Raw genomic sequence first — 219,621 nt, forward strand, 5'->3', positions numbered from 1 at the left:
AGATGGGGGGCGGATGCAGATGGGGATGGGTCGATGGGGGGCGGAGGGGGATGGGTCGATGGGGGGCGGAGGGGGATGGGGATGGGTTCACTGATGGGTTTGGCTGCGGGGCCCCAGCCCCTCACTCCCGACCCGCAGCCCCTGGGCGGGGGCCCCCCGCCCCCCCCGGCTCTCCGGGGGGCCGGCACGGGGGGGGGCTGCGCACGCTGGATTCCAGCCTCCCCACTCATCCCTCTTCCTCCCAGCCAAGGCCCCGTTGCCGTGGCAATATGAACCGGTAGCCATGCGTCGCCCTGGCAACTGGAGTTCCGGAGCAGGGAGATTCTGCTTCACTCCCGCCGCCCCCCCCCCCAAGCCGGGGAGAGAACCCAGGAGTCCTGGCTCCCCGCCCCCCCTGCTCTGACCACTAGGCCCCACTCCCCTCCCAGAGCCGGGGAGAGAACCCAGGAGTCCTGGCTCCCTGCCCCCCCTGCTCTGACCACTAGGCCCCACTCCCCTCCCAGAGCCGGGGAGAGAACCCAGGAGTCCTGGCTCCCCCTCCCTGCCCACTCAATCCCGCCAGAATCTCTGTCCATCGTTTCTTCCCCCCCCAGATCTACTCTTTCGCTCCGTTCCCCCCTGTCCAGCCTTGGTCTCAGCCTTCTGGGCCCACATTTCTTCCCCCAGCCTGGGGATGGGAATTTTTCTTTGTTGGGGCGGGGGGGGGGATACATTCAGATCTGGGGTTGGGCCATTCTCCACATCCCCAACCCCCCCACCCCCAGAGCATCCCCACAGGGGTGTTCTTCCACGGGGGAAAGAGTCGGGGCGGGGTCGGTCCCTTGCGGGGGGCTGGGAAACGGGGATGGGGGAAGAGCATGAGAGAGTCACCCCTGGGTAGAGTGGGGTGCGGGGGGAGGGAGGGAGGAACAGGGAAAGGGGGTGTGAAAAGTAGGGCAAGGGTGTGGATAGATAGATAGATAAGGGGGTGTCTGGGGAGAGATAGTAGATCGATAGATAGAGGGGTGTCTGGGGACAGATAGATAGATAGAGGGGTGTCTGGGGATAGATAGATAGATAGATAGATAGATAGATAGATAGATAGATAGATAGAGGGGGTGTCTGGGGAGAGATTGATAGATAGAGGGGTCTTATGGGAGAGATAGGTAGACAGAGGGGCATATGGGGAGAGATAGGTTGGTAGAGGGGGTGTCTGGGGAGAGATCGATAGATAGACAGAGGGGTGTCTGGGGATAGATAGATAGGGGGGTGTCTGGGAGAGATAGATAGATAGATAGATAGATAGATAGATAGATAGATAGAGGGGTGTCTGGGGATAGATAGATAAGGGGGTGTCTGGGGAGAGATAGATAGATAGATAGATAGGGGGGTGTCTGGGGAGAGATAGATAGATAGATAGATAGATAGAGGGGTGTCTGGGGATAGATAGATAAGGGGGTGTCTGGGGAGAGATAGATAGATAGATAGATAGATAGATAGGGGGTGTCTGGGGAGAGATAGATAGATAGATAGATAGATAGATAGATAGATAGATAGATAGAGGGGTGTCTGGGGATAGATAGATAGATAGAGGGGTGTCTGGGAGAGATTGATAGATAGAGGGGTCTTATGGGAGAGATAGGTAGACAGAGGGGCGTATGGGGAGAGATAGGTAGGTAGAGGGGGTGTCTGGGGAGAGATCGATAGAAGCTGTATGGGGCTGGACAGACATGGGGTGTCTGGGGATCAATAGAGGGCTCCCTGGGGGGCTCAGGGCTCTGGCAGGGGAGGGGTCCCCCTGGGGTCAGAGGTAACAGGCAACGCAGTGGTCGTGGGTGGAGGGCAGGAGAGGGGAGAGCTGGGGACTTGGGGTGGAGGGGGGTGGGTCATGTTTGGGGGCGGTTGTGGGGGGACAGAGGAGGTGGGGGAGGGCAGGAGGCGGTGGTAGGGCTGCGGTGGGGGAGGGAGTAGGGAGTTTAGATGGGGGGGCTTAGAGGAGATGGGGGGGTTGTGGGCTGCAGGGAGGGTTGGCCGTCCGAGGGGGCAGATCTGTAAATGGGGGGAGCAGGAAGAGACATAGGGAGTGAGAGCCATAGAGACAGGTGAAGGCAGGATGGAGCCAGGGAGAAAGGGAGGGATAAAAGGCCAGGGGTGGAGGGAGAGAGCACCAGGAAGAAAGGATGGAGGAGGGGAGAAATGGAGGGATAGGAGACCAGGAAGAAAGGATGGAGGAAGGGAGAAATGGAGGGACAGGAGACCAGGAAGAAAGGATGGAGGAAGGGAGAAATGGAGGGACAGGAGGCCAGGAAGAAAGGATGGAGGAAGGGAGAAATGGAGGGACAGGAGGCCAGGAAGAAAGGATGGAGGAGGGGAGAAATGGAGGGATGGGGGCCAAGAAGAGAGGATGGAGGAAGGGAGAAATGGAGGGATAGGAGGCTGGGAAGAAAGGATGGAGACGGGGCAAATGGAGGGATAGGAGGCAGGGAAGAAAGGATGGAGATGGGGGAAATGGAGGGACAGGAGGCCGGGAAGAAAGGATGGAGACAGGGGCAAATGGAGGGACAGGAGGGCCAGGAAGAAAGGATGGAGACAGGGGCAAATGGAGGGATAGGAGGCCGGGAAGAAAGGATGGAGACAGGGGGAAATGGAGGGACAGGAGGCCGGGAAGAAAGGATGGAGACAGGGGCAAATGGAGGGATAGGAGGCCGGGAAGAAAGGATGGAGACAGGGGCAAATGGAGGGATAAAAGGCCAGGAAGAAAGGATGGAGACAGGGGCAAATGGAGGGATAGGAGGCAGGGAAGAAAGGATGGAGATGGGGGAAATGGAGGGATAGGAGGCCGGGAAGAAAGGATGGAGGAAGGGAGAAATGGAGGGACAGGAGGCCGGGAAGAAAGGATGGAGGAAGGGGAGAAATGGAGGACAGGAGGCCGGGAAGAAAGGATGGAGATGGGGGAAATGGAGGGATAGGAAGCAGGGAAGAAAGGATGGAGACGGGGGAAATGGAGGATAGGAGGCAGGGAAGAAAGGATGGAGGAAGGGAGAAATGGAGGGACAGGAGGCCGGGAAGAAAGGATGGAGGAAGGGAGAAATGGAGGGACAGGAGGCCGGGAAGAAAGGATGGAGATGGGGGAAATGGAGGGATAGGAAGCAGGGAAGAAAGGATGGAGGAAGGGAGAAATGGAGGGACAGGAGGCCGGGAAGAAAGGATGGAGGAAGGGAGAAATGGAGGGACAGGAGGCCGGGAAGAAAGGATGGAGGAAGGGAGAAATGGAGGGACAGGAGGCCGGGAAGAAAGGATGGAGACAGGGAGAAATGGAGACGAGCCAGGAGAGGGAAGGGGGGACGGATGGATGGAGGTGGGGGGGAGACAGGGGATGGGGAAGACCGGGACGGAGGAAGATGGGGGGATGGAGAAGACCCAGGGGAGGGAAGGGGAGATGGGGGGGTGGGTGATCGGGGAAGGGGTGACAAAGGGGTGACAAAGACAGATGTTGGGGGGCAGGGAAGGGGGGGACGGATGACCGGGGAACGGCGAAGGATGGAGAAGACCCAGGGGACAGGGCGGGGGCCGCATTTCCCTCCCCCCCCGCACCCCCTCTTACCTCTGCCAGCTGCTGCAGGCCGGGGGCCCCCCCTCCCTCCCCGGCGGCCCCCCTGGCCGGGTCTAGCGCCGAGCGAGGCTCCGCATCTCCCAGAGCCTCAGGCAGCGGCCATGGGGCGGGTGGGGGCGGGCGTGTGGGGGGGGGAGGGAGGGAGAAGGAGGCGGCCTGGCTGGGGGGGGGGGAGGAGGCAGGGAGCGGAGCTCGTAGGGGGGGCTGCGTATGTCAGCAGAGTAGAGACCCCCCCAGCGAGGAGCGGGGTGTGTGTGTGTATGGGGGGGGGATGCAGGCTCTGTGGGGGGGGCCGGAAGGATCGCAGTGAAAATAACCCAGAGGGAGGCGAAGGCAATCAAAGCCCCCCCCTTTCTCTCTCCCTGGGAGGGGCCCCTCCTCCCCAGCAGGGTGGGGTGTGCGGGGGGGGGGCGCTGAAGCAGGGACGTGTCGTTCAATGGTGGCAGGAAAGGAAGGGAGATGGGGGGGATCAGCTGGAGTCGCTCTGGGCTAGGACGGGGGGGGGGTTCGGGGTGGGGGGGCTGCCCCCCCTCCCCGTGCTCAGCCCAGATGCATCATAGCGCGCGTCACGGGGTCTTAAAGGAAACTCGCCGTTTGCGGGGCTGCAGCCCCCCCCCCCAAAAAAAAACACACAGCCCAGAGGGGAGAAGCGGGGGGGGCGGCGGAGAGAGAGGGGATGAGAGAAAGGAAGGAGAGAATGGGATGGGGGCTGGGAGGCAGGACTCCTGGGTTCTCTCCCGGCTCGGGGAGGGGAGTGGGGGCCGCTGGGTTAGAGCAGGGGGGCTGGGAGCCAGGACTCCTGGGTTCTCTCCCCGCTCCGGGTGGGGAGTGGGGGCTGCTGGTTAGAGCAGGGGGGACTGGGAGGCAGGACTCCTGGGTTCTCTCCCCGGCTCGGGGAGGGGAGTGGGGGCCGCTGGGTTAGAGCAGGGGGGGCTGGGAGCCAGGACTCCTGGGTTCTCTCCCCGGCTCCAGGAGGGGAGTGGGGGCCGCTGGGTTAGAGCAGTGGGGGCTGGGAGGCAGGACTCCTGGGTTCTCTCCCCGGCTCGGGGAGGGGAATGGGGGCTGCTGGGTTAGAGCAGGGGGGGCTGGGAGCCAGGACTCTGGGTTCTCTCCCCGGGCTCCGGGAGGGGAGAGGGGCTGGTGGGTCAGAGCTGCAGGGGGCAGGGCTGGGCTAGCAGGGGTTGCGGGTCGGGAGTGAGGGGCACCCGCAGAGCTGTTCCACTTTGCCCTGAAATTGCAGCAGGTATAATCACACTCGAACCCGGGGTCAGCCGTGAAGCGAATCAGCAGCAGGTGTAAACCAAACCCAAGGCAGCGCTTCCTCTCCCCGACGCTCAGGCGACCTGGGGAACTCCTCGCCACAGGACGCTGGGACGGCCAAAAGTATACCCGGGGTCAAGCACGAATGAGAGACGTTCCCGGCAGACAGGTCCATCAGAGCCTGGTAGCCCAGACTGGCGGGGACGCGGCCCCCATCAGAGGCCAGACTGGGGCGCTGTGCTCAGCACTCAGAGGGGGGTTCTGCTTGGCTGGGATGGGGGCCCCCTAGATCACAGACAAGGGATGGCAGGGGAGGGGCTCAGTAGGGGATGCTCTCCCCCTCAGTCAGTGAGGACCACAATGCCTCATATAACCAGCCGCCCCGCCCCAGAGGTGGCCGCATCTCAGCCCCGGGCGAGGGGTCCCTGGGTCACCGGCCGCCCCGCTCCAGAGGTGGCTGCATCTCAACGTCAGATGTTGTGCTTGGGGGGTGCGGGGGTGGGACTGGGAGCACAGCAGGGCCCCATGGACACAGAGAGGTCACAGGGCCCCACTGGGTGTCCGTTCCTCAGCGCCCCCTGCTGGGGAGAGGGAAGGAGGGGTCCTCCCCCGCCCTGGGGCCTCATCTCACCTGCCCGCTGCCCCCCCCCCCCCCGACCCGCTGCTAAATTTAAAGGGCCGGAGGTGGCAGGTTTACCAGGACGTCAGAAGATTCACAGGCCCGAGTCCTGTGATGGGGAATTTTACACCCTTTCGTACGTAAGCGACCCAGATACCAGCCCCGGAGGGGACGGGACCGGTCACCTGCAGGAACAAACCAACCTTCCCCCCCAGACACGGGGCCGGCCTAGCAGGGGCTGCGGGTCGGGAGTGAGGGGCACTGGCAGGGCTGCGGGGGCAGGGCTGGGATGGCAGGGGGCTGGGGTCGGGAGTGAGGGGCACCGGCAGGGCTGGGGGGGGCAGGGGGCTGCGGGTCGGGAGTGAGGGGCACCGGCAGGGCTGGGGGGGGGCAGGGGGCTGCGGGTCGGGAGTGAGGGGCACCAGCACGGCTGGGAGGGGCAGGGGGCTGAGGGTCGGGAGTGAGGGGCACCGGCATGGCTGGGGGGGGCAGGGGGCTGAGGGTCGGGAGTGAGGGGCACCGCTTGGGGCTGGGGGGGGCAGGGGCTGCAGGTCGGGAGTGAGGGGCACCGGGCAGAGCTGGGGGGGCAGGGGCTGCGGGTCTGGAGTGAGGGGCACCGGCAGGGCTGGGGGGGCAGGGGCTGCGGGTCGGGAGTGAGGGGCACCGGCGGGGCTGGGGGGGCAGGGGCTGCGGGTCGGGAGTGAGGGGCACCGGCGGGGCTGGGGGGGCAGGGGCTGCGGGTCGGGAGTGAGGGGCACCGGCGGGGCTGGGGGCGTGCAGGGCTGGGCTGGCAGGGGGCTGCAGGTTGGGAGTGAGGGGCACCGGCGGGGCTGGGGGGGGCAGGCCTGGGCTGGCAGGGGGCTGCAGGTCGGGAGTGAGGGGCACCGGCAGGGCTGGGCTGGCAGGGGGCTGCAGGTCGGGAGTAAGGGGCACCGGCAGGGCTGGGGGGGGCAGGGCTGGGCTGGCAGGGGCTGCGGGTCGGGAGTGAGGGGCACCGGCAGGGCTGGGGGCGCAGGGCTGGGCTGGCAGGGGCTGCAGGTCAGGAGTGAGGGGCACTGGCAGGGCTGGGGGGGCAGGGGCTGCAGGTCGGGAGTGAGGGGCACTGGCTGGGCTGGGGGGGCTGGGCTGGCAGGGGCTGCGGGTCGGAAGTGGGGGGCACCGGCAGGGCTGGGGGGGCTGGGCTGGCAGGGGGCTGCAGGTCGGGAGTGAGGGGCACTGGCTGGGCTGGGGGGGCAGGGCTGGGCTGGCAGGGGGCTGCAGGTCCGGGAGTGAGGGGCACCGGCAGGGCTGGGGGGGGCAGGGCTGGGCTGGCAGGGGGCTGCGGGTCGGTAGTGAGGGGCACCGGCAGGGCTGGGGGGGGCAGGGCTGGGCTGGCAGGGGGCTGCAGGTCGGGAGTGAGGGGCACCGGCGGGGTTGGGGGGGGGCAGGGCTGGGCTGGCAGGGGCTGCAGGTCGGGAGTGAGGGGCACCGGCGGGGCTGGGGGGGGCAGGGCTGGGCTGGCAGGGGGCTGCAGGTCGGGAGTGAGGGGCACCGGCAGGGCTGGGCTGGCAGGGGGCTGCAGGTCGGGAGTGAGGGGCACCGGCAGGGCTGGGCTGGCAGGGGGCTGCAGGTCGGGAGTAAGGGGCACCGGCAGGGCTCGGGGGGGCAGGGCTGGGCTGGCAGGGGCTGCAGGTCAGGAGTGAGGGGCACCGGCAGGGCTGGGGGGCAGGGCTGGGCTGGCAGGGGCTGCAGGTCAGGAGTGAGGGGCACTGGCAGGGCTGGGGGGGCAGGGGCTGCAGGTCGGGAGTGAGGGGCACTGGCTGGGCTGGGGGGGCTGGGCTGGCAGGGGCTGCGGGTCGGAAGTGGGGGGCACCGGCAGGGCTGGGGGGGCTGGGCTGGCAGGGGGCTGCAGGTCGGGAGTGAGGGGCACTGGCTGGGCTGGGGGGGCAGGGCTGGGCTGGCAGGGGGCTGCAGGTCCGGGAGTGAGGGGCACCGGCAGGGCTGGGGGGGGCAGGGCTGGGCTGGCAGGGGGCTGCAGGTCGGGAGTGAGGGGCACCGGCAGGGCTGCGGGGGGCAGGGCTGGGCTGGCAGGGGGCTGCAGGTCGGGAGTGAGGGGCACCGGCAGGGCTGGGGGGGCAGGGCTGGGCTGGCAGGGGGCTGCAGGTCGGGAGTGAGGGGCACCGGCAGGGCTGCGGGGGGCAGGGCTGGGCTGGCAGGGGGCTGCAGGTCGGGAGTGAGGGGCACCGCGTGGGGGTGGGGCTGCAGGTTCTCGCTGGTTTCTGCCGCCCCCTGGTGGCGGCCGGGGCGCTGCGGGGCCGGTACCGTATATACTGTAGCCTGGCGCCTCGCCCCAAGCGGGAACATTGGGTTTGGCTGCGTTTTACCGTATTCCCCCGACATAGGGCGCACTCCAATCGCCCCCGTCCCTGTGGTCACGGGGCGGGACGCGGCTCTGCGCCAGCATTGGCCGAGGAATGGGAACGACAGGCCTCTTGTCCAATCGGCGCCGAACGGGGAGGGAATCCCACGTTCCACTCTTCCGCCTCGCTGCTGCCCGGCGGCGCGCGCCCTGATTGGCCCGGCCGCGGGGGAGGTGGGCGTGGCCGGGCGGCCGGACGCGGCGATTGGCGGAGGCGGGGCAGTGACGCGGCGGGGCCATGGCGGGGCGCTGGGGCCGCGTGGGGGCGCTGAGCGGGGCCGGGGCGGTGGGGGCCGCTGCCTACGGGGCGCACGGTGCGGGGGGGCCGGGGGCAGGAGGGGGCCGGGATCGGGAGGGGAGGGGCCGGGGGCGGGAGGGGGCCGGGATCGGGAGGGGAGGGGCCGGGGGCGGGAGGGGGCCGGGATCGGGAGGGGAGGGGCCGGGGGCAGGAGGGGGCCGGGATCGGGAGGGGAGGGGCCGGGGGCAGGGGAGGGGCCGGGATCGGGAGGGGAGGGGCCGGGGGCAGGGGAGGGGCTGGGGGCAGGAGGGGGCCGGGGGCAGGAGGGGGCCGGGATCGGGGGGGGCCGGGGGCAGGAGGGGGCCGGGATCGGGAGGGGAGGGGCCGGGGGCGGGAGGGGGCCGGGATCGGGAGGGGAGGGGCCGGGGGCAGGAGGGGGCCGGGATCGGGAGGGGAGGGGCCGGGGGCAGGAGGGGGCCGGGATCGGGAGGGGAGGGGCCGGGGGCAGGGGAGGGGCCGGGATCGGGAGGGGAGGGGCCGGGGGCAGGGGAGGGGCTGGGGGCAGGAGGGGGCCGGGGGCAGGAGGGGGCCGGGATCGGGGGGGCCCGGGGGCAGGAGGGGGCCGGGATCGGGAGGGGAGGGGCCGGGGGCAGGGGGGGGCCGGGATCGGGAGGGGAGGGGCCAGGGGCAGGAGGGGGCTGGGATCGGGGGGGAGGGGCCGGGGGCAGGAGGGGGTTGGGATCGGGGGGGTCCGGGGGCAGGGGGGGGCCGGGATCGGGAGGGGAGGGGCCGGGGGCAGGAGGGGGCCGGGATCGGGGGGGGCCGGGGGCAGGAGGGGAGGGGCCGGGGGCAGGAGGGGGCTGGGATCTGGAGGGTGGGGGGCCAGGGGCAGGAGGGGGCTGGGATCTGGGGAGGGCCGGAGGGAGCTAGGATTGGAGGGGAGGTCCGGGGGCAGGAGGGGGCTGGGATCGGGAGGGGAGGGGCCGGGGGCAGGAGGGGGTTGGGATCGGGGGGGGCCGGGGGCAGGAGGGGGTTGGGATCGGGAGGGGAGGGGCCGGGGGCAGGAGGGGGCTGGGATCTGGAGGGTGGGGGGCCAGGGGCAGGAGGGGGCTGGGATCTGGGGAGGGCCGGAGGGAGCTAGGATTGGAGGGGGGGTCCGGGGGCAGGAGGTCGGGGAAAGGGGCTGGATCCGGGGAAGGGGCCAGAGCGGGAGGGGCTGGGGAAGGAGGGAGGGGGGGCCAGAGGGAGCTAGGATTGGAGGCGCGGGGGTCGGGGAAAGGGGCCGGGGGCAGGAGGGGTTTAGGGGACTGGAGGGAGGGAAGGGTAGGAGGGGTCGGGGGTCTCTGCCCTCCCCCCCGGCCGGCCTAACCCCGCTCTCTCTGTGCCCCAGGCTTTCGGCGCAGTGACCGGGACGACTACCAGAAGGAGGTGGGGGGGTCATGGAGACCTGCGGGTGTACCAGTGTGGGGAGCGGGGGCTGGTGGGCCAGAGCAGGGCGGGGCTGGGAGCCAGGACTCCTGGGTTCTCTCCCTGGCTTCAGGAGGGGAGCGGGGGCTGGTGGGTCAGAACAGGGGGTGCTGGGAGCCAGGACTCCTGGGTTCTCTCCCCGGCTCGGGGAGGGGAGTGGGGGCTGGTGGGTCAGAGCAGGGGGTGCTGGGAGCCAGGACTCCTGGGTTCTCTCCCTGGCTCAGGGAGGGGAGCGGGGGCTGGTGGGTCAGAGCAGTGGGGACCGGGAGCCCGGACTCCTGGGTTCTCTCCCTGGCTTCGGGAGGGGAGCGGGGGCTGGTGGGTCAGAGCAGGGGGTGCTGGGAGCCAGGACTCCTGGGTTCTCTCCCTGGCTCAGGGAGGGGAGCGGGGGCTGGTGGGTCAGAGCAGTGGGGACCGGGAGCCCGGACTCCTGGGTTCTCTCCCTGGCTTCGGGAGGGGAGCGGGGGCTGGTGGGTCAGAGCAGGGGGTGCTGGGAGCCAGGACTCCTGGGTTCTCTCCCTGGCTCAGGGAGGGGAGCGGGGGCTGGTGGGTCAGAGCAGTGGGGACCGGGAGCCCGGACTCCTGGGTCCCTTCCCGGTTCCGTGTCCCTCACTTTTTGCTCTCTGCTGGCAGCTCTACGAGACGGCCAACAAGTACCACTTCCTTCACAGCCTGGCGCTGCTGGCCGTGCCCCACTGCCACCGCCCTCTGCTGGTGCGTAGCCTGGGGGTGCCCCCGTCTGCAGGGGTGGGGTGGCACCCCGGGGACCTCAGCTCCCAGGGGGACCCTTGTTTGCCCTCCCGGCGGCCCGCTGGATTGGTTGGGGTGGGCCTGTACCCCCCCACTGCTACCCATGCCCCCCCAGATACGCCCCCCCAGATACACCCCCTCTTGGTAAGATTCTGCCCTCCACCCTGCTGTCCCCGTCGCCAGGGTCTCCCTCCTCCCAGTCCCACACCCCAATCCCCCTCTCGACCCTCCTCCCCTCAGTCTACCCCCATCTTCCTCCACCCCATTTACCCCTCAGGATCTTCCCTCCCGCCTGGGGTGCCAAGAGCAGGCTGGGAACCCCAAGACCTGGCCCCTGGAGCCAAGGGAGCAGCTCCCCCGTCTGGCAGCTAAAGTAGAGCCTTTATCTTCTTGGGCTTAGACCGGGTGGGGGCGGGGAGGATGATCTGTGCCTTGAGCGAGCAAGCGGGGCTCAAACATCCCCAACTGTTCTCATGCTGCCCCCCCCCCGCTTTCCTCTGCCCCCCCAGGCCGGCGCGCTGCTCACCTCCGGGATGGGGCTCTTCTGTGGACCTCTGTATTACCATGCGTGGAGTGGAGACCCGACTCTCAACAAAGCGGCCCCCTACGGGGGCTCCCTCCTCATCCTCGGCTGGCTGGCGATGGCTCTCTGACCCCCCGCCCTTGGGGGACCCCCTGGCTGACCCCTCCCCCCGCACCACTGGGGCTCCTGGCCCCGCCCACCCAGCTGAATTGTCACTCAAGCCCCGCCTCCTGCGTGTGGGCCTGGCTTCCTCCAGCACTGGCCCCGCCCCCACTGGCTAGGCGATGTAGCCAATAGGTGCACTGGAGGTGGGGGGGGGGCATTGACTGTGCCAACCACTGACCAATTGGAGAGCCGGGCTTAATCTGTGCCTGTCACTCGCGGGCCTGGATCTGCAACCAATGGCAAAGCAGGAGGCCCTCCTCCTCCATTGGCTGAGCTGGTGGCCAATCAGAAGGCTGTCTCTGGGGCGGCTGTTGTCATTGGCCAAGGGAGTTCTCACCCAGGGACCAACTTTCTAGCCAGTGGGAGGGGAGCTCATTGGCTGATGCTGAGGGGTGGGCGGGCACTAGGCTAAGCCTTGTCCTATCACAGGCTGCCTGGGTTCTGATTGGCTGGGTGGAGCGGAAAAGCGGGATTGTCGCTTCATGTGGAAAATCGGTTGATTTGACGATTTTTTGAGTCCGTTTTTTCTTAATTAACGAATCAATAAACGCTAATTTCTACGCTGAGGCCTGGGCGTCCGGATTCTCTTTCTCCTCTCTTAGGTGAATTACGGCAGGGCGAGTGTGGGGGGGGGACCCAATGCGAAAACCTGAGAGAGGCTGGGAGGGGAAACTGAGGCACAAGATGGCGACGTGACTTAAGATCACACAACAGCCCAGTGGCGGAGCTGGGGAGAGAACCCAGGAGTCCTGGCACCCAGCCCTGCCTGCTCTAACCCACCAGCCCCCACTCCCTTCCCAGAGCCGGGGAGAGAACCCAGGAGTCCGGGCTCCCAGACTCCCTGCTCTAACCACCAGCCCCCACTCCCCTCCCGGAGCTGGGGAGAGAACCCAGGAGTCCTGGCTCAAAGCCCCTCCTGATCTAACCCACCAGCCCCCACTCCCCTCCCAGAGCCGGGGAGAGAACCCAGGAGTCCTGGCTCCTTTCCCAGGCCAGTCTCCCACCTTCGATTTCGCCCCCGGTAGTTATGGGGAGGACGGCTGGTGACGCAGGGACCCCTCGCCCGGCGCCGAGATGCACCCACCTCTGGGGCGGGGCGGTGGGTGACACGGGAACCCCTCTCCCGGCCCTGAGATGTACCCACCTCTGGGGCGGGGCGGTGGGTGACACGGGGACCTCTCGCCCGGGCCTGGGATTGACGGGCCTGGGCCGTGCCCAGCTGCGCCAGGCCCTGGTCTATAAATAACCGATGGATTCACAGGTGCTCGGGTTGCATCACCCCCCCCATCGCCATGCTGAGGACGGGGTGACTTCGACCCTTGGATAACTGGGGCAGGGAGGCCCGATGGGGAGTGGGGGGGGGGCAGGGAGCTCTGTGTGCAGGTACAAAACACGACACCCAGCCGAGCCCGTCACGCCTACACACGGGACAGGCCCGCGGGCGCCGGCTGCCGCCCACAGTTACCCCACACCCCAGAGACGCCCGGTCACAGCCCTGCCTGGCCCCCCATGAAACACACACACCTGCCCCCCCCGTGATGCCCCCCCCCACAGCTGCCCCCCAATGACACACCCACGGTGCTGCCCCCCGTGACACACACCCACGGTGCTGCCCCCCATGACACCCCCCCACAGAACCCCCACACACACACAGCTGCCCCCAGTGACACCCCCCCACACACAGCTGCCCCCCCACTGACTCACCCACGGTGCTGCCCCCCATGACACCCCCCCACACCCCCCACACACACATAGAGCCCCCCAATCACACACACACACACAGCTGCCCCCCCGTGACACCCCCCCACACAGCTGCCCCCCCATGACACACACCCACACCCCCACACACACACACAGCTGCCCCCCCATGACACACACCCCCACACACACACGGTGAGGGGGGCAGGGAGTGGGGTCGGGGGATACTGGGGGTGTGAAAGGGGGGCAGGGGACACGGGGAAGGTGGGCAAGCGGTGGGGGGGGGATACCGGGGAGGGGGGCAGGGAATGGGTGGGGGGTAGCGGGGGCGGGCCCATGGATCGGGGAGGGGGGAGGCTGCCCGGCGGGGGGAGGGGCCGGCTATTCCGGTCTCTCCTCCCTCCTCCCTCCGCCCAGCTCGGCTCGGCTCGGCCCCGCTCTCCCCGCGGCGCGCCCCGAGGTACGGGACCTGGGCGGGGGGAGGGGGGGTGCTCCGGGAAGGGGGAGGAGACAGGAGAGGAGGGGGCAGCCGGGGGGGGGGAGAGGGGTTTTGCGGGGTGGGGGGGAGGCTGGACTCAGACAAAGCCAGACCTGGGGCGGGGCTGTGGCCGACTCCGAGGGGGGAGAATCTGGTGCCCTTAGGGTTTGGGGGGGGGCGGCTGGGGCAGGGCACCCCCCTCTTCCCACCGGGAGCAGCTCCATAGTCTTGACTCGTCCCTGGCCCAGATTTCCCCTCCCGCGCTGTCTAGGGCTGGGTCTGCCCCTCTGACCCCCCCCCTCACGCAGTGGGGCGTTGCTGCCCCCCCTCAGATGGGATGCAGAGAAAAAAAAGGGGTGGGTGGGAGCCAGGACTCCTGGGTTCTCTCCCCGGCTCTGGGAGGGGAGTGGGGGCTGGGGGGTTAGAGCCGGGGGGGGTGTTGGGATTTGGGGGGGACCCTCGAACGGAGGGGGGTGTCTCTGAGTCAGGACGACCCCCCGGGAAAGGGCCGGGAACCTCAGCGCCGGGGAGAGCGCCTGGCCATCGACGGGGGGCGGGGGGCTGCTGTCCTGCCCCCCATCCAGTGGGGGGAGGAGCCGGGGCGGCGCGGGGGGGGTGTGTTCCCAGCATCACCGCCCGTCCGGCTCCACAGGGCGCCTCACCCGTCAGCGCTCCAGCGCCGCTAATGAAAGTCCTTTATGTAAGACCCCGGACTCCTGGGTTCCCTCCCCGGCTCTGGGAGGGGAGTGGGGGCTGGTGGGTCAGAGCAGGGGAGGCTGGGGGCCAGGACTCCTGGGTTCCCTCCCCGGCTCTGGGAGGCGAATGGGGGCTGGTGGGTTGGAGCCGGGCGGGGGCTGGGAGCCAGGACTCCTGGGTTCCCTCCCCGGCTCTGGGAGGCGAGTGGGGGCTGGTGGGTTGGAGCCGGGCGGGGGCTGGGAGCCAGGACTCCTGGGTTCCCTCCCCGGCTCTGGGAGGGGAGTGGGGCTGGTGGGTTGGAGCCGGGGCGGGGAGCCAGGACTCCTGGGTTCCCTCCCCGGCTCTGGGAGGCGAGTGGGAGCTGGTGGGTTGGAGCCGGGGCGGGGGCTGGGAGCCAGGACTCCTGGGTTCCCTCCCCGGCTCTGGGAGGGGAGTGGGGGCTGGTGGGTCAGAGCAGGGGAGGCTGGGGGCCAGGACTCCTGGGTTCCCTCCTCGGCTCTGGGAGGAGAATGGGGGCTGGTGGGTTGGAGCCGGGCGGGGGCTGGGAGCCAGGACTCCTGGGTTCCCTCCCCGGCTCTGGGAGGCGAGTGGGGGCTGGTGGGTTGGAGCCGCGGCGGGGGCTGGGGGCCAGGACTCCTGGGTTCCCTCCCCGGCTCTGGGAGGGGAGTGGGGGCTGGTGGTTAGAGCCGGGGGGGCTGGGAGCCAGGACGCCTGGGTTCTCTCCCCGGCTCTGGGATGGGAGAGGGGGCTAGTGGTTAGAGCAGGGGGGGGCAGGCCCTGGGATCGGGTGGCACTGGGTGACGCGGGAAGTGTGGGCTGAGTGTGTGTTGTGGGCCGAGTTGTGTCTCGGGGTGTGAGTGTCGGTGGGGCTGTCAGACCCCTGTGTGTGGGGGTGGGGGAGGGATCTTGGGGAGATCTGGGGGATCTGTGGGGGGAGCTGAGAGTATCTGGGCATGCGGGGAACCTGTGGGCATCTTGGGGGGGGCTTTGTGGGGGGCTGGGAATATCTGGCGGGGTGGGAGGAGGCATGGTCTGGGGGTTAATTTGTGGGGGTTGGTGTAATGGGGTCTTTGGGGGTTGGGGGGGGAGAGGAGGGTCTGCGTGTAGCAAGTGGGGCTGGGGGGGTTTTGGGGGAGGGGCAGGGGACTCAAGCTCAGGTTTAAATCAGCCCCGACCCCCTGCCTGCGTGACGAGGCCTCGGGGTCCCCGGGCCCACACAACCTGCCCCCCCCGGCCATCCCCACCCTGCGTGACCCCAGTTCCTCCTGCACCCCAACCCAAGCCCACCCCCCCCGCCTGACCCACCCCGTGACCCCCTCTTCTCCGTCACAGGAGCCGGGAGGAGCCGGGGCACTGAGCGGGGAAAGGAGCCGGAGAGAGACGCGGGGGGGCCGCAGCTGAGACCCCCCCCAGCATGGCAGCAGCAGGTAGGGGGCAGCGGGAGACAAATTGCCCCGAGCCAGGGGCAGATATGTGCCCCCCTGTCCATCCCCTCTGTACCTCCATCCCTCCGTCCCCCTAGACACCCTTCTATCCATCCCTCCATCCCCTGACACCCCTCTATCCATCCATCCCTCCACCCCTCCCTCTGTCCCACCCGTACCTCCATCCCTCCGTCCCCTGACACCCCTCTATCCATCCCTCCATCCCCCTGACATCCCTCTATCCATCCCTCCGTCCCCTGACATCCCTCTATCCATCCCTCCGTCCCCTGACACCCCTCTATCCATCCCTCCGTCCCCCTAGACACCCTTCTATCCATCTCTCCATCCCCTGACACCCCTCTATCCATCCATCCCTCCACCCCTCCCTCTGTCCCCCCCGTACCTCCATCCCTCCGTCCCCTGACACCCCTCTATCCATCCCTCCATCCCTCCATCCCCCTAGACACCCCTCTATCCATCCCTCCGTCCCCTGACATCCCTCTATCCATCCCTCCGTCCCCTGACACCCCTCTATCCATCCCTCCATCCCCCTAGACACCCTTCTATCCATCCCTCCATCCCCTGACACCCCTCTATCCATCCATCCCTCCACCCCTCCCTCTGTCCCCCCCGTACCTCCATCCCTCCGTCCCCTGACACCCCTCTATCCATCCCTCCATCCCTCCATCCCCCTAGACACCCCTCTATCCATCCCTCCGTCCCCTGACACCCCTCTATCCATCCCTCCATCCCCCTAGACACCCTTCTATCCATCCCTCCATCCCCTGACACCCCTCTATCCATCCATCCCTCCACCCCTCCCTCTGTCCCCCCGTACCTCCATCCCTCCGTTCCTCTAGACACCCTTCTATCCATCCCTCCGTCCCCTGACACCCCTCCATCCATCCATCCCTCCACCCCTCCCTCTGTCCCCCCCGTACCTCCATCCCTCCGTCCCCTGACACCCCTCTATCCATCCCTCCATCCCCCTAGACACCCCTCTATCCATCCCTCCATCCCCCTAGACACCCCTCTATCCATCCCTCCATCCCCTGACACCCCTCTATCCATCCATCCCTCCACCCCTCCCTCTGTCCCCCCGTACCTCCATCCCTCCGTTCCCCTAGACACCCTTCTATCCATCCCTCCGTCCCCTGACACCCCTCCATCCATCCATCCCTCCACCCCTCCCTCTGTCCCCCCCGTACCTCCATCCCTCCGTCCCCTGACACCCCTCTATCCATCCCTCCCTCCACCCCTCCCTCTGTCCGTTCCCTCTGCACTTCCATCCCTCCGTCCCCATAGACACCCCTCTATCCATCCCTCCACCACTCCCTGCCCCATAGACACCTCTCCCTCCCTCCGTCCCCTCTGTACCTCCATCTCTCTGTCCCCATAGGCACCCCTCTATCCATCCCTCCACCCCTCCCTGCCCTCTAGACACCCCTCTATCCATCCCTCCGTCCCCTGACACCCCTCTATCCATCCATCCCTCCACCCCTCCCTCTGTCCCCCCCGTACCTCCATCCCTCCGTCCCCTGACACCCCTCTATCCATCCCTCCGTCCCCTGACACCCCTCTATCCATCCCTCCACCCCTCCCTGCCCCCTAGACACCCCTCCATCTATCCATCCCTCCACGCCTCCCGGCCACCTAGACACCCCTCTATCCATCCATTCCTCCACCCCTCCGTCCATCCCTCCCTGTAGACACTCCTCTATCCATCCATCCATCCACCCCTCCGTCCATCCCCTCTATCCATCCCTCCATCCACCCCTCCGTCCATCCCCTCTATCCATCCCTCCACCGCTCCCTGCCCCATAGACACCCCTCCCTCCCTCCCCTCTGTACCTCCATCTCTCTGTCCCCATAGGCACCCCTCTAGACACCCCTCTATCCATCCATCCCTCCACCTCACCTTCCCCTAGACACCCCTCCATCTCTCCATCCATCCACCCCCCATCTGTCCCTCCCCCTAGACACCCCTCTGTCCATCCACCCCTCCATCTGTCCCTCCCCATAGACACCCCTCTATCCATCCATCCACCCCTCCCTCCGTCCTTCCATCCATCTGTCCCTCCATCTTTCCATCCCCATAGACACCCCTCTGTCCATCCACCCCTCCACCCCTCCATCTGTCCCTCCCCATAGACACCCCTCTATCCATCCATCCACCCCTCCCTCCGTCCTTCCCTCCATCTGTCCCTCCATCTTTCCATCCCCATAGACACCCCTCTGTCCATCCACCCCTCCACCCCTCCATCTGTCCCTCCCCATAGACACCCCTCTATCCATCCATCCACCCCTCCCTCCGTCCTTCCCTCCATCTGTCCCTCCATCTTTCCATCCCCATAGACACCCCTCTGTCCATCCACCCCTCCACCTGTCCCTCCCCATAGACACTCCTCTATCCATCCATCCACCCACCCATCTGCACCTCCATCCCTCCAGCCCCACCCACCCCTCCCCCCTCTGTCCCTCCCCATAAACACCCCCTATATATCCCTCCCCCCAACCTCATACACCCCGCCTTAATCCAGCCGCCCCTCCAGAGACTACACCTCCAGCCCCCCACCCCAATCTATCCATTCTCAGCCTGCCACCCAGCCCTGTCTCCCGCCATCACCAACACATCGATCCGTCCCCATCCACCCCCTCCCCTGTATCTATCCCCATCCCCCCCTTTATCTATCTATCCCCGTACACCCCCCTCCCCCCTCTTCTCCCCCCCCAGCTCTGGCTGGTTCAGCACATCAGAATGTGGAGAATGCAGAGGAAGAAAAGACAAAACCCATTTCGAGATCCCGCCCCAGGACAGGAAGCCAGGGCAGAGCCCCACCCACGGCTAAACCCAGAGCCAGCCTGGGCATGGGGCCAGCTGCCAGCCCAGCTCTGCCCCCCCAGCCCTGCCGGCGCCCCCCACTCCCGACCCGCAGCCCCCTGCTAGCCCAGCCCTGGGCTCCCCCCAGCCCTGCCGGTGCCCCCCACTCCCGGCCCGCAGCCCCCTGCTAGCCCAGCCCTGGGCTCCCCCCCAGCTCTGCCGGTGCCCCCCACTCCCCCTGCACCCTCAGTGCCGGGATGAGTCACGCGGGGGGCGGGGCGGGGGGGGCTGGGCGGGGATGCTGACATGGGGAATGCAGCCGAACCGGACCAGGGTGGAGGTACCAGGACGCCCCAGAGTCACTCCCCAGCCCCAGCCTCCGTCAGATGGGCTGAGCCCCGACGCGCTCGTTACAGAGCCGCCCCTGCCCTTCCTCGCTCCCTCCAGTGTCACGTTCCTGCTTTCCCGGCTCCCTCCCTTCCTTCCTCTCCGCCTCACTCCCTCCTCCACCTCCAGTCCTGCTTCGCTCCCTTCTTCGCCCTCGCCCCAGAGCCAGGGCCTGGCCTCGGGCGGCTTTCGCCGGCCCCTGGGGGCCACTCCGCGGAGTCCCGCCTTCGGCCTGGCCCACGCGGCCTCTTTCTGTCTTTCCTGCTCGGCCTTTCTGTCTCACTCTTCCTTTCTTCCTTCCTTTCTTTCTCACTCTTCCTTTTTCTTTCTTTCTCACTCTTCCTTCCTTCTTTTCTTTCTCACTCTTCTTTTCTTCTCACTCCTTTTCTTTCTCACTCTTCCTTTCTTCCTTCCTTTCTCACTCTTCTTTTCTTTCTTTGTCTTTCCCACTCTGCCTCTTTCTTTCTTACTCTTTTCTTTTTTTCTTTCTTTCTTTCTTTCTCACTCTTTCTTTTCTTCTCACTCCTTTTCTTTCTCACTCTTCCTTCCTTCCTTTCTTTCTCACTCTGCCTCTTTCTTTTTTTCTTTCTTTCTTTCTCACTCTTTTCTTTTTTTCTTTCTTTCTTTCTCACTCTTTTCTTCTCACTCCTTTTCTTTCTCACTCTTCCTTCCTTCCTTTCTTCCTTCCTTTCTCACTCTTCTTTTCTTTCTTTGTCTTTCCCACTCTGCCTCTTTCTTTCTTTCTTTCTCACTCTTTCTTTCTTTCTCTTTTTTCTCTCACTCTTCTTTTCTTTCTTTCTCACTCTCTTTTCTTCACTCCTTTTCTTTCTCACTCTTCCTTCCTTCCTTTCTTTCTTTCTTTCTCACTCTTCCTTCCTTCCTTTCTTTCTTTCTTTCTCACTCTTCCTTCCTTCCTTTCTTTCTTTCTTTCTCACTCTTCCTTCCTTCCTCACTCTTCTTTTCTTTCTTTGTCTTTCCCACTCTGCCTCTTTCTTTCTTTGTCTTTCTTTCTCACTCTTCTTTTCTTTTCTTCTCACTCTTCCTTCCTTCCTTTCTTTCTCACTCTGCCTCTTTCTTTCTTTCTTTCTTTCTTTCTTTCTTTCTTTGTCTTTCCCACTCTGCCTCTTTCTTTCTTTTTCTCACTCTTCTTTTCTTTTCTTTTCTTTTCACTCTTCCTTCCTTCCTTCTCTTCTCACTCTTTCTTTCTCACTCTTCTTTTCTTTCTCTGTCTTTCCCACTCTGCCTCTTTCTTTCTTTTTCTTCCTTTTCTTCTCACTCTTCTTTCTTTCTTTCTGAAAGTGCTTTGCATAAAAGCGCTAGATAAAAACAACCCTTACTGACAATTAACTTTGTTTTTGTTCTACACATAAGAGCCCACGACTCATATTTTAATACCCGGCGTCTTACCTCTCCCGTGCGATGGCTGTGCCCTCCGTCTCCCCACCAGCGGCAGCCCCCGAGCTGGGGCTGGGAAGGAGGGGGGTCTCTCCCTGGCAGCCTGGAGCTGGGGAAAGCCGCCTCTTTTTCCAACCACCGCAGCCCTGCATGTCCCAAACTCCCCCCACCCCCTCTTCTCACCCCACTGCCCCCTCCCACCTCCCCCCCGTCCCCCCCAAGGCCAGCCGCTCACCTGACCTGTGCGCCCCCGTAATGAGGTGCCCAGGCGCGCCCCGGAGGGGGAACTCGCCACGGACCACCCCGATCGACGGCTCACCGGCAGGGCGCCTCCCACTGGTCAGTCCGGGAATTGGCTCAGCACTCGGAGCGCCCCCTGCTGGCCGGTGTCTCTCCTGCCTCAGGGCCCCGTGTCCCTCCCGGACCCCAGTGGGACATAGCTTGGGGTACTGCCCCACAGCACCCCCCCCCACTGTTGGTCTCCCCTCCCAGGGGAACCCCCAACCCGCTATGCCCACCTTGCCTCAGTGGCGACGGCCGGTGGTCCTCCAGCCCCCTTTCCCTGGGGCAGACGCAGACTGTGATGGCCACTCATCACTGGCAAGGGGGTGGGACCAGCTGCCTCCGCCTATCCCCGGGCTGCCCCTCTGCGCCCCCAGTACCCCCCTTAGGCCTTAAACAAGGGTTCAGCCTGGGGAGTGGCCGAGCCGGAGCCCCCCTTTGCCCTTCCCCAGCCCGGCTCCCCGCCCGGGACCCTGAGCTCCCCGGCCTGGGCTGAGACGGACCCTTATATCAGGGCCAGGTGTGGGCTGATGGGGGCGGGGCCCCAGCTGTGGGTCCTTCCCCCAATCAGCCAGTCCGTTTCCCCCAGGAGCGGGATACCTGCCCCTCTACGCACCCCCTCAAAACCCCGCACCCCGGGGGGCGGGGTAGGAGGGTCCCCGAGCCGGAAATGCCCCGGAAATGCCCCGGCAGCCGCGCTCGCCGTCCGGCTGACCACGCTCCTGCTAATGGCCGCACGCTTTATCGGCACGGGGAGGGAGCGCGCGGCGGTTTGGGCCTTGGCCTGCTAAAGCCAGGGTTGCGAGTTCAATCCCTGAGGGGGCCGTTTCGGGATCTGGGGCAGGAATTGGGGATTGGTCCTGCTCTGAGCCGGGGTGGGGGGTTGGACGAGATGACCGCCTGAGGTCCCTTCCAGCCCTGATAGTCTATGAGTCTGGACGCCGTTAATTAACTCACAGAACCGATCCCGGCGGGGACCCCCCCCGCTTATGTCCTGCCAGCCTGACTGTGAACTGCTGCGGGGTGAGGGGTGCGCTGGCCCTTTAAGGGGGGGGGCTGCCTGGCCCAAGGAGTTCTGGGACTTGTAGTTCCCAAGGAGCTGGGGGAGGGGTCCCTGTGTAACCAGTAATACTGGGGGAGGAATTTGATGGGGGGGGGGTTGATTTTTAACCCTGTCCCCCCTCTTTCATTCACAGGTTACCCCCAGGCTACCTACCCCTCTGCCCCGTACCCCAGCCCCGCCCCCGCCCCCGCCCTGGGATTCAACGTGTACCCCTCCTCCAATCCGGGCACGGGGCCACTGGTCCAGCCCCAGGCCCCGCCCCAGGCATACGGGGACCCCGCCGCTCAACACCCCCACTCGGCCATCACGCCCTATCTGCCCGTGTCCACCGGCATCCCCCCGGGGCTGGAGTATCTAATGCAGGTGAGTGGGGGTGTAAACGGGAACCGTGACCCGCCCCAGAGCTGGCCGCATCTCGGCGCCAGGCGAGGGGTCCCCGTGTCACCGGCCGCCCCGCCCCAGAGGTGGCCGCATCTTAGTGGCAGTGAACCTGACTGGAGGGGGGCTGGTGGGTGGGGGTGGGGGTGGGGGGCTGGGAGCCAGGACTCCTGGGTTCTCTCCCCGGTTCTGGGAGGGGGTTGGGGGCTGGTGGGTTAGAGCAGGGGGGGCTGGGAGCCCGGACTCCTGGGTTCTCTCCCCGGCTCTGGGAGGGGAGTGGGGACTGGTGGGTTAGAGCAGGGGGGGGCTGGGAGCCCGGACTCCTGGGTTCTCTCCCCGGCTCTGGGAGGGGAGTGGGGACTGGTGGGTTAGAGCAGGGGGGGGCTGGGAGCCCGGACTCCTGGGTTCTCTCCCCGGCTCTGGGAGGGGATGCGGGCTGGTGGGTTAGAGCAGGGGGGGCTGGGAGCCCGGACTCCTGGGTTCTCTCCCCGGCTCTGGGAGGGGGTTGGGGGCTGGTGGGTTAGAGCAGGGGGGGCTGGGAGCCCGGACTCCTGGGTTCTCTCCCCGGCTCTGGGAGGGGGTTGGGGGCTGGTGGGTTAGAGCAGGGGGGGCTGGGAGCCCGGACTCCTGGGTTCTCTCCCCGGCTCTGGGAGGGGGTTGGGGGCTGGTGGGTTAGAGCAGGGGGGGCTGGGAGCCCGGGCTCCTGGGTTTCCTCCCCGGTTCTGGGAGGGGGTTGGGGGCTGGTGGGTTAGAGCAGGGGGGGCTGGAAGCCCGGACTCCTGGGTTCTCTCCCCGGCTCTGGGAGGGGGCTGGGGGCTGGTGGGTTAGAGCAGGGGGGGCTGGAAGCCCGGACTCCTGGGTTCTCTCCCCAGTTCTGGGAGGGGATGCGGGCTGGTGGGTTAGAGCAGGGGGGGCTGGGAGCCCGGACTCCTGGGTTCTCTTCCCGGCTCTGGGAGGGGGTTGGGGGCTGGTGGGTTAGAGCAGGGGGGGGCTGGGAGCCCTGACTCCTGGGTTCTCTCCCCGGCTCTGGGAGGGGAGTGGGGTCTGGTGGGTTAGAGCAGGGGGGGCTGGGAGCCCGGACTCCTGGGTTCCCTCCCCGGCTCTGGGAGGGGGCTGGGGGCTGGTGGGTTAGAGCAGCGGGGGGGCTGGGAGCCCGGGCTCCTGGGTTCTCTCCCCAGTTCTGGGAGGGGATGCAGGCTGGTGGGTTAGAGCAGGGGGGGCTGGGAGCCCGGACTCCTGGGTTCTCTCCCCGGCTCTGGGAGGGGAGTGGGGACTGGTGGGTTAGAGCAGGGGGGGGCTGGGAGCCCGGACTCCTGGGTTCCCTCCCCAGCTCTGGGAGGGGAGTGGGGGCTGGTGGGTTAGAGCAGGGGGGGCTGGGAGCCCGGGCTCCTGGGTTCTCTCCCCAGTTCTGGGAGGGGATGCGGGCTGGTGGGTTAGAGCAGGGGGGGCTGGGAGCCCGGGCTCCTGGGTTCTCTCCCCAGTTCTGGGAGGGGATGCGGGCTGGTGGGTTAGAGCAGGGGGGGCTGGGAGCCCGGACTCCTGGGTTCTCTCCCCGGCTCTGGGAGGGGAGTGGGGACTGGTGGATTAGAGCAGGGGGGGCTGGGAGCCCGGACTCCTGGGTTCCCTCCCCGGCTCTGGGAGGGGAGTGGGGGCTGGTGGGTTAGAGCAGGGGGGGCTGGGATCCCGGGCTCCTGGGTTCCCTCCCCGGCTCTGGGAGGGGGTTGGGGGCTGGTGGGTTAGAGCAGGGGGGGCTGGGAGCCCGGACTCCTGGGTTCTCTCCCCGGCTCTGGGAGGGGGTTGGGGGGGTCTGAGTCTCTCCCTACCCCGGCCCCTTTGGCTCTTTTCAGATCGACCAGGTTCTGATCCAGCAGAAAGTGGAGCTGGTGGAAGGTGAGTGAGGGAAACACCGCACGGGGTGTGTGCCGCGCCCACACCGTCCTCCCCCGCTACACAACCCCCCCCCGCCCCCGCCCCCTCCCCCTCCCAGCGCCGCACAACACAACCTCCTCTCAGCCACACACAACACACAGCCCGTGCCAGCCGTACACAGCACACCAACCGCACACACTGTCCTCTCAGCCGTACACAGCACCCCAATCACACACACCCGCCATTGACTCAGCCACACACAACACACCCCGGCCTCTCAGCCGTACACAACACCCTGATGACACACACACACACACAATCCTCTCAGCCATACACAACACGCCAACTACACACAGACGCCATTGACTCAGCCACACACAACACACCCCGGCCTCTCAGCCGTACACAACACCCCAATGACACACACACACACACACACACACACAATCCTCTCAGCCGTACACAACACGCCAACTACACACAGACGCCATTGACTCAGCCACACACAACACACCCCGGCCTCTCAGCCGTACACAACACCCCAATGACACACACACACACACACAATCCTCTCAGCCATACACAACACAGCAACTACACACACACGCCATTGACTCAGCCATACACAACACACACACCGTCCTCTCAACCGTACACAACACCCCAATGACACACACACACAGTCCTCTCAGATGTACACAACATGGCAACTACACACACATGCCATTGACTCAGCCACACACAACACACACCCCGGCCTCTCATGACACCCTGGCCATGACGGTTGGCGATGACAGTGGCCGTGACGGTTGTGATGGTGATGAGGGCGGCCGTGACGGTTGGCGACGAGGGGCGGCCATGACGGGTGTGAGGGCGATGAGGGCGGCCGTGACGGTTGGCGACGAGGGGCGGCCATGACGGGTGTGAGGGCGACGAGGGTGGCCATGATAGTTGGCGACGAGGGCGGCCATGACGGTTGGTGATGTCGACGAGGGCGGCCATGATGGTTGCGAGGGCGGCCATGACGGGTGTGATGGCGACGAGGGGCGGCCATGACGGTTGGCGATGACAGCGGCCGTGACGGTTGGCGATGGCGACGAGGGGCGGCCATGACGGGTGTGAGGGCGACGAGGGCGACCATGACAGTTGCCGATGACAGCGGCCGTGACGGTTGGTGATGACAGCGGCCATGACGGTTGTGATGGCAATGAGGGCAACCATGACGGTTGTGATGGTGATGAGGGTGGCCATGATGGTTGGCGACGAGGACGGCGTGGGCGACGGTTGGTGATGTCGACGAGGGCGGCCATGACGCTTGCGAGGGCGGCCATGACGGGTGTGATGGCGACGAGGGGCGGCCATGACGGGTGTGAGGGCGGCCATGACGGTTGGCGATGACAGCGGCCGTGACAGTTGGCGATGGTGACGAGGGGCGGCCATGACGGGTGTGAGGGCGACGAGGGGCGGCCATGACGGTTGCTGATGACAGCGGCCGTGACGGTTGTGATGGCGACGAGGGCGGCCGTGGCGGTTGGTGATGACAGCGGCCATGACGGTTGTGATGGTGATGAGGGCGGCCATGACGGTTGGCAACGAGGGCGGCCATGACGGTTGGTGATGGCGGCCATGACTGGTGTGATGTCGACGAGGGGTGGCCATGATGGGTGCGAGGGCGGCCATGATGGTTGGTGATGGCGGCCATGACGGGTGCGAGGGCGGCCATGACGGTCGGCGAGGGCGGTGTCACGGCCGTAACTGTCTCCCCTCCTCCCCTCCCAGCCGTCATCGGCTTCGAGACCGCCAACAAGTACGAGCTGCGGGACGGGCTGGGCCGGCGGCTCTTCGAGGCCGAGGAGCAGAGCGACTGCTGCACCCGCAACTGCTGCGGGTCCCTGCGGCGCCTCCGGCTGAGCCTGGCCGAGCCGGGGGGGCGCCCCGCCCTGCACCTCCTGCGCCCCCTCAAGTGCGCCTCCTGCTGGTGCCCCTGCTGCCTGCAGGAGGTGAGGGACGGACCCCCTCTGGCCCCGGCCCCACCCCCGCGTCCCTCCCCCACTCTGGTACCCCCCCGTGTCCCTCCTGCACCCCGACAACCCCCCCGTGTCCCGCCCGTGTCCCTCCCCCACCCCGGTACCCCCCGCACCCCGACAACCCCCGTGTCCCCCCCGTGTCCCTCCCCCACCTCGGCACCCCCCCGTGTCCCACCCATGTCCTCCCGCACCCCGGCACCACCCTGTGTCCTGCCCGTGTCCCTCCCCCACTCCCATGTCCCACCGGTGTCCCTCCCCCACCGTGACACCCCCGTGTCTGTCCCGTGTCCCTCCCCCCATCCCGGCACCACCCTGTGTCCGGCCCATGTCCCTCCCCCACCCCGGTACCCCCCCCCGTGTCCCTCCCCCACCCCGACAACACCCCTGTGTCCTGCCCGTGTCCCTCCCCCACCCCAGCACCCCCCTGTGGCCCTTCCGCACCCCGACAACCCCCCCCGTGTCCTGCTTGTGTCCCTCCCCCACTCCCAGATCCCCCCCGTCCCTCCTGCACACTGACAACCCCCCTGTGTCTGTCCCGTGTCCCTCCCCCATCCCGGCACCACCCTGTGTCCTGCCCGTGTCCCTCCCGCACCCCGACAACCCCCCCGAGTCCCTCCCGCACCCTGACAACCCCCTTGTGTCCCTCCCCCATCCTGGCACCCTCCCCCACCCCGGCCCCACCCCCATGTCCCTCCCGCACCCTGACAACCCCCCTGAGTCCTACCTGTGTCCCTCCCCCACCCTGGTACCCCCCCCCCGAGTCCCTCCCACACCCTGACAACCCCCTTGTGTCCCTCCCCCATCCTGGCACCCTCCCCCACCCTGGCCCCACCCCATGTCCCTCCCGCACCCTGACAGCCCCCCTGAGTCCTACCTGTGTCCCTCCCCCACCCTGGTACCCCCTCCAAGTCCCTCCCGCACCCTGACAACCCCCCTGTGTCCCTCCCGCACCCTGACAACCCCCCTGTGTCCCTCCCCCATCCTGGCACCCTCCCCCACCCTGGCCCCACCCCCATGTCCCTCCCACACCCTGACAACCCCCCTGTGTCCTACCTGTGTCCCTCCCCCACCCTGGTACCCCCCCCCCCGAGTCCCTCCCGCACCCCGACAACCCCCCTGTGTCCCTCCCCCATCCTGGCACCCTCCCCCACCCCGGCCCCACCCCTGTGTCCCTCCCGCACCCTGACAACCCCCCTGAGTCCTACCTGTGTCCCTCCCCCACCCTGGTACCCCCCCCCGAGTCCCTCCCACACCCTGACAACCCCCTTGTGTCCCTCCCCCATCCTGGCACCCTCCCCCACCCTGGCCCCACCCCATGTCCCTCCCGCACCCTGACAGCCCCCCTGAGTCCTACCTGTGTCCCTCCCCCACCCTGGTACCCCCTCCAAGTCCCTCCCGCACCCTGACAACCCCCCTGTGTCCCTCCCCCATCCTGGCACCCTCCCCCACCCTGGCCCCACCCCCATGTCCCTCCCACACCCTGACAACCCCCCTGTGTCCTACCTGTGTCCCTCCCCCACCCTGGTACCCCCCCCCCCGAGTCCCTCCCGCACCCCGACAACCCCCCTGTGTCCCTCCCCCATCCTGGCACCCTCCCCCACCCCGGCCCCACCCCTGTGTCCCTCCCGCACCCTGACAACCCCCCTGAGTCCTACCTGTGTCCCTCCCCCACCCTGGTACCCCCCTCCGAGTCCCTCCCGCACCCTGACAACCCCCTTGTGTCCCTCCCCCATCCTGGCACCCTCCCCCACCCCGGCCCCACCCCATGTCCCTCCCGCACCCTGACAGCCCCCCTGAGTCCTACCTGTGTCCCTCCCCCACCCTGGTACCCCCCCCAAGTCCCTCCCGCACACTGACAACCCACCCCGTATCTCACCCCAGCACCACCCCGTGTCCCTCCCCCACCCTGGCACCACCCTATGTCCTGCCTGTGTCCCTCCCCCACTCCCATGTCCCACCCATGTCTCTCCCCAACCCCGGCACCCCCCTGTGTCCGGCCCATGTCCCTCCCCCACCCGGGTACCCCCACGTCCCTGCCCCACCCCACCCCTGTGTCCTGCCCATGTCCCTCCCCCACCCCGCTGCACCCTCTGTGTCCCTCCCTGTTGGTCCCCCCCGCACCCCACCTGTGTCCCTCCCCCACCCCTGTACCACCCCTGTGTCCTGCCCGTGTCCCTCCCTTACCTTGCTGTGCCCCCCTGTGTCTCTCCCCCTCCCCTCCGCTGCACCCCCCATGTCCCTCTCTGACCTTACTGCCCCCCCATGACCCACCACCCTGGCGCCCTGCTGCCCCAATCCCCCCCCCCCAGTCCTGTGCTATTCCCCTATCTCTCCCCGCAACGCCCTGGCCCCAGGCACGGCTCCTACCCCCCCACAGCCCCAGGTACCCCCCTCCCCTCCCGGGGCTCCCCCTCTGCCCTGACCCCTCTTTTCCCAGCCTAGGCTCCCCAGTGTACCCCCCCCGCCCGCTCAGGGAACCCACACCCGCCACCCGGCTCCCCCCCCGGGAGGCAAGCGCCCCATGACCCCCCACAAATCTGGGCCCCCCACTGCCTCCCCCCCAATCTCCAGGACTCCCAGCCCCACTCCCGGGGGGCTGGTTTCGGTGGGGACACGGGGCGGGGGGTTTCTCCCTGCCGCCCCCATTCTAACCCCTGCCTGGTGTGTGTCTCTCCCTGCCCTCCCCCCCCCCCAGCTGGAGGTGCAGTGCCCCCCGGGCACCACGATCGGGCACGTGGTGCAGACCTGGCACCCCTTCACCCCCAAGTTCTCCGTCCAGGACGCCCAGAAGCAGACGGTGCTGCGGGTGCTGGGGCCCTGCTGTGTCTTCCGCTGCGGGGGGGACGTCAACTTCGAGGTAGCGGGGGGCCGGGCGGGGGTTGGCCTCGCTTTGGAGGGGGGCAGCTGGGCCTGGAGGGGGCTTATCTGGGGGGCAGGATAGGGGGGCGTCTGAGACTGGGGTTGGCGTCTCGGTGGAGGGGGGCGTATCTGGGGGGCTGGATGGGGGTGTTTGGGCCGGGGGTTGGCATCTCGGTGGGAGGGGGCAGGGTGAGGGGCATCTGGGCCTGGAGGGGGCCTGTGGGGGGCAGGACAGGGCATCTGGGTCTGCAGTTGGTGTCGGTGGATGGGGGCAGGACGGGGGGGCATCTGGGCCTGGAGGGGGTATATCTGGGAGCAGGATGGGGCATCTGGGACTGGGGTTGGCATCTCAGTGGAGGGGGGGCATGTGGGGGACAGGACGGGGCTTCTGGGTCTGGGGTTGGTGTCTTGGTGGAGTGGGGATATCTGGGGGGCAGGATGGGTGTGTGTCTGGGTCTGGGCTTGGCGTCTTGGTGGAGAAGGCATATCTGGGGGGCAGGACGGGGGGCATCTGGGTCTGGGCTTGGTGTCTTGGTGGAGGGGACGCATCTGCAGGGCTGGATGGGGGGGCGTCTGGGGTTGGCGTCTCGGTGGAGGGGACGCATCTGGGGGGCAGGACACGGGGCATCTGGGGTAGGCGTCTCGGTGGAGGGGTGTTGGGGGGCTGGATGGGGGGAATTTGCATCGTGGTGTGGGAGGGTAGTTGGAGGAGGGGGTGCTTGGGGAGGATACAGGAATGGGGTGTGGGGGAGGATGTCCGAGATGGGGGGCTGTGGTGGTAGATGGGTTCGGCCTAGGTGGGGGACTAGGAGCACTGGGGCTTCGTCAGGTGGGAGGGCTTTCTGGGGCACTTCCTGTGTTGGCATGTCCCAGGGGGAGGAGCTATGGGGGCACTTCCTGTATGGGGCGTGGACTACGGGTGTACAGGGCAGGGAGGATTGGCAGCTGAGGCACTTCCTGTTCAGGAACTGCCTCGGGGGCGGGACTTCCTGCATTGGGCGCGCCCCAAAGGGCATTGTCCCTTGCGGGGGGGAGTGGGGCGGGTAATGGTCTCTCCTGGGCCCCGTGGGGCAGCGTCTGACTCACATTCGGTGCTGCTCCCCTCCCCACAGGTGAAGACGAGCGATGAGTCGCGGGGCGTGGGCCGGATCAGTAAGCAGTGGGGGGGGCTGCTCAAGGAGGTCTTCACCGACACCGATGTCTTCGGCATCCAGTTCCCCGTGGACCTGGACGTCAAGATGAAGGCTGTGCTGCTGGGGGCCTGCTTCCTCATCGTGAGTGCCCCCCCGCTCCCCTCCATCCCATCTCTGCCACCAATCAACCCAACCTCTCCATCCCCCCCCTGCCACCAATCAACCCAACCTCTCCATCCCCCCGCTGCCACCAATCAACCCAACCTCGCCATCCCACCACTGCCACCAATCAACCCAACCTCGCCATCCCCCCGCTAACACCAATCAACCCAACCTCGCCATCCCACCACCCCCGTCGACAAATCACCTTCTTCTGTTTTGCTACCAGTTGACCTCTGCCCTCATCCGATGTGTGACACCAACCAACCTGCCCACCCTCTCTCCCTGTCCACCGACCAATACAGCCAGTTTCTTCCCTTTCCACCCCCGCCCCCAACCGTCACAGAGTTTAAGGCCAGAAGGGACCATCTTGTCTGACCTCCTGTATCTCACAGGCCACCAGCCCCATCCTGTACCCACACACGAAACCCAACAACCAAAATAGGCCAACGGATTACAGCCCACGGGAGATCACCCTCTCCCCAGTCTATCGGTCCCACCAGTGAGCGCCCTCCCCCCGCTACTGCCACTGGCCACCCTAACTTCCCCTTCCCCCCACTCGCATCAACTGTCACGTAGTGCCTCTTTGCCATCCTCATCCCACCTCTGCCACCAGTGAATAGCCATCCCACCGCTCCCACCAATGAATAGCCATCCCACCTCTCCCACCAAGCACCTCATTCAACCTCTCCCCCATTTCCACCCCAACCAACATGCCCTCCCTCGTCCCATTGCTGCCACCAGCCAACCTCTTTTTCATGCCACCAGCCCGCCCTACCTCCCCCTCCACCCACCTCTCCCCACCTGCCCTCTTCCGCCATTCCACCACCACCCCACCTCCTCTTCTCATAACCGGAGCCCCCAGGGTGCAGGGGCCAGGACCCGTTTTCTTTCCATGGTGATCCCACCCCGAGATTGGAGATCGGCCGATTTGGAAAGCACTAGACTCTGTGTCTGTTCAAAGCCCTCTTCTTCTCTTTTTCCTTCCCCAGGATTACATGTTCTTCGAGAAGGTGGGCAAGACCAGCCAGAGGAGCACGGTGCTGAGCAGTTAGAAGCAGCTGGACCCCCGCACCTCCCACTCGCTGCCACTTATGAGGACCCCCCCATCCCACTGCTGACACCAACAGGGGCTCCCATCTCATCTCTAACACCAATGAGGGGTCTTTATGAATAGGACAGCGTGTTTATGGGCTGGCGTGGGTGTCAGGGCAGTGAGACTGTTTGCAGAGGCGGCAAGGAGGCCTGCGGGTGTGGGTGTGTCCTGTGCCATGGGGCTCGGTATACAGCACGATGGGGGCTCTTTTGGTTGTATGTGAAGAACATCAAGCCCCAGGCCTTCTCCCACCAAGGCGTCTTTAGGACCTTCACCCAGACAGGAAACTCTGGCCTCCATTGGCTGCCAAGTTCCTGGGGCCTTCATATCCCCTGCCCCCACCTGTCGGCTGAGGGGGGGTCCCTTCAACACTAAGCCAGTGGTGGCAACATCCTGAAGCCAAATCTCTTAACTATAGATATTTCTCATTCTGTATTTTGTGTATTTATCGCTTATAACAAAGTGTCTTGCGCTGAACCTTAAAGGGGGCTTTGTGGGGGGAGCATCATGGTGCTTTTTAATGGGGTTCCCCTGAATTCCTGATGCTGAGGGAGGGGCGTCAAGCCACAGTGGAGGAAGGATAGGGTTGGCTTGACCAATGGAGGAGCTATGGCCAGCATGAAATGATGCCAACCCACGGTGGCGTCATGTGGGCCAAGAGAGAGGCCAGCCAACCCAAGATGGTGGGCCGTTGGCCGCGATGGATGGAAGCCAACCCAAGCTAGAGGGCTGTTGGCCGTGATGGATGGAAGCCAACCCAAGATGGAGGAGCCTTGGCTAAGATAGTCATGCCAACCGCGGAGGCACGTTGGCCACGATGGATGGAAGCCAACCCAAGATGGAGGGCGGTTGGCCACGATGGATGGAAGCCAACCCAAGATGGAGGGCTGTTGGCCACGATGGATGGAAGCCAACCCAAGATGGAGGGAAGTTGGTCACGATGGATGGAAGCCAACCCAAGCTAGAGGGCTGTTGGCCACGATGGATGGAAGCCAACCCAAGATGGAGGAGCCTTGGCTAAGATAGTCATACCAACCGCGGAGGCACGTTGGCCACGATGGATGGAAGCCAACCCAAGATTGAGGGCGGTTGGCCACGATGGATGGAAGCCAACCCAAGATGGTGGGAGGTTGGCCACGATGGATGGAAGCCAACCCAAGATGGAGCCCTATTGGCCACCGCGAGAGACGACAACCTTGGACAACTCCACTGTGTCTTTCGTTCGTGAGGGGAGTGGAGGGGGGAGGAGACTGGAGGGGAGGGGAGAGGAAGGGACTGGACCTTGTCTCTCGACGGAGGGTTTTGCTGGGCGTTCCTCCATGGGCAACCAAAACCAATAAAAGGCTAAGACCCTGGGTGTCCACGGCTCCTCTGTCCTGGCTCCTCGTCCGTGAGCCCCTTCCTCGTGCTCTCTCTCTCCTCTTCCTCTCTGCCCCCCATATCCTTCCCCCCACCCCTCATTGTCCCCCCGAAATCCATCTCCCTCTGCCCCCCACAACTCCTCCTGCGCTCACCACCCTGGTACCCCCACCTCCCACCCATCTTGCCCTGCCCCACTTCAGGGAGGGTGAAGGTCACATGGCCCATTCCAGGTGGGGTGAAGAGGTCCTGGGGGTCCCATGGGGGCCCAATCACACTACCTGGGACGCTGGACTCGAGGTCACCTTTATTGCAGTGCACAATATATACACAACACCCCTAACAACTGTACAGTAGGAACACACAGGGCCCGGCTCGCAGGCCCACCCCTTCATGTGCAAGGCACACACCACCTGGCACGCGGCCAGCTTTGCACACCCCCATTCATCACGCACAAGTCTCGTGAAAAATCCCGAACCCCGGGAAGGGGGCGGACACACCGTCACCTGCGAGAGACGCACAAGCCTGGCCGCGGCTGTGTGCGCACACGCACCCCAGACCCACAATCGTGTGTCTCCCCCGAAATGCTCACACAATGGGGCAAGCTCCACACCCTCACAGGGGGGGAACATGCAAAAACAGACGACACGCAGCGTCACCGACTTCCATGCACACAACACCAATACCCTCGCGCCCCTCCCGAAATGCGCACGCAACCCTGGCAGGCTACAGCCACGCAAGCAGCTCACAACCAGCCGCAGGACGCCTGGGTTCTCTCCCCAGCTCTGGGAGGGGAGTGGGGGCTGGTGGGTTAGAGCAGGGAGGGCTGGGAGCCAGGACTCCTGGGTTCTCTCCCCAGCTCTGGGAGGGAAGTGGGGGCTGGTGGGTTAGACTAAGGGGGGCTGGGAGCCAGGACTCCTGGGTTCTCTCCCCAGCCCTGGGAGGGGAGTGGGGGCTGGTGGGTTAGAGCAGGGAGGGCTGGGAGCCAGGACTCCTGGGTTCTCTCCCCAGCTCTGGGAGGGAAGTGGGGGCTGGTGGGTTAGAACAGAGGGGGCTGGGAGCCAGGACTCCTGGGTTTTCTCCCTGGCTCTGGGAGGGGAGTGAGGGCTGGTGGGTCAGAGAAGGGGGTGGGGCTGGGGCTGGAAGCCAGGACTCCTGGGTTCTCTCCCCAGCTCTGGGAGGGAAGTGGGGGCTGGTGGGTTAGACTAAGGGGGGCTGGGAACCAGGACTCCTGGGTTCTCTCCGCGGCTCTGGGAGGGGAGTGGGGGCTGGTGGGTTAGACTAAGGGGGGCTGGGAGCCAGGACTCCTGGGTTCTCTCTGTGGCTCTGGAAGGCCGGAAGGCCCAGGCCAGGCGGAGGCGGGAAGCCGAGGCCGTCCCTGGGCCCTGCTGGGGTGGGGGACGCCCCCTTCAGGCCCGGAGGCCACGGCTCAGGATGTAGCGTGAGGCCATGGCCAGGTTCCAGCGATGCTTCTCCAGGATGCGCCGGCATTCGTCCCGGGAGTGCGGGCTGATGTGGAACAGCTGGTCAACCTGCCGGGGAAACGGGCGTGTCAGGGGCCTGTCCCCACTAGGGGGCGCCGGCTCCCACCCGGCCCCCGGGCGGGGCCTGGCTGGCTCAGGGGGGCGGGGAATGGGGCAGGGGCCTGTCCCCTCTAGGGGGCGCCAGCTCCCCTCCGGCCTCAGGGCGGGGGGGGGTGGTCTCCCACCTTCAGCTCCTCGACGGCTCTCTGGGTGTCCCAGCCGTGCAGCCTCAGCGCCTCGCGACACTCGTCCACCGTCACCCCGTGGACCTTCTCCTCCACCTGCAGACGAGAGGCCGAGACCCTGCTGGGGTGGGGCACCGGCCCCCAGCCTCCGCCCCCCAGCCCCCCACACTGCCTGGGAGAGGGACCCTGTGTCAGGACTCCTGGGTTCTCTCCCTGGCTCTGGGAAGGGAGTGGGGCCTGGTGGTTACAGCAGGGGGGGCTGGGAGCCAGGACTCCTGGCTTCTCTCCCTGGCTCCGGGAGGGGAGCGGGGTCTGGTGGTTAGAGCAGGGGGGGCTGGGAGCAAGGACCCCTGGGTTGTTTCCTCAGTCACTCACCTCTTTGATTTTCCGCTCCATGTCACTGTTGCCCTTCTGCCCGCTACATGGGGGCCCCATGACCCCCACTGCGGCCCTGTGGGCCCCCCCAGAGGCCTTGGCCCCCCCTGCCTCCCTCCTGTCCCTAGGTTGCTGGAGGGGAGCATCTGTCCTGCGGGGTTGGTTGGGCCGAGGGGCAGGCCGTGACTTCGGGGGCATCTCCAGGGGCCGGAGCCCCATTTCCCATGGTGGGCGGGATGGTGGGTTGCCGAGGTGACGAGGCAGGAAGGCGAGATCTTCACCCGGACGCCTGGGTTTCGTCTGAAGGACGCTTAAATCTGACACTGAGTCCAGACTCTTAGAGAGACCTAGGAAGGAGAAAAGGGAAACTGAATCAGTGCTGGACTCCTGGGTTCTCTCCCCAGCTTTGGAAGAGGAGTGGGGGCTGGTGGGTTAGATCGGGGGAGGGGCTGGGAGCCAGGACTCCTGGGTTCTGTCCCTGGCTCTGGGAGGGGAGTGGGGGCCGGTGGGTTAGAGCGGGGGGCTGGCAGCCAGGACTCCTGGGTTCTGTCCCTGGCTCTGGGAGGGGAGTGGGGTCTGGTGGGTTAGATTGGGGGAGGGGCTGGGAACCAGGACTCCTGGGTTCTCTCCCTGGCTCCGGGAGGGGAGTGGGGTCTGGTGGGTTAGATTGGGGGAGGGGCTGGGAACCAGGATTCCTGGGTTCTCTCCCCGGCTCCGGGAGGGGAGTGGGGGCTGGTGGGTTGGATCGGGGGAGGGGCTGGGAACCAGGACTCCTGGGTTCTCTCCCCATTCCTTTCCAGCCCATGTGGCAGGGGCAGGGCTGTGCCCACCCTGCCCCCCCCAGCGCCCCCGCCGGGGGGGCCGGATACTCACGCGTCAGCCGGATCAGCTGCTGGGCCCCCGGCTTGATCCCGCCGGGATCTTTAGGGTCTCGGGGCTTCCCCTTCAGCCTGGGAGGGGGACACGCGGGCGGGGGGAGGGAGGGTGAATGACATGGGCCCTCGGAGGCTAATTCCCAGGTCCTGCCTGGAGGGGGGGGAGAACTTGGGGGTCCCTGCCCCAGTTGACAACCCACCCCACACTTAGAGGGTGTCACGGAAACCCCTGGGGGGAGATGGAAGAGCGGGGGTGGGGTGCAAGGGAGAGGCCCATCCCCTTGATACAGCCCCCCCCTTTAGAGCCAGCCGCATCCCTTCCCCATCACACACAGCCACGCCCCAACCTTCCCCACCTGTGTGGCCACACCCCTCCGCAACAGCCACGCCCCCTCCCTCAGAGACCCGCCCCTTCCTTCCATAGCCACGCCCCTTCCCATCCAACACCCCAGCCCTCCCTGAGAGACACGCCCCCTCTCCTGCAGCCACGCCCCCTCCCCTCCTCCAGAGACCCTCCCCTTCCCTCAGCCACGCCCCTGCCTTCAGCCACGCCCACTACCACACAGCCACGCCCCCTTCTGTCAGCCTCGCCCCCTCCCTCTTGTAGAGACCCTCCCCTGCCCTGCAGACACACCCCTTCCCTGAAGCCACGCCCCCTGCCCCTTGCAGAAACCCTCCCCTGCCCTGCAGACACACCCCATTCCCTCCTGCAGAAACACTCCGGTTCCCTCAGCCACGCCCTCCCGCATTCAGCCACGCCCCCTACCACACAGCCACGCCCCCTCCCGTTTCGCAGGGACTCTCCCCTGCCCTGTAGCCACACCCCTTCCCTGAAGCCTCGCCCCCTCCCCTACAGCCACGCCCCCTACCACACAGCCACGCCCCCTTCCCTCAGCCACGCCCCCAAAGCACACACACCCCTCCCCCAGCCATGCCCCCTCCCTCCAAGTGACACGCCCTCTACCCTCAGCCACGCCCCCTGCCCCACACTCACTCCTTGATGCGGTCAGGGGCCCCCCAGCTGCGGCCGGGGTCCAGGTCTCCGTGCCCCACGTGCTGGAAGCTGTTGCGGACGGGGAGGCTGATCCGGGGCACCCCAGAGGGGGGCGATTCCTCCGGGCTCACCACCGAGGCCGGGAAGATCCCGACCTGCAGCGTCCGCCTGTTCTGGCCCCGCCAGGTCGAAGACTCAGGGCTGCATGGGGTGGGGGGCAGGAACTGGTGTGAACCCAGGAGTCCGGGCTCCCAGCCCCTCCTGCTCTAACCCACCCCCCCACTCCCCTCCCAGAGCCGGGGAAAGAACCCAGGCGTCCGGGCTCCCAGCCCCTCCTGCTCTAACCCACCAGCCCCCACTCCCCTCCCAGAGCCGGGGAAAGAACCCAGGCGTCCGGGCTCCCAGCCCCTCCTGCTCTAACCCACCAGCCCCCACTCCCCTCCCAGAGCCGGGGAAAGAACCCAGGCGTCCGGGCTCCCAGCCCCTCCTGCTCTAACCCACCCCCCCCACTCCCCTCCCAGAGCCGGGGAAAGAACCCAGGCGTCCGGGCTCCCAGCCCCTCCTGCTCTAACCCACCAGCCCCCACTCCCCTCCCAGAGCCGGGGAAAGAACCCAGGCGTCCGGGCTCCCAGCCCCTCCTGCTCTAACCCACCAGCCCCCACTCCCCTCCCAGAGCCGGGGAAAGAACCCAGGCGTCCGGGCTCACCTGCCCTCTATCACCGTGATGAGATCGTTGGTTTCTAGTCTCAGCCACCCCGGTTCATTCAAGTCGTGAGCGGCTCTCACCTCCCGGGGACGGAGCTGAGAACAGAAGGGAAAGGGTTAATCCCACTCATCGGGCTGGGCGGGGAGGGAGGACGACACCAGCAGGGGGCGCCGTGGGGGGCAGGGCAGGGGGGCTGGCTGTGGGGCGGGGGATCCCAGCAGGGGGCGCCGTGGGGGGCAGGGCAGGGGGGATGGCTGTGGGGCGGGGGATCCCAGCAGGGGGCGCCGTGGGGGGCAGGGCAGGGGGGATGGCTGTGGGGTGGGGGATCCCAGCAGGGGGCGCTGTGGGGGGCAGGGCAGGGGGGCTGGCTGTGGGGCGGGGGACCGCAGAAGGGGTCACCATGGGGGGCAAGGCAGGGGGGCTGGCTGTGGGGCGGGGGATCCCAGCAGGGGGCGCCGTGGGGGGCAGGGCAGGGGGGATGGCTGTGGGGTGGGGGATCCCAGCAGGGGGCGCCGTGGGGGGCAGGGCAGGGAGGACTGGTTGTGGGGCAGGGGACCACAGCAGGGGTCACCATGGGGGGCAAGGCAGGGGGGCTGGCTGTGAATTGGGGGATCCCAGCAGGGGGCGCCATGGGGGCAGGGCAGGGGGGGGATGGCTGTGGGGCAGGGGACCGCAGCAGGGGGCTCCGAGGGGAGCAGGGTAGGGGGCTGGCTGTGGGGCAGGGGATCCCAGCAGGGGGCACTGTGGGGGGCAGGAGCACTGGCTGGCTGTGGGGCAGGAGACCTCAGCAGGGGTCACCATGAGGGGCAAGGCGGGGGGCTGGCTGTGAGGGGGGACCCCAGCAGGGGGCGCCGTGGGGGGCAGGGAGGACTCGTTGTGGGGCAGGGGACTGCAGCAGGGAGCACCGGTTGTGGGGCAGGGGACCACAGCGGGGGTCATCGTGGGGAGCAGGGCAGGGGGGCTGGCTGTGGGGCAGGGGACCGCAGCAGGGGGCAGCGTGGGGGGCAGGGCAGGGGGGCTGGCTGTGGGGCAGAGGACCGCAGCAGGGGGCAGCGTGGGGGGCAGGGCAGGGGGGCTGGCTGTGGGGCGGGGCCCCCCCCCGAGGGTCTCTCACCTCATGCAGGAGGGCGATGATGTCCCTGAAGTGGGGTCTCTCGTCGGGGTTGTGGGCCCAGCACTTCAGCTGCAGGCCGTACAGCCCCCGGGGACAATCCTCGGGGCGCTCCAGCCGCCCCCCCTCGCGCTCCACCTTCAGCATGATCTGGGGGGCGGGGGGGGCAAGGACAGTGTAAATTTCCAGCACCTCAGCGCCCCCTTCCCCCTCCCCCCGGCCAGGGCTGCATTACCCACCCCCACCACTGGATGGAGCCCGAGTCCTTCCCCGAGCAAAGGTGGATGGGTTGGAGCAGGGGGGGGCCAGGACTCCTGGGTTCTCTCCCCGGCTCTGGGAGGGGAGTGGGGGCCGGTGGGTCAGAGCAGGGGGGCTGGGAGCCAGGACTCCTGGGTTCTCGCCCCGGCTCTGGGAGGGGAGTGGGGGCCGGTGGGTCAGAGCAGGGGGGCTGGGAGCCAGGACTCCTGGGTTCTCTCCCCGGCTCTGGGAGGGGAGTGGGGGCTGGTGGGTTACAGCAGGGGAGGCTGGGAGCCAGGACTCCTGGGTTCTCGCCCGGCTCTGGGAGGCGAGTGGGGGCTGGTGGGTCAGAGCAGCGGGGGCTGGGAGCCAGGACTCCTGGGTTCTCGCCCCGGCTCCGGGAGGGGAGCAGGGGTTGGTGGGTTAGAGCGGGGGGCTGGGAGCCAGGACTCCTGGGTTCTCCTCCAAGCCCGGCCCCCCCAGGCTCACCTGTCGCCCCGAGAGCCCCATCCAGGGCTCCTCGCAGTAGGAAAACATCTCCCAGAGGGTGACCCCGAACATCCACACGTCGGACGCGTGGGAGAAGGTGCCTGAGCGCAAGCTCTCGGGGGCGCACCTGGGGGGCAGGAGAAGACACCTCAGGGAAAGCGAGCGAGAGAGAGAAACCTGCCCCCCAGCACCCCCTGCCCCGCCTCCTGCCCCCCAACCCACAGCGCCCCCTAGCGCCGCCGTGGGGCCAGCCCCGCCTGCCGGGGGAGAGCGCCCCCTGCCGAGCCCCCCGCCCCGCCCCCTGCCCCCCCTACGCCGCCCTGGGGCCAGCCCCGCCTGCCGGGGGAGAGCGCCCCCTGCCGAGCCCCCCGCCCCGCCCCCGGCCCCCCCTACGCCGCCCTGGGGAGCAGGGCAGGCCTCTCACCAGGCGAAGGGGACTCTGCGGTGGGCGGACATGATGTACCGGTCGCCCCGGCGGGAGAGCGCCCGCATGAGGCCGAAGTCGCCGATCTTGGCCTGCTCCTCGGAGGCCAGCAGGACGTTGCGGGCGGCCAGGTCCCGGTGGATGAAGAGTTTGGACTCCAGGTAAGCCAGGCCCTGGGCCACCTGCAGGGCATAGAGCCAGAGCCGGTGCAGGGGGTAGGGCGGGCGCAGGTGGTCGTACAGGGAGCCCAGCGGGGCCAGCTCCATGACCTGCCCAGAGCGGAGCGGTGATGAGCCGGGGGAGAACCCAGGCGTCCGGGCTCCCAGCCCCACCCTGCTCTAACCACTAGCCCCCACTCCCCTCCCAGAGCCGGGGGGAGAACCCAGGAGTCCTGGCTCCCAGTCCCACCCTGCTCTAACCCACCTCTGCCCGCTCCCCTCCCAGAGCTGGGGAGAGAACCCAGGAGTCCTGGCTCCCAGCCCCCCTGCTCTAACCACTAGCCCCCACTCCCCTCCCAGAGCCGGGGGGAGAACCCAGGAGTCCTGGCTCCCAGCCCCCCTGCTCTAACCACTAGCCCCCACTCCCCTCCCAGAGCCAGGGGGAGAACCCAGGAGTCCTGGCTCCCAGCCCCCCCTGCTCTAACCACCAGCCCCCTCTCCCCTCCCAGAGCCGGGGAGAGAACCCAGGAGTCCTGGCTCCCAGCCCCCCCTGCTCTAACCACTAGCCCCCTCTCCCATCCCAGAGCCAGGGAGAGAACCCAGGCGTCCTGGCTCCCAGCCCCCCCGGCTCTAACCACCAGCCCCCATTCTCCCCCCAGCGCCGGCGAGGGAACCCCGGCGTCCGGGCCCCGCTCACCATCTTGAGGGGCTGGCTGAGGACCACCCCGTGGAGCCGCAGGAGATGGGGGTGCTCCAGGCCGCTCATGGCGTTCACCTCGCGGAGGAAGTCGACCAGCGCCAGGGGGTCGGTGCTGACGTCGGAGCGGAGGGATTTCACAGCCACGGAGAGCTGGGGGGGCAGGGTGGGGGTCAGTTCCTGGGGGGGGATCGGGGGGGGGCTGGAGGGGTGGACAAAGGGAGGAATGGAGGGGGGGGGAGAAAGGGAAGCAGCAGCCAGAAGAGAAGGGAGAGGGGGAAACAGATGGGACCAGCCCCACACCCCCTCCCCGCACAACCCCCTCCCTCCCCACGGCCTCCCCCACCCCACTGTCTTCCCTCCCCCACCCCTTCATCCCCCCAGACTCTCCGTACCCCTCCGTCCTCCCTTCCATCCGTCCCACCCTTTCCAATTCCCCTCTCTGCCTTGCCTGCCATCTCTGCCACCGGGGTGGGGGGGAATCGAACTGGCACCCCCCGACCCCCACCACCTCGTCCTTGGGCCCCGGGAGCTCAGCCGGGGTTCAGTTCGGGGCCCGGGAGAAGCTCTGGGGCCCTGGCTCACAGAGCGGGGCCCCAGCCAGGCCTCGCCCCGGGGACCATCCCGCCCCACAGCCGCACGGGAAAGGGGGCTCGTCGGTGGGGCAGGGGGCGGCATTGAGATCCCGGGGGTCAAACGGGCCGGCCATCCCGTGATGGCCGGCGCCGATCTCGCGATTTTCGGCTCTCATCTCTGGATCTTTCCCCCCGCCCTGAGGCCCAAATGGGGTGGGAGTCCCCTGGCTGTTCCTGGGGGACACCGGACACAGCCCCCCCGTGTCTCTCCACCCCGCACAAGGCCCCAGACACCCCCCTCCGGCAACTCACGGTGCCCCCGCCGGGCGGGGTCCACTCCCCCCGGTGCACCACCCCGAAGCAGCCGTCCCCCAGCCGCTCCCCCAGGCGCAGGTCCCACTCGCTGATCAGACATTTCAGGGAGGTGTCCGAGTCCGGGCGGGGAGCGGGGGGGCGGGAGGGCCCCTCCCCCGGCTCCTGGGTCCTCGGGCCACCGATCATCTGACCGAGAGAAAGACGTGCACACCACTTAATGGCCAGCGAACCCAGGAGTCCTGGCTCCCAGCCCCCCCTGCTCTAACCCACCAGCCCCCACTCCCCTCCCAGAGCCGCGGAGAGAACCCAGGAGTCCTGGCTCCCAGCCCCACCCTACTCTAACCCACCAGCCCCCACTCCCCTCCCAGAGCCAGGGACAGAACCCAGGAGTCCTGGCTCCCATCTGCCCTGCTCTAACCCACCAGCCCCCACTCCCCTCCCAGAGCCGCGGAGAGAACCCAGGAGTCCTGGCTCCCAGCCCCCCCTGCTCTAACCCACCAGCCCCCACTCCCCTCCCAGAGCCGGGGACAGAACCCAGGAGTCCTGGCTCCCAGCCCCCCCTGCTCTAACCCACCAGCCCCCACTCCCCCCGCAGAGCCAGGGAGAGAACCCAGGAGTCCTGGCTCCCAGAGCCCGCACCCCGCCTGCCGACGCACACCAGGCTGGCTCGAGGGGGGGGGCTCTGATTTTCCGCCCCCCGGACACCAGGGTTCCTGTGAGGATGGGGGAGGGGTGAAGCCAAACCTTGTAAACCCAGGACTTGGGGCGCGGCCCCTGCTGCTTCCTGCGCTTGATGGCGTCTTCCAGCCGCCGCTGACCTGAATTGGGGGGCTGGCGGTTAGAAAGGGGGAGCCCGGCCGGTGCCCCTCACTCCCGACCCGCAGCCCCTCCTAGCCCAGCCCTGCCCCCCTCCAGCCCTGCCGGTGCCCCTCACCCCCGACCTGCAGCCCCCTGCCAGCCCAGCCCTGGGCCCCCCCCTACACCTACCGGGGCGCCCCATGCCAACGTGGTCGAGGTCGGAGGGTTTGACGTAGTCGAAGTGGGCCAGGCGGGTGACGTGTAACTCGTCCCGGATCTTGTGGTAAAACTGCTCCAGCTGGATTTCGGTGAGCAGCGCCAGGAGCCAGTCGGGGCCGTCGTCCAGGGCCATCGGGCACCTGCTGGGGGCACGGCCGGGTGAGACGGAGACGCCCGGGGCGTCCCCACCGAGACGGAGAACGGAGATCGGGGCCCCGTCGAGCCGGGTGCCGCCCAGACCCCCCCAGACCGACATCGGGGCCTCATCCCCCCCGGCGCTGCCCAGACCCCCCCAGACCGACATCGGGGCCCCGTCGCACCGGTCAATCAAGAGACACACAGTATGGGACAGTCCCTGCCCTGTTACAATCGACACAGAGAAAGGAACCCCCTTTCTATGATAGAGAAACTGAGGCACAGAGAAGCTCCCAGCCACGCCCCTCGGGCGACCATGTGTCTCTCTGCGGGTTATGCTTTGTCAGCACCTGGGAGCTGTTTTCCTCCCTCTCTCAGGGCAGCCTCATTGTTTGGTCTTGTCTTGCCCCCTCCCACTCACCCCCTGGGGCCTGCGGGACTCCCTGCCACTGCGCCAACCCGCCTGACTGCTCTGCCCTAGCCCCGGGGGGAAACATACAGCACCCGCATCCAGACCACACACACACACACACCCCTCAGCCTGGGGGGTGTAGCGGATTAGAGCAGGGTTTTCTGGGTGCCAGGACTCCTGGGTTCTCTCCCTGGCTCTGGGAGGGGAGTGGGGCCTGGTGGGTTAGAGCGGGGGGGGGGGGGGCTGGGAGCCAGGACTCCTAGGTTCTCTCCCCTGCTCTGGGAGGGGAGTGGGGGCTGGTGGGTTAGAGCAGGGGGGCTGAGAGCCAGGACTCCTGGGTTCTCTCCCCTGCTCTGGGAGGGGAGTGGGGCCTGGTGGGTTAGAGCAGGGCGGGCTGGGAGCCAGGACTCCTGGGTTCTCTCCCCTGCTCTGGCAGGGGAGTGGGGCCTGGTGGGTTAGAGCAGGGGGGCTGGGAGCCAGGACTCCTGGGTTCTCTCCCCGGCTCTGGGAGGGGAGTCGGGGCTGATGGATTAGAGTGGGCGGGGGCTGCGAGCCAGGACGCCTGGGTTCTCTCCCTGGCTGTGGGGAGAGAAGCCACTCAGGACATGTGGAAACCCGCTCTGAACCCATCCGCTCCCTGCCCCCCAGCACCCCACTCCCTGGGCGGGGCGGTGGGGTGTCACAACGCCACTGACAGTCACCCCAAGGGTTGAAACGCTTCGACACAAAGCGGCCCGCGACCGGGCCCCAGGACGCCTCCCTAAAGCCAATGGGGTGGGGCTGCGAGTTGGGTCTGAATTTCCAGGGTGAAGGTTTTGGAGGGGGGTGAGTTGGGGGGCAAAGGTTCAGGAGAATTGGGGTGAGTTTGGGGAAAGGTTTGGGGAGCAGGTGAGGTGGGGGGAAGATGTGGAGAGGGCCAGGGGATGAGTTGGGGGGAAGGTTTGGGGGGGATCCCCTCATTCCCTACCCCCCAATTTGGGGGGCTATTAACCCTTTCCTGGCTTCATGGGCCGATTCCTTCCCTCTCCTTCCCCAGACTGATGACAACCCAGGGCGGAGTTCAGACTCTAGGACAAATATTGACACAAGCGGCCAGACATAGGGACCCGTCCCATTGGGGCTCTGCCCCCGTCAGGCCCTATAGGGGGCGCCGGCTCCCCCCCAGCCCCAGGGCAGGACTGGCTGGCTGAGGGGGGCGGGGAATGGGGCAGGGGCCTGTCCCCTCTAGGGGGCACCAGCTCCCACCTTGCCCCAGGCAGGGACTGGCTGGCTCAGGGGGGCGGGGAATGGGGCAGGGGCCCGTCCCCTTTGGGGGTGTCATACCGGTTTCTGAGACCCCAGGGGTAAATCATGGGGCTTGCTGGGCTGGGGGACACGTTCACTGCCAGGAGGGCTAGAGGGGAGGGTGGGGAGGGAAAAGAGGAAGGCGAAAGAAGAAGTGAAAGACCCAAGGAAGGAAGGGAACAGAGAACGGGGCGAATGAAGGAAGGGAGGAGTAAAGGAACGGGCTTAAGGGAGAAGGAATGGGGAAATGAGGAGACAGAGGTGTAGAGGGAGTGAGAAAGAAAGAAAGGAAGAAAAAGAAAGAAAGAAAGAAAAAGGATTAATGAGTGAGAGAAGAAAGAAAGAAGGAAGGAAAGAAAGAAATGAGTGTGCAAGAAAGCAATGAGTGAAATAAAGAAAGCAATGGGTGTGAACAAAAGAAAGAAGGAAGGAAAGAAAGCAATGAGTGAAAAAGAAATGAGTGTGAAAGAAGGAAGTGTGGATGAAAGGAAGAAAGAAGGAAAGAAGGAAGTGTGGATGAAAGAAAGAAAGAAAAAGGATTAATTAGTGAGAGAAGAAAGAAAGAAGGAAGGAAAGAAAGAAATGAGTGTGCAAGAAAGCAATGAGTGAAATAAAGAAAGCAATGGGTGTGAACAAAAGAAAGAAGGAAGGAAAGAAAGCAATGAGTGAAAAAGAAATGAGTGTGAAAGAAGGAAGTGTGGATGAAAGGAAGAAAGAAGGAAGTGTGGATGAAAGGAAGAAAGAAAAAGGATTAATGAGTGAGAGAAGAAAGAAAGAAGGAAGGAAAGAAAGAAATCAGTGTGGAAGAAAGCAATGAGTGAAATAAAGAAAGCAATGGGTGTGAACAAAAGAAGGAAGGAAAGAAAGCAATGAGTGAAAAAGAAATGAGTGTGAAAGAAGGAAGTGTGGATGAAAGGAAGAAAGAAGGAAAGAAGGAAAGAAGGAAGTGTGGATGAAAGAAAGAAAGGAAGAAAGAAGGAAGTGTGGATGAAAGAAAGAAAGAAAGAAAAAGGATTAATGAGTGAGAGAAGAAAGAAAGAAGGAAGGAAAGAAAGAAATGAGTGTGGAAGAAAGCAATGAGTGAAAGAAAGCAATGGGTGTGAACAAAAGAAGGAAGGAAAGAAAGCAATGAGTGAAAAAGAAATGAGTGTAAAAGAAAGGAGTGTGGATGAAAAAAGAAAGAAAGAAAGAAAAGGGGGAAATGCAAAGCGGGAAGGGGGAAAGGAGGGAATGGAGAAGGAATACAAAGGCAGGACGGAGCAGGAGAAAGGAGGGAAGGGGAAACGAGCCCAGGGAGGAGTGGAGGGACGAGCGGCCCGGGGGAAGGAGGGACGGGCGCGGGGGGTGGGAAAGGGAATTGAAAAGGGAGGAAGTCAGAAGGGGGGAGGGGGAGGGAAGGAACAAGACCCGCAGGAGGGAGGCGGAAGGAAAGTGTGTGTGTGGGGGGTCTTTGTGCCCCCCCAGCTGGGGCTCACCTGGGATGGGGGAGGGGAGGGGGGTCCCTCTCCCTCGCTCTCTCCTCTGCGTCTCTCTTCGGGCTCAGTCCCCAGTAGATTCCTCCCCCCTCCCCCTCCGCCAGCTCCTCCCCATCCCACTTCTGCCACCAATGGCGCCCCAGCTCCCGGCCGCTCCCTCCCTCCCCACACACACCTGGGCGGGTCCTGCTGAGTCCCAGGGACACCTGACACCTGGCCAGGTAGGCACCGCCCCCTGGGTGTCACGTGGGGCACATCACGCATGGGACACCTTAGAACAGGGGGGAGGGGGCATGTGCCCCACTGGGCCCCCTCACCCTTGTGTCATGGGGTCTGTGTGTGTGTGTGGGGGGGAGATAACATGGGCCGGTGGGGACGTGTGACACGCTCCCGACACGCGGTGCCGTTCTGACACGCCAAGCCCCGTGCAAAGCACGCATGGCACAAGGGCCAGGTGGGACCCACAAGTGCACAAGCTGGCCGGCCCGCTGCCCTGCCCCCCCACCTTTGCACGGCCGTCCCCCTGCCCCCCCTACGCCCCCCTGGTCCCTCGCCTGCCCGCCACACTGCCCCCATGCTCTGGGCCTTGCACGCCCAGCCGCCTGCCCCATGCCCTGGGCCTTGCACGCCTGCTACCCTGCCCTGGGCCTTGCACGCCTGCTACCCTGCCCTGGGCCTTGCACGCCTACCACCCTGCTGCCATGCCCTCGCATGCCTGCCACCCTGCCCTGTGCCTTGGGCCTTGCACGCCTGCCACCCTGCCCCATGCCCTTGCACACGGGCCACCCAGCTCCCACACCCTTTCATGCCCGAGACCATGCCCCCACACCCTCGGGTGCACCCCCAGAGACGGCTGCTGCCAGGACAAGGCCCGGAGGGGAAGCCCATTTATTGGGGGTGGGGGGGTCACTCGGGCACCGGGTAGAACCGGAACCTGCGGAGAGAAAATCCAGACATCAGCCCCGTGGGTCACCTCCCCCACACACCTCGCCCGGACCTCCGCCCCCCAGCCGCAGGGGCCCCTCAGTGCCGCGTCCCCCCACTCCCTGGCTTTCCATCCCCCTTCTCCCTCCCCCACTATTCCCATTCCACCCCCTCCCTCCCTCCCCATGTTCTCCCCCCTCAGACCCCACTACACCCCATCCGCCTTCCCCCACAAAAAACCCAGCCCAGCCCAGGCCCCGCCCCCTCCCCTTCCCCAGCCCAGGCCCTACCCTTTCCCCCTCCCCTATCCACAGGCCCCGCCCCCTTCCATAACCCCGCCCCCTCCCCAGCCCAGGCCCCGCCCCCAGCTCACTGTAGGGCGCAGGTGATGAACCCCACAAGCAGGCTGGAGGCGGACAGGACGCTCAGCAACAGCACCGAGGCCTGGAGATCCCTGCGCCCTGGGGGGGGGGGAATGGAGGGGCTGAATGGGGGGGGGCGGGGCAGAGAGGGGCAGTCTGGGGGGGAGGGGGCAGGTCGTGACTGGGAGGGACCCCAGGCACCCCTTCTCCCCCAGCAGATGGCAAGGGGGCGTCGTGTAGGTGGGGGGAGCAAGCCAGCGCTGGAGGGGGCAAAGGAGAGAGGGGGAGGCCAGGCCCCTCCACTGGAGGGGGTCTCAGGCCGTGGGGCGGGAGGGGGGAGCCCCTCACCAGAGTAGCATTTCTTCGGGGCCCAGCAGGGCACCTTCCCCTTCTTGCAGCTGGAGCAGTTGATGGCCAAGGCCGAGCCCCCTGGAGAGGAAGAGGGGGCCAGGGTCAGCTGGGGGGGTGTTGGGGTACCCCTCAGCCCCCCACCCCAGGGTGCTGCAGAGGGGGGGGCCATTTGCTCAGGGCTGGAAGGACACGGAGAGGCCAGAGGTCGCAGGTGACCGTGGGGGGGTCTCCTCCGCCCGCCCCCCTTGTCTCCGGGATCAGCCACCTCCGGGGTGGGGCCTGCTCTGCTGACCCCCCCGTCGTACAGCGCCCCCCAGCGCCGCCCTGGGGCCAGCCCCGCCGCCCAGGGGAGAGCCCCCCCCGCTGAGCCCCCCGCTCCCTTCCCCCCAGTGCCTGATACAGTGGGGCCCCCCAGAATAATTTGGGGGGACTCCATTCCGCCCATACTAGTTTTGGGGTCACCCCTCCCAGCACCCGCCTCCCGAGGGCCGGTACTTACGGCAAGCTGGAGGGCACAGAACTGTGGGAGGGGGGGCAGAGAAAGAGAGAGAGAGGTAGAGTGAGGTCATCATGGACTGTGTGGGGGGGCCCTGCCCCCCTGTACCGCACATCCCACCCCAACTCATGGGGCAGGGGCGACTCTCAGCTACGGACGCACCCCAAAACCCGCTGTGGGGGACACGGGCGGGCACCCCAATAAGGGAACGGGGCCCGGGCCGACACCCCGGAGTGGAGAGGGGGGGACACAGCGATGACACCCCAATAGCGGCCCAGCCCCTCCCCACAGCCCCCCAGTACCCTCTTTGCTGGCTTCCAGGAGCTTCACTTCCCGCAGCCAGTCCCAGAACTTGGGCAGGTCCGAGAGAGTCCGGCTGATCTCTGTGGGGACAGCGACGGCGCCCGTTGGATGCCATCCTGCCCCCCCAGGCCCCCCGCGGGGGGGAGCGGGGGGGAAACGGGGGGGGCAGGGGGCATTACCAATGACACGTAAGACTCGGTGTGTTTTCTCAGTCACCGCGTCCAGGGCTTGCTCGTCTGCAGGAGGAAAAGGAAGGGTTGCGGGAGTGGGTACGGGGTGGGGGTGGGGGGGGGAGTCTGCTGGAGTTAATCTATGGGGCACGCCGGGATCCCGGTGGATGGGGAGTGGGGACGGGGCAGTCTGGTACTGCGGGTTAAATCTTGCGTCCAGGGCGGCAAGGAAACATCGGTGGTCAGTAGGGACCAGAGTTAACAACCCGATTTGCGTCAGGCAGGGCAGGCCACGCTCCCCTTCACCCTGTGGAGGTTAGTAGAAGAACCCAGGCGTCCTGGCTCCCCTCCCGCCCAGAGCCGGGGCTAGAGGACGGCACCCTACCCAGGGCGAACCCCTTGAAGGACTCCGGGCCCCAGGGCTGGCTGGGGCAGCCCGGGCGGCCGTGAACCTGGCGGTAGCGGGCACAGAGCCGGGCGAAACGGGCCGGGACGTCCTTGTGCCCCGGGCGGCACTGAACGCAGCCCCGGGCCGGGGGGGCCAGGAGGGCCAGGGCCAGCAGCAAGGGGGCAGCCAGCGTGGGGGGCCAGGGGAACAGAGCCACGGGGGCGCCCCAGGGGGCTGCCAGGGCCCGCTGGGGGGCACCGGTTCCCCAGCCGGGTGCCATGGGGCGGGGGGAGTGGGGCGCCAGGCCCAGGGGGAGATGGGGGTCAGGTTTCTCTAGAGCCAGCAGCAGGCGGGGGCGCCGGGTCAGAGGCGGACGCGGGGGGGGAAAGGGCGTGGCCTTTGGAACGCTCTGTATCCAGTTGTTTGTCCCCAGCGTTCCGAACGCCCCGCCCCCGCGCACGGCTCTTAAAGGGGCGACGCTCGGGCGGGGGGCGTGGCCTTTGGGACGCCCCGTCGCCGGACGTTCTAAACGCTCCGCCCCGCCTGCCACGAGTGCTGTTCTTAAAGGGGCAGCCGGCGGGACGGGGGGAAGGACGCGAGCCTGTGGGTTTCCCCCCGACACTCTCGGGGCCCACCAGGGTCCACACGTTGCCCTTGGCAACAGCCCCACCCAATGACTCAACATTCTGCTCTTAAAGGGGCACCCGCCAAGAGTCTTTCGGGGCAAGGCCTCGAAGGGGGCGGGGCTTCTCCGCCTCCCACCCCAGCCAGGAACTACGCTCCTGCCCTCCTTGAAATGGGGAGGGGGGGGGGAGAGAAAGGAGGGAGAAAAGAATAAAATAGCCCCCCAGGGTGATATCTTACAAGCCCCACCCCCTTCCACAGATTGTCTCCCCCCTTCCCCCCCCAGGTGTGTTGCTCAGTGTGGCAGGGTATCAGTGTGTAGTAGGGGGGCAACTACCCCATGTGCACGTGGCTGCTAGAAAACCTTCTAGCCCTGGGGGCAAGGTGGACCCCCCCGCCCCCGAAAAAAAGCCAGAGTCCACACCCACACCTTCAGGACATTCATTTGTTCCACACAACTTCACACCAACATCGGTTACAGACAGGTGTGCAAAGGGGCCAGGCCCCCACGGCAGCTGACGCTCCACCGCCCCCCCGCCGCGTGTGCAAAGGCGCTTGTGCAAACGTGCCGAGGCCCTGGGAGCACCGACCCCCTCAGCGGGGTCTGCAAATGCACCAGGGAGCCAGGTCCGTGGAAATACAGGGGGGCGCAGAGGGCTTGGGCCAAGACCCCCCCCGTCCCACACAGGGTCCCAGTCCAGCTGCCCACTTGCAATTCCCCAGGCAGCCAGCAGGTGGTGCCCCCGAAGCCCCACCCCCTGCCTGGGAAAGTCCCACCCTCTTAAAGAGACAGCCCGACTGAAGTCCCACACCCGACAGAGGTGACTTGTCCTTGCCGGAGATGGGGGATTTAGGGGCAGGGGGGCGCTGGCAGCCTCCCACACCCAACAGAGATCACTGGAAAGCTAAAGGTGCGAGCCTGGTTTCCTGCCCCATGCTCTAACCCCCGCCTCCCTCACAGAGCCAGAGAGAGAACCCAGGAGTCCTGGATCCCAGCCCTGCCCTGCTGTAACCCATGAACCCCCGCCCCACTCGCAGAGAACCCAGGAGTCCTGGATCCCCCCCCTCCCCTTTTATGTGCAGTAGGGGGAAGGTAGGGCCATGGGGGGGGGGGAAATGTACAATAGCAACAGACTTAAAGTGCAGATACAGGCATTAATCAGGCACCCCAAAAAGTCACCATCCTTCCCCCCCCCACCGCATTAAGCGCCAGCTCGAGCTCCAGGCAGGGGAGCTGGAAGTCCCTGGCGACCCCACCCCCCCGGTCGGGTGGCTGGTTCCGATCCCAGGGTCTTCATTTCCCAGCTGTGGGGGGGGGAAGTGGGTCAGGACCCGGCTGGGCTCTGCTCCCCAAAACCCAGGGCATTGGCAGGAAGGAAGGATCCATCGCGAGGCAGAGAATCGGTTCTGGAAAGGAGCCAGAAGAGGGGACGGGGGGGGTGGGGGGAAAGAGAGAGAGGAATTGGTGAGAAGTAAAACAGCTGTCCTGTCCTGCCCCGCCCATCCCAGAGCGGGGGAGAGAACCCAGGAGTCCTGGCTCCCAGCCCCCCACCCCACTCTAACCACTAGCCCCCACTCCCCACCCCAGCCCCATAACAAAGCAGGGCATTATGATACCAGGCCGGGCAGGCATGACAGGGTACAAAGCCAGCTTTGTGTCGAGGGCCGTCTGAAGCAAGAGGCAGAGTTTCAGCCCCTCCCCCCAGGCATCGGGGACCACCCCCCACGCCCCATTTCTGTGGGGCAGGATCCATTCACTCCCTGGAGAAACAGCCAGTCCCTCTCCCCAACTTACACAGCTTGCCCATGAGAGTCAGGAGACCCTACCCAAATAAAGGGGACCTTTGCCAACACCCCAAAGTATACAATGATCGATTCTATATAACCAGAAGCCCCCCCCCCCCCAATACTCACCCCCTTATAATAAATCCAGAGACCTCCTCAGAAATATCCAGGGGGACCCCAGTGCTGAGGTAAATGAAGAAAAGCCATACACCCCCAAAAATCACACCTTGCCCAGCCCTCCCTCCCCCAAATCCTGGGTTTGGGGCGTGGTTATGAGTTATCCAATGCCCCCAGTGGCCATTCAGGGAGTTGCAGGGATTCTTTCCACAATGCCCCTCCCCCAAAACACACTATAGCCTTGCAAGTATCCCACTGCTCCCACCAAGATATGGGGGAGAAAATATTTCTTCCCCCCACCCCACCCAGTCACTCCCTGCCTGGGATTCAGTCACTGCTCCCACCTCCCTGTCCACCCTATCTCAGGGCCCACCCTCCCTGCCGCCCCAATCCCATCTACCCTCATCTCCTTCCTACCACCAGAAGTGATTTTCTTGCCCCCCTCCACCCCCCAACAACCTCCACTAATGGACCCCTCCACCCGCTCTTAGCCTATCTGCCTCTACCCCTGCAGTCGCCCTCCCTGTTCCCCATCTCACCAACCCCGAGATCCTCTTCCTGCCACCATTCACGATCCTATTTCATACACCAGCACCCACCAAGAAGTCCACCCCCAGCTCTCACCTACTCCCATTCTTCCTGCCCCCACCACCTATCTCCAGAGCCATCCACCCCCTCCCCATCCCATCCCCTCCCACTCCCTTCCTGCCACCAATCCACCGTCCACCACCTGCACCCCACCCGCCACTTCGTCCAGAGACAGTGCCCATCCCCAGCCAGCCTCCCCCTGCCATCTACCACCATGGCAGATGGCTTCATCTAGAGCCCCCTCATCCCCTTTCTCCCACCAGTCATCATCGTTTCAGGATCCATCCATTCTCCGCAACCTTCCCCATCCCATCGCGCCCCCACACCATCCATGCACCAATCCCGCCCCCCCAGTTACCAGCATACTGCATTACAGACCAGCGGGACCAATGCCCCCCCCAACCACTATTCCCATTTACCTCCATCCCCTTGCTGCCACCAACCACCATCCCCTTGCTGCCACCAACCACCATCCACTGACATCTCCAATCCCGGGCACTTACCAGTGCCCACCACTGTAGTCAGGTGAGAGCAGCCCCCCCAATCTCGTTCCCCAGCCGGTTCTTCTGCCCCCTCCTCCGTGGTCAGTGGCGGACGAAGCGCAGCGAGTGCGAGTTGAGGATGTCCTCCGGGTCGGGGAAGACCGAATCCACCCGGAAGCCTTGGTCCAGGGCCGCCTTCAGCACCTCCTCCAGGAACTCCGCCGCCGTGCCAATCTCCCGCCCCTCCGGCGGCGCCGTCCAGAGGGGGCGCACCTTCTGCTTGGCGTACTCCGCCTCGGGCAGGTCCGGGGGCCGCGGGGCCCACTCCAGGCGCAGGTGGTGCGGGCTCCGGGTTTCCCCCTCCTCCGCGGATCGGCGCGGCCCAGGCCCCTCCTCTTGGGGGGCGTCCCCGGCGGCGCCCAGCCGGCGGCCCAGCAGCACCAGGAAGGGCCCGTCGGTGCAGAAGAGGTTGGCGGTGAAGATGCGGAGCCGGCAGGTGCTCAGGCCGTAGTTCTGCGGCCCGTGCCGGACGGTGAAGTGCAGCAGCCGCTCCCGGCCGTCGACGGCGGCGTGGAGCACGGCCCCGGCCCGCCGCCGCCGCCGCTCGGCCGCCAGCCGGCTCAGCTCGGCCAGCAGGGGCCGGATCTGGTAGAAGTCCGCCTCCGCCCGCAGCAGGGCCAGCTCCGCGTAGCCCTCAGGCAGGTCCAGCCGGCCCAGCCGCAAGAAGTTGAGGACGTGCCGGAAGGCTTTGCCGTCGCGGTCGATGAAGTAGTGGCCCCGGCCGTCGGTGCGGGCCGGCCGGGGCCCCCGGAACATGGCCCCCAGCATGGAGTCGGGGAAGCGGGTCAAGGTCTCCAGCGTGGTGCTGTACAGGGTGCCGCCCACGTTCAGGGAGACGGGGCCCACGGGCAGCCCCGGGGGGTCCCCCCGGGCAGCCGGCAGCGGCCCCTTCTCCGCCTCTTCCTCCCCCATGCCAGCACCTGGAAGGGTTCGCGAGACAGCGTGAGGGCTGGGGACTCCGACCCCACCCCCAGACAACGTGTTTGTGGGGGGGTCCTCTCTCCCGGACGCCGGGGTTCCCTCTCCTTTTCCGGCACCTGGGTTCTAAGGTGCCCAGACACCTGGATTCTCCCCCAGACGCCGGGGTCCTCTCTCCCTGCTCCTGTGGGTTCTCTCCTGCTCTTGCTCCCGGATGCCTGGGTTCTCCGCTCCCTCCCTCTGTCCCAGCTGCTGGGGAGGGGGGGTCCTTTCTCTCTCCCCCGGACACCTGGGTTCTCTCCTTCTCTCCTGGGACAGATACCTGGGTTCTCTGTTGCCCGGATCCCCCCCCCCCCTCTCGCTAACCAACTCCCCACCCCGGACACCTGGGTTCTCTCCCCGTAAGGGCACCGGGTGAAGGGGGGGTGTGTCTCTCACCGCCTTCCCCAGCCGGTGCCGCCGACCCCAGCGACTCCCCGCCTCTACCAGGAAGTGAAGCTACCGGCAGGCTGTGCCGCGCCAGGCCCCTTTATAGGGAGGGAGCAGCTGGTGGGGGGCGGAGCCAGTCCCTCCCCCGGTTCCTGAGCCGCTCCGGGTTCGCGAGTTCGGTCCCCGCCCCCGGCCCCGGCCCCCTCTGCGGGGAACCCCGGCTCCCTGCAGCCTTCCAGCTCGGGGACCCCTCTCCTCCCTCCTTTCCCCTTCCCTGCTTCTTCCTTCCCCCCTTCCCACTTGGGGACCCCTCTCCTCCCTCCTTCCCCTTCTTCCTTCCCCCCTTCCCACTCAGGGACCCCTCTCCTCCCTCCTTTCCCCTGTCCTCTTCCCCCTCTGCTTCTTCCTTCCCCCCTTCCCACTTGGGGACCCCTCTCCTCCCTCCTTCCCCTTCTTCCTTCCCCCCTTCCCACTCGGGGACCCCTCTCCTCCCTCCTTTCCCCTTCCCTCTTCCCCCTCTGCTTCTTCCTTCTCTGCTTCTTCCTTCCCACTCGGGGACCCCTCTCCTCCCTCCTTCTTCTTTTTCCTTCCCTCCTTCCCCCTCTGCTTCTTCCTTCCCTCCTCCACTTCCTCCATCACTTCTTCCTTCCCTCTGTCCCCATCCGCTCTCTCCTTCCCTCCTTTTCTACTTCCTCCTTCCCCCTTCTCTTCTCATTCGTTTCATTCACACTCCTGTCTTCATTTATTCCTCCATTCTCTCGTTCTTTTGTTCACACGTCTTTCCTTTCTTTTTCCCGTTCTTTCGTTCTCCCTCCTCTTTCCTTTCGTGATCCTGCGTTTTTCATTCCCAGTCCTCTCGATCTCCCATCCACACTCCTCTTTTCGTTTGTTCCTTCGTTCCCTCCTTCCTTCATCTTTACACATATTTTTATTGTTTCCTTCTCCCCCATCTTTTCTTTCCTTCTCTCCCTTTTTCTCATTGTTTGTTTCATTCCCCTTTTTCTTCCATCGTTTCATTGTTGCCCTCACACTCGTCTGTTCTGTCGTTCTCACGTTCTTTCATTCGTTTGCCTTCACTTCTCATTTTCTTCCTCCTTGCACCCATCGCCCGCCTTTGGTTCTTCCCTCGCCGGGGTGGCTCGGTCATGCAGCCCCCCCACCCCGGCCAGTCCGGGACAGGTGTGTCTGTGGATCCGTGAGGGCCGTGTGTGTCACCGCGTCTGGGTGTGTGACTCAGGGCGTGTGTACATGCCAGTCGGTGCCGCGGTGTGAGTCCACCCACCGCCACGGACGTGCGAGAAGCGTGTTGGGGCAACGGCTGTTTGTCGCTCGTGCCCGGATGCCTGGGTTCTCTCTCCCCCAGAATCTGGGTGTGTCTACATCCCAGACACCTGGGTTCTCTCTCCCCCAGAATCTGGGGTTCTCTCCCTCCCGGACACCTGGGTTCTCTCTCCCCCAGAATCTGGGTGTGTCTACATCCCAGACACCTGGGTTCTCTCTCCCCCAGAATCTGGGTGTGTCTACATCCCAGACACCTGGGTTCCAACTCCTCCAGAGTCTGGGGTTCTCTCCCTCTCGGACACCTGGGTTCTCTCTCCCCCAGAATCTGGGGGTGTCTCCATCCCCGATGCCTGGGTTCCAACTCCAGCAGAATCTGGGGTTTTCTCCATCCCAGACACCTGGGTTCTCTCTCCCCCAGAATCTGGGGTTTTCTCCATCCCAGACACCTGGGTTCTCTCTCCCCCAGAATCTGGGGTTTTCTCCATCCCAGACACCTGGGTTCTCTCTCCCCCAGAATCTGGGGGTGTCTCCATCCCCGATGCCTGGGTTCAAACTCCAGCAGAATCTGGGGTTCTCTCCATCCCGGACACCTGGGTTCTCTCTCCCCCAGAATCTGGGGTTCTCTCCATCCTGGACACCTGGGTTCTCTCTCCCCCAGAATCTGGGGTTCTCTCCCTCCTGGACACCTGGGTTCTCTCCCTCCCAGACACCTGGGTTCTCTCCCTCCCAGACACCTGGGTTCTCTCCCTCCTGGACACCTGGGTTCTCTCGCTCCCAGATTCTGGGGTTCTCTCTGTCCCAGACACAAAGACTATTCAGGCTGTGGTGTGGTTTTAATTGCACCAAAAAACCCCAAACCTTCTGCAGCCACATCACAACCAGGAGACCTTGACTCACCACCCTCCACACCCACTGTGGGGTGTATCTGCTCCACCGAATGCCGCTGTCAGAATCATAATTAGCTCCAGTGTTAATTAGCCAGGGACGCCACCCAGGACTAGCCAGCGAACCGGATCTGCAACAAACTGACACGCAGAGAAACACAGCAGCAAAACCAGCCTTGAGAACCCAGGAGTCCTGGCTCCCAGCCCCGTCTGCTCTAAGCCACCAGGTCTCACTCCCCTCCCAGAGCCAGGGAGAGAACCCAGGAGTCCTGGCTCCCAGCACCTTCTGCTCTGAGATTTAATCAGCAACCCAGATTCCAGCCAAGATCCCCATGGGTGCTGAGTCAGGCAGTTTTGTGGGGCTGGGGCCCCACATCACGGTGGGGGTCTTATGGGATGACGGCATCCTCAGGAACCCCGCAGTTACTTGGAGGTGTAACAGCCACATGGGAGAAACAGCTGCCCCGCCCAAGAGGTGGATAGAAAGCAGGCTAGATTGTCGGGCTCAACGGGGAGTGATCAATGGCTCCATGTCTAGAGGGCAGCCGGTATCAAGTGGAGTGCCCCAGGGGTCGGTCCTGGGGCCGGTTTTGTTCAATATCTTCATAAATGATCTGGAGGATGGTGTGGATTGCACTCTCAGCAAATTTGCGGATGATACTAAACTGGGAGGAGTGGTAGATACGCTGGAGGGGAGGGATAGGATACAGAGGGGCCTAGACAAATTGGAGGATTGGGCCAAAAGAAATCTGATGAGGTTCAACAAGGACAAGTGCAGAGTCCTGCCCTTAGGACGGAAGAATCCCAGGCACCGCTACAGGCTAGGGACCGAATGGCTCGGCAGCAGAAAAGGACCTAGGGGTTACAGTGGATGAGAAGCTGGATATGAGTCAGCAGTGTGCCCTTGTTGCCAAGAAGGCCAATGGCATTTTGGGATGTATAAGTAGGGGCATAGCGAGCAGATCGAGGGACGTGATCGTCCCCCTCTATTTGACATGGGTGAGGCCTCATCTGGAGTACTGTGTCCAGTTTTGGGCCCCGCACTACAAGAAGGATGTGGAAAAATTGGAGAGAGTCCAGCGAAGGGCAACAAAAATGATGAGGGGTCTGGAACACATGAGTTATGAGGAGAGGCTGAGGGAGCTGGGATTGTTTAGTCTGTGGAAGAGAAGAGTGAGGGGGGATTTGATGGCTGCTTTCAACTACCTGAGAGGTGGTTCCAGAGAGGATGGATCTAGTGGTAGCAGATCATAGAATCATAGAATATCAGGGTTGGAAGGGACCCCAGAAGGTCATCTAGTCCAACCCCCTGCTCGAAGCAGGACCAATTCCCAGTTAAATCATCCCAGCCAGGGCTTTGTCAAGCCTGACCTTAAAAACCTCTAAGGAAGGAGATTCTACCACCTCCCTAGGTAACGCATTCCAGTGCTTCCCCATCCTCTTAGTGAAAAAGTTTTTCCTAATATCCAATCTAAACCTCCCCCACTGCAACTTGAGACCATTACTCCTCGTTCTATCATCTGCTACCATTGAGAACAGTCTAGAGCCATCCTCTTTGGAACCCCCTTTCAGGTAGTTGAAAGCAGCTATCAAATCCCCCCTCATTCTTCTCTTCTGCAGGCTAAACAATCCCAGTTCCCTCAGCCTCTCCTCATAAGTCATGTGTTCCAGACCCCTCATCATTTTTGTTGCCCTGACAGAACGAGGAGTAATGGTCTCAAGTTGCAGTGGGGGAGGTCTAGGTTGGATATTAGGAAAAACCTTTTCACTAAGAGGGTGGTGAAACACTGGAATGCGTTACCTAGGGAGGTGGTGGAAGCTCCTTCCTTAGAAGTTTTTAAGGTCAAGCTTGACGAAGCCCTGGCTGGGATGATTTAGTTGGGGATGGGTCCTGCTTTGAGCAGGGGGTTGGACTAGACACCTCCTGAGGTCCCTTCCAACCCCGATATTCTATTCTATGATTCTATGATCTCAGCGCCGGGCGAGGGGTCCCCTTGTCACCAGCTGCCCCGCCCCAGAAGTGGCCGCATCTCATGCTCTTGCTTCGTTGAACAATTTGTTTATTGAATGGCTCCAGACGCCTGATTGGGCGGCGCTAACCCAAGCCCCGCCCTCTCCCTCCCCCCACATGGCTTCCCAGGCATGGCTCCGCCCCTGGTTGGCCTTAAGCCTTGAGCTCCTCCTCGCACACCCAGCGGTAGAGCCGGGAGCAGTGTTCATCGTTCCAGAGCCCGTCGTCGTGCAGGTGGATGCAGTCCTCCCCACCCCCGAGTCCGTGGCCGTGGTATTCGTCGGGCTGGCCTTCCCTCCAGGACCTGCAACGACAGCACGATCGCCGGAGGGGGGGCCAGAGTGAGAGAGGAACGGGCCGGGCGGGGGCAGGGACCCTGGAGAGAGCCCAGAGAGGGAGCGGGGGTTAAAGGAAGGGAGATTAGAGCAGATTAGGCCAGATGGGATTAGGTCAGATGAAGATTTTTGGAGGCAGGGGGGCTAGACAGAAGGAGCTCGTTCTGAAATCTCTCTACCCCACGTCGGCCCCTTGCGACTGTCCTGAGACTTGGGGTGGACTGGATGATGTCACGTGACGTGACGTGACGTGACGTGACGTCGGTTGAGATGACCTGACGTGGAGTGACGTGATATGATGTCCCGTGACATGACGTGATGTCACATGACAAGACATGACATCTGATGAGATGACGTGACGTGACCTGACATGACGTCGGATGAGATGACCTGACGTGGAGTGACGTGACATGATGTCCCGTGACATGACGTGACGTCACATGACAAGACATGACATCTGATGAGATGACGTGACGTGACGTGACTTGAGATGACTCCACGTGACATCATCATGACATGACATCAGATGAAATGACATGATGTGCTGTGGCTGGTGTGGATTAACATGGCATTGGTTACTGGTGTAGAGTGGATTAGACTAATCTACATTGGGTGTGGATTAGATTACTGGACTAGGCTTGTTTAGATGAGGCTACATTGGGTGTGGATTAGATTAGGTTGGATTGGATGAGGCCACGTTGGGTGTGGATTGGATTATGATAGATTAGATGACGCCACGTTGGGTGTGGATTGGATTTCTGGAATGGACTGGACCCGATGAGGCTGGACTCGGGGGAACTGAGATGACCCAGGGGCCAGTCATAGCCAGCCATGCTCCCGGGGGGGCGGGGCTTCATGGGCCAGGCTCCGCCCCTTCCCCCCCCCCCGCGGGCATTAGCCAGGCAGCGGCCGCTCACATGCCCAGTGGTAGAGGCGGGAGCAATGGTCATCGTTCCACCGTCCGTCATAGTGGTACATGACACAGTCCTCCCCGCCCTCCAGGCCATGTTCAGTATAGTTATCCGGCTGATCCGGACTCCAGTCTCTGAAACGAAAGTAGAATGGGGGAGGGGCAATGGAACCCCAGTCTGCGGAGCTGCGGGAGGGGAGGATGGGAGCCAGGGACCCCAGTGTCCTGCGGGAGAGGAGATTGGTTGGGATTAGGGATCTGATTAGATTGATTTTGGAGGGTATGAAAATCAAATCAGATTGGCATTCAGATTAGCACAGGGATGGGTTGGGTTAGGTTGTGGATTTGAATTGGGACTAGAGCGGGATTGGATCTGGATGTGGATCTGGACTGGGTCAGGAGAGAAATTGGATTTGGAACAGGATCAGTATTGGATTGGCATCTGGACCTGGATTTGGACTGAATCAAGATTTGACCTGGATTTGGATTGATATCAGGATTTGATCTGGAGCAGGAATGGGTTGAGATAAGGATTTGATTGCCATCTGAATTGGATCAGGATCGGAAACAGAACTGGATCAAGTTTCAATCTAGATCACAAGTGGATCTCGATCCGGATTGGATGTGGATTGCATCTGGATTCGATTGGATTAAATCTAGACTGAGATTGGATCTGGAGTTGATCTAGATTGGGACTGGACTGAGATCAGGATTGGATACAGATCAGGACTGGGATGCAAGGTTAGGGTCGGGTCTCTATGGGAGTAGGTTTGTATTTGGGAACCTGAGGCTCAATTATGATTTGTTGAAGAGGGATAAGTGTGGGTTAGATAAAAACCAGTACAGATTATCGTAGATTATATTTCATTAAAAGGAATAGTAGATTAAACAGATGGGAATATTATCTAACAACCCCTAATCCTGGGCTAGACCAAATTCACCAAAGCACGTGGAATTTGAGTTATTTTGGACTGGAGAAAACAAAATTCGATGATATTAAATCAGATTGGGTTAAAGGTGGGTGTAGACTGGATTCAAGATTATACCAGAGGCTGGGACTCAGAATTTGTATAGAGGCGAGCACTCTGGAACATGACGCGACGTCACGTGACGTCACATGATCGGCCATGACTTTAGATGAGATGCCATGACGTGACAAGACGTCCGAGGAGATGCCATGACATGACGTGAAGTGACGCGCCATGAGATGACGTTCCGTCTCACGACGTGACAGCCGACAAGATGCCGGGACGGGACATGAGATGATCCCACATGATGTCATCATGACATGACAGCTGATGGCATGACGTGATGTGATGTGATTGGTGTGGATTAGCATGCCATTGATTACGGGCGTAGAGTGGATTGTGGATTAGATTAGTGGCAAATAACATCAATTTCAGGGAAGTCGAGGACTGAGGGTGAAACGAATAGATTATGAAGGAATTAAACAATTAGGTGACTAGGAATTAGATTAGATGGGATACTAGATTAAATTGGAGTGAATCAGATTAGAAAGAAATTAGATTATGGTGGAGGAGATAAATTAGAAAGAGATTAGATTACATTGGAGGAGATAAATTAGAAAGAGATTAGATTACGTTGGAGGCGATAGGAATTGCTTAGAGTAGATGAATATTGGAACAGATGATCGCAGAAGGATTGTTAGGTTCTAGTATCTTGGGTTAGATTGGAACAGATTACATTGATGGATTATTAAATTACATTAGAGGCAGATTGTTTATTAGATGAAGAGGAAGAGTTACATTAGATAGAAACGAGAGTAGCAATTAATTATATTAATAGTACATGCAACCCTAACCCTAACGGATTACACAGTTTATTCAATTATACTAGCATGCATAGCAATTATTAGATTAAATTGGAGGAGCTTTTCGTGCAGATTGGAATCGATTATATTACAGAGGATCTAATATGAGATGGGTGTAGATCCAGATATATAGCGTGTGAGATTAGAAGGGATATTTCATAAAACTGGCATGATACGAATTGGATTAGATGGATTATTAGATTCAACTATATCATTATATTATTTGATTAGATTATTAATAGTAGATTATTAGATTACATTATTCGATTATTTACTATGAATAGATTATTAGGTTATAATATTTGATTATTAGATTCAATTATTGTTAGATTAATAGATTATTAGGTTATTCGATTCGATTACAATACATTGGTTGAGAGGGATAGTATCTTAGATTTGAATCGATTCGTTTCCATGGCCGGAGGTAGCCAGAGAGATCAGATTAGATTCGAAAGGCAGTAAAGGAGTTTATCATAGATTGGATTGGACAGATTATTAGATTTAATTATATTATTGGGGTGATTCGATTAGATTATAATAAATTGCTCAAGGGGGCTATTATCTTAGATTTGAATGGATTCATTGAGATGGGTCGAGGACATAACCGGAGAGATCAGATTAGATTCGAAAGGCAATAAAGGAGTTGATCGTAGATTGGATGAGATGGATTATTAGATTTAATTATATTATTAGGGGTTATTCAATTTGATTACAACACATTGATTGAGGGGGATATTATCTTTGATTTGAATCAATTCGTTTCCATGGCCGGAGGACATAACCAGGGAGATCAGATTAGATTTGAAAGGCAGTAAGGAGTTGATCATGGATTGGATTGGATGGATTATTCGATTTAACGAAATTATGAGGGGTTATTTGATTCGATTATAATAAATTGGTTGAGAGGGCTATTATCTTCCATTTGAATCGATTGGTTTCCATGGCTTGAGGACGTAACAGGAGAGATCAGATTAGATTGAAAAGAGTTGATCATAGATTAGATTGACAGGGAAGATTATCTGAAATAAATTGGCTATTTTGGGTAAGGTTGGAAGGGATTATTTTCAAGGGATTCATCGTGGAGATTAGGGGAGAGACTGGATTAGATAATCAAGGCAATGAATGAGATGGGATTAGATTCGGATCGATTACTGGGGCCAGTCGATTTGATCGTGAATTTGGCGCCGATCGGACGCGGGAAACCCAAGGCCAAGATTCGGCCGGATTAAGGATTAACCCGGGAGAAGTGGGGGCTGAGGGAGTCTCCCGGGGACGGACGGAGCCGGGAAGTGGGGGACCTGGGGGATAGGCCGAGGCGGGGGCCAACCCGCGCCGCTCACCGGGAGTCCATGGTGTAGAGGGAACCATCGACCCACCGCCACTGGCCGCTCTTGTCGGTCAAACCGATCCAGGTGTACAAAGGGACCGTGCGTCGCTGTACGTACAGCTGCCAAGGGGGGGGGGAAACGATAATCAGCTCCGGATTATTTAAGGGGCCCGCGCGCCCCTCGCTGGGAGAGGCCGGGGCGGGAGGAGGCGGGAGCCCCCTCCCCAGCGCCCCCCGCTGGGAGAGGCCGGGGCACCGCGACCTCTACCTGCTCCTCCCGGGTGTTGATGATGACCAGGTGCGAGTCCTGCGCCTGGCAGTAAAGGTTCGATTCCTCCCAGGTCTTCTGCTCGGTGGAGAACCAGTAACAGCCCCGCCCGAAGCGCTCCCAGGCCCTGGGGCAGCAGCCGGGCCGGCTCCCTGGGGCAAGGGCGAGGTCAGCGGGTCAGAGAATCCGCCCCCCCCTCCGCTCCCCACGGCGCCCCCTGGTGGGAGAGGCCGGGGCTGGCGTAGCCGGGCGCGCCCCCCGCAGCCAGCCCCCCCCACCCCGCTCCCCACGGCGCCCCCTGGTGGGAGAGGCCGGGGCTGGCGTAGCCGGGCGCGCCCCCCGCAGCCAGCCCCCCACCCCCGGCCCTGCTCCCCACGGCGCCCCCTGCCGGCCGCTCACCGTTGGATTTCAGTTCGATCAGGTCGCAGTTCAGCGAGTTCAGGGAGTCCCGCAGCACCCCCACCTGCTCCTCCAGCCGCTGCTGAGCTGCAGGGGGGGGGGGAAGGGAGGAGACGGGGGGTTAGCGCCCCCTGCTGGGGAACCCCCCACACACAGCGCCCCCTGCTGGGGAACCCCCCCCACACAGCGCCCCCTGCTGGGGAACCCCCCCTGCTCACTAGCGCCCCCTGCTGGGGAAATTACCACACACACACAGAGTGTCCCCTGGAACCCCCCCCCCACACACAGCGCCCCCTGCTGGGGAAACCCCCCCCACACAGCGCCCCCTGCTGGGGAAACCCCCCTGCTCACTAGCGCCCCCTGCTGGGGAAATTACCACACACACACAGAGTGTCCCCTGGAACCCCCCCCACACACACAGCGCCCCCTGCTGGGGAAATTACCACACACACACAGAGTGTCCCCTGGAACCTCCCCCCCCCCACAGCGCCCCCTGCTGGGGAAACCCCCCTGCTCACTAGCGCCCCCTGCTGGGGAAACCCCCCTGCTCACTAGCGCCCCCTGCTGGGGAAACCCCCCCACACACAGCGACCCCTGCTGGGGAAACTCCCCCCCCCCACACAGCGCCCCCTGCTGGGGAAACCCCCCTGCTCACTAGCGCCCCCTGCTGGGGAAATTACCACACACACACAGAGTGTCCCCTGGAACCTCCCCCACACACACAGCGCCCCCTGCTGGGGAACCCCCCCACACACACAGCGCCCCCTGCTGGGGAAATTACCACACACACACAGAGTGTCCCCTGGAACTCCCACACACACACAGCGCCCCCTGCTGGGGAAACCCCCCCACACACAGCGCCCCCTGCTGGGGAAATTACCACACACACACAGAGTGTCCCCTGGAACCCCCCCCCCCACACACAGCGCCCCCTGCTGGGGAACCCCCCCCCACACTCACCTTGGACTGATTTTTCCTTTGTTTCATCCAGGGACGCGGCCACATGGGTCAGTTTATCCTCCAAGGTGTGCACTGCGGGGGGGGGGAGATAGGGTGCTGAGGGGGGGCACATCTCCCCTCCCCCTTGTGTTCCTCTTCTCCCTCCCCATCAGCCCCTCCCCCTTCTGATCTTCCCTCTGAGCCCCCTCCCCTCTACTCCCCCTCCCGCTCTCCTCTGAACCCCCACCCCATCAGCCCCCTCCCCTCTGATCCCCCTCCCCCTCCTCACCAAACCCCTCCCCCCTGATCCCCCTCCCCATCAGCCCCCTCCCCTCTGATCCCCTCCCCCTCCTCACCAAACCCCTCCCCCCTGATACCCCTCCCCATCAGCCCCCTCCACTCTGATCCCCTCCCCCTCCTCACCAACCCCCTCCCCCCTGATCCCCCTCCCCATCAGCCCCCTCCCCTCTGATCCCCCTCCCCCTCCTCACCAACCCCCTCCCCCCTGATCCCCCTCCCCATCAGCCCCCTCCCCTCTGATCCCCTCCCCCTCCTCACCAAACCCCTCCCCCCTGATACCCCTCCCCATCAGCCCCCTCCACTCTGATCCCCCTCCCCCTCCTCACCAACCCCCTCCCCCCTGATCCCCCTCCCCATCAGCCCCCTCCCCTCTGATCCCCTCCCCTTCCTCACCAACCCCCTCCCCCCTGATCCCCCTCCCCATCAGCCCCCTCCACTCTGATCCCCTCCCCCTCCTCACCAACCCCCTCCCCCCTGATCCCCCTCCCCATCAGCCCCCTCCCCTCTGATCCCCTCCCCCTCCTCACCAACCCCCTCCCCCCTGATCCCCCTCCCCATCAGCCCCCTCCCCTCTGATCCCCTCCCCCTCCTCACCAACCCCCTCCCCCCTGATCCCCCTCCCCCTCCTCACCAACCCCCTCCACTCTGATCCCCTCCCCCTCCTCACCAACCCCCTCCCCCCTGATCCCCCTCCCCATCAGCCCCCTCCCCTCTGATCCCCTCCCCCTCCTCACCAACCCCCTCCCCCTGATCCCCCTCCCCATCAGCCCCCTCCCCTCTGATCCCCTCCCCCTCCTCACCAACCCCCTCCCCCCTGATCCCCCTCCCCCTCCTCACCAACCCCCTCCCCTCTGATCCCCTCCCCCTCCTCACCAACCCCCTCCCCCCTGATACCCCTCCCCATCAGCCCCCTCCACTCTGATCCCCCTCCCCCTCCTCACCAAGCCCCTCCCCCCTGATACCCCTCCCCATCAGCCCCCTCCACTCTGATCCCCCTCCCCCTCCTCACCAAGCCCCTCCCCCCTGATACCCCTCCCCATCAGCCCCCTCCCCTCTGATCCTCCTCCCCCTCCTCACCAACCCCCTCCCCCCTGATCCCCCTCCCCATCAGCCCCCTCCACTCTGATCCCCCTCCCCCTCCTCACCAAACCCCTCCCCCCTGATCCCCCTCCCCATCAGCCCCCTCCCCTCTGATCCCCCACCCCATCAGCCCCCTCCCCTCTGATCCCCCCTCCCCACCAACCCTCTCCCCTCCAATCCCCCTCCCACCCCCCTGCCAGCCCCCCACTCACTGCTGCGGGCCAGCCCCACGAGCTCGGTGCTGAGGCTCTGGTTCACGCTGCCCAGCGCCCCCTGCGTCCCCCGCTGCTCCGCGCCCAGCCTGGAGCCTGGGGGGGAAGGGGGTGAGAGCCGGGCCCAGACCCTCCCCCTCCCGCCCCCAAGACCCCTCCCTCTGGAGCCCCCCCTCTCCCTGCCCCCCCACTGCATCCCCCCACGCCGGGGGGGGGTGAGGTGGGCTTGGCACCCGCGCCCCGTGAATGCACAAGGAGCCGTGAGAGTGACGTGCAAATGGAGAACTGGGCTCCACGGGCTCGAGCCCACCTGGGTTGTGCACCCCCGGCCTCGCACACGCACCCCTAGCCTCGCACGCCCACCCAGGCCTCGCACGCCCACCCAGGAGGCCTCGCACGCCCGCCCAGGCCTCGCATGCCCACCCAGGAGGCCTCGCCCGCCCGCCCAGGCCTCGCACGCCCACCCAGGAGGCCTCGCACGCCTGACCAGGCCTCACACGCCCACCCAGGAGGCCTTGTATGTCCACCCAGGCCTCACACACCCACCCAGGAGGCCTCGCACGCCCACCCAGGCCTCGCACACCCACCCACGAGGCCTTGTACGTCCACCCAGGCCTCACACACCCACCCAGAAGGCCTTGCCCGCCCGCCCAGGCCTCGCACACCCACCCAGGAGGCCTTGTACGCCCACCCAGGAGGCCTTGTACGCCCGCCCAGTCCTCGCACACCCACCCAGGCCTTCCACCCCTGCCCAGGCTTTGCACGCTCACTCCTGGCCAGGCATGAGCAGGACCAGGCTCGCACACTTGCTCCCAGCCCTCCACGCTCACCCCGAGCTTTCCCCCTGCGCACACCCCTCGCCTCGCACAGTCAGCCCAACCGTGCACACTCTGCCCCCCCACACCAGTGCACACTCACCCCTCCGTTCACCCCCCCACCTCGCACGCCCAGCTCCCGCCCTCGCACACTCACCGCTGACCGCCAGGGCGATGGTCCCGACGGTGAGCCCAAGGCACAGGGCCAGCAGGGCGCAGAGAGGCCGGGGGGGGGCGCAGAGCCGCTGCCAGGCAAACTGCTGGGGCGGGAATGCTGGGGGGGGAGAGAGCATCACGGGGGGGGGGGCTCGGCCACCCCCGATCGCCTCCCTCGCTCCCTGCGACTGCCACCCTCTCCCCCACATGAAAGGGACCCAGGAGTCCGGGAGTGGGGGAGATGAGGCAAGGACCCAGGAGTCCGGAGATGCCAGTGGGGGGCCTCAGAGCTGAGACTCATCCCCTCCCCCATCTCATGGGGCGTGACCCCCCCCCGCAGCCTACCCCACCCTTTGTCTCCCGGCCTATATTCCCCCCCCCCGATGCTGCACCACGTGATACCCCACTCCCATTCCTCTGTACCCCAAGTCCCCGCAGACACCCCCCAGGCCCCGCCCCCTACCTGTCCCACGCGGGGTGCAGTCCCCATCGTCCGCCTCGAGCGCCTGGAAATCCTCGTAGTCCTTGCCCATGGCGCCGGGGGGCGGCTGGGGGGCGGGGGGACAGGTTAGTTATGGGGGGCACGCGGGGAGCAGGGGGCCAGGGCGCTACTCCTCCTTCCCCCTCCCTTCCCCTTCATCCCGCCCGTTACTGCCCCCCGGCGTGACTTCTCCCTCCCCCCTTCCCTCCCCCCCGGCCCTACTCCTTCCTCCCTCCTCCCTTCCCTCCCCCCCGGCCCTACTCCTTTCTCCCTCTCCCCTCCCTCCTCCCTTCCCTCCCCCCCCCGGCCCTACTCCTTCCTCCCTCTCCCCTCCCTCCTCCCTTCCCTCCCCCCCGGCCCTACTCCTTCCTCCCTCTCCCCTCCCTCCTCCCTTCCCTCCCCCCCGGCCCTACTCCTTCCTCCCTCCTCCCTTCCCTCCCCCCCCGGCCCTACTCCTTCCTCCCTCTCCCCTCCCTCCTCCCTTCCCTCCCCCCCCGGCCCTACTCCTTCCTCCCTCTCCCCTCCCTCCCCCCTTCCCTCCCCCCCGGCCCTACTCCTTCCTCCCTCCTCCCTTCCCTCCCCCCCCGGCCCTACTCCTTCCTCCCTCTCCCCTCCCTCCTCCCTTCCCTCCCCCCCCGGCCCTACTCCTTCCTCCCTCTCCCCTCCCTCCTCCCTTCCCTCCCCCCCCCGGCCCTACTCCTTCCTCCCTCTCCCCTCCCTCCTCCCTTCCCTCCCCCCCCCGGCCCTACTCCTTCCTCCCTCTCCCCTCCCTCCCCCCTTCCCTCCCCCCCGGCCCTACTCCTTCCTCCCTCCTCCCTTCCCTCCCCCCCCGGCCCTACTCCTTCCTCCCTCTCCCCTCCCTCCTCCCTTCCCTCCCCCCCCGGCCCTACTCCTTCCTCCCTCTCCCCTCCCTCCCCCCTTCCCTCCCCCCCTGGCCCTACTCCTTCCTCCCTCTCCCCTCCCTCCCCCCCGGCCCTACTCCTTCCTCCCTCCTCCCTTCCCTCCCCCCCGGCCCTACTCCTTCCTCCCTCTCCCCTCCCTCCCCCCTTCCCTCCCCCCCCGGCCCTACTCCTTCCTCCCTCTCCCCTCCCTCCCCCCTTCCCTCCCCCCCCGGCCCTACTCCTTCCTCCCTCTCCCCTCCCTCCTCCCTTCCCTCCCCCCCCCCTGGCCCTACTGCTTCCTCCCTCTCCCCTCCCTCCTCCCTTCCCTCTCCCCCCCCCCGGCCCTACTCCTTCCTCCCTCTCCCCTCCCTCCTCCCTTCCCTCCCCCTCTGGTCCTACTCCTCCCTCCCCCCCAGCACTAGTCTTGACCTCCATTGCTTGAGTCTCTTTCTCCCCACTTTGGGGGGGGGGTTTCGACACCTCCATTCACTCATTCCCTCACTTCCTGCCTCTTGGGCTCTGTACCTCTCTCCTGGCGTTGTGGGGGGGGGCTGACCCCTCTGGTCTCCTGTTGCCTTAATCCACGGCCTAGGATGCGTCTACCCCTCCGCTGACTCGCTCCCTCCTTCCCCTCCAGGAGCACTTTGATCTGTAAATATTCCTCCTGTATCGAGTTGGGACAAAACAGGCCCAGGGTGACCTCAGAAATATTAAAGGGGCAGGGAGAGAACCCAGGAGTCCTGGCTCCCAGCTCCCCCCCCCCCCCCGGCTCTAACCACCAGGCCCCACTCCCCTCCCAGAGCTGGGGAGAGAACCCAGGAGTCCTGGCTCCCAGCCCCCCTCCGCTCTAACCACCAGTCTCCACTTCCCTTCCAGTGCCAGGGAGAGAACCCAGGAGTCCTGGCTCCCAGCCTGCCCCCTCCCGCTCTAACCACCAGTCTCCACTTCCCTTCCAGTGCCAGGGAGAGAACCCAGGAGTCCTGGCTCCCAGCTCCCCCCCCCCCCGGCTCTAACCACCAGGCCCCACTCCCCTCCCAGAGCTGGGGAGAGAACCCAGGAGTCCTGGCTCCCAGCCTGCCCCCTCCCGCTCTAACCACCAGTCTCCACTTCCCTTCCAGTGCCAGGGAGAGAACCCAGGAGTCCTGGCTCCCAGCCTGCCCCCTCCCGCTCTAACCACCAGTCTCCACTTCCCTTCCAGTGCCAGGGAGAGAACCCAGGAGTCCTGGCTCCCAGCTCCCCCCCCCGGCTCTAACCACCAGGCCCCACTCCCCTCCCAGAGCTGGGGAGAGAACCCAGGAGTCCTGGCTCCCAGCCTGCCCCCCTCCCCGCTCTAACCACCAGGCACCGCTTCCCTTCCAGCGCCAGGGAGAGAACCCAGGAGTCCTGGCTCCCAGCCCCCCCGCTCTAACCACCAGGCCCCGCTCCCCACCCAGCGCCGGGATGCCGGGCTAGATGGGCCCTTGGTTCTGAGCCCAGGCAGGACCTTGTCTTCGCTGCGGTGGCTCCGGCCGGCGCCGAGGATCCAGGGAAGCCGCATCTACCTGCCTGTCCCCTGCACCCGCGATATAAAGACACTCCCCCCACCCCGCAACCGCTGCTCCCCCCCAGCCCCCCCAAGCTCTCCTCCCACGGCGACCTCTGTGGGTTTGCCCACGTCTCCGATCGGAGGCAGATGGAGCTGCTTCCCCTTTCTCGTTAAATCAGGAAGCCCCCCCCCGCCCCCTACAAAGGGGGAAATGGGAAGTGACTCGGGGCATTGGGAATAACCTCACGTCCCCCCCCTACCCCCCCCCAGTGCCTCAGAATAGCTGACTCGGCTAAGTAGGGTGAGGGCTGGCCAGTGCCTGGGTGAGAGACCAGCCCTAGGGGGCGCTGTGGGGCCGGGAGCGGGGCAGGGGGCTCAGCAGGGGGCGCTCTCCCCCGGCAGGCGGGGCTGGCCCCAGGGCGGCGCTGGGGGGGGGCACAGTGGGGCAGGGAGTGGGGCGGCACTAGGGGGCCAAGGTGTGTGGTTCGGGGGGGGGCTCAGCAGAAATCACTACCCCCTTCGTTAGCGAAGAACCTCTTCCTCTGGGGGGGGGGACAGGCCCTGCACCCCGTCCCCCACCCCCCTGAGCCAGCCCGGCTCCCTCCTGGGGCCGAGTGGCAGCTGGCGCCCCCTGTGCTTCCTCTTACAACTTTGCTGTCCGTCCGTCTGTCCCCATGCCCCCCTCCCTCTCCGTCTGTCCCCATGCCCGCCCCGTCCGTCTGTCCCCATAGCCACCCCTGTCTGTCCCCATGCCTGCCCCGTCTGTCTGTCCCCATGCCCCCCTCCCTGTCCATCTGTCCCCATGCCCGCCCCGTCCGTCTGTCCCCATAGCCATCCCTGTCTGTCCCCATAGCCACCCCCGTCTGTCCCCATGCCCCCCTCCCTGTCCATCTGTCCCCATAGCCACCCCCGTCTGTCCCCATGCCCCCCTCCCTCTCCGTCTGTCCCCATGCCCGCCCCGTCCGTCTGTCCCCATAGCCACCCCTGTCTGTCCCCATGCCCCCCCCGCTGTCCATCTGTCCCCATGCCCGCCTCGTCCGTCTGTCCCCATAGCCACCCCTGTCTGTCCCCATAGCCACCCCCGTCTGTCCCCATGCCCCCCCGCTGTCCATCTGTCCCCATGCCCGCCCCGTCCGTCTGTCCCCATAGCCACCCCTGTCTGTCTGACCCCATGCCCCCCTCCCTGTCCATCTGTCCCCATGCCCGCCCCGTCCGTCTGTCCCCATAGCCACCCGTCTGTCCCCATGCCCGCCCCGTCTGTCTGTCCCCATGCCCCCCCGCTGTCCATCTGTCCCCATGCCCGCCCCTGTCTGTCTGTCTGTCCCCATAGCCACCCCGTCTGTCCCCATGCCCACCCCTGTCTGTCTGACCCCATGCCCCCCTCCCTGTCCATCTGTCCCCATGCCCGCCCCCGTCTGTCTGTCTGTCCCCATAGCCACCCCTGTCTGTCCCCATGCCCGCCCCTGTCTGTCTGACCCCATGCCCCCCTGCTGTCCATCTGTCTCTCCCCATACCCGCCCCGTCTGTCTCTCCCCATACCCGCCCCCGTCTGTCTGTCCCCACGCCCGCCCCGTCTGTCTGTCCCCATGCCCGCCCTGCTGTCTGTCCGCGTACCTGCCCCTGTCTGTCTGTCTGTCCCCATGCCCGCCCCGTGGTCTAGGTGCCCCCCAGGGATTCAGGCCTTCACCCCCAGCAAGGTACATAAAGGGCTTAATCAGTGACCGATTCGTGGCCTGGCACCGCTCCCGGGTCACTGCGCTCAGGTCCCTCGCACAGGCGGGCCGCGCGTCACCCCAAGGTGGGGCAGGGAGACCCCAACATCCCACTTCCAATGTGGGGACATGACAGTGGGGCAGGGGGTGCTCTCCGCCGGCAGGCGGGGCTGGCCCCAGGGGGCACTGGGGGGCTCAGGGGGGCGGGGGGCTCGGCAGGGCTCTCTCCCCCGGCAGGCGGGGCAGGCCCCAGGGGGCACTAGGGGGCGCCGTGCGGCAGGGAGCAGAGGGGGTGGGGTTTATTGGGGGGCTGGGTTTCAACCAAGAACACTAAAGACCGTTTGTAAATTCTGGGTCACTTGAATTTTTATTTTTAACTTTTTTTAAAACTTTTTTTTCCCCCCAAAATATTCTCCTCGTCTCTTCTCGTCGCTCGCTTCAGTCCCCTCGACCTCAATAAAGTTTCTGTGACTCTTTAAATTAAAAGTAACGTCTTGTGGGGGGCGGGGGGAATAAAACCGCCACAGATTAATCATCAGTCCTGGCTCCCAGCCCCGCCCCCCCGCTCTAACCACCAGCCCCCGCTCCCCTCCCAGAACCGGGGAGGGAACCCAGGCATCCTGGCTCCCAGCCCCACCCCCCCCCGCTCTAACCACCAGCCCCCGCTCCCGTCCCAGAACCGGGGAGGGAACCCAGGCGTCCTGGCTCCCAGCCCCCCCGCTCTAACCACCAGCCCCCGCTCCCCTCCCCGAGCCGGGGAGCGAACCCAGGCGTCCTGGCTCCCAACCCCCCCCTGCTCTGACCCACCAGCCCCCACTCCCCTCCCCGAGCCGGGGAGCGAACCCAGGAGTCCTGGCTCCCAGCCCCCCTGCTCTAACCCACCAGCCCCCACTCCCCTCGCCGAGCCGGGGAGCGAACCCAGGAGTCCGGGCTCCCAGCGCCCCCCAGGAGACTCACACCCAGCTGTCTCTCTGAGTGGGAACAGAAAGGCGCAGTGTGGAGAAGCGGGTAGAGAGATCGATATTGTCCGTTTTAATTCTCTGGTAATAATATTTCTATGCAAAATATTCTTTTCTCCCCCTCCCTCCTCCCCCATTCCCAGACCCCTGTAGGAAAGAGAGACCCCCCCGCCCGTCACTAAACCTGAAGCAGCCCCCGAGGGTCACCGCGCCCCCCCCAGGGGTCATGAAGTGCACACAGCACCGCCCTCGGGGTGGGTTATGGTCACTGCAGAGGCCGAGAAAGTGCCTTTGTGGGAGAGAACCCAGGAGTCCTGGCTCCCAGCCCCCCCTGCTCTGACCCACCAGCCACCACTGCCCTCCCAGAGCCGGGGAGCAAACCCAGGAGTCCTGGCTCCCAGCCCCCCCTGCTCTGACCCACCAGCCGCCACTGCCCTCCCAGAGCCGGGGAGCGAACCCAGGAGTCCTGGCTCCCAGGCCCCCCTGCTCTGACCCACCAGCCCCCACTCCTCTCCCAGAGCAGGGGAGCGAACCCAGGAGTCCTACCTCTGAGCACCCCCTTGCTCTAACTACTACACCCCACTCCTCTCTCAGAGCCGGGGAGAGAACCCAGGAGTCCCGGCTCCCAGCCCCCCCCGATACTCAGTGATTCCTGTTTCTCGGTACCTACCGCTGACCTCCTCCCCACTGCTCTGCCCCATGGGGGGCGGGGTGGGGGGCGGGTGGGGTGCAGCCCCGTACCCAATTCCCCGCTACTCGGGCCGGACGTGGCAGGTCTTTCTTCTCGCAAGGGTCTCTGCGGCCGGCTCGAGTTTATATACCAACCCCCCCCCAAAAAAACCCAACCCCAAACCACCCCCAAACCAAAAGGAAAGAAATCAACATCGTCATAATTAAGAACGTGTCCCAACGGAAAGGCCTGTAACGAGAAAAGAAAGGACCGCCCCCCCCCGGTTTCATACAATCACGGACAGCCGCACCAAAAACACTCGCTTTGACCCCGAGGGGAAGAACGAAAAAAGATATTCACAGAACGTCGAAAACTTGTTTCGGTTCCCCCCCCCCCCCGGGAAAGAAAAATCGAAATTGCCGAGCCAGCAAAATGCGAATGGCGGGTTATTTCCTCCTCTGTCCCCGGCCGACGAAGCCACAAAAATGAATTGGCTCGGAAAGACGGGGCGAGGGGGGGGCGTTGGTTTTAAATCCGTTCGTCCCCCCCCCCCGAGCCCGGCCCGCCGCGGCGATCGTCCCAACAACGCCACGAACCCGGGGCGGCTCTTGGCTCCGGGTCTCCTTGGATCTGGGCCGGGGGGGGGACGGGGGGACACTCTTTGACGCCCGCTGGTGCGGAGACGAGGGTTTTGTCCGTCCCCGGCTCTCTCGCTTTTCCCCGTTCCGCTCTTCTCCTTCGCGCGTCCCCTGACGCCGGGGGGGGGGGCGGTGGCCGGAGGGGGGGCGGGGGGGGGGGGCAAAAGCCAAGTTCCGGAAGCGCAGACGTCACAAGCCAACACCTCTCGAAAAAACACAAAGCATGCACAAAGCGCTTTCCTCGAAGCGGGCGGGCTGGGTGCATTGAGACGGGAGCGGGGCCGGGGAAGGAGCCAGGCGAAGGATTGCGCCAAAAAGAAACCCAAGGAAGGAGAAGAAAGAAACAGCCCTTCTCGCGCCGCCCCCCGCCCGCCCCGCCCCCTCCTCCCCGAAACGTGACCCCAACGGCTCAGTTCCGTGTCCACAATCGTCTGGGTCAGGCCGGAGTCGCCCCGCGCGGGGCAGGTGCCTAGAGCCTCTCCCGGGCCGGGATCCAGATGTAGGGCCCCGAAAGTTCCTCGATAATCCGTTTGATTTTGTGGTAGATCTCCTCGAAACTCTCGCCTTCCACGATGGCTGCAGGGGGGCAGGGGGGAAACACGGCACAGGGTCAATGGGGGGAGACGGGCGAGGGGGCTCCCCCAGAGATCCCACCCGGGCCGGGGGCAGATCCCGCCCCGGATCTGGGGACGCGCCCGTCGGGAAGGATTTTCCCAGCCGGGCCGGCTTCGGACCAAGGGCGCCGGTGAGCCGCATGGGAGCCGGCAGCCTCCGTGTCCCCCAAGTTTGGGACAGCGGGACTGTCCCAGGGGTCTGACGGGGGGACCCTGGGGCTGGGGGGGGACCCACCCGAGAAGCACTCTGTGAATTCTTGCTCCAGTTTGATGGCTCGATCGAAGGCTTTCCGCGCCTGATCCTCCGTTATCCGCTTGCTGATCTCTCTGCGGGGGGGGGCGGGGGACGGGACACACGTGTCAGACTTCGCTCTTCACCCCCCACTTAGACCCCACCCCACAGCCCGCTTAGACCCCACCCACCGCTGTCTCAGACCCCGCCCCACAGTCCGTTTAGACCCCGCCCCTGCCATCTCAGACCCCGCCCCCGCCATCTCAGACCCCGCCCCCACTGCCCACGTAGACTCCTCCCCCAGCCGTCTCAGACCCCGCCCCCCGCCATCTCAGACCCCGCCCCCACCGCCCACATAGACTCCTCCCCCAGCTGTCTCAGACCTCGCTCCCTGATCCCGCCTGACCCCGCCCCCGCCATATCAGACCCTGCCCCCATCCATTGCAGACCCCGCCCCCTCATTCCACCTAGACCCCGCCCCCAGCCTTCTCAGCTCCGCCCCCCCGCCCCCTAGAGCCCGCCCCCAGCGAGCCCGCGCCCCGGCCCGTGGGCCCCGTACTCACAGGACATTCTCCAGGGACCGGGGCCGGATGAAGATGGCGATCGGGTGGAGCTGGGCGGCCTGGAGCCGTCGCACCGCGTTGGCCGAGACGTCAAGGATGCAGTGTTTGCCCTGCGGGGCCGGGGGGGGGGGTTCATCAACCATCCACCGACCCCCCCCTTCCCGCTGCCCCCCCTCCCCTCCACTAGCCCCCCCCCATGATGTCCCTCCCTCCCCCCTGCCAGCCCCCGCCCCCCAGCTGGCCCTCCCTCACCTCCGCTAGCCCCCCCGTGATGTCCCTCCCTCCCCACTACTGGCCCCCGCCCCCTGGCTGCCCCTCCCTCCCCCCTGCCAGCCCCCGCCCCCAGCTGGCCCTCCCTCCCCTCCACTAGCCCCCCCATGTCCCTCCCTCCCCCTGCCAGTCCCCGCCTCCCAGCTGCCCCTCCCTCCCCTCCGCTAGCCTCCCCCCCACGATGTCCCTCCCGGCCCCCTGCCAGCCCCCGCCCCCTGGCTGCCCCCTCCCTACCGCCCCTCCCTCCCCTCCACTAGTCCCCCCCGCGATGTCCCTCCCGCCCCACTACTGGCCCCTGCCCCCCGCGCCCCCCCGGCCGGCCCCCCCGGTACCTGCTCGGCCACCTCGCGCACGGACTGGACGCTGGTCCCGTACAGGTGGCTGTTGTACTGTCCGGCCTCGATGAACTTGTGGCCCTGGATGTCCTTCTCCATCTTCTCCCGCGAGGCCACGAAGTGATAGTCCCGGCCGTCCACCTCGTACTCCCGCTTGGGCCGCGTGGTGTCTGGGGGGGGCGGGGGGGTCAGGGCCTCCTCCGGAGCCCCCCCCTGGAGCCCGGCACCCCCCCGCTGAGCCCCGCAGCCCAGCACCTCTCTCTGCCCCACCCCCCGCCAGACGGCGCCCCCCCGCCGAGCCCCCTGCCACACGGCGCCCCCTACCCCCCCCGCAGCCCAGCACCTCTCTCTGCCCCACCCCCGCCAGACGGCGCCCCCCCGCCGAGCACCCTGCTACACGGCGCCCCCTACCCCCCCGCAGCCCAGCACCTCTCTCTGCCCCACCCCCCGCCAGACGGCACCCCCCCGCCGAGCCCCCTGCCACATGGCGCCCCCTACCCCCCCCGCAGCCCAGCACCTCTCTCTGCCCCACCCCCCGCCAGATGGCGCCCCCCCCGCCGAGCACCCTGCTACACGTGCCCCCCTGGAGCCCGGCACCCCCGTACCCCCCCCCGCAGCCCAGCACCTCGCTCTGCCCCACCCCCCGCCAGACGGCACCCCCCCGCCAAGCCCCCTGCTACACGGCGCCCCCTACCCCCCCCGCAGCCCAGCACCTCTCTCTGCCCCACCCCCGCCAGACGGCGCCCCCCCGCCGAGCCCCCTGCCACACGGCGCCCCCTACCCCCCCCGCAGCCCAGCACCTCTCTCTGCCCCACCCCCCGCCAGACGGCGCCCCCCCCGCCGAGCACCCTGCTACACGGCGCCCCCTACCCCCCCGCAGCCCAGCACCTCTCTCTGCCCCACCCCCCACCAGACAGCGCCCCCCCCGCCGAGCCCCCTGCTACACGGCGCCCCCTACCCCCCCGCAGCCCAGCACCTCTCTCTGCCCCACCCCCCGCCAGATGGCGCCCCCCCGCCGAGCCCCCTGCTACACGGCGCCCCCCTGGAGCCCGGCACCCCCTACCCCCCCCGCAGCCCAGCACCTCTCTCTGCCCCACCCCCCGCCAGACGGCGCCCCCCCGCCGAGCCCCCTGCCACACGGCGCCCCCTACCCCCCCCGCAGCCCAGCACCTCTCTCTGCCCCACCCCCCACCAGACGGCGCCCCCCCGCCGAGCCCCCTGCTACACGGCGCCCCCCCTGTAGCCCGGCACCCCCTACCCCCCCCCGCAGCCCAGCACCTCTCTCTGCCCCACCCCCCGCCAGACGGCACCCCCCCGCCGAGCCCCCTGCCACATGGCGCCCCCTACCCCCCCCGCAGCCCAGCACCTCTCTCTGCCCCACCCCCCGCCAGACGGCGCCCCCCCGCCGAGCCCCCTGCTACACGGCGCCCCCCTGTAGCCCGGCACCCCCTACCCGCCCCGCAGCCCAGCACGCCCCTGTCTCCCCCCTGCAGCCCAGCCCCCATCTGCCCCACCCCCCTGCCCCCTGTAGCCCGGCACTCCCCCACCTCCCCGCAGCCCAGACCCTCCTGCCCTACCCCCTGTCCCCACAGCATGGACGCCCCCTGCCCCACCCCCCCACACCCTGCCGAGCACCCCGCCCTGCCCCCTGCCGAGACCTGCAACACGGCACCCCCCTGCGGAGCCCCCTGTAGCCCGGCCCCCCCCGACCCCCTCACAGCATGGACGCCCCTGCCCCCCCACCACAGTCCTGCGCCCCCTGCCCTGCCCCCCGCCCCCACCAGGACTCACGGGGGACGCAGGACCCGAACTTGTCGGGGAACTCGGAGAGCAGATCGTCGTTCGCTCGGTCCTTGGTGGGCCCCAGGATGATAATGGGGCGAGCGTAGTGCACTGGGGGGGGGAGAGAGAGAATCGAGATGGGGGACAGACGGATTCCCCTCCCCCCCCCAGCGCCCCCCGCTGGCAGCCAGCCAGACCCTCACCTTCCATCTGCATCACGGTCTCGTAGCTCAGGACTGAATCTTCCCGACCTGGGGGTGAGAATCCGAAAGAGTCACCGGCAGGGCTGGGGGGGCACAGCTGGGGGGGCAGGGGGCTGCGGGTCGGGAGTGGGGGGACCGGCAGGGCTGGGGGGGGCAGGGGGCTGCGGGTCGGGAGTGGGGGGACCGGCGGGGCTGGGGGTGGCAGGGGGCTGCGGGTCGGGAGTGGGGGGACCGGCGGGGCTGGGGGTGGCAGGGGGCTGCGGGTCGGGGTGGGGGGCACCGGCGGGGCTGGGGGGGGCAGGGAGCTGCGGGTCGGGGTGGGGGGCACCGGCGGGGCTGGGGGGGCAGGGGGATGCGGGTCAGGAGTGGGGGGCACCGGCAGGGCTGGGGGGGCAGAGGCTGCGAGTCGGGAGTGGGGGGTACCGGCGGGGCTGGGGGGGGCTGGGGGCTGCGGGTCGGGAGTGGGGGGCACCGGTAGGGCTGAGGGGTCGCGTAGGACGTAAAGGGACAGTTGGAAACGGAAGGAGAAGGCGACAGCAGGAGAGAAACCCACCTTGAGAGCCCGATCCTGGAACCCGATCCTGGAGCGGGGCAGAAAGAGAGAGAGAGAGAGGAAGAGAGTGAGAGCGAGAGAGAGAGAGAGAGAGAGAGACGGGGTGCGTCGGGGTCGATAGAGGGGGTGGATGGGCTGTGACGGAGCGGGACTGTTCTTAATGTTTCCTCTGAACAGTGTGGGGGTGCCTCAGTTTCCCCTAGGCAGTTCTTAAGTCTCTAGGGGGTGGGGTAAGGGTGTATGACCCTTGCAGAGCCCTAGAGGGCAGGTGTGGGCAGGGGTCTGGACACAGACAATGGCCGACACCCTGTTTCCTGGCCACTGATGGCCTGGGCCCTTCCCCCCCTGCGAGGTGAGAGCTAAAGGGTTGGAGAACGAAGGGATCCGGTGACCTCCTGGCCCAAGAAAGGGACAAAGCCCAGAGGAGGAGGGGCTGGAGGGAGTTTCAGTTTGGGGCTGGCTGGGACATGGAGTGAAGGGCAGACGGGGTTGTCTGCCTCACGGCCCCCCAAAATGGACCCGGCTGAGGGGTCCTGTTCTCTGCACCTACAAGCTCTGTGTTCGACCATGTCCCTGTCGTCTAATAAACCTTCTGTGTTGCTGGCTGGCTGAGAGTCCCGTCTGACTGCGGAGTTGGGGGGCAGGACCCTCTGGCCCCCCCAGGACCCCGCCTGGGCGGACTGGCTGGGGGAAGCGCAGGGAGGGGCAGGGGGGCTGGAGGCTCTGGGGTCAGAGCCAGGAAGGTGGAGCCGGGGGAGCTGTGTGTCCTGCAGACAGGCTGCCCCCCGAGAGGAGACTCCCCCAGAGTCCTGCCCGGCTTCGCGGGGAGCAGTTCCAGAGCATCGCCCGGGGACCCCGGGACAGGGGCATAGATAGATAGATGGGGGGGTGGACGGGGTAGATAGATAGATGGGGGTAGATACAAAGATAGAGGGGGTGGATGGGGTAGATAAATAGATAGATAGAGGGGGGTGGGTAGATGGGGGGTGGATGGGGTAGATAGATAGATAGAGGGGGGGTGGATAGATGGGGTGGATAGATAGAGGGGGGTGGATGGGGTTGATAGATAGATAGAGGGGGGTGCATGGGGTAGATAGATAGAGGGGGGTAGATGGGGGGTGGATGGGGTAGATAGATAGAGGGGGGTAGATAGATAGAGGGGGGGTGGATGGGGTAGATAGATAGAGGGGGGTAGATAGATAGAGGGGGGGTGGATGGGGTAGATAGATAGAGGGGGGGTAGATAGATAGAGGGGGGTGGATGGGGTAGATAGAGGGGGGTAGATAGATAGAGGGGGGGTGGATGGGGTAGATAGATAGAGGGGGGGTGGATAGATAGAGGGGGGGTGGATGGGGTAGATAGATAGAGGGGGGGTAGATAGATAGAGGGGGGTGGATGGGGTAGATAGATAGAGGGGGGTGGATAGATAGAGGGGGGGTGGATGGGGTAGATAGATAGAGGGGGGGTGGATAGATGGATAGGACAGACAGACAGACATAAATTGCCCATGTCCCCTCCCATTTCTCTACCCATAGGGGGGTCCATTACAGCCTCCATCTCTCACCTCCCCCCATCCCATTCCCCTGCCCACCCCACAACCCCAGGGCCCCTCACCCCAGGATAGCCCCACCCCCCCATGGATCCCCCTCCCCCGCGTCTCTTCCAGCTCTGGTGCCTGCGGTGGGAGCCGCGCCCCACAGCACCCCCTGGGGGTCAGGCACCCTGGCTGCCTCCCCCCACCCGGTGTTTGCAGACCCAGCCCCCCCGCCCCCAGGGGGAGCGTGTGGGGGGCATGGGAGCAGCCACTCACCTTGGCCTTTAACCGCGTCCACTCCCGGCGCTCCACCCTGCAGGGAGGGCAAAACTCAGAGACGGCCCCGCCCCCTGCCCTGCGGCCCCGCCCCTTTCCAAAGCCCCACCCCCAAACCCTGCCCAGAAACTCCCCCTGCAGCCCCGCCCCCTGCAGCCCCGCCCCTTTCCAAAGCCCGACCCCCAAACCCTCCCCAGAAACTCCCCCTGCAGCCCCCCCTGCCCTGCGGCCCCGCCCCTTTCCAAAGCCCCACCCCCAAACCCTCCCCACAACCTCTCCCCCCTGCAGCCCCACCCCTGCCCTGCGGCCCTGCCCCCTTCCCAAAGCCCCACCCCCAAACCCTACCCAGAACCTCTCCCCCTGCAGCCCCCCCTGCCCTGCGGCCCTGCCCCTTTCCAAAGCCCCACCCCCAAACCCTCCCCACAAGCTCTCCCTCTGCAGCCCCCCTGCCCTGCGGCCCCGCCCCTTTCCAAAGCCCCACCCCCAAACCCTCCCCAGAAACTCCCCCTGCAGCCCCGCCCCCTTTGGCCCCGCCCACTTCCCAAAGCCCCACCCCCAAACCCTCCCCACAACCTCTCCCCATGTGGCCCCTCCCCCTGCCCTGAAGCCCCGCCCCCTTTCCAAAGCCCCACCCCCAAACCCTCCCCAGAACCTCTCCCCCTGCACCCCTGCCCCCTTCCCAAAGCCCCACCCCAAACCCTCCCCACAACCTCTCCCCCCTGCAGCCCCACCCCTGCCCTGCGGCCCGCCCCTTCTGAAAGCCCCACCCCCAAACCATCCCCAGAACCTCTTTCCCTGCAGTCCCGCCCCTGCCCTGAGGCCCCGCCCACTCCACCCCTCCCCACACCCTCTCCCCTTGAGGCCCCGCCCCCTGCCCTGCGGCCCTGCCCCCTTCCCAAAGCCCCACCCCCAAACCCTCCCCACAACCTCTCCCCCCTGCAGCCCCGCCCCTGCCCTGCAGCTCGCCCCTTCTGAAAGCCCCACCCCCAAACCCTCCCCACAAGCTCTCCCTCTGCAGCCCCCCCTGCCCTGCAGCCCCGCCCCCTTTCCAAAGCCCCACCCCCAAACCCTCCCCAGAACCTCTCCCCCTGCGGCCCCGCCCCCTTCCCAAAGCCCCACCCCCAAACCCTCCCCACAACCTCTCCCCCTGCGGCCCCACCTCCCCCCAACAGCCACTTCAGCCCCACAGACTCTCCCCCAGCCCCCGCCGGTACCGTCTCTTGCTGGGCACGAAGCCGATCTCGTCGCCCTCCCCGTCGGGGTGGACCCGCCGCGCCTGCCACCACTCGTCGTCCGAGGCGTCGACCACGTGCAGCACGTCCCCGAAGCGGAAACTCAGCGCCTGGCTCAGGAACCCGCAGTCCTTCGTCTTGTCGTAGTCGAACAGCGCCCTGCAGGGCGGGGCGGGGGGGTCAGAGAACCCAGGCGTCCGGGCTCCCAGCCCCCTGCCCTGACCTGCCCTCCCGGAGCCAGGGAGAGAACCCAGGAGTCCTGGCTCCCAGCCCCCTGCCCTGACCCGCCAGCCCCCACTGCCCTCCCAGAGCCGGGGAGAGAACCCAGGTGTCCGGGCTCCCAGCCCCCTCTGCTCTGACCTGCCAGCCCCCACTGCCCTCCCGGAGCTGGGAAGAGAACCCAGGAGTCCTGGCTCCCAGCCCCTCCTGCCCTGACCCGGCAGCCCCCACTGCCCTCCCGGAGCCGGGGAGAGAACCCAGGAGTCCTGGCTCCCAGCCCCCTCTGCTCTGACCCACCAGCCCCCGCTCCCCTCCCAGAGCTGGGGAGAGAACCCAGGCGTCCGGGCTCCCAGGCCCCCGGCCCGCTCTGACCCACCAGACTAGAGGACACTCCCCTTCTGTGGACAGGGGGGACATGAGGCTCCCCGGCTCCATGCGTATGAGGGGCGGAGTTAGTGGGGTGCTCAGCAGCCGGGCTGGGGGGTCGTGTGTGTGGGGACGGTTGGGGGGGCTTGTGGGAGTCAGTGAGGGGTTGGGAGGTTCTTGGGGATGTGTGGGGGGATGGGAGGGTTCGTGGGGCCTGGGGAAGCTCTTGGGGCTCCGGGGGGGACTCCTGGGGGCTCAGGAGGGTTTGTGGGGGGATGGGGAAGCTAAAGGAGCTCTGTGGGGGGATGGGAGGGTTTCTGCGGGGTGCAGCGTCTCAGTGGGGTGGGGAAGCTCCTGGGGTGTCTGTCAGGGGTTGGGGGGACTCCTGGGGAGTTGGGAGGCTTGTGGGGAGATGGGGGGCTTAGGGGGGTGGGAGGTTCTGTGGGGGGATGGTAGGGTTTGTGGGGGGTGGAGCATCTCAGAGGGGGTGGGGAAGCTCCTGGGGGCTCTGTGGGGGGCTTGTGGGGTGACAGGGGGGCTCGTGAGGGGCTGGGGGGAACTTGTTGGGGGTGGCTCCTGGGGATCTACGGGAGGTCTTGTGGGGTGACAGGGGACTCGTGGTGGGGCTGGGTATCTCAGGGGGTGGGGGGCTCCCGGGGGTCAGTGGGGGGTCTTGTGGGGGGGCTGGGAATCTCAGGGGGGTGGGGGGCTCCCGGGGGTCGGTGGGGGGCTCATGGGGGGGCTGGGTATCTCAGGGGTCTGGGGGGGCCCCGGGGGGGCTCTCACCGGATGTAAAAGCCCCGCTTCGGGTTGCTGCGCAGGGAGGCCGTCCCGGAGCCCAGGCTGCTGCTCATCAGCTGCTCCCGCAGGTCGTGGATTTTGGCCTCGAAGCGGCTGTACTCTGGGGGGCAATCGGGGGGTTCGGGGCCAGGTGCTGCCTGGGGCCCCCCCCAGGACGTCCCTCCTCCCCCCTCGGCGTCCCCCAAATCCGCCCGGCCGGCACGAGGCCTCCTGCCAGGGGAACCCGCCGGTCCGTCCGTGCGCCCCCGTCCCGCCGTCCGTCCTTCCGCCCAAACCCCGTCCCGCCGTCCGTCTGTCCGCCCAACACCCCATCCTGCTATCTGTCTTTCCGCCCACCCTCCATTCCCATCCCACCGTCCATCCGCCCGCCCAACACCCCGTCCCTCTGTCCGTCCATCCCCATCCCTCCATCTGTCCATTCACCCACCCTCCATCCCCATCCCACCATCTGTCCATCCGCTCAACACCCCATCACCCCGTCTGTCCATCCCCATCCCTCCATCCGTCCATCCACCCACCCTCCATTCCCATCCCACCGTCCATCCGCCCGCCCAACACCCCGTCCCTCTGTCCGTCCATCCCCATCCCTCCATCTGTCCATTCACCCACCCTCCATCCCCATCCCACCATCTGTCCATCCGCTCAACACCCCATCACCCCGTCTGTCCATCCCCATCCCTCCATCCGTCCATCCACCCACCCTACATCCCCATCCCGCCGTCCATCCATCCGCCCAACACCCCATCCCCCCATTTGTCCATCCCCATCCCGCCGTCCGTCCATCCGCCCAACACCCTGTCCCACCATCCGTCCGTCCACCTGCCCTCCATTCCCATTCCAGCGTCCGTCCGTCCACCCACCCTCCAACCCCATCCCTCCGTCTGTCCGTCCACCCTCCATCCCCATCCTGCCATCCGTCCATCCGCCCAACACCCCATCCCACCATCCGCCCACCCAGTCTCCATCCCCATCCCTCTGTCCGTCCATCCGCCCACCCAGTCTCCATCCAACACCCCACACGTCCCTTCTCCCAGCCGGCCAACCCCCGGGCATCCCTCCATCCTTCCAACCTCATCCGCCCACCCACCCACCCAGCCCCAGCCACCGAGCCCCTGTCCCTCCCTCCATGATGCCACCCAGAGGTGGGCCCCGGCCCGAGCTGACCCTCACCGTCAGGTTTATACTGAGCGATGATTGTCACTGTCTGGCCAGCGTTTTTCAGTGCGATGGCAGCCTGCTCGTGGGTTGCATTCCTGAGATCCACCCCGTTCACCTGAGGGGAGAGGGATGCCATGTCAGGGGGGCGGGGAATGGGGCACAGGGTCTGTCCCCTCCAGCGGGCACCGGCTCCCATCCGGCCCCAGGGCGGGGACTGGCTGGCTCAGGGGGGTGGGGAATGGGGCAGGGGCCGGTCCCCTCTGGGGGGGCGCCGGCTCCCATTTGGCCCCAGGGCAGGGGGACTGGCTGGCTCTGGGGGGGGCGGGGGCGGGTTCTTACCGAGAGGATCTGGTCCCCTTTCCGCAGCTCCCCACTCAGGTCTGCCGGCCCCCCGGCCAGGATGAAGGAGATGAAGATCCCTTCGCCATCCTCGCCCCCGACAATGTTGAATCCCAGGCCCGTCGAGCCGCGGTGGATGATGATCCGGCGGGGTTCCCTGCGGAGGGGGGGTACCGAGGTCAGGAACCCCACAGGGCGAGGGGACAGTCACGGACGGAGTCCCGCAACACCCCACCACCCAGAGTGCACAGCCGGAAAGGCAGAGCACCCCGAGGGGGATGAGTGTGTGAGGCCTGACGGTCATGACGCCTGGCGGTTACAGGAGGTGGCTGTACGTCTCATGGGCGACGGTAGCTTACGGGTGCGGCTGTACGTCGCTGCAACTCTGTGAGTGTGTCTTGGCCGGGTGCGCCTGTATGTCCCTTCCACAACATGGAGGCCCTGGTACTTTCACAAGCGCCTGTGCGCATTTCCCTGTACCCCTCCTGTCCGCCTGTATGTGGACACCCGAACCCGGTCCATGAGCCTGTGCGCCTGTACTTCCCCGTGAGGCTGGAAGAGTTGCAGGGACCGGCCGCGCGCCCCTGTGCCAGGATGTGCTCACGCACACGTTGACCCGCACCCCCATTTGAACGCCTGTATGTCATGTGGGCCCCTGAACGGTACTTGGTAGCATGCAGGGCGCATGTGTGGCCGTGTGCGACATGTGTTCCAGAGGCGGCTGTATAGTCGGTGACAACCTACACAGCGCATGAGCGCCGGTACCTGACCAAGTTGCCTGTTGGTTATGAGGCTGCGTGTGTGTCACAAACGTGTCATGTGGATGCCTGAATGTCACACGGCTGCCTGTCTCTTATTTGTGCGCCTCTGTGATCTGTATACAGCTGTACATAACCTGTGCGCCTGTAGGTTACAGTGGGTGGCTGTAGGTAACCTGTGCACCTGTACGTTACGGTGAGTGGCTGTACATTAGCTGTGCGCCTGTATGTTATGGTGGGTGGCTGTAGGTAACCTGCGCGCCTGTATGTTACGGTGACTGGCTGTACGTTAGGTGTGCGCCTGTATGTTACGGTGGGTGGCTGTAGGTAACCTGTGCGCCTGTATGTTACGGTGGGTGGCTGTAGGTAACCTGCGCGCCTGTATGTTACGGTGGGTGGCTGTAGGTAACCTGTGCGCCTGTATGTTACGGTGGGTGGCTGTAGGTAACCTGTGCGCCTGTATGTTATGGTGGGTGGCTGTAGGTAACCTGCGTGCCTGTATGTTACGGTGGGTGGCTGTACATTAGGTGTGCGCCTGTATGTTACGGTGGGTGGCTGTAGGTAACCTGTGCGCCTGTATGTTATGGTGGGTGGCTGTAGGTAACCTGCGCGCCTGTATGTTACGGCGGGTGGCTGTACATTAGGTGTGCGCCTGTATGTTACGGTGGGTGGCTGTACATTAGCTGTGCACCTGTATGTTAAGGTGGGTGGCTGTAGGTAACCTGTGCGCCTGTATGTTACAGTGGGTGGCTGTAGGTAACCTGCGCGCCTGTATGTTGTAGTGGGTGGCTGTACATTAGCTGTGCGCCTGTATGTTGTAGTGGGTGGCTGTACATTAGCTGTGCGCCTGTATGTGATGGTGGATGGTTGTAGGTAACCTCTGCGCCTGTATGTTACGGTGAGTGGCTGTATATTAGCTGTGCGTTTGTATGTTATGGTGGGTGGCTGTAGGTTAGCTGTGCGCTTGTATGTCATGGTGCACAGTTGTAGATTGCGTGTGCGCCTGTATATTACTGTGCATGGCTGCATGTAACCTGTGCACCTGTATTTCATGGTGTGTGGATGTACAGTCCCTGTGCGCTTGTATGTCACGGTGTGGGGGTTTACATTACCTCGCTCCTGTACATTACGGTGCATGGTTGTCCATTGTCTGTGCACCTGTATGTCATGGTGTGTGGCTGTACATTACCTACCTGTATGTCATGGGGCACGGCTGTATGTTACCTGTGCGCCTGTAAATCACAGTGCATGGCTGTCCGTTAGCTGTATGTCACTGTGTGTGGTTGTCCATTTCCTGTGCGCCTCTGTATTGTGCACACGGCCGTGTGTTACACGTCCGCCTGTATGTCACCTGAGCGCCTGTCCGTCTCCTGCACCCAGGCACCTACACTTCAGCTGGACAACTGTGTGCATCCCTGGCAGACGAATGCCATTAAGAGGCCACAAAGGGGGTGATCTTTGTGCACCCCAAACCATGCCAGTCGGCACCCAGGCGCGCTAGGGGGCGGCCATCTGGCCCCAGGGGAGGGGCAGGGACTTTGCTCACCTGGGTATGTCCTCTTCCCCCATCATCTCCTTGGGGATGGGGGAGTAGCGCCGGGGGGAGGTGGGGGTCATGGCTTGTGGATAGTCAGTGCCCAGGTAACTCTGGTGGCTGATTTCATTGTCCAGGTGCTGGGAGTACGCTGTAGCGGGGAGAGAAAAGCGCGGCGTTACGGGCGGAGATGCGGCCAACTCTGGGGTGGGGCGGCTGTTCATGCCGAGGTCCCGCCATGCTCCCTGCCCCACAGCGCCCCCTGGGGCCAGCCCGGCCTGCCCCCGGCTGAGCCCCCCACCCCGCCCCCCCGCAGCCCCCGGCAGTTCTCACAGGTGGTGATGTCGGGCGGGGCGTAGGAGTCGTTGAGGTACATGTTGGTGGGTTTCGCCACCTTCAGGTAGACGACGTCGTACGTGTTCTTGAGGGCGGCCACCGCGTCCTCGTGCATCACGTCCTCCAGGCTGACGTTGTTAACCTGGAGTGGGGGGGACATGGGGTCAGACCTATGGGCCCATCTGCCCCGGTATCCCACCTGCCTCTTCTCCCACCTCGGGCCCATGGGCCCATCTACTCTCGGCAATATCCAGTGGCAGGGAGTCTTGCAGAAAAATTCTGTCCCGGGGACGCCCCCCACCCAGCTCAGCACCCCACAGATAAGCCCCACCCACTCGGCTTCCCCCCCGATGAAGGCTCCTCCCTCTCAACTAAGCCCCTTCCCTCAACTAAGCCCCTCCCCAACTCTCTCCATTCCACTAAGCCCCTCCCACTCAGCTTCCTCCTCTCAGTTAAGTCCCCCCCTCAGCTTCCCCCGACATAGGCTCCTCCCTCTCAACTAAGCCCCGCCCCTCAATTAGGTCCCTCCCCAACTCTCTCCACTCAGCTAAGCCCCTCCCACTCAGCTTCCCCCTGACATAGGCTCCTCCCTCTCAACAAGCCCCGCCCCTCAATTAGGCCCCTCCCTCAACTCATTCCACTAAGCCCCTCCCACTCAGCTGCCCCCTCACTTAGGCTCCTCCCCCTCAACTAAGCCGCACCCTCCGCTAAACCCCTCCCACCCTGCTAAGCCCCTCCCACCCTCTACTCAGGCCCCTCCCCGCCCACCCTGGGGCTCAGTTAACCCCTGCCTGGCTGGGGGGAAGACTCACCGCCAGGATCTTGTCCCCAATCTGGAGGCGCCCATCCTTGTGGGCGGCCCCCCCCTCGATGATCTTTGTGACGTAGATGCTGTTGTCCCCAGGGATGTGCTGGTTGCCGACGCCCCCTGCGATGCTGAACCCCAGACCTGAGCCGGGGGAGGGGAGAGAGATTCAGAGGGGGAGATTTTCGGGGGTGGGGTGGGGGGGCAGGCAGAACTGGGGAGAGTCAGAGAGAAGGGGATGAGGGGGAGATCCCAGGGAGGGGTCTTTGGGACTGATCTTTGAGGGGGGTCCCTCTGGGGAGCATGGGGTGATGATGGGGTTCGGGGGGATCATGGGAAAGAAAGGGGGGACTTCTGCCCTAGGGAGGGGAATCCTGGAGGGGGGGGAATCTCCAAGGAGGGAGTAGAAAGTGGTGGGGGGCTGTCAAGGGGGAGCATGTATGGGGGGGCGGGGATTCCAGGGGGACTCCTGGCTTTGGGATGTGCTGGGTCCAAGGGGCTCTCTCCAGGATGGGGGTTATCCGGTGGGGGGGGCGGGTCTCTCAGTGTATGGGGGGGACCAGGGGTTTATTGAGGGGTTCTCTTCAGGGGTTCCTTAGTGGGGGAACCAGGGGGTGGACAATGGAGACCCTGGCTCTAGGGGGGGTCTGGGGTGTTCTCTCAGGAGGCCTCAGTGGACGGAAGCAGGAGGGGGGGCTGGTGGAGCAGGGAGTGTATGTGACCCCCAAGTTATCAGGGTCTCTCCAAGGGAAGACGGGGGGTTCATAGGGACATCCCCAGCCATGGGGGGGGTCTCTCAGAGGGAGGATCTTTCCAAGGAGCTTGGGGGGCTGTCCGGGGTATCCCAAGCCATGGGGGGGATTCAGGGGGGCTGTCCAAGGGGCTCCCCGGCTGCAGGGCATCTCTGACCTTTGGGCCCCTTGATGAGCTTCACTTCCATGACCTTCTCGGCCAGGGCCTTGCGCCGCATGACGTAGAGACGCACGATGGAGCCGGCTTCCTTCAGCGCCTCCACCGCCGTGCTGTGGGTCACCTCTCGCACGTCCACGTCGTTCACAAACAGGATGCTGTCGTTCACCCTGGTGCAGGGACACGGTCGGGGGGGAGATCAGGGGGTCTCACGGGGGCCGGGGGGCCCCGGGGCGATTGCGAGCGGGTGCCGGGAGCAAGCGTGCGAGACACACGTGCTGCGAGGATGGGGCGACGGAGGAGATATGAGCGACCGGGCAAGGAGCCCTTGGGCGGGTGAGCCATGAGCAACTGGGGAATGAGTGTGCAAGGAGTGACAGCATGGTGAGCGTTTGTAAGCCTCTGCAATGAGTGGTTGTGCGATGAGTGTGCAATGACCACCCGGGCAATGAAAGATTGTGAGCATCTGCAAGAGCGATTGTGCAAGGAACAACTAGGAGAGTCTGCCGTGAGCAGTTGTGCAAGGACCAATTGTGCAAGGAAGGAGCCGGAGAGTGTGCAGGGATCAGTTGTGCAAAGAGCGATTGTAAGCCTGCGCCACAAGGGATTGCGTGATGAGGAATTGTGCAAAGAGGGATTGTGATCACAGGCAATGAGTGTGGGGTGAGCAATTGTGTCGTGGGCGATTGTGAACATCTCCAGTGAATGACTGTGCAATGGTGAGTGTCTGCCATGAGCAACGGCGTAATAAGTGTGTAACAGGGAACAATGGTGCAAGCAGCAATTGTGAGTACGTGCCACGAGCGATGCGGTAAACAGTGTGCAATGAGCAATTCTGCAGTGGGAGAGTGTGAGCACATGAGTGTGCAACGAATGCTTGTGCCGTGAGCGGTTGTGCGCATTTACAATCAGCAAGTGTGCACTGAGACATGGTGAGCACCTGCCAGACTGTGATTGGGCCCGTGCAATGAGTTTGGCAGGAGTGCGACAAACACGTGTGAGCAGGGGCCACGAGCACGTGTGCAAGGAGGGACTGTGAGTGTGTGCAAAGAGCGCGGGGCGAGCGATTGTGCAACGATGGCAACAGTTTGCAACACGCGATTGCGTGCCTGCCACGAGCGATTGCACGATGAGCGTGCAACGCGCAAGCGTGCAATGGCTGTGTGCCATTGTGCCCCAAGCCACTGTGAGCGCACAAGGGTAATGAGCAACTGGGACCAGGCAATGAGTAATTGGCCAAGTCACCAGGCGCCGGTGCCAAGGAACGGTCAGCAAACCAATTCGCACGCGTGCAAGGAGCGATTCTGCAAACGATCGTGCGCGGGATCGTGCACGAGGAGGCCGGGGCACATTCAATCAGCCTCCGGGGGGGTTGTCACCCCCGCAGCGAGGCGTTGTGTGCGGGCGTGTGCATGGCCACACAACCCACCCGCTGCACCGGCTCAGCGACCTCGCACACCCGGCTCACCCTCGCTTCCACGCCCACGCCGAGCCCGCCCCGCTCCCCAGCCCCTTCTCCGCCCCCCACTCCCCCCGCGGGTACCTGAGGCGGCCGTCCTGAGCCGCGGCTCCCCCAGGGATGATTTTGGTGATGAAGATGCTGGGGTCGTCCCCAATGTGGGGGTTGTCCGTGCCCCCGGCAATGCTGAACCCCAACCCGGAGTTACCCTGGAGGAGACACCCCCAAAACCTGTCAGTCGCGCTCCAGGGGCTGCGGGTCGGGAGTGAGGGGCACCGGCAGGGCTCGGGGGGGCAGGGCTGGGCTGGCAGGGGGCTGCGGGTCAGGAGTGAGGGGCACCGGCAGGGCTGTGGGGGGCAGGGCTGGACTGGCAGGGGGCTGCGGGTCGGGAGTGAGGGGCACCGGCAGGGCTCGGGGGGGCAGGGCTGGGCTGGCAGGGGGCTGCGGGTCGGGAGTGAGGGGCACCGGCAGGGCTCGGGGGGGGGCAGGGCTGGGCTGGCAGGGGGCTGTGGGTCGGGAGGGAGGGGCACTGGCTGGGCTGGCAGGGGGCTGCGGGTCGGGAGTGAGGGGCACCAGCAGGGCTCGGGGGGGCAGGGCTGGGCTGGCAGGGGGCTGCGGGTCGGGAGTGAGGGGCACCGGCAGCGCTGGGGGAGGGGGTGCGAGGCGTTCGTCTGTGGGGTGCTTTACGCCCCAATTCACCCCCAAGAAGGAGACGGGAACGCGGAGTCTCACCCTTTCTAACGTGATTTCTTCGTACTCCATCTCCCCCTCCGTCCCGTTGACCTAGACAGAAAGGGGGGGGGGGCGCGTGAGAATTGGGCCCCCGCACGGCAGAACGAAGGACAAAGAACGAAAGGGTGAATTAAGAGACAGAAAAGATCCAAGGAACTCGGGGAAAAAGACAAGAAAAGCCACAAGATCTATTTGCCTGCATCATACAAGAACCCCCCATCCCCCCTCCAATTCCCCGGGGGGGGATCTTCCACCCCCCACCCCCCACACACCTGGGAAAAGGGGTAAGAACTACCGAGAGGCCTCTCTGTTGAACAGAAGCAGCCAGAGGTGAGTTGTGGGGGGGGGGGGGGAAGGTTTGGCGGCTGGGGGGAGTCTGGGGGGAGGGGAAGATTTGGAGGGGATTTTGGGGGCAGGTCAGGGTGGGTTGGGGGAGATTTGGGGGGAAGGTTTGGGAGTTCAGATCAGTGGTGAGTTGGGGGGGGGAAGGTTGGGGCAGGGGAAGGTTGGGGGGAGGGGAAGATTTGGAGCTGATTTTGGGGGGAGGTCAGGGTGGGTTGGGGGAGATTTGGGGGGGCCAGAGATGAGTTTGGAGGGAAGGTTCGGGGAGTCAGATCTGGGGTGAGTTTGGGGGGAAGGTTGTGGGCTGGGGGGAGTTTGGGGGAGGGAAAGATTGGGGGAGAGTTTAGGGTGGGTTGGGGGGGATGTGGGGGAAGGTTTGCGGGGGTCAGATTGGGGTGAGTTTGGGGGGCAAAATTGAGGGCATTTGGGGGGAAGGGAAGTTTCGGAGGGAAGTTTTGGGGGGAGGTCAGTGGGGGTTGGGGGAGATTTGGGGGGGTCAGAGATGAGTTTTGGAGGGAAGGTTTGGGGAGTCACATCAGGGTGAGTTTGGGGACAAGGTTTGGGGGGGTCAAATCAGGGAAGAGTTGGGGGGAAGGTTTTGGGGGCTGGGGGGAGTTTGGGGGAGGGAAAGATTTGGGGGGGGGAGTTTGGGGTGGGGGGGACGGATCCTAGTGATCAATGTGCACCTAGGAGGAAGCTGCACCGGTCCGGAAACTAGGTCCCCCCCAGCCCCCCAAACCCCCCAGCCCCCCACTTGGCTACTCACATACGCCGGCGCCTCCAGGGTGTCCGTATTCACGATGACCGGCGGAGAATTCGCCTGCAGGAGAGGAGGAGACAAAAGCAGGAGACCCCAGCGTGAGGCTGGGGGCATCTCAGCAGCTTCCCCGCGGTGCCACCGGCCCCCCGAGATACCAGATCCCACCCCCAGGGGCTGAGACACCCCCAGACCGGAGCCAAGTATCCCACCCAACCTGCTTGGCCTTGGGTTCCCAGCGAGCTCGCGGCTCCGGTCCCCCCCGAACGGGTGGGCGAGACCTGGGGACTTTTGGGGTGGAAGAAAAGATCCCCCCAACTTTATGCTGCGCCCCAGCAGTAACCGCAGTCCAGCCGGGCTGGGGGGGGCCATGACAGCCAGGGGGGCACCCTGAGCTGTCTAACCGAGCCCTGAAAGTGACCCGCCCCCCCAAATATTCAACCCATCAAGCTCCAGAATGAGAGCTTGTGAAATGTCACACCCCAAATGATAAAGCGGCCTCGAGAGCTCCTCAGGTTTTGCCCCCCCAAAGAGTGAGGGAGCCCCCCAAAAAATCTACACCGAATCAACACCCCCCCAAAATTCATGGGACACCCCCCCCGCGAATATCCCCCTGGCAAAAAAACAGCCCAACTATTCCCCTGAAACCCACAAAACCATCACTCAAAACCGCCACCCCCACACACCGGGAGCACCCCAAAATTTCACGGCAGCCCCAAAGCGCCCCGTGAACCCCCAAACTTGACATCTGCGACCCTTCCATCTAAAACCTCAGCGCCACATTGGATCTCAGGGCTGGGGGGAGCCCAGGGCCGGGCTAACAGGGGCTGCGGGTTGGGAGTGGGGGGCACCGGCAGGGCTGGGGGGGGCTGGGCTGGCAGGGGGCTGCAGGTCGGGAGTGGGGGCACCAGCAGGGCTGGGGGGCCCAGGGCCAGGCTAGCAGGGGGCTGCGGGTCGGGAGTGGGGGGCACCAGCAGGGCTGGGGGGGGCAGGGCTGGGGTGAAAGGGGCTGCAGGTCGGGAGTGAGGGGCACCGGCAGGGCTGGGGGGGCAGGGCTGGGCTGGCAGGGGCTGCGGGTCGGGAGTGGGGGCACCAGCAGGGCTGGGGGGGGCTGGGCTAGCAGGGGGCTGCGGGTCAGGAGTGAGGGGCACCGGCAGGGCTGGGGGGGGCAGGGCTGGGGTGAAAGGGGCTGCGGGTCGGGAGTGAGGGGCACCGGCAGGGCTGGGGGGCCCAGGGCCAGGCTAGCAGGGGGCTACGGGTCGGGAGTGAGGGGCACCGGCAGGGCAGGGGGGCGGGGGCAGGGCTGGACTCTGGATGGGGGAAGGCCCCACCCCAGAGGTGGCTGCATCTCAGCCCAGGGACGGGGGAGGGGGGCATGGCCGCTCTTCCTTCCCTCGCTGGCTCCCTAGCGACCTTCCCAGCTTCCCCCGCCCGGTCCGCCGCCTCGGCAACGGTAACCATGGCGATGCCAGGGAACTGGGACCAAGTACCGCGGGGGGGGAGTTGTCGTGGCAACGAGGGGACCGCCACAGACCATGGAGCTCTAGGGCCGAGGGTTGTGTCGGCTGATTAAAAAGGCCAATTAATGGGGGGCGGGGGCAGAATGGGGCCTGTCCCAGCTAGGGGGCGCCGGCTCCCATCCAGCCCCAGGGCAGGGACTGGCTGGCTCGGGGGTCCTGGCTCCCAGCCCCCACCGTTCTAACCACCAGCCCCCGCTCCCCTCCCAGAGCCAGGCAAAGAACCCAGGAGTCCTGGCTCCCGGCCCCCCCATCTCTAACCACCAGCCCCCACTCCCCACCCAGAGCCAGGGAGAGAACCCAGGAGTCCTGGCTCCCAGCCCCCCCTGCTCTAACCGACCAGCCCCCACTCCCCACCCAGAGCCAGGGAGAGAACCCAGGAGTCCTGGCTCCCAGCCCCCCCCCCATCTCTAACCACCAGCCCCCACTCCCCTCCCAGAGCCAGGGAAAGAACCCAGGAGTCCTGGCTCCCAGCCCCCCCTGCTCTAACCGACCAGCCCCCACTCCCCATCCAGAGCCAGGGAGAGAACCCAGGAGTCCTGGCTCCCAGCCCCCTAACCAGTAGGCCCCACTCCCCTCCGCAGCTGAGGCTGCTCCCTGCGTGGGAGGCTGCGTTTCAAAGCTCCAGCGGAGAAGAGGAGAGAAGGGACAAAATGTGCCTAACGGAGGTTTCATATTAATTATTCAGAGCCGCTAATGACTCCAGCAGAGCCCGGCTTTCCTCTGGCAGAGCCCAAGGAACTATCCAGAGCGACGGGCCAGCACCACCCCAGAGGTGGCCACATCTCGGCGCCGGGCAAAGGGTCCCCGTGTCACCGGCCGCCCCGCCCCAGAGGTGGCCGCATCTCAGCGCCGGCGAGGGGTCCCCGGGTCACCAGCCGCCCCGCCCCAGAGGTGGCCGCATCTTGGCGCCGGGCGAGGGGTCCCCGGGTCACCGGCCGCCCCGCCCCAGAGGTGGGCGCATCTCGGCGCCGGGCGAGGGGTCCCCGGGTCACTGGCCGCCCTGCCCCAGAGGTGGCCGCATCTCGGCGCCGGGCGAGGGGTCCCCGGGTCACCGGCCGCCCCGCCCCAGAGGTGGCCGCATCTCAGTGCCTCTCCCTCCCCCCACTTCCTGCAGCGGGGCTCAATGCGTCAGCTAACTGGGACAGCTGGAGGGTCCCAGCGGGCCAAGTATCTAGGGCTCGGGTGGGGGAGTTGCTGGTCTTGGATGAGAGCCCCCCGCCCACTGCCCCAGGGCGGCGCTGGGGGGAGGGAGCAGGGCGGGGGGCTCGGTGGGGGGCGCTCTCCCCTGGCAGGCAGGGCTGAGCACTAGGGGGCGCTGTGGGCCAGGGAGTGGAGTGGGGTGGGGGCTCAGCAGGGGGCGCTCTCGGCTGGTGGGGGGGGCTGGCCCCAGGGCGGCACTAGTGGGCGCTGTGGGGTGGGGGGCTCAGAAGGGGGGGCTCTGCCCCAGCAGGCACGCCATGAACCCAGGCGTCCGGGACCAGATCTCCCCAACAGCTGAGATGCCCCCACCCCTCTGCTCCCCCCAAAACATCCTGCCCAGCCCCCCCCCCGCCGCTCTGTTCAACACTTGACTTATTCAGCAGCCCCTCCCCCGCTCCCCCATTCATAGGCAGGGATGGTGACGTCAGGCAGACATCCCCGTGACGTCATGACTGATGCCCCCGCCCCTGCTCCATTCATGGCTCCCCTGCCCCCCCCCAGCCCTGCCGGTGCCCCTCACTCCCGACCCGCAGCCCCCCAAAAATCCCACCCTTCCCCTGCCCCTCCAATTACCCCCCACCTCTCTCTTCCCCACCCCCCTGCTTCCCCTCACAGCCTACGCCGGCCCCCAGCCTTCTCCCCCAACCCCCCGGCCTGTGCCCCCTGCCTGGTCCCATCCCCCCCTCATTCCCCCCCCCGCCAGCTCCTCCTGTCAGCCCCCCAGATCCCTGCCCCCTCCACCTCCCTCCCCTGCGACCCCTTCCCTTTTTTATCACCCTCCCCCAGTCCTCCCTCCCTCACTAGCCTGCCTCACCTCCCCCACACCCCACTATCCTCTCTCCCCCCTCCCCTCCCCCAGCTTCCTCCCCTTCCCCTCCCAGCTCCTCCCTCCCCCCACTATCCCCCTTTCCGCCCCCCTCCCCCCAGCCATCCCCCCCCCCGGGTCCCCTCCTCCTCCTCCTCCCCCACACATCCCCCTTCCCTCCCCCCTCCCCTCCCGCATCCCCCCAGCTCCTTGCTCCCTCCCCCCCACATCCCCCCTCCCCCCACTATCCCCTTTCCCTCCCCCCTCCCCTCCCCTCCCGCATCCCCCCAGCTCCCTGCCCCCTCCCCCCACTATCCCCCTTCCTTGCCCCCTCCCCGTCCGGCATCCCCCCAGCTCCCTGCCCCCTCCCCCCACAATCCCCCTTCCCTCCCCCCTCCCGTCACACATCACCTCCCGTCCCCCCCATCCCCTCCCGCATCCCCGCAGCTCCCTGCCCCCTCCCCCCACAATCCCCCTTCCCTCCCCCTCCCGTCACACATCACCTCCCGTCCCCCCCATCCCCTCCCGCATCCCCCCAGCTCCTTGCCCCCTCCCCCCCACATCCCCTTCTCTCCCCGTCCCGCATCCCCCCAACTCCCTGCCCCCTCCCCCCACAATCCCCCTTCCCTCCCCCCTCCCGTCACACATCACCCTCGGCCCCCCTCCCCTCCCGCATCCCCCCAGCTCCTTGCCCCCTCCCCCCCACATCCCCTTCTCTCCCCGTCCCGCATCCCCCCAACTCCCGTCACACATCACCCCCGGCCCCCCTCCCCTCCCCTCCCCTCCCCTCCCGCATCCCCCCAGCTCCTTGCTCCCTTCCCCCACACATCCCCTTCTCTCCCCGTCCCGCATCCCCCCAACTCCCTGCCCCCTCCCCCCACAATCCCCCTTCCCTCCCCCCTCCCGTCACACATCACCCTCGGCCCCCCTCCCCTCCCGCATCCCCCCAGCTCCTTGCTCCCTCCCCCCACAGATCCCCTCCTCTCCCCGTCCCGCATCCCCCCAGCTCTCTGCCCCCTCCCCCCACAATCCCCCTTCCCTCCCGCATCCCCCCAGCTCCTTGCCCCCTCCCCCCCACATCCCCTTCTCTCCCCGTCCCGCATCCCCCCAGCTCCCTGCCCCCTCCCCCCACAATCCCCCTTCCCTCCCCCCTCCCGTCACACATCACCCCCGGCCCCCCTCCCCTCCCACATCCCCCCAGCTCCTTGCCCCCTCCCCCCCACATCCCCTTCTCTCCCCGTCCCGTATCCCCCCAACTCCCTGCCCCCTCCCCCCACAATCCCCCTTCCCTCCCCCCTCCCGTCACACATCACCCCCGGCCCCCCTCCCCTCCCGCATCCCCCCAGCTCCCTGCCCCTCGGGCCCCCCGCCGCCCCCGGTACCGTGGCCCGGCCCCGCTGCCTCTGGGCCCGCCGGACGTTGTTGAGCAGACGCCGACCCATCTTCTTGGCGTACCAGACCGACACGAACATGGCCCCGGTGCTGGGGGGGGGGGACGGGATGGGCCCCCCCTTCCCGGCCCCCCCCCGCTGCAGCCCCCGCCCCCAAAGGGGGATGGGCAAAAGCCCGCGGGGGGAGGGGCTAATCTCCCCCCTCCGCCTCCAGCAGCCGCCCCCCCCGCGTGTCCCTCGCCGGCTGCAGGGACCCCCCCCACGCCCGCCGATCCGCCACCGGCTTCTCCTCCGCCGGCTCCGAAGTGTGGGGGGGGGGCGATTTTTTTTTTATCCCTCCGCCCCCGGCGGCCCCGGCTCCCCCCCCCGCTCGGCGGCCCCTTCCCCCATCCCGCGCCGCAGCCGGGGGGCCGGAGGGCGCCGCGGATCGCGCCGGGATCTTCCCTCTGCGCGTCTGACGGAGACACCAGCCTGCCGGGGGGCGGGGGGGGAGGCAGCTCCCCCCACACCAAGGCCACCCCTTCCCCCCCCCAGCTCAGGGAGAATCACAGCCTGGGTGTCCCGTCCCCCCGCTCCCAGCCCTGCCCCCCCTCACTCCCGGTCTGCAGCCCCCTCCTAGCCCAACCCTCCCCCCCCACTCCCCACCCGCAGCCCCCTGCCCCCCCAGCTCTGCCCGTGCCCCTCACTCCCGACCTGCAGCCCCCTCCTAGCCCAGCCCTGCCCCCCCTCACTCCGGACCCGCAGCCCCCTGCCCCCCCAGCTCTGCCCGTGCCCCTCACTCCCGACCTGCAGCCCCCTCCTAGCCCAGCCCTGCCCCCCCACTCCCCACCCGCAGCCCCCTGCCCCCCCCAGCTCTGCCCGTGCCCCTCACTCCCGACCTGCAGCCCCCTCCTAGCCCAGCCCTGCCCCCCCTCACTCCGGACCCGCAGCTCCCCTGCCAGCCCAGCCCAGCCCTGCCCCCCCCACTCTGCCGGTGTCCCCCATTCGCGACCCGCAGCCCCCCTGCTAACCCAGCCCTGCCGGTGCCCCTCACTCCCGACCTGTAGCCCAGCCCCCCCCCCCCCGCCCCTGCAATTTCAGGGATCTCCAGCTGGGTGCGGAGATGCAGCCACCTCTGGGGTGGGGCACAGCCCACAGCACCGCTGCCAGATTATTTGGGACAGGAAGCGAAGGCGGTTTCTGTCTCCCATTGACACTCTGGTGGGGGGGGGGGCGTTGTTTAGCCCGCCAGCGTGGTCTGACCCAAGGGGGAATTTAGCCCGGACACCGGGGTCCTGACGCCCTGCCCTCCTAGGGAAATTAGCTGAGAAACTTTAATGCATCTAACAGCTCAAGTCCTCAGAGCCATTGAAAACCAAGGCTCTGGTGGGTTAGAGCGGGGGGGCGAATGGGGGGTCTGGGAGCCAGGACTCCTGGGTTCTCTCCCGGCTCTGGGAGGGGCGTGGGGGCTGGTGGGATAGAGCGGGGGGGGCTGGGGTTCTAGTCCTCTATCTGTGCCTCAGTTTCCCCCTCAACATCACGGAGATGGAGTTCACTCTCTCTCCTGGCGGGGGCGGGGGGACGGGTGCCGGTGTCGTTACCTAAAGCGGCCACGCGGTGGCGCCCAAGTCCCGCAGGTGGCGGCTTCCGGGACCGCAGCCCCACTTTACAAAGCGCCTTAAAGGGAAAGGCCTCCTTTATCGGTGGGGGTGGGGGTGGGGGTGGGGGGGCCGCCAGCTGGGGGCGGGGACAGCTGGGGGAGGCTGGGAATGATGCGGGGGCGGGGTAACCTGGGGGACAGAGATGAAGAAAGAGAGAATGAAAGAATGAATGTGAAAGAAACCAAAGTAGGAATGAAAGTAAAGAAATCATGGAAAGTGATAGAAAAAGAAAGAAAGAAAGAAACTAAAGTAGGAGTGAAAGTAGTTTCTTTCTTTCTTTCTTTTTCTATCACTTTCCATGATTTCTTTACTTTCATTCCTACTTTGGTTTCTTTCTTTCTTTCACTCCCACTTTGGTTTCTTTCTTTCTTTCTTTCCATGATTTCTTTACTTTCATTCCTACTTTCTTTCTTTCTTTATCACTTTCCATGATTTCTTTACTTTCACTCCCACTTTGGTTTCTTTCTTTCTTTCTTTCCATGATTTCTTTACTTTCATTCCTACTTTCTTTCTTTCTTTCTCACTTTCCATGATTTCTTTACTTTCACTCCCACTTTGGTTTCTTTCTTTCTTTCTTACTTTAGTTTCTTTCTTTCTTTCTTTCTTTCTTTCCTTTCACTCCCACTTTAGTTTCTTTCTTTCTTTCTTACTTTAGTTTCTTTCTTTCTTTCTTTCCTTTCACTCCCACTTTAAAGAAAGAAGAAAGAACTAAAGTGGGAGTGAAAGGAAAGAAAGAAAGAAAGAAACTAAAGTAAGAAAGAAAGAAAGAAACTAAAGTGGGAGTGAAAGGAAAGAAAGAAAGAAAGAAAGAAACTAAAGTAAGAAAGAAAGAAAGAAACCAAAGTGGGAGTGAAAGTAAAGAAATCATGGAAAGTGAGAAAGAAAGAAAGAAAGTAGGAATGAAAGTAAAGAAATCATGGAAAGAAAGAAAGAAAGAAACCAAAGTGGGAGTGAAAGTAAAGAAATCATGGAAAGTGAGAAAGAAAGAAAGAAAGTAGGAATGAAAGTAAAGAAATCATGGAAAGAAAGAAAGAAAGAAACCAAAGTGGGAGTGAAAGAAAGAAAGAAACCAAAGTAGGAATGAAAGTAAAGAAATCATGGAAAGTGATAGAAAAAGAAAGAAAGAAAGAAACTACTTTCACTCCTACTTTAGTTTCTTTCTTTCTTTCTTTTTCTATCACTTTCCATGATTTCTTTACTTTCATTCCTACTTTGGTTTCTTTACTTTCATTCCTACTTTGGTTTCTTTCTTTCTTTCTTTTCTTTACTTTCACTCCCACTTTAGTTTCTTTCTTTCTTTTCCTATCACTTTCCATGATTTCTTTACTTTCATTCCTACTTTGGTTTCTTTCTTTCTTTCTCTTCCACTTTATTTTCTTTCTTTCTTTCCATGATTTCTTTACTTTCATTCCTACTTTCTTTCTTTTTCTTTCTCACTTTCCATGATTTCTTTACTTTCACTCCCACTTTGGTTTCTTTCTTTCTTTCTTACTTTAGTTTCTTTCTTTCTTTCTTTCCTTTCACTCCCACTTTAAAGAAAGAAAGAAAGAAACTAAAGTGGGAGTGAAAGGAAAGAAAGAAAGAAACTAAAGTAAGAAAGAAAGAAAGAAAGAAACCAAAGTGGGAGTGAAAGTAAAGAAATCATGGAAAGTGAGAAAGAAAAAGAAAGAAAGTAGGAATGAAAGTAAAGAAATCATGGAAAGAAAGAAAGAAAATAAAGTGGAAGAGAAAGAAAGAAAGAAACCAAAGTAGGAATGAAAGTAAAGAAATCATGGAAAGTGATAGGAAAAGAAAGAAAGAAACTAAAGTGGGAGTGAAAGTAAAGAAAAGAAAGAAAGAAAGAAACCAAAGTAGGAATGAAAGTAAAGAAACCAAAGTAGGAATGAAAGTAAAGAAATCATGGAAAGTGATAGAAAAAGAAAGAAAGAAAGAAAGAAAGAAAGAAAGAAAGAAAGAAAGAAAGAAAGAAAGAAAGAAAGAAAGAAAGAAAGCATTAATGTGAGAGAAAGAAAGTAAGCTGGGAATTCAGTTGGGGTTGGTCCTGCTTTGAGGAGGGGCTGGACTCGGTACCTCCTGGGATCCCTCCCAACCCTGATCTTCCAGGAGTCTATGAAGGAAGGAAAGACGGAACGAATGAAAGAAAGAATGAAGCAAAGCAAAGAGCCACCGAAGTAGGAATGGAGGAATGAAAAGAAAGCAGGCCTGGAAAGTGACAAAAATGAAAAGAGAAAAGAAAGCCATGATTAGAGAAGGGAAGGAAGGGAAGCAAGCCTGGAAGACGAGGAAACGCAGGAAAGAAGCAGGCCAAGGATGAACGAGTGCAGGGGGTGAGGGGGGCCGATGGAAGGAAGGAAAAAGGCAGGGCTGGAAGAACGAACAGAGTCAACGCCGGGGGAAAATGACACCGAACGGAAGGGAGAAAAGGGAACCGGAATGAAGGACAGAGGGACCCCCCGACGAAAGAAAGACGGGATGAAATAGGGAAGAAGAAGTGAACAGACGAGGGCGCTAGTCAAGTACGGAGATCAGCACGGAAGAAAGGAAGTTGGGGTTCGGGCAGGGGGAGATGGTCTCCGACATGTCCCCCCCAGGTCCATTGTGGCTTATTTCATGGGGGTGGGAGGGAAGGGCAATGGGGCAGCCCTGCCTGCCAGGGGAGAGCGCCCCCTGCTGAGCCCCCCATCCTGCTCCCTGCCCCACTGTGCCCCCTAGCGCCGCCCTGGGGCCAGCCCTGCCTGCCAGGGGAGAGCGCCCCCTGCCGAGCCCCCCGCCCCACTCCCTGCCCCACAGCGCCCCCTAGTGCCACCCTGGGGCCAGCCCTGCCTGCCAGGGGAGAGCGCCCCCTGCTGAGCCCCCGCCCCACTCCCTGCCCCACAGCGCCCCCTAGCGCCGCCCTGGGGCCAGCCCTGCCTGCCAGGGGAGAGCGCCCCCTGCCGAGCCCCCCGCCCCACTCCCTGCCCCCCAGCGCCCCCCAGCGCCGCCCTGGGGCCAGCCCCACCTGCCAGGGGAGAGTGCCCCCTGCTGAGACCCCCCGCCCCACTCCCTGCCCCATAGTGCTGCCCTGGGGCCAGCCCTGCCTGCCAGGGGAGAGCGCCCCCTGCCGAGCCCCCCGCCCCACTCCCTGCCCCACAGTGCCCCCTAGTGCCGCCCTGGGGCCAGCCCTGCCTGCCAGGGGAGAGCGCCCCCTGCTGAGCCCCCCGCCCTGCTCCCTGCCCCACTGCACCCCCTAGTGGGCTGTTTCTGTATTCTGTCCTCTGCCAGCCCTTGGCCGGGGGGGTCGGCAGCCCCCGGTAATTGGATTGTGGCAGGAAGGGAGTAAAGCCGCTTTGGGAGGCTACGTAAGGAGATCAGAGAGAGCGGGTGAGAACATCCCCCCCCCCGCCAGTGCCCCTCACTCCTGACCCACAGCCCCCCAGGATATCCCAGCCCTGGGCTCCCTCCAGCCCTCCTGACACCCAGCCTGTCCTAAATGCCTGAATGCAACACCCCAAATCCATTAGCGGGGTGCAGTGAGAGAACACCCCAAAACTGCCAATGATCCGGCGGGGGTGAAATGAACCCTTATGTGTCACCGCACTCCAGACCCCCCCCAAAAAGGAGCCCTCACAAATTCCAAGCTGTTCCCCAAGGCCCCCCGATCACCTCCCTCCCCTTCCGCCCCCCCCTCTGTACCCCAACATATCCAGGCTTCTGCCCCAAAAGAAGCCTCCAAAGCCCCCCAGATCCAACCCTGGAACCATTCGCGCTGCCAAACTGAACTCCCCAAAGGTTATTCCACGCCCCCTAGGGCGCCCCCCAAGAAACTGGATCCCCTGTTTCATAACAACCCCCCAAGTTTTTATCCTGTGCCCTACACTGAACCCCCAAAGCGTCCTCACATCTCATACAGCACCCAGAAAATCTCATCCCACATCGACCCCCCATATTTATTATCCGCCCTAACTGCCTGCCCCCCAATTTCATCCCAGCCCCCACATCGCACCCCCCAAAGTTTGCACCCAGCCCCCAGATCAATCCCCTCAACCGTTCCAATGCCTTATCCCCCCAAGTCCAAGCTGCACCCCCCAAATCGAGCCCCGGGCCGAGCTGTCCCCCCCCCAACTCTGCAGGAACCCCACAAACCTCTCCTTGGGTTTGAGATGCCAGCTTAGAAATCCTCACCCCCACCCTGTCCTGCCCCCGCCTCCCCTCCCCTCAGCCAGGATCTCTGCCCCCCATAACCGGGGTCTGACCCCCACCCCCATTATAAATACCTCGCCATGGGGCGGATGGAAGCTGAGCAGGGAGGGGCGGCTGGGGCGCGCGGGGGTCGTGCATGGGGGTGGGGGGAGGGAGGGAGCAGGAGTGGGGTACAGAGCGAGGAAGAGACACACACCCAGACACCCACCCACACGCCCAGACACGCACCCACACACAGACATCCTCCTGACACACACACACAAAAACACACCCAGACACCCACCCACACAAAAACACACCCAGACACACATACACACACACACATCCTCCTGACACACACACACACAAAAACACACCCGCACCCAGATACACACACACACACGCCCAGACACACACACACAGAGACATCCTCCTGACACACACACACACAAAAACACACCCATGCCCAGACACCCACACGCCCAAACACCCAGACACACATACACACACACATCCTCCTGACACACACACAAAAACACACCCGCACCCAGACACACCCACACACACACAGACATCCTCCTGACACACACACACAAAAACACACCCAGACATCCACACCCACACACAGAAAAACACACACATGCCCGGACACCCACACACACACACCCAGACACACACACAGAAAAACACACACGCACCAGACACACACACACACACACACAAAAACACACCCAGACACGCACCCACACACAGAAAAACACACCCATGCCCGGACACCCACCCACACACCCACACCCACACACACGCCCAAACACGCAGACACACATACACACACACATCCTCCTGACACACACACAAAAACACACATGCACCCAGACACACACAGACAGCCTCCTGACACACACACACACAAAAACACACCCAGACATCCACACCCACACACAGAAAAACACACACATGCCTGGACACCCACACACCCAAACACCCAGACACACACACACAGACATCCTCCTGACACACACACCCAGACACAGACACCCCACACACACAAAAACACACACACTATGTATACACACACCATGTACACACACAACACACCATGCATACACACAGCTAAACACAAAAAATGCACGCACACACCCCCCATGTATAAACACCTCTAGACACACACACAATGTACACCCACAGCTAGACATGCATGCAACGTACACACAGCTACACACAATATATACACACAGACAACACACACACGCAATGACACAAAGTGTACACCCACAGCTACACAAAACACAGACACCTAGACGCACATTCATCCCCAGAGCCACGTCCAGCAGATCCACACACACACAATGAGAGACACACACTCAGGGTACACACCCAGCCAGACCCACACTCAATGTGAGATCTACACGAGGCTTATACACACACCCCACCCACACAAAATGTGATGTACAGTGTAAACATTTTTAAGAAAGGGGAAAAAAGTGATCCGGGGAATTGTAGGCCTGTTAGTTCGACATCTGTCGGATGCAAGGTCTTGGAAAAAATTTGGAAGGAGAAGGTAGTTAAGGACATGGGAGTCAATGGGACAAAATACAACATGGTTTTACAACAGGTAGATGGTGCCAAACCAACCCGATCTCCTTCGAGAAAGTAACAGATCTTTTTTGACAAAGGAAACGCAGTGGATCTAATTGACCTAGATTTCAGGAAGGCGTTTGATACCGTGCCACAGGGGGAATTATTAGTTAAATTGGAAAAGATGGGGATCAATAGGAAAATTGAAAGCTGGATAAGGAATTGGTTAAAGGGGAGACCACAACGGGTCCTACTGAAAGGTGAACTGCCAGGCTGGAGGGAGGTTACCAGTGGAGTTCCTCAAGGATCGGTTTTGGGACCAATCTTATTTAATCTTTTATCACTGACCTCGGCACAAAAAGCGGGAGTGCGCTAATAAAGTTTGCGGCTGATACGAAGCTGGGAGGTCTTGCCAATTTAGAGAAGGACCGGGATATCCTACAGGAGGATCTGGATGACCTTGTAAACTGGAGTAATAGTAATAGGATGAAATTTAATGGTGAGAAGTGTAAGGTCATGCATTCAGGGATTAATAACAAGAATTTTAGTTATAAGCTGGGGACGCATCAATTAGAAGTAACGGAGGAGGAGAAGGACCTTGGAGTATTGGTTGATCACAGGATGACTATGAGCCGCCAATGTGATATGGCCGTGAACAAAGCTAATGAGGTCTTAGGATGCATCAGGCGAGGTATTTCCAGTAGGGATAAGGAGGTTTTAGTACCGTTATACAAGGCCCTGGTGAGACCTCACCTGGAATACTGTGTGCCGTTCTGGTCTCCCATGTTTAAGAAGGATGAATTCAAACGGGAACAGGTACAGAGAAGGGCTACGAGGATGATCCGAGGAATGGAAAACTTGTCTTATGAAAGGAGACTCAAGGAGCTTGGCTTGTTTAGCCTAACTAAAGGAAGGTTGAGGGGAGATATGATTGCTCTCCATAAATATATCAGAGGGATAAATACGGGAGAGGGAGAGGAATTATTTAAGCTCAGTACCAATGTGGACACAAGAACAAATGGATATAAACTGGCCACCGGGAAATTTAGACTAGAAATTAGATGAAGGTTTCTAACCATCAGAGGAGTGAAGTTCTGGAACAGCCTTCCAAGGGGAGCAGTGGGGGCAAAAGATCTATCTGGCTTCAAGATTAGACTCGATACGTTTATGGAGGAGATGGTATGATGGGATAACATGGTTTTGGCAATTAAATATTCACGGTAAATAGGCCCAACGGCCTATGATGGGATGTTAGATGGGGTGGGATCTGAGTTACTACAGAGACTTCTTTCCTGGGTGTCTGGCTGGTGAATCTTGCCCACATGCCCAGGGTTCAGCTGATCGCCATATCTGGGGTCGGGAAGGAATTTTCCTCCAGGGCAGATTGGCAGAGGCCCTGGGGGTTTTTCGCCTTCCTCTGCAGCGTGGGGCCTGGGTCACTTGCTGGAGGATTCTCTGCTCCTTGAAGTCTTTAATCCACGATTTGAGGACTTCACTAGCTCAGAGATAGGTGTGAAGTTTGTTTTTGTAGGAGCGGGTGGGTGAGATTCTGTGGCCTGCGCTGTGCAGGAGGTCGGACTCGATGACCCTAATGGTCCCTTCGGACCTAAATATCTATGAAACACGCACACACTGAGAGACGGACAAGCTGCCCACTGACACACACTACACACATGGAGACATGTGTGCACCACAACACACCGGGACCCCACAGAAAGACACAATGCTCGCAGATACAAATGTACACACTCACACACCTCTCTCCCAAGGCAGACCCCCCCACCACCACCACAAATACTCCCCAGTGGACCCATCGCCCGAGTCCTGCCCGACCAACTTGTGTGGGGATTTCCACACACGCCCCCAACCCGACGTACTGCCCCCTACAGCCACACAGCGGCAGCTCTGACCCACCAGCCCCCACTCCCCTCCCAGACCCGGGGAGAGAACCCAGGAGTCCTGGCTCCCAGGCCCCGCTGCTCTAATCCACCCGCCCCCACTCCCCTCCCAGAGCAGGGGAGAGAACCCAGGAGTCCTGACTCCCAGGCCCCACTGCTCTAACCCACCTGCCCCCACTCCCCTCCCAGAGCTGGGGAGAGAACCCAGGCGTCCTGGCTCCCAGCCTCACCGGTCTAACCCACCCGCCCGCACTCCCCTCCCAGAGCAGGGGAGAGAACCCAGGAGTCCTGGCTCCCAGCCCCCCTGCTCTAACCCACCCCGCCCGCACTCCCCTCCCAGAGCTGGGGAGAGAACCCAGGCGTCCTGGCTCCCAGCCCCCCCTGCTCCCCTCCCAGAGCCAGGGAGAGAACCCAGGAGTCCTTGTTGCTGGTTTTCTCCTGGTGACTAGTAAATAGTGCTGCGTGTGTGAATTATCCCTCCACAACATGAGTGCGCTCGCACACACCCAGGGGCACACTCAGATACACTCGACACAGACATTCCCCAACCTACACACCCTGGGAAACACACGGCCACACACAGTGCGTCTGACACCCCCAGGCAAGGACACCCTCGCACTGAGCCACACCGTGACACACCTGATGGGACACGTCTGACACACACACTCAGATACACAACTGACCCACCCCCTGGGAAACACTCACACTGAGATACACATAATGCCACAGCCTCTGACACACCTCTCACACACACACTAAGATACACACGCGTTGAAAGACACACACAGGGATCGACTAATGCACACTCTCTCACACACACCCCTTAAGAAACACACATACATGGACTCACAAACACACAGCCACACCCACTGAGATGCACACGCAGACACTGACAGCAAGACACACATTAACACACACCCGATGATACACAGACTGACAACCCCAACACACCCCCAGCCACATCCTCCAACACAAATGCAGTGATACACACTGACTCACACGCACAGATCCACAAACACACACGCAGACTGACAAATGCACGCCCGGACGCACAAACGCACACACAGACCCACAAACACACACGCACTGATACACACTGACCCACACGCACAGATCCACAAACACACACGCACACGCAGACTGACAAATGCACGCCCGGATGCACAAACGCACACACAGACCCACAAACACACACACACTGATACACACTGACCCACACGCACAGATCCACAAACACACACGCAGACTGACAAATGCACGCCCGGACGCACAAACGCACACACAGACCCACAAACACACACACACTGATACACACTGACCCACACAGTCACAGAGAACTAGTGACACACACACCCTGGCACACGAGAGCGGGTCTCTCACACACAGGTCCACACCACACACACACACAGATCTACGGAGATTCACACACACAGCATCACCTAGAGCCACTGACTCACACACACAGAGTGACACACCCAGATCCACCCACACACACACACACACAGATCCATTCACACACACCTCACACAGTGATACACGAATCCACTCACACACACAGAGAGCGACATACACAGATCCACTCACACCCACACACAGAGTGACACATCCACACACACCCAGATCCACTGAGAAGCCCACTCCCAGACAGCCAGCACCCCGACACACCCGCACACAGCGACACACCCAGATCCACTGACACACAAACACAAATCCACTGATACACACAGCGACACACCCAGATCCGTTCTCACACACACAGTGACACACAAACCCGCTCTCTCTCTCTCTCTCTCACACACACACACACAGAGCGACACACAAATCCACTCTCTCTCTCTCTCACACACACACATACACACAGAGTGACACAAAAATCCACTCACACACAGCGGCACACCCAGATCCATTCTCTCTCTCTCTCACACACACACAGTGATTCACCAATCCACTCTCACACACGGAGCGACACACCCAGATCCACTCTCTCTCTCACACACACACACACAAAAACACACAGTGACACACCCAGATACACACACACACACAGTGACACACAAATCCACTCACACACAGCGTGACACACCCAGATCCACTCACATGGACACAGCGACACACCCAGATCCATTCTCACACACACCGTGACACAAAAATCCACTCACACACAGCAACACACCCAGATCCACTCTCTCTCTCTCACACACACACAGTGATTCACCAATCCACTCTCACACACAGAGCGACACACCCAGATCCACTCACACGGACACAGCGACACACCCAGATCCATTCTCACACACTCCGTGACACAAAAATCCACTCACACACAGCGTGACACACACAGATCCACTCACATGGACACAGCGACACACCCAGATCCATTCTCACACACTCCACGACACAAAAATCCACTCACACACAGCGTGACACACCCAGATCCACTCACATGGACACAGCGACACACCCAGATCCATTCTCACACACTCCACGACACAAAAATCCACACACACACAGCGACACACCCAGATCCATTCTCTCTCTCTCACACACACACAGTGATTCACCAATCCACTCTCACACACATTGCGACACACCCAGATCCACTCACATGGACACAGCAACACACCCAGATCCATTCTCACACAGTCCGCGACACAGAAATTCACACACACACAGTGACACACCCAGATCCATTCTCACACACACAGCGACACACCCAGATCCACTCACACACACACAGCGACACACCCAGATCCATTCTCACACACACAGCGACACACAAATCTGCTCACACACAGCGACACACCCAGATCCACTCACACGGACACAGTGACACACCCAGATCCATTCTCACACACACAGTGACACAGAAATTCACACACACACAGCGACACACCCAGATCCATTCTCACACACACAGCGACACACCCAGATCCACTCACACACACACAGTGACACACCCAGATCCATTCTCACACACACAGTGACACACAAATCCGCTCACACACAGCGACACACCCAGATCCACTCACACGGACACAGCGACCCACAGATCCACTCTCTCTCTCTCTTTCTCACACACCCACAGTGACACCCCCAGACCCACTGAGACGCCCACTCCCAGAAAGCCAGCGCCCCCCTGTCCCCGCGACACACTCGCACGCAGGGGAGGAATTGGGGGAGCGGGTGCGTCGAGGGGGGGCAGGGCTGGGCCGGTGACCCCCTGTGCTGGCCGGGCGCCCCCTGCCCTCCCTTCCTACCTTCATGGGGGAGACGTGGGAGTGGGACACGTAGCCGTGGACGTTCTCGATCTGGGACAAGTTCTTCTCCGAGACGTGGACGAGCTCGGGGGCCTTTACCTGGTTGGGGAGATGCGCCGGGCTCTGCTCCAGGGGCGGGCTGTCCTCATCTTGGTAGCGATATTTCTGGGGGGGGCGACAAGCGTGCGGTGAGCACCCCCTGCTGGCCCCCCCCTGCCCCGCAGCCCCCCCTGCTGGGCCCCTTCTGCCCTGCGGCACCTTCTGCTGACCCCCCTCTGCCCTGCGGCGCCCCCTGCTACCCCACTGCATCCCCTGCTGGCCCTTCTCTGCCCTGCAGCACCCCCGGCTGGCCCCTCTGTGCCCCCTGCCAGGTCCCTTCTGCCCCACTGCACCCTCTGCCAGGCCCCCTCTGCCCCACAGCGCCCCCTGCTGGCCCCTCTGCCCCGCGGCGCCCCCTTCTGGGCCCCCCTTGCCCTGCGGCACCCCCTGCTGGCCCCCTTCTGCCCTGCGGTGCCTCCTCCTGGCAAGTGACGCCCCCTGCCGGCCCCTTTCTGCCCCACGGCACCCCTTGGCATCCTCTGTCAACCCCCTCTGCCTCACTGCTTCCTCTGCTGCCCCCCCCCTGCCCCGCAGCCCCCCCTGCTGGGCCCCTTCTGCCCTGCGGCACCTTCTGCTGACCCCCCTCTGCCCTGCGGCGCCCCCTGCTGGCCCCCTTCTACCCCACTGCATCCCCTGCTGGCCCCTCTCTGCCCTGCAGCACCCCCAGCTGGCCCCTCTGTGCCCCCTGCCAGGTCCCTTCTGCCCCACAGCGCCCCCTGCCAGGTCCCTTCTGCCCCACAGCGCCCCCTGCTGGGCCCCCCTTGCCCTGCAGCACCCCCTGCTGGCCCCTCTGCCCCCCACTTCTGGGCCCCCCTTGCCCTGCGGCACCCCCTGCTGGCCCCCTTCTGCCCTGCGGTGCCTCCTCCTGCCAAATGATGCCCCCTGCCGGCCCCTTTCTGCCCCACAGCGCCCCTTGGCATCCTCTGTCAACCCCCTCTGCCTCACGGCTTCCTCTGCTGGCCCCCATCTACCCCACAGTGCCCCCTGCTGGCCCACTTCTGCCCAGCAGCACTCCCTGCTGACCCCTATCTGCCCCACAGCACCCCCTGCTGGCCCCATCTGCCCTGCGGCGTCCTCTGCTGGCCCCCTTCTGCCCTGCAGTGCCTCCTCCTGCCAAGTGGTGCCCCCTGCTGGCCCCTTTCTGCCCCACAGTGCCCCTTGGCATCCTCTGTCGACCCCCTCTGCCCCACAGCGTCCTCTGCTGGCCCCCATCTACCTCACGGTGCCCCATGCTGGCCCCCTTCTGGCCCGTGGAGCCCCCTGCTGGCCTCCCTCTGCTCCACACTGCATGGTGCCCCTGCTGGCCCCCCTCCGCCCCCTGCCACACAGCGACCCCCGCTGGGCTTCCTGCCTCCCCTCCGACATACAGCGCCTCCTAGTGCTGCAATTGGATAGTGGGGTTCAGCACGGACTCAGCGGGACAGCGCCCCACACACCCCCCCGGACTCACACACACACACACTCCCAGATGCTCTAAACACACAGCCTATCACACTAAAACACCCCAACATCTCCACAGCGACAAAGACACCCCTTCCCCTCGGCCCCTCCCTGCCCCCCCAAATCGCCGGCGCCCCCACCAAGCACCCTTTTACCACAGGGAGGGGGGTTTACACCCCAGTTCTAATCTGCACTTAAAATAGCGGGGTTCAACCGCCCTGCCTAGAGTCACGATCGGGGCGGGGGGGGGAGCCGCCATTGTGCCCGGCGCTGCACAGAGTGAGAGACACCCCATGCCCTGAACAGCTCACATTCTAAACAGACAGCCGGTGGGATGGGAAACTGAGGCAGGGGACTTGCCCCTGGTTACACGACAAGCCATGGCACCCCAGCTTCCTGAACCCCAGACTGGTGGGGTTCAGGACACCCTAAAGAACCAGTTATCATCAGTCGACACTTCGAGTCTCCCCCGGTTTTGAATCCCCCTTGCGAAAAAACACCACGCAGTAGAGAGCCAGAAAATGTATCCCGAGCAGGAGCTCAGGGCTTCCGCGGGAGTTAGCTCATTATTTTGTTAATGAAGCAAACGGGCCCAACATAATTAGCATTGTTCCCCACCGGAAAACTTCCATGGACAATGAATCAGGGAAACTGGTTTGAACCGTTCGCAAAATGAGACCCAACCCGGCCATCCACCCTCCGTAATGTTCTCTGGCATGCCACGCTGGGGGCAAACACGGCCACATGGATTTTGCTAGGCCTGCAAAATCAACCCTCGCCATTTTCCTATGCTGTAAGAAAGCGTAAATTTGTCCCGAGCGAGAGCTCAGGCCCCTCTCTGGAGTTAGCTCGTTATTTTGTTAATTAAGAAGAAGAGACAAAATCATTAGTGCTCTTTTTCATAAGCGAATCCTCTCACCCAACAACCAACAGGTCAACCCATTTTCGGTGGCTTAGGACTGGGATACAACCCAGCCGTCGGCCCCCGGCAATGGTCCCTGCATATGAAATTGGGGGCCAACAGGATGGATATTCCTAGTCTGGGGATATTGAGTCTCACCATTTTTGGACCATATCGACCTTAAAAACTCTGTACAGTGGAGAGCCAGAAATCTGGATCTCGGGTGTTCCTGGAGTGAGCGTGTTCTTTGGCTCGTTAACACAAGACGAGAAAAATAACGAACAGAGTGCATCATACCTGAATTCTACCCCGCAACGGTTCTCGGATAATATGGGAACCGGCATCGTGATGCCGAATAGAAGGATAGAGTACACAGGTGCATGCCTAAGTCTTTTTGTAAGAAGGGAAGGGAGCCGTTTGTCAGACCCCACCCAATATCCTGCATTCTTTGGAAAGCTAATCGCTAATTTTTGGAGACTAAGAGAGAGCTGAGTCCTTCTGAAATTCCAGCCCGGCTAATTTCAACACAAACCAGCGTCCAACAAACGGAAAACCACACACGTAGACCAGCTGACCCCATTTGGCAAGCCGCCACTCACGGCAAAGACCACTCAACACAACGATGCCAACAGAAGTCTGACTCAATGCAGAGACGACCCAACACAAACTCCAGTACCAAGATGACCCAACATGAAGAGGACCCATCGCAAGGACAACTCAGCGTGAAGATGATCAACCAACAAGGCGGAAGATTGAATTTACAGGGCTCAAGGAGTCCAATGCTAGTCAACATCTGTGTCAATGATCTGGAGGAAAATGATGGGGAATTCATAGATCCATAGGCCTGAAGAGACCTTTAGATCATCTAATCTGACCTCCTGTGTAATGCAGGCCATTGAATTTCCCCCAGTTCCCCCTGTATTGAGCCCAATAACTTGTGTTTAGCTAAAGCAACAAGGTTGAACAAGGACAAGTGCAGAGTCCTGCACTCAGGAAGGGAGAATCCCAGGCACCGCTACAGACTAGGGACCGAATGCCTTGGCAGCAGTTCTGCAGAAAAGGACCTAGGGGTGACAGTGGACGAGAAGCTGGATATGAGTCAGCAGTGTGCCGTTGTTGCCAAGAAGGCCAATGGCATTTTGGGATATATAAGTAGGGGCATTGCCAGCAGATTGAGGGACGTGATCGTTCACCTCTATTCGACATCGGTGAGGCCTCATCTGGAGTACTGTGTCCAGTTTTGGGCCCCACACTACAAGAAGGATGTGGAAAAATTGGAAAACGTCCAGCGGAGGACAACAAAAATGATTAGGGGACTGGAACGCATGAGTTATGAGGACAGGCTGAAGGAACTGGGATTATTTAGTCTGCAGAAGAGAAGAGTGAGGGGGGATTTGATCGCTGCTTTCAACTACCTAAAGGGGGGTCCCAAAGAGGATGGATCTAGACTGTTCTCAGTGGTAGCTGATGACAGAACAAGGAGCAATGGTCTCACGTTGCCGTGGGGGAGGTCTAGGTCGGATATTAGGAAAAACTTTTTCACGAGGAGGGGGGTGAAGCACTGGAATGGGTTCCCCAGGGAGGTGGTGGAATCTCCATCCTTAGAGGTTTTTAAGGCCTGGCTTGACAAAGCCCTGGCTGAGATGATTTAGTTGGGGATGGGTCCTGCTTTGAGCAGGGGGTTGGACTAGATACCTCCTGAGGTCCCTTCCAACCCTGATCTTCTATGAGTCTAAGAAAGCATCTTCCAGAAAGAGCATCACTGGAAGCCATCAGGAGATGGCGAATCCACCCCTTCCCTTGGGAGTTGGTTCCAATGGCTACTCCCCCTGACTGTTAAAAATCAGTGCCTTATTCCCTGTTTGAATTTGTCGAGCTTTCACTTGTAGCCTTGGTTTTAGTTCTACCTGTCTCCCCCAGGTTCAAGAGCCCTTTGGTACTTTGGATTTTGATCCCTGTAACCAGGTCACCCCACAATTGTTCTTTTCGGAAAAGCTAAACAGAGGGAGCACCTTCAGTGTAAGGCATCTTCTCCAATCTGCTGATCATCTTTCTGGCTCTTCTCTAAGCTTCTGTGCGGCCAAATCACAGCACCTGTTCTTGGTTTCTGCCCAACTTGCCCTCCAATCCAGTTCCCTCTGTGTAAGGGTCCTCCTCTTTGCTATCCACGCCACCAGTGGTTGGACCATCTGGTGACTCTCCAAATCAGCATAAAGATGACCCAACACAAAGACCACCCAAAGCAATGACCCAATATGAAGATGACCCAATGCAATGGTGAGTCAGCACAAAGACCACCCCACACAAAGACCCAATGCAAAGATAACGCAAAGACCACCAAACGCAGACCCAACATAAAGACGACCCAACGCAACAGAGCAAAGACCAACCAGCACAGAGATCTAATGGAAAGATAATGCAAAGATCACCCAACGCAAAGACCCAACACAGGGACAACCCGTTGCAGAGGTAACTCAGTGCAAAGACCCAACACAAATACGACCTGAAGTGTCCCGCCTAAAACCTCCTTTTAGAGTTTTTGACAAACTGTTTTCCCGTCTCCCCTGTGAAGCGTCCCTGCTTCTCATGGGAAAGTTCAATGTTTTATTGGAAAACTCAATGCCCAGACTCTGAAAAAATTGGCCGGGAGGGGGGGAGGAATGCTGCCATGAGTAGCTCATGAGAGTTGGCGTTCAGGTGCTGATTCTGGGGTTCCCCAACTGGGCTATTTCTCCCATGATGCACCACAGTGAGGGCCATCCATGATGGCATGGGAAGAGGGGGGAAACGCGGTGCATTGTGGGAGATATATCCAGCCAGGGAGGAGGGGCTAAAGAGGAGCATGGGCCCTGTCATCAACAGCTCCCAGGAAGAATTTCCGAATTGAAACAACAACGCAAGGACTGCGGTAAGGTCATGCCGGATAAAAAAGAGAAGCATGGGACCCCAAATCAACAGAGCACAACTGGTTTGTTGAAAATTACACCTAATTGGCAGACAAGATAATGAAGACTTGGGCTATTCCACCCATCCCGTCCTTTAGGGGTTCTTAAAAGAAAAGACTTTGGGGGAGAAATCTGCCGACAAACACTGCAGCAAACTTCACCATCATGGCGGCCGACCCACCATCTCCTAGGACCCATAACACTGTTGGGTTTGCGAGATCAAAGTGAAGAAAACCATACAAACCGACTACCTGACCCCATTCCCCAAGCTGCAACCCAACAAAAAGACGGCCCAACACAAAGGCCACCTAACACAAGGACAACCCAATGCAACGACCCAACATAAGGATGACCCACCACAAAGACAAATCAATGCAAAGACGACCCAACACGATGACCCAACATAAGGAGGGTCCAACGCAAAGACAACCCAACACAAAGACCCAACATAAGCATGACCCAACACAGAGACAACCCAATGTGAAGGCAACCCAACACAAAAATGACCCAATACAAAGACCCAATGTAAAGACAATCCAACACAATGACCCAACATAAGGATGGCCCAATGCAAAGACAACCCAATGTGAAGATGACCCAAAACAAAAACCCATTGCAAAGACGACTCAATGCAAAGGCGACCTACTGCAAGGACGACTCAGTGCAAGGACAACCCAACACAAAGACCCAACATAAGCATGACCCAACACAGAGACAACCCAATGTGAAGACAACCCAACACAAAAATGACCCAATACAAAGACCCAATGTAAAGACAACCCAACACAATGACCCAACATAAGGATGGCCCAATGCAAAGACAACCCAATGTGAAGATGACCCAAAACAAAAACCCATTGCAAAGACGACCCAATGCAAAGGCGACCTACTGCAAGGACGACTCAGTGCAAGGACAACCCAACACAAAGACAACCCAACACAAAGACAACCCAACATAAGCATGACCCAACACAGAGACAACCCAATGTGAAGACGACCCAACACAAAAATAACTCAACACAAAGATCCAATGCAAAGACAACCCAACACAAAGGTGAGCCAATGCAAAGTCCCAAAATAAAGATGGCCCAACACAAAGATGACCCAAAACAACCCCTACTGTCTTCTCGGTTCCCAGGATCTACTCATAGCACCATTAGCCCCGCAAGATCAGAGTGAAGAAACAACACAAACATACTAGCCGACCCCATTCCTCAAGTGGCCACCCAAGGGAAAGACCACCCGAGGCAAACACCCAACACCATAGGTGCTGACTTTCTAATGTGCCGGGGTGGGGGGGTGCTCCCCCTGGCTCTGCCCCAGGCCCTCCTCTACTCCACCCCTTCCCCCAAGACCACACCCCTACCCTGCCTCTTCCCAACCCCGCCCTGCCTCTTCCTGCCCCATTACATCCCCTCCCATGGGCACACCCCATCCCTGCTCCTCCCCCTCCACCCCAGTGCGTCCTGCAAGCCGTGGAACAGCTGATCCGCAGCAGGCGGGAGGCGATAGGAGGAGGGCAAGGCGCTGATCGGCAGGGCCACCGGTGGACGGGAGGCGCTGGGGTGGGGGAAAGCTGATGGGGGGCTGCTGGTGGGTGCTCAGCACCCACCTTTTCCCCCCCATGGTTTCTCCAGCGGTAGAGCACCCACAAAGTCCGCGCCTATGCCCAACACAACACATTGACCTGCCCCATCCGGGCCAAGAGACGGACCCAGAGGGAAGGAACAGAACAGGGAATCATCAAGTGATCCATCCCCTGTCGCCCATTCCCACCTTCTGGCAAACAGAGGCCAGGGACACCATCCCTGCCCAGCCTGGCTAGTAGCCATCGATGGACCCATCCTCCAAGAACTTCTCTAGTTCTTTTTTGACCCCTGTTCTAGCCCTGGCCTTCACAACATCCTCTGGCGAGGAGTTCCCCAGGTTGACTGTGTGTTGCGTGAAGAAATACTTCCTTTTGTGTGTTTCATTCCAGCCACGAGGCTGCAAGTGAGAGGCATTTTCTCTCCTCGCTGGCCGTTTCCCTCCCCCTCCTGTGCGGGTTTGTCTTGTTTTGGCCTCACAGGAAATGGGATCGGACTTTAGCTCCAGCCCGGCTCAATCTTCTGCGTGTTCCCCCCAAAAGGACAGTTATTACTATCTTTAATCCCGGCTAAAAGACGGTCAGACAAGAGATTTTTTCCGGCTAAAGGGGCAGGGAACACGGGATGTTGGCAAAATTAAAGCCTTACTTAATACTCGACCTTGCCAGTGTTTCAACTGGTTTCCCAGCTTGTGAATAGAGGGGGTTTATCCGGGCGTTTGCTGGGGGGACAACGCAGGCCGGGGTTTTTGGACCCCTAAAGTTTCTCTCCGGCTGTTTAGTGGGGGGACAGTTTTGGTGTCACCTTAACCCCTTTGGGACCATCTGAATCAACGCCACCGATTCCCAGCGGATGGGGCCGGGCGCTACACAGACCCCCAGTGTGCAACAGGATAACGACACAAAGGGCTGGAGGGGAAACTGAGGCAGGGAGTCAGGGCAGAACCGAGAATTGGATTTCAAGGTCCTGATGCCCCTCCCAGAGCTGGGGAGAGAACCCAGGAGTCCTGGCTTCCAGCCCCTCCTGCTCTAACCCACCTGACCCCACTCCCCTCCCATAATACACATTAACCCCAAGAACTGCCCCCCCTTCACACTCCATCTTTGACCTGCTGCCAGGACAGACGGAGAAGAGGGGAACCCCTAGGAGAAGGGAATGATGGGAAGGGGGCTGCAGGTCGGGAGTGAGGGGCAACGGCAGAGTTGGGGAGCCCGGGGCAGGGATAGCAAGGTCTCTCCCCCGCCCCCCACATTGGCCTGCCCCATGTGGTTCCCACCCAGCTTCCCTGGTCTCAGCGGATTAATTCCCTTAATCCCCGACGCGCAGGCCTCCAGGACAGGCTAAGGACACAGAAGCCAAGACTGAACATGGCTTGGAAACTGCCCTGCCCCCTAACCCAGCCCCACAGAGCCCCCGAACCCAGCCCCACAGAGCCTTCCAGCCTCCAGAGGCCCCTAACCCAGCCCCCACAGCCCCTACCCCCTAACCCAGATCCCATAAGCCCTCTGCTCCAGCCCCACAGAGCCCCCCAGCCCAGCAGCCCCCAACTCAGCCCTCCAGAGCCCTCCAACCTGGCGGGGAAGGGGGGGGAAGCTGGGGGTCAAATTCAATTTCCAGCCAGTATCCAGCATCTGACCCCAGTGACTTTCCTAAGAAACCGCCGCTCGGCCGGTACCCGTGTCCCAGCCGGACCGGTACCAGAAGCAGGCCCAAGCCGTCCCAGCCCCGGGCCCAGTCAGGCTCGGCTCCGTGTGCCCTGAGCCGACGCAGCGCCAGACCCCCAGACGGCAGGGTCACCCCAGAACCCGAACCCACCCGGATCAGAACCGGGGCCCTCAGCACATCCCCCCCGCGCCCCCCAGGGACCCAACTCCACCCCCCGCCTCGTTCCCCTCCAGGCTCACACTCCCCTCCCCCCAAGTCCCCTGTCTTCCAGCCCCCCCCACTCAAACCTGCACCCCCCCCAGATTCCAATTCACCCCCCTCTGCTCCGCTCCCCCCTCCCAGCCCAGCCCGGTCCCCTTCCCTTACGATCCACTGCCCACCCCCCCTCGCTGGGTCTCAGCCCCCCGACCCATCAGACTCCCCACCTTAGTCCCCCCCCCCAGACCCCCCCCGCGGTACCTTGCACCCAAACATCAGGGACAGGGTCCGGTTGCTGCAAATGACTTTGCATTGGCACACGACGGGGGGGAAGCACCCCAGCTTCCTGAAGGGGGGGGACACGGCGTTCAGCCCCATGGCTCCCCCCCGGCTCCGCGGCGCCCCCTACCGGCCCCTCCCCCCCACGCCGGGGCGGGGCGGGCCCCCCCGCCCGCCCGCCTCCCTCCCTGCGCCGGGCGCGGAGCCTCTGGTCGGTTCGGTGTCCTTCGAGTGATCTTCGCCCCCCCGCTCCCCCCCGCGGCCGGTCCTCCCCCCACAGCCCTCCCCTTCGGCCCTCCCCCTCCCCTCACTTCCTCCCCTTCCCTCCCTCCCCTTCAGCCCTCCCTGCTTCCCCCTCCCTCCCCTCACTTCTTCCCCCCCAGCCCTCCCCTTCATCCCTCCCCCCGTCACCCTCCCCCGCTTCTCCCTCCCTTCCTCCCCCCCAGCCCTCCCCTTCATCCCTCCCCCTCCCTCCCTGCTTCCCCCTCCCCTCCCTTCATCCCTCCCCCTCCCTCCCCTTCATCCCTACCCCCCCAGCCCTCCTCTTCAGCCCTGCCCCCTTCCTCCTTCCGTCCCTCCCCCGCTCTGCCTTAATCTCTCTCCATCCCTCCGTCTCCCCCCACATCCCTCCCCCTTCCTCCTTCCCTCCATCCCCCTCCCCTTCTCCTTCCCCCCAGCCCACCCCTTCCTCCCTCCCCCTCCCCCCCCGCGGAGCCCCCCGCCCCGCTCCCTGCCCCACAGCGCCCCCTAGCGCCGCCCTGGGGCCAATGAATATCATGGTATTTCGAGACCTCAACCACCAGACTGGGTTTAGTAAATACACAGAGACAGAAGGAGGCATCCTGAAAGACGTCTAGGAGCTGTACGTCATGGACAATAGACAGAGAGTGTGGGTCTGGGGATGGACAGATAGATAGATAGATAGAGGGGGCATAGGGGGATAGATGGATGGATGGGGACAGATAGACAGAGGGGGTAGATGGGGATGGATCGATAGAGAGGGAGGGAGGGAGGGGGTGGATGGGGATAGATGGAGGGGGTGGATGGGGATGGATCGATAGGGAGGGAGGGAGGGGGTGGGTGGGGATAGATAGAGGGGGTGGATGGGGATGGATCGATAGGGAGGGAGGGGGTGGGTGGGGATAGATAGAGGGGGTGGATGGGGATGGATCGATAGAGAGGGAGGGAGGGAGGGAGGGGGTGGGTGGGGATAGATCGATAGGGAGGGAGGGAGGGGGTGGGTGGGGATAGATAGAGGGGGTGGATGGGGATGGATCGATAGGGAGGGAGGGAGGGAGGGAGGGGGTGGGTGGGGATAGATCGATAGGGAGGGAGGGAGGGGGTGGGTGGGGATAGATAGAGGGGGTGGATGGGGATGGATCGAGAGGGAGGGAGGGAGGGGGTGGGTGGGGATAGATAGAGGGGGTGGATGGGGATGGATCGAGAGGGAGGGAGGGAGGGAGGGAGGGGGTGGGTGGGGATAGATAGAGGGGGTGGATGGGGATGGATCGAGAGGGAGGGAGGGAGGGAGGGGGTGGGTGGGGATAGATAGAGGGGGTGGATGGGGATGGATCGAGAGGGAGGGAGGGAGGGGGTGGGTGGGGATAGATAGAGGGGGTGGATGGGGATGGATCGATAGGGAGGGAGGGAGGGAGGGGGTGGGTGGGGATAGATAGAGGGGGTGGATGGGGATGGATCGATAGGGAGGGAGGGAGGGAGGGGGTGGGTGGGGATGGATCGAGAGGGAGGGAGGGAGGGGGTGGGTGGGGATAGATAGAGGGGGTGGGTGGGGATAGATAGAGGGGGTGGATGGGGATGGATCGATAGGGAGGGAGGGAGGGAGGGGGTGGGTGGGGATAGATAGAGGGGGTGGGTGGGGATGGATCGAGAGGGAGGGAGGGAGGGGGTGGGTGGGGATAGATAGAGGGGGTGGATGGGGATGGATCGATAGGGAGGGAGGGAGGGAGGGAGGGGGTGGGTGGGGATGGATCGAGAGGGAGGGAGGGAGGGAGGGAGGGGGTGGGTGGGGATGGATCGAGAGGGAGGGAGGGAGGGAGGGGGGTGCACAGGGATAGATAAATGGTGTGTAGTGTGGAGTCACCTGGGGGAAATGCCACCCAGCCGGAGCCCGCACCCCGAACCCCAGGTTGGAACCCCCTCCCACACCCAAATTCCTCCCTCAGCCTGCACCCCCTCCCGCACCCCCTCCCACACCCAAATTCCTCCCTCAGCCTGCACCCCCTCCCGCACCCCCTCCCACACCCAAATTCCTCCCTCAGCCTGCACCCCCTCCCGCACCCCCTCCCACACCCAAATTCCTCCCTCAGCCTGCACCCCCTCCCGCACCCCCTCCCACACCCAAATTCCTCCCTCAGCCTGCACCCCCTCCCGCACCCCCTCCCACACCCAAATTCCTCCCTCAGCCTGCACCCCCTCCCGCACCCCCTCCCACACCCAAATTCCTCCCTCAGCCTGCACCCCCTCCCGCACCCCCTCCCACACCCAAATTCCTCCCTCAGCCTGCACCCCCTCCCGCACCCCCTCCCACACCCAAATTCCTCCCTCAGCCTGCACCCCCTCCCGCACCCCCTCCCACACCCAAATTCCTCCCTCAGCCTGCACCCCCTCCCGCACCCCCTCCCACACCCAAATTCCTCCCTCAGCCTGCACCCCCTCCCGCACCCCCTCCCACACCCAAATTCCTCCCTCAGCCTGCACCCCCTCCCGCACCCCCTCCCACACCCAAATTCCTCCCTCAGCCTGCACCCCCTCCCGCACCCCCTCCCACACCCAAATTCCTCCCTCAGCCTGCACCCCCTCCCGCACCCCCTCCCACACCCAAATTCCTCCCTCAGCCTGCACCCCCTCCCGCACCCCCTCCCACACCCAAATTCCTCCCTCAGCCTGCACCCCCTCCCGCACCCCCTCCCACACCCAAATTCCTCCCTCAGCCTGCACCCCCTCCCGCACCCCCTCCCACACCCAAATTCCTCCCTCAGCCTGCACCCCCTCCCGCACCCCCTCCCACACCCAAATTCCTCCCTCAGCCTGCACCCCCTCCTGCACCCCCTCCCACACCCAAATTCCTCCCTCAGCCTGCACCCCCTCCTGCACCCCAACCTCCTGCCCCAGCCCAGTGAGAGTGAGCGGTGGAGGGAAGGGGGATGGACTAAGTGGTGGGCGGGGCCTCAAGGAAGGAGTGGGCGGGGCCCCAAGGAAGGGGCGGGGCAAGGGCCTCGGTTTTGTGGCATCAGGAAACTGGCAGCCACCCCCCACGCTGACCCCACAGCACCCCACCGTCACATACCCAGGCAGCATCACACGCGCTCCCCGGCGGCCGCCGTCCGCCGCACGCTCACCCCGCCGAAGAATCGAGCCCACGGTGAGGGTCACCCACCTGTCTCTCTCTCTCTTTCAGCCCCCCAATATCTCCTGCAGCCAGATACACACTCACACACGTACACACTCCTTGCCGCACAATCCTACTGACACAATGGGCCCCCCCACACGCACACTCAGGTCCAGTAGTGCGCATCACAATCCCTCACAGACACACACACCCTGACACACTCCCAGGTGCACGCACATTGACACAATGCCTTCCATGTGTGCGCACACCCTGAGACAACCCCAGCTACGCACACACACGCACAATCCCAGCTACACACACACACGCACAATCCCAGCTACACACAGTGACACACTCCCAGGTGCACAAACGCACACACACACAACCTCAGCTACACACACCCTGACACAATCCCAGGTGCACACACACACACCCTGACACAATCCCAGCTACACACAGTGACACACTCCCAGGTGCACAAACGCACACACACACAACCTCAGCTACACACACCCTGACACAACCTCAGCTACACACACACACACACAACCTCAGCTACGCACACCCTGACACAATCCCAGCTCCACACACACACACACACACACACACAACCTCAGCTACACACCTGACACAATCCCAGGCGCGCACACACCCCCTGACACAATCCCAGCTACACACACCCTGACACAATCCCAGGTGCACACACACACACACACACAACCTCAGCTACACACACCCTGACACAATCCCAGCCACACACACACACACAGACACAATCCCAGCTACACACACCCTGACACAATCCCAGGTGCACAAACACACACGCACAACCTCAGCTACACACACCCTGACACAATCCCAGCTACACACACACACACACAACCTCAGCTACACACACACACACACACAACCTCAGCTACACACACCCGGACACAATCCCAGGTGCACACACCCGGACACAATCCCAGGTGCACACACACACACGCACTCCCTGCACCACAATCCCATAAACACTCACACACACATTCACACCAACACTATCCCCCCCACACCAACACAATCCCAGGTATGCGCACACCTCATAACACAATCCCTCCTGCACACACACACACACACAACTCAATATTAGACACCCACCCTGACCCACTCCCACATGCAGAAGGTGCATAGACCCCCCCTTCAGGGCCCACAACACCCACCAGAGGTAGCACCCGCTCGAGTCGTCTCTGGGGGCACCTGTCCCTGTATGACCCCATGTCCCCATGATCTAGAACCAAGAGGTGCTTATCATGGTACTGTACAAAGCCCCAAAGACAGGGGGGTCCCCCTCCCTGGTCTCTCCAGCCACAGGATTAGCACAGGCAACCTATGAATCCATCACCAAAGGAGCCACTCCAACTGACTCAGAGATACCCAAAATCCATTTAAGGGAGGCAAAACTACCCCTTGGGTTAGCACCGCTCACCATCACCCCCTTCCCCCCCTACTTAATTAACTAAACTAATCTAAATTGACTCCACATGGTCGCTTAAAGGGGGCCAGCTAATTAGACCTGTTTTGTTAACTGGCTACATCAATTCATTCATGAAAGGGTTTGTCTACATGGGAAATTAATCCGGATTAATGGAAAGTGGGAAATTAATTCAGATTAACAGGAAAACAGGTATTTAATCCCGAAGAAAGGACATTAGAAATTTACTGTGGATTAATGGAAGATGGGAATTTAATCCAAATTATGAGATGGTGGGAATTGAATCTTGATTAAGAGAAAGTGGGAGATGAATCAGATTAAATGATTGTGGGGATTTAATCCGGATTATCAAATGGTGGGAACTGAGACCTAACTATCAGAGGGTGGGAACTGAATCCATATGAATGGAAAGTGGGAATTGAATCCAGATTAACTGATTGTGGGGATTTAATCCACATTATCAAATGGTGAGAACTGAGACCTAACTATCAGAGGGTGGGAACTGAATCCATATGAATGAAAGGTGGGAATTGACTCCAGATTAACAGAAAGTGGGAGATGAATCCAGATTAACTGATTGTGGGGATTTAATCTGGATTACCAAACGGTGGGAACTGAGACCTAACTATCAGAGGGTGGAAACTGAATCCAACAGAACGGAAGGTGGGAATTGAATCTGAATGTTCAGAATGTGAGAACTGAATCCAGATTAAAGGAAGGTTGCGATTTAATTCTGATTAATTGAAAGTGTGGATTGAATCCAGATCAATAACAGGTGATTTAACCCAGATTGACAGAAAGTGAGAAAATAATATGGATTATCAGAAAGTGTGATTTTAATCTGGATTAAGATCCAGCCATGTGAACAACACTCCCATGAATTTGGATTAGTATAATTCACTTCCAAAGCAGACCAATCCCCAATTTTTACCCCAGATCCCTAAATGGCCCCCTCAAGGATTGAACTCACAACCCTGGGTTTAGCAGGCCAATGCTCAAACCACCGAGCTATCCCTCCCCCCCTTGTCGTAAACCATGGAGGGAAATACAACCTAGATGGAGCTACTAGAAGGTGGGTGCAGAACTGGTTGGAAAACTGTTCCCAGAGAGGAGTTAGCAGCAGTTCACAGTGGTGCTGGAAGAGTATAACAAGTGGGGTCCCGCAGGAATCGGTTCTGGTTCTGTTCAATATCTTCATCAGTGAGTTAGTTAATGGCATAAAGAGGGCACTTATAAAGCGTGCGGACGATACCCAGCTGGGAGGGGTTGCAAGTGCTTTGGAGGACAGGATTAAAATGCAAAATGATCTGGACAAACTGGAGAAATGGTCTGAAGTAAATCGGATGAAATTCAATAAGGACAAATGCAAAATACTCTACTTAGGAAGGAACAATCAGCTGCAGACATACAAACTGGGCAATGACTGCCTAGGAAGGACTACTGCGGAAAGGGATCTGGGGGTCATAGTGGACCACAAGCTAAGTATGAATCAGTGGAGTAACCCTGTTGCAAAAAAAGCGAACGTCATTCTGGGCTGTTTTAGCAGGAGCATCGTAAGCCAGACACAAGAAGTCTCTGCTCCTTGAAGTCTTTAAACCACGATTTGAGGACTTCAATAGCTCAGACATAGGTGAGAGGTTTTTCGCAGGAGTGGTGGGTGAGATTCTGTGGCCTGGTCCCTTCTGACCTAAATATCTATGAAAAAGTAATTTTAAGGCCCGGCTCGACAAAGACAGTTACGCGGAGGAGGGAGCAATTCATTTCGGATTGAAAATGAAACGACTCTAAACTTCTGGTGAATCAAGAAGTTTGGGGGGTGCGGGGGTGGGGGGAGAATCGATTGCGTCCAACGTTTCGCTTCCGAGCCTTTTAAAATTTTTCGCACGGTTTTATGCACTGCAAACGGAAGGATCTTGTAGCGGGGCGGGGGGGAAGTACGCGAAAACCCTGAACATGGCACAAATGGCACGAACCCTTCTGGTCTTTGCAGAGCGTTGGGCAGAAGTTTGGGGTTCGGTGTAGCTGAAGTATACTTTTGCCGATTTTGTAAAATGAATGTAGTTACTGGATTTTTTTTGCAGACTTGTTCATTTATTTATGGTATCTGTACTTTATTTCACACCTGGCAGCTGTTAGTTTGCCGAAGGGTCATTTTATGCGTGCAATGGTTGGCAGATGTATTCATTCATTCTTGCCAGCATTTTAGCTACGTAGCGCTTTTACGTCTGCAGAGATGGTTTCTCTTTAGTTTTGCAGAATCATAGAGTATCAGGGTTGGAAGGGCCCTCGGGAGGTCATCTAGTCCAACCCCCTGCTCAAAGCAGGACCGATCCCCAATTTTTACCCCAGATCCCTAAATGCCCCCTCAAGGATTGAACTCACAACCCTGGGTTTAGTAGGCCAAAGCTCAAACCACTGAGCTATCCCTCCCCCCATGTTTTATTTACGGTCTTATTTCGCTTGGGCAGACATTTATTTCTCCCATTGTATTTTTGCAGCTTTTTTAAAATTTATTTTACTGATTTCATGCTCCTTTCACAGTTTTTTTTGTTGCGTTTTTGTGGGTGTGTGTGCAGAATGCATTTGTTTTAATTTTGCAGGTTCATTTGCTTGTTTCATTGTATTCTTGCAGATTAATTTTTTAGGCATTAGCTCTTGTTTATTTTACTTTTTGCAGATTCTTCATTTCTTTTCTTCATTTTAAGTTTGCATTTATTCTGCAGATTTTTAAAAGAAGGCTTTATTTTGGCAGGGTATTTTTATTATTTTCCCTTTTGCAGATTCTGCCCCCCCAGAATTTGTGTGTACGGTTGGTTTGTTGTCTTTTGGGTGGTTTTTTTCCATCCAAAACAATTCAGCAAAATCTAGGGAGGGACATGATCATTCCCCTCTATTCGGCACTGGTGAGGCCTCATCTGGAGTACGGTGTCCAGTTTGGGGCCCCCACTAGAGAAGGGATGTGGAAAAATTGGAGAGCAACGAAAATGATCTGGGGCACATGACTTATGAGGAGAGGCCGAGGGAACGGGGGTTATTTAGTCTGCGGAAGAGAAGAGGGAGGGGGGATTTGATCGCAGCCTTCAACTACCTGAAGGGGGTTCCAAAGAGGAGGGAGCTCGGCTGGTCTCAGTGGTGGCAGATGACAGAACAAGGAGTAATGGTCTCACGTTGCCATGGGGGGTCTTGGTTGGATATTAGGAAACACTATTTCACCAGAAGGATGGTGAATCACTGGAATGGGTTCCCTAGGGAGGTGGTGGAATGTCCTTCAGATGTTTTTAAGGCCAATGACAAAGCCCTGGCTGGGTTGATTTCATGGGGGTTGGTCCTGCTTTGAGCAGAGGGTTGGATGAGATACCTCCTGAGGTCCCTTCCAACCGTGAGATTCTATGAATTAAGTTTCCAGTCAAAATTCGGTTGAGTTGCAAGGGTCATGGTGGATTTGCCATCACAGGCAGGTTTTAAATCAAGAGTGAATGGTTTCCTAAAAGTTCTGTTTGAGGTATGAATTCATGGACGTTTTCCTGTGCTATCCAGGAGGGCTGCCTTGATCAGAAAAGTCCATGGAATCGATGACTCAATAAATCGATTTGCATTTCCCCCCCATGCAAAAGTTTAATTTCATTTCTTCCCACCTCCATGCAGGTCCCATTTCAACATTTCCAAGGGGATGGAATCTAATATTGCAGAGCGAACAACGGATTCTTTTCCCCCAATGGTTTGTTGGTGCGATTCCTCCTTCGGGCGACTACTGAAGTTTCACTGTGTAGTAACTAGACCCTGCACGTCTCAACCACACGTGAACTCGCTGCTTGCTGGGGGAAACCATCTTATTCTGTCAAAACTCCCCAGGCAGACGCTCCCTCCTGAAATCACAATTTTATGTTGCTAGAATTCCTCCGCTTTGGAAGTGAAGCAAACGAATGGGTTAATCCAGATTAATTTCCTCCATGTAGACAAAATTGTGGTTCTTTGTGGAAATGACCTTTGCCTTCCAATGTCTAATTTGTGGCATTAGAATCGAATTGGTCATAGATTCTTTGCGTCCTAGATTTTAAGGCCAGAGAGATCAATAGAGATAACTGCGTCAAACTCTGGACTGAGGATCTGGGCAAAATCATCTCACCTGTGTTCATAGAATCATAGAATATCAGGGTTGGAAGGGACCTCAGGAGGTCATCTAGTCCAACCCCCTGCTCAAAGCAGGACCAATCCCCAACTAAATCTACACAGGAGGTCAGAGTAACGGACTAATGATCTGTTGTACTCCGGATATCTATGTATCTATGAACATCTGGAGGAAATCCCATTCCTGTAACTTTCCATCCAACTTCTCCAGTGGAATAAAGTAACTGAAGTGGTGGGAAAATGTTTCTTTTTCCCCCCCAAAATTTCTCCCACTTTTGTGCCTTTAATCCCACAGAAAAGTACGGGTTAGAGATCACAGCAAAATGGGGATTTAAATCCACATTTGGGGAACAAAAAACACCCGGACGAAAGTGTTGGCTTTTTTGGAAACCCCCCGCAAAGAAATATGTGGAAAATGTTTTCTGGGTTTTTTCGCTCTGGAAAAAAACTTATTTCTGGTGAAATGGAAAAAATATTTACCTTGGGGAAAATTTTGATAATTCCTCTGCCAGAAGGGAGTCTCAGCTCTTAACACATACACACCAATTGGAAGAGGTCGGTAAATAAATATTATGAACCCACTACTCCCCACGGGTGACTCCCAGCTCCCCCCTGCTCTAACCCACTAGACCCCACTCCCCTCCCAGAGCTGGGGAGAGAACCCAGGCATCCTGGTTCCCAGCCTCCCCTGCTCTAACCCACTACTCCCCTCAGGTCAGAGATTCAAAAGCTGAAAGATGCAAACGCTGAACAATGGAAGGAGGCCCTGTCTTTGCCCTATTTGCTTCGTGAATCTCCATTCTTGCAGACGGGAAAGCAGGATGTCAAAGCAAGTAGGCCAGGAATACTTAGAGAACCCCCGAGCAAACCTGGCATCTAGAACACCCTGAAAATTGACACCGTTGCGTTCGTGATGACCTTCACATTCACAAAAGTTTCCAGAGCAGCATTTAGATGCAACAGAAGCCATCTCTGCCCTATACAACAAGCCCAGAAGCCCTATGAGCTAATCGAATCGAGTTCAGAAGCCCAACCCCATAAGCTAATGGTTACTTCGAGATCAGGTAGACTCATGGAAGATCAGGGTTGGCAGGGACCTCAGGAGGTATCTAGTCCAACCCCCTGTTCAAAGCAAGACCAACCCCAACTAAATCATCCCAGCCAGGGCTTTGTCAAGCTGGGCCTTAAAAACCTCTAAGGACGGAGATTCCACCACCTCCCTAGGGAACCATTCCAGGGCTCATTTCTGAAAGTCCCCAAATGGTTTTTGGAATAAGTGGCTCCAACCAGAGTCAAAACTCTGGGTCCACTTGGCAGCTAATGGCCGCTGTCCTGGCAGAAATCTTAGCAATATTAGCAACAAGAGAATGCAATAATAAACAGGCAGGCCCATAAGCGAATAGATTGCAAGAATTTTTAGTGGAACAAAACACGAATACAACCGGGAACGATCAGAAATAGAACGCGCCACCAAGTCTTTTCGATAATCGATAGCATACCTAAGGAGATGGTGGAATCTCCATCCTTAGAGGTTTTTAAGGCCCGGCTTGATGAAGCCCTGGCTGGGATGTTTTAGTTGGGGTTGGTCCTGCTTTGAGCAGGGGGTTGGACTAGATGACCTCCTGAGGTCCCTTCCAAGCTCGATGATTCTGTGATATCAATGCTCAGAGATTGCAAGAGTATTAATTGACGAGGAATCGGCTGTGAGGATAAACTGACTACAATAACCATAACATGCAGCAGAAGGCACCGATAATGACGAAAGCTAATCAGTTCAGTGAAAAATGAACGCAACCTTATCAATGATAAGTGGCGGAATGCGATCATGAATAGGACTGCTATGTAATAAAAACAGAATGCAATAAATGATCACCAATATTATGCAAAAAGAAAAGGAGGACTTGTGGCACCTTAGAGACTAACCAATTTATTAGAGCATAAGCTTTCGTGAGCTACAGCTCACTTCCTCAGATGCATATCGTGGAAACTGCAGCAGGCTTTATATATACACAGAGAATATGAAACAATACCTATTCCCACCCCACTGTCCTGCTGGTAATAGCTTATCTAAAGTGATTTCCAGCACAAATCCAGGTTTTCTCACCCTCCACCCCCCCACACAAATTCACTCTCCTGCTGGTGATAGCCCATCCAAAGTGACAACTCTTTACACAATGTGCATGACAATCAAGCTGGGCTATTTCCTGCATAAATCCAGGTTCTCACATCCCCCCCACCCCCATACACACACAAACTCACTCTCCTGCTGGTAATAGCTCATCCAAACTGACCACTCTTCAAGTTAAAATCCAAGTTAAACCAGAACATCTGGGGGGGGGGGGGTAGGAAAAAACAAGAGGAAACAGGCTACCTTGCATAATGACTTAGCCACTCCAAGTCTCTATTTAAGCCTAAATTAATAGTATCCAATTTGCAAATGAATTCCAATTCAGCAGTTTCTCGCTGGAGTCTGGATTTGAAGTTTTTTTGTTTTAAGATAGCGACCTTCATGTCTGTGATCGCGTGACCAGAGAGATTGAAGTGTTCTCCGACTGGTTTATGAATGTTACAATTCTTGACATCTGATTTGTGTCCATTTATTCTTTTACGTAGAGACTGTCCAGTTTGACCAATGTACATGGCAGAGGGGCATTGCTGGCACATGATGGCATATATCACATTGGTGGATGTGCAGGTGAACGAGCCTCTGATAGTGTGGCTGATGTGATTAGGCCCTGTGATGGTGTCCCCTGAATAGATATGTGGGCACAGTTGGCAACGGGCTTTGTTGCAAGGATAAGTTCCTGGGTTAGTGGTTCTGTTGTGTGGTATGTGGTTGTTGGTGAGTATTTGCTTCAGGTTGCGGGGCTGTCTGTAGGCAAGGACTGGCCTGTCTCCCAAGATTTGTGAGAGTGTTGGGTCATCCTTTAGGATAGGTTGTAGATCCTTAATAATGCGTTGGAGGGGTTTTAGTTGGGGGCTGAAGGTGACGGCTAGTGGCGTTCTGTTATTTTCTTTGTTAGGCCTGTCCTGTAGTAGGTAACTTCTGGGAACTCTTCTGGCTCTATCAATCTGTTTCTTTACTTCTGCAGGTGGGTATTGTAGTTGTAAGAAAGCTTGACAGAGATCTTGTAGGTGTTTGTCTCTGTCTGAGGGGTTGGAGCAAATGCGGTTGTATCGCAGAGCTTGGCTGTAGACGATGGATCGTGTGGTGTGGTCAGGGTGAAAGCTGGAGGCATGCAGGTAGGAATAGCGGTCAGTAGGTTTCCGGTATAGGGTGGTGTTTATGTGACCATTGTTTATTAGCACTGTAGTGTCCAGGAAGTGGATCTCTTGTGTGGACTGGACCAGGCTGAGGTTGGTGGTGGGATGGAAATTGTTGAAATCATGGTGGAATTCCTCAAGGGCTTCTTTTCCATGGGTCCAGATGATGAAGATGTCATCAATATAGCGCAAGTAGAGTAGGGGCTTTAGGGGACGAGAGCTGAGGAAGCGTTGTTCTAAATCAGCCATAAAAATGTTGGCATACTGTGGGGCCATGCGGGTACCCATAACAGTGCCGCTGATCTGAAGGTATACATTGTCCCCAAATGTGAAGTAGTTATGGGTAAGGACAAAGTCACAAAGTTCAGCCACCAGGTTAGCCGTGACATTATCGGGGATAGTGTTCTTGACGGCTTGTAGTCCATCTTTGTGTGGAATGTTGGTGTAGAGGGCTTCTACATCCATAGTGGCCAGGATGGTGTTATCAGGAAGATCACCGATGGATTGTAGTTTCCTCAGGAAGTCAGTGGTGTCTCGAAGGTAGCTGGGAGTGCTGGTAGCGTAGGGCCTGAGGAGGGAGTCTACATAGCCAGACAAGCCAGGATTGTCTGGCTATGTAGACTCCCTCCTCAGGCCCTACGCTACCAGCACTCCCAGCTACCTTCGAGACACCACTGACTTCCTGAGGAAACTACAATCCATCGGTGATCTTCCTGATAACACCATCCTGGCCACTATGGATGTAGAAGCCCTCTACACCAACATTCCACACAAAGATGGACTACAAGCCATCAAGAACACTATCCCCGATAATGTCACGGCTAACCTGGTGGCTGAACTTTGTGACTTTGTCCTTACCCATAACTACTTCACATTTGGGGACAATGTATACCTTCAGATCAGCGGCACTGCTATGGGTACCCGCATGGCCCCACAGTATGCCAACATTTTTATGGCTGATTTAGAACAACGCTTCCTCAGCTCTCGTCCCCTAAAGCCCCTACTCTACTTGCGCTATATTGATGACATCTTCATCATCTGGACCCATGGAAAAGAAGCCCTTGAGGAATTCCACCATGATTTCAACAATTTCCATCCCACCACCAACCTCAGCCTGGTCCAGTCCACACAAGAGATCCACTTCCTGGACACTACAGTGCTAATAAACAATGGTCACATAAACACCACCCTATACCGGAAACCTACTGACCGCTATTCCTACCTGCATGCCTCCAGCTTTCACCCTGACCACACCACACGATCCATCGTCTACAGCCAAGCTCTGCGATACAACCGCATTTGCTCCAACCCCTCAGACAGAGACAAACACCTACAAGATCTCTGTCAAGCTTTCTTACAACTACAATACCCACCTGCAGAAGTAAAGAAACAGATTGATAGAGCCAGAAGAGTTCCCAGAAGTTACCTACTACAGGACAGGCCTAACAAAGAAAATAACAGAACGCCACTAGCCGTCACCTTCAGCCCCCAACTAAAACCCCTCCAACGCATTATTAAGGATCTACAACCTATCCTAAAGGATGACCCAACACTCTCACAAATCTTGGGAGACAGGCCAGTCCTTGCCTACAGACAGCCCCGCAACCTGAAGCAAATACTCACCAACAACCACATACCACACAACAGAACCACTAACCCAGGAACTTATCCTTGCAACAAAGCCCGTTGCCAACTGTGCCCACATATCTATTCAGGGGACACCATCACAGGGCCTAATCACATCAGCCACACTATCAGAGGCTCGTTCACCTGCACATCCACCAATGTGATATATGCCATCATGTGCCAGCAATGCCCCTCTGCCATGTACATTGGTCAAACTGGACAGTCTCTACGTAAAAGAATAAATGGACACAAATCAGATGTCAAGAATTGTAACATTCATAAACCAGTCGGAGAACACTTCAATCTCTCTGGTCACGCGATCACAGACATGAAGGTCGCTATCTTAAAACAAAAAAACTTCAAATCCAGACTCCAGCGAGAAACTGCTGAATTGGAATTCATTTGCAAATTGGATACTATTAATTTAGGCTTAAATAGAGACTTGGAGTGGCTAAGTCATTATGCAAGGTAGCCTGTTTCCTCTTGTTTTTTCCTACCCCCCCCCCCCCCAGATGTTCTGGTTTAACTTGGATTTTAACTTGAAGAGTGGTCAGTTTGGATGAGCTATTACCAGCAGGAGAGTGAGTTTGTGTGTGTATGGGGGTGGGGGGGATGTGAGAACCTGGATTTATGCAGGAAATAGCCCAGCTTGATTGTCATGCACATTGTGTAAAGAGTTGTCACTTTGGATGGGCTATCACCAGCAGGAGAGTGAATTTGTGTGGGGGGGTGGAGGGTGAGAAAACCTGGATTTGTGCTGGAAATCACTTTAGATAAGCTATTACCAGCAGGACAGTGGGGTGGGAATAGGTATTGTTTCATATTCTCTGTGTATATATAAAGCCTGCTGCAGTTTCCACGATATGCATCCGATGAAGTGAGCTGTAGCTCACGAAAGCTCATGCTCTAATAAATTGGTTAGTCTCTAAGGTGCCACAAGTCCTCCTTTTCTTTTTGCGAATACAGACTAACACGGCTGCTACTCTGACACCAATATTATGTAATTGCAAATATTGATCATAAAAAGCAGGGGGTAACGGAATGCATTAATATCAGTAATGAGAGCAGGATGTAATCATCAGCGTGAATGCTAATAAACGGCAAGACTGTAAAATATCATAAAAGGAGAGTACAATCAGAATCGTAGGACTGGAAGGGACCTCTCGAGGTCATCTAGTCCAGTCTCCTGCACTGAGACAGGACCAAGTATTATCTAAACCATCCCTGACGGGTGTTTGTCTAACCTGCTCTTAAAAATCTCCAACGACAGAGATCCCACAACCTCCCTGGGCGATTTATTCCAGCGCTTAACCACCCTGATGGGACATTTTTCCTAATGCCCAACCTAAACCGCCCTGGCTGCAATTTAAGCCCATTGCTTCTTGTCCTATCCTCAGACATTAAAGAGAACAACGTCCCTCCCTCCTCCTCATAACAACCTTTTACGGACTTGAAAATGCGATCACGTCCCCCTCTCAGGCTTCTCTTCTCCAGACTAAACAAACCCAAGTTTTTCAATCTTCCCTCGTCGCACACGTTTTCTAGAACTTTCATCGTTTTTGTTGCTCTTCTCGGGACTTTCTCCAGTTTGTCCACCTCTGTCCCGAAATGTGGTGCCCAGAACGGGACACAAGACTCCAGCTGAGGCCTAACCCCCGCGGATTAGAGCGGAATAAATCATCATAAAAGAGAATAGAATCATAGAATCTCAGGGTTGGAAGGGACCTCAGGAGGTCATCTAGTCCAACCCCCTGCTCAAAGAGGGAGCAACCCCAACTAAATCATAAACTAAACTAAATAATAAATATTGATAGTAAATAACAGGATGCAATAATCAATATGAATATTAATAAGAGATTGCAAGACTTAAATATAAGGAAACTGAATGCAATAATAAATATTATTATTTATTTGGGGGGGGGACGGATAGCTCAGTGGTTTGAGCTTTGGCCTGCTAAACCCAGGGTTGTGGGTTCAATCCTTGAGGGGGCCATTTAGCGATCTGGGGCAAAAATTGGGGATTGGTCCTGCTTTGAGCAGGGGGTTGGACTAGATGACCTCCTGAGGTCCCTTCCAACCCTGATATTCTATGTTTCTATATGAACGCAAATAAATTATAGATTGAAAGAATACTAAATGCGCTAATGCAATAGTAAATACATGATAATAGAATGCCCTGAGAGATATTATTGATAATTAATAGCAGAATGCACTTATAAATATTAACGAGGAGAGGGAAGAAAGCTAGGTGAAATATGTTGGCTTAACTTCTTTCCGCTAAAAACACAGACGTAGCAACGCTGAAACGTTTTGAAAATTCCCCTCGGCATCGCTGGATGGTCCCAGAAAGAAAAGCCCACTGATTCCCAGGGAGTCGAAACTTTTCCACTTCAAGTTCTTTTCCGTTCAAGTGTTTTAACCGCCATTTAAAAATTAAATGAAGAGCCACTTGCGATCGAATCGCTTTGGCCCAAACAAATCCAAAACCCGCTTTGCGAGCTGCTGAAAATGGAGAGGCATTTGGTGACTTTTCAGAATTTGCACCAAACCCCCAAAACCCTTTGTTTGCCTGATTCCGGAGGAGAATATAGGGCTGGAAGAGACCCTGAGGCCTGTTCCTGCTATCGGTCATCTCATCCCGCAAATAACCTGATCAAATTCCATCTTCAAACTATTTTGTCCGGCTATCGGAACGCTTTAACGCAGGGGCTCTCAACCGGGTTACGCGCCCCCCGGGAATACGCAGAGGTCTTCCAGTGGTTACGTCAATTCCTCTAGCGATTTGCCTAGTTTTACACCAGGCTATGCAAAAACCACCAGTGAAGTCGGTACAAACTAAAATTTCACACCGTGACTTGTTTACACGGCTCTGTGGACAACACACTGAACTGTATGGACAATATTTACCTTCCAGCGGATGTATTTTATTATATGGTTAAAAATGAGAAAGTCGGCAATTTTTCAGTCGTGGTGTGCTGTGTATTTTTAGGTCTGATTTTGTAGGCGCGTGGTTTTTAAGGGAGGCGAAACTTGGGCGTACGCAAGGCAAATCAGCCTCCTGAAAGGGGTACTGTCGTCGGGGAAAGGTGAGACCCACCAGACCCTCCCTTCTGGGATGTTTAGAAACTTTCTTCTCACTTCCAGCCTCATTGATATCAAGCCCGTTTATGCCCATTCTGCTATTACCAATCGTGAATATTCATAGAATCATAGAATCATAGACTATCAGGGTTGGAAGGGACCTCAGGAGTTATCTAGTCCAACCCCCTGCTCAAAGCAGGACCGATCCCCAATTAAATCATCCCAGCCAGGGCTTTGTCAAGCCTGACCTTAAAAACTTCTAAGGAAGGAGCTTCCACCACCTCCCTAGGTAACGCATTCCAATGTTTCACCACTCTCCTAGTGAAAAAGTTTTTCCTAATATCCAATCTAAATCTCCCCCTCTGCAACGTGAGACCATTACTCCTTGTTCTGTCATCTGCTACCACTGAGAACATTAACGACAACCATAAATATTATTGATCATAAAAAGCACCAAGGAACAGGCAGTATCCCTTCGAATATGGCGGTGAATGCTCTAATCAATGTGAAAGCTAATAAACAGAATGCATGACTAAATATGCTGAACGATCAACCAGAGAATGAAACAGTACTAACGAGCAGAAGGCAAATCACAGTGCTACATTGAAGGCCATAATAATCGATCATTGGCTTCAATCGCAGAAGCCAATAATCAATAGCGTTCATGATATGAAACAGACCAGTAATGATTGCTGCTAAGGAGACGAATGCAATCGTACGAATACTAGGAGAATGAAATAATGAATATTATTTATTATCCATAGGCAAATGAGAGTACATAGCAGAATGTATCAATGATTAATTACGGTAAATAAGTGATCATACAAAGCAGACTGCAATTATTATTAATTATAACAAAGAGAAGGTGGTAATGTTCATAAATAGCAGAATGTAATCCTTATCAGTTGGAATAATCGGAAAGCAATCATCATTATTGATCAATAGCCGCATGTACTAAAATATTATCAGTTAACAGATAGCTGAATGCAATCAATCATTATTCATTCGAACCAACAGACGGCTCTAATCATTATTGGTGATAACGAGCAGAAAATATTATCAATACCAAATAACCGAATGCAATCTTTATTATAAACAGAAGGGAATGATAGGTCTTAATTATACTCAATAAGCTCTAATAATTATGGACAGCGGAATTCGGTGAAACGTTATCCGTAAGAAATAACCAAACACACAAATTATTATAAAGAGAAGGGAATAAGTATTAATTATAATAAATAGGGTCTAATCATAATTGATAGGAACTAGCTGTGGGTCTCAAACTTTTGTACTGGCGACCGGTTTCACACAGCAAGCCTCTGAGCACAACTCCCCCTTATAAATTAAAAACACTTTTTAAATTTCAGAGTAACAGCCGTGTTAGTCTGTATTCGCAAAAAGAAAAGGAGGACTTGTGGCACCTTAGAGACTAACCAATTTATTTGAGCATGAGCTTTCGTGAGCTACAGCTCACTTCATCGGATGCATACCGTGGAAACTGCAGCAGACTTTATATATACACAGAGAATATGAAACAATACCTCCTCCCACCCCACTGTCCTGCTGGTAATAGCTTATCTAAAGTGATCATCAGGTGGGCCATTTCCAGCACAAATCCAGGTTTTCTCACCCTCCACCCCCCCACACACAAATTCACTCTCCTGCTGGTGATAGCCCATCCAAAGTGACAACTCTTTACACAATGTGCATGATAATAAAGTTGGGCCATTTCCTGCACAAATCCAGGTTCTCTCACCCCCTCACCCCCCTCCCAAAAACCACACACACAAACTCACTATCCTGCTGGTAATAGCTCATCCAAAGTGACCATTCTCCCTACAATGTGCATAATTAAGGTGGGCCATTTCCAGCACAAATCCAGGTTTTCTCACATCCGCCCCCCACCCCCATACACACACAAACTCACTCTCCTGCTGGTAATAGCTCATCCAAACTGACCACTCTCCAAGTTTAAATCCAAGTTAAACCAGAACATCTGGGGGGGGGGTAGGAAAAAACAAGAGGAAACAGGCTACCTTGCATAATGACTTAGCCACTCCCAGTCTCTATTTAGAGACTAATAGAGTCTCCCAGTCTCTATTTAGAGTCTAATAGAGACTGGGAGTGGCTAAGTCATTATGCAAGGTAGCCTGTTTCCTCTTGTTTTTTCCTACCCCCCCCCCCCCGGTGTTCTGGTTTAACTTGGATTTAAACTTGAAGAGTGGTCAGTTTGGATGAGCTATTACCAGCAGGAGAGTGAGTTTGTGTGTGTATGGGGGTGGGGGGCGGATGTGAGAAAACCTGGATTTGTGCTGGAAATGGCCCAACTTGATTGTCATGCACATTGTGTAAAGAGTTGTCACTTTGGATGGGCTATCACCAGCAGGAGAGTGAATTTGTGTGGGGGGGTGGAGGGTGAGAAAACCTGGATTTGTGCTGGAAATGGCCCACCTGATGATCACTTTAGATAAGCTATTACCAGCAGGACAGTGGGGTGGGAGGAGGTATTGTTTCATATTCTCTGTGTATATATAAAGTCTGCTGCAGTTTCCACGGTATGCATCCGATGAAGTGAGCTGTAGCTCACGAAAGCTCATGCTCAAATAAATTGGTTAGTCTCTAAGGTGCCACAAGGCCTCCTTTTCTTTTTAAATTATAATTTAACACCATTATAAATGCTGGCTATAAAGCGGGGTTTGGGGTTGGCAGGGTTCCCTCCCCACTCTGAACTCTAGGGTACAGACGTGGGGACCCGCAATGGGGAAAGAAGATACTTTCAAATCTTGGGACGGGGGAAGGTTTTGTTTGTGCTCTTTGTGTGTGGGGGGGAGGCGGGGGGGGTTCTCTCCTGGGACTGAGAAGGGCCAGACAGAAATAAAGAGCACAAACAAAACCTTCCCCCCTCCCAAGATTTGAAAGTATCTTCTTCCCCCATTGGTCCTGATGGTCAGGTGTCAACCAGGTTATTTGAGCTTCTTAACCCCTTACAGGTAAGGAGGAATTCTAAGCTACCCTTAACTGTATGGTTAAGACGGGGTGGAGGCTGACAGCTGGCGATCACCCATAGAATAACCTCGCGACCCCCTGAGGGGTCCCGACCCCCGCTTTGAGAAAACTAGCGGAATTCGGGAAAACGTTATCCTTAAGAAATAACTGAATGCACAGATTATCATAAAGAGAAGGGGATAACAAGTATTAATTATCATAAATAAGCTCTGATAATTACTGATAATAACTAGCAGAATTCGGGAAAACATTATCCATAAGAAATAACTGAACGCAATATTAAGTATTAGTTATCATAAACCAACTATGAGAAATTATTGATAACAACTAGCGGAATACGGTAAAATGTTATTCGTAAGAAATAACCGAATGCACAAATCATCATAAAGAGAAGGGGATCATAAGTATTAATTGTAATAAATAAGCTCTGATAATTATTGGTAATAACTAGCGGAATTCGGTAAAACATTATCCACAAGAAACAACCGAATGCACAAATTATCATAAGGAGAAGGGGATAATAAGTATTAATTATCATAAATAGGTTCTGATAATTACTGATAATAACTAGCAGAATTCGGGAAAACTTTACCCGTAAGAAATAAATGAACGCAATATTAAGTATTAGTTATCATAAACCAACTATAAGAAATTATTGATAACACCTAGTGGAATATGGTAAAACGTTATTCGTAAGAAATAACCGAATGCACAAATTAGCATAAAGAGAAGGGGATCATAAGTATTAATTATAATAAATAGGCTCTGATAATTACTGATAATAACTAGCAGAATTCGGTAAAACGTTATGCATAAGAAATAACCGAATGCACAAATTATCATAAAGAGAAGGGGATCATAAGTATTAATTATAATAAATAGGCTCTGATAATTATTGGTAATAACTAGCGGAATTCGGTAAAACGTTATCCATAAGAAATAACCGGCCGGCGCGAGAAGGCCACAAGGAACGGGGCCTTCGTTCAGCCGACTCCCCCGGCGCCATCGGGCATGAACGCAGAGCTGTGGGCCTGGCTAGGGATCGGCGCAAACCGCCCGGTCCCCAGTGGGTCAGGTGGGATCGGGGGCGGGTCCAGGAGAGGGTGACCGGATACAAGGGTGAAGAATCGGGTCCCGGTGGGTGTCAATAGGCGCCTAGATAAGACAAAGCCCCCAGCAGCGGGACGGGCCCCATATTATGGATGTCTAGTTGCCCTAATTCAGTAGGGTGCCAATAGGGGGCGCTGCAAAGGATTCTGGGAGCCAAAGGGGCAGGGCAACATGTGGAGGGGTTGGGGTGAGCTGAGCACAGTCTTGCCCCCCCGAAGAAATCTGCCCCCCCCCCGATATTGACCGATGAAATGCAATGACTGCCAGCCCTCCAATACAGACCCACACAGTATATGGACTGCCCCTCTGGGCCGGGGGGTCCCATGAGCTGGGACATGGGGGGGGGTCTTGGGGCTGGGGGCTGCCCAGAGCTGGGGTTTTGAGGGGTGGGTGTCCCCGGGGACCTGGGATATAATGCAAGGCCTAGAGGTCTCTGGGGGGAAATGGGGGGAATCTGGTGGGGGGGAGGGGGCGCTGGGATACAGCAGAGTCACTGGAGGTAGAGTGGGGGATAGTGTGGGACAGTGGGGTGTCCCGGGGATCACAGATACAGTGGGGGGACACAGGGGACGGGACACAGCTGGGGGAACATGGGGGGGTCATGGATATAGCGGGGGGGACACAGAGAGGCCGGGGGGGGACAGGGTACAGTAGGGATGATACAAAGGGGCAAGACACAGCAGGGGGGACACAGTGGGCGGAACAAAGCGGGGGGCCACGGGGGGGCCGGATAAAGCGGGGGGAGCCAGGGGGTCAGGGACACAGCAGAGAGGACATGGGGGGCTCAGGGGGCCCGGGATACAGCAGGGGGGTCATGGGGGAGCTCAGGGGGCCCGGGATGCAGCCGGAGGGAGCTGGGGGGGCAGGACACAGCAGGGGGGACACAAGGGGGCCGGGACACAGCAGAGGGGAGCCGGGGGGATACAGCAGGGGGGAGCTGGGGGGCCTCAGGGGGGTGGAATACAGCAGGGGGGACACGAGAAGGCGGGATACAGCAGGAGGGAGCCAGGGAGCTCGGGGGGTGGGGTGGGATACATCAAGGGGGACACAGGGGGAGCAAGGGGGAGCTGGGGGGGAAGATACAGCGGGGGGGCTCGGGGGGCAGGATACAATGGGGGGCACGGGGGGGCGGGATACAGCAGGGGGACAAGAGGGGCACCGGATACAGCAGAGGGGAGCCGGGGGTGGCGGGATACAGCGGGGGAGCCAGGGGGACTTGGGGGGGGGGGCAGGACACAGCAGGGGGGACACGGGAGAGGCTCGGGGGGTGGGTTAAAGCAGAGGGGGAACCGGGAGGGCTCAGGGGGGTGGTGGGTTACAGCAGGGGGGAACCAGGGAGGCTCAGAGGGGGTGGGATACAGCAGGGGGAACATGGGGGGGCAGGACACAGCAGGGGGACACGGGGGGGCTCAGGGGGTGGGTTAAAGCAGAGGGGGAACCGAGGGGCCTCAGTGGGGGTGGATTACAGAAGGGGGGAACCGGGGAGGCTCGGGGGGGCGGGATACAGCAGGGGGACAAGAGGGGGGCAGGATACAGCAGAGGGGAGCCGGGGGGGCTCGGGGGGGCGGGATACAGCAGGGGGACAAGAGGGGGGCCAGATACAGCAGAGGGGAGCCGGGGGGGCTCGGGGGGGCGGGATACAGCAGGGGGACAAGAGGGGGGCCAAATACAGCAGAGGGGAGCCGGGGGGGCTCGGGGGGGTGGGATACAGCAGGGGGACATGGGGACACAGCAGGGGGGACACGGGGGCTCGGGGGGGTGGGATACAGCAGGGGGAACATGGGGGGGCAGGACACAGCGGGGGGACACGGGGGGGGCGGGTTAAAGCAGAGGGGGAACCGGGGGGGCTCAGTGGGGGTGGATTACAGAAGGGGGGAACCGGGGGGGCTCGGATACAGCAGGGGGACAAGAGGGGGGCCGGACACAGCAGAGGGGAGCCGGGGAGGCTCGGGGGAGGCAGGATACAGCAGGGGGACAAGACGGGGGCCGGATACAGCAGAGGGGAGCCGGGGGGACTCGGGGGGGGGGCGGGATACAGCAGGGGGGACACGGGGGGGGGTTACAGCAGGAGGGAGCCGGGGGGGCTGAAACGCCGCAGTCACGTCCCGTTGCTGGGTTTTCCTCGCCCGGCCCCGCCCCGCTGCAAACCCGGGACACCCCCCCCCCCGCAGCACCCCCCCCAACACCCGCAGAGCCCCCCCCCACAAAATAACACCCAGTCCCGGCGGCGGCGAGGGGGGGGGAAATCTGCTCGTGCAACCCCGGATGCTGTGTCCCCCCCCCAAAAAAAAACCCTGTTGCCATGACAAATGCAGGGGGATGGAGCTGGGGGGGGCTGAGATCTGGGGGGGGAAGAGATGCCACCTACCACACAGAGACACATGGATGACAGCTTGGTCCGGCCCTTCATGAGCGCGGCTGGGGGGCGGGGGGAGGGGGCGGGGGGGGCGATCGGCGTGGGGGGGGGCCGCCGGCGTGTGAGGGGGGGGGTGGCCGGTCACGACAGCTGGAGGGAAGCGTGAAAAGGCGGAGGGGGGGCGGAGGGGGAGGGAGGTGCGGGGGGGGGGTTGCGGCGCACACGCGTGTGTTTCACACAGTGGCCCCCCCGCGCACACACACCAGGCTGCCCCAGCCCCTCCCAACAGGGGGCACTGTGGGGGGGGGGGAAGGAGGGATTGTGGGGGGGGGGGGACTCCCTGGTCGGTGGCATCTTGTTGGGGGGGTTCTGGGGGGGCTTGTCAGGGGAAGACGGGGGGTCTATGGGGTGGGTGAGGGAGCATTGGGGGTCTCTCATAAGGGGGGTGTGGGGACTGGGGAAGGGCCTCCATCGTGTTGGGGGGGAGGAGCTCTGGGGGTCTCTAAGGGCTGGGGGGGCTGGGGAAGGGCATCGGGGGGCAGTGACTGGGGTCTCTGGGGATGGAGGGCAGGGGTCAGGGGATCTGCAGGGCTCGGGGAAGGGAGTTTGGGGAGCAGGGGATCTGGGGGACCCAGAGGGGGGAGTTTGGGGGCAGGGGATCTGGCCTCAGGGGATCTGGGAGGCCCAGGGGAGGGAGTTTGGGGAGCAGGGCACCTGGGGGTCTCAGGGGAGGGAGGTCAGGGGTCAGGCAATCTGGGGGGCTCAGGGGAAGGAGTTTTGGGGCAGGGGACCTGGGGGGCCCAGGGGAGGGAGGTCAGGGGTCAGGCAATCTGTGGGGCTCAGGGGAGGGAGTTTGGGCAGCAGGGGACCTGAGGGACTGGGGGGATGGAGGTCAGGGGTCAGGCAATCTGGGGGGCTCAGGGGAGGGAGTTTGGGGAGCAGGGGATCTGGCAGCAGGGGATTTGGGGGGCTCAGGGGAGGGGATTTGGGGAACAGAGGATGTGGGGGGGCCAGGGGAGGTAGTTTGGGGAGTAGGGGACGAGGGGGGCTGAGGGGATGGAGGTCAGGGGTCAGGCAATCTGGGGGTCTCAGGGGAGGGAGTCCCAGGGGCAGGGATTGAGGGAGGGGTCTCCTATGGGGCGGGATCCATCTCTCTCCCCTGCCCCCCACGCCTCCTCCATCCCTGCCTCACCATCTGCCGGTCGCTTAGCAACCGAGCCATGGGGGCCCTGGGGTTGTCATGGTGACCGGCTCCAGAGCCCTGGAGATGGGGGGCTGCGGAGGGGGGTGAGCATAGGTGGGGCTGGAGATCGGGGGTGGGAAACGGGGAGTAGGGAGAAGGGAGGGGGACATACTGACCGGGGGAGGGGCAGGTGGGAAGGAGAGAAGGGAGATGGGGGTTACAGGGGGGTGAATTGTGGCTAAGGGAAAGGGAGAGCCAGACGCCCCGCCCCAGAGCTGGCCGCATCCAGGGCCAGGCAAGGGGTCCCTGGGTAACCACCCACCCACCCACGCCAGAGGTGGCCACATCTCGGCGCCGGGCAAAGAGTCCCCTGGTCACCGGCCGCCCCACCCCAGAGGTGGCTGCATCTCGGCGCCGGGCGAGGGGTCCCCATGTCACCAGCCGCCCCACCCCAGAGGTGGCTGCATCCAGCGCCGGGCAAGGGGTCCCTGGGTAACCACCCACGCCAGAGGTGGCCGCATCTCGGCGCCGGGCAAAGAGTCCCCTGGTCACCGGCCGCCCTGCCCCAGAGGTGGCCGCATCTCGGCACCGGGCGAGGGGTCCCCGTGTCACCAGCCGCCCCACCCCAGAGGTGGCTGCATCCAGTGCCGGGCAAGGGGTCCCTGGGTAGCCACCCACCCACCCACCCACCCACGCCAGAGGTGGCCGCATCTCGGCACCGGGCAAGGGGTCCCCATGTCACCAGCCGCCCCGCCCCAGAGGTGGCTGCATCTCAGCGCTGGGCAAGGGGTCCCTGGGTAACCACCCACCCACCCATGCCAGAGGTGGCCACATCTCGGCGCCGGGCGAAGGGTCCCCGGGTCACCCGCTGCCCCGCCCCAGAGGTGGCTGCATAGGTAGCTGCCAAGTAATGTCACTTGCAAATACTCACACCCACACACCCACCCCCACACCCCCAGTGCTGCTCGGCCTGGGCCCCGCTGGAGCCGAGTCACTGAGCGGAGAATTGTTACTTTCCTTCGGCAAGTGCCTAAAACCACCCAACTGAGCTCAGGGCCCCCTCGCGCCGGGCACAGGCTGGGGCAGCCCCCCACATCCCAGAGCTGGCAGGTGACCCACACCCGGGCAGTGCACCCACTCGTGGCCTAGTGGGCAGAGCTGGGGGCGGGGGGGCAGGGCTGGGCCGGCAGGGGGCTGCGGGTCGGGAGTGAGGGGCCCCGGCAGGGCTGGGGGGGGGCCCCCAGCGGCAGCTGCCCCTGGAGGTCTCTCCCCCTCTCATTGTGGGGCTCACAGTCACCCACTTCCGGTGCGTCACACGCTTGCTCCCACGCAGCCTCTCGTAGGGGGTGGGGGGAGCGTGTGACCGGGGAGTGAGAGAGAGAGAGAGAGAGAGAGAGAGACAACCCGACACACACACATCCTCACATTGACACACAGCCTGACAGACACACATCCTCACATTGACACACACAGAGACCCACAACCTCACATTGACACACAGCCTGACACACACACACCCTCACATTGACACACAGAGACCCACAACCTCACATTGACACACAGCCTGACACACACACACCCTCACATTGACACACACAGAGACCCACAACCTCACATTGACACACAGCCAGACACAGAAACACACACACACACCCTCACATTGACACACACCCAGACACACACAGCCTGACACACACAGCCTCACATTGAGACCCACCCAGACACACACACCCTCACATTGACACACACCCAACCTCACACACAGTCACACATGGCTACACACCCAAACACACACAGAACTTCACCCTGATTCACCCACACAACCTCCCACAAATAGCCAGAGACACACACACAACCTCACACTGACCTACACACACTCTCTGACACACGGACAGACACAGCTGGGTCGTCTCACACATACTCAGTGTCACCGCATCTCTCTCACACACGCGTGTGTTCGTGTGCATCACAACATGGGGAAGAGATGGCCAGCCCTCTGTGGAGATAGAGGTGGTTCGGGACTATTTAGAAAAGCTGGACGTGCACAAGTCCATGGGGCCGGACGAGTTGCATCCGAGAGTGCTGAAGGAATTGGCGGCTGTGATTGCAGAGCCATTGGCCATTATCTTTGAAAACTCGTGGCGAACGGGGGAAGTCCCGGATGACTGGAAAAAGGCTAATGTAGTGCCAATCTTTAAAAAAGGGAAGAAGGAGGATCCTGGGAACTACAGGCCAGTCAGCCTCACTTCAGTCCCTGGAAAAATCATGGAGCAGGTCCTCAAAGAATCAATCCTGAAGCACTTACATGAGAGGAAAGTGATCAGGAACAGCCAGCATGGATTCACCAAGGGAAGGTCATGCCTGACTAATCTAATCGCCTTCTATGATGAGATTTACTGGTTCTGTGGATGAAGGGAAAGCAGTGGATGTATTGTTTCTTGACTTTAGCAAAGCTTTTGACACGGTCTCCCATAGTATTCTTGTCAGCAAGTTAAGGAAGTCTGGGCTGGATGAATGCACTATAAGGTGGGTAGAAAACTGGCTAGATCGTCGGGCTCAACGGGGAGTGATCAATGGCTCCATGTCTAGTTGGCAGCCGGTGTCAAGTGGAGTGCCCCAGGGGTCGGTCCTGGGGCCGGTTTTGTTCAATATCTTCATAAATGATCTGGAGGATGGTGTGGATTGCACTCTCAGCAAATTTGCGGATGATACTAAACTGGGAGGAGTGGTAGATACGCTGGAGGGGAGGGATAGGATACAGAAGGACCTAGACCAATTGGAAGATTGGCCCAAAAGAAATCTGATGAGGTTCAATAAGGATAAGTGCAGGGTCCTGCCCTTAGGACGGAAGAACCCAATGCACCGCTACAGACTAGGGACCGAATGGCTAGGCAGCAGTTCTGCAGAAAAGGACCTAGGGGTGACAGTGGACGAGAAGCTGGATATGAGTCAGCAGTGTGCCCTTGTTGCCAAGAAGGCCAATGGCATTTTGGGATGTATAAGTAGGGGCATAGCGAGCAGATCGAGGGACGTGATCGTTCCCCTCTATTCGACATTGATGAGGCCTCATCTGGAGTACTGTGTCCAGTTTTGGGCCCCACACTTCAAGAAGGATGTGGATAAATTGGAGAGAGTCCAGCGAAGGGCAACAAAAATGATTAGGGGTCTGGAACACATGAGTTATGAGGAGAGGCTGAGGGAGCTGGGATTGTTTAGCCTGCAGAAGAGAAGAATGAGGGGGGATTTGATAGCTGCTTTCAACTACCTGAGAGGGGGTTCCAAAGAGGATGGCTCTAGACTGTTCTCAATGGTAGCAGATGACAGAACGAGGAGTAATGGTCTCAAGTTGCAGTGGGGGAGGTTTAGATTGGATATTAGGAAAAACTTTTTCACTAGGAGGGTGGTGAAACACTGGAATGCGTTACCTAGGGAGGTGGTGGAAGCTCCTTCCTTAGAGGTTTTTAAGGTCAGGCTTCACAAAGCCCTGGCTGGGATGATTTAACTGGGAATTGGTCCTGCTTCGAGCAGGGGGTTGGACTAGATGACCTTCTGGGGTCCCTTCCAACCCTGATATTCTATGATTCTATGTCAGACACTCCACACACACACCACACCCCCACAACTCCCCCTCCCCGCCCCACACGCCCATCAGAAGTGGGTCAGAACTGTGCATTTAAACTTCAGAGCCAGACCCACAAATCTGCCCCACCCCAATGGGCACGTGGGACCGGGCCACAGAACCAGAACCAGGCCCCACATCAGAACTCCCACCGGAGTCCAAACCGGGCCCCCCGCCAGCAGAACCACCATCGAAATGAGACCCTGATCCTGAACCGGTACCAGAACCGGCCTGAGACCCAGAACCGGCTTCAGACCCAGAACCGAGACCAGAACCGGCCTGAGATCCAGAACCAGCCTGAGACCCAGAACCGAGACCAGAGCCGGCATCAATCTCAGAACCGGCCTCAGACCCAGAACGGAGACCAGGACTTAAACCAGACCAGAACCTAATCCCGATGCCAGGACTGATCCCAGAGCCTGAAGCAGAACCAGAAGCTGATCCAGAATCAGAACCAGCACCTGTGTGAGAACCGGAACCATATCTAGAACCAGCAGGAGACCTTGACCCCGGACCCGAATCAGACCCAGAACCGGGATCTAACCCAGAGCCGCCGCCAGAGCAAAAACCCAAACCCCTATCGGCCCCAGACCTGAAACCCAGATCCAGCCCAAACCGCGGCTGAAGACCCCGATAACCTCTCACTGCCCCCACCCCACCCCTGAACTTCCCCCTCCCAGCACTAGGGGGCCCCCTCCAGGGCAGCTACATTGTGCGGGGGGGGGGTTTCCGCAGCACAGCCTAAGCCCCTCCCCTGCTGAACCCGCCCCCCCATAAATACGGGGTGGGTCAGTACAATGGCGCAGCCCTGGAACAAGGAATGAACATCCCCAGACCCTTGTCTTCAGGCCCCCCCCAGGCTCCTGGCTGAGCATATGGGGGGCCGGGGGGGAAACTGCGGGGGGGGCCGGCGGGACACCATATGGTGCAGGGCCGGCGAGAAACCGCACGTGGCTGCGGGGAGCGAAAGAGGTCACGCCGCAGCATCACACGGGGCTGGGGAATCTGCCCCCCCCCCGCCAGCCGCGGGTGCCCCCGGTGTGCGCCCGCTCGTCCGTCCACCCCTACGCACCCCCCATCCATCCCTCCATCCGTCCACCCCTACGCACCACCCATCCATCCCTCATCCGTCCATCTGTCCACCCCTACGCACCCCCCATCCATCCATCCACATCCCTCCGTCCGTCCATCCACCTGGCCGCACCCCTCCATCCGTCCGTCCGCATCCCTCCGTCCGTCCGTCCACCCCATGCACCCCCCATCCCTCCCTCCATCCGTCCACCCCTATGCACCCCCCATCCATCCATCCACATCCCTCCGTCCGTCCGTCCACCCCTACGCACCCCCCATCCATCCATCCACATCCCTCCGTCCGTCCATCCACCTGGCCACACCCCTCCATCCGTCCGTCCGCATCCCTCCGTCTGTCCGTCCACCCCTACGCACCCCCCATCCATCCCTCCATCCGTCCACCCCTACACACCACCCATCCATCCCTCATCCGTCCATCTGTCCACCCCTACGCACCCCCCATCCATCCATCCACATCCCTCCGTCCGTCCATCCACCTGGCCGCATCCCTCCGTCCGTCCGTCCACCCCTACGCACCCCCCATCCATCCCTCCACCCGTCCACCCCTACGCACCCCCCATCCATCCATCCACATCCCTCCGTCCGTCCATCCACCTGGCCACACCCCTCCATCCGTCCGTCCGCATCCCTCCGTCCGTCCGTCCACCCCTGCGCACCCCCCATCCATCCCTCCATCCGTCCATCCGTCCACCCCTATGCACCACCCATCCATCCATCCACCCACATCCCTCCGTCCGTCCATCCACCTGGCCACACCCCTCCATCCGTCCGCATCCCTCCGTCTGTCCGTCCACCCCTGCGCACCCCCCATCCATCCCTCCGTCCGTCCACCCCTACGCACCCCCCATCCATCCCTCCATCCGTCCACCCCTACGCACCCCCCATCCATCCCTCCATCCGTCCATCTGTCCACCCCTACGCACCCCCCATCCATCCACATCCCTCCGTCCGTCCATCCACCTGGCCACACCCCTCCATCCGTCCATCCGCATCCCTCCGTCCGTCCGTCCACCCCTACGCACCCCCCATCCATCCCTCCGTCCGTCCACCCCTACGCACCCCCCATCCATCCATCCACATCCCTCCGTCCGTCCGTCAACCCCTACGCACCCCCCATCCATCCCTCCATCCGTCCACCCCTACGCACCCCCCATCCATCCCTCATCCGTCCATCTGTCCACCCCTACGCACCCCCCATCCATCCATCCACATCCCTCCGTCCGTCCACCCCTATGCACCCCCCATCCATTCACATCCCTCCGTCCGTCCATCAACCTGGCCGCACCCCTCCGTCCTTCTGTCCACCCCTACGCACCCCCCGTCCACCCCTACGCACCCCCCGTCCATCCACATCCCTCCGTCCGTCCACCTGGCCGCACCCCTCCGTCCATCCGTCCGCATCCCTCCATCCGTCCACCCCATGCACCCCCCATCCATCCCTCCATCCGTCCACCCCTACGCACCCCCCATCCATCCATCCACATCCCTCCGTCCGTCCATCCACCTGGCCGCACCCCTCCGTCCTTCCGTCCACCCATGCCCCTCCGTCTGTCTGTCCACCCCTACGCACCCCCCATCCATCCATCCACATCCCTCCGTCCGTCCGTCCACCTGGCCACACCTCTCCGTCCGTCCGCACCCCTCTGTCCCTCCCTCCACCCATGCCCGTCCGTCCGCCCCTACGCAACCCCCGTCCATCCCTCCATCCGTCCACCCCCCATCCATCCATCCACATCCCTCCGTCTGTCCGTCCGTCCACCTGGCCGCACCCCTCCGTCCGTCCGCATCCCTCCGTCCTTCCGTCCACCCATGCCCCTCCGTCTGTCTGTCCACCCCTACACACCCCCCATCCATCCACATCCCTCCGTCCATCCGTCCACCTGGCCGCACCCCTCCGTCCGTCCGCATCCCTCCATCCACCCCTACGCACCCCCCATCCATCCATCCACATCCCTCCGTCCGTCCGCACCCCTCCGTCCCTCCCTCCACCCATGCCCCTCCGTCTGTCCGTCCACCCCTATGCACCCCCCATCCATTCACATCCCTCCGTCCGTCCATCAACCTGGCCGCACCCCTCCGTCCGTCCGTCCGCCCCTACGCAACTCCCATCCATCCATCCACATCTTTCCGTCCGTCCGCCCACCCATGTCCCTCCATCCGTCCAACCATACGCACCTCTCCAGCCATCTCTACGCATCCATCCTTCCATCTGTCCATCCGCGCCCCGCCGTCCGTCCATCTGCACACATCCCTCCGTCCGTCCTTCCATCCATCCATCCACGCCCCTCCCTCCGTCCATCTGCACACATTCCTCTGTCCGTCCGTCCACACACATCCCTCCATCCGTCCTTCCGTCCCCTCCAGCCGCATGCCTCCATCCATTTCTACGCATCCATCCTTCCATCTGTCCATCCGCGCCCCTCCCTCCGTCCATCCGCACACATCCCTCCGTCCGTCTTTCCGTCCCTCCAGCCGCACCCCTCCATCCATCTCTATGCATCCGTCCTTCCGTCCCTCCATCCACACCCCTCCCTCCGTCCATCCACACACATCCCTCCGTCTGTCCTTCCGTCCTTCCATCCGCGCCCCTCCATCCGTCTACCCACGTGCACCCCTCCATCCATCTGAACTCATCTGTCTGTCCATCCGTCCATCCTTCCACCCATATGGCCGCCTGCGCCCCCCTCTGTCTGTCCGTCCGTGCTGCTCCGTCCGTCCACCCGTCCATCTGTCCATCCGCGCCCATCCATCCATCCACCCCACACACCCCTCCGTCCATCTCTACGCATCCATCCGTCCATCCGCGCCCCTCCGCCTGTCCACCCATACGCACCCCTCTGTCCGTCTGTACACATCCATCCGTCCGTCCGGGTCGCTCCGTCCATCCCTCCACCCATCTCTACGCATCCATCCTTCCAACCCTCCATCTGCGCCCCTCCGTCCGTCTGTCCATCCGCACACATCCCTCCGTCCGTCCTTCCATCCCTCCACCCGCACCCCTCCGTCCGTCCACCCGTACGCACCCCTCCGTCCATCCGCGGCCCCTCGGTCCGCCTCCATCCTTCCGTCCGTCCATCCGTCTGCATCCATCCCTCCGGACGCCCCTCCACATCCCTCCATCCGGCCGTCCATCCCTCCGTCTGTCCATCCACACGCACCCCTCCGCCTGTCCCTCCATCCACCCCCACAGCCGCCGATCTCTCCGTCCACACCCACCTTCCCATTCCTCCCTCGGTACCCACCCCTCCATCTCGCTCCATCCAGCCCCATACGCCTCCCACCCCTCCAGGGCTCTGCAACGACCACACACCCTTATCCCACCACCGAGATACTTAAGAACTGCCTAGGGGAAACTGAGGCACCCCCCACAATATTCAGAGGAAACATTAAGAACAGTCCCGCTTTGTCACAGCCCCCCGCCCGTCTCTGGACCCTCCTCCTCATCCCAATTTCCTGGCGCTCTACCGCCCCCTGCTGGCCAGGAGGGGGCGTAACCATCTGTGGGCCCCTCGGGGGTCCAACCCCCCCAAGGCCAGAGTGGGGCAGGATTATTTCAGGGACACTGAGACAGGAGGGCCAGGAGCCCCGATCCTGTGGGGGAGAGCATTTGTGTGAGCAGCCTGGCGCCCCCTAGGGTCAACCCTGCCTGCCCAGGGAGAGCGCCCCCTGCCCCACAGGCCGGCGCCCCCTGCTGAGCCCCCCGCTCCCTGCCCCATAGCACCGCCCTGGGGCCAGCGCCGGCTGCCCGGGGAGAGCGCCCCCTGCCGAGCCCCCCCAGATCTTCGGCGGGGGATGGGGCCCGCGGGCTGAGTATCATGGGAAGGCAGCTGCAGGTCCTGCCTTTCCTTAAATAATTCCTCGATCCAGAGAGATGTAACCAGTATCCCGGGTTGCCATGGCAGCGCCGAGACAGAGATGGATGACGGAAGTCGGGGGGGGGTGGTTTTCAGGCATGGGGGGAGTGGGGGCGATGGGGGGGGGATGGGAAATAATGGATCGTGAAAGGGGAGAGATGGAGAGAGGGAAACCGAGATCGGGGACCATCGCGCCGGGCGCTGACCAGATCCCCCCCGCCACTGACCAAGATTGGGGTCCCGTCGCGCCGGATGCTGCCCAGATCCCCTGACTGAGATCGGGGCCCCCAGACACACAATAAAGGGAGAGGAACCCAGGTGTCCTGACCCCCCAGCCTGTACCTCTCACCACTGGGCCGCTCTGCCAGGCGAGCGAAGCCACGGGGTATTAAACGTCTGGGTCAGAGACACTGAGGCCCTAGGGGTCCCGGCAGCATCTAGGGTGAAAGGCAGGGTTTGGGGCAACCTGAGGAGGAGGGGTGAGCAGGGTTGGGGGGGGCTCGCTATGAAGCTAGAGGGCAGGGGTGGGGATTCGGGTCTGGAGAGAGATTTTAGGGTCAAGGTTAAAGGTCAGAGCTCCAGTTTGGGGTTAGATGGAGATTTTAGAGGCAGGGGCAGGGTTAGAAGTCAGGGTTTGGGGGGAGATTTAGGGGCAGGGGCAGGGTTATAGGTCTGGGTTTGGGGTGACTTTTTCAGGGGAGGCTCTGGGGCAAGACGACTATTAATAAAACCCACACACTCCCCCTACCCCACTTTCAGCCAGCGGGACACAAAGCGCTTCCCAAAAGAGAGCCAGGTGCATTATCCCAATGGACAGATGGGGAAACTGAGGCAGGGAAGGGCGGTGTGCTATGAGTAAGGTCACCTGGCAAAACCCAGGAGTCCTGAGTCCCAGGGGGGCCCCCCCGAGACAGGAGGGGATAGTGAGGGTTTGCATTGGACTCTAGCCTAGGGGTCTCGGTCAGGCGTTAGGGGCAGCTGATGGTGAGGGGTGGGGGACAGGGTGAAGGTTTCCATCTCCCAGGTATAACAGACCCCTGACTCCCCCAGACACCAATGGACGCCCCCGAACCCCCATTGCGGGTGGGAGCAGGGTCTGGTGAAGACCTGGGACTGACTCAGTCACTCCCCAGATGGCCTCTCCCCCCCCGGAGTACCGAGGCTCACGATTCGCAGGCATAAAGCCCGGGGAAAGGGCACAGGCGGGTGCACAGCCCATCCACCAGTGACCCCTCTCCAGAACGCACCTCCAGATCCCCCATCCACCAGTGACCGCCCTCCAGAACGCACCTCCAGATCCCCATCCACCAGTGACCCCTCTCCAGAATGCACCTCCAGATCCCCATCCACCAGTGACTGCCCTCCAGAACACAATTCCAGATCCCAAACCAGCAGTAACCCCACTCCGGAACACAACTCCAGTTCATCCGTCCACCAGTGACCCCTCAAGAGAACCTACCTCCAGATGCCCATCCACCAGTGACTCCTCTCCACAATGCATCTCCAGATCCCCCATCCACCAGTGACCCCTCTCCACAATGCATCTCCAGATCCCCCATCCACCAGTGACCCCTCTCCAGAGCCTACCTCCAAATCCCCCATCCACAAGTGACCCCTCTCCAGAGCCTACCTCCAGATCCCGCTTCCACAAGTGACCCCTCTACTGAACGCACCTCCAGATCCCCGTCCACCAGTGACTCCTCTCCTGAATGCATATCCAGATCCCTGTCCACCAGTGACCTCTCTCCACAATGCATCTCCAGATCCCCCATCCACCAGTGACCCCTCTCCAGAGCCTACCTCCAAATCCCCCATCCACAAGTGACCCCTCTCCAGAGCCTACCTCCAGATCCCGCTTCCACAAGTGACCCCTCTCCAGAGCCTACCTCCAGATCCCCATCCACCAGTGACTCCTCTCCTGAACGCATATCCAGATCCCTGTCCACCAGTGACCTCTCTCCACAATGCATCTCCAGATCCCCCATCCACCAGTGACCACTCTCCAGAACACACCTCCAGCTCCCCCATTCACAAGTGACCCCTTCCGGAATGCACCTCCAGATCCCCAATCCACCAGTGACCCCTCTCCAGAAGGCACCTCCAGATCCCCAATCCACCAGTGACCCCTCTCCAGAAGGCACCTCCAGATCCCCAATCCACCAGTGACCCCTCTCCAGAAGGCACCTCCATATCGCCCATCCACCAGTGACCCCTCTCCAGAAGGCACCTCCATATCGCCCATCCACCAGTGACCCCTCTCCAGAAGGCACCTCCATATCGCCCATCCACCAGTGACCTCTCTCCAGAAGGCACCTCCATATCGCCCATCCACCAGTGACCTCTCTCCAGAAGGCACCTCCAAATCCCCCATCCACCGGTGACCTCTCAAGAGAACCTACCTCCAGATCCCTGTCCACCAGTGACCGCCCTCCAGAACGCACCTCCAGATCCCCCATCCACCAGTGACTGCTCTCCAGAACGCAATTCCAGATCCCAAACCACCAGTAATCCCTCTCTGGAACACACCTCCAGTTCCCCCGTCCACCAGTGACCCCTCAAGAGAACCTACCTCCAGATCCCAATCCACCAGTGATCCCTCTCCAGAACGCACCTCCAGATTCCCGTCCACCAGTGACCTCTCTCCACAATGCATCTCCAGATCCCGCATCCACCAGTGACCCCTCTTCAGAATGCACCTGCAGATCCCCCATCCACCAGTGACCCCTCTCCAGAACACACCTCCATATCGCCCATCCACCAGTGATCTCTCTCCATAGTGCACCTCCAAATCCCCCATCCACCGGTGACCTCTCAAGAGAGCCTACCTCCAGATCCCCGATCCACCAGTGACCCCTCTCCTCAACGCACCTCCAGATCCCCCATCCACCAGTGACCACCCTCCAGAACGGACCTCCAGATCCCCATCCACCAGTGACCCCTCAAGAGAACCTACCTCCAGATCCCCATCCACAAGTGACCCCTCAAGAGAACCTACCTCCAGATCCCCATCTACAAGTGACCCCTCAAGAGAACCTACCTCCAGATCCCCATCCACAAGTGACCCCTCAAGAGAACCTACCTCCAGATCCCGCTTCCACAAGTGACCCCTCTACTGAACGCACCTCCAGATCCCCATCCACCAGTGACTCCTCTCCTGAACGCACCTCCAGATCCCCAATCCACCAGTGACCCCTCTCCAGAAGGCACCTCCAGATCCCCAATCCACCAGTGACCCCTCTCCAGAACCTACCTCCAGCTCCCCCATTCACAAGTGACCCCTTCCGGAATGCACCTCCAGATCCCCATCCACCAGTGACCCCTCTCCAGAAGGCACCTCCAGATCCCCAATCCACCAGTGACCCCTCTCCAGAAGGCACCTCCAGATCCCCAATCCACCAGTGACCCCTCTCCAGAAGGCACCTCCATATCGCCCATCCACCAGTGACCTCTCTCCAGAAGGCACCTCCATATCGCCCATCCACCAGTGACCTCTCTCCATAGTGCACCTCCAAATCCCCCATCCACCGGTGACCTCTCAAGAGAACCTACCTCCAGATCCCTGTCCACCAGTGACCGCCCTCCAGAACGCACCTCCAGATCCCCCATCCACCAGTGACTGCTCTCCAGAACGCAATTCCAGATCCCAAACCACCAGTAATCCCTCTCTGGAACACACCTCCAGTTCCCCCGTCCACCAGTGACCCCTCAAGAGAACCTACCTCCAGATCGCCATCCACCAGTGACTCCTCTCCTGAACGCACCTCCAGATCCCCGTCCACCAGTGACCCCTCAAAAGAACCTACCTCCAGATCCCAATCCACCAGTGATCCCTCTCCAGAACGCACCTCCAGATTCCCGTCCACCAGTGACCTCTCTCCACAATGCATCTCCAGATCCCGCATCCACCAGTGACCCCTCTTCAGAATGCACCTGCAGATCCCCCATCCACCAGTGACCCCTCTCCAGAACACACCTCCATATCGCCCATCCACCAGTGATCTCTCTCCATAGTGCACCTCCAAATCCCCCATCCACCGGTGACCTCTCAAGAGAGCCTACCTCCAGATCCCCGATCCACCAGTGACCCCTCTCCTCAACGCACCTCCAGATCCCCCATCCACCAGTGACCACCCTCCAGAACGGACCTCCAGATCCCCATCCACCAGTGACCCCTCAAGAGAACCTACCTCCAGATCCCCATCCACAAGTGACCCCTCAAGAGAACCTACCTCCAGATCCCCATCTACAAGTGACCCCTCAAGAGAACCTACCTCCAGATCCCCATCCACAAGTGACCCCTCAAGAGAACCTACCTCCAGATCCCGCTTCCACAAGTGACCCCTCTACTGAACGCACCTCCAGATCCCCATCCACCAGTGACTCCTCTCCTGAACGCACCTCCAGATCCCCAATCCACCAGTGACCCCTCTCCAGAAGGCACCTCCAGATCCCCAATCCACCAGTGACCCCTCTCCAGAACCTACCTCCAGCTCCCCCATTCACAAGTGACCCCTTCCGGAATGCACCTCCAGATCCCCATCCACCAGTGACCCCTCTCCAGAAGGCACCTCCAGATCCCCAATCCACCAGTGACCCCTCTCCAGAAGGCACCTCCAGATCCCCAATCCACCAGTGACCCCTCTCCAGAAGGCACCTCCATATCGCCCATCCACCAGTGACCCCTCTCCAGAAGGCACCTCCATATCGCCCATCCACCAGTGACCCCTCTCCAGAAGGCACCTCCATATCGCCCATCCACCAGTGACCCCTCTCCAGAAGGCACCTCCATATCGCCCATCCACCAGTGACCCCTCTCCAGAAGGCACCTCCATATCGCCCATCCACCAGTGACCTCTCTCCAGAAGGCACCTCCAAATCCCCCATCCACCGGTGACCTCTCAAGAGAACCTACCTCCAGATCCCTGTCCACCAGTGACCGCCCTCCAGAACGCACCTCCAGATCCCCCATCCACCAGTGACTGCTCTCCAGAACGCAATTCCAGATCCCAAACCACCAGTAATCCCTCTCTGGAACACACCTCCAGTTCCCCCGTCCACCAGTGACCCCTCAAGAGAACCTACCTCCAGATCGCCATCCACCAGTGACTCCTCTCCTGAACGCACCTCCAGATCCCCGTGCACCAGTGACCCCTCAAAAGAACCTACCTCCAGATCCCAATCCACCAGTGATCCCTCTCCAGAACGCACCTCCAGATTCCCGTCCACCAGTGACCTCTCTCCACAATGCATCTCCAGATCCCGCATCCACCAGTGACCCCTCTTCAGAATGCACCTGCAGATCCCCCACCCACCAGTGACCCCTCTCCAGAACACACCTCCATATCGCCCATCCACCAGTGAACTCTCTCCATAGTGCACCTCCAAATCCCCCATCCACCGGTGACCTCTCAAGAGATCCTACCTCCAGATCCCCGATCCACCAGTGACCCCTCTCCTCAACGCACCTCCAGATCCCCCATCCACCAGTGACCCCTCAAGAGAACCTACCTCCAGATCCCCATCCACAAGTGACCCCTCAAGAGAACCTACCTCCAGATCCCGCTTCTACCAGTGACTCCTCTCCTGAACGCATCTCCAGATCCCCCATCCACCAGTGACCACTCTCCAGAACACACCTCCAGATCCCCCATCCACCAGTGACCACTCTCCAGAACACACCTCCAGCTCCCCCATCCACCAGTGACCCCTCTCCAGAACCTACCTCCAGCTCCCCCATTCACAAGTGACCCCTTCCGGAATGCACCTCCAGATCCCCATCCACCAGTGACCCCTTTCCACAACCTACATCCAGATCCCCATCCACAAGTGAGCCCTCTCCAGAACGCACCTCCAGATCCCCCATCCACCAGTGACTCCTCTCCAGAACGCACCTCCAGATCCCAATCCACCAGTGACCCCTCTCCAGAAGGCACCTCCATATCGCCCATCCACCAGTGACCTCTCTCCATAGTGCACCTCCAAATCCCCCATCCACCGGTGACCTCTCAAGAGAACCTACCTCCAAATCACTCTCCACCAGTGACCGCCCTCCAGAACGCACCTCCAGATCCCCCATCCACCAGTGACCCCTCTCCAGAACGCACTTCCAGATCCCCATCCACCAGTGACTGCTATCCAGAACGCAATTCCAGATCCCAAACCACCAGGGACCCCTCTCCGGAACACACCTCCAGTTCCCCCGTCCACCAGTGACCCCTCTCCTCAACGCACCTCCAGATCCCCCATCCACCAGTGACCACCCTCCAGAACGGACCTCCAGATCCCCATCCACCAGTGACCCCTCAAGAGAACCTACCTCCAGATCCCCATCCACAAGTGACCCCTCAAGAGAACCTACCTCCAGATCCCCATCCACAAGTGACCCCTCAAGAGAACCTACCTCCAGATCCCGCTTCCACAAGTGACCCCTCTACTGAACGCACCTCCAGATCCCCATCCACCAGTGACTCCTCTCCTGAACGCATATCCAGATCCCTGTCCACCAGTGACCTCTCTCCACAATGCATCTCCAGATCCCCCATCCACCAGTGACCACTCTCCAGAACACACCTCCAGATCCCCCATCCACCAGTGACCCCTCTCCAGAACCTACCTCCAGCTTCCCCATTCACAAGTGACCCCTTCCGGAATGCACCTCCAGATCCCCATCCACCAGTGACCCCTTTCCACAACCTACATCCAGATCCCCATCCACAAGTGAGCCCTCTCCAGAACGCACCTCCAGATCCCCCATCCACCAGTGACCCCTCTCCAGAATGCACCTCCAGATCCCAATCCACCAGTGACCCCTCTCCAGAAGGCACCTCCATATCGCCCATCCACCAGTGACCTCTCTCCATAGTGCACCTCCAAATCCCCCATCCACCGGTGACCTCTCAAGAGAACCTACCTCCAGATCACTCTCCACCAGTGACCGCCCTCCAGAACGCACTTCCAGATCCCCATCCACCAGTGACTGCTCTCCAGAACGCAATTCCAGATCCCAAACCACCAGGGACCCCTCTCCGGAACACACCTCCAGTTCCCCCGTCCACCAGTGACCCCTCAAGAGAACCTACCTCCAGATCGCCATCCACCAGTGACCCCTCTCCTCAACGCACCTCCAGATCCCCCATCCACCAGTGACCACCCTCCAGAACGGACCTCCAGATCCCCATCCACCAGTGACCCCTCAAGAGAACCTACCTCCATATCCCCCATCCACAAGTGACCCCTCTCCAGAGCCTACCTCCAGATCCCCCATCCACCAGTGACCCCTTTCCACAACCTACATCCAGATCCCCAACCACAAGTGAGCCCTCTCCAGAACGCACCTCCAGATCCCCCATCCACCAGTGACCCCTCTCCAGAACGCACCTCCAGATCCCGCATCCACCAGTGACCCCTCTTCAGAATGCACCTGCAGATCCCCCATCCACCAGTGACCCCTCTCCAGAACACACCTCCATATCGCCCATCCACCAGTGACCTCTCTCCATAGTGCACCTCCAAATCCCCCATCCACCGGTGACCTCTCAAGAGAGCCTACCTCCAGATCCCCGATCCACCAGTGACCCCTCTCCTCAACACACCTCCAGATCCCCCATCCACCAGTGACCACCCTCCAGAACGGACCTCCAGATCCCCATCCACCAGTGACCCCTCAAGAGAACCTACCTCCAGCTTCCCCATTCACAAGTGACCCCTTCCGGAATGCACCTCCAGATCCCCATCCACCAGTGACCTCTCTCCATAGTGCACCTCCAAATCCCCCATCCACCGGTGACCTCTCAAGAGAACCTACCTCCAGATCACTCTCCACCAGTGACCGCCCTCCAGAACGCACCTCCAGATCCCCCATCCACCAGTGACCCCTCTCCAGAACGCACTTCCAGATCCCCATCCACCAGTGACTGCTCTCCAGAACGCACTTCCAGATCCCAAACCACCAGTGACCCCTCTCCGGAACACACCTCCAGTTCCCGCGTCCACCAGTGACCCCTCAAGAGAACCTACCTCCAGATCGCCATCCACCAGTGACCCCTCTCCTCAACGCACCTCCAGATCCCCCATCCACCAGTGACCACCCTCCAGAACGGACCTCCAGATCCCCATCCACCAGTGACCCCTCAAGAGAACCTACCTCCAGATCCCCATCCACCAGTGACCCCTCTCCAGAGCCTACCTCCATATCCCCCATCCACAAGTGACCCCTCTCCAGAGCCTACCTCCAGATCCCGCTTCCACAAGTGACCCCTGTACTGAACGCACCTCCATGTCCCCATCCACCAGTGATCCCTCTCCAGAACACACCTCCAGATCTCCATCCACCAGTGACCCCTCTCCAGGACGCACCTCCAGATCCCCATTCACCAGTGATCCAGACCCATCCAGGTCGTACCTCCATATCTTCATTCAGGAGTTATCCAGCTGTCTCCTATTTCCCCCTTGCTCCCCAACCCTAATAAAATTCCCCCCTACTGCCACCTAATTCCCTCCACCCCATATCAGTTCACCCCCGAGTCTCCTTTCCTGCTGTTTGAATTACACACACACACACAGTTACACACACACACTTGGTGACTCACACAGCGATCAGCACTGAATTCACCTCACTGAGCAGGAGTGTATTTTCCTGGCTGAAGTGAATGGGGCATTGTGTGCTAACCTGGGATCTCAGGCCTCCCACCTCTCTGACCCTCGCCTCCCACTCACCACCAGGCCAGGACCCCCACCGGGAGCATCAACACCGGGGGTTAGGGCCTAGCTAGGCCCTGGGGTGCGTGTTCGCTACACACCCCTGGGGACAGGCAGACACATGGGCATAAGCCATCCACACACACAGACACAGCCCTCCACACACCAATCCACACACATAGCGATCGACACATTCTGCCACAACCATCCACACACACAGCCATTCACACACACACACACGGATCCACACACAACCACATGCCTATACACGCAGCCCCCCCCCCCCCACGCCTTCGTCACACGCCGGCTCCCGCACCCGGGTCTACGACACACGCCCAGGGCACCCAACACACATGACTGCCAGCTCGGGTCACACCCCTCCTCCTTCCACCACCCCACCCGCCCCCGCCACTCACCATCTGCCAGCCCGGGACGTCCGGGAGCTGGGAATCAAGCACCCGCCCAGGGCAAGGTCCCGGCACCCCCCCGGGCACCCCTCACCATGTGCTGAGACAAGCCCCCCCTCCCCACGCCTCCTGTTCTCTGGCACCCATCAGCTGCCTCTGGCCATCTGTCTTCACACACACACACACCAGCAGGGGGCAGCATGGTCGCTCACACACGTGTATACACACACATCTCGCAACACGTGCATGGACCCCCATTCCCACACAGTACGCACACGCACTCACCCCGCACACCAAAAGAGCCACAACCGCCCGCGAACGCAAATACAACCCACACACTGACCACAAAAATAGCCACAACCGCACGTGAATAAACACAAATACACACACACTGACCACAAAAATAGCCACAACCGCACGCGAACGCAAATACACACACACACACTCACCACAAAAATAGCCACAACCGCATATAAACACAAATACACACACACTGACCACAAAAAGAGCCACAACCGCACGTGAATAAACACAAATACACACACACTGACCACAAAAATAGCCACAACCGCACGCGAACGCAAATACACACACACACTCACCACAAAAATAGCCACAACCGCATATAAACACAAATACACACACACTGACCACAAAAAGAGCCACAACCGCACACAAATGCAAATACACACACACTGACCACAAAAAGAGCCACAACCGCGCGCGAACACACACAAATACACACACACTGACCACAAAAAGAGCCACAACCGCACGCGAACACAAATACACACACACACAGACCACAAAAATAGTCAGACTCACACAGCGCACACACACAAATTGACACAACGTGCACGCACAATCACACACACACACACCCTGAGTACACACAATGTTCAAGGGCACACATACACCCACACCCACACCCAGCCGGGGGGGAGCCAACGTGCCGGGTGGACTGTTAGCAGAGAATCCCAGCCCCCAGAGGAGGTGGGGTGTTCAGCAGAGTGAGCCCCCCAGCTGCCCCGAAATTGGGGGCGGGGGATGTGATGCACACACCCACACCCCAGGCCCACCCGACCTCCAGCCAGCAGGGGCAGCATGCAGGGAGGGAGCGAGTGTGGGAGGACTGGCTAGGCAGCGGGGAGCACCACAGAGACCCCCAGCCTCCCCCCCACAGCCCCATAGAGACCCCCCAGAACCCCTCACAGCCCCATAGAGAGCCCCCAGCCCCATAGAGAACACCCAGCCTCCCACCCCACCATAGACAGCCTCAGCCCCCGAACCACCCACCCACGCAGAGCCCCAGCATGGTGAAGACCCCCAGACCTGCTGCTAACATCATGGAGACCCCGCCAAGCCCCACAGAAAGACCCTCAGCCACCCCGAGCAACAGAGCCCCTCCAGCCCCCCCCCCCCCAGCCTCTCCCGAAGCCTCCCACCACCCCAGGGAGCGCCCACGGCCTCCCCCACAGCGAGCCTTCAGGAATCCCCTCCCAACACTATTGAGAGCACCAGCCCCATGGAGAATCCCCCTGCACCCCCTCCCAGCCCCATAGCCAGCTCCCAGCCCCATAGAGAGCCGCCAGGCCTCCCCAGTCCCATAGAGACTCCCCCCATGCCAATACCTTGCAGACCGTGAAACACCCCCACCCACACGGAGACCCCCAGCCACCCCCCTATGGCATCATGGAGACCCCCCAAGCCCTCCCACACAGCATCACGGAGACCCCCCCCACAGGACCATGGAGGGCCCCAGCCCCCGCCGAGCACCATGGAGACACCCAGCACCCCCCGACCCCCACCCCAGCACCATGGAGATTCTCACCCCCCCCCGCACCATGGAGACCCTCAGCCCCTTCATCACCATGGAGACCCTGAGCACCCCCCCAAGCATCACAGCAACCCTCTGCCCCCCCCGAGCACCATGGAGACCCTCAGTCCCCCCAGCACCCCAGAGACATGCCCAGATCACTATAGACAACCCCAGTGCCCCCCACAGCACCATGGAGACCCTCGGCCCCCCCAGCACCCCAGAGACTCCTCCCCCCATCACCATGGAGACTCTCAGTCCCCCCAGCACCCCAGAGACACCCCCACATCACCATGGAGATCCTTATCCCCCCCCACATCACCATGGATACCCCCAGCACCCTCCCCCCAGCACCACGGAGACCCTCACCCCCCCCCCCACAGCTCTATGGAGACCCTTGGCATTCCCCATCACCCTGGAGGCCCTCAGCCCCCCCAGCACTCCAGAGGCCCCCCCAAGCACCATGGAGGCCCTCAGCCCCCCCCCAGCACCCCAGAGACACTCCCACATCACCAGGTAGACCCTGACCCCTCCACACATCACCAGGGAGACCTCAAGCACCCCCCACCCAGCACCATGGAGACCCTCAGCCCCCCAAAACCCCCACATCACCATGGAGACCCTTATCCCCCCCCATCACCATGGAGACCCCCAGCGCCCTCCCCCCACCACCATGGAGACCGTCACCCCCCAAACACAGCTCTATGGAGACCCTTGGCGCTCCCCATCACCATGGAGGCCCTCAGCCCCCCAGCACTCCAGAGGTCCCCCAAGCATCATGGAGGCCCTCAGCCCCCCCCCCAGCACTCCAGAGGCCCCCCCAACAACATGGAGACCCTCAGTCCCCCCAGCACCCCAGAGACACCCCCACATCACCAGGGAGACCCTCACCCCCCCCACATCACCAGGGAGACCTCGAGCACCCCCCCAAGTACCATGGAGACCCTCAGCCCCCCAAAACCCCCAGATCGGCATGGAGAACCCCAGCGCGCCCCACACAGAACCATGGAGACCCTGAGGCCCCCCCAGCACCCCAGTGCCCCCCAGCACCATGGAAACCCCCCAGCCCGCCCCCCCAGCACCGCGGAGACCCCCAGGGCCCCCTACCTTGGTGGTAACTATGCAGAGACAATCCATGGCTGGGGAGGGATCTGCAGCACATCAGATATTCCGGGGGGCCGGGGAATTAATTGCCCCCACTCGCCTTCAATTGCCCCCCCTCCTCCTCCTCCGCCGCACGCAGGCTCCCTGCCCCCCCCTCCCCACCGGCGCGCGGCTGCCTGCTCCCCCCGAGGTGCAGGGTGTGGGGGGGGGAGGCGGGGGGGGGATCTGCCGGAGGGAGAGATGGAGGGGGGGGTGGAAGGAGCGGGATGACGGAGGGGGGATGCGGGAGGAAGAAGGGATGGGGGCAGGCGGCGGGCGGAGGGCAGCCGAGCGCGGTGGACGAGGCAGGAAGGAGGGATGGAATCAGGCGCCGGGCGGAGGAAGAGAGGGAGGGAGGGGAAGGGTGGGGACCGCAGGCGGGGAGCGGAGGGGGAGGAAGGGAGAAGGGCTGGGGGAAGGCAGCGTGCAGAGGAAGAGAGGAAGGGAGAAGGGATGGAGGAAGGCAGCAGGCAGAGGAATAGGGGGAGGAAGGATGGAGGGATGGAGGAAGGCAGCAGGCAGAGGAATAGGGGGTGGAGGGAGGCAGCAGAGGGAGGAATGGGGGGCGGAAGGATGGAGGGGATGGGGAAGGTGGCGTGCAGAGGAAAAAGGGGTGGAAAGATGGAGGGATGGAAGAAGCTGGTGTGTGGAGGAATAGGGGGCAGAAGGAAGAAGGGATGGAAGAAGGCTGCAGAGGGAGGAATGGGGAGCAGAAGGATGAAGGAATGGGGAAGGTGCCAGAGGGAGAAATTGGGGGCGGAAGGATGGCGGGATGGAGGAAGGCGGCAGAATGAGGAATAGGGGATGGAAGAAGGCGGTGTGCGGAGGAATGGAGGGTGGAAGGAAGAAGGGATGGAAGAACGCAGCAGACAGAGGAATGGGGGCGGAAAGATGGAGGTATGGGGGGTGGAAGGATGGAGGGAGGCGGCAGGGGAGGAACGGGGGGTGGAAGGATGGAGGGATGGAGGAAGGCGGTGTGCGGAGGGATAGAGGGTGGAAGAAAGAAGGGAAGGAAGAAGGCAGCAGACAGAGGAATGGGGCCGGAAGGATGGAGAAAGGCGGCAGAGGGGGGAACGGGGGGTGGAAGGATGGAGGGAGGGAGGCGGCAGAGGAGGGAAACGGGGGGTGGAAGGATGGAGGGAGGGAGGCGGCAGAGGAGGGAACGGGGGGTGGAGGGATGGAGGCGGCAGAGGAGGGAACGGGGGGTGGAGGGAGGCGGCAGAGGGGGGAACGGGGGGTGGAGGGAGGCGGCAGAGGGGGGAACGGGGGGTGGAGGGAGGCGGCAGAGGGGGGAACGGGGGGTGGAGGGAGGCGGCAGAGGGGGGAACGGGGGGTGGAGGGAGGCGGCAGAGGGGGGAACGGGGGGTGGAGGGAGGCGGCAGAGGGGGGAACGGGGGGTGGAGGGAGGCGGCAGAGGGGGGAACGGGGGGTGGAGGGGGGGAGGGATGGAGGAAGGCGGCAGAGGGGGGGACGGGGGGTGGGTGGATGGATGGAGGGAGGCGGCAGAGGGAGGTACGGGGGGTGGAAGGATGGAGGGAGGCGGCAGAGGGGGGGACGGGGGGTGGGTGGATGGATGGAGGGAGGCGGCAGAGGGAGGTACGGGGGGTGGAAGGATGGAGGGAGGCGGCAGAGGGGGGAACGGGGGGTGGAAGGATGGAGGGAGGGAGGGAGGCGGCAGAGGGGGGAACGGGGGGTGGAGGGAGGGAGGGAGGCGGCAGAGGGGGGAACGGGGGGTGGAGGGATGGATGGAGGGATGGAGGGAGGCGGCAGAGGGGGGAACGGGGGGTGGAGGGATGGATGGAGGGATGGAGGGAGGCGGCAGAGGGGGGAACGGGGGGTGGAGGGATGGATGGATGGAGGGATGGAGGGAGGCGGCAGAGGGGGGAACGGGGGGTGGAGGGATGGATGGATGGAGGGATGGAGGGAGGCGGCAGAGGGGGGAACGGGGGGTGGAGGGATGGATGGATGGAGGGATGGAGGGAGGCGGCAGAGGGGGGAACGGGGGGTGGAGGGATGGATGGATGGAGGGATGGAGGGAGGCGGCAGAGGAGGGAACGGGGGGTGGGTGGATTGAGGGAGGGAGGCGGCAGAGGGGAGAACGGGGGGTGGAGGGAGGGAGGGAGGGAGGCGGCAGAGGGAGGTACGGGGGGTGGATCGAGGGATGGAGGGAGGCGCCAGAGGGGGGAACGGGGGGGGGGAAGGATGGAGAGGTGGAGGGAGGCGGCAGAGGGGGGAACGGGGGGTGGAGGGATGGATGGATGGATGGAAGCGGCAGAGGGGGGAACGGGGGGTGGAGGGATGGATGGATGGATGGAGGCGGCAGAGGGGGGAACGGGGGGTGGAGGGATGGATGGATGGATGGATGGAGGCGGCAGAGGGGGGAACGGGGGGTGGATGGAGGGAGGGATGGAGGGAGGCGGCAGAGGGGGGAACGGGGGGTGGGTGGATGGAGGGAGGGAGGCGGCAGAGGGGGGAACGGGGGGTGGGTGGATGGAGGGAGGGAGGCGGCAGAGGGGGGAACGGGGGGTGGGTGGATGGAGGGAGGGAGGCGGCAGAGGGAGGTACGGGGGGTGGAAGGATGGAGGGAGGGAGGCGGCAGAGGGGGGAACGGGGGGTGGAAGGATGGAGGGAGGGAGGCGGCAGAGGGGGGAACGGGGGGTGGGTGGATGGAGGGAGGGAGGCGGCAGAGGGGGGAACGGGGGGTGGGTGGATGGAGGGAGGGAGGCGGCAGAGGGGGGAACGGGGGGTGGGTGGATGGAGGGAGGGAGGCGGCAGAGGGAGGTACGGGGGGTGGAAGGATGGAGGGAGGCGGCAGAGGGGGGAACGGGGGGGGGAAGGATGGAGAGGTGGAGGGAGGCGGCAGAGGGGGGAACGGGGGGGGAAGGATGGAGAGGTGGAGGGATGGAGGGAGGAAGGCGGCAGAGGGGGAACGGGGGGTGGAGGGATGGAGGGAGGGAGGCGGCAGAGGGGGGAATGGGGCAGGAACCGAGGAAGACGGGCTGGAGGGAGTTCTCCCAGGTTGGGGGAGAGGTGGAAGGAGAGATGCGGGGAGTCTACGCTGGGCTGGGGGGGGGGGTCTATGGGGCGGGGGGGGGAGCCGGAGAGCAGCGGGCAGGGCCGGGCACCCTCCCCGTGGGGCCAGCCTGGTCCTGGCAGCAAATCAGAGCCGGGGGGGGGGGGCGGCAGGGGGCTAACCCCCTGCGTGCTGGGAGAGACTGGACTGGTGACAGATACATGGGGGGGTGTGACAGACACACAAGCAGTGTGTGTGTGTGTGAGAGTGTGTGAGAGTGAGAGAGAGACACACACACACAGAGACACAATTTGTGGGTGTGTAAGAGAGGCACAAGTAGTGTGTGTGTGTGTGAGAGAGAGAGAGAGAGACACACAACCACCCTGGGTGTGAAGCACAGACACAATCTGTGTGTATAAGAGACACAAACAATGTAGGTGTGAGACTCACAATGTGTGTTTAAGAGAGACACGGTCGGTGGGTGAGTAAGAGAGACAAGAAAAGTGTGTATGTGAGAGAGACAGACACAAACGGTGTGTGTGAGAGAGAGAGAGAGACACAATCAGTGTGTGTTTGTGAGACAGGGACACTATTTGTGTGTGCGTGCGAAAGAGAAAAACAACCACCCTGGGTGTGAAACAGAGACACAATCCGTGTGTGTAAGAGACACAATCCATGTAGGTGTGAGACACACAAGGTGTGTATCAGGGACACAATCGGTAGGTGTGTAAGAGAGAAAACTGCCCACTGACCTGCTCACACCCACACACTCCGGACACACGGCCGGCTGGAGACTCCACCGCCTTCTACCGCCCCCTAGAGGGGACAGGCCCCTGCCCCATTCCCCGCCCCCCTGAGCCAGCCAGGCCCCGCCCTGGGGCCGGATGGGAGACAGTGCCCCCTAGAGGGGACAGGCCCCTGCCCCATTCACCGCCCCCCTGAGCCAGCCAGGCCCCGCCCTGGGGCCGGAGGGGAGACAGCGCCCCCTAAAGGGTACAGGCCCCTGCCCCATTCCCCACCCCCCTGAGCCAGCTGGGAGCCGGCGCCCCCTAGAGGGGACAGGCCCCTGCCCCATTCCCCGCCCCCCTGAGCCAGCCAGGCCCCGCCCTGGGGCCGGAGGGGAGACAGCGCCCCCTAAAGGGTACAGGCCCCTGCCCCATTCCCCGCCCCCCTGAGCCAGCTGGGAGCCGGCGCCCCCTAGAGGGGACAGGCCCCTGCCCCATTCCCCGCCCCCCTGAGGCAGCCAGGCCCCGCCCTGGGGCCGGAGGGGAGCCGGCGCCCCCTAGAGGGGACAGGCCCATGTCCCATCCCCACACTTCTCCCCCGTCTCTCCCCATAGGTGTGAGGCTAAGATTAATCACCATCACATCATTCAATTAATGACATCCTCCCAGGGGGCCCCCACCGCTCCCCCCAGCCCACAAACCGTCTTAATCACCCTCTAATGGAATCCAGCCGCTCCTGCCCCCCCTCCCCCCACGGCACCATGGGAAATGGGGCAGGGGCAGGATTAGGGGCAGAAATGTTCTTTCTAGCTGAACCCCTTCCCACACTCCCATTGGTACCTCCCACCCCCCAACTGCTCCCCATTGGTACAGACCCGCCCACATCGCCCCCCTCCTACACCCCAATTGTTACATCCCAGTACTGATGCCAATGCCCCAGGGAAGCACTAGGGGGCGCTGCGGGGGCAGGGAGTGGGGCGGGGGACTCAGCAGGGGGCACGCTCTCCTGGCAGGTGGGGCTGGCCCCACGGCAGCGCTAGGGGGCGCTGTGGGGCAGGGAGCGGGGCAGGGGGCTCAGCAGGGGGACGCTCTCCCCTGACAGGCAGGGCTGGCCCCAGGGCAGCGCTAGGGGGCGCTGTGGGGCAGGGAGCGGGGCAAGGGGCGCTGGCCCCACAGTGGAGCTAGAGATAATTTTTTTCAGACAGGAAATCGAAAGCTCCTGACCATTAAAGATCCCCCAGAACGCTCAGTCTCCAGGGGTTGGGGAGGGAACCCAGGAGTCCTGAGTCATTCCCACTGCAAGCGAGCCCATTCTGGGTCCTTAACCGCCCCACCCTGCACCCCTTCTTTTCTAATTCATAGACAGACAGATTTCTGAGTATGGGGATGGATGGATGGAGGGACGGACGGACGGCTGCGTACGGGAATGGAGGGACGGACGGACGGCTGCGTACGGGAATGGAGGGATGGATGGAGGGACGGACGGACGGCTGCGTACGGGAATGGAGGGATGGATGGAGGGACGGACGGACGGCTGCGTACGGGAATGGAGGGATGGATGGAGGGACGGACGGATGCCTGCGTACGGGGTTGGCTGGCTGGACTGACAGCTGGGGATGGGGATGGACGGACAGACAGACAGCTGGGTATGGGGATGGACGGATAGCTGCGTATGGATGGATAGATGGATGGATGGATAGCTGTGTGTGGGGCTGGATGGCCGGATAGAGAGATGGGGATGGACAGACAGACAGCTGCGTACAGGGATGGACAGCTTCATATGGTGGCGGACGGCCTGACAGCTGCATATGGGGACAGACAGACGGACTGATGCATATGGGGATTGACAAATGGACAGCTGCGTATGGGGTGGATGGATGGATGAATGGACGGATGGATGAACAGGTAGCTGTGTAAGGGGATGGGTGGGTGGATGGACGGATGGCTGTGTATGGGGACGGACGGACAGAGGGATGGACGGCTGTGTATGGGGACGGACGGATAGATAGATGGATGGCTGGAAGGATGGATGGCTGTGTATGGAAATGGATGGACGGACGGACAGATGGGTAGTTGTGTATGGGGATGGATGGATGGACAGCTGTGTACGGGGATGGGCAGATGGATGGACGGACCGACAGATGGGTAGCTGTGTATGGGGATGGACAGACGCATAGCTGTGTACAGGGATGGACGGATGGTGTATGGGGATGGACGGACAGATGGGGATGGACAGACAGCCGCACACTGGGACGGATGGAAGGACAGATGGAGCGATGCACACAGGGATGGACGGATGGGAGGACAGACAGAGAGCTGTGAATGGGGATGAACGGATGCATTGGGACAGATGGACTGACAGCTGTGTACAGGGATGGACGGACTGATGTGTATGGGGATGGATAGCTCTGTATGGGGACGGACAGACGGACGGACGGATGGATAGCTGTGTATGGGGATGGACGGATGGACAGATAGCTGTGTATATGGATGGATGGATGGACAGACAGCTGGGGATGGGAACGGATGGACAGCTAGGGATAGGTGGGGATGAATGGATGGACGGACAGCTGCGTATGGGGACAGACTGACTGACGGACACATACGGAAGTGAACCGGTGGATTTATGTATGTATGGACAGATGGATATTTATGTCTGGGGATGGATGGATGGACTGATAGTTGTGTATGGGGATGGAGGGATGGATGGACGGACGGACAGATAGCTATGCCTGGGGCTCGATGGATGGATGGAGAGCTGTGTATGGGGACGCACAGATCGATGGACGGATCGATATGCATGGGGATGCACAGATTGATGGACAGACAGACAAATAGCTGTGTAAGGGGATGGATGGATGGATGGCCTGGGGGACGACTGGCAAAAGGCTAATGTAGTGCCCATCTTTAAAAAGGGGAAGAAGGAGGATCCTGGGAACTACAGGCCAGTCAGCCTCACCTCAGTCCCCGGAAAAATCATGGAGCAGGTCCTCAAAGAATCAATTCTGAAGCACTTAGAGGAGAGGAAAGTGAGCAGAAACAGTCAGCATGGATTCACCAAGGGCAAGTCATGCCTGACTAATCTAATTGCCTTCTATGACGAGATAACTGGCTCTGTGGATGAGGGGAAAGCGGTGGACGTGTTGTTCCTTGACTTCAGCAAAGCTTTTGACACGGTCTCCCACAGTATTCTTGTCAGCAAGTTAAAGAAGTCTGGGCTGGATGAATGGACTATAAGGTGGGTAGAAAGCTGGCTAGATCGTCGGGCTCAACGGGGAGTGATCAATGGCTCCATGTCTAGTTGGCAGCCGGTATCAAGTGGAGTGCCCCAAGGGTCGGTCCTGGGGCCGGTTTTGTTCAATATCTTCATAAATGATCTGGAGGATGGTGTGGATTGCACTCTCAGCAAGTTTGCAGATGACACTAAACTGGGAGGAGTGGTAGATACGCTGGAGGGCAGGGATAGGATACAGAGGGGCCTAGACAAATTGGAGGATTGGGCCAAAAGAAATCTGATGAGCTTCAACAAGGACAAGTGCAGAGTCCTGGACTTAGGACGGAAGAATCCCAGGCACCGCTACAAACTAGGGACCAACTGGCTAGGCAGCAGGTCTGCGGAAAAGGACCTAGGGGTGACAGTGGACGAGAAGCTGGATAGGAGTCAGCAGTGTGCCCTTGTTGCCAAGAAGGCCAATGGCATTTTGGGATGTATAAGTAGGGGCATAGCGAGCAGATCGAGGGACGTGATCGTCCCCCTCTATTCGACATGGGTGAGGCCTCATCCGGAGTACTGTGTCCAGTTTTGGGCCCCACACTACAAGAAGGATGTGGATAAATTGGAGAGAGTCCAGCGAAGGGCAACAAAAATGATGAGGGGTCTGGAACACATGACTTATGAGGAGAGGCTGAGGGAGCTGGGATTGTTTAGTCTGCGGAAGAGAAGAATGAGGGGGGATTTGATAGCTGCTTTCAGCTACCTGAAAGGGGGTCCCAAAGAGGATGGCTCTAGACTGTTCTCAGTGGTGGCAGATGACAGAACGAGGAGTCATGGTCTCAAGTTGCAGTCGGGGAGGTCTAGGTTGGATATTAGGAAACATTATTTCACGAGGAGGGTGGTGAAACACTGGAATGGGTTACCTAGGGAGGTGGTGGAATCTCCATCCTTAGAGGTTTTTAAGGCCCAGCTTGACCCCCAGCTGGGATAATTTAGTTGGGGTTGGTCCTGCTTTGAGCAGGGGGTTGGACTAGACACCTCCTGAGGTCCCTTCCAACCCTGATCTTCTATGACTCTATGGACAGATAGCTATGTATGGGGATGGATAGCTGTGTAAGAGGATGGATGGCCGGACAGATATTTATGTATGGGGGATGGATGGACGGACGGAAGGACAGATATTTATGTATGGGGATGGATGGATGGATGGCCTGACAGATGGACGGACAGCTGCATACGGGGATGGATGGATAGATAGAGGGTGTGGGGGGGGGTGGATGGATGGATGGATGGACAGATAGCTGCGTACGGGGACGGATGGAAGGACAGACGGAGAGCTGTGAATGGGGATTAAGGGACGCGTATTGGGACAGACTGACAGCTGCATATGGGGAGGGACAGATGGACAGCTGTGTATGGGGATGGATGGATAGTTGTGTATGGGGATGGACAGATGGACGGACAGATAGCTGTGTGTTGGGGCGAACTGATGGATCCATGACAGCTGGGGATGGGGACAGCTGGGGATGGGGGACAGACGGATGGACAGCTGGGGATAGCTGTGCATGGGGCTCGACAGATGGATGGACAGATGGAGAACTGTGTATGATGATGGAAGGACGGACGGACAGCTGCGTATGGGGATGTACAGACAGATGGGTAACTGTTTATGGGGACACGGATGGATGGACGGACAGACAAATAGTTGTGTATGGGGATGGATGGATGGATGGATGGACAGACAGACAGCTATGTACAGGGATGGGTGGATGGATGTATGGATAGACGGCCAGACAGATGACTGTGTATGGGGATGGATGGACGGACAGACAGATAGCCGAGAATAGGGCTGGGTGGACAGATGGACAGCCGTGTATAGGGCTGGGTGGACAGGTGAATGGCTGTGTATGGGGAGGGATGGATGGATGGCTGGACAGACAGCTATGTATGGGGAGGGATGGATGGACGGACGGATATTTATGTACGGGGATGGATGGGTGGACGGACGGATGCATGACTGTGTATAGGGATGGGTTGATGGACGGACGGAAAGCCTGTGTACCGGAATGGGTGGAAGGACAAACTGATGGATGGCCGGACGGATACTGTGTACAGGGATGGGTGGACGGACGGACATTTATATATGGGGATGGATGGATGGACTGATGGGCAGATAGCCGTGTACGCGGATGGCTGGACGGCCAGCCGGCCGGATAGCTGTGTATGGGGAGGGATGGATGGACAGACGGATATTTATGTATGGGGATGGCTGGACGGACGGAGGGACGGCCGGCCGGAGGGCGGCGTAGGGGACGCCCGGCCCCCCGAGGCTCTTTACCTTGGCCCGGGCCCTGCGCGCAGTCAGGGGCTGCGTGTCCGTCACAGTGGCTTCGTAGACCTCCTGGATGTCTGGGGAGGGAAGACGCCAGGACTTTACTGCCCCGGGGTGGGGAGTTTTTCCACCCCTTCTGCCCCCCCCCGCACCCCGGCACAGCGCCCCCTGCTGGCGGAGGCCAGGCCTGGAGGAGCGACACAGGGCTGGAGGGGCCCGTGGTGCCGAGCCGGCCGCGGGGGCCGGTTGGCTAAGCCCTAGCCAGGCCCGCTGAGCCGAGCCACTTTGTCTGAAAGCTCCTTAGAGGCTGGTCCTCGGCCTCCTCCCCTGCCCCCAGCCAGGCCAGAGCTAATTAATGGAGATTTAACCCTAATTATAGCCCTGGGCCCCCGCCCCTCCCACCCCCCGCTGCCCAGGCATGTGTGGGGGGGGGGGGTCGCCCCACACCCTCGCACGGGGCTAAGCCAGGCGAGCCGGTCCGGGTTCACGTCAAGCACCACCCCACCATTTACGCCCCGCCCCCTTCCCCAAGCCCCACCCTTGCCATTTCAGCCCCTCCCCCAGACTCCCCTTTACCGCCCGCCGCGAACCCCGCCCCGCACAATCTGGGAGCCCCACCCCCTGCTCAGTCAGTCCCTCCCCCCTCCCTAAACCCTGCCCCACACAGTCCCCCCAACTACTACCCCATCCCTAAGCCCCGCCCCTTCCATCAGCCCCGCCCCCAGCCCCACACCTACCCAGCAGGGCCTGGAAGAGCCGGCTGTGGAAGATGCTGAGAAGGGTCTGGGCCTTCTGCCGGAGACTCTGGTCCGGCGTCGGGTGCAGGGCGGCCTGGGCCTCTGGGGGGGGCAGATGGGGGGTCAGGCGAGGCGTGGGGATGAGTGGGGGGGCGTGCATGCAGCAGGGATTGTTTCTGGGCCCCCCCCTCCAGAAATGGGGTGTGCAGGACTCCGAGGAGGAGGGCAGCAGCTGGTCAGCGGAGGTATTTCCGGGGGGCGCCCCGCCATGGGGCACGCCAGGGGGGGTGTTTCTGGGGCGGCCCCTGTGGTGGGGGCCGAATGTCCAGAGGGGGGAGGGTCAGAGGGGGCGTTTCCAAGGGGACCCCAGGGTGGGAGACATCTCTGGGGAGGGGCAGCATGGGGGGGACCCAGCAGTGGGGTGAGCAGACATGGACACACGCACACACCCCAAGTCACCGCTACCCCCTGTACACCCGCCCACGCCCACAAACCCTGTTCCCCCCACACACACCCCAAGTCACCGCTACCCCCTGTACACCCGCCCACACCCACAAACCCTGTTCCCCCCACACACACCCCAAGTCACCGCTACCCCCCGTACACCCGCCCACACCCACAAACCCTGTTGCCCCCACACACCCCCAAGTCACCGCTACCCCCCGTACACCGCCCACACCCACAAACCCTGTTCCCCACGTCACCGCTACCCCCGTACACCGCCCACACCCACAAACCCTGTTCCCCACATACACACACCCCAAGTCACCGCTACCCCCGTACACCGCCCACACCAACAAACCCTGTTCCCCACACACACCCCAAGTCACCGCTACCCCCCGTACACCGCCCACACCCACAAACCCTGTTCCCCCCACACACACCCCAAGTCACCGCTACCCCCGTACACCCGCCCACACCCACAAACCCTGTTGCCCCCACACACACCCCAAGTCACCGCTACCCCCCGTACACCGCCCACACCCACAAACCCTGTTCCCCCCACACACCCCCAAGTCACCGCTACCCCCCGTACACCGCCCACACCCACAAACCCTGTTCCCCACACACACCCCCAGTCACCGCTACCCCCCGTACACCGCCCACACTCACAAACCCTGTTCCCCACACACACCCCCAGTCACCGCTACCCCCCGTACACCGCCCACACTCACAAACCCTGTTCCCCACACACACCCCCAAGTCACCGCTACCCCCCGTACACCGCCCACACCCACAAACCCTGTTCCCCCCACACACACCCCAAGTCACCGCTACCCCCCGTACACCGCCCACACCCACAAACCCTGTTCCCCACGTCACCGCTACCCCCTGTACACCGCCCACACCCACAAACCCTGTTCCCCCCACACACACCCCAAGTCACCGCTACCCCCCATACACCACCCACACCCACAAACCCTGTTCCCCCCACACACACCCCAAGTTACCGCTACCCCCCGTACACCGCCCACACCCACAAACCCTGTTCCCCACACACACACCCCAAGTCACCGCTACCCCCCGAACACCGCCCACACCAACAAACCCTGTTCCCCACACACACACCCAAGTCACCGCTACCCCCCGTACACCGCCCACACTCACAAACCCTGTTCCCCCCACACACCCCCCAAGTCACCGCTACCCCCCGTACACCGCCCACACCAACAAACCCTGTTCCCCCCACATCCCCCCCAAGTCACCGCTACCCCCCGTACACCGCCCACACCCACAAACCCTGTTCCCCCCACACACACCCCAAGTCACCGCTACCCCCCGTACACCCGCCCACGCCCACAAACCCTGTTCCCCACACACACACCCCAAGTCACCGCTACCCCCCGTACACCCGCCCACACCCACAAACCCTGTTCCCCAAGTCACCGCTACCCCCGTACACCGCCCACACCCACAAACCCTGTTCCCCCCACACACCCCCAAGTCACCGCTACCCCCCGTACACCGCCCACACCCACAAACCCTGTTCCCCCCACACACCCCCAAGTCACCGCTACCCCCCGTACACCGTCCACACCCACAAACCCTGTTCCCCCCACACACACCCCAAGTCACTGCTACCCCCCGTACACCCGCCCACAAACCCTGTTCCCCACACACACACCCCAAGTCACCGCTACCCCCCGTACACCACCCACACCCACAAACCCTGTTCCCCACACACACCCCAAGTCACCGCTACCCCCCGTACACCACCCACACCCACAAACCCTGTTCCCCACACACCCCAAGTCACTGCTACCCCCCATACACCACCCACACCCACAAACCCTGTTCCCCACACACACACCCCAAGTCACCGCTACCCCCCGTACACCACCCACACAAACCCTGTTCCCCACACACACCCCAAGTTACCGCTACCCCCCGTACACCGCCCACGCCCACAAACCCTGTTCCCCACACACGTCACCGCAACCCCAGTACATCCACGCACACCCACAACCCTGTTCTACACACACACCTCAAGTCACCGCTACCCCCAGTACACCCGCCCACACCCACAAACCCTGTTCCACACACACAGTCACCGCTACCCCCAGTACACCCGCCCACACCCACAACCCGTTACACACACACACACATCCTCAGTACACTCAAAGCCTGAAATGGCAACACACACCCCCCCACCCACACTCCAACTCACATCACCCCCCACTCCTAAAATTGGACCCCCGGCTCTCACCCCCCACCCCCACGCACTCAAACACAGCTCCCACTCTGAGCCCCCGCAACACCTCAACGCACACCTCTCGGCTCTCACCCCCCAACTTCAACGCAACAGGCAAATGGTCAAAACCTGCCCATCCCAGTGGCTACGGGCACAACCCGACACAGACACACCTCATCTACACCCGCTCTCCAAAGTACACACCCCAACTCTCTCTCACACACACACACACACACACCCTCAACCCATATACCTTCCTCCCCAGAGGATACAGCCCAACTCCCCCTCACACACACACCCCATTGTACCCAAACAACACAACTCTCACACCACTACAGTCTTGCCCAAACCCTCACACCTCAACGCTTGCCGCTCTCCCATGCAACCCCACAACTGTGCACGGCCTGCAAACGCTCCCGCCTTGGGACATGCCATGCTCCATGCAACACAACACAACACACGCCCCCTTGCCCAGACAAACCCACAAAGCCCAGCATCTCCACACCCACCTCTCCCCCATCCAACCCCACACCACCACACAACCCCACATGCCTCCCCCATCCAACCCCACAACACCACACAAACTTCCACACACCCCCACTCTCTTATCCAACCCCACACTACACAGTACACAAAGTCGTACACCTCCACACCCACCTCTCTCCTATCCTACCCCACAACACAACACCACACATTCACACCTGCCTCTCTCCCATCCAAACCCACACTACACAAACTCCCCCATCCAATCCCACAACACCACACATGCCTCTCCCATCCAACCCCACAACACTACACACCTCCACGCACACCCCCACTCTCTTATCCAACCCCATATTACACAACACAAACTCCCACACCCACCTCTCCCCCATCCAACCCCACACAACACACAAAGTCGCACACTTCCACACCCGCCTCTCTCCCATCCTACCCCACCCCACACAACACACAAAGTCGCACACTTCCACACCCGCCTCTCTCCCATCCTACCCCACCCCACACAACACACAGTCGCACACTTCCACACCCGCCGCTCTCCCATCCTACCCCACACAACACACAAAGTCGCACACTTCCGCACCCGCCTCTCTCCCATCCTACCCCACCCCACACAACACACAAAGTCGCACACTTCTGCACCCGCCTCTCTCCCATCCTACCCCACACCCTCTTATCCAACCCCATATTACACAACAAACTCCCACACCCACCTCTCCCCCATCCAACCCCACACAACACACAAAGTCGCACACTTCCACACCCACTTCTCTCCCACACTACCCCACACCCCCCTCTGTCCCGAACAGCCCCCCTCCCTGCCCCAACTCATACACACTCTCCCTGACAACCCAGCTCCTACACAACACACAAACCCACCTCTTCCCCTGTAGGCCACCCCAAACTTTGCCCTGTGCAACACAACAACACGCAAGCGCATTGCCCGGCCCCTCACGCCCATGGAGAACCCCCCGCCCGGTGGCTGCTCACCCCCACACATGGCTCCTACCTGGGGGCCCCCAGCTCTCGTGCTGGGGCAGGTGTGGGGGAGTTGGGGATAGCTCAGAGTGGGGCAGAGAGGTATCCCGGAGGCGCCAGGTTGGGGGGGGCAAAGGGGGTCCCTACCTCTCTGTTTCCTTGGCATCGCGGTGCCTGGCATGGGGGGGGGGCGCGTTGGGGGGAGAGACACACGCTAATCCCGTAATCTGCCTTCCCAACAGCTGCCGGCTTAAAAGATTGGGAGCCCGGCAGAATTGTGGGTAGCGTAGTTTTGCCAGGGGGGGGGTGGGCTGCAAGACACAGCCAAGCGGGGGGGGGGGGGGAGCAAGGGCAGGCAGAGAGGTCCTGCCTCTAGGGGGCACAGAGAGGAAAGTGGGGGATCCTGGCATGGGAGAGGGGTTGCAACAGAGGGGTTGGGAGTTTGCCCAGGACTGGGGGCGGGGAGGGCAACTTGAAGCACAATTCCAGGGGCGCTTTTTGTTTTTCCCCCCTAGCTTGGGCTCAAACTTTTTGGAAACATTGAACCAGGGCAAGGCCCCGGGCATTCCCGCGGTGCCCAGCCCCGAGGGCCCATAATATACCAGAAACTGACTTGGAAGAGGAGTGAAACTGCTCCTTGCACAGACTTTGCCAACCCCAAAGACCCGGGAGGCAGGCACACCCAAAATCACGAGATTGGCTTCAAAAAAATCACGAGATTCTGTCAAAATAATAGACGGGGGGGGGTGTCTTTTTCTTTGCCAGCTGCAAGAAAAGAGCAAAGCAAAGGAAAGATCATGAATTTAAAGCTCAGTTCACCTTTGGAACTCCATGCCACATGATTATCCGACCAGCACACCATAGAAGTTGAGAAAAATTCTCATTCAGGACCCTAAAAATATTTATAATAATTTGCGTTCATTCACTTTGTCGATTATATTAATATATTACATATATACATAAAATTATCTTTGTAGATATTAGCTTTTATATTAAACAACAGGGAAAGATGTTCTATTTATTAAAAATAGCTACATAATATTAAATATACAATGATGCTAAACCCAGAGTTGAGAGTTCAATCCCTGAGCGGGCCATTTAGGTATCTGGGGCAAAAACTGGGGAATGGTCCTGGTTTGAGCAGGGGGTTGGACTGGATGATCTCCTGAGGGCCCTTCCAACCTAGATCTTTTATGTATTGTCTGTTATATTAAATACATATAAAGATGTATTGTCTTATATATAGATTACACAACTTTAGAATATAATAAATATTAGTTAATATTCTAGGTATTTAATTTTAAAATATTAAATGTACAAAAGGACAATATACATATATTTATCTTTATGTTAACTATAAATGGCAAGATGCATTTTCTTTACATATAAGCTATCAAATAGAATATACAACCATTATAGATTTATCTTGGCTAGTCTCTAAAGGTGCCACGAGTCCTCCTTTCCTTTTTGCGAATACAGACCAACACGGTAGCTACTCCGAAACCTGTCTTTATAATGTTAATTATATACATTAAATGTGTAAAGATCTGTTATACGCAATATACAACACAAGAGGTGCTATCTTTATGGACGTTAGAGATAGTAAATATTTTGTTATATTATAAAGATGTATATTTCATCTTAAATATTAATTATATCCATTTGGTTTATAACTGCATAGAATATTAAATTATACAGATCGTATTTGTTAAATTAAATATATAGAAATATGTATTTTTACATATATTCTGTATCTATAATCGTAAAAACAACATCCAGCTATTTAATTAAAAATACGTATTATCTTCCCATGTATTAGATATCTATAATATTGAAGGTAATACACCATTAAACTAAAGTATAAAGATGTTTTATCTTTCTATTAAATACACACATTAAATCAATCATAGAATCATAGAATATCAGGGTTGGAAGGGACCCCAGAAGGTCATCTAGTCCAACCCCCTGCTCGAAGCAGGACCAATTCCCAGTTAAATCATCCCAGCCAGGGCTTTGTCAAGCCTGACCTTAAAAACCTCTAAGGAAGGAGATTCCACCACCTCCCTAGGTAACGCATTCCAGTGTTTCACCACCCTCTTAGTGAAAAAGTTTTTCCTAATATCCAACCTAGACCTCCCCGACTGCAACTTGAGACCATTACTCCTCGTTCTGTCATCTGCTACCATTGAGAACAGTCTAGAGCCATCCTCTTTGGATCCACCTCTCAGGTAGTTGAAAGCAGCTATCAAATCCCCCCTCATTCTTCTCTTCTGCAGGCTAAACACAACCATTAATTATAAAGCTGAATTGGCTTTACTTATGTTAAATATCAATACTCAATGTAATACACAATCATCTTAAAGATGTATTATCCTTACATCTATTACATATCATAGAATCATAGATTATCAGAGTTGGAAGGGACCTCAGGAGGTATCTAGTCCAACCCCCTGCTCAAAGCAGGACCAATCCCCCAATTTTTGCCCCAGATCCCTAAATGGTGCCCTCAACAATTGAACTCACAACCCTGGGTTTAGCAGGCCAATGCTCAAACCACTGAGCTCTCTATAATAGAGAGGCTGAGGGAACTGGGATTGTTTAGTCTGCGGAAGAGAAGAATGAGGGGGGATTTGATAGCTGCTTTCAACTGCCTGAGAGGGGGTTCCAAAGAGGATGGCTCTAGACTGTTCTCAATGGTAGCAGATGACAGAACGAGGAGTAATGGTCTCAAGTTGCAGTGGGGGAGGTTTAGATTGGATATTAGGAAAAACTTTTTCACTAGGAGGGTGGTGAAACACTGGAATGCGTTACCTAGGGAGGTGGTGGAATCTCCTCCCTTAGATATTTTTAAGGTCAGGCTTGTCAAAGCCCTGGCTGGGATGATTTAATTGGGAATCAGTCCTGCTTTGAGCAGGGGGTTGGACTAGATGACCTTCAGGGGTCCCTTCCAACCCTGATAGTCTATTATTCTAATATTAAATGCAATATACAACAACCGATTATTATCTTAATTATAAACGTATAGTCTTTACATCAAATTATATACATGGTATTAAATATACTAATATGTATTATCTGTTTTATATATATATATATATATATATATATATATATATATTATGTATTAGTTCCATGTACATGTGAAAATATACAGCTTACAGTAATGTATATCAAGTTATCTTTATATTAAAATATTATACATACGAAATGCACGAGGGAAAGATTTCCTTTTACACCACATCGGCTACGTAATTACCGACATCACATTAAACGGGCCTCCCCCTGAACGTAACGTAAAAGAAACGACCCGCAAATCACCGATCTTGCCGTGAAAAGGTGCAGTTTTGCCCAAACGGCGTGGTTTGGGCTGGAAAATTCGTGAAAGGGCCTTCAACCAGCTCCGCCGACAGGCGGTTCCATTCCGACAGCCAGTCGCCCCTTGCGGTTACGAATCGGTCCCTCCTTCCCGACCTCCGGCCTGGCTCTTCCGTGCTCCGCGAGACTCAAGAGCGGGTTGATCCCCGGGGTTTTCTGCCTGCCAAGGGCTGTAGACACAGGACCCCACAGGTCGCTGCGATTCCAGATGCCAAACAGCTCACAAGCCGGAAGGCATTTTTACCCAGCCCTCCGCCTCCTCTCTGTACCCTCTCCAGCATCGCCACTGATGATTTAAATGGCACACGCCTCAACTGGAGGCTGTCTTCTGGCATCAGGCTCACCGATACCAGAGTAAATCGTCTCGTTTTATGCCATGGAGTTGAGCTGATAACCAGTGGAACTCCTTGTTACAGGACACTGAAGCAGCCACGGGATTGCTATAGCCAGGGATACCATTTCTATATCTGGTGCGGATTCCCCACCGTGTGATGATGTCTGAGCCCAAGACAGTGGCATGGAGAATTATGAGAAGGGTTGTTAACCCGCGGGACTCCCTGCCACATGATGGTTGGTGAGGCAACCACTTGGGATGCTTACATAGATCATGAGAACCTTGGATTGACTTTCAATCCAATTAATTAGAGCCAGGACCAAATAATGAGAGGTGGGGATGGGACAGAAATAGCGGGGATTGGGCAGTGACAGGATACGGGGCTAGGTGGGCTCATAGTCTGATCCAGGATGGCAGGGAAGGGCCGGGATATTGAGCCCCGCATGGTCCATTTCTGCCACACAGTGATTTAATTCCCTTCCCAGCCCCCCGCCCCTCCACAGACTCCTCCAGAAGGCGTCGTTAACCAGCGGAACTCCTCACCACATGGCTGCATCATGCCGTACACAAGTAGCAATTCCTTTTCTCCCAATTGGCTCCCTGGAAATAAGCAGCTCCACACTGGAATCAGTCGGGCACATCCCCAGGTGGTGTAATTAAGGGGGGGGATCAGGACACACTGCTCTAACCACTAGCCCCCACTCCCCTCCCAGAGCCAGGGAAAGAACCCAGGAGTCCTGGCTCCCAGCCTGCCCTGCTCTAACCCACCAGGCAGAGAACCCAGGAGTCCTGGCTCCCAGCGCCCCCCCACTCTAACCACCAGCCCCCACTCCCCTCCCAGAGAACAAGGAGAGAACCCAGGAGTCCTGGCTCCCAGGCCCCCTGCTCTAACCCCCCGAAACCCCAAAGGGCTCATTCTGATCCTGACCCCACAACTCCACCCGAAGGTCTGAACCCCAGCTCCCCCCAAAATCCATCTCCCCCCCTCCCGCCACAGCACAGGGAAGTCCTGGTTGTAACACATCCAGTCATCCAAAATATTCTATTTATTTTTGACAAGGAAACAGCGGCTGGGCCGGGCTCTCCTGTAGGGATCAGGGTGACCCCATTTCTGGGGGCACCCCTGCTTGGAGGGCATCAGTGTCGGGGTGCCCACTTTTCTCCCACAAGTGCAAGATGTGTGGGCAACTCTGCCCCCCCCCAGCCTGGCACCTTCCCCACCCCAAAACCGACTGGCCACTGGGGGAACATAAAGCAGCTATGGCTGGTTAAAGCTCAGATCTATCCCCGGGGCAGGGGAGAGGGGAGCCTCGTAACTCACATTTCGCTCCATGGGGCTGCCTCAAAACAGACATTTACCCCCTCCTTGGGGGAGCCTCGAAACACACATTCCACCTCCTCGGGCAGTTCCCCCCTCCTCCAGGGTAGACATTTCTCTCCTCCTACACGGCAGCTCCCTCCGCTTCCTCCAGAGCGGCCTCGAAACACACATTTCCCCCCATCCTCAGGGGAGCCTTGAAACAGACATTCCCCCCTCCTCCGACAGGGGCACGTTAAGGCATTTCCACAGCAGAAGAGGTCCCAGAGGTAGCGTGTTAGGCTGGGCGTATTGGAGGAAGGGAAAGCACCCCACTATTCGCCCCCCCCCTTTCCCAGACGCTTCAGGGAGGGGGCAGAAATGTGTGCTGGGAAGTGGGAGGGGCCAGTTTGGGGTCACAGTGTCCCAGGCAGAGCTGTGTCGGGGCTCAGAAGCCCAAGGGGTTGGGGGAGACCACACCCCCGTTCTCCACCACGGCCCGGGAGATGCCCCGCAGCTGCCGGAAGGTGTGCCGGGCGCTGTCCGTGCTGAGCGGGCTCAGGGTGGCCATGAGACGCTCGTAGGCCTGGAGTGAGACAGGAGGGGAGGGGTGAGAGACAGGCAAAGGCATCCCCGCGCCCCCCAAATCCTACCCATCCCCTCACCAGCACCCAGCAGGAGGGAGGGGGAAAGAGATGCATGGATGGGGATGGAGGGAAGGGGAGGATAGAGAAAGGGATGACGGCATGGAAGAAGGGGGGGGCGGAGGTGTGGCTGGAGGAATTGAGGAAAGACAGATGGAAGAAGGGGGGACAGAGGTGTGGAGGGATGGAGGTCAGGAGCGGGGACAATTGGAGGAATGGAGGTCAGAGGTGTGGAGGGATGGAAGAAGGGGGGAAAAAGGTGTGGAGGGAGGAACGGAGGGATGGAAGAAGGGGGGACAGAGGTGTGGAGGGATGGAGGGAAGAAGGGGGGACAGAGGTGTGGAGGGATGGAGAACGGAGATGGATGGAAGAGGGGGGGACGAAGGGAGAGATGGAAAAAGGGGGACGGAGGTGTGAATATAGAGACGGAGGAATGAAGGGACGGAGGTGTGGCGGGAGGGAAGAAGGGGGGACGGAGATGTGGATCGAGAGACGGAGGAATGAAGGGATGGAGGTGTGGAGGGAGGGAAGAAAGGGGGACGGAGGTGTGGAGGGAAGAAGGGGGGACGACTGGATGGATGGAGGACGGAGGTGTGGAGGGGAGGGGGGAAAACTGGATGGAAGAAGGGGGGGACGGACGGACGGGCGGGCTGCCGGAGGGAGAACCGGGAGGGCTGGATCCAGCAGACACCCTGCGGCCCGAGGGGGCTCCGGAGCCGCCCCCCACTCACCTCGTCACACCAGGTCTCACACAGCAGCTTTTCGTGCTGGGCAGTGGGGTGGGCCTGGGCCAGGGAGCGCGACGCCCTGGGGGGGGGGGGGAAAATGAGCCATTAGAACCGGGGGCTCCCCAAAAAATTTGGGACTAAGAACCCCCTTAGAAACACACAGAAAGGCCCCCGACCTGCTCCCGCAGAGGCCCCCAGCCCAAGGGGTGAACCACTCCCCCCACAAGCCCCCTTGGGACGGAGGGGGGGGACACCCCAGACCAGCCCCCCCACCCCCACTCATTAGCCCCCCGACACCCCTACCTCCCACAAACCCCCCTCCCCAGCTCCCTCCACGCTCCTGTTCCCGCAGCCAGCCCCCCCACACCTCCTCCCCCACTTCTCCAACCCATCCCGTGCCCCCCGCCCCGGGCATCACCGGGACAGCAGGACCACCATGGCGTAGAGGTCGATCGCCCCATCCGCGACCCGCTTCAGCACGAACTGCTCGTCTGGGGGGGGGGAATGACAGGGGGGGAGTCAGTGCAGAGCCAGCCCCTGCTCCCCCAAAACAACCCCTCTTCCCCCGGTGCACCGATCCCCACCCCTCACTGCCCTGGGGGACCCCCCAAACCTTCCCACTCCCCTCACTGTCCTGGGGGATCCCCAGCTTTTCCCACCTCCCAGCCATGGGGACCCCTCAAACCCTCACTGGCCTGGGGGGCCCCCCAGCCTTTGCCATCTCCCAGCCATGGGGGTCCCCCAACCCCTCACTGCCCGGGGATCCCCCAAACCTTCCCAACCCCCCCAACCCGTCACTGCCTTGGGGGGCCCCCAAACCTTCCCAACCCCCCCAACCCGTCACTGCCTTGGGGGGGCCCCCTTCCCCAGGTGCACCGATCCCCCCCAAACCTTCCTTCTCCCAGCCCCTCTGCCCTGGGGGGTCCCCAACCTTTCCCACCCACAACACAGTGGGACCTCCAAACCTAACCTTCCCGCCCCCCAACCTTCCCACACACGCTGAAGCCCTACAGATGGGGGGGGGGGGGAGAAAGAGAGGCAGCGAGCCGGGACCCCCTCCCCCAGCCAGCCCTATATCGCCCCCTCCCCCACCCGGGGTCCCCCAAATAAACTCACCCACGATTTTCTTGCCATATTTGAGCAGCAGCTTCTCCACCGTGGCCCCAAAGAGATCGACCCCACGCACCAGCTAGGGGGGGGAAGGAACGGGGTTGGGGGGGGCAGGATTAGCGGGGGGGGGGCAGACCTACATCTGCAAATATCCCCCGACCCAAGATCCACCCACCACCCCATAATAGGGGGCCTAACGGGGTCAGTGCGAGTTGGGGGAGTTGGAAGGGAGGGGCGGGCGGGCGTCATTGCAAGGGGGGAGGGGATTTGAGGCAGGGTCTCCCCCCCCGCCCCCCCCAATTCCCCAGACTCACCTGCTCGGCGCTGGGGTCCAGGTCGGGGTGCACCACGTCCCTCAGGGTAAGCCCGGATCCCCACCCGGCTTTCCTGGGGGAGGGGGGAAGACAGACGGCACGTGACCGACCCCTCCCCCATACAAGAGGGCAGCCCTCCCAGCCCCACCTCCAAGGACCAAAACCTCCCATCCAGGGAGCCCCCCCCACCCCTGGGGAGAGTGAATCCCTCCATAGACCCCCCCCACCCCCACAAGCTTGAGCCTCCCCCCATAGACCGCCCCCCGGCCCTCCCCCCCCACCGGTACCTGCGCAAGCGGAGGGTGGCCTCCCGGGCCAGCAGCCCCATGTTCCCTATGGGGCTTTTCAGGGCTCGCTGCAGCCCCCGCAGCTGGTTCCCGGCGTTCTGGAGAGGGGGAGGGTCAGTGACCTGGGGGGGGCACAGACACCCCCCCAGAGAGGAACCAGCCCCCCCACCCCATTCCAGGTTCTCCTTCCCCCCCAGCAACCCCCTACCCTGAGGTCTCCTGTCTGCCCCCCCACACACCCACAAGACACCCCCCCATGGATCATCTCCCGTCCTTTCCCCCCTGAAGGCACAGCCCCCACCTCCCCTGCAAAGATCCCCACCCCACACCACGGCCCCCATATCCCCTCCCCCACACGGCCCCCCCATGAGCTCCACCCCCAAAATCCCCTGCCCCCCACAGCCCCCCCTTTGATAGCCTCAAGTTGCCCCTCCCAGTCCCCCCATGCCCCCCATTTCAGGCCCCTCCCCGCCCCCCCCACCCCACCTGGAAGCCGTTCAGGGCCACGAAGAGCCGCAGGATGTCGTTGGTTCCCTCGAAGATCCGGAAGATCCGGAGATCCCGCATCACCCGCTCCACGCCCGCGTCCTGGGGGTAGGGTGGGGGGCCACGTTAGCCGGGGGGGGGGGGGGTCCTGGCACCGGGGGTTCGGGGGGAATATCCCAGCACCAATGGGGGGGGCGCGGAGGTCGGGCAGGGGTTGGGGGGGCAGATCCTGGTGCCGGGGGGGGGGGATTCCTGGCACCAAGAGCGGGTATCCCGGCCTGAGGGGGGTGGGGAGAAGTCGGGCAGGGGTTGGGGAGGTTAGAGGGGATATCCCGGCACCAGGGGGGCAGGGAGAGGTCGGACGGAGGTTGGGGAGGATCCCAGCAATGGTGGGGGGGGCAGGTATCTCCACTCACCTTCATGAACCCCGTGCCCCCCATAATCTGGATACACTCGTCCGTCACCGTCCAGGCGGCTTCCTACGAAAACCAACCCACAGCCTCACAGTCAGGTAACCGCCCCACGGCGCCCCCTGCCGGGGGAAGATGGGGTACCCGGGAACCCATGCCCCCCAGCCCCACCCTAGCACCCCGCCCCCATTCCCCACCCCACGGAGCCTCACCGAGCCAAAGATTTTGCTGATGGCTGCCTCGGTCTGGAAATCGGCCGCTCCTTGATCCATGTTAGCACTGATCATGTACGCCATGGACTGCACGGAGGAAGAGAGAGAGCAACGCAGCTGAGATGCGGCCACCTCTGGGGCGGGGCGGCTGGTGACCCAGGGACCCCTCGCCTGGAGCTGAGATGGGGTCACCTCTGGGGCGGGGCGGTCTCACCTCAGTGACATACTGCAGCATGGCCATACGCGCCAACTTCTCCTGGATGGCTCCAAAATTGTGGATTTTGTCCCCAAACTGGGTGCGATTGGCTGCATGCTCCACCTGTGGGAGAGGGAGAGGGAGAGAGAGAACCCAACCAGCAGGGTGCAAAATTCCCACAATGCAATGGGGTGGCGGGCGGATTTCCCACAAGGCAGCAGGATCACGCAGTGCATGTGTGTGTGAGTGAGTGAGAGAATTCCCACAAGGCAGAGGGGTCACCCTGGATTGGGAGTGGGTCACCAGGGGAAGGATGCTGTGGGGGTCGGGGGGGGGGGGGCACACTCACGGCCTTGCCGATGACGCCCCGCATGGTCCCGGCCAGCGCGGCAGCCATGCCGAACCGCCCGTTGTTGAGGATGTTCATGGCCACCTTGAACCCGGAGCCCGGCGGCCCCAGCACGTTCTCTGCCGGAACCTGCACGCCCTCGAAGTGCACCTCGGCCGTGTTCGACGCCTTGATCCCCATCTTCTTCTCGGGGGGGCCGCTGCAATGGGGGAGGGCGGGGCGTTAGTGGGGGGAGGGGGGCTCCGACGCCCGAAAATACAGCCCCCCCGAACGTACACCTCAAAATAAAGACACCTGCCAACTCCCCCAATATAGACACGGCCAACTTCCCTCGAAACCTATGTCCTCAAATACGGCCCAATGCCCCCCAAACCTATGCCCTGAAATACAGCGCCCCCCCAACACCCTCTAAAATGTACACCCCAGAACACCCCCCAAATATACCCCACCCCTGAAATACACACCAGCGCAAATGCCTCGGAAACATACACCCCAGTGCAAACACCCCAAATGTACACCTAAGAACGCACCCCTGCCATATACACCACCTCTGAAATACACCCCACCACAAAAGCCATGCTATGCCCGGACACTCCAAAACCCAGGGGCCTACCCTCCAAAATATGCCCCCCAACAAATACCACCATTCCCACAGATGCTCCCTAGCTGTGCCTGCTGCTTCTACCCCCTGATCCGCTCCCCCTGCTGGACTGAGTTTGGGGAATACTCACTGGGTGACCCCCCCAAACGCTCGCTCCACGATGAAGGCCGTGATCTTCTCTTTCACCTCGCCCGTTGCCTCGTCCTTCATGGGGGTCTTGGCGAAGACGGTGAAGAGGTCAGCCAGCCCCCCGTTACTGTGTGGGGCAGAGATGTGGGGAGTCAGAAATGCGGGGTATGCCTGGGAAGGGGGGAGGCCAGCCCTGCCAGCCAAGGGACAGCGCCCCACCAAGGCTGGTATTGACTGCCAGGGGAGAGCGCCCCCGCTGAGTCCCCAACCCCGCGCCCCACAGCACCCCCTAGGGCTGGGGAGCACCTGATCCAGATCTTGCCCCCATCCAGGGTGTAGTAGGAGCCACATGGGCTGGGCCGGGCTGTGGTGCGAATGGAGGCGGCATCCGAGCCACTGGACGGCTCCGTCAGACAGAAAGCAGCAATGGTCTCTCCTGGGGAGGTGAGGTGGGGGGCGAGGTTACACGCTGGGGGGGCAATGCCCTTATGGAGCCCCTCCCATGCATTAGGCCACTCTCCCTTTTGTTAGGCCCAACCTGCCCACGCTCCCCAAATCCTCCTCTAGCTTGCTCCCATACCCCCCGCTACCGCCACCCCTCCTCCCTGCCTCGCCAATCCTCCCGTACCCCCCCGCTATCCCAACTCCTCCTCCCTGCCTCGCCAATCCTCCCGTACCGCCCCGCTACCGCCACCCCTCCTCCCTGCCTCGCCAATCCTCCCGTACCGCCCCGCTACCGCCACCCCTCCTCCCTGCCTCGCCAATCCTCCCGTACCGCCCCGCTACCGCCACCCCTCCTCCCTGCCTCGCCAATCCTCCCGTACTCCCCCGCTACCGCCACCCCTCCTCCCTGCCTCGCCAATCCTCCCGTACCCCCCCGCTATCCCAACTCCTCCTCCCTGCCTCGCCAATCCTCCCGTACCCCCCGCTATCCCAACTCCTCCTCCCTGCCTCGCCAATCCTCCCGTACCCCCCCGCTACCGCCACCCCTCCTCCTTGCCTCGCCAATCCTCCCGTACCCCCCCGCTACCGCCACCCCTCCTCCCTGCCTCGCCAATCCTCCCGTACCCCCCCGCTACCGCCACCCTTCCTCCCTGCCTCGCCAATCCTCCCGTACCCCCCGCTACCGCCACCCCTCCTCCCTGCCTCGCCAATCCTCCCGTACCCCCCGCTACCGCCACCCCTCCTCCCTGCCTCGCCAATCCTCCCGTACCCCCCGCTATCCCAACTCCTCCTCCCTGCCTCGCCAATCCTCCCGTACCCCCCCGCTACCGCCACCCCTCCTCCCTGCCTTGCCAATCCTCCCGTACCGCCCCGCTACCGCCACCCCTCCTCCCTGCCTCGCCAATCCTCCCGTACCCACCGCTATCCCAACTCCTCCTCCCTGCCTCGCCAATCCTCCCGTACCCCCCCGCTACCGCCACCCCTCCTCCCTGCCTCGCCAATCCTCCCGTACCCCCCGCTACCGCCACCCCTCCTCCCTGCCTCGCCAATCCTCCCGTACCCCCCGCTACCGCCACCCCTCCTCCCTGCCTCGCCAATCCTCCCGTACCCCCCGCTACCGCCACCCCTCCTCCCTGCCTCGCCAATCCTCCCGTACCCCCCGCTATCCCAACTCCTCCTCCCTGCCTCACCAATCCTCCCGTACCCCCCGCTACCGCCACCCCTCCTCCTTGCCTCGCCAATCCTCCCGTACCCCCCCGCTACCGCCACCCCTCCTCCCTGCCTCGCCAATCCTCCCGTACCCACTGCTATCCCAACTCCTCCTCCCTGCCTCGCCAATCCTCCCGTACCCCCCCGCTACCGCCACCCCTCCTCCCTGCCTCGCCAATCCTCCCGTACCCCCCACTATCCCAACTCCTCCTCCCTGCCTCGCCAATCCTCCCGTACCCCCCGCTACCGCCACCCCTCCTCCCTGCCTCGCCAATCCTCCCGTACCCCCCGCTACCGCCACCCCTCCTCCCTGCCTCGCCAATCCTCCCGTACCCCCCCGCTACTGCCACCCCTCCTCCCTGCCTCGCCAATCCTCCCGTACCCCCCCGCTATCCCCGCCCACCCTTCCCAGCCCCCACACCTCTGTCTTTTCCCCGCCCCACACCCCTATCACTCCCCCTTAAACCCCCCTCAGCGCCCCTCACCTGTGGCCAGCTGTGGCAGGTATTTCTGCTTCTGCTGGGGCGTCCCATAGAGCAGCAACCCCTTGAAGCCGATAGACTGATGGGCCCCCAGCGTGATCCCGACGCCCAGGTCATGCAGCCCCACAATCTCCACCAGCCGGGCATACTGTGGGGAGAGGGGTGAGCGCAGGGCTGGCCAGCCGCCCCCTTGGGGGAGGCACGGACCTTCCCCACTAAGGGGCTCCGGCTGGGTCAGGGGAATGGGGGGGGGCGTGTCTCACCTGGGTGTTGCTCAGCCCCAGCCCCCCCAGCTCGGGGGGGATCTGCAGCCCAAAGGCCCCCAGCTCCTTCAACCCCTGCATGGTCCGGTCCTCCACCCGCTCCAGCGAGTCGTTTGCCACCGGGTTGTTCACCTCCTGGGGCGGGAGGGGAGGAGAGAGGGGGAGTCCAAGGGAGGGATCCTCATCCAGGCTGCTGCCCACCCACCTGCACCCCCCCACACACAGTGCCCTCCAGACTCAGCCCTGCCTGCTCTCACACCAGCCTTTCAGCCTGCCCCCACAAACGCAGCCCTGCCCCACCCCACTGCTTTTCTGCCAACCTTCCAGCTCAGCTCCCTGCAAACTCAGCCCCTTCCCCTCACTCATGTTTTCCCCCAGCCCCCCCAAACACAACACAAGCTCCTCCCCATGTCTCCCCCAGCCCAGCCCCCAACTCAACCCCTTCCCCATATTCCAGGTCTTCCATTTCAGCCCCCACAAACTCAACCCCAGCCACCCCCCAAACACCAGCCACCCCCCAAACTCATCCCCCCTTCACCTGGAAGAAACGGCTAACGGGTCCAACGAGCTCCTTCAGGAACTGGGCCTGCTCCTCGGTCAGCACTGAAGGAGGGAGCAGGTTGGGGAGTCAGGCAGTGAGTGATGGGGGGGACCTATGGAATTGGGGGGGTTGCCAGCTCCCTGCCCCCAACTTCCCTCTCTTCCCCCTTGGAGTCACCCCCCAAGCCAATGGGGCAGCCCCTGCAGCCCCGCTTCCTCCCAGCCCCCCAGGACTTCCCCCCCAGTTCCCCTTTACCTGTGGGGTAGGGGAACACCTGCTCCGTGCTCATCCGACCCTGGAACATCCCCACAGCGAAAGACTTTGACTCCTGAGGTGGGGGGACAGAGTGAGGGCAGGGGCAATCAGGGTCTTGTCCCTCCCCTTTGGGACCCCCCAAATCCCCCTTGAACCAGGGGAAAAGTGGAGGGCCAACCCTCCCATGCACCAGCAAGCCCTGCCAATTGCTCTCCAACCAGAGAGGCCCCCTCGCCCCCACATCAGACCCCGGCGATACTCCCTCTAACTTGGGAGGGGGGTTGGGAACCAAGCCCCCCCACACACAATCCCCCTCGAATGGGGGTGGGGAATGAGGTCAAAGGAGAGAGCAGATCCACAACCCCCACCCCCCCTTACCACCCTGGGATCCTGAGGGTTAATAACGGGGTTTTGCGGTGCAACAGACATACCTCCAGGATGGACTTGGCCTTGGAGACGGTCTGGGAAGCCGTCCCTGCTCCAGCCTTATCCAGCACAGCCTGTGAGTGAGACAGCGAGTGTCAGTGAGAGGCTGTGGGTCGGGAGTGAGGGGCACCGGCAGGGCTGGGGGGCAGGGCTGGGCTAGCAGGGGGCTGCGGGTCGGGAGCGAGGGGCACCGGCAGGGCTGGGGGGCAGGTCTGGGCTAGCAGGGGGCTGCGAGTCAGGAGCGAGGGGCACCGGCAGGGCTGGGGGGCAGGGCTGGGCTAGCAGGGGGCTGCGAGTCAGGAGCGAGGGGCACCGGCAGGGCTGGGGGGCAGGGCTGGGCTAGCAGGGGGCTGCGAGTCAGGAGCGAGGGGCACCGGCAGGGCTGGGGGGCAGGGCTGGGCTAAAGGGGCTGCGGGTCGGGAGTGAGGGGCACCGGCAGAGGTGTAGGGGGGCAGGGCTGGGCTGGCAGGGGGCTGTGGGTTGGGAGTGAGGGGCACCGGCAGAGCTGGGGGGGGCAGGGGGCTGCGGGTCGGGAGTGAGGGGCACCGGCAGAGCTGGGGGGGGCAGGGGGCTGCGGGTCGGGAGTGAGGGGCACCGGCAGAGCTGGGGGGGGCAGGGGGCTGCGGGTCGGGAGTGAGGGGCACCGGCAGAGCTGGGGGGGGCAGGGGGCTGCGGGTCGGGAGTGAGGGGCACCGGCAGAGCTGGGGGGGGCAGGGGGCTGCGGGTCGGGAGTGAGGGGCACCGGCAGAGCTGGGGGGGGCAGGGGGCTGCGGGTCGGGAGTGAGGGGCACCGGCAGAGCTGGGGGGGGCAGGGGGCTGCGGGTCGGGAGTGAGGGGCACCGGCAGAGCTGGGGGGGGCAGGGGGCTGCGGGTCGGGAGTGAGGGGCACCGGCAGAGCTGGGGGGGGCAGGGGGCTGCGGGTCGGGAGTGAGGGGCACCGGCAGAGCTGGGGGGGGCAGGGGGCTGCGGGTCGGGAGTGAGGGGCACCGGCAGAGCTGTGGGTGGGGGGGCAGGGCTGGGCTGGCAGGGGGCTGCGGGTCGGGAGTGAGGGGCACCAGCCGAGCTGGGGGGGACCCCAGGGCTGGGATACCTTCCGTACCCCTTCTCCAGTATTGTTCTCCAGGGGACCAGGCCAGATGTTTACGCCTCCCTTGGACAGTCCCCCCCGCCCCCCGCCTCCGGCCCCAGCTGTCACTTCTCCTCGAAATACTTGTGTCCCGTGACTCATCCCAGAACAACAAAACCTTTCGCCCAGATTCACTGGCACAGACCAGATTCCAGGTAAGGGGCAGGGTTTAAACCGGAATGCGGCCACCTCTGGGGCAGGGCGGCCAGTGATCCGGGGCCCCCTCGCCCGGCGCCGAGATGCGGCCACCTCTGGGGCGGGGTGGCCGGTTAACAGCCTCCCCGAGATTTCGGGGCAGGACAGGAGAGATTGATGGTGACGGTGGGGACCCCCACGGGCTTACCTCGGCAGCATGGGTGCTGTACAGACAGGGGTTCAGGGGGGTGGGGTACGTCGTGGCCAGGGCCCCCCCGGAGCTAGGAAGAGACAGGAACAGGTCAGCAGTGAGGCCCTATGGGGACAGAGGAAGGGAGGAGCAACCCCTTCCCCCGCAGCTCCCCCATTTCTGACCTCCCCTATGGAGTCACCCCCGCCCCAGCTAATCCAGGTCACCTCCTCCTCTCCCCTCCCCCACTCTCACAAAACGCCCCCCAATTCCCCTTCCCCACCCACCTCCTACTCCTGCCCCTCTGCAGCTCCCCCAGCTCCCTCCCCCACCCTTACAATGCCCCCCAATACCCCAGGTCTCTCTCCCTCCCCCCTCACCCGCGGGGGGCTGGCGCAGGAGTCGCAGGCAGAGCCCGGGGGCTGCTCTCGCTCCCTGCATGGCGACGGGCCGTCTGGCCGCCCCTCCCCGCAAGGTCACCGGGGCCCCGGCCGGCCCCGCCCCCCACCCATGGGTGGGGGGCGGGGCCTGCCTGGGGAGGGGAATCCTGGGAAACGCCATTCGGGTGGGGGGGAGTGATGTAATCAGGGACACGTCACCACCACCCCCCCCCGATTCCCCCTACAGTCTATTTCCCCCACTGCTCGCAGTCCCCCCACCCACCCAGGGTGTTCCCCCCTACAGTCTATTCCCCCCCGGCTCACAGCCCCCCCCACCCCGCTCACAGTCCCCACCCAGGGATCCCCCCCAGTCTATTCCCCCCCCACCGTTCACAGCCCCCCACACACACAGGGATCCCCCCCAGTCTATTCCCCCCCCGCCCCGCTCACAGTCCCCCCCCAGGGATCCCCCCTACAGTCTATTCCCCCCCTGGCTCACAGCCCCCCCCACCCAGGGATCCCCCCCAGTCTATTCCCCCCCCCGCCCCGCTCACAGTCCCCCCCCAGGGATCCCCCCTACAGTCTATTCCCTCCCCGGCTCACAGCCCCCCTCCCAGTGATCCCCTCTCTAGAGTCTATTCCCCCCCCCCCGGGGCTCTCACGCCCAGCTCACTCATAACCACCCCCCCCTCCAGCCTTCCTTGTCTTGCATGCAAATTTTATGTAAAATGCATGCAAATTAGCGCCCTGGGCATGTGATAGGCCAATGGTAGCAGGGCAGTTTGGGGGTCCCCCTGTGGGGTTTGTTTGGGGGGAGAACCTGGCTACTCCCCCCTCCCCCGCATTTCACTGCCCATTGATCTCCATGAGCCAGGGGCCAGGCTGCCCTTAGCCAAAATGGCCGCCCCCTCCCACTGCTCTCAGCGGGCCTGAAGCCAAGCTGCCCTCCCCTAAAATGGCCACCTCCTTCCATTACCCAATGGGGCTGAAGCCAGGCTGCCCTCACCTAAAATGGCCACCTTCTCCCATTGCTTTCTTTAGGCCTGAAGGCAGGCTGCTCTCAGGGTACTATATCACCATGGTAACTGAGCCCCCTCATCCCAGCCCCACTGGGAGATATGGGGTTCAGGGGCTTTTCTGCATTTGGGGGCTCATAGGTCTACTGGAGTCAGTGGGCCAGAGCCTCAGCTGGGGGGGACACACATCCCTAGACCCCACTCCCCTCCCAGATCCAGGGAGAACCCAGGAGTCCTGGCTCCCAGCCCCCTCTGCTCTCACCCCCCACACCCCAGTCCCCTCCCAGAGCCGAGGAGAGAACCCAGGAGTCCTGGCTCCCAGCCCCCCAGCTCTTACCCCCTTGCTCAGATACTGGGGTGAGGGGCAGCAGCTAAGCACCTTAGACCAAGAAGGGCCAGAACTGGACCCCCAACCAACCCAGGAGCCCAGATAGCCCCGCCCATGCGCCCCGATATTTTTTTTTATCCCTTTGCTTTATTTTTATATTTTTATTGTTCTTTTAATACACAAAGAGCTAAAAATAAATACATTATTCAAAATAAGATTCTGCTACCATGCCCCCCACCCCCTCAGCAGTGGAGGGGCACTGCTAAGAGAAATGGGGGACCCCCAGCACCAATTATGGGGGTATGTACCCTATGTGTGGAGCTAGAGAAATGGGGATCCCCCAGCCCCATTTAGGGGGGTAGGTAGTGTACGTAGGGGGCTGGAGAAATGGAGGACCCCCCACCCCATTAGTAGGGGTACAGAGCCTATGTGAGGGGCTGGAGAAAAGGGGGGCCCCAGAACCGTTTATGGGGGGTACATATGCTGTGTGTTGAGGGAAACAGAATTGCCACCCCTTGGGGGTGATCCGAGCCACCTCGGAGCCCCCCAAGCAACAGGGGCGGATCGGGAATATCCCCCCAACTCTCCAACCTAAAGTGGTCTTGACTTCCCCATCAGAAACGCCCCGCTTTCCACCCCCCCACCCCCCCCAGCATCCCAAGATTGACCTCCTGGGTCCAGACCAGAGAGGTCAATATTGGCCAGGGGGGAGAGGGGTTGCCCCCCAAATGCAAGAGGGGGAGGAAAGGAAGGACGGAGTCGAGGGAAGCTTGTAGTTGACCGTGCCTGCAGGCAGAGAGGGGTCATAGCTTGCTGGGGGGGGGGGGGGGGGGAAGGGGGGAGGCGAGGGTAATTAGACCCCCATCTCAATCAGACACCCTGATTATGTGAGTTTGGGGGGCCAGGGAGGATAAAATGGGGTAGGACCTTTCCAAAACTGTGCATTTTTTTTTTTTAATACAAAGAACGTTTATAAAAATGTCTCAAAGAACGTGGTGGGTTTTTTTGTTTTTTAAAAATCGATAATAAAAAAAAAGTTATAAAAAAGGATCTTTTCGGGAGGAAAAAAGATCTGGTCACTTCATCCACACCGGGGGGCGGTACCGAGCGGCGCCGGGGTTTGGGGGGGGCGGGGGCGTCAGTACCAACGGGGGGAGGGGTGGTTTGGGACAGTACCGCCCAAAAACTGGAGAGAAAGCCCCGGCTCGAGCCCCCAGTCCTGGCTTTGCTCCCCAGCAGTGGGTCCCGTGACCCTGTGCCGGGTCATGTGACTTTAAGAAAGGCCGCGTGGCCCCGGAGGGCGACCACCTGACCAGAACTGGCCACTCGTGGGGCCGCTGGCGGCAGGGCACGGGATAGGAAACGGCCGTCAGGTGGCCCGGGGAAACGAAGTCACCGGACCAAGCGCCGGTCACGCGACATCAAGGCAGCGACAGGACAGGAAGACTGAGTCACGAAGGGCCACAAGTGGTCACGTGACCACGGAAGACTTGGTTGATGGAGCCTGTCTGATGTCAGGGACGTGGTGTGTGTGTGGGGGGGTGTCACATGATCACAGGGAATCGGGCACCGGTCTTGGTCGCGTGACATCCAGGTGGCCACGAAGTCAGTCACGCGACCCCGGAAGGCTCCGTGGCCAGAGGTCACAGGAGGACATGGCTGCCGCGGGCTGTCACATGACCACAAATGGCCACGCGGGTGGGTCGCATGACTCCGGAAGGCTCTGTGGCTAGAGGTCAAGGCTGCCTCACGTGACCCCCCCAAAAGGCTGTGTGGATGGAGATCACGTGACACTGGTTGGTCACATGGCATCCGAAGGCTCCGAGTGGATGGCAGGTCACGTGATCTCAAGGCAACGAGTGACAGCCACGTGGCCAGGAGTTCGGCCAGGTGGCTTCTCAAGGCTCCTTGGCTTGGACGGAGGTCACGGGGCATCAAGGCAACATGGAGGTTGAGGTGCCGACGGGCTGGGTCACATGACACACAGGTGGCGGGGCGGGCCCCGGGGCGTCAGACGGCTCCGGGGGCGGCCAGCAGGTCACATGACGTCGACGAAGAACTCGCTGGGGTTGCCCATGGCCATGTGGAAGGACTGGCGGCTGGCGGTGAGCTCGGGGGGCACCGAGGCCAGGTCGCGGACCGGGGGGGCGCCGGGGGGCTGCACGGAGGCGGGGCCGGCGCTGGGGGGCCCGGGGGGCATCATCATCACCATCATGGGGTTGTAGGGCAGGGGCACGCCGGGGGGCCCGTAGGAGTGGAGGGAGTGGTGGGACCGCATGCTGCTCACCAAGCTATGGTGACTGCGCTGAGGAGCCCCGCCCGCCTCGGCCCCGCCCACTGCCGGGGCGGGGCCTCCCCCGCCGGCTCCGCCCCCCGGCTCCGCCCGCCGCAGGCTGCTGCGGGTCGAGTACTCCGATTCGCTGCCGCTGCCCGACTTGGAGTCGGGGGCCGCCTTCTCGTCCTTGGCCTTCCCCCGGCCCCCACCGCCCCCGTCGCTCCGGTTGGAGCCGCTGCTCCGGCTCCCTGCAACGAGACCGGGGGGTGGTCAGCGACCTTCAGATCCACAGGGACCACCCCATTACACAGCGAACCCAGGAGTCCTGGCTCCCAGCCCCCCCCCCGCTCTAACCACCAGACCCCACTCCCCTCCCAGAGCCAGGGAGAGAACCCAGGAGTCCTGCCACCCATCCTCTCCTGCTCTAACCACTAGACCCCACTCCCCTCCCAGAGGCAGGGAGAGAACCCAGGAGTCCTGCCGCCCATCCCCCCTGCTCTAACCACTAGACCCCACTCCCCTCCCAGAGGCAGGGAGAGAACCCAGGAGTCCTGCCGCCCATCCCCCCCTGCTCTAACCACTAGACCTCACTCCCCTCCCCTTCCCGGGGGATGGAACCAGGCGGCCCCCGCGTCGCTCACCCTCGCTGTGCTGGCTCCCGGCGCTGCCCATGCCGTAGCTGTAGGAGGAGAGCTCGTGGTAGGGCGGGGGCTGGGGGCTGTAGGGGTGCGGGGCCGGGTACTGGTAGGAGAAGGTGGGCAACAGGGGCCAGGGCGTGGCCCCGGGCAGCGGGAGCGGGGCCAGCGTGTCCTGGTCCGAGGCCCCGCTCGAGCCGTCGTTGTCGTTGAGGGAGAGGTTGGCCATGTCTGGAAGGGAGAAGGGGAGGGTCAGGCGTACAGGTCAGCTGTGTTTGGCCCCCACTAGGGGGCGCCGGCTCCCACCCGGCCCCAGGGCGGGGCCTGGCTGGCTCAAGGGGGGTGGGGAATGGGGCACAGGGCCCATCCCCTCTAGGGGGTGCTGGCTCCCACCCGGCCCCAGGGCACCCACTGGCTGACTCAGGGGGTCGGGGAATGGGGCACGGGGCCTGTCCCCTCTAGGGGGCGCCGGTTCAAATCCGGCCCCAGGCTTGTGGTCTGACTGGCCTGTTGGGCAAGGAGCTTACAGAAGAACCCAGGAGTCCTGGCTCTCCCGCTTCCCTCCCCAGCCCCGAGCCCACGGGCTGCGGGGGAGATGATCAGAGTGGGGGTGAGTCGGCCCAGAGGGGTGCAGGGATCGACCGATCCCCGGTCGGGAAAGACGGGGGGGGGGATCCCCTCGTTTGAGACACCCCAGCCTGGCGCCAGCTCTTGCAACGGGCATCCCCCCCGGGCCGCCGATCGGGCCTGGCCCCTGTTCCCCAGCAGAGCCCCCCGCAGCCTGGAGCTCCGGCTCAGTGCCCCGGGGGTGGGGGGCCCGGGGGGGTGGGGGGGGGGCGCTCACAGTTCTCGCAGCCGCGCAGGTCCCCGAAGACATAGTAGCATTGCTCGGAGAACGTGATCTTGTTCACCGTGTGCCGGATGAAGCCGGCTTTCAGCAGGTTGCTGGCGTATTTCCGCGCCTCCCGCCGGTCCTGGAAGCCCTCGACGTGGTGATACAGCCAGTCCACCACGTCCGAGCCTGGGGGGGAGGGAGCGGGGGGCTCAGCAGGAGGCGCTCTTCCCCGGCAGGCGGGGCTAGCCCCAGGGCGGCACTAGGGGGCGCTGTGGGGCAGGGAGCGGGGCAAGGGGCGCTCTCCCGTGGCAGGCGGGGCTGGCCCCAGGGCGGCGCTGTGGGGCTCGGGGCGGGGGGCTCGGCAGGGGGCGCTCTCCCCTTGCAGGCCGGGCTGGCCCCAGGGTGGCCCTGTGGGGCAGGGAAGGGGCTCGGTAGGGGGCGCTCTCCCATGGCAGGCAGGACTGGCCCCAGGGCGGCGCTAGGGGGCGCTGTGGGGCAGGGAGCAGGGCGGGGGGCTCGGCAGGGGGCGCTCTCCCGTGGCAGGCGGGGCTGGCCCCAGGGCGGCGCTGTGGGGCTGGGTGCAGGGGCGGGGGGCTCGGCAGGGGGCACTTTCTCGTGGGCAGGCAGGACTGGCCCAGGGCGGAGCTAGGGGGTGCTGTAGGGCAGGGAGCTCGGCACAGGGCGCTCTCCCCCGGTAGGCAGGGCTGGCCCCAGGGCCCTGCTGTGGGGCAGGGAGTGGGGTGCGGGGCTCAGCAGGTGGCGCTGGCCCCAGGGCGGCACTATGGGGCGCTGTGGGGCAGGGGGCTCAGCAGGGGATGCTCTCCCCCAGCAGGCGGGGCTGGTCCCAGGGCAGCGCTGTGGGGCTGGGAGCGGGGCAGGGGGCTTGGCAGGGGGCACTCTCCCCTCATAGGCGGGGCTGGCCCCAGGGCGGCCCTGAGGGACAGGGAGGGGGCTCAGCAGGGGGTGCTGTCCCGTGACAGGCAGGACTGGCCCCAGGGCGGCGCTAGGGGGCAGGGAGCTCGGCATGGGGCGCTCTCCCCTGGTAGGCAGGGCCGGCCCCAGGGCGGTGCTGTGGGGCAGGGAGTGGGGTTTGGCAGGCGGCGCTGGCCCCGGGGCGGCACTAGGGGGCGCTGTGGGGCAGGGGGCTCAGCAGGGGATGCTCTCCCCCAGCAGGCTAGGGGGCACTGTGGGGCAGGGGGCTCAGCAGGGGATGCTCTCAACGCTGACCCCTCCGCCGGGCCGAGCGGCGCCCCCCGGTGGCCAAGGCGCCCGGGGCCCCCCGAGACCTACCCAGGAAGGCGTTGGGAATGGTGATTTTCAGCCACATGCGGTCGCGGACCTCCAGCCCCGACTCCGGGGACGCCATGGCTTTGGTGACGGACGCCATGTCCGTGTGGACCGACAGATTGAAGTCGTCGAAGCCTGCGGAGAAAGGAGCCGTGGGACCGCCATGGGGCGGGGACTGGCTGGCAGGGAGTGGGGCCCGGGGCCCGTCCCCTCCAGGGGGTGCCGTTACTCACGCTCGGTCTCGGCAACGGAGCTCCCGGAGGTGATGGTGCTCATGGAGGTGGTCCCGGGGTAGGCGGCGAAGGCGCCGGTCAGGGCGGCCGAGTGGGAGACCCAGGCAGCCGGGTCGATGGGTTGGATGGGCTCATCTGGGGGGGGAAAAGGGGGAGGGAAGGGGCAGGAGGAAATGCTGAGTCGGCTCTTGAAAAGCAGCCCCGCCCCGCACTCACAGCCCCCCCATCTCATCCCCCAATCCCAGCCTCACCCAATATACCCCCCACATGTGACGTCTGACTCTCAGAGACAGGGTGCCCCTGGGGAGCCCCCCCTGCTAGCTACAACTCCCTCCCCCAGACACAACCCCACCAACCAGGCAGAGAAGCACCCCACACGTCGATGATTTTCTCTCCTCAGCACCCCCCTTTCAAACCCTCCACCACGAAGCACCCCCAAATTCCAGACTTGGGAGGGTGACACAGTCGCACCCCAAATGACATATCACCCCAAAATCGCCACCCCACGGAGCTGGGGACCCCACAGATCATGACTGAGAGATATAAGACACCCCCATACTTCAGAGAGGGCAACCCAATCACCCACAAACTCTGAGCCAAGGGGGAGATGCTGGCGTAAAGAGCCGGCACCTGGCAGCAATGGTTTTGGGGCGTCAGTACTTACTCCTGGGCAGCGTGAAGTACCCCTGGGGGGAAGGGTCCCAGCATTTGGCCACTGTCAGCACGATCGGGCTGTAAGAAAAAGGGGGTGGAGGTGAACCCCAACTCCCTCCTGCCATTGAGATGTGGCCACCTCTGGGGTGGGGCAGCTGGTTACCCAGGGACCCCTCGCCCGGCGCTGAGATGCAGCCACCTCTGGGGCGGGGCGGCTGTTTAACAGCTTGACAGCGATTTTGGGGAAGGACATGAAGGAATTGGTCCTGACAGTGGGGAGAGGGCCCCGGCCCCAACCCCACCCCCGGCAGCACGGTGCCCCCTAGTGCCGCCCTAGGACCAGACTTAGATCTTCCACCGTCCCAGTTTCCAGGGCTAATGACAGCTCCTGGGGGAATTGTGCGCCACTGCGCAATGCAGAATTTTTGCGGAAATTAACGTTGTGTGCGCCAAATTTCCTTTCCTCCACAGAAATGGGCTGTTTCTCCCTCTGGATCCCTGGGGTGGGTGTGGGGATCTGGGTAAGGGGGGGGCCCTGCGGCTGGGCTCCAGGAAGGGAGGATGGGGGTACCTGGGCTGGGGAGGACTTTGGGTATATTGGCTGGGTGCGGGGGCACCACGACTGGGCTCTTGCGAGGACAGGTTTTGGGTGTATTGGGGGGGGGCACCATGGCTGGGCTGTGTTGGGGGGACAGATTTGTGGGTATCTGGCCCCCCGTCTGAGTTCTAGGATGAGGGGAGGGGGCAGAGAAACAGGGGGGTTACTTTAAGTCTCTTCTCCTGGGGGAATTTGTGCGTGTGTCTATATCGACAACAGATATTTGGAAATAAATAACCAAAATCATTGAAACTGGCATGATTATGCAGTGTTACTTTGACAAATAAAATTTGCAGAATTTTAAAATATTGTGCGCAGAATTTGCAAATTTTTGGCGCAGAATTTGCAAATTTTTTGGCGCAGAATGCCCCCAGGAGTAAAATTACCAGCGAGGGGATCCTAGGTAAGGCCCATCCACCACAAGTGACCTTGCGATCAACTTTAGCCATGGCCCGTGTCTCATTCCGGGGTCCTGGGGCACCCCTCCAACCTCGCCCCACCCCCCAAGGCAGCAGGTGTCCCCCACTCACCCCGGCTTGTGGACGATCTCCCTCAGGACTCTGACGGCGTCGTCGTTGCTCATGTTCTCAAAGTTAATGTCGTTCACCTGTGGGGGAAAGTGCAACACAAACTGAGACGACGCCTTCCAAGGCAGGGTGAGCAGCGGACGCCTGGGTTCATTCCACGGTTCTGGGAGAGGAGTGGGGTCTAGTGGGTTAGAGCAGGGGGGGCTGGGAGCCAGGACTCCTGGGTTCTCTCCCCAGCTCTGGGAGGGAAGTGGGGGCTGGTGGGTTAGAGCAGGGGGCTGGGAGCCAGACCCCAATCTTAGAGGGGGGGACAGGCGGTCTGTGCAGCACATGGTGTGACGGGGGCCCTGCGCAGCGCCTGGCCCAACCGGAGGAACCCCCAATCTCTCAGTGACCGGTGCCCCCAGCTACAGGGGGGTCCGGGGAGGTGTCGTACCTGCAGCAGCATGTCCCCTGGCTCAATGCGCCCGTCAGCTGCCACGGCCCCCCCCTTCATGATGGAGCCGATGTAGATGCCTCCGTCCCCCCGCTCGTTGCTCTGCCCCACGATGGAGATGCCCAGGAAGTTGTACTTCTCTGCCGGGGAGAGAGGAGGGGGAGGGCGGGGTCAGCGAAGGAGGCTCCGCCTCCTCTTGGAACCTTCCCTTCCCCCCCATCATTACCCCTCACTTGGAATCTTCCATTCTCTCCCCCTCCCCACTTGGAATCTTCCAGTCTCTTCCCTTCTTTCCCCACCCACTTGGAATCTTCCACTCTTTCCCCCCATTGACCCCACACTCATGGAATCTTCCATCCTCTCCCTTCTCATTTCCCGCCAGTTGGCATTTTCCATTCTCTCTTCTCTTCTTTCCCGACCCACTTGGAATCTTCCATTCTCTCCCCCCATTGGAATCTTCTTCCCTTCTTTCCCCACCCGCTTGGAATCTTCCACTCTATCCCCCCATTGACCCCACACTCTTGGAATCTTCCATTGTCTCCCTCCCATCCTGTCCATCTTCCATGCTACCCCCCACCCCCCAACTTGGAATCTTCTATTCTCACCCCCCCACACACACACACACACACACAGAGCTCCCTACTTGAAATCTTCCATTCTCTTCCCCACTCCCCACGCACTTGGACTCTTCCATTCTCCCCCCCCACCCCGTTGGTACCTTTCATTTCCCCCACACACAACCAGAGCTTCCTCCAAATCCCCTCCTCCCACCTGGCCCCCACCCCCACAGCCCCCCTCCCCACTTACCCATGTTGAGGGTGACCGTGATGATGTTGAGTGACATGGTAGAGTCGGTGACGCTGCTGAAGGAAGACGTCTGAAACGAAATGGGGGTTGGGGGGTGGAGTCAGTGGGGCAGAGGCAATACAACCCCCCCCCGCCCCCTGCTTGCTCCCTCCCTCCCTCCCTCCCTGACACGGGGCCAGGCTCTTACCCGCTCCAGGCGCGGGGGGCGCTGCTTCCGCCGCCTCCGATGGCGCTTGAGGAGGCGGGAGGCGCTGCTCTGTTCTGTGGAGCTGCTGAACCTGGGGGTGGAGGGGGCGAAAACGGAGGTTATGGCTGGGGCTGCAGGAGGCAGGCTGCCCCGACCCCTCCCCCAGGGGGCATATCCTCCACCCCTCCCTCCCAACATCCTGGGGAACCCATCCTGGGGTTTGTCCCACCCCTGGGGCCAATCTCACCCCAGGGGTCCCCATGGAACTTCTGTCCCCGACTCTCTTTCCCCCACCAGGTTACCCGGCCCCTGGATTCTCTGCCACCACGGGGACCCTCCATTTCCCTGCCCCACAACAGCACATCCCACTTCGTTATCCTGTCCCCAGATCCCACCACCACGGGGAACCCCCAACTCCCTGCCCCACACCAGCAGCATCCCGCTGGGTTGCCCTGCCCCCAGATCCCACCACCATGGGGAACCCCCACACCAGCACCACCCTACTGCATTACCTTACCCCTATATCTTCCCTCCACCAGGGAGACCCCCAACTCCCCTCCCTCCACCAGGGGGACCCTCCGAGTTTACTCTGGTTCCCCCTCAACCAGGGGGACTCCCATGGGGTTTGCTCCTGGATTCCACCCTGGATTTGCCCCTGAATTTAATGCCACCACCACCAGGATCCCCATGGGTTTCTCCTTCATGCCCTCCCCACCTGCTCATGGTGTCGTCGTCATCTGAGTCGCACAGGCTGGTGGTCTCGATCTCACTGGTCAGCAGGGTGGACGAGCTCTCATAGCCGGCCAGGTGTCGTTCCAGCCGCGACTGCCCATTCGGCCGGTGCCCGCCTGTGGTGGGGGGAATAGGGCCAGGGTCAGGAGGCTGAGGCGACGGTCGCACTCCCTTCCCAGAGCCAGGGAGAGAACCCAGGAGTCCTGGCTCCCAGCCCCCTGCTCTGACCCACCAGCCCCCACTCCCCTCCCAGAGCCGGGGAGAGAACCCAGGAGTCCTGGCTCCCAGCCCCCCCTGCTCTGACCCACCAGCCCCCACTCCCCTCCCAGAGCCGGGGAGAGAACCCAGGAGTCCTGGCTCCCAGCCCCCCCTGCTCTAACCCACCAGCCTCCACTCCCCTCCCAGAGCTGGGGAGAGAACCCAGGAGTCCTGGCTGGTTCGGGGGCCCCTCACCACCATGCTCCGTGCTCTCCCGGCGCCGTGGCCTCTCCCTCCGCAGCGACACGACCGACTCCGTCTCCGTCTCGTGCTCCAGGTTCTCCCGGCTGCCCGAGATGTTAGGGCTGCAAAGACCCACGGTTGGTTACTGTTGGGGTCCACCGCTGCTGCCCCTCCACCTGAGGAAGATGGCCCCTTCCACCTCCCCCCACCTGTCACCTGTGGACTCTTCCAAAGTCTCCACTGCTCTCCCCCACTTGCGCACGGTCCCTTAAACCTCCCCTGCTTAGTCAGTGGACTCTTCCAATCTGACCTATTGCAATCAGGTCTGGGGATTACCCAGGATTATGGTCCACCCACCCCCCAACCCATACCGGCCGGTGGACCCTTCCATCCCTCCCCTGTTTTTTGGGAGGTGGACTCTTCCACCCACCCCAATACAGAGGATTTTCTTCCTCCATCCCTAGTAAGGGCAGGTGGACTGTTCCACCCCTCAATACTGGGGGTGTGTGTGTGTGTGTGTAAATCCTCTAATAGTGGCAGGTGAACTCTTCCACTCCCTCTGTACTGCACGTGTGCTCTTCCACCACCCAGTGCACAAGATTTAACCCCCCCACCCCAATACTGGCAAGTGGACTCTTCCACCCTGCCCTTTCCATGATCAGTGGTTCCTCCCAATACCGGCAGGTGGACTCTTCCATCCCCAATGCAGAGGATTTAAAACCCCTCCCCAGTACTCCAGGTGGACTCTCCCACCTGATGAGTGGCTCCCCCCAATACTGGCAATTGGACTCTTCCACACCCCCCAATGCAGAAGATTACACCCCCCAGTTCTGAGAGGTAGACCCTTCCCCCCCCCCATCCCATACTCACTGGAAGGAGGGGGGCCGGGAGTCCCCGATGCCGCTGGTCCTCTCCACGGGCAGCGGGGGCAGGGGGGGCGGCGGGGGCGAGGGCTCCGGTCGGGTCTCTGCGGGAGTCGGCACCGGCTCGGGCTGGGGGGTCTCCGAAGACACCAGCTTGGGGAGGGGATGGGGGGGACAAAGGGTGCGTGAGCTGCCTTGGACTAAACCATCCCACGGCCCCTGAACGAGAAACCCCCCCGCTCCCCCGCTGTCTGATCTGGGCAGGGGGAGGGACCATAGTAGGCTTGGGCAGCCCACTGGTCTGATCCAGGGCAGCAGGCGGGATACCGGGCTAGATGGGCCCATTGGTCTGACCCGGGACAGTGCGGAAGGGGCAAGATACCAGGCTAGATGGGCCCACAGGCCTGATCTGGGATGGTGGGGAAGGGGCAGGAGACCAGGCTAGATGGGCCTCTGGGTCTGACCAGTCGCAGGGATTTCTATGCCCCAATGCAACTTCCTGTAGTAATGAGAACGACCCACACAGCCATACCCAGGAGACGACTCTCCCGTTGAAACAGGGCAGCTTCGCATTGTCGTCTGAAATCTCCTCCTTGACAACCCTACAGCGGAGAGAAAAGGAAAGAGGTTAGAGCGGCCATGTGACCAGGCATCCCTCACCCGGCGCTGAGATGCAGCCATCTCTGGGGAAGGGATGGCTGTTTATACAGGGATCCCTCATGCAATGCAGCCGCCTCTGGGGAAGGGGTGGCTGTTTATACGGGGATCCCTCGCCCTGTGCGGAGATGCAGCCACCTCTGGGGTGGGACACAGAAGCCGATTAACAGCCACACAGTGACACCACACAACAATTTAAGGCAGGGACTGTTCTGTTTATACAGCACCTAGCGTGGTGGGATCTCAGTCGAGGCGTGTGGCACTTGAAGCAGAGAAATAATTACACTCGGGTACGAGGAGGGGGATTTTAGGGAGGCCGAATGGAATAAGCCTGGCTGGAAATTCAGCCAGGACGTTGGACTTCAAATCCCTACAAAGATGTTCCAGAGGATCGTTAACAATTTTGAGGGCCGTGGAAAATGCCTGCTTCCCTTGACCAAAGATTTCCCATGCTCGGATGGGTCTGGATATTTTAATCAACCTATATGAGTAGCTCAGATGCAGACTGCCAGAGGCTGGGGTCAATGTTTTACACTGGAGGAAAGCGAATTTAGAATTTCTCAATGAACTGAATGAAAAAGAGATTGACAATCTCGGTTTTTATTTATTTATTCCGTTAAAAAGAATTTAGCAACTTCTACGGACCAGAAATATTTTCACAATTCTGTGTCTATTTTGACTATTGTCCTTTATAATCAAATGTCTGTATTTTCAGCGTTATTAGTTACTCATAACTCCAAATGTATAGAGAATGCTATTTATGAACCACTTCACATCTCTATTGTGTTATTTATACGCTAAAATCTATGCCTGACGATTAATAATCCTATATATATGTGGTATCATTTATAACAAAATCCATGTCGGGTTACAATTAATAATTATTAACCCAATATTTATATCCAGGCTTGGAAAGATTAGAGTTTTATGGGTAAATGTTGGTAAACATCGATTTCACCACGGATAATAATCAAAGTTTACAGGTAGGAAACGTAAGAAAAATGATTCTTGAGAACTCATTCGAGTTTCATTTAAGGCTACTTTGACACGTGATGTTGACCATTTGTGTTTTCACGGTTATAAAGCTTTAACTCTTTGAATCTTAACACTCGCGGTCATTAAATAATCAGCGTCTGACCCGCCCGATAATTTCCCACAACCGTGAAAGTTTAAATCCATACAGGTAATAAAAAGCAGACTTAAAACCCACAATTGTGCAAATGTATAACTGATAAAAAATGGGGGGAAAATGCTTCAATCCCATAATTTCACGCCACTGCGAGAATTTAGATCGATAAACCTGAAAAACGCTATGATCTTTTGCACAACGGTGAAAATTTAAAATTGATCACAATTGAAAAAAATATTCCCACCCGCATAATTTCACGCCATTGACACACCCAATATCGACAAGCATTAAAAACACTTCAACCCCCTAATTTTGCACCTACTGTGAAAATTTAAAATCGATACAAATCAGGGGGAAAAAACCCCTCTTTCAAACATAGATATTATCCATCAAAATTATTTTAAGAAGTCTAATTTTGAAAAACCTATTTATACCGTATTTTTGGAAGTAGATAGCTCGCCATCATATCATACGTATCTCCAGGCCGATATGTGCTTAAACCATAAGCCATATTGCATTATTTGTCATTTATGACTGATTTATGCATTCCGTCGTTTATAACCCCAAAGCGGTATGGGAGTCAGCCCCACAGCTACATTATTTGTCACTCAAGACAGGCATTTTACCATTCGTTTCTAAAGAGGGCCCTAGCAAATTCGCGGTCCATTTTGGTCAACGTCACGGTCATAGGATTTTAAAAATCGTTAATTTCATTATTTCAGCTTGTTGAATCTGAAGTGTCACGGTGTTGGAATTGCAGGGGTCCTGACCCAAAAAGGAGCCGTGGGGGAGGGGTTGCAAGGTTACGGCTGCTGGCGGTGGCATTGCCTTCAGAGCTGGGCAACAGGAGAGCGGCGGCTGCTGGCCAAGAGCCCAGCTCTGAAGGCAGGGCAGAAGGATGGCATGGTAGGGGATTGCTACCCTTACGTCTGCACTGCTGGGCCCTCCGTCAGCAGCCGCTGCTGTCCGGCCGCCCAGCTCCAAGGGCAGCGCAGAAGTAAAGGTAGCAAAACCAGAACCCCCCCGCCCTAAAATCCCCTCCACTGCAACTCCCTTTTGAGAAACGCTGGTCTCCCCGGTGAAATCTGTGTAGCACAGGGTAAAAGCCCACAAGAGACCAGATTTCACAGGGGGAGACCAGATTTCACCACCCGTGACGCGCTGTTCGTGGATCGGTAGGGCCCTGTTTATAAATCAGCGCTGAGCCTGGATATTTAAAACCCCCTGCCGCTTCGTTATGACCCCTACCGATAGATTAATGACACAATTTTGAATTGCAAATTCCTCTACGCTGGGTTATTTATCCCTTCCTATTGATGGGTGGCCAGTTCTGGCCAGGGATCCTTAGTGTTATTGATACGCTCCCAGCTCTGAAGTATTATGGATCTACGCCACCATCCGGATATCGCCTTCTCGCTCCCAGCTCCGCCACCCGGATGGTCTATCTGCCCCCATACCCACGCGGCAGGGGGGAGTCAATTATTTTTGGTCCGGGTCTGCATTTCTTGGTCAAGGTGTAGTCAAGGCCCCAGAGAAAATTAAAATATCATCATCAGCATCACACTAGGGATCGTAATAAGTAGACCAAAAAGATGTCCGGGTCAGTCCCAGAGCGCTGGGCGGTCCGGATTTGGCCCCCAGCCGGTCTGGTGCCAGCCCCGGCCGCCCGGTGTTATGAACAGGGTGGGGAGCTGGACAGGGTGGGGTGGGAAGCGGCAGGGGTCCTTCCCCACGCTAAGGACACCTGTGGGGGTCAGGGAAACGGGGATCTGCCGGACGCCGGGGTCTCCCTAGCGCAGGGGTGGGGGGAGGGGTCTCCTGGAGGCCTGGGTCCCCCTAAGAGGTGGGATGATGGAAGGGCCCGGGTCCCCTGGACTCCTGGGTCCTCCTGAAGGGGTGGGGTGGGGCACAGGGCCTCCCGGATACCTGCCCCCCCCCAAAGGGGATGATGGAGGGCCCCAGGGTCTCCCAGACAAGTGGGTCCCCCCGCAGAAGGGGGACGGAGGAAAGTGTCCCCCGGACGCCTAGTTTCCCTGGGGGGGGAGGAAGAGGAGGAAGGAGGTGGGGTCTCCCGGACGCCTGGGTCCCCCCGGAAGAGGGATGGGGGGTGGGCTCCCCCAGACTCCTGGGTCTCCCCCGGGGGGGGGAGAGGAGGGAGGGGGCGGGGTCCCCTGGACACCTGGGTCCCGCCCGGGGGGGGGGGAAGAGGAGGGAGGGGATGGGGTCCCCCGGACGCCTGGGTCCCCCTGGAAGAGGGATTGGGCGTGGGGTCCCCCGGACGCCTGGGTCCCCCCGGAAGAGGGATGGGGGGCGGGCTCCCCCGGACACCTGGGTCCCCCCCGGGAGGGGAAGAGGAGGGAGGAGGCAGGGACCCTGGACGCCTGGGTCCCGCCTGGGGGCGGGGGGAAGAGGAAGGAGGGGATGGGGTCTCCCAGACGCCTGGGTCCCCCCAGAAGAGAGATGGGGCGTGGGGTCCCCCGGACGCCTGGGTCCCCCCAGGGGGGGGAAGAGGAGGGAGGGGGCGGGGTCCCCCGGACGCCTGGGTCCCCCCGGAAGAGGAATGGGGGGCGGGCTCCCCCGGACGCCTGGGTCCCCCCCGGGGGGGGGAAGAAGAGGGAGGGGGCGGGGTCCCCCGGACGCCTAGGTCCCCCCGGAAGGGGGATGGGGCGCGGGGTCCCCCGGGAGGGAGGGAGGGGGCGGGTCCCCCGGACGCCTGGGTCCCCCCGGAAGGGGGATGGGGCGCGGGGTCCCCCGGGCGGGGGGGAGGGAGGGGGCGGGTCCCCCGGACGCCTGGGTCCCCCCGGAAGAGGAATGGGGGGCGGGCTCCCCCGGACGCCTGGGTCCCCCCCGGGGGGGGGGAAGAAGAGGGAGGGGGCGGGGTCCCCCGGACGCCTGGGTCCCCCCGGAAGGGGGATGGGGCGCGGGGTCCCCCGGGCGGGGGGGAGGGAGGGGGCGGGTCCCCCGGACGCCTGGGTCCCCCCGGAAGGGGGATGGGGCGCGGGGTCCCCCGGGCGGGGGCGGGTCCCCCGGACGCCTGGGTCCCCCCGGAAGGGGGATGGGGCGCGGGGTCCCCCGGGCGGGGGCGGGTCCCCCGGACGCCTGGGTCCCCCCGGAAGGGGGATGGGGGGCGGGGTCCCCCGGGCGGGGGGGAGGGAGGGGGCGGGTCCCCCGGACGCCTGGGTCCCCCCGGAAGGGGGATGGGGCGCGGGGTCCCCCGGGCGGGGGGGAGGGAGGGGGCGGGTCCCCCGGACGCCTGGGTTCCCCCGGAAGGGGGATGGGGCGCGGGGTCCCCCGGGCGGGGGGGAGGGAGGGGGCGGGTCCCCCGGACGCCTGGGTCCCCCCGGAAGGGGGATGGGGCGCGGGGTCCCCCGGGCGGGGGGGAGGGAGGGGGCGGGTCCCCCGGACGCCTGGGTCCCCGGTACCCGAAGTCCTGGTCCATGCTCTTGAAGAAGTACTTGGCGCCGGGCCGGCTCAGCGCCGCCTTGACGTGGCCCAGCGTGATGCGCTCGGCGGGCACCGGGATCTTCACCAGGTAGGGGGTCTCCTCCTCGTCCAGGTGGTAGATCACCTTGGTCTCGCCCGCCCCCCCCGCGCCGGCCGCCGCCATGGTACGGCCCGGCCCGGCCCGGCCCGGCCCAGCGCGCCTGCGCCGCCGCCGCCGCCGCCGGACGGGAACGAATCAATCCCGCCGCGGAAGGGGGCGGGGGGGAGTGGGAAAGCGCGGCGGCCCCCCGCGCGCGCGCGCGCGAGCCACCCTCCTATGTCTGGGACCGTCGCGTCCCTACGCTACGCGGGCCGCCCTGCGCAGCTGCGTCACGGCGCTGCGTGCGAGCGTGTGTGCGCGCGCGCGCGCCGGGCCCCCCCCCCCGTCCTCTCGCGTCACGCGACGGAGACGGCTTGACGTGAGTGGGGCGTGCTGGGGGCGGGGTGGAGGAGGAGGAGGAGGAGGAAGACGAGAGGGAGGGGCGGCGTGTGCGTGCGCGTCCCCTGACGCACGTGCGCGCCTCACGCAACGTGCTGGCGTCACGGGGCAGGAGCTGGGGGGAAGAGGGGAAGAGTCGGGGCACAGGGAGAGGGGGAAGGGGGGCAGGAGTCAGAGGGGGGCAGAGGGAAAGGGCGGGGAAGGGGGGTCAGAGGGGGGCCAGAGCAGGAAAGAGTCAGAGGGGGGCAGAGGGAAAGGGGTCAGAGGGGGAAGAGGGAGTCAGGGAAGAAGGAGTCAGAGGGGGAGGGGAGTCAGAGGGAAAGGGCAGGGGAGGGGGGTCAGAGCGGGAAGGAGTCGGGGGGAAGGGGAGTCAGAGGGGGGTAGAGGGAAAGGGCAGGGAAGGGGGGTCAGAGGGGGAAGGGGGGCAGGAGTCAGAGGGGGCAGAGGGAAAGGGTGGAGAAGGGGACTCAGAGGGGGGCAGAGGGAAAGGGGTCAGAGGGGGAAGAGGGAGTCAGGGAAGAAGGAGTCAGAGGGGGAGGGGAGTCAGAGGGAAAGGGTGGGGGAGGGGGGTCAGAGCGGGAAGGAGTCGGGGGGAAGGGGAGTCAGAGGGGGGTAGAGGGAAAGGGTAGGGAAGGGGGGCAGGAGTCAGAGGGGGCAGAGGGAAAGGGCAGGGGAGGGGGGTCAGCGGGAAGGAGTCGGGGGGAAGGGGAGTCAGAGGGGGGTAGAGGGAAAGGGCAGGGAAGGGGGGTCAGAGGGGGAAGGGGGCAGGAGGCAGAGGGGGAAGGGGGGCAGGATTCAGAGGGGGCAGAGGGAGAAGGTGGAGAAGGGGACTCGGGGGGGGGCAGAGCGGGAAAGAGTCAGAGGGGGGCAGAGGGAAAGGGGTCAGAGGGGGAGGGGAGTCAGAGGGGGAGGGTTCAGAGAGGGAAAACGGTGGGGAGGGGAGGCCAGGGGGAATGAGGGGGAGGCAGTGGGGCTCAGATGAGGAGGGGTAAGAGGGGAGAGGGGAGTCAGAGAGGGAGGTCAGAGGGAGAGGGGGGACAGCGGGGAAAAGGGGAAGGTGGGTCAGAAGGGGAAGAGGATCTTGGGGAGGCAAAGGCGGGAGTCAGAGGGGGAAAGGGGGAGTTAAGGAGAGGGGGACAGAAGGAGGCAAAGGGGGAAGGCGGGGGGTGGCTCAGAGGAGGAAGCATAGGGGAGGGAGAGTCAATGGAAAGAGGGAGTCAGGGGAATCAAAGAGGAATGGGGGGCAGGGAGGGGAGCATCAGAGGGATGGGGCATCAGGTTGGAAATGGGGGAAGTGGGGGAAGGGAGAGTCAGGGGGAAATGAAGTGGGGAAGGGAGACGGACGAAAGGTGGGGAGCTAGGCGGGGAAGGGGGGCAGGTGGAAGCAGCACATTCTGCACTAGGGAGCCACGGGGGCTGCATGGGTCTGGAATTGGCCACACCCCATTAGCCAGGGGGGCAGCAAGGAGCGCCCCCTCCTGGGCATCTCAGGCATCAGCTGGACAGACATGGGACTCGTTAGACCCCAGCTGCTTCCCCCTCCCCAGCTGTGGGCAGAGTTGGTCTCTCCCAGGTACTCCTCCCACACCCCCAGTCCCGAGGGGAAACTGAGGGAGAGAGCGGCCATGTAGCTAAGCTCCCCCAGGCACCCCGGGGCAAGGCTGACAAGTGAAGCCCCTTGTCTCGTGGTTTAGCTCGTTAGGACAGTCTGGCCTTGTGGGTACAGCACTGAACTGGGACCGAGGCAACAATCGCTCCCTCCCATCCTCCTTCATGCCTCAGTTTCCCCCTCATCTCAAATGGAGAGAATGATACTGACCTCCTCCACGGGCAAAGATAAAAGTTCCTGGACACCTGGGTCCCCGAGGGGGTGTGGGAACAGGGAAGGGGGAGTGCCCAGCTACTCCGGCCTCTCCCAGCAGGGGGCGCTGGGGGGGGGGACCGACACCCAGTACCGCCCCCTCCAGCGCCCCCTGTCCATCGGGTCCAGCCCGAAACATGGGAGCCGAGTTGCTGGTGCTTTGTGAGCTGTGGCAAGGAGATGGGATGGGATGTTTATAGTAGGTCCTACGAAAACCTGGGCACTCACTTTCCCTGGTCCCACGTCCCAATCGAGGGCTCGCGTCCTGGCGACGACCGGGGCCAAAGCCCCAGCTCCCCCGCCCCGCTTTGCGAGTGCCCGGGGGCATCTGCCTCCACCCCCGAGGGGCAACAAGGGGGGGGGCTGAAGCTGGGGTCACCCCAAAGGGGAACTCCCATCTCGTTCCAGCCTAGAGTAGGGGAAGGCCCCGGAGCCAGCCCGGGGGGACTTGGCGGCCCTGTGCCCCACGCCTCTGAACCGGCCAATCCTCCACCATGGGGCCGGATCGGAGACAGTGTCCCCCAGGGTGGAAAGGCCCCCCCATCCCCACATGGTCTCTCAGAGATGGTTCCCCCCATATAAAAAAAGAGGGCAGCTCCATTCTCCTGTACAAACGCAAAAGGGTCCACGTTATTTATTTACATTCAAGCTGCAAAATATTATTAAAACAAACGGGGGGGGGGTGTGGAATTGCACCCCCACCCTCAAAAAAGAAACGCAGATCAAAGAGGGGGAGGGGGGGGCTGCGATCTGGTCTCCCGCTTCGGGGTGCGGCGGGGGGGGGGGAGACGCTGCACCTGTTCATGAGGGGCTGCCCCGCACCCCAGAAGGAAGCAAAGTCCGGCACCCCCCCCACGCTCTTCAATCTGCGCCCATCTATTCAGAGCACCCTCTTCCCCCGCTGCTCCTCAGCCGGCGACGCCCCCCCCCAACTGCCAGCAGGGCCCCCCTCGCTGCTTTGGGGGCGGGGGGGGGGGCAGGCAGAGGGAGTCTTTCGAACTGACTGGCCCTTCTCTCCGGCCTGAAAAAAGGTCCCTTGATGGGAACTTAACCAAACACCCCGCCTTTTGTGTTGATTCACTTCCCCCCCCCCGGCTGCACCCCACTTTCACGACATACTGGGGGGGCGGAGGGGGGCAGGCATAAAGTCTCCATTTTAAAAAGGAAACAGGGGAGATTAAAAAAAAAACACACAAAATAAACCCCTCCACTTTCCTTCTATATTTACAGCCGGGAAGGGGGGCGGAGCACCCCCAAATTTCCTCTCCCCCCACCCCATCCACTGGGGCTGGAAAGAGCAGCAGCTTAATTTCACGCCCCCCCATGTGTCAATCTCACCCCTCTCCATCAGCCAGCGGGGGCAACGTGAGCACACGGATGTCGGGGCGAATCTCCCCTCGAGGGGGATTTTGAAGCCCTCACGGCGACTCGGGGGGGGGGGGGAGCGGGGCCGAGTCTCTAGGGCTCCCCCCCGCCCCGGGGGGCCGGCGCGGCGGCTTTGCGGGCGCTCTCTTTGCACTTCTGGCAGTAGAAGATGTCGGGGACGTTGGTCTTTTTGATCTTGGCGCAGGAGAGGTGGATCCAGGTGCCGCACTGGTTGCACTCGATCATGGGCCGCCCGGCGAAGGGCTTCTGGCAGTAGCAGGTGATCAGGTCCCACGAGTCGTCCCCTGTGGGGTGGGGTGGGGGGGAAGGAGAGACAACCCGGGGGTCAGGGCCGGGCAGGGGGGAAGAGCTCTAGGGGCAGGGCTGCCCCTCCAGCCCCACCCCACTGGCATCAGAGCTCCCCCAGCCCCGCCCCATTGGGAACACAGCTCCCCTAGCCCCGCCCCTTCAACCCCATTAGCCCCGCCCCATTGGGAAACAGAGCTCACTTAGCCCCGCCCCATTGGGAAACAGAGCTTTCCCCAGCCCCGTCCCTTCAACCCCATTCGCCCCGCCCCATTGGGAACACAGCTCCCCTAACCCCGCCTCTTCACCCCCATTAGCCCCGCCCCATTGGGAACACAGGTCCCCTAGCCCCGCCTCTTCACCCCCATTAGCCCCGCCCCATTGGGAACACAGCTCCCCTAGCCCCGCCCCTTCAACCCCATTAGCCCCGCCCCATTGGGAAACAGAGCTCACTTAGCCCCGCCCCATTGGGAAACAGAGCTTTCCCCCAGCCCCGTCCCTTCAACCCCATTAGCCCCGCCACATTGGGAACACAGCTCCCCTAACCCCGCCTCTTCACCCCCATTAGCCCCGCCCCATTGGGAACACAGCTCCCCTAGCCCCGCCTCTTCACCCCCATTCGCCCCGCCCCATTGGGAACACAGCTCCCCTAGCCCTGCCTCTTCACCCCCATTCGCCCCGCCCCATTGGGAACACAGCTCCCCTAGCCCCGCCTCTTCACCCCCATTAGCCCCGCCCCATTGGGAACACAGCTCCCCTAGCCCCGCCTCTTCACCCCCATTCGCCCCGCCCCATTGGGAACACAGCTCCCCTAGCCCCGCCTCTTCACCCCCATTCGCCCCGCCCCATTGGGAACACAGCTCCCCCAGCCCCGCCCCTTCACCCCCATTCGCCCCGCCCCATTGGGAACACAGCTCCCCTAGCCCCGCCTCTTCACCCCCATTCGCCCCGCCCCATTGGGAACACAGCTCCCCTAGCCCCGCCTCTTCACCCCCATTCGCCCCGCCCCATTGGGAACACAGCTCCCCTAGCCCCGCCTCTTCACCCCCATTCGCCCCGCCCCATTGGGAACACAGCTCCCCTAGCCCTGCCTCTTCACCGCCATTAGCCCCGCCCCATTGGGAACACAGCTCCCCTAGCCCTGCCTCTTCACCGCCATTAGCCCCGCCCCATTGGGAACACAGCTCCCCTAGCCCCGCCTCTTCACCCCCATTCGCCCCGCCCCATTGGGAACACAGCTCCCCTAGCCCTGCCTCTTCACCGCCATTAGCCCCGCCCCATTGGGAACACAGCTCCCCTAGCCCCGCCTCTTCACCCCCATTAGCCCCGCCCCATTGGGAACACAGCTCCCCCAGCCCCGCCCCTCACCCCCAGACTGACATTGGCCCCGCCCCATTGGCATCACAGCTCCCCTAGCCCCGCCTCTTCACCCCCATTAGCCCCGCCCCATTGGGAACACAGCTCCCCTAGCCCTGCCTCTTCACCGCCATTAGCCCCGCCCCATTGGGAACACAGCTCCCCTAGCCCTGCCTCTTCACCGCCATTAGCCCCGCCCCATTGGGAACACAGCTCCCCTAGCCCCGCCTCTTCACCCCCATTCGCCCCGCCCCATTGGGAACACAGCTCCCCTAGCCCCGCCTCTTCACCGCCATTAGCCCCGCCCCATTGGGAACACAGCTCCAGCCCGCCCCTCACCCCCAGACTGACATTGGCCCCGCCCCATTGGCATCACAGCTCCCTCTGCCCACAGGGCATGAGTAACTCCAGCCCCAGCAGCCCCCCTCGAGGCAGCTGGCACCCCCAGCTAACGCGCAGGGACCCTTCCCCTCCAGCCCAGATGTACCACAGCCTGACACAGCACATTGCAAAGATAGGCCGGGAGCCAGGCCTCCTGGGCTCCAGCCCTGGCTCTGGGAGGGCAGTGGGTTAGAACAGGGGCGGGGGGGGGGGGGGAGGCTGAGACGCAGGACCCCTGGGTCCTCAGTCCTGGGATGGGTCCGGTGGGGTTAGAGCAGGATGAAGCGGGGGGATGGCTAAAGTGGGACGGCCAATGCAAAAGATTCAGAAATTGTACATCCCGCTTCGATCCCCAGCCCCGATCGGATGGTCAAGCTAGATAGGAACGTTTCAAACGACCGTTTCAATGGCCGAAAAGTTGTTCCACCCCGCCCCCCCCCCGGAGAAAACCAATCAAGCCTCAGCTGCCTGGGCGTCTCTGTGGAAGACAGGAGAGGTGGGATGGCGAGAACCCAGATGCAAGGCAAGTGACTCTTCTTTTTTCTTTTCTTTAAATACTCAACAGACGGCGGCGGGTTCAATTCCCAGCCCTGCCGCAACCCGTGCCTCGGTTTCCCCATCTGGAATGACAGGAAACTGCCGCTTCCAGCACCTCAGTAGATTCGGAGCTCTTCAGCTGGTCTCTCTAGACGCTGAACGGCCCCAAAATTTCAAGCCGTTTGCGTAGCCTGCCCTGTCTGGCTGGCCCTGGCCGGTACGCTTCAACCCACTCCACACCGAGCCCAATGGCTTGTGTGGGACGAAAGCGTCTACACTGCCATCGAGACCCCTTTTGATACGGTTTCGCCCTCTGCCTGCTTCCGAATGAGTTCCAGTGAGAAAATTTAGGGCTGTGGAAATGAGTTTGTTTCTATTTAAAGTCATTATTAGTTGCCAAATTCGAGTTCATTTCCAGTGAACTCAAGCGCCCTGCCCACAGTGCGGAGAAAACCTCTCTTTGTTAAAGACAAGATCCATCTTTGTTAAAACCCCTAATTAACTAACAGATAATGAACCACCCACCAACCAGGTTCTCTCCCTGGCTCTGGGAGGGGAGTGGGGGCTGGTGGTTAGAGCAGGGGGAACTGGGAGCCAGGACGCCTGGGTTCTCTCCCTGGCTCTGGGAGGGGAGTGGGGGCTGGTGGTTAGAGCAGGGGGAACTGGGAGCCAGGACTCCTGGGTTCTCTCCCTGGCTCTGGGAGGGGAGTGGGGGCTGGTGGTTAGAGCAGGGGGGGCTGGGAGCCAGGACGCCTGGGTTCTCTCCCTGGCTCTGGGAGGGGAGTGGGGGCTGGTGGTTAGAGCAGGGGGGGCTGGGAGCCAGGACTCCTGGGTTCTCTCCCTGGCTCTGGGAGGGGAGTGGGGGCTGGTGGTTAGAGCAGGGGGGGCTGGGAGCCAGGACTCCTGGGTTCTCTCCCTGGCTCTGGGAGGGGAGTGGGGGCTGGTGGTTAGAGCAGGGGGGGCTGGGAGCCAGGACTCCTGGGTTCTCTCCCTGGCTCTGGGAGGGGAGTGGGGGCTGGTGGTTAGAGCAGGGGGGGCTGGGAGCCAGGACTCCTGGGTTCTCTCCCTGGCTCTGGGAGGGGAGTGGGGGCTGGTGGTTAGAGCAGGGGGGGCTGGGAGCCAGGACTCCTGGGTTCTCTCCCTGGCTCTGGGAGGGGAGTGGGGGCTGGTGGTTAGAGCAGGGGGAACTGGGAGCCAGGACTCCTGGGTTCTCTCCCCAGCTCTGGGAGGGGAGTGGGGGCTGGTGGTTAGAGCAGGGGGGGCTGGGAGCCAGGACTCCTGGGTTCTCTCTCGGGCTCTGGGATGGGGAGTGGGGGCTGGTCGGTTAGAGCAGGGGGGGCTGGGAGCCAGGACGCCTGGGTTCTCTCCCCAGCTCTGGGAGGGGAGTGGGGGCTGGTGGTTAGAGCAGGGGGGGCTGGGAGCCAGGACTCCTGGGTTCTCTCCCTGGCTCTGGGAGGGGAGTGGGGGCTGGTGGTTAGAGCAGCGGGGGCTGGGAGCCAGGACTCCTGGGTTCTCTCCCTGGCTCTGGGAGGGGAGTGGGGGCTGGTGGTTAGAGCAGGGGGGGCTGGGAGCCAGGACTCCTGGGTTCTCTCCCTGGCTCTGGGAGGGGAGTGGGGGCTGGTGGTTAGAGCAGGGGGAACTGGGAGCCAGGACTCCTGGGTTCTCTCCCCAGCTCTGGGAGGGGAGTGGGGGCTGGTGGTTAGAGCAGGGGGGGCTGGGAGCCAGGACTCCTGGGTTCTCTCTCGGGCTCTGGATGGGGAGTGGGGGCTGGTCGGTTAGAGCAGGGGGGGCTGGGAGCCAGGACGCCTGGGTTCTCTCCCCAGCTCTGGGAGGGGAGTGGGGGCTGGTGGTTAGAGCAGGGGGGCTGGGAGCCAGGACTCCTGGGTTCTCTCCCTGGCTCTGGGAGGGGAGTGGGGGCTGGTGGTTAGAGCAGCGGGGGCTGGGAGCCAGGACTCCTGGGTTCTCTCCCTGGCTCTGGGAGGGGAGTGGGGGCTGGTGGTTAGAGCAGGGGGGGCTGGGAGCCAGGACTCCTGGGTTCCATTCTCAGCGCCAGCCCGCGTGTGTGTGTGTGGGGGGGGGGGGGGGCAGAGCAACATTTTGGCTGGCCACCTCCCACCCCGACGTCCAGCTCTCCCAGCACGCCCCACGGCTCCGGCTCCATCCACTGCGTCCTGGGCGAACAGGCCAGATGGCCCCAGCCCCCTCACCTGACTCGACCATGATGTCTTCGTCCATGACCCGCATCTCCCCCTCGCTGGAGCTGCCGTCCCCGTCCTGGCTGGTCTCGGTGCTGCCGCACTCCTTGCCCTCCCCACCCCCCAGTTTGGGCTCCGGGAAGCCACCCTCGGGCAGCAGCTCCTCCGGGGAGGGGGCCTCCTCCTCCCCGCCCCGGTCCGCCCCCGCCTCCTCCTCCTCCGAGTCCGTCTCGCTCAGGGAGGCCTTGAGCTTCTTCTCGGCCTTTTTCAACTTCCGCTTCTTGCTCTTTTTGATGCGCGAGCGTTTCTCGCCCGCCGAGTCCCCCCGGCCCCGCCGGGCCGCCTCGGGGGCCGCCCCCGCCCGCCGGCTCCGCTTCTCCTTCTTCTTGTCCCCCGGCGGGCCAGGCCGGGGCACCGGCGGCTGCCGGGCGGCGGGATCCAGGTCGAAGAGGGAGTCCTTGAGCTTCATCTTCTCCAGCAGGGAGCTGTCGGCCTTGAGGCGGCGGAAGGCCTTCTTCTTGGAGGACTTGGCCTTCTTGACGAAGGTCTCGATGGTGTGCAGGTCCGAGTGGGTCGACTCCCAGCCGTCGCTGTCCGCCACACTCTCCGGGCGCAGGGGGGAGCTGGAGCCCGAAGGGGTCCAGTCGCTCTCCTGGGGGCGGGAAGGGGGGGACGGGACACAGATTAGGGAGGGGGCGGCAGGGAGAAGCGGAGGCCAGCCCCTGGTGTGGTCCCTGGGGCCACCCGCCCAGCAGGCAGGCGGGGGGCTGAGGGTTGGCTGCCCTCCCAGCATGCAATGCAGCGCGGGTCAGGAGAGGGTGTTGCCCGCTCTCCCAGCATGCAATGGGCCCCAGGCGCCTTGCAGAAAAGACGCTTCCCAGCATGCAACACAGGGCCCCACCGCCCGCTGGGATGTGCAGATCCCAGCATTGGTTCAGGGCTCCCAGAGAGACTACATGTCCCAGCATGCAATGCTCCGCGGCAGGCCCCGCCTGTGCGGACATGTCCTCTGGGCAGCCCAGCGGGAAACACTACAGCTCCCATAGTGCCGTGCTCCAGCCTCTTAGCTAAATGGCCGGGCTGCAAGGCATGCTGGGACCTGTAGTTTTCAGAGGCCAGAACACAAAGAGGGGGCCCTTGGAGAAGACTACGTATCCCAGAATCCCGTGCTCTGGGGGATCCCAGAAGGGCTTGCTGGGACATGAAGTAGCTCAGGATAGGGCTGGGAACTGGAGTACCCCTGGTACCAACCCATTCCCCAGCCAGCCAGTCCCCACCCTGGGGCTGGCGCCCTCTAGAGGAGACAGGCCCCGTGCCCCATTCCCTGCCCCCCGAGCC

At 61.5% G+C, this 219,621-nt stretch overlaps 9 protein-coding genes across 16 annotated transcripts in view; 2 read left to right on the forward strand and 7 right to left on the reverse strand.

Moving 5' to 3' along the window:
• Window positions 1-8,101: 8,101 nt before the first annotated feature.
• On the forward strand, window positions 8,102-11,578 carry TMEM256 (transmembrane protein 256). The gene is made up of 4 exons (XM_084616435.1): window positions 8,102-8,183; window positions 9,498-9,535; window positions 10,208-10,288; window positions 10,834-11,578. Exons 1-4 carry the CDS (start codon window positions 8,108-8,110, stop codon window positions 10,975-10,977), a joined length of 339 nt encoding a protein of 112 aa, XP_084472561.1. The 5' UTR covers window positions 8,102-8,107; the 3' UTR covers window positions 10,978-11,578.
• Window positions 11,579-13,083: 1,505 nt separating this feature from the next.
• Window positions 13,084-32,134, forward strand: PLSCR3 (phospholipid scramblase 3). 2 transcript variants are annotated; one of them, XM_084616420.1, is made up of 8 exons: window positions 13,084-13,170; window positions 15,217-15,311; window positions 21,390-21,619; window positions 23,482-23,524; window positions 25,283-25,503; window positions 28,226-28,387; window positions 29,502-29,663; window positions 30,674-32,134. In XM_084616420.1, exons 2-8 carry the CDS (start codon window positions 15,299-15,301, stop codon window positions 30,734-30,736), a joined length of 894 nt encoding a protein of 297 aa, XP_084472546.1. In that variant the 5' UTR covers window positions 13,084-13,170; window positions 15,217-15,298; the 3' UTR covers window positions 30,737-32,134. The 2 variants fall into 2 exon arrangements, with proteins under 2 accessions (XP_084472546.1, XP_084472547.1); XM_084616421.1 differs by lacking the exon at window positions 13,084-13,170 and adding an exon at window positions 13,789-13,888.
• Window positions 32,135-32,431: 297 nt separating this feature from the next.
• TNK1 (tyrosine kinase non receptor 1) lies at window positions 32,432-47,603 on the reverse strand. 3 transcript variants are annotated; one of them, XM_084616211.1, is made up of 15 exons: window positions 47,559-47,603; window positions 46,758-46,838; window positions 41,788-41,957; window positions 41,545-41,618; window positions 40,798-40,986; window positions 39,911-40,063; window positions 39,056-39,324; window positions 38,632-38,758; window positions 37,909-38,055; window positions 36,795-36,889; window positions 36,089-36,289; window positions 35,093-35,169; window positions 34,220-34,566; window positions 33,845-33,940; window positions 32,432-33,668 (listed from the first exon to the last, which is right to left on the reverse strand). In XM_084616211.1, the coding sequence occupies exons 2-15, from the start codon at window positions 46,766-46,768 to the stop codon at window positions 33,546-33,548; spliced, it is 2,079 nt and encodes a 692-aa protein (XP_084472337.1). In that variant the 5' UTR covers window positions 46,769-46,838; window positions 47,559-47,603; the 3' UTR covers window positions 32,432-33,545. The 3 variants fall into 3 exon arrangements, with proteins under 3 accessions (XP_084472337.1, XP_084472338.1, XP_084472339.1); XM_084616212.1 differs by lacking the exons at window positions 46,758-46,838; window positions 47,559-47,603 and adding an exon at window positions 45,124-45,217; XM_084616213.1 differs by lacking the exons at window positions 46,758-46,838; window positions 47,559-47,603 and adding an exon at window positions 45,124-45,200 and having other exon boundaries at window positions 41,788-41,960.
• Window positions 47,604-49,089: 1,486 nt separating this feature from the next.
• KCTD11 (potassium channel tetramerization domain containing 11) lies at window positions 49,090-53,188 on the reverse strand. The gene is made up of 3 exons (XM_084616436.1): window positions 53,130-53,188; window positions 51,735-52,693; window positions 49,090-50,148 (listed from the first exon to the last, which is right to left on the reverse strand). The coding sequence occupies exon 2, from the start codon at window positions 52,683-52,685 to the stop codon at window positions 51,816-51,818; it is 870 nt and encodes a 289-aa protein (XP_084472562.1). The 5' UTR covers window positions 52,686-52,693; window positions 53,130-53,188; the 3' UTR covers window positions 49,090-50,148; window positions 51,735-51,815.
• A 4,140-nt stretch (window positions 53,189-57,328) lies between these two features.
• Window positions 57,329-68,763, reverse strand: LOC311514087 (asialoglycoprotein receptor 1-like). Its single transcript, XM_084616422.1, has 10 exons — window positions 68,714-68,763; window positions 67,756-67,894; window positions 66,332-66,416; window positions 65,870-65,986; window positions 64,898-64,993; window positions 63,327-63,398; window positions 62,367-62,453; window positions 61,968-62,119; window positions 61,713-61,819; window positions 57,329-57,600 (listed from the first exon to the last, which is right to left on the reverse strand). The coding sequence occupies exons 3-10, from the start codon at window positions 66,399-66,401 to the stop codon at window positions 57,450-57,452; spliced, it is 852 nt and encodes a 283-aa protein (XP_084472548.1). The 5' UTR covers window positions 66,402-66,416; window positions 67,756-67,894; window positions 68,714-68,763; the 3' UTR covers window positions 57,329-57,449.
• A 3,550-nt stretch (window positions 68,764-72,313) lies between these two features.
• On the reverse strand, window positions 72,314-162,711 carry DLG4 (discs large MAGUK scaffold protein 4). 5 transcript variants are annotated; one of them, XM_084616272.1, is made up of 21 exons: window positions 162,570-162,711; window positions 108,390-108,455; window positions 90,853-90,906; window positions 89,745-89,795; window positions 89,097-89,221; window positions 87,554-87,723; window positions 86,652-86,788; window positions 85,837-85,981; window positions 85,516-85,654; window positions 83,212-83,368; window positions 82,885-82,987; window positions 81,700-81,814; window positions 80,311-80,487; window positions 79,097-79,133; window positions 77,287-77,314; window positions 76,734-76,781; window positions 76,540-76,641; window positions 74,746-74,918; window positions 74,144-74,253; window positions 73,584-73,675; window positions 72,314-73,310 (listed from the first exon to the last, which is right to left on the reverse strand). In XM_084616272.1, exons 1-21 carry the CDS (start codon window positions 162,597-162,599, stop codon window positions 73,204-73,206), a joined length of 2,166 nt encoding a protein of 721 aa, XP_084472398.1. In that variant the 5' UTR covers window positions 162,600-162,711; the 3' UTR covers window positions 72,314-73,203. The 5 variants fall into 5 exon arrangements, with proteins under 5 accessions (XP_084472398.1, XP_084472396.1, XP_084472397.1 ...); XM_084616270.1 differs by having other exon boundaries at window positions 108,291-108,455; XM_084616271.1 differs by lacking the exon at window positions 162,570-162,711 and adding an exon at window positions 117,386-117,495.
• An 18,823-nt stretch (window positions 162,712-181,534) lies between these two features.
• ACADVL (acyl-CoA dehydrogenase very long chain) lies at window positions 181,535-192,485 on the reverse strand. Its single transcript, XM_084616280.1, has 19 exons — window positions 192,359-192,485; window positions 190,895-190,963; window positions 190,464-190,536; window positions 190,206-190,270; window positions 189,668-189,802; window positions 189,408-189,552; window positions 187,576-187,705; window positions 187,271-187,396; window positions 186,540-186,738; window positions 186,209-186,313; window positions 185,995-186,081; window positions 185,789-185,851; window positions 185,373-185,474; window positions 184,887-184,984; window positions 184,600-184,672; window positions 184,292-184,364; window positions 183,594-183,666; window positions 183,179-183,254; window positions 181,535-182,389 (listed from the first exon to the last, which is right to left on the reverse strand). The coding sequence occupies exons 3-19, from the start codon at window positions 190,510-190,512 to the stop codon at window positions 182,252-182,254; spliced, it is 1,737 nt and encodes a 578-aa protein (XP_084472406.1). The 5' UTR covers window positions 190,513-190,536; window positions 190,895-190,963; window positions 192,359-192,485; the 3' UTR covers window positions 181,535-182,251.
• A 1,727-nt stretch (window positions 192,486-194,212) lies between these two features.
• Window positions 194,213-210,151, reverse strand: DVL2 (dishevelled segment polarity protein 2). The gene is made up of 15 exons (XM_084616277.1): window positions 209,783-210,151; window positions 205,107-205,176; window positions 204,582-204,727; window positions 203,724-203,833; window positions 203,254-203,386; window positions 202,539-202,629; window positions 202,352-202,421; window positions 201,545-201,684; window positions 201,112-201,188; window positions 199,994-200,061; window positions 199,330-199,464; window positions 199,100-199,231; window positions 197,819-197,995; window positions 196,981-197,205; window positions 194,213-196,587 (listed from the first exon to the last, which is right to left on the reverse strand). Exons 1-15 carry the CDS (start codon window positions 209,965-209,967, stop codon window positions 196,103-196,105), a joined length of 2,244 nt encoding a protein of 747 aa, XP_084472403.1. The 5' UTR covers window positions 209,968-210,151; the 3' UTR covers window positions 194,213-196,102.
• Window positions 210,152-210,383: 232 nt separating this feature from the next.
• PHF23 (PHD finger protein 23) overlaps window positions 210,384-219,621 on the reverse strand; it is a gene marked incomplete at both ends in the record, with an annotated part of 20,899 nt that continues 11,661 nt past the window's right edge. The window contains 4 exon segments of the mRNA XM_084616173.1: window positions 210,384-210,397; window positions 213,566-213,652; window positions 213,655-213,813; window positions 218,296-219,061. Of these exon segments, the coding sequence (XP_084472299.1) occupies window positions 210,384-210,397; window positions 213,566-213,652; window positions 213,655-213,813; window positions 218,296-219,061 (1,026 nt within the window).

This window comes from Lepidochelys olivacea (genome assembly GCF_965140295.1).
Source record: "Lepidochelys olivacea isolate rLepOli2 genome assembly, chromosome: 28".
Classification (NCBI taxonomy): domain Eukaryota; kingdom Metazoa; phylum Chordata; order Testudines; family Cheloniidae; genus Lepidochelys; species Lepidochelys olivacea.

Excerpts from the sequence above, each read along its gene's own strand:
- TMEM256 (XM_084616435.1), top strand. The coding sequence starts at position 8,108 with ATGGCGGGGCGCTGGGGCCGCGTGGGGGCGCTGAGCGGGGCCGGGGCG. Across the intron at positions 8,184-9,497 it reads CGCTGCCTACGGGGCGCACG|GCTTTCGGCGCAGTGACCGG; the intron begins GTGCGGGGGGGC and ends TCTGTGCCCCAG. Across the intron at positions 10,289-10,833 it reads ACTGCCACCGCCCTCTGCTG|GCCGGCGCGCTGCTCACCTC; the intron begins GTGCGTAGCCTG and ends CTGCCCCCCCAG.
- PLSCR3 (XM_084616420.1), top strand. Across the intron at positions 25,504-28,225 it reads GCCCCTGCTGCCTGCAGGAG|CTGGAGGTGCAGTGCCCCCC; the intron begins GTGAGGGACGGA and ends CCCCCCCCCCAG. Across the intron at positions 28,388-29,501 it reads GGGGGGACGTCAACTTCGAG|GTGAAGACGAGCGATGAGTC; the intron begins GTAGCGGGGGGC and ends CCCTCCCCACAG.
- TNK1 (XM_084616211.1), bottom strand. Across the intron at positions 36,890-37,908 it reads TCATCGCCCTCCTGCATGAG|CTCCGTCCCCGGGAGGTGAG; the intron begins GTGAGAGACCCT and ends TTCTGTTCTCAG. Across the intron at positions 33,669-33,844 it reads GAGCCGTCGAGGAGCTGAAG|GTTGACCAGCTGTTCCACAT; the intron begins GTGGGAGACCAC and ends TTTCCCCGGCAG.
- KCTD11 (XM_084616436.1), bottom strand. The coding sequence starts at position 52,685 with ATGGGGGAGGAAGAGGCGGAGAAGGGGCCGCTGCCGGCTGCCCGGGGG.
- LOC311514087 (XM_084616422.1), bottom strand. The coding sequence starts at position 66,401 with ATGGGCAAGGACTACGAGGATTTCCAGGCGCTCGAGGCGGACGATGGG. Across the intron at positions 61,820-61,967 it reads TCAACACCCGGGAGGAGCAG|CTGTACGTACAGCGACGCAC; the intron begins GTAGAGGTCGCG and ends CCCCCTTGGCAG. Across the intron at positions 57,601-61,712 it reads CTCTACACCATGGACTCCCG|GTCCTGGAGGGAAGGCCAGC; the intron begins GTGAGCGGCGCG and ends CTGTCGTTGCAG.
- DLG4 (XM_084616270.1), bottom strand. The coding sequence starts at position 162,599 with ATGGATTGTCTCTGCATAGTTACCACCAAG. Across the intron at positions 90,907-108,290 it reads CCCACGTCTCCCCCATGAAG|GCGAATTCTCCGCCGGTCAT; the intron begins GTAGGAAGGGAG and ends CCTCTCCTGCAG. Across the intron at positions 76,782-77,286 it reads TCCAGGATCGGGCTCTCAAG|GTCGGGAAGATTCAGTCCTG; the intron begins GTGGGTTTCTCT and ends TCTCACCCCCAG.
- ACADVL (XM_084616280.1), bottom strand. The coding sequence starts at position 190,512 with ATGTTCCAGGGTCGGATGAGCACGGAGCAGGTGTTCCCCTACCCCACA. Across the intron at positions 189,553-189,667 it reads TGGGGCTGAGCAACACCCAG|TATGCCCGGCTGGTGGAGAT; the intron begins GTGAGACACGCC and ends CTCTCCCCACAG. Across the intron at positions 183,255-183,593 it reads ATGGTGGTCCTGCTGTCCCG|GGCGTCGCGCTCCCTGGCCC; the intron begins GTGATGCCCGGG and ends CCCCCCCCCCAG.
- DVL2 (XM_084616277.1), bottom strand. The coding sequence starts at position 209,967 with ATGGCGGCGGCCGGCGCGGGGGGGGCGGGCGAGACCAAGGTGATCTAC. Across the intron at positions 203,387-203,723 it reads GGAGAGCACGGAGCATGGTG|GCGGGCACCGGCCGAATGGG; the intron begins GTGAGGGGCCCC and ends CCCCCACCACAG. Across the intron at positions 199,232-199,329 it reads CTCCGTTGCCGAGACCGAGC|GCTTCGACGACTTCAATCTG; the intron begins GTGAGTAACGGC and ends CTTTCTCCGCAG.